Source organism: Prinia subflava, chromosome 22, assembly GCF_021018805.1.
Source record: "Prinia subflava isolate CZ2003 ecotype Zambia chromosome 22, Cam_Psub_1.2, whole genome shotgun sequence".
Classification (NCBI taxonomy): Eukaryota; Metazoa; Chordata; class Aves; order Passeriformes; family Cisticolidae; genus Prinia; species Prinia subflava.
The window spans coordinates 377,759-663,822 of NC_086268.1; the positions used below are offsets into that span (position 1 = coordinate 377,759).

At 51.9% G+C, this 286,064-nt stretch overlaps 3 protein-coding genes across 9 annotated transcripts; 2 read left to right on the forward strand and 1 right to left on the reverse strand.

The window, feature by feature from the left end:
* The first annotated feature begins 15,320 nt into the window (after window positions 1–15,320).
* RBM7 (RNA binding motif protein 7) lies at window positions 15,321–17,546 on the forward strand. The gene is made up of 5 exons (XM_063417918.1): window positions 15,321–15,489; window positions 15,664–15,826; window positions 16,378–16,480; window positions 16,671–16,737; window positions 17,015–17,546. Exons 1-5 carry the CDS (start codon window positions 15,394–15,396, stop codon window positions 17,408–17,410), a joined length of 825 nt encoding a protein of 274 aa, XP_063273988.1. The 5' UTR covers window positions 15,321–15,393; the 3' UTR covers window positions 17,411–17,546.
* Window positions 17,547–18,250: 704 nt separating this feature from the next.
* Window positions 18,251–22,563, forward strand: REXO2 (RNA exonuclease 2). Its single transcript, XM_063417919.1, has 7 exons — window positions 18,251–18,408; window positions 18,513–18,596; window positions 18,877–18,954; window positions 20,808–20,919; window positions 21,425–21,533; window positions 21,744–21,797; window positions 22,146–22,563. The coding sequence occupies exons 1-7, from the start codon at window positions 18,277–18,279 to the stop codon at window positions 22,273–22,275; spliced, it is 699 nt and encodes a 232-aa protein (XP_063273989.1). The 5' UTR covers window positions 18,251–18,276; the 3' UTR covers window positions 22,276–22,563.
* A 56,795-nt stretch (window positions 22,564–79,358) lies between these two features.
* CADM1 (cell adhesion molecule 1) lies at window positions 79,359–212,450 on the reverse strand. Of its 7 annotated transcripts, XM_063417650.1 has the most exons (13): window positions 212,293–212,450; window positions 123,647–123,793; window positions 122,614–122,766; window positions 120,099–120,236; window positions 118,259–118,414; window positions 110,557–110,656; window positions 107,572–107,744; window positions 103,885–103,956; window positions 95,202–95,234; window positions 90,013–90,066; window positions 88,099–88,179; window positions 81,705–81,836; window positions 79,359–81,513 (listed from the first exon to the last, which is right to left on the reverse strand). In XM_063417650.1, the coding sequence occupies exons 1-13, from the start codon at window positions 212,393–212,395 to the stop codon at window positions 81,395–81,397; spliced, it is 1,461 nt and encodes a 486-aa protein (XP_063273720.1). In that variant the 5' UTR covers window positions 212,396–212,450; the 3' UTR covers window positions 79,359–81,394. The 7 variants fall into 7 exon arrangements, with proteins under 7 accessions (XP_063273720.1, XP_063273721.1, XP_063273722.1 ...); XM_063417651.1 differs by lacking the exon at window positions 90,013–90,066; XM_063417652.1 differs by lacking the exon at window positions 88,099–88,179.
* Between the last annotated feature and the right edge of the window lie 73,614 nt (window positions 212,451–286,064).

Below are 286,064 nucleotides of genomic sequence, written 5' to 3' on the forward strand. Positions count from 1 at the left end.
TGGAAATATCCTGGCCAGCAGCACCAGGTGTGTGGGAAGACAAGGAATGGGCAAAATGCAGCAGCCTCAATTTCAAGGGATGAAGGCAAGGGCAGCTTTGGGATGCTTCTCCAAGAGGCAGCTAGTGCCTGGAGAGGAGAGTAAAACTGAGCAGTCTCCACAATTACAGTAAGAAAGGAAATTCCTTCTTCAGGAGGCTCAGTCCACAAAAAACATCCTGGAAGACAACTTCAGCCAGAAGGTGCCCCAGCATCATACACCACTGTATGAATGGAAAGGGAAGAGGAGCAGCTCCTCTCCATCATGCCCAAAACAACAGCTTCTGCCATTCTCTGCAGACCAATGTCCTTCACACTCACCTCCATCACTCACACTCCTCCAGTGCTGTTAGACACATAATCTCCCCATTCCACCCCAGAGAGGCATGCAAGGACTCAGCTCTGACTTCTCCAGCTTGCCAGACCCTGACTTCAGCCCACCCCAGCTCTACCCCCTGGACCTCTTCTCTCTGCTCCTGCAGAGAACCAATTCCCTACAGAGTGGGAGACAGGCACAGTCCCATGTTTTCCTAGGACTAGTTGAGTTTTGGTTTTGATGTGTTTGGAGTTTTCCAGTATACTGAGTTTTTCAGCACTGCTGAAATTGAATTATGAAACACTGGAGCAAAGATGCTGTGCAAAATAAGATCTGTTTCAAATTCAGTGAAAAATCCGTGACTTTCAAAAACCGATTTTTGATCTCAGCCCAGACCCCACGGAAAGCTTGCAGCTCCTGATCCCCTGTGTGCACACTACCAGGAGCAGGATTTCTCCAGGCATATTTGCTTTGCTGGGAGCCAGGGCAGAGCGCGCTGCTCTGCTTTGGCGCGCGGCAAGCTGACAGCTTATGAAAAGATGATTAAATGTGTTAGACTTCATTAAAAAAAAAAGCCTAAATGCACAAAGCTGTTTGCAAGGGGGAGGGCGGAAGCCCCGGGAAAGCTGCTCAGTGTGCAGCCACGGTGCATTAAGCTTCCTCTGAACCCCACTGATTAGCACCAGGCTCCGTCCGAGCGCGCGGACACCGGAGCCCGTGCGGTGTGGCAGCCCGGGGGAGTGCAGGGGCCAGGAACAGGCCCCTCATTGTGCCCCTGCACGCTGCACAAGGGGAACCTGAGAGTCACACCGAGGATGCAACCGGATCGGGGGCTGAGGCATGGGGTGGAGGGATACAGGTTATCCCCATTGCAGCTGATCCCAAAGTAAGTTATTGCTGGAGCTTGGCTGCAGCCAGTCCAGTGAGCTGCACAGGGGCTGCCCAGTGTTGTGGGAAAGGAGAACATGCACAGCCTGACAGTTCGGATGGAGCTGGCAGGACACGTGTGGACTGTCACTGCAGAAACCCTCATCTGCCCTTCCCCACACGCCCGCCTGTCAACCTCCCAGCCCTGCTGGATGTGGGATGCCACCCGGCCACGCTCGAGCACATGACAGAGGCACGGCAGCAGTGACAAGGACCACGGTGTCACCGCCGCGTGAGCGAGCAGCCAGCGTGCCATGGCACGCACCCGCACGGCTCCGAACCAGGCCCTGCACGAAAATCCTTCCTGCTTCTAAGCACTGCTCCAAGTCACAACTCACATACTGGCACGATGGAATCAATGCCACCCCACAGAAGGAGTGGATCAGTGTCCCTCTGGGACTGTAGAGAGGTGGGTTGTGACGCACAGAACACAAGTGCCAGGAGATACGTGCAGCTCATGGGTTTCCAGGAGCTTTGTCCCTCCATCCTCCCCCCTCCCCGTGCCAGGTTATGGATGCTGCAGCTCTAAGACAATGAGGCTAATTAGTGGCTTAGGGCCCTGAGCCTGCCAGGGCTGGAGGATGAGCTGAGCGGTGACTCAGGAGGGCGGCAGCCCGGGCCAGCCTTCCCACATTCCTCCCCTAAATCCCCCACACAAAGGGGAATTTAGCCTCAGTGACTCAGCGAAGGAGCACAGACTTTACAGCCGGGCTTCGAGTGCCATGTTTATGTATTCCCCCCCAGCAACACACTGCTGGGCTTGTAATTAAATAAAAATTTCTCCCTCTAGCAAGCTGTGACCCAACCATCAGTACAGGACCTATTTTTAGTGTTACCCTTGGTATGTATTCAAGAGAGCTCAAGCCAGAGGTAGCAACTTTTGAAGCTCTAATAAGTGTGTGTGGGGGGGGGGCGGGGGGGGGGGGGTTGGCCTTGTTTAATTTACTGTGTAATTATTTTTCCTCTTTTTCTCTTCTCTTAACCTGACATACTTGATGTCTTGCATGGGACAAGGAAAGAGATGTGCCTAGGCATTAAATGTCAGCCCCGACTTTATGGTGCTGTGGAGGCTGCGTGTGTGTTCAGTAAAGTTCATCCCAGAAAAAAGTCCTTTAAATAGAGCAGAATCTACACCTGGACCTCAGCAAAGCACTTCTGGGGGCTTGTTCTGCCTCCCAAAACAGGGGATACTCTAGTGAGGGATTGTGTTCCACTTTCATCCTGCTTTTCCTGCCTCCTTTTGGTTTTGACTCTCCTCAGGATGGATACAGCAGTGGGAAAGGAGATGCTTTTAGTCTGTCCAGACACCATTCATGCTGGAGGGCTGCACCTCCACCCAGGGCTGTTCCTTCTCTAGGAGCATCATGCCCAAGTTCTGACACTTGAATAAGAATTCCATGTGAGTTAAATACTCATTGCATGCTTTTCTGAGCACAAGATCAACAATTAAAACTCTCTTCCTTTAACAGGATGATTTCCAAGAGCCCCTGAATGGCTTTAGAGTTCAAAAAGTCATCCAGTACCACAAGCAGCATCCTCAGTCCCACTGGAAGAAGTCCTGATGATGCTCAAATTCATTTACTGGAGGGAGCAAGCCATATCCTGAATATCCCAGTCACTCAGTAAACACCTCCAGCCCTCATTCCATCTTTCCTCTCTAGCAGCACTCCAAGTCCGATGTGCAGCCACACAGTTTTCTGCTCTCCCTTTCCAGAGGAGAGGATATTTACATGTATTTATGTGCTCTGTGTGCGCACAGAGAACACGTTACTGCTTCTGACAGGGCAAACAAAACCCCACACCCATGGAAGACTTTACCCGCCCTCCTTTCCCTGCTCTTAACATATCTCTGCATTAAATATTCACACAAAATGCCTTTACAGCTGGGGAAACTTCTGCCAAAGGGGCTCCTCCTCCTCCTTCCCTTTCTTGCACCGGGACAAAAAGATCGAGTGGCTGCATCACACATGGCACAGACCTCATTTCTGAGATGCTTGAGCTGCATAATGATGGTATTTTAGGCCCAGATTAAATTCCTGTTCATCTCTTCCATCATTCCTAACAGCCCTCTAAACTGTACAACTCCTGAATGTACAAGAGAGGCAGAACGAAGTCTGAGGCTAAATGTTTTGGTCTAGGTTCAAGGTTAGATATTAACTGATTTTATTTTCTTAATAATTGCCAGAAGATACAATAAAGCCCTGGTATCTTATCTGGTCACAGATTCCTCAGTGACCAAATCAGATAACATTGGGGCAGCAAGGCAGCTCACAATCTGCCCTTTCAGGGTGGATATTGATGAATCCTTCCCAAAGGTCACAAGGAATCGGTGTATTCCAGCTTGGCCACAGCACATGCATCCATCCCCACGAGTCCCACGGACACAGCCTTCACATTTGTGAGGTGGGGTCGGCCCCAGGAGGCGAGTGCAGCCGGGGCTCCAGTGCCCTTGGCCTGTGCACTGTTCATGCTGGAGGAGCTTGGCAGGGTCCCCCTTCGGCCAGGGCACATTCCTAGCTGGAACAGCTCGATCAGCCTCCCAGGAATGAAAGTAAACACTCCTGCAAAGTCATTCCTGGATAAGACCTATCTGCCCAGGGCCAGAGGCTCCACGTGTCCCTGCCAGCAGCCAGGGATGCAAATAGGGAGGCAGCAGAATGTGTGACATGGCTGTCACAGGGGGTGCAGCTGCTTCCACCACCCCCAGCTCCTCTCCAGGTATTAATTCCCTTTGGAACCCAATCCATTCTTCCTCAGTGGTGTGCCTCTCCCTCCAACTGCTTCTGCTGCCCCAGGTGCTACATCCTTTGGTTGGGAAAAGCCAGTTCCACCACAAATGGGCCGGAATTCCATTTCTCTCTGCCGTTTGGAAAACAGTTCTCCATTCACAAAGAATTCCCCATGAAAGGTTCAGTGTTGGAGCATTGCCATCACCATCCTACCTACAAAACTGGCTACTGCATCACCAGATGGCCAAGGGTCCTTGCAGCTGTGCAGAGGGACTGACAGGGCAGGCAGGGAGCAAAACTGCTTGGGGAAGTGGGGTGAGATATTCCAGCTCCCTTTTGAGGGGGAACATTTTGGAATGTCTCTTGAAGGGACCTGAAGGGGAAAGAAACCAAATCACAACTCTCAGGAAAAGGGTAATTAGCTGAAAGGAGGATATGGAATAGTGAAAGCTTAAAGTTATGATGGCAGAGCAGCTGGCAGACTCTGGAGGGAGGCACTGAGGGCAGCAGAGAGGGGAGGTTACAGCGACTGTCTGGAGGGACGCAGCTTCACCTTTGGCCACACTTGTCCGCCTGTGGAGCATTGCTATTCTCAGGACCAAGTCTGACTATGTTCCAGTACTGCGTGCCATCCACTGGGATAAAACACAAACCAGAGGAGCTCCCAAAGAAATGGCTGCAATCCCAGAGGGAAGCAATGCTGTGTGAACTGGCAGGTAGAATACTTCATCCACATTGCTTGAGAGTTCAGATGAGGTGATGAGAAATAATCCTAGCTGGATTAAAGCCTGTGAGGTTTTGCAGCAATCCAGCTCTTTGTCACATCCCTCCCTGGGAAGAGCAGTTCCAGCAGGACACAGGCAGCTCTGGAGTGGGCACTGACAGACCAGGGCACAGTGAACTTGCAGCACACAGGCTGAGCCTGGAGCCAGTCAAACACCTGACTGCCACCACTGCCCAAAGAAGGGGCAGTTGTTCTGTACACCAAAGCATTTTGAAGTGATCATCACCATGGCAGTTATCCAAGAGCTGCTACAGCCTCATCACTGGCTACGCTGGGCAGGAGGGCATTGAGCCCTGGGGGTGCTCTGACCCACCCAAAAGCTGGCACTGTGCTACTGCAGCCTCCTGGGCTACCTGTGCACACACCACCAGAGCCCACGTGCAGGAGCCCAGAGCCATTCCTCAGCTCACATGCTGGAAGAATTTTCTTCCTGCAAATCAGAAAGCTGCCCAGGAATCAATGAAGAGCAGGATCCAGGAAACAACCTCACCTAGGCACCGAGTGAGCATTGCCTAGGAAATTTGGCAGCAGGGCTACTTGTGCCTTAAACTCATCTTTCTGACCCATTTCTGGAAATTCAGAGGTTGTCAAGGGATACTGTAACAGGATCACAAAGTCTGGTTTAATCTGTGCTTTCAGTACTACTGTGATTTAAGTTGCACTTTGCCATAATAACCCTTTGGACACGTTTATTTTAGGAGAACCCACTCACAGAAGAGGAATGGAGAAATACCTTTTCTTTGTTGGCCACACAGTACCCAAGAGAGACAATCCGAATCTCTATGACCTGAAATGCTGTCCCTGGCTCCCATAATCCTAATCCTGCTGAAAATAGGAACCGAGTGTGGCATACCCAGTGTAACGCTCACAGCAGGGGCTGTAACAGGTCCTGGTGTCCTCCCAGGAGCACTAAACTAACTAAAACTAGGATTTTCCCCTTTCCAGGGTCAGAACGCCTATCTTCACATTCTGTCATTGGGGTCCCAAGGAGTTGTTTCTACTGGTGAAGCTTCCTCCCCTACAAACACAGACGCACACACTGTCTCCTCTGCAGCTAGCAGTCGATGCTGTACACTCGCTGGCACGCCAGGTGCCTCGGGGCAGTGCCCAGTGCTGAAGTTTGGACAGTAGCAAAGGATGGTGCTGGGTAATTAATCCTGCCCCCAGGAGCTGCACACACCAAAGAGCCGGTGCCATCAGAAGAAATAAAAGAGGCACAAAAGCAGCACTGTCAGGTGGAGGTGGGTCCTTCCTGTCGGTGCTCCAACACTGTCCGTGCTCGGAGGGAGCGAGGGGAAGGGAAGGAGATGAGTGAGCACGCTGCCTGCTGCAAATATTGACAGAACCATTATGGGCATGTATAAAACTCCCATTTGCGTGATGCAAGCGGGATAGTCTTTGAATACTTCTGTCTCGAGGAATTCTTTATTTTGCCATAGAAGAAAAATGTTTTCATATTCTCTCCTGCCGTGCAGACCTGCAGCCCGGCGAGCCCTTTTGCCCTTGAGAGCCATAACATTATTTGTTAACATCTTTATGATGCCAAATGGTCTGTGCTAGAACGGGTGCCATTCTTTAGCTGGGAAACCATATGGCATGCCGAGTAATAAATAAGGTATTGTGATAGTTAATGAACCTAATTGCCAGCAAAGGCTTTAATACAGGGAATGTGCTGCTGAGAATTTAGCACCACATTAGAGATGCAGCAGAGCTCCTCTGACTTCTGAGGCTTAATTTAAGTTCTATATTGCAAACTCCAGAAAATAATTCCAAACCCTCCTGCTGGAAAAGCAACCTGCTGGTAGACTGTGATTATACTGAATTACTAAAATCGCAATCAATTTTATACACTCAGTTAACCCTTGCTGAGGAACTTGGCTCTCCAGGAGTGTAGAGGATGCTGCTCTGGAGAGGTACCAGAGCCAAGTGAGTTGGAACAACGTGGTCATCATCCTCACCATGACTGGTCCTCTCCCCTGGCATCTCCCTGTTGTGGGAAACACTCCTTTCCCTGGGCCATCTGCCTTCCAGCTAATCTGACTGTGGGCAAAGCTGGGAAGAAAAGCCACATTTATGAACGGTCACCACTATTTCTCTGTGACCAGCCAAATAACTGCTGCTCCTGTGTCATGGTGACACAGCATGGCAGAAAGTGCTGGTGCTGCCGCTGCCTTGTGGCTCCCAGAAAATGCTCCTGTGGGCAGGGCAGTGTAAACAAACCCAAAAACACAGTTAAACTTGTTTTTACTCCCTCAGCCCTCAGAGAGGGGAGAGCTCTTCTGGCCTAACAGAATCCCTGGCACTGCTACAGGCTGTGAATGTGACCACAAGACCACCTTCAGTCCAGAACACCTTGGAATGACCCACAACTGCAGAGATGTCAAGATGCCTCCCTTGCACCCAGGGGTGGAGAGGCCACTGGTCCTTCATGGGGTCTTTTAAAGCAGCAAGCAGGGATGCACAGCACCAAATATTCCCTGTTAGGCTGCTGTGCAGCATGCAGAAATCCATAGAAAGACAAAGAGGATGTAATAGCATTGGAAGGAATATTTTCAAAACCTGCAGCAATCCTAGTTGCAAACATGGACCTGCTCCCATGGAGAAAGGATGACCCTTGCCACATGTCTGAGCTGTGCTGCAACATGCCTGCACCTTCTCTGAGGACTGCTCCAAGTGCTCATCAGCACTGGAAACCTCTGTTTGGACTCTGCACATCATCCCCTGAAACAGCCTCTTTCTGTAGGAAAAGGTGCCCCTGGCTGGCAGCCCCTTTTTAGGGATTCATCCTTCCCCAGAGGCCAGTGCTCCACAGGGAGACACGCAGAGTGCTTGAAGAGCAGCGCTGCTCCTCCAGCCCCTCCGGAGGGGGCGGAGGAGGTTATTGGTTTCTTCCCTGCTCTGATTGCGCTCGGCTGCCCTGCAGTCACGTCCTCCCGCCGCCGTGGGCAGCCCCGCTCTGCCAGGCAGTGACATCCCGGCTGGAGGCACCGGCGAGGGAGGACAGGAAGGTTCCCTGGTGGGGCTGCCCCTCTCCACCCCTCAGCACCAGCTGCAGCTGGGTCCTCGGCCGCCTGTGGACCTCTCCTGCCCTGGGCTTTGGGCAGGTGGCACAGGGACACAGGGAGGCAGGGCAGGGGGTGGCCAGGGCCAGCCACAGCGGCAGCATCGAACGGGCAGAGCAGCGAGATAAAGAGCGGCGCAGGGCGGATTTAATACTGTACATAAATACACTTTACAATCTGGGGAAGGCTCAGTGCTAAGAGGAAGCCATTGGAATATTTTATCGTGATGCAGATCGAGTGAAAAGACTGTGAATAAATAAAAGGGAAGATAATTATTTGATGGAGTTCTCTTAGGATATGCCACAGCGGGGAATACTTACAGAGAATACATATTACTAGAGAGATTCAGCTATTCAAGCATCAAACCAACCTATAAATTGTCAGAAGAGAAAATTGGAGGAGAGGAATGGATGGGGGTTTGGGCACCGGTCTCATCAGTAACGCCGGGTTGCTCTTTCCACCTTCCCCATCGCAATTCCCCCTGCCCGAGGAGTCACAGCCCTGAAAAAGGGAAGGCTGCGTCCAATAAATGTCTTTCAGGAATTACGGCCGAGCCACTACAGTACGGAGATGGTGTCGTTTATCTCCCCGCCATCTGCACGGGCTCGTTGGGCCGGGGCGCAGCGCCTGCTCCCGGGGAGCCTCGTCTCTCCTGCGCTTCTGCAGAGCCCAGAGAGGCTCCTGAACGATCCCGCCTCTCCAGACACCACGCTCCTGTATCTAACCAAAGCTGGCATTCACCTCGCCCCCATTTTGGGGGGAATCCCTTCACGGGAAGGGGTCCCCGGCCCCGGGACGGCTGGCGCATCCCCACGGGGCATTTCCCAGAACTTTCTCCCTTGCGCTGACAGACAACTGCCGAGTCCAAGCTCCTGAGCTCCCCGATCCCACGCTGGGATCCCTCCACCTCACTTCTCGCCCACTCCCAAGCCAAGGCTCTCCAAAAAAAGCATTTTGCCAAGCCTAGGGACGCTGCGCGCTGCCGCCGCCGTGCTCGGAGCGATGCTCCCCGCTGCGGGGAGCGAAGCCGCGTTTCCCTGAGGTCAGAGTGCGTCCTAGAGGCGACAGCAAGCCCGGCGCTCCCGCACCAGCTCTGCTGCCCTCCCAGCCGCTGCCGGATCACAGCTCCCAGGTCACAATCCCTCGGGAATTCTGTAAAGATGGCACAGACAAAACTGAAACCATGCTGATACAGTGCCCGTGGACGACAGCTTGTTGTACAGCTTGTTTAATATGCTACCACTCCTGTACTTCCCTTATTTCCTGCACCATTTTTGGCCCTGTTCCCTACGAAAGTATCCCCACACCCATACTCCTGCACAGCGCCAGCTCTCCTTCCTGGAGGCAGGTGAGACCAAAGTGAATTCCAGGAGGGAGCCGGGGAACACCCCTCTTCCTGCAGCGTCTCCTCCTGCCCCACGCCTGGCACCAGGACCGGGGCTCTGTGGGTGCGAACAGCTCACACCCTTTCCTGACGGGGCTGATGTCATTAGCTCTGAACATCTCCCGTCTCTCTGGGATTGAAGGAAAACTTCGGTTCCTTTATGGGGATGATGTAAGCGGCAGTCCGCAGTTCAAAGAGGCAGCCTCAGGTAATTAGCAGAGGTGCTCATTATTTTAAGCGAGACTTGCCACTGCTTCCAGAGCCCTGAAGAGGAGCAAAGCTGGTCTCGAGCACGGGCTACTTTTAAGGCTGGCTCAGACAACTCAATCAAAGGCAGCCTGACAGTGGCAGGTCTCCCTCCCTCTGCCTGCACGAACGGAATTGCTCAGTCACCTGCACCCAGAATAGGACTTTGTCCCTGTTCCTGTCATTAATTTATCGCCTGTGAATTAGCGAGGCCCCAGAGACGCACGGAGCCCACCTGTTCCCTCTCCTGGCTCTGACATTTGGAGTCTCGCCGGCAGGTACCGGCACTGGCAAATGATGCCATAAACCACCCGCTACCGCGGCGCTGCCAGCCCTGCTCAGCCCCCCTGCAGCCGGGGGCGGAGGGGAGCACCCGGCCCGCCTGTGGGGATGGACACAGGCAGCCACAGCTTTTAAAAACAGATCTTATTTTCCCCTGGAAAAGCAGCTTTAATGCAGCGGTGGGATGCTCAGAGAGATGAGACAAAGCACCCCGCTTTTGGTAACGGGGCAGAGCACACGCAGGGCGGGATAAACAGCAGCCCCCGCCCTGTGTCCCCCTTTCAACAGGGGTCATTCTTGCACCGGTATCACTCCATTTACCCCAAATGCGCCGCGCTGCTGTAATCGCTGCCATTCTGGACTCCAAACAAATCGGCCCTAAATGCTTTTCTGTTTTGTTAAAAGGGGATGGGAGGAGGGAGGTTTTAAAGCTGCCATCACTGTAATGCAAGGAAATTACCATGTAGGACGCACGGGTCTGAAAGCTGCACTTAATATCCCACACCTTTCCAAATCCTTTGTGTCATGACAGTCCAGAACAACGGCGGCTGGCTAGGATCTGCAGGGGGAACCCCCACTCCTCCCCACAGGCCCACCACCAGGGGTGGGGTGCCAAGGGGAGCAGTGCAGGGGTGCCAAGTGCCCTGTCCCCTTCCCAGACCCCCAGCAGCACACAGAACCCTGCTCTGCCTCCACCTCCAGCTTTTGGCTTGGCTGCTGAAAAACAAAGGCACTGGCACTTGGTGTCCACAAACTTGGCTGGCTCCATTCATGGACACCTGAGCCTGTGTCAGGCACAGCACAGCTCCAAAGTCTTCCAAAAATGGGCAGTGGGGTAAAAGAGTTCCTCAGTGTTCCCATGGAAATAAAAACTACAAGGTGGTCAGAAACAACACACCCATGTCAGACCTAAACCCACAGGAACCTTATCATTCAAACATCTTTATTTGTCCCTCTTAGTGCAGGGAGAGCAGAGACACTCCATGCTAATCATAGCAAAAGAAAGTTTTTTACTATCGACCCATAAACAATCCATAGGAGAGAAAACTCTCTGCCTAAGAGAGCCTTTGCTCCAAGGCTCCACAATGGCAGTGCCCGAAGCCACCCCAGCACAGAGCCCCAGCTCACACTGAGCTCTCCTCAGCCACCTTCCACACCTGCCAGAGACACAGGGATGTGCTGCTGGCGCTGAAATGCCCTGACTGAGTGACCTCCTGCTGCCAGAGCTCCTCCTCAGAGCTCTGCACCTTCAGGCAGAGGAGAGACGGAGGTTTGGGATGAATCACACCACGATATGTAGGCAAAGTCCCATTAATGGCACCACTCCGAGGCACTGCAGCTCCTAGTCAAGTACAGGGAGCTGGAAGCCATATTTATGAGTGAGATATATCCGCAGAGGGAGCAATAAACTGCAAAGCAAAGTATGAAGGTTTGCAGCAAACGCTGTAAAGTTTTACACTCCCGAAAACTGGGAATAAAAGATGTACCCATTTAAAGCAGAGTGGATGGAAAGGGTTTGCACAGGACTATAAAACAGCCTTATAACAGTTAATTGCTACTTTCTTGTTGCAGCCCAGAGAAAAGAACGGCTTAAATCCCTGTTGAAGAGTGGAGCACAGAAAGGAGAGTGAGAAGCAGGGAGAGGAGTGCAGGGAAGCACGGGAACCTTTTGTTTAGGATCCTCTACACCACGCAGAGAAGAGACGCCTTTTGTTCCTGGCACTGGGCTGCTCCTGCTCCCTCTGTGGGCAGAGCCTCTGGGAAGCGAGACCTGGGGCAGGGGCCCAGCAGCATGGCCTGTTGTTAATTACATATCATTTAACTAAAATCCCATCGGTGCCCATGCTACAGAGACTCAGCCAAACATCTGTCCCTGGAGGACAGGAGCAGAGGGAAGGGCACAACAGGGGTGGATTCCTCTGACTCTGTCAGGAACTATGAAGCACAATATTTCTGACCACAGGCATACAGGGGAAAACTCAAAACGTTTTCTGCAACAACAGTAACTACCAACCACCTTCAACCAACCCCCACAAAAGCACCAGCACCCAGTGGTGCCCTCAAAGTATGTCCATCCTTACCACAGCATCTCCCCAGGCCAGTGTTCCACCGCATGAGCTGGCTACTTCCAAACCTCCTCTGGGACACCAACAGGAGCTGTGCTCCTGCACAGACCATGTAGAGCTTAACGCAGCAGCACCCTGAAGTGCTGAAAATACCAAATATCCCCTGCCTAGCTCCCTCTGCCCTTTATAATCTCCCATCTGCTGCACAGGTGAGGGGATGAGGCCAAGGTGCTCCCCCATAGGCTGGCAGAACTCCCCTCCTCCCTCCCCAGCCTTCTGCAGGTGCTGCTCGTTTTTGGTGTGATTCTCCCTCCCTGCAGTGGCAGATTTTGTGCAATATCCAGGAAAGCAGAGCCATGCATTCTTCACTGTAAACATCGAGATGCTGTTTCCACCCATCAGAGCAGCACTTAGGTGGAGATGACAATGGAGCTCGTGCAGCCCTAATCACACACTTTGACTGAAATAGGAGTACGGCGGGAAATGGAAATCAGAAGCCTGGATCCAAGCTCTCATGGAGCTGGGAAGCTGCAGCATCAGAGCCATTCTGGGGGCTGCCATGAGCTTGGGGGCTGGCTCTTTGGGCTGACCTAATTGTGGCCTTCTAGTGCCCAAAGGGAGCCTCTTTGGAGCCTTTGCTCTTTACAGCCTGGAGTGACTGGACAAGGGAGAATGGTTTCACACTGACAGAGTAGGTTTAGATCAGGTATTAGGAAGAAATCCTTCCTTGTGAGCGTGCTGAGGTCCTGGCACAGGTTGCCCGGAGAGGCTGTGGCTGCCCCACGTGCTTCTGTCCCTAGAAGCATCCCAGGCCAGGCTGGATGGGGCTTGGAGCAACCTGATGTGGTGGAAGGTGTCCCTGCCCATGGGCAGGCCAATCCCAGGACATCCATGATTCTGTGAGTCCCAGGACCAGGCAGTGCCAGGCTGGCAGTGAGGGCAATAGGTCCTGGCAGTGAGGGCAATAGGTCCTGCCAGCTTGGAGATGATCTGCCACTCCTGCTCAGAGGCTGCTGGGTGCTGACAGTTTGTGCTTTTATCCCCAGATCACGTCATTCAGTGAACAACACCAGGCTCTAAGGACTGAAAGCTAAGCACTGCACTGGCAAATGCCCTGGGTCAGCTTGCCTGGTCGGCCAGGCTCTTGCAGGGCCCCATGTCCCAGCACTGCAGTAGCAGGGAGCACTGATTGTTGCCTTTGCTCTCAGAAGAAAACCTTTTTACGATGTTCATCTTTCTAGCTGACGTCCTTTTCACGCCTCACAAGCTCAGCAGAGGGTTTGGCAGTGGCAGGTCTGGCTCAGTGATGGGGTTTGCAAAGCAAACGCACCTTGGATCTACACTTGCACTTATTAGTTTGACGATGATGCGGCAGCTCCTCTGCTCTCGCTCCTAACGATGGATCCTTAAAAAAGCAAAGGCCAATTATATAGATTTGGAGTCGGTAATGAGCCTAAAACTGTTTGATCATTTCAGCTCCAGCTGGGCGAGTGGGAGGAGGACGAGCTGCTGCGGGGACCTGCCAGCGCCAGAAGCGCGGGGCTCTGCTGCCTCTTTGTGGCGGCGCCGGAGAAGGAGTTGTCACCACCGTGTCCCCTCCGTGCCAGGAGCCAGCGAGGAGCCTCGGCAGGATGGAAGCGCCAGCGATCTGCACGAGGCAGAGTTTTACCAACAGGGCCCTGTGACACCTTCAGTTCACCTGCCCTCCGTGTGCTGCTGGCACCAAGAGAACTCCAAGAGCATCTCTGAAGCGCCTGAAGGCGTTCCTGTTCTCTCACTGTGTATTTTTCCAGCCTGGTCTGGGCGAGGCTGTGCCAGGCAGTGCCTGAGCCCACCAGCTCCTGCCGTGGCTCCTGGCCAGGGCTGTGGCACTGGCACGTGGAACAAGCCACGACGGCACGGGTGCCACACGCTCCCAGCCAGCCCCGAGGGGACCCAGGGAGGGAAAACAGGCAGAGCAAAGTAAATGAGGCCCCAGGGAAATTAAGGCAAAGTGGAAGTCCTGGCAAAGCGAGGTAATAATTCCCTTTCTGAACGAGTGACTGTTTGGAATTTAACCAGGCGAACGCGATTAAACCAAATGGATATAAATTCTAGGTGCGGCGGCAAGTAATGAAGTGGAGAAAATGAACAGCACCCAATTAACAAGGAAATCGGATCTGCTGCAACGCATGGGGATCTAATGAAAAATGAAGGCTCAACTGCCCCTTTCAAAATTTTTCCAGATGGAGAACACCCGTTTTACATCCAGCATCTTCTGGGATACCCAGGGGACTGCAGTGGCTGGGGAGAGCCAAGGATGCTTTCCAAAGTCCTGGGAGAAGTGAAATCCCTGGGAAGGCTGGTGCGGGCACAGCCCACCCACCCCCAGGGGATCCAGCCACAGGAGCAGCCAGGCCCGGAGCCCCGGAGAGGAGCCCGTGTTCCACCACAGCCCCCCAGAGTGCAGAGCCCTGGTGGCTTCCCTGCTCCCAAATAACAATCTGGGGGTTTTTAATCTGCATGCTGGGTTTTACCCGGCTGGCTCAGCCCCTTCAGTTTCCCACCAGCTTCACAACAGCGTGGGAATAACGGGGAACGGAGAAACCCCGGCACCGGCGGCCAGGCAGCAGGGGCTGGGCGCAGGCTCGTGACAGGGACGCGCTGTCGCGACAGTGGGGGTGCTGCACGTGGTTTATTGCCAGTTCTTGGTTAATTACAGGTCATCAGCGAGTTCCCGGGCCTGCGAGGCAGGCGAGGGCTCTGCACGTCCCGTGAGCCCCGGGAGACGTGGGCCCATCCTGCCCGGATTCTGCGCCCGCAGCTGCCGCCGAGCCGGTGCTGACAGGCCCCGGTCCTGTCCACGCTCCCTTTCGCACGCCTGGCTCCGTTCCCGTTCCCCATCGCCCCGTTCCCGGTCCTGTTCCCGTTCCCCATCGCCCCGTTCCCGTCCCCGTTCCCGTTCCCCATCGCCCCGTTCCTGTTCCCGTTCCCGTTCCCGTTCCCGTTCCCGGTCCCGTTCCCGTTCCCGGTCCCGGTCCCGGTCCCGGTCCCGCTCCCGTTCCCGTTCCCGTTCCCGTTCCCGTTCCCGTTCCCGTTCCCCATCGCTCCGTTCCCGTTCCCGGTCCCGTTCCCGTTCCCGTTCCCGTTCCCCATCGCTCCGTTCCCGTTCCCGTTCCCGTTCCCCATCGCTCCGTTCCCGGTCCCGTTCCCGTTCCCGTTCCCGGTCCCGTTCCCGTTCCCGTTCCCGTTCCCCATCGCCCCGTTCCCGTCCCCGTTCCCGTTCCCCATCGCCCCGTTCCTGTTCCCGTTCCCGTTCCCGTTCCCCATCGCTCCGTTCCCGGTCCCGTTCCCGTTCCCGTTCCCGGTCCCGTTCCCGTTCCCGTTCCCCATCGCTCCGTTCCCGTTCCCGTTCCCGTTCCCGGTCCCGTTCCCCTTCCCGTTCCCCTCCGCGCGGCCCCGTCCCCGCCGGAAGGGGCGGGCCCTGCACGCAGGCCCCGCCCCCGTGACGTCACGCCAAGCGCCGCGGGCGGGGCGGGGGCGCAGCCGCTGGAGCGCGCGCACAGATCTCGGCGCGGCCATGGGGGCAGCGGCCGCCGAGGCGAACCGGACGCTGTTCGTGGGGAACCTGGACCCCAAGGTCACCGAGGAGCTCATCTTCGAGCTCTTCCACCAGGTACCGCCCGGCGCCCGCGCTGTGTGTACCGGGGGGGGTGCGGCGGGGGGGCCGCGGCCGCCATGGCCGGCGGGGTACGGCGGCCGCCGCGGGACAGGGTTCGGCGGGGCGCACGTGCTCGGCGGCCGCCGCTCTCTGCCCGTGTTTGCTTAACGCCTTCGCCCCCGATGCCAGGCGGGCCCCGTGATCACCGTGAAGATCCCGAAGGACCGGGATGGACGGCCCAAGCAGTTCGCCTTCGTGAATTTCAAGCACGAGGAGTCGGTGCCGTACGGGCTGCGGCTGCTCAACGGGATCAAGCTGTACGGGCGGCCCATGCGCATCCAGTTCCGATCAGGTACCGGAGGGACCGTAACCAGCTTTCTAGAGGAAAAGTGAACTGCTCTCAACTGCCCTAGCCTGTCGCAGAGTCATAGTTAATCGGGTAAATTGCAGGAGCCTCTCACCAAGGGGTCCCTCATCTGCTAGCTCTGCTGCCCTCACATCCTCCTGTCCCGGTGCTTCCACCAGGGACTTTCCATCCCTCATGGCCTGTGTAACCCCTTGGCTGAGCCTTCTCTTTGGGTTTTTGCTGCTTATTCCTGCGGCACCTCTAGAATCTGATCTAAATTATCACACAAGCATTAAAAATCGCATCTAATAGTGGTTAAATGAGGCACATTGGCTTCAATATCTCTACCCTATTTGGTGGGAATTAAGACAGTTGCAGAGCCTTATTTTGGTAACTGGACCACGTGCTTTTGCAGATCACTGACAAAACTTGAGAGCAAATTAAATATATGGAAACTTAAGAGCCAATTCAAAACGTTGATTTTCTGCAAGTTCAATTCACACCTGAGTTGCTTAACTGGTATTTGTGGGTCTCCTGAAATATTTGTCTCTCCCCAGGGAGCAGTCATGCAGCCCAGGATATCAATCCATCCTGTTCCCAGCTTGGAGCTGCCGGCACCAACCCTCCTGGGATGCCTCATCCCGCATCCAACTGCAGCAGGTATGAGTCTCGCCAGCACAGGAGTGTGGAGTGGACACAGACATTGCATGATTCACTGTGTTCCTGGCTAATTCCGAATGCAATTAGGCGTTTCTTTCCTGTGGAGGGAACACCAGTGGGATGCAGATGCCCCTTGGACTGCAGCAGTTCTGTGTTTAAGGCTGAAACTCCTGATCTGTTTTCCCTGCAGGTATGAGAGGGTTCCAGATGGCATGGCCTCTCCGGGGTACTCATCAAGCCTGCAGAGACAAGCAGTGGTACGTGCACACACTCACAGGCACAGGTTGTGGAAATGTACTTTTGGAGTGCTGAAATGACAATTCCAGAAGATTTGAAGCTCCTGGTACAGAGGGGCCAGCTGGGAGGGCTCTGGGCTGTGGAAGTCCAGCTGTGGGTGAAGAAGTGGTTCTGTTCCATTCTGGTATTTGCAGTGTGAGGTGGAGGCCAGCCCAGGGTTTGGGTCAGGCAGGGAGTGTACCAGACTGGGCAGGGAGTGTACCACACTGAGCATCCCCTTCCCTCTTTCCCTTCCAGATGAACAATGCGGCTCGGCAGCAGCCCCAGTTCGGGGGGAAGTACGAGCAGCCCGGCTTTGCCCCTCCTGGCTACCCCCACTCCTACCACGCCCTGCCGGGCTCCCCGGGGCCGCGGCGCTCCGAGGGGCCGGCCCCGCGCAAGGCCCGGCTGGGCGCCCACCCCTACTCCCCCGACAGCCGCCACTTCGGCCGCGAGCGCTTCGGGGAGCCCGGCCCCGACTACGGCCGGGGCAAGCGGGACGAGTACGGCTTCGACGAGAGGGGCCACGAGGCCGAGCACCACTACCGGGGCGGCCGCGAGGAGCACTACAGCGACAGGCACCGCGACAGCTGGAGCTACGAGTACCGCAGGGAGAGCTACAGAGAGGCCAAGTGGCACTCGGCGCGGCATTGATGGACTCGAGGGCAAAGCAAATGTGACCTGTTTCTCACTGAGTACATGTATAAACTCCCTCTCTCCCCCAGAAGAACCCCTTACTGAAGTCACCTTTTAGTGTTTGTAAAAATACCAGCAGTGCAGTTCTGCCAAACTCTGGTCTCAGTATTAAATGTGTTAACTCACACTTCAGGGCTTTTCACAGGGTTAAAAAGCCATGGTGAAGTTTTTGAGAAACCCCCACTGTCCGTGTGTCACAGAGAAGTGCTGTTAGTATTTTAGGAGAAAGGAACATCTGTGTCAGATGGAAGGGTCTAGCGTTTTAAGCAGAGTTGAGGCAGAACAGATGCTGCCTGGCATCTGCAGTGTCCCTCATGTAGATTTTTATAGTCATAGAATCACACAATGGTCTGGATTATGTACCTTAAAGATCACCTGACTCCAACCCCCTGCCAGAGGCAGGGACATCTTCCACTAGATCAGGCTGCTCAGAGCCCCACCCAGCCTGGTCTTGAACGCTTCCAGTGATGGAGCATCCACAATTTCCATGGGTAACCTGTTACAGTGCCGAAGCACCCTCACAGTAAAGAATTTTTTCCTAATACGTAATCCAAACCTACTCTTTCAATTTGAACCCATTATCCATTGTCCATTTAAAATATTGCGATATTGTCTTAGAGAACATTAAAAGTCTCCCTGGGGAAAGCCCCTGGGTGAACCTCCGTCTTTGAGTGGGGGGCAGCGGAGCTGCTCCGTGGGACCGGTGACAGGAGGAGCGCTCCGAGCTACGGCGGACTACATCTCCCAGCAGCCCTTGCGGCACGCCCACCGCATGGAGCGCGGGCGGGGGCGCGGGGGCCGCCGGGAGCTGTAGTGCGGCGGCGATGCTGGGCGGCGGCCGCGCCGGCCTGGGCCGCCTGCGGATCTGCGCCGGGCGGTTGTGGCAGGGCCGGCGGAGGGCGGCGGCCATGGCCGGCGGCGATATGGGGCAGCGCATGGTCTGGGTGGACCTGGAGGTGCGGGGCGGCGGCGCGGGGCGGCGGGGGGCGCGGGGAAGGAGCGGACGGGCCGGGGGGCGCGGGCCCCCGGGCGCGCTGACGCTGCCGCTCGCCCCTGGCAGATGACGGGCCTGGACGTGGAGAAGGACCAGATCCTGGAGATGGCGTGTCTGATCACCGACTGCGACCTCAACGTGCTGGCCGAGGTGAGCGGGCCGGGACCCCGCGGGCACCCCCGCGGCACCGCGCCGCTTCCAGGGGATGCTGGAATAAAGTAACGCCGGCGATCCCCGGCTCCGGCCGCGTTGGGATCCTGCTCCCCAGCGGGAGCGTGCGAGGGGCACCGGGGCGCGGGGATGCGTCACACCGCGCTCGGTGTCTCCGGGCTGGGACCGCTCCGTGCAGCGCTCGTGCTTGGGACTAAACTTACACACGCTTACAAACTTTTTGTTTTTCCATTACCTTTTGTTTTCCTCTCCCCGACAGGGCCCGAACCTGATTATCAACCAGCCCGACGAGCTGCTGGAGAGCATGTCCGAGTGGTGCAAGGAGCATCACGGGAAGGTAAAGCCCTGCTGCGCTGGGAAGGACGCGCGGGGAGCGGCGGCGGCTCCCGGGCACGGACAGCTCCTGTGCTGGGCTGTCTGCAGCCACACACAGGCGCTGAGAGGCAGGAGACACTGCCCGCCTTACGTGGTACAGAGGAGCCTATGTGCAATGTTTTGCCCAGGGTCTCACCAGTCATCTCTGCACAGTTCAGACTGCACTCGGGGATCTTCAGCTTCCAGCTTGCCTGAAGCAGCCTTTGGTTTGCAGCCTGGTTTCTGATAAGTTGGAATAGTGCTGGAAGCTATTTCCTGGTTTGGCAGCGGGAAGCAGCAGCACAGGGCAGCAGCAGCGAGGCTCCCCTGGGAGGGCTGGAGCAGGCAGCGGGGCCAGAACGGGCTCTGTCGCTCAGGGATGTGTCCCTGGCTCGCATCTCCCGAGGAAGGGCTCAGCCTCCTTTCCCCCCGTGTGAAGTTGGGAATTGGGGTTTGGTTCCTTGGTCCTCTCACAGAGCTGCTGGCCACCTCCTGCCTCTGTGGCAGCCCTGGTGTAGGCTGGGTTGGGTGGGCTCCTCTGACAGCTCCTCTTGCTGAAGTCTTGCATAAAATAATCCAAAATAATTCCAGTGGGGAAGGAGAAGGTCAGAGTTCCTGAGTAAGAACAGGTGCAGGATCGGTGCAGAACAGTCCAGAGCCAGTCAAATGCAGATTTCTTCCTTGGACTCTGGTGCATGTGGCACTAAACAGGCCTGTAAACACTGGGCTTTTGCCTGTCCCCTCAGCACTGTGAACCTTGTGGATTTTTTCACTGAAAGCTTCACTTTTGCAGCAAGAGATTATTTTTAGTTCTTTGGGCCACCAAAGAAAGGTTCCTCCTTGCCAGCAGCAAGACAGTAAATGGATTTTCCAGTCCCTGATGATGAATTGAAATTCAAGTTAGTTTTCAATTAAAGGCTGAAGTTTTAAGACATTCATAACCCCCCCTCCTCCCCCTTCGGCACCTTGCTCTCCCTGGGAAGAATTAGCAAGAGTTTGGGAAATGAATATTAATTTACTGTGATGGGTGCTTTTCCCTGCTCCAGTTGAGGATTCCAGCTTGGCTTCAGCTCGGGAGTGAATTGGAGATGGTAGCATGCGTCCTTGCTGCTCCTGAGGAGCTACTTATTTTTAATTGACTAAGAGAAGAGAAGCAATTAGAATATAGATGAAAATGCTGCCACATAATGAATTTTTTAACCACCACTTGGATCTGTCAAGTAGATTTTTGCTGCACAGTCGTGGAAATATATAGTGTAGCCAGATGGAAATAAATCACTGAGAACACTTGGAGAGGATTTGACATTTAGCTATTGAAAAAAAAAAGGAGGGAGGAACTTTGCTGATTTATAGGAATCTTGATAAACCCTGAAGGCAGGATCCTGTTTATTTGTGTTCACTGGTGCCTGCTGCTCCCTGCTGGGGAGGTGAGTGCCTCTCCTGAAACAGGCATATAAAGGGATGTAGCACTCTCCTGGCTCAAGGATGTGCAGGTGGATAAACAACACCTCATGTCTTGGTAACTGAAAAGAACTCTGAGCAAAGAAATCAAAAAAAGGGAAAGAAAAAGCCCCAAACCCCACAGGAAGGTCAGTGCTGTCAGGACTATTTACCTGCCTTGGTTTTCCTTCCCAAACAGGAGATCCCTGGGGAGAGTAAAGGCTGGGGGTGCCCCAGAGAACTGAGATCCAGAGTTCAGGAGATACCCAGGGAACAAACAGCACTCGAAGGGTTGACCTTTCACTGCAGAGTTAAACATTTACTCGAGAACTGGAGCACTCCTGGCAGTGTCTGTGACGGGGTGTTTCTGATTTATGACTTGGCTCTTTTTTGCAGTCTGGCCTTACTAAGGCTGTGAAGGAGAGTAAAATCTCGCTGCAGCAGGCAGAGTACGAGTTCCTGTCCTTCGTGCGGCAGCAGACGCCCCCGGGGCTCTGTCCTCTCGCAGGTGAGGCATCTTCTTTCTTAACTACACACATCACTGTCCTGCAGTGTGGCACAGATGTGTTCCTGTTCTGTGCTGTGTCTTTTCCTCCCTGGGTATCCAACCAAAGGCCAGATAAGGATCTTCGAGGTGTCCTGTTACCCAGAACTGCTTTCAGAATTTCATATATGGTCTTGGGACAGGTGCTGAGTGAAATTAATTCCAATGGCCTCTTTCACTTGGCGAAAAACCCAATGTTGGCATAATTCTTTGATATTTATCTGTATGACACAAATTGTGGGAGTAGTAACTGAGGAATTACTAGAGGTATTAGTATTAAACCCCGTGTGATCCTGCAGTGAAAATCTGACAAACCTTTACAATCATATTTGCTAGAAAATGGGATAAATGAGCTGCTTGTGAGTGGCTTTTCTTCCCCTGTGATCTCTCCCAGCTCGCTCCACCTGCTGCTCGTTTCCATGTTGCTCTGGAGCGTCTTTGAAGAAACATCTTGTTTGTGTCTTTGTAGGTAACTCTGTTCATGCAGATAAGAAATTCCTTGACAAATACATGCCGCAGTTCATGAGGCACCTTCATTACAGGATCATTGATGTGAGCACTGTCAAGGAACTTTGCAGGTAAATGTTCCCCCAATTCAGTGGTTTGAAAGGTACCCTGGGACACCCATTCGTGGTGCTGGGGCTCTGCAGATCACAGCAGGGCTGGGGCTTCTCTGGGTGTCTGTGAAACCAAGGTTCCTTCGCCAAGTGTAACAAACTTGCAGCAGCCACCAGACATGGTTTTGAATCCCGGGGGTTTCTTTTAAGTGGCAATTTTTCTGCTTACAGGCGCTGGTATCCAGAAGAGTACGAGTTTGCACCAAAGAAGGCGGCTTCTCACAGGTGAGCTTTGTGCCTCTGTCTCTGACAGAGCAGAGCTTGTCCTGCAGAGAACTCTGCTCTTCCTGAGCAGGAAATGGGGCTCCCTGTGAATTCCAGCCTCTGGTGTCTGATGCAGGAGTGCTTCTGCACCCTGTCAGATGCTTATATTCTCCTGTCCAAAGTCAAGATAGTGTAGGGAAAGGGATTATTAAAATCCAGAGAACCAGAAGTTTCCTCAGCCCTTGTGATTCCCTCTGCTCTTCAAAGTGCATGTTTGTTGACCATGCAAAAAGTTTTCAGCGGCACTAGGATCTGGGCATAGATGGAGTTGTACCCAGGCACTTTGCAACCCTCCTTAATTCTTTTCAGAGCACTTGATGACATCAGGGAAAGCATCAAAGAACTTCAGTTCTACAGAGACCACATCTTCAAGAGGAAAACGGATGAGAAGAAAAGGAAACTGATTGAGAACGGGGAAAGTGATAAAGCTGCCAGCTGATTTCCCCTCCTGCCACACCAGCCTGTAGCACACACTAGATGCATCTCCTGGTTCTTTTTTGTTTGCCAGTCTCTTGGGAAGCTGCACCCTGGGTTACCTTGTTTCTTACCAGCTGTTCAATGCAGACAGAAGCCTGAGTTGCTGCTGCTTTTCAGTTTGAGCGGGGAATTGGCACGCTGGGCCTGAGCAGCGCCCGGGTTCGGATGTTCTAAAACACGCTGTTTGATACTCCTTGCGCCTGGTTTTAGGTGCAGTCTTTCACGACACAATAAAACAGGTCAGTTGAAAGATGGTGGTTTTGGACAGCCTTTCTTTGGTGCTTGCCATGCTGCTGGGTGAGCTGCTGTTCCTGGCCTCCCCTGGGCTGTCCTGGAGCGGGAGCTGCCGGTCCATAAACCAGAGGGTGTAATGGAGCACGGGGTGTGCAGCTCCCAGGCATGTTTTTATTATGGGCATTAATAATAATGGCCATCCAGGGCTTCTCAATCCTGCTGATTGTTGGAACACCTGCTCTGCCAACCCTGGGAATGATTGTTATTGCAGAAAGGCCGTTAAAATGGTTAATGGGGCAAATAAATGAGTCTGTGAAATGTCTCTCTCCTCTGTCACCAGCTCCCAGGTAAGTTGGCAATTCCAGCGAGGTTTGTTTTCTGTGTGGACAGGCTTGGAGCAGGGCAGAGCTGAGGCACATCTCTGCACAGGGTTATCCACCACAGGCAGCACCTGCTGAGGTGCCTGGATGCATCCCTGTGGAGCTGCTGGCCCCCATGGGCTGGGGTCTTGGCACAGCACCGTGCTGGAGCTGAGGACGCGTGGTTCACCCTCATCCCAGCAGCTCCCCGGACCCACATCACAGCCATGGCCACCAGAATCCACTTTGTCTTTCATTTCCATATTGTTAGTTTCCCCCCCTTCCTCTGACTTCTTCTTTCTGACCTACTTCTCCTGCTTTTCATATTTTATTCCTTGTTAAGATGCTTTTGTTTTTCTTGAAACGTTTTTTAAGGAAAATATGCTACCCGTGTTTATACATTTTTAAATATTGTTTATTCTTGCTTCTGAAGTAACGGTGCTGTATGGAGGATTTTTATCTTGTTTCCCTGTGTTATGCAATTGCATTCCTGGTTTTCTCTGCTGGCATCATTTGTGGCTCCAATTTAGTACAAATTTGTTACGCCCTTGGCAGAGCACAGATAAACCCCACCAAAGCGGGTGTTATTTTGGGCTGGAAGCAAAGCTCCCTCCTGCAGCAGGGGTTGGGGAGAAGGAACGGGCAAGGACCCCCTGGCTTTGCACCGTTCCCTTCTGTAGGAGCACTTACACCAGTTGTTCCCATGCTCTGAAAGCTCCATCAACATCACACAGTTATGGACAATCCAGGTACAGGGATGCACATAACTCTTTTTGGACATGGTAGCTAAAATAATTCCTCTAAGACAAATCCAGAGTGTGCCTGGGAACCCTTGGCTCCACCCCTCAACACTCGTGGACGTCTCCTGGATCGAGGTTAGCAGCACATTAAACCTGTAACTGCACAAGGACTTGGTGCTCCCGTTCTCAGTGTTCCAAACAGGAGTCCCCACAGCTCCAGTCACTGCCAGGATGGAGAGTTTCCTGTGTGGAAACTCCTTCCAGGCATGAGCCATTTGAGCCTCCCACGGTGGCAAAATGAGCAACCAGTTATCCCTCCATCTTTTCTCTGCTCTTCCCTGCACCTCTCATTCTCTCCATCCATCCACACTGCACTATTTGGCCGCAAACCACAGAAATTAGAAAAATATCAGCTCATGCTACATTTTGCCCAGCTTCACTGCGGTCTGCTCCCATTCTCTATTTTCAGAGAAATCCTCCTGCTCCCAGGCACAGCTGCTGGCTCCACCACAATGGGCCACAAGAACTTCTGCCCTCTGCCAGCTGCAGCACTGACAGCATCAACCCTATGAAGGCAGGGGATGAAACAGTGACCCTCAAGCAACATGCCCCCAGTTTGTTCGTGCTGAGCTGGATGCTGGAGGTGGCAGGGATGTGTTGGGGACACTGCACAGCCCAGCCTGGCACCACTGCCAGTGCTGCCCACTGGCCCTGGGAGCCGCCGGGTGCAGCTGCCTCGGCTCAAGGTCGGCTGCAGAGAGCCCGGAATAGAAAACCTTCAGACATGATTTTTGTCTCTTTTTTTTTCCTCCCACTGCCGCTGATGATACCCTTTTACTGGAATAACTCTCTCCTGCTGACAGATAAGCTTTTAGGGTAGTGAAATCTCTGTGACACTTTAAGTGCCCTAAATGACAAAACAAGGACGTGCAAGATTACCCTGCGACTACTCTGTAAAACACAACTTGTCAGGAAGTTGCCACGGCCTCCCAGGCCCCAGGAGGACGGGGCACCCCATCCCTGCCAGGACTGTCCTTCCAGCAGGAGTGCGAGCGGAATAGCATGAGCAGAGAAGGAGAGGAAAAGGGCCAAAACAGGGGTTAGCGTGAGGAAGAGCCTCCCAGGCCATGGGCACCCCTCTGAAATCGGGCCCTTGTCTCCCTGCTGCCTGCCCGCTGATGGATGGGCTCCAAATGGCCATAAATTGCCGGGTGCAGCAGCAGCGATGTTCAGTCCCCGTGCGGAGCCGGCAGCAGCAGCGCGGAGCCGCGCGTGGGGCACGGGCTGCCCGTCAAACGCCAGGCGGGGAGGGAGAGGTGACATCAGCGAGATCCATTCCCCAGCACTAACAGCAGCGGGGAGGAGAGCATAAATGGGTGTGATAATGGTGTGATAGGGCCTGGCAGACACCGCAGTTTGGAAAAGAAAACAATCATCTGGTGAGTCAAGTGGCACCTACTGGCCCCTCAGCTCTGGGCACTGAGGGCAGGCTACAGAGTGCAAATCCTTCTGCTTTCCTAAGATCAGGCTTTGCTGTTTACCCTCAAAATCCCCTTTCCTGGGAAGTCTGGGGGGAACTGTTCTGAAAAACCACGCAGCCTGTGAGAGGGCACAGCTGGGGAAACTGCCCTGCACCCTCCCCAGACAGAGTGCTCTCCTGCACTGCACTTGCAGGGGAATAAAATCAGTGTCTGCTCCCGACCCAGCAGACAAGACCGGAGGGAGGATCACGCTCTCCAAACTTTGCAGAAGGGAAATGAAGCACAGAGACATGAAGTGACCTCCTTAAGGTCGCATGGGGAATTTGTAGCAGAGCCAAGAACTGAGCTGAGATCTCCAGGGTCCTCATCTACTTCTTCCACTGTAAGATATTCCTTCCGCTTTCCCTCCAGCCAAGTTAAAAATAAAACTGAGTTTCGTGTCCCTTTGGCAGCAACGTGACTCCAGTGCAGCAGTCTGGTCCATGAGCTGCCGGGGCTGCAGCACCAAAGGATCTGCCTGGCTCTCTGCAGTGCCCAGTCTTTTGGGGGATGGCCGCATGCACGGGTATATATTTGTGTGCATATATTAGTTACGTGCCTCATAATTAAGTGGAACCTCTTCATAGGCCCCTTTGAAGCAAATCTCTGTTGGTTCAGAGAAACTTTCATCGCCAGCCAGCGCTCTGCAGTGTTTGTTCTCATTGTTCCTGTCAGTCAGAATAAAACTCCTCATAACGACAGAGAGGGTGGCTCTAGATGCCCACTGCCATCACACATGCAAAGCCCAGCTCTTTCTTGGAGGGGAAATGCCTGTAGTGGTATCTGCAGGACGCCCTCAGCCATGCCCTGAGGGCTGGGGAACATCGTGGAAGGCTCCCCCGCTGTCCTCACTGTTGACTCTGGATGTTTGCGTCCCCTCAATGTCCCCACGAGTCCTCCAACCTGTTGCATGCTTCCATTTTCTGTGCTCTGCTCACCAACACCCCTGACAGGAGCTGCCTTTTGCAGCCGGGAGGCCCGGGGGTGGTGGGATGTTCCCTGCAATGCCCTTGCCTTTCCCTGTGCAAGTTCTGACACCCAAACCGCTGCTCGCCCGAGAAACAGGACCCCAGGAACAGCACCCGAGGAACAGCACCCGAGCCGCTCTCCCGAGCTGCCGCTCCCTGGTGGCACCGCTGCTGTTGCTGCAGTTGGTCTTGTGGTGTCTCCCAAACACAGGGAGCTGCGAGCAGAGGCAGCGGGAGGAGAAGCGGCTGCAGGAGGGAGCCGATGGATGCCATCCCTGGCGATGGAGCCAGGCCAGGGTGGAAAAGCTGCACGGAGCCCACGGGTTTCACTTGTGTTTTTTGACTGCTCGTGCAGTCAAAGGGAGGTCTGAAGGGTACATGCTACTTTTCTAGACATAACCCCTTGTTTCCACAGAGAAGAAGAGTTTCCTGCAGGAATTAGATTGTTTTGTTCTTTGTTTCCAGGGGGTACAAGGAGAGAGAAGCCCTGACTGAATCCCCCTGTAGGTATCTGCATAAGCCCAGGACTCGTGGCATGTGTCAGCACACAAGGAAGAGTCCCACCTCTCTGATTCCCCCGTGGCTGCTGTCACACGCTTGGTGGTGTCACTCCTGCCTTCTCCCCCCCTCGGGTGCGTGTCCAGGGCAGCAATACAGTTTGGGATGATGTTTTTGGCCTGTGAGCCTCTGCAGAGGCCAGGCTGAGGAGCCAGCCCCTGGAGAATCGCACTCCACGGATAATCCTCTTCCCACCTCAGGCTCACAAGCACCCACCCAGTCAAAGGCCATGGGCAGCTTGTACGAGATCTGAGTCAGCCAGTGATCATCAAAGTCCATAACTTGGGGCTAATCAAATTCCCCTCCACCCAGAACAAACGGTGATAAGGAAGAGAAAGGAGGGGAATGCATTTCTGGCATGAACGGCTGCAAGGCTCTGACCAGGAGTGCTGCATGCACTGCATGCACTGCATGCTCTGAGGCATGGTCAGAGAGGATCCTGCTCTGCCTGGTTCTGACCACACCATGTCCCGACTCACTGCAACGGATCCGCTTTCATGTCAGGCAACAAAAATGTGAGCAAAATGTTCTGGGACAATTATTTCCTTTCCAGAGGGACAAAGTGACTTGTCTTGGGGTCTTTTCCGTGTCCTCTGCTCTGTGCTCTAATTACCCCAAGATGCTCTACCTGGAGAGAGCCCTAATACATAATTATATACCATTAGCAATGAGAATAACATGACAACTGCTTTGGATAATCACGGAGAGCACTGTTCCTGCCAGTCTCCTAGCTACCACAGCACACACGTATTGGGCTCAATTTGTACAAGAGGGCATTTTGGAAGAATTATCTGAAGCTGGAAATAAGAGCAGCAGAGACACAGTCCTGGTTTCATGGGACTCAGATGGAAATCAGTGGGGAAATTCACTGCAAAGGCAAGTCAGCTAGTAGGATTTTTAATTTTTTAAACCCACCCTAATTAAGAGCAGAGGTAGCGTAGCCCAAAGGAAGCTTTCAGAAGATTGCAGATGCTCTCTGCCTGGAGATCGTGTGATATCTGGTGTTGATTTAAAGACTCTGGGAAGCTGCACTGCCATCCCTAGGTAAACTGTTCCCATGTTTTATGACCATGCTGCTAAGAATTTGTCCCATATTTCTTGCCTGAATTTGTCTTACTTTCATTCCTAACCACTAAGGATAATTTTGCCTTTCCCTATCCCTCTGTCCAGCCACATGCCATCAGGATTTCCCTTTTCCTGGGCAGGCATGGCACTGTCAGCACTCCCTCAGCCAATCCTGTCTGCACACTTCATCCCTTTGCTTCTCTTCTTCCTGATCTCCAGAGCTGTGTCTCCTCATTTTCTAGAAATCATCCTTACAACTCCAGTGTATAAACTCCCACTTAATTGCTGTGGGGATATGCCCAAGTCTTTCTTCTAAAGCTGAAATTGTCTTTCTTGCACCACAGCAGCTCCTGGCTCCTGTCTCACCCTCCCCTGGGACTCCCTGCTTTGTCCTCCCCGCAGCAGGACCAGGTTTTAATCCACCACAACAGCAAGAATCGTGCCATCACACTGCCCTGGGACATTTGGAGGCTGCTGGAAGGTGCTGCTCACCACGATGCTGCTGCGTGCTGCAGGACTGGGTGCTCCTTGCTGGGGGATGTACCTTGGTGCTGGTGCCTCCCTCCAAGAACACCAAGCCCATGGCAGTGAGGTGCCCCCATCTCCTCCCTGCGCAGTGCGGGGTCCAGCTGAGCCCTCGTGCACTGCAGGTTGTCACTCACTCCCTCATGCTCCCCCAGCTTTTTCCCTTTGATATGTATTTCAGCCTGAAGGACACCACTGTCAACCTGTCCCTGGAGAATGAGGAAAAGCAAACAGGAACCTTCGGAGGTGCTCCGAGTGCCAAGGACAAGGCTGGCTGCTGCCAAGGTCACAGGCATGAGGATATTCATCTTCATTCCTCACCATCACCATCAGCCTTAGCCAGAGAGAATCGAGCTGCTTCCGGCTGCCCGTGTTTAAAGGATGAGGGAGCACAGGATGGTTCAAGAGGAGATTGCTTCATAAGACAATGGCTGAGCTGATAATGCCAGCTAAAGTCGAGCCACTGGGGACCTCTTACAATTTTAAGATCCAATCAACTTTAAAATATTACTGTCTCAGGCAGGCGACAAGTCTTGGAGCAGAAAACAAGTGATCCTGTTTTATTTACGGAGGAAAGGATGTTCTCCCTGTCCTCACCCACGTATTGAAATATTAATGATGTTTGTCTGTGTAGCTGTGTTAACATCACATTTCCAGAGCTCAATCTAAAAGAGCTCTGGTTAAAACACTTAATGCCATGATGCTGGCAGCCGGGAGAAGTGGACAGCAGGGATGCAGAGGGCAGGGGAGCAAGGACATGAAGAAATGCCTCAGGGAGAGGCTGCACTAAGAAGGGTCTGTATCTTAATCCTCCTCTTCCCAGTGAAACCTCTCACTCCAACACCTTCCTGGTGGCCACACGTCGCTGCTCTGGAGCAGATGCCCAGCCTTTTGAGGGGACCATGACCTTGGGTTAGAAACTCCAAAATTTCCAGGTGCATCTGACCTCCCTCACCTCTTGTAGCTGCCATCCAGCAATTACACAAATTCCTGCAAGATTCAAGCCTCGCTTGCAGAAATTCATCTTGGGAACAGCCCATCAGCAGCAGCCATGCTCTGGTGCCTGGGCTGGCCACGCTGCAGCCCTGCACACACTCCCTACCTGTTGGGATGCTAACAGAGAGCCTGGGAGCTCCCTGCAGCCAGGCCTGCGCTGGGCACGGCCGCTGCTGTCTGGGAAGCGCTGGCTTGACACATCATCACTCTGCCTTAGCCTGTGGCCACGGTGGGACGGCAGCAGCGAGGACTGCATTATATATTTTATCATAAACACAAAAGCAACAACTACCACAGATTCTTAATAAAAATGTGTCTCTGGCGCCCATGCAGAGCGCGAGTTAAACATTGTGCCATCAAGCAATTTGCAGCGCCTGCACACGCGATCGTGCAGACGTCCCCAAAGTGCCCCACGGAAAAGTCAATAACATCAATAAAATCAACAACAAATAAAAGCAGCCTAGCTCAGCAGCAAGCTCTATTCACAGGGAACGTCTCAGCGACCTTTTGAACAGGCTTAGTGTGAGAAGCATCCCCACGTGCGGGGAGGACAGGTGCTCTCCTCCCCGAGAGCTGCAGTGACAGACACTGTCCAAGGACAGGAGCCACAGCATTGCCCTGTGCCTCCTCTCTGGACCACACCACGTTCAGATGGCAGCAGTGCACGGCCTCCTGCGTGACACTGAGCATCCCTGGCACCTCTATCAGCACCCAATCATCCACGGTGTCTCCAGGAACTCTCATGATAGAAGAAATAGGTGAGAGCTGTCTTTGCAACCTACTGCCCTTTGTTGGGATATAAAAGACCTCTCCCAAAACTCTTATTCTCTCCTGTGTTGCCTGACACTGCCCTCCTCTCCCCACCTGCAAGGACCTGTGCTCTAAGTCATGCACCTTCTTTTATTATGTGCCCATTCATCCATCCCCAAGATTCACATTCCTCTTCCTTTATGAAGAATTAACTTGTTGGAGCTGATTTATGAAGACTGGCAGGCACCTGTGCTGGAGCAGGGCTCTGATATGTTCATCATGAAGTCCTGTAGTTATTCCTAAAAGAGCTCATGTTAATGCCTCACATTAAAATTCATTTTTTATTTTTACATAACTAGATGACTCTCTGCAATCTTTAAGATATGCCCTTCAGAACCTGGATTTTTTTTTTTTTTTTTTGTGAGGGATTGAAGCTGTGTGGTGACAGCTGCTCATAAACACGGGGTGGCCCTGGTGCAGGGTGGCAGGTCTGTGCTCGCTGTGTTGTGTGCCTCAGGCCTGACTGACAGCGAGGACTCGCCAAGGTCCATCCCCCGTCAAACCCAACTCGCTTCTGTTAGCGCAGCCACAGAACCGTTTTCCTTAAGAACATAACCTTTCCCAAATCTCCTTTTGCTAACAGGAGCCAGCTTGCAGTGGAAAAGCAGTGGGCTGAGCTCTGCACTCTTCTGGAGGAGCCTTCAATAGGCGAGGGCCGAGCAGAGCTGGAGCAGGGGCACGGGGGAGCAGCTCCCAGAGAGCCTCTGGCATGAACCGGCTTGTGGAGGAAGGACGGGCATGAAAGAAGAGCTGCAGGGGGCAAAGGCCTCAATTGTTTGGAGGGAACATTTTTTCCCCTTTCGATTCAGTGTGTTTCATTCCCTGGTAGGAACAAATCTACTGTAACCCACTGAATTTGGCACAAGTTCAGCTCAGAATAAAATTGCCCTCAAAACTCAGGCTGGCCAAACTCAAGCCCAGCCTCACATCCCCCCTTTTCCTTGGATGCCAAACACACCTGAGGGATGAGCAGGGACCCTCAGCACTGTGGGGACAGGGGCTGCTGGCAGCTCCACAGGGCTCTCCCCCTGCCCATGCAGCTCAGAGCCAGCCCTGCAGGAAGGGCTGGCAGGAACAAAGCAATGCAAGCGAACAACCGGCTCCAGCATTCTGCTGTGGATCATAATTGACCACTGAAAGCCTGAGCTACAGTTCTAATTTGATAGGACTGTAAGCAATTGTGTTTCTTGCCCTCAGATGCAGAGAGAGGGAAAAAAAAGGAGTGGGAAAGTTAATCTGGGTTTTTTTTCACACCGCTGCAGCAGAAAAACCTTGTCCCTTGTTATTGTTTATGTTCAGAGCAGACTGCTGTGTTGGAAACACACACCGATGATCCCTGCCCCAAGGAAGGTCTGTCCTCAGCCAGGCAGACCCAGAGGCATCTGTGGCACAACCTTTGGCTTTCTCTGAGGGATGTGGGGCTTGGAGGAGCCGAGCAGCCAGGATGGCTCTGAGCAGAAGTGGCCATGCTAAGTGTGCCACTGGCATTGGCCATCTTCCAGGCCATCAGGGAATGAGTGGATATCTTAATCCTGCTCCCACCCTGGACCTGATCCAAGACAGATTGAAGTCAGTGGAAATCTTCCCGTTGCTGCCCTGGGCTTCCAGCCAGATGGGCAGTGGCGTATGGAGTTCCTGGGACATGAGACAGAAAGACAGACGGAAAGCCCGAGCGGAGCTGCTGCATGGCTCCCGTGTGAATGCACAAGTGGGTTTTGCTCCAAAGAGGACATGAAGCCCTTAATAGGACTGCCACTGCCCAGTGGGGAGCACTGGAAAACCTTCCATTGGGATCCTGGCATTGCCCAGCACAGCAAGATCCTCTGAGCATCCCTGGCCCTGCTCCTGGCCCTGCTCCTGCCCCTGCTCCTGGCCCTGCTCCTGGCCCTATCCCACCTGTCCCAGCTCAGCATCGTGGGACAGGACAAGCCGCAATCCCACAGCGCCCACAGGCAGCAGCACTGCCAGGACAGATCTGCTCTCACTTTTATTTGTTTTTGCGGGTGGCACAGAGGATGACAGCTCGTAAACTGCCTGCCAGCGCCCTCCCCTCCCCGTGTCCTTTGAAGCGCTGCCGAGCGCTGCCTTTGCGCCCCCTCTGTTTATTGTGCGCCGCAACGCTCCCGCCTTGGCGACTGACACAAATTATAGAGCAGAGTAGAGAGAAAAGGAGGAAGATAATGCAAAATGCCCTCCCAACTAACTTTGCTAATTAAACCAGCTCTGAAGCTTTCCCAAACACTCCCATGTTATGACAACATGAACAGCACATTCCAGTGGAACTATTAAATTTATATTATGTAGATAAAGTTCAAATGAGACCATTGTTGGTTGATAGCTGAAAATGAGCCAGCATGTGCCCAGGGGGCAAGAATCCCACTGGCATCTTGGCTTGTACCAGCACTACTGTGGCCATCGGGACCAGGACAAGGACTGTAACCATGTGCTCAGCCCTGGTGAGGCCATGCCTCGAATGCTGGAGTCAGTTTTGGACCTCTCACGACAAGAAAGGTACTGCAGTACTGGAGAGTGTCCAGAGAAGGGCAACAGAGCTGGGAACATGGCTAGTGGGGACATTGCAGTGCCAGGTTAATGGTTAGAGTCAAAAGCCATTTACAACCCAAACGATTCTCTGAGTCTATGATTTACTTCCCATTACCCTTGTGCCAAAGGGAGCAATCCTTTGGGACATCCTCAAGGAAGAGGGATCCCTCTGAGCCTGGGTCACGTCTCCTCCTGCCATGCTGTCTCCAAGACACCCACAGCACAGAGCAAGCACATCCCTGCTGGGTTTTTTCCTGGAGCAACAACACCAAGGCTTCAGGCTGTGCCAGCACAGCACGTGAAATGGGAACTCACTACCCTAACAAGAATAATATTCCTTGCAGAGGTTCACGCGCTGCTGCAGTTGAGTTATGAAACACCACGAGGATCAGGTGGACTTTGCAGGAGCTGCTCTTCTCCTGGAGCATTTTTTCATTGTCTTTAGCTAAAATAACCTTTCAGAAAGCAGAAGCAGCATCCTCCTCCCCCTCAGCCCTCCAGTCAGTGTCCTCTGCTGAACATTGATTTTTGCAATGCTCCTCATTTTTCCTGCTCTGGAAATGAGTATGACTGTGTATTTCTGCAGAGATGGTAGGAGAGAGACAGCAAAGGCAGAGATGTCTGCATGACCATGAGGTCAAACTGGTCCAGCTTTGGGAGTCCTTAGAAGAGGCTCCAAGCTGCCCTATCTCAGGCACTTTAAATTCAAGACATTGATAGCTGAAAAAACCTGGCTTCTCAATGCTGAAGGAGAATGAGTCTGACCCTAAGCCAAGGAGCACATCTGAGGAGCCCCATGGTGGGCTGACAGGGACTTGCCCCAGTTAACTCATCATTTGTGGGTGATTATATCGCATTGATGGGTGCCCATCATTTGCCACTGTACGATTAAGTCGCCACCAGGCCCCGGAGCTTTCTGGCTGCTATTTTAAATCACTATTCCCTCTAAGCAAACAGCAGATAGAAGCAACTTCCATTCCCTAAATAAGGCATGGCAAGAGCTTTCACGCAAAGGAGGAACCAGAGTGTGAGCTGGGGCCGCTGTGGAGGAGCTCAGAGATTCGGACCCGGGTGCGGTGCTGCCGTGGGAGCGCCCCTGCCTGCACGAACACGGCACAGCCCTATGAGCAACGCTGGAAAAAAGAGACTCCACAGGAAAAAAGGCAACTTTTGCCTCCAGGTCTGCGTCTCGCAGTCCCTGAGCACAGACTAAACTCTGCTGGGAGAAGCATTTCCATCCAGCTGCTGCACTGACACGCGCAGGAGGGCTGCAAAGGCGTTGGGTGGAGCTCTGCATGTTTACCACTATTTATCCTTTGTATTGTCCTGGTGCCAAAAGGCTCTGGGTACTGAACAGCCCTTGTGCAAGGGGGCGCAGGCATGAGAAAGCAGATTTCTCCCAAAAACATACAAGTGAAAAAGCCAGGGATTACAGATACATTATCGCTGGACGAGGGCTCACCCTAAACAGTTATTTATAACAATACAGTGATTAAATTCCAGACCCAAATGAGGAACTGACAAATTTCACGGCCCAGTTTCTATTGTGGAGCCACCCCCCTGCTCGCTGAAGCTCATTTTTGGGGGGAGTTTTGAAGGAAAAGGAGCTCTTCCCCCTCAGATCTCCCCGGGGAGCGCTCACACGATGCAATCGCTCGCTCGCAGCATCCCCGGCGCAGAAGTACAAACAGCGACATTTCCCAATATCAAACGGGGAGCGGAGGGGAGCTGCTAAGATCAAGCTCTCCTCTGATCTAACTTGCATCTTGCCAGTTTAAAATCTTAATTGAAATGCTACTTGAAAGCCTCCTGAGCGCAAGGAGGGAAGATAAACCCAGGCAGTCGGCCCGAATGCCAAAGCACGGGGAAGGAAAGCCAAAGTGCTGTTTTTTTCTGAAGATATCATTTTGAGCTGCCTGTCGCTGGCAGAGGTATGACATGTTCCTTCTCCAGAGAGGGACAGGAGGGAGAGGAAAATCATCTTCCAACCTCAGTATAAGTAGCGCCTTGAAAAAGCGCTATTGCTCAACAGCAGTAGTGGAGAAGTGCGACCAGAGCGCTGCCGAGCGCTGACACAGGGCAAGGACCGGGCAAGACTACGGCGGCCCTGGCCCGACTGCTGCTTTTCTAGAGATTTGGATATTTTGGGCACCGCAGACAAACCGTTTGTTCATTTGGGAACAACAGAGCTTATAAACAAACGAGGTGTTAAAAGCAGGGAGCTCAAAGCTGGGCTTTCATCTGCAGGCTGCGGTGGGGCTTTGATGGGGCTGGGAGAAGAGCTCAGTTCTCAGGGGGATAATAATTATGGTTTTGGCTTTGACAAGTCCGGTGGGTTGGATCTTCACAGGCTCTCATGCTCCCCTCCCCGCCTCCTCGCATTTCGACTTCAAAGCAGGAGGGAAGACGCCCCGAATAGCATCATTTTGTTGATCAAAACCCGGCACTAAACACCGGCCCCGATGAAGAAACCAGAGAGGAGCTTTTCATTAGCGGCAGATGAAAACGACACCTCGCCTGGGCTCGGCCGCAGCCGCTCCATCCCGGACGGGATAGTTCTGGGATATTTCTGGGATATTTCTGGGATATTTCTGGGATATTTCTGGGATATTTCAGCGGCTGAGGAGCCGCGCCCGACCCCGGCCGCGTGCGCGGGCAGAGCGCCTTGCTCAGGGCATCGGCATTTAGAAGAAAATGGTTTTCTTTCATCTGTCCAAGTAAATCTCTCTCGAGCACTTGTGAGCCTGATTGCCGCCAATTTCCGCTGCTGAATGCAGCCATTCCGAGGGAAGGCATTAGGACTAAGAGATACTCATAACATTTCAAATGAAGCAGTTTTTTCCTTTCTTTTCCCCCCATCCCACCTCGGGCTGTGTCTCTTTCACCGTTTGGGTATTAATTCTTTGAGAACAAGAGATATTTCTCCGCTCGAGCTCTTTCCTATGCAGTCCCTGCCCAGACACGAAGGCACTTCTGCTTGGAGGGATGAGTTCCCTTTGCAGCTGGGCACCATATAAATATATTTGTATATTTATATATAAATATATGTTTATATATTTTTATATGTATATATAATCATTGGGTGGTTTTGGTGAGAGGGACCTTAAAGCTTATCTCTAAAGTCCCACCCCTTGCCATGAGCAGGGACACCTTCCACTATCCCAGGCTGCTCCAAGCCCCGTCCAAGCTGGCTTTGGACACTTCCAGGGATGGGCAGCCACAGCTTCTCTGGGCAATCACCTGGTGCCCACACTGTGGGATGAACGCAGGATGTGAGGGTTTCTGGGCTGTGCACAGGTCCAGCTCCTCTCCAGCCTCTCATCCAGCAGCTCACCCAAGTTTTTCTTGGCAGGACTGCTCTCCATCCCTTCATTCCTAGGCTGTATGGATACCAGGGGGTTGCCCCGGCCCTGGTGCACCATCTGCCTTGTTAAACCTTATGAGATTCTCATGGGCTACTGCTTGACTATACACTGTACTTTATATACTGAAATATATATACTGAGAGAGACAGAGAGAGCAGAGGGCTTGGAGCATCTCCCAGTGGTGCTGTGCAGAGCCGCAGCCGCTCGGGGTGTGTACCAGCGCCAGGCTACAACCATTCTCCACTCATCATTCTGTGCCTGGATATTGCCACACATATGTTATGAAAAATTACCCGCTGCTCAGAGAGCTCCGAGATACAATAAGATTCACATCAACATTAATGAACCCCTGTCTCTCTTGCGAGAGAAAGCTAATGTAATAACAGCGTTATATTCGGCAAACAAATGCTTGAGACAATTTTTTTTAAGCACCAGACAGTAAACAGGACTGAAAATATCCTCATGAATTACAAGAGTCTAAAATCCTCTACTGAGAAATTAATTTAATAGCAGTAAATACTAGAACAATTTCCCCCATGTGAAAAGCCACCGCCACATTCAGTTAAAAAGCTTCATTTAAGCAGCACGTGGGCACCCACGAGGGCAGGGAAACGTATTTCATCCCCTAATGGTCCCTTGGAAAAGGCTTTGTCCCTCCTGCACTGGCACTTGGGAAAAGATCAGGGAAAGGAAGAGGGAGAACAAGCTGGAGAGACTCAAAAGGAGAAAAACACCCACACAGCCTAACAATTTGGAAACAAACTCCGGTTCTGGGAAATTTTTAAAGTTTAGCCTCCCTGACCAAAACCCAGACATTTCCAGGCAGCCCCCGTGTTCATCTGCTGCAGTAGAAATGGAATGTGGCAGCAGGGTTGGTAATTCCCATTGATTTTTGGATGAGGTTTCATACCCTGGAGGGGCCTCGTCTCGCCGACCAGCGCCGGCTCCTCCGGCCCTAACGAGGTCCGGGAGCAGCCGGGGGAGCTGGCGCTGCCCTTCGGGGAGCAAATGGGCTTTGGAGAGAGCGGTGCTAATCAGAGTGGCCTTCTCCCCGCATCTGTTCAGCTGTTATTCCGGGCAAAATTAATGGCTCCAAGGATAGATCCGATCATAATGACAATCTGGTCTGCGCAGCAGGAGATTTTTATAAAGGAGCCGAACTGCGGCTTATTGAAAACACTTAAAGTAATTAGTTACAGGGCTACTCGCCTTCTCTCCTTTTAATAGTAATAATGGTTATTAATGTTTACAAATTACAGCGCCTTGCTGCAAATGAAAGAATGGCTGGAGCGGTTGCCCAGGGAAAACGGGCGCTCCGAAATTCAGCTCCCTTGGAGACGGAGTCTCTCCCCAGCCCACGGTGCCACTGGAGATGGGCTCCCTCTGCCAGGCTGTGGGCATGCCATGACCAAACACTCACAAATACGAGCTGGTTCCAAGCCCAAACAGGGGTTTGGCACCGAGGGCCGACAGTGTGGCCACCCCTTGCCAGCAGGCACCGAGCTCTCACGTGCCAAGCACCAGGAAAGGCAGGGAGACAATCGCGCTGATGATAAATATGTAAGAGAAGCTCAAATCAACCTGAACTTTAGGAAAGAAGAAAGATAATTAAAATATAAATAGACATGTTTGTTTCAAAGATTGATGGCAAGCACTCGATTCAGCCTGAAGATTAATCAGGGAAGTATAATTATGCCTTTGCACAAAAAATCCTGTTAAGCCCCCTCCCTGCCCCAAACAGCAGAGGAAGGAGGTGGGCGATGCTGCCAAACTACACATGAGGCTGAAGCTTGAAGGACAATCCCCCAGCATAGGAACACTGACATGCAGGGGCTGACACCTTTGTTCCAGTCCACGGGTTTGACAGCAGCTTCCCTCATTTCCCCAGAAATGTTTCATTTTCACACTGTGAAACTCTAATGTGAGACTTCCTTCTATCTCTGTACCCCCTCACACCACCAAAGCCATTTGTGGGGATGCAAGGTGTTATCCCAGCAAGAAGACATTTTCTCTGTTCCTCTCCTTCCCTTGTAGCCCCTGCAGATTCTCCAAGGACATTTCAAGTTATAATTATGATGCTAAATGTGATTGCCCAAGCTTGTATGACCGGCTCATCATGCGGGGGTGCTGCTCAGTGAAGCTTCTCCGTAACCCCATTACACCCCGGGGCTCTGGGGACAGAGGGGGAGGTGGCACCACGAGCCTCACACTCCTCCCCAGCAAGGAATCACTTGGCCAGGCCGAGGCGAGAGATTGATTTGTGGGGAGCTGTGCTCGCGTGTCTCAAGCCATGTGTGACCAGCGCAAAGATTTGTTTGACATCTTTTCCACGCAAGGTCAAGCTGTGCTCTGCTGCTGCTGACTCAAGCACTGGGGATGCTGCGGAGCTCCTGTGAGGGTGGGATGCTGTCTCAGCATGCCCAGACACCAAAGACACGATGTTTCCCTCGGTGCCACATCCAGCTGGGCAACATCAGCCCAGCTGATCTCACCAGGTGGGCATCTTGGCAGCAATGCAGGGAATGTACCTGCTGCCACCAGCACCCTCTCCTCCAGACAGTTCCGTGCTTCCCCCTGGTATTTAATCACCCAGCTGTGTTTGCTCAGAACTGGGGGAGCTTTCCACGCAGAGTCCTTTGGAACAAGCCATCAGAGCACTGTGTGCCAAATGGAAACACAAGAGGAAATTCCATGCAAGAGGCAAATGTCATAACAGCCTTCAAGTCGCTCTCTGTTAGTGGTTCTCGCTCTGAGGCTGCTTTGCTGCCCCAGGCTGTGCATCAGACACTCGCCCCACGGGTCTCTCATTTACTTGCAGGTCCAAGGTCCCAAGGGAGCTCCCCATCACAAGGCAAAGCACGTTCTCAGCTCCTTGCATGTGCCAGCTGGGAGATGGGGCTCTGCTCTTCACATTATTTACTTTTTATAGACAAAGCTGTGACCCTGGACTCCTTTTTAAAGCTTATCTATCATGTACTTCTCTCCTCTCCCTCTCAGCATCATGCTGAGAGGAGGATGGGGTGTGGAGGGATGCAGGATTTATCCTGCAGCATCAGAGGATGGAGCTGGCACCCAGGAATGCTCCCTGCCCTTTCCAGTGCAGGCAGCAGTGGGATCAAGGTCCCCACAACCCTCTCTCCAGAATGCAGGAGATGAGCAAACAGAAAGCAAGGGATAGTGGGAATTTTTGCATGGGAATCAAAAAGAACAAGCTGTCATTGACTACTGAGCGAAATCAGGGTGCCTTGAGTGCAGCACATCGAGTGCTTTATTTAGAGTATCTGGAGAGAGAACAGGTAAAATAACTGAGTTCAGGGATGAGGCCACGATTCCCCCGGCTTCGGAGAGCTGAGACTCTCCATATGAGAGGTCAGAGTGATTTTCATGAATCAGAGTAGTGGTGACAGATGCTCTCCTCTCAGCTGGAGAAAGAGGGCTGAAAAAGCTCTATTCCCCCTTTTTAAATGGCTCTCCATCTCCAAGAGTGCCCACGTCATTCCTGGGCCTTCAGCATTCACACCACACCCTCTTGGGACCCCGTGGTCCTCAAAGGGTGGCTCTTGGAAAGAGGGGGCTGCAGTGCTCCCCTCCTCTCCTGCTGCCTCTGTGGTGCTGGGGTCTGGATGTGATGGGCATCGTTATTCTTATATACATATATAATATATAAATATACACAGACACTGGCAATGTGATGGGCAGCCCCTACAGCAAACAGAGGGGAGGCAGCTCCCCCTCCACCCACGCTGAGACACCAGCTCATGACTAATCTGTCACTGCCTTCTCTTCTTTCATCTCTGACCAAACCTCGGAGCCACTCTGGCTCTGCAAAGAACGGGGTGGAAATGCTGCAGGGTCCTGAGGCAGATGCTTTGTTTGGTTTCTTCTTCTCCACGCACAAGGACGTTGAAAACAAAGTTAGACGTAAAATCCCCTAAATTATTTGATGAAGGAAAAGGCCTGACTGTGTGCCAGGCAGTTTTTAGGGGAGAGGGGAGAGAGGCAGCCCAAAAGCTACTGCTGAGCATATTAAAGAATGGCATTATCAAGTGGAACAGACAAGACATGTATATAATGCATAAGTAGTGTTTGCTGCTTCTCCAAACAACTCATAGATCACCAGGACACCAGCTCCTAGGAAGAGCAGAAAGGAAAAGAGAGAGGAATGCACGATAGCATCAGAAGAGACGTGTCTGCTGCTGAGGAACGGAAAAAGCCCCAACCAAAGCCGGGGATCTGAACGGGACTGGCAGCGCCTGCAGGTCTGGGGAGACCTGGAAGGAGCTGGCACTCAGAACCCCCACACCTGAATGAGCTGTCCCCCGCCTGCCAGCATGGGTGTCCCCAGTGCCACCTGCGGTGCCATCCCCAAGTGATGGATGGGGCCTGGCAGGGCAGCATCAATCTGCCCATGGAGTGACCTTCAGTCGGACAGGGAGGTTTCCAACAACTCGTCAGCGTAAGGAAGGTTCATTTGTGTTCTCATTTAGCATATTAAAAGAGTATTATTGCTACAAACCAGAAACCTAAATGAGCCCCTGGTTGCAGCTTTGGATGAGGCTTTAGACTAAAGGTGCAGGGCAGCGATTAACAGTGGCACAAAACATTTATGCTTCACAAACAAGGCCAGACATGCTGTCCCTCATGATAAGCGATGGAAAGGCTGCAGTGAAGCTGTACAGAGCTGAGACAGAAAGCTTTTGGGAACACACACGGCTGTGGTGGCTCTGGGCTGGGTCCCTCCATTTCCATGACCCAGCTCTTTGGACCGGCTGCTGTTCACAAATGCTGAGCCTGCGCCCCAGATCCTGGAGGGCCATCCTGCTCCTTCTGCCTTTACCAGGGCCTTCTTACTCCTGGCAGATTTGGAAGAGCCCCTTTGTCAATAAAAGAGTTGTGCAATTTCATCTCTCGCCTCCTGCCCTGACTGTGAACATTTCCCTCGTGCTGCTTCCATGACAGAGAAGGGGAGAAAGGAGACGGGAGAGGTCCTGCTGCTGCAGCCTGGCAGGGAAATGAGATTGTTATTATTTGTGGGCTGAGCTGCTGCTGGGGGCTGTCTGAGCGCCTCTGGCGGGAGGTGACCAGAGGTGGCTGTCCCCAGCTCCTGCCACTCCAAAACACGCTGGCACCTCTGGCTGGGCTCCCTGCTCGAACACAAGGGCACCGCAGCAGCGAAGCCTTGGGAAGCTCCTGCCACGGAGAAATCAGTCACTTTAATTACCCCTTGCACTGCATTTATCTCCATGAAAGGTCCCTGGCTCCTTCAGCGCTGACTGGCAGTGGGAGCAGGAAGGAGCAGCAATGATCTATATGTTTGTTTATTTATTTCAGTGGTACCAGCACAGAACAGGCGCCTCCTGCACCCCAGGCTTTCCTACGGCTCACAAGCTGGCAAACTCTGCTCCCCCAGCAAACAGGGACTGCTCCAGGGGCCCAGGCACAGGGTGGGGTAAACAGATCTGGTAACCAGAGCCGAGGCAAACACCCGTGCTCTGAGCGGAGAGAGCGAGGAGGAGGAGGAGGAGCTGCGGAGGAAGCGGCGAGGAGGGGCGGGGAGGGCGGCGTGGCTGTGTCCCTGTCCCCAGAGCGCCGCTGTGTCAGCCCCAGCCGCTGAGAAGCGCTTTCTGCTGTGACAGGGATTTTCTGTGATTGACCCCAATTACCGGAGTCAGCCCGCGGCTGCCCAGACCCGCACGAAACCAAGGGCAGGAGCTGGGGCTAGGGGCAGCTGGCACGGGCTGGCAGTGGTGCAGCATCCCTGGGAGAGCCTGGCACATCCAGAGACCTCTGTGCACCCCATGCCGCCTCCCGGGGACCCCCCAGCACCGCCCTGTCCAGTCACACCTGCCAGGAGCTGCCCACAGTTTGTTTACAGCCCTTACATCATTTCCAAGCAATTTAATTCCTTCCTCAGCAACATCCCAAAAGCAGAGAGCCAGCACATGAGTCTTGAGGAGCACTGCAGACCCCACACCCCGTGGCACGGGCCAGGCCAGGCTGGGGCAGGAGAGTGCTGAGCCCAGCAGGGCACAGGCAACTGCTCCTCACCTGCTGTAAGAACAGGAGGAGGAAGTGCTTTTTTTATTCATTTCAAGTTTTCTCTGGAGCATTTAGGAGCACAGGTTGCAGGAGAGCAGCAAGCTGCTCCCTGGACAAGGGCTCACACACAGGTGTTTGTGTTTAGACTCGTTGTTTATGTGCCAGAAGTTTCAAGACCCCCAAACCACCATCTCCAGCAGGCTCTGCCCGGGCAGGGATTATGAGTAACAGGAACCAGCTGTTCTCACTCCAAACATCTCACTGTGGAGCCCCAAACCCAGCGCCTTTGTCTGTCTTCCCCAACAGCAAAGGACAGTAACAAAAGGGTTTATAAATGTTTGAGTGCAAATACAATTCCTCAGCTTGTGTTTCATGTCAATGACCTTGCAGACAGGCAAAGAACTTGTTATAGAGCACAGAGACACAAAACCTAGAACAACACCCTTGGAACCAACTTCCACAATGCCAGAGGACCTACCCACACGTCTGGCTGGAGCAAGAGCTCCTTGACATGGGCAAAACCATCTCACTCTGCAGCTGACACATTCCCTGCCTTGTTTTTACTACAGTCACTCCTTGAGCTTCCAAAGAGTTTGAGGGCACATGATGTGTGCTCATGGACAAAAGTCCTGCATCAGACAACTAAACCACTGACCAAACAACCAAACCAATGACATTTCCACTGCATTAATAGAGAAATAAACAGCCAGAGACTCACCCGGGGTCCCAGTTGAAGGCTTTGGAGGAGCAGCACATTGCACTCAGCTCTGGTGAGTCTCTCCAGGACATAACTGAGAGAAGGCAGCCTCAGCCTCACCTCGTGAGCCACCCACCCACACCTGGGCCTGGCTACTCCCTCACCACGCTGGGGGCCACACAGCTTCTGCCTCCCCTTTGTCCTGCTGTGCCTCCTGCTTGGGAATGCCCACATGGCTCCACCTGTGTTTGCTGGAACACGGGAACTGTGCTCTGCTCACAGACCCACTTCTGTTATTATTTCATTCCACTGTTATTAATACCTGATTTGATTCCATTTGTTCCATTTTACAGCTTGTCTCCTGCAATTGCCTGGTCTTAGAAACAGTTTTATCTGAGCAGGTGAGGCAGATTATAAATAAATGTTGTACCACACTTTGTATTTTAAGCAAATTTGAGACTTTCTGATTAGGTGCTTTCACTGGAGAACCTCGTTCTGTCGGATAATTGCAACCTCAGTTCTTTATCCTCCCCTTTTGTTCTCTTCCCCCCTTGGCAAAGCTGCAATCTTGCACGAGAATATCGGCAGACAAAACCCTTGAAAATAACTCTCCAGAAGAAATCTCATTTACTTTTTAATCTGGTTCGGAAATTTGCCAGCAAAATTTCCGCCGACAAGCAGAGCCATTTATTCCTGGTTATCACACTGGCCAGATCCTCACTCCCAGCCCAGGTAATGCGGTGGGGACAGCAGAGTGTGCCGAGAGATGGAAACAGAAGTCTTTTGATGTATTATTTATTTGATATAATCTTCCTCCCAATAAGATCAGCGAGCAGAGGACAAAGTGACGACCTTATCCATTGCAGCTGCCAATGCTGAAAGGCCACACGGATACTGAGTCTCATTCCACTCACTTGGGTAGTTTCTCCTTTATTTATTTATCTGTGGGCACACATGTCCATATATTTGTATTTAACATTCCTGGGGAGAAAGAGCTGATTCCTTTAGTTTCCTTCTGGACAAGGAGAGTTTTGCTGCATGAGTGACTTGAGAGTCCTTTTGCCAGTGAGAGCCATGGGACAGTGCTGCTCCCTGAAGCCATTATGGTTTTGTTTAATGATGTGGCTAATGAGTGTCCACCAGAAGGACCATGAATTTGTTCTGTGGGAAGGCCCACGTGTTCCAGCATACGGAATGCCCTGGTTCCCAATGAAACCATTGGACTGAAGCTGGTGAGGTCTGCAGTGATGTGGGCTCTGCTCTGTACTCCAAAAGAATCCTTGTTCCCTCTTTTTCCTTACAGCCTGGTGCAGTCTAACTGCAGGGATCAGAGCTCCTGCCTGGTGTCTGTGCTCTCCTGGCCACCCCTCTGTGCACTGCCACCCTCTGTCCCAAATCATCTCCCAGCCTGAGCTCCTCTCATCAGGCAGATTCCCTGGCCCAGCCCGGCGCAGGCGCTGAAGTTTCTGCGTGAAAGTTTCCGTCTCTCACTTTTCCTTCTTGGAACGATGCCTCCTGTGGGAAGTGTAAATACAGAAAGATGACAACGTGTGCATTAGCGCTCGTTAGAATGTCATCATTATATCCTGCAAAGTGTCTGCTGAAGGGATCCCTGAAGGACACTTAGAGATGGAGCAGCTGCTCCGGATTTGTTCCAGCTCACATCTCAGAGCAAATGACATTGAGATGGATACGGCACCGCGAGTGGCTCCGGAGCAGAGAGGGGAGGAGAGGGGCCAGGGTGCAGCTCAGCAGCCTCCCCACTGCCTGCCCTTTGCCCTTTGAGCATCAGGGCTGTGCTGAGGGTCCCCACAGGTGAGGGTGACAGGGAGGGATGTGTGCCCCGTCCACCTCCCAGTTCCAGCGCAGGCACCGGATTCACTGCAGCGGGGGAAGTTCGGATTCTTTTGGGGGGAAAACCCAGAACAGCATCCAGATGTCTACAAGAGAACATGCACCTGACCAAGCTCTCAAGTGTATTTTAAGTCGGACTGTCATCTGCTGGAATCAAAACAACCTCACTTATTCCTTCAGTGGAGTGGGGAGGTTTGTACAACAAAAGCCTCACTTGGCACCAGACCCAGGACGGCACCAGGCTCCAGCCTGCCTTTGATGGCCTGATGCCAGGGGAGAGGGGGACACAGGGCTGCCGTGCCTGTGTGACAGCCTCCCCCCCTCCTGGCTGCCTTCAGAGAGGCAGTCTTGAAGTCAAAATGCAAACAGTCCCAAGGGGACTCACTGCCGAAATGAGAAAGGTTAAGAACTGTGATTGACCACAGGAATATCCAGTCTTACACTGCTGGGAGCCCTCACACACTTTCCCTGTATCTCTGCCCAGCAAATAAAGAAAAAAAGCATTGTCTTCAATTCCCCTGTCCCCCAGGAGCTCCTGTCATGTCAAGTAACAGAGCCACAAACAGAGTTTCTTCACTTGGCAGCAGCAAGCAGCTCCTTCCCCGGGAGCAGGTTGGGGTTGGGGGGACCCCTCCTGTGCAGGGGGCACAGAGGCCTCTCCACACCAGACAACACTCGGGGAGCTGGCAGGGCTCACGCTCCCTCTTTGCCTTCAGGTGTGTAGGTCCCAGCCCAATTAATATATTTTTAATCTCATCCCCCAAAAAATCAGCCTTGAACATGTTCCTCTGCTTCCTCACGTGATCAGTTATCCAACTGCTCAGGAGCTGCACATCAGCAAGCTGGGAGTGCTTTGGGACAGAGGCACCTCCTGAGGGCATCTCCCCGTGGCCTGGCTGATGTGGGGTCCTGTGTGCCCACAGCCCTGATGTCCTTGCCTGTGTCTGCAGTGAGTGGCAGGATGGGGGCCAGTGGGGCTGGGACCCATGGAGCAGGACATGGAAGGGTTTGTTTCACCCTCTGCTGGAAGAGAGTCTCCCTGAAATGGAAAGGAATGGGCTGGGAGTGGAGTACCAGTGCCACAGGTGGCATTTGAGGAGGCAGAGGGAGGGACAACGAGGGCTGCCAGGAGCTGGCACAGAGACAGTGCCAAGCAGCTGCTGCAGTGATGAATTTACTGTGAAATTGTGTCAGTCCGGGAGGAGGAAATTAGCCAGAATCAGCTGAAATTTTTTTGGAAAACCAGAAAATTTCTGTTTTATCAGTTCAGAACCTTTGGAGAAGTGAAGGAGCATGGAGTGACTCATGTGAGTGCTGGCACAGGTGCTGCAGGGTTGTGTACCTGGGCCAGGACCCTCAGGTGCCACCACGGTGCAGATACCTGTGACAGGTGACCTGCTCTGCACGTGGCACACCAGAGCATTGTTGGCTCTCCAGGAAGGAGGGCTCAGCATTCCAGCCCTCCCTGGGACCTGCTGGAAGCCCCACAGAGCTGCACTGCCCTGGGTGACAGACTGCTCCCTTCAAACCCGGGCTGTGGGCAGCCCCTCTCATTGCTAAATCAGCCACATTCACGGGGCAAATATTTCACACAGACAGAAGCAGATGTACTGTATATTACATGTGGTGTTATATATCATAGAATGTATATTTGTGTGCTCTGAGCTGCGAGTCAGGTGCTTCACAATCGCTGTAAAAGTTCCCTTTCCAACAGGCACTCCCAGCCATCAAAACATTGAGTTTCCCAGCTGACATCCACCATTTAACAAATTTCAGGTGAAAAATCTATTTCAGAGTGAAATATTGCCACGCTGCAGCCCAGCAGGGCTGAAACATTTCAATCCTGTGCTGCATCTCTTCCTCCTCTCCCATTTTCTGCCCGAGGGAGAGATGACCGAGGCCATGGAGGGGTGCAGGTGGTGCCAGCCTGGCTCTCACCTGAGGCCACCGTGCTGTCCCCAAGGGTGGGGTGTCCCCACTGCTGCAGAGAGAGATGGGGACAGAGCGAGAGGAACCCCTGGGGCATGGGTGAGTGCCAAGGTAATGCCACTCCCAGTACAACTCAGTGAAAATGCAAGAAAACTGCCCAGATGGCTGTTTTGTTGGAAACAAGCCTCGTTTGGGGTTTTTGTAATGATTAGGAACTAGTTTAAGCTAAAAGAACTGGAATAAGAACAGATGAAAGGCACAATCTGCCGAGCTTTATGGCATCCCCGAGCTGGGTGCCGAGCACGCCCACGGTGACTTACAGCACAGCTGACAAACAGCAACTTGTTAAGCTGCGGTGGCTGGATGATACATCTGAGACTTAAAAGCACAAACAGAGATTCATCCCAGCCCGCCTGAACCCAACACAATTCCCCATATAGGCAAGGCCTTCTCTTCCATCCTCCCTGCCTGTATATAATGCTGACAGAGCAGCTCCCTCCACCAAAAATCTCTCCAGCATCAAACCCAGTGATTTTTATCCTGATTTTTTAAAGCACATGCCTCACTCGGCACCTGCAGCCTCCTCTCTATGCAGCAGAGTTGCCACCTCCCCAAATAGCTGTAATTGCTTTTTAGTTCAATTATTTCTGCCCCATATTGTTTGCAGCAGCTGAAGCCAAAGGTGCTGTTCACATACGACATACTCTGTCTTTGTTGGATGAAATACTAACACTACAGTGGTCTGAAGGGACAGAATCATAATCCATTAATAGCTTGCTTCATTTTGGCTGTGGAAGATGGGAAAATAATAATTTTTCTAAACAAATGTGTGGATTCCAATGAAGCTGGGGCTCTGGCAACTTTTGTATTAAATCTGCATTCACCTGTGCCAATACCCTTGGCTTTATTGCTCTGTTTCTGCAGAAAAATATTTTCTTCTGCATTTTTCCAAAGCACTGCAATGGCCACATTGAGAACAATGAGACTCATCTCCAGCTCCAGGTCTAACCTGCCATTCCCAAAGTATTTGAGAGGAGCTAGAATGGGGTAGTTCCTGGGGGGGGTCCTGCTCCCCACATCCCCATTACACTATTTTTGGAGACATCTATTCTGAGGCTCAATAGATTCACACTTGCACCTTCTTTTCTTAGTAGAGAGGAGACTTTTTGAAAGTGTTTTCTGGCAAATTTGCATATTCCCCCTCCTCTCCTTCCATGCTTAAGCTCCCGAAATACAATAAATATTTCACTTTCAAATCTAGATTCATTAAAGGATGCCCAGGAGGGAGAAATAATAAGATATCACTTTGCAGCCCAAATAAAGCACAGAAAGACACTGCCTATAATGTATATTTCAGGCTTTAGGTTGAGATAACTCAGACATCGCTCCTGGTTAAGAAACACGGATGGTGCTGTGTCAGCACCTTGGCTGAAAAAGCATCTCCTTATAATATTTTATGCCTTTTGGGGACATCTCCCCGTGATCCTCTGCTGCTGCAAGCGGGAAATGAGGCAGCCCAGAGCAGCAACCCCTCCACGGAGGGAGAGCTGGGATGTTCCCTGCCTCACCCTCCATCCTGCACCATGCCAAGGAAACCAGACCTTCGGATGGGACCCTCTGGGTGTTCCTGGGCTCAAGCAGCAGAGACAACACCTTCCCCAAGGCTTGCCGTGAGCATCCTCACCTCAGTTCAGTCACCGAGCCCCGGGAGAGCAGGACACGCTGCAGGTCCCAAGTGACCCCTGGGGGAGCAGGACACGCTGCAGATCCCGAGTGACCCCCAGGGGAGCAGGACACGCTGCAGGTCCCGAGTGACCCCCAGGGGAGCAGGACACGCTGCGGGTCCTGAGTGACCCCTGGAGGAGCAGAACACGCTGCGGGTCCCGAGTGACCCCTGGGGGAGCAGGACACGCTGCGGGTCCCGAGTGACCCCCGGAGGAGCAGGACACGCTGCGGGTCCCGAGTGACCCCCAGAGGAGCAGGACACGCTGCAGGTCCTGAGTGACCCCTGGAGGAGCAGGACATGCTGCGGGTCCTGAGTGACCCCTGAAGGAGCAGGACACGCTGCGGGTCCCGAGTGACCCCTGGAGGAGCAGGACACGCTGCGGGTCCTGAGTGACCCCTGAAGGAGCAGGACACGCTGCGGGTCCCGAGTGACCCCTGGAGGAGCAGGACACGCTGCGGGTCCTGAGTGACCCCTGAAGGAGCAGGACACGCTGCGGGTCCCGAGTGACCCGTGCGGTGCCCCCGGGCAGCCTCTGGTCCTGGCACAGCCCCGCACCGCACACGCTCCATCCTCCCAGCTTGGCAAGAGAGCAGAAAAGCAGCGTGGGGTGGGAAGGGATGGGGGAGATCCACGGGGATGTGCTGCAAGGGAAACACGGGTGGCGGGGTTTTCTTGCTGTGATTGTTACTCTCCCACGTATACTCCTGGCGAATCCAGTAATCTCTTATTTATGTGCAGCCTAATTAAGGCTGTGAGTAGCTTGATCTTTGTTTACTTAAGTGCATAGCAGAAGATTGCCGAGACGAAACGGAATCAGCTCCGGGCAGGGGGGGCTGTGCGCTCGGGATGGCCCGGAACGGCCCGGAACGGCCCGGAACGGCACCGCCGCTTGGGATGGGATCACAGAGGCTGCTGCACCGCACGCCTGCCGCTAATTCAAGCTTATCTAATAAAGGTTCAGGTAAACCAGACCGAACCAAGCCCAGCCGAGGCTGAAAGCAGCTTATGGGATGTGATCAGTGCCTGTCGGCCTCTGCTGCTGCTGCTGCCGGCAGGACCCGGCCTCGCCAGCCTTGCCTGGGAGCGGGGCTGTGCAGGGAACACCTGCGCAGGGGGCGGGCAGAGACTAACGCGGTTTGAAATCTCATCCCTATAAAATAAACCCATAACTGGGCTGATATCCTGCTGGAATCACGACACAGACACCCGCGGTCTGCTCTCGGAGATGAGCCTGCTCCCGCCCCGATCCGTGCTGGGGCTCCTCTCCTCCCTCACCCCCCAGCGCCCATCGGCTTCGGCCCCATGTGAAACCTGAATTCCCTGGAATTCTCCATGGGACGATCCACGGGAGTAGCCGTGCACCAAGAGGAACGAGGGGGTTGCAAGCTGCCTCTCGTGATTTACACCGACACCAGGGAAACAGATGAAATATCCACTGGTGTCGGTTCCCCTGCACTCAGCCACTCTGTCTTAAAGGGGAGCGTGGAAGCGACGCCTCTTCGGAGCGTCACAGATGAAATATGCTGGCAGCATTGCATACATTATGATTTTTACACTTACCACAGTGGGAGCTGCTTCTCCCATCAGCTCACGGAGCAGATCCCACAAGCTGAGCCAGCTAACGAGACTATTACATTCGCAATGTGCACTGCCACCCTACATCTTCCAAGCGCTCTCCAAATGGATCTGTTTGGACCCATTTTAAATATAAATATTGCTGGGTTCTGTGCTAAATGTGTACGCAATGCGTTTTATGAAACCTTTAACAAATTCTGTGCAGAAGAATATGTTTTCCCATATGGGCTGCTTAAAGAAAGGCAGATGTGAGGCAATCCAAATCCCTCATATGCTTCTCCTCCTTCTCCCTTTCCTTTTGGCAAACTAAGTCAGGCAAAGACAAATATTGTATCAAAGAGTTATGGAAATAAACATGAATGTAGCTCAAGGGCACAAGTAAGTTTCTGGAATATTTTCTCTGTGCAATTAATAGGTAACATTGCGGGGGGAGCACGAGTACCCAAAATACGCCCGAGGAAGTGAATTTTATTGTGCAGACGGTACTGTGGGATCCACAGAGTGAGCTGCGTTAAGCAACATTAGTCAGGATACTCATAATGGGCTGCAGAGGAAGATGAGGAAATGTGTCACCAGCTGAGGGAGAGCAGGTAACACCGAGCTGCAGGGAGGTGGCTGAGCTGGGACACAGGGACAGGGCCTGCTGCAGGCCAGAAGGCAAGAGGTGGGAGCCACACCAGAGACTCAGGTGTGAGGGGTGCTCAGCCCTCTGGAGCAGGCTTCAGAAGCCTCTGGAGGTGGCACTGCCTGTCCTGGATTCTGCTCCGGGGGAGGATGCTCTGGGACAGCTGCCAGCCTTGCCAGGAATTCTGCAGATGCAGGAACTCTGTGGCCGGTGAAGTGTGTGCTGTGTTGGAACTGCTCATCCAGGGCCATGGAAAAACAGATGGTAGGGAATGCCCCCCCAGATAAATCAGTGGTGCTCTGCACTCTGTCTGTGGTCATGCCCTGGCATCCTGTTCCCATGGGATGGGCACATGGGGTCCCACAGCTGAACCCACTGCTGAAAAAACCAGGAGGGCAAACACCAGCATCAAGCTGTATCTCACTACAAATCCCATTTCTTACAAGAAGAAAAAGAAATAAATATCTAGTTCTTCTGCCAGGTTCCTCAGTTCATTAAATAACCTGCAAACATTAAACCAGATGTTGTGTTTTATCGCTTGACTCAGATCATTATGACTTTATTTCTGACGGGCCTGGAATAAATGAAATGCAGTTATAAAGGTTATTTAACTATTAAAACAACTATTAATTAAAGTTTGCCAAGTCCTGGGGGCCCTGAGGACAAGAGGCAGCTAGGTAAATGTCAGTTATTATTTAATAAGTCCTTGTTGTTGAAATACGTGGCACGTGAGCTGCATCCCCAGCAGGAGCTATAAATATTTTGCCCAGTGTTTGCAAGGGAGGGGAGAGGTGGGAGGTGATTTAGTGCCAGGGTCGATACTGCCAGGGACTGAGGGCTCAGTGAGCAGAGGAAAAGGAGCTGCAGGGTGGGCACCCTGCAGAACTCAGCTCCCTGGGGGGCTCAGGGGAGTGGGAGACATGGAGAGGCTCACAGGGCCCTGCTCCCTGTCCCGGGAGGACCGGAGACATGGGTGTCACAGAGGGTTTGCACCAGGGGTGACACGGGTGGCACAGAGGGCTTGCACCAGTGGTGGCACAGGTGGCACACAGGATGTGCACACTGGTGCCTGTGCTTTGGGCTGCCCTCTCCAGCCTGGGAACGCTGTGGGTCGGGGCCCTCTCCTGTTTTCTGCCTACAGAGCAGTGGCCCTGGGCTGCAGCCCTGGGAGGAAGAAAGGTGGCAATAAAGTGCACAAGAGCAACAGCCCTGAGCTCATCCAGGATTTCCTGAAACTGCTCTAATGCCACTAATTAATAGAAATAATGCTGAATAAGCTTCCAACGCACCAGAACTCGAGAAGTAAAGGACTCCACTGAGCTGGAACCTAGGGGAAAGAAATATGGAGCTGCTTTTGCACATTATCCTGTAATTAGGGCTTACTGCAGCTTTGTCCCCGTTCCCTCCGTGACGAAGCACACCCGGTGTCCCACGGGTGACATGTACCGAGAGGAACAGCCACCGCACCAGTCCCTGCTTTGTACATGAGAACAAAAATAAAACAATAATTTGATTCTTTTAAGCATGAGGGAGGGGAAGAAGGGAGAGAGAAATGAATATGGAACAGAGAGCTTGAGCATTAAATTGGGATGAAATGCTGCCAATGTTCTTTTAAAGACAAACCAAGAAAATGAAGGGGCTACACTCAGCTGCCACCGCAACAACGATCGCTCATCAAATCAAAGTTCCACTCTAATCACTTCAGTTGTTAAGGGGAAAAAAGTAGAGCAGTGCTGGGCTTGGAGAATTACCACTGCTTGCCATCCCCTGCCCCAGGATGGCATCAGCAGGGCTGAGCCTCGGCTTGTGAGGAGCCTGCTTGGGGGCCAGACCAGCCCAGATTTCTCCTGTGATCTCTGCTAAGCACTTTGGAATCCCAAATAACTTATTGCAAGGAGTTTCATCTCATTCAGAAAAGCATTGCTATAATTTTTATTTCTCCTCTATCTTCTCTGAGGTGTCTCAGAACAAAACACTAATGCTCAGGTGAGCATCAAAACCTCCTATTTCCAGGGCTGGATTTTCCCTGCTGTACACTTTGGAGGGAGCTGTGTTTCTTGGCTTTCAGGATATGGGTGCAGGGTTTGCTCTGTGCATCAGCTTTCTGAGCTGACAGGGCTAATCAGGGCACAGACATTCTTGCCAACGCCTCAGGTAATTGTGGTGTCTGTTCACCTTTTAATGTTGGGCAAAGCAAACACCATCTCCAAGCCAGGCACTCACCCACCAGCTGCTGGTAGATGTCCTTAAAATTTCTCCAGCTTCTTTAAACTTGCCTACTTGACACAGCTGTGTGTCATCGCAAATTCCATTCCTTCACAGCTTATTGCTTCTCTAGATCATTAATGACTGCATGGCACAGTCCTGGAGCAGAGCAAATCCCAGGGGCTCACTCCCCTTCATCGTCTCCAGCCACAATTTATCTGCTATTCTCTTTGATGCCACGGCCAGCAAAGCAGTGATGAGAGCTGTGTCCCCACAGAGCCCTTCCTGCAGAAACAATGTGGAGAGCCATGGTCCCACACAGCCCTGCAGAGAGGAGGATGAGCAGCAGCTCTCGGAGAGCTCGGCACAGAGGCAGGGTTTGGAACACAAGAAATGACATAAGCTGGAGCCCTGCTTGCCAGGGCAGCAGGAGCAGGACTCCCTGGGAAGGCACTGGCTGGAACCCAGTGGGGAAGGAGCCTCTTGTCCCTTCAGCAAAGGGACTTTCAAGGTTTTCCTCATAAATCCTTTCCTAGAAATTCCTTATAAATGCAACTTTGCCAATTTAGTCTTTGGCCCAAGGGAGAATCTTTTGGTGAAAACAGAATTGCCAGGTGGGGAGGAGAAGGAAATAAAAGTCCTTTTACACCTCTGTTTTTGTCTTTGGCCAAAACAGCAGCCAGCAACACAGCACAGTGACTTAGGTGATTTAAACTTTATTTTCTGTCAGAAGTAACCTCCTGATTCCCTTGCTGTAGCTGAGATTACTGCCCTGCTGAGGGTGTGGCGATGTGACACCGCTGGAGGGTTTGCTGCCCTGGCCTGAGGCACTGGCTGTCCCTTGTCCCAGCGGGCTGTCCCCTGTCCCAGCGGGCTGTCCCTTGTCCCAGTGGGCTGTCCCCTGTCCCAGCGGGCTGTCCCCTGTCCCAGCAGGCTGTCCCCTGTCCCAGCGGGCTGTCCCCTGTCCCAGCAGGCTGTCCCCTGTCCCAGCGGGCTGTCCCCTGTCCCAGCGGGCTGTCCCCTGTCGCTGTGACACGAGGGCGGTGCCAGGGCCGCGGGTGCCTTCGCCAGAGACTCAATCCGGAGCTGAAAGTCACCGGAGGAAGAAGCAATTAATGCAAATCCCCAGGGCTGGATCAGTGCAGATATGGAGGCTTTGTAGTCTCCCTGGAAGGTAAAAGCTCTTACCGGTTGCTTATTTCAAGAGTTCATGCCACACAAAAGATCTGGAGATGCCATGAATACCTCCCGAGGGGCTGCAGAGACGCGCGATGCCGTCAGCGCCACACGGAACCGTCCCCAGCAGGAGCTGGGACCCACAGGGCCTCTGCTGGGGACTGGATGGGGTTCACTGCCTTCATTTTGGTCTAGATAAACAATAACAACCAACTGTGTTAGTTCAGGGCCTCCTGCCCTGTCACTGTCTGTCAGAGCCTGGCTATAGGCGCTGGGCAACCAGGACCTCTGAGATGGTTGGGGTAAAGCAAGCTTTCAAGTACAAGATGGGTTTTGTTTCCCAGGAGTCTGTCTGCTTTTCCCATAATTTCACCCAGTGGACAATTTTAGCTTTTTCTACATGTTCCTAAATTTGCCCCTACTGCCTTTCCAAGCCCATAACAGTTACAGCAGCACAGCTGCCACTGCCCCAGAAGGAATGTGGACAGCTTGGACTCGGCCATCCTGCGGGTCACAGGGTGCCTCCTTGCACTCCAACCTTCCTTCTGCAGGGGTGCAAGAGGAGATTAAGCCGGGATCCAGGATGTGCACGACAGCTGCTGCACCAAGGGGCTGCCAGAAGCAGCAGCTCCCCATGGCTCACCTGAAGGATCCCTCGTGGGGTGGGGTGGGAGGTTGTGGTGCTCTCTGTGGGATCAGCGCTTCACCATCTGCTCCAGAGCAGGCTGTGCACCCTGAAACCCTGCCGGGTGCCCCCTCTGTCAGAGTCAAGTGCAGTTAATGAAGGCAACCCAATCCAGCTGGGGCTGGTCAAGTTCTCCCCCGAGGTGCACAACGGCGTTACCAATGTTTTCACAGGATTTAAACTTCCAGTACAATAGCCAGAAACAAAGTGAGCTTCGTACGTGCGTTACTGCTACCTTTTTTGCATACAATTGAATAAATTACCCTTTGTTATGAAACATTAATCCTCTTTGCTAAATGGAATAATTCCCACCTCGGATGCAGTGGAAGGTTGGAGTGCCCTCAGAGCAGACCTGGGGCCATCCTCTCCAGCAGCTTAGTGACAGATGGGACAAGGGAGCTCCTGCGCCCCGTGGGGAGAGCCAGGACCTCTCTGGAGGGTGAGAAGTTCCCTGGGGCATCCTCAGCTGGGGCAACCTACATGTATTTATATATATATGTACATATATAAAATGAATATATATTCCAGTCTAGAGAGAAGGCTGCCCCTGTCTCCCTTTCTGGCATTGGCAGGTTGCCTCTGCCCTCGCCACACAAACACCAGGGTCTGATGCTGGCACCAGGAGGGATCCATTAGGAGGAAACTCCACAAATCTCAGTGTGATGCTACAGCTCCTGACAAAATGAAGGCAAGTATCTGGTTCAGATCTGCACTTAAAACAATCCAGAGAGCCATTAGTATTCATCCCACATGATCCAGATGGAGTAATAGCAGCTGTATGAATAAAATTAAAACTGGAAAGCTGAGGCTGCCTCATGCTTAGGAAGAGGCTGAAGATTAGAACTGGCAATGGCAACGCTTCAGCAGGAGTTGGGCCCTGTGTCCAGCCTGTGTGAGCCCGTCCCTGCGGGAGTGTCCCTCTGGTCACCTCTGCAGGGCGGGCAGGGCCTGGCTGCGCCCCGAGCCGGCCGTGCCAGGGGGGCTCCAGCACACGGGACAAGGACAAGGAGCACCTTCAGAGGAAGACACTTTCCTTGCTCTGCACCTCTTGGCGAAGCTGGGGACCATTGTTGGGCCTCCCCTCAGAGCAGCAGCATGCAGGGAGCCTGGCTCTGCTGGGCAGAGGGAGGGATGGAGGGGGAGCAGGGCTGCAGGGAGCCCCAGGGGGAGCACAGGGGGCGCAGGAATCCTCTTCGAGCAGCAAGTGGGTGAAATCCATACTGCTTTTAACCAGGCTGCAAGTTTCAGACTGCAGATCATTAATTCAAAGAGATAGAATTGATGTCCCTCCCCTTGCCATCGATGCAGTCAAAGAGTCTCCACGTCTCCCAGTGCTGCCATCGTATTCCGATAGCCCCGACCGCCCCTGCAGAGCTGGATCGTTGCTTCCTCCAGGGACCCTTTGGAGATGCTCGTAACAAACCCACCCAAGCCCCAGGGGCAGCTCCCTCTGCCTGTCTGCCAGGACAAGGATGGGGAGGAAACTGCTGTGCGAGATCCTCCGCTGGGATGGCAGAGACGGTGGCTGCCGAGTCAAAACACCGATCTTTGCCAGGAGTCCCTAAGCACTATTATTCATGGTTGCTTATGAAACCCCTCATTAGCTGAAGAAGCTAATTGTTGTTGTTGAAAAAACGAGCAGTGAATCTCCAGGTCTGGCGTTCTGCCACCCCAGGAACCTGGGTTTGTTTACTGCGAGGCTCAGCGCCCTTTGCTGTTGCAGTCAGGAAAATATTCCCAAAAAACCCCGCCTTTCCCCCCATACCACTGGCCGCCTTTCCTTTTTCCCTGCCCAAATTCTATACACAGAGACATTCAGGGGTAACTAGGGGATGCCAACCAGTACTTTGTGACTGATTTCAGATAAATTCCAGACAGCAGCAAAGTGACCTCTAAAGTGCCCATAGTGGGGAAAACATCCTGCATAAGAGCATCTATGCCAGGACTCGGGATGGAGTTCCTCCACCTGCCTGCCCACCTGCAGGAAGAGGCTCTGCTCTGGGGTCAGGAGCAGCACCAGTGTGACAAATCACAGCTCACAAACCACCCCTCCCACCCAGCTGCTGGGAGCATCGAGGCTTCAGTTGGGAGGAAATTGTTTTGCAGGTATTGTTTTGCTAACAATAGCGGTTTCTGCTTCTGAGAATGCTGTTTTGCTTAATACCTGCTTTCTGCAGAGTGGCAACGTGATGGAGTAATAGCCCTGGCACAGCTATGAGGGGTCTGGCTGGTGACAAGAGAACAGACAGCTGTATCCATCAGGAAAGAAAGAAAACAAGTGTAAAGGAAATAAGTGCTCCACGTAGGAATCCCCCGACAACATAAGGTTTTAATCTTCAGGATTAAATGGTGTTTTGATCCCTTACTGCACAATAAATGTATTTGCAGGGGGAAATGTGCCAATTTTCTTCTCTGCAAAGAGAAAAGAGAGCTGGACCTGAGCAGTGCTCTGCTTACAGGAAATAAAAAGCAGGCTTGTTTTGAAAAGTTATCTGATAGAGGTAAACTGAGACCTAAATCCCGTGGTGTGGCACAGAGCACAACTGGCTGGAGCACCTGTCCCAGTTACCTGTCCTGTTCTGAGGACACCGGAGATCACTCAGCGGCTGCACAAACACCAAAAAATCAACTGCTGATAAGAAAGTGGGAAACTGAGTCCCAGATGTTAGAGGGGCTGATCCTGCCCATGGGACAGAGGGGCAGAGGCAGCACTGCAGCCCCCAGCCACTGCTGCCAACCCTGTCACACCAACAGCTCTCAGCCCTCTGAACTGAACCCTGAACCACCCAGTGACCCAGGACATGCAATTATTCCTTAACACTTTCTGGGATTGTTTCCATTGCACAGGGAAGGCAATGGGCACCGAGAGTTTCTGCCAATGAATTATTCAAGTTGTGTGGAACCAGGCATCATTATCCCCATGTGAGATAAAGGAGCGGGCGCACATCTACATGGATGCAGATATAACACTGGCTTTAAAAAGAATTACAATTCTTCGTATTGTCCTCCCAAACAAAACCCCCAAGATGCAATGCTCTGTTTTTCCTTCTTTTGAAAGAAAAGCAGTGAACGCTGCCTCCTGCCAAGCTCCTAATGAGAGGCTGCTGTGCCCCACATCCCTGCCCAACAGCCACTAACCCCTGCTGCACCCTGGCTGCAACCCTGATATGCCTGGTGTGACCCCCTGCACAGACGTGCAGGCCTGCAGAAGTTGTGGAGGAGCTGCTGAGGCTTCCCAGCTGCTCCTGGCTCTTTCTCTGAGCTCTCCATTGATGTGTCACCTCTGTCTACGTTCAGGAGCAGCAGCTCCTGTGTGGGTGTGCAGCAGCCCCACAACCCCACCATGAGCTGGGGGCATCTGCGGCACCCCGAGCAACCCCAGGGCTGACAGGGCTCCAGGCATCCCTGCAGCCCCCCACAAATCAGCCAAAACACCCTGGTGTGGTGCCACTGGCAGCGTGGGTCCAGCACAGCACAGCACCAGCCCCGCTGCCCAGAGCCCCCAGAGCAGAGCTGCTGGCAGGGGGACCACAGCACCCAGTGTCACCCCCACTGCAGCCACCCTCCCCAGGACCTCCGTGAGCCAGGCTGCCTGTCAGGGGAGTAAAGCTTCTCTGCAAAAAAAAAAAAAAAAAAAAAAGACCAAAAACCCCTCTGAAGCGTGTGATAAACATGAGTGTAAAAGAAAGCACTTGTTTTAAAAACCGCTAAGAAATCCTTCAGCGCTGTCCTTCCCCGCTCTCTGCAGGGGTGATGGAGGGGGCCAGTGCTCCTATTGATCTGACCCACAACACCCCGAGCGCAGCTCGTTACCAAACAGAAAAACAATGTTCAGCAACACAACATCTTGTTAGCTCGGGAAGTCGGGGGAGCCCTCCCGCTTCCCAGCAATCATTCCGGCGTCGCCTGCCTAAACAGAGCCGAGTGGCACCGCTCTTAATGGGGTTATTAATAACTGTCACGTTCCACCAAGGTGAAATAATGCGCCTGCTTTGTCCCATAGATCAGAATAAACCCGTGGGGAGTTGTCCCGGTCCCTGCCCTGCCTCGTGCCCCGGGAGCAGCAGCACTGCTGACACCGTGGGCATGGCCGGGGGCAGCTCCCCAGCACCAAACCCTCCGAAAAAATCCCAATTTTGCTCCACAACAGAGGCACTCGGTGCTTTCTTGTAGTTACACTTTCAGACCTAAACATAACTAAAAGCCAGAGAGAGGAGAGTGTTAAGAGATTGTTCAACTGCAGGCAAGAAAAATCCCAGTCCCCACGTATTAATTTAAAGTTTGAGGTTTTTATGGGGATGCTGCTGAGACAGACAAAGCTATGAGTAAATATGTCAAAATAATCTATCAAGTGGAAAGCTGGTCCCTGAGCTGTTCAATGCAAGAGGTAAATTACACAAAGATTATCACTAGATTTCCAAAATGCCTTCCAAAAAAAAAAAAAAAAAAAAAAAAAAGGAGAAAGAAAGGGAAAGGACAAGATCTGGATATCTTTCTTAAGGCTTAGGCTGTTCCTCCCAGCCCTTTCTTCTTTTCAGAGACAGTCATTGCATTCTGAGGTTCCCAAGCACATGGGAGCCCTGCTGTGCTGGAGCTCCTGACCACGCCAGGGGCTGCTCCCATTCCCCTCCCTGAATATCCCCAGGCATCTCAGCTGGGCCAGCCCTGGCTCTGGTGGGAAGGATCTTCCAAGCCCCAGTGCCAGACAGAGCTGGAAAGACTGGATAAAATCTGTCCACCCTGCCAGAGGGCTCTGAGTTGCTTGCTGGTAGAAGGGCTAAATTAATCCATTTAATAAAGAAAAACCCTGCCTTCAGAGTAAAACAAGATCCAAGATCTCTCTGAGCAGAGTTTCCCTCGAGGCTTACTAGTGCTACGTTTTCCATCACAAAAATAATGTCCTGTAAAAGACTGATTAGTCAGCTGATAATTGAGTTCTTAAATGTCAAAAACAATATGGTATGAATATTCAGCAGATCATGCCATGAAACTTACCTGTTCCATCAACAATGACTAACAGTTTCTATCCCCATTGTTCTTTTTCAGATATTATGTTAATTTGACTTTTCTGAGGTGATGAACAAGGCTCCCTTAGAACACAGTCTTGCAGGTTAATGTGTAATGGGCTGCTTAAAAGAAAACAGTTTGGAAGTCGTGCCTGACTTCCATCCCTGTGCATTAGCTCCAGCTCGCGGTTCAGGGAGAGGGCCAATTGAATCAAAACTGCTCAAAGCAGACAGAGTTAATATTTTGTCTTCTGAGAAGAAGAAAGCCTGGTATGTAGATTGAAAAAAAAAGTCATATTTTTGTGCTGCTTGAGGTTAAATGCAGCCCGAGGGCCAAGGTCACAACACATTTCAGACATCATTTAATTTAACAGGGGAAAACACAGGCTGTGTTTCATTCAGGGCTGTATCTCTGCTTCTAAAGGGAAGGGGGTGACATTGGATGTAACTCCACTCCCCACCACCCTTGGGGCCCAGCCACCCAGCCAGGTTCCTACTCAGCCAACAGAACACCCATCCAAGCCATGAGCAGCCAATTTCTCCAGGAGAATCCTGTGGGAAGTGGCATCACAGGCTTTGGGTGGTCTCCAGTGGAACCCAGCACCCAGAACAGCGATGGCAGCATGTTTAAGGGCTGAAGGATTGCATCTCTGCATCTTCCTAAGCGTGTGTTTAATTAACACCTCATCCTAACTGGGAGCTCGGGAGCCTGGCTCTCAGTTACCCAAACCCAGATTTATGGGCTCGATGTGGAGTGGTTAGCAAAGACATTTAAAACCAATCACCACCTCAGAGATCCAAGCAGCCCAGGCTGTGCTCATTATGCTGGAGAATACAAAAATAAAGCCATCAGGCTCGCCAGACAAGTAGGTTATTTGTACTATTTTTTTTAGTGATTAGTTTCTTTAATAATGCCTTTTGCCTGCAGTGGGAGAAACTCTCCATCGCGCTCTCGCACACCGTGCTGCTGATGGATGACGCTCCCATGTGACCAACCAAACTCAATTTTAATGTTTCCTGATGCCACTGAGAAGAATGAAAAGGCAATTATCATTTTCCTCCAGCCTCAGATGTTGCCAAGCACGAAGGAGTGTGAGCTCCTTGGTTGAGGAACTTTACACTTGACTTTGCTGAAGATTTTCAAACATGTGAGCCGGCTTCAGAATTGTCAACCTTTCAGGGGAAAAAGCAAAATGTAAAAAATTGTGGGGTTTTTCTCCTTAGTCTTGCTGTCTCTTATCAGTCACTGGCTGAACCTCCCATGCATGGTGCACTCAGAACCTTTAGGAGAAGATTGTCCCACAGCTGAGGCACCTGGTTTGGGTGCTCTCCATCCCTCCCAGATCCCCTCGGCCTTGGTCTGCAAGGCACCTGCCAGAGTTTAAGAGGACAGATCCACTGACTTCTCCGTGGTACAGGCTGACTGCAGGAGCCATTAGTGCAAATGGTATATCAAGGACCTTTTTAGAAGCTTGCTCTGGTGGGACCCAGAACCAGGGAGGGCACAAGGGAGGAATCTGCCTTTTAAATACCACTATTTTGTAAAAAAAAAATCCATCTGTAGACTGGCATAAAAAGGACCCTGTTAAAACAGCATCAATATTCCACCTGATAGAAGCCAGAGATTTGGGGGAATTTCTTTCAATCTTTGAACGTTTCCATCTCATACAAAACTCTGAGTATTGTTATGGACAATATCCTGTCACTCACATAGTTCCAGCATGTCTGGTGGGGGGGTAGAAAAAGAGGGATTTTTTCTTCCCTGGCAGGGTGAGGGAAGGTGACCTCTCCCGCACGCGCCGAGTTAATCACATCACGCCTCTCCTCTGCTGCCCAGGCCGGTATCCCTAATTACACCAACCCATTTTTCATGAGTACAATGGGAGAGAGTTCCGAAGGATCAGAGCTCCTAAGGGGAGAAATTAACCTCGTTCCCTGTGCCGGGATAGAATGGTTGTTTATTCCTCCCGGTGGCACCGTAATTCTGGGCAGAACAGGCGATGGAACACGAGCAGCACACGGGGCCAGCTCAGGGCAGGGATCGGCCCGCACACAGCAGGGACCAGGCCAATTCCTCAACAGCCAGGCAGCAGCACCTGCCAGGGAGAACTTCCAGCCCTCTTCCCTGGAACATACTGCAATTACCAAAGCAATTGGAATTTAGATCAGCAGCTCCGAGGAAATGTTTCTGACTCAGTAAAAACCATGCAAACAACCCCAAAAATCAAACCCGTGGGAGGATCGCGAGTGGCCATCCCCGTTTAGAGCGGGGGGATCTCCTGGCAGCATCGCTGCTCCTGTGGCGTGGGGCACAGAGCCACCAGCACTGCCAGAGCAGTGCAGGGGAGCTGGGGGCACCCAGCCCTGGCACCTCTTGGCACGGCAGCAGCCGGCTCAGCGATGCTCCTGCCCGGCTTTCCCCGACCTGCTCCTGCCTGGGTGTGCCCGGCGCTGCCCCTGCCCCGATCCCTCTCTGCCCTCCCCAGGGGTCGGGGCTTGTTTTTGCCTTCCCCGGGTCTGCGAGCCGCCCTGCTCCTACTGCAGGAAGCAGAAAACTAGTTTAACATCTCATTTATTTCATAGAGGAGAAAGTAATTCCCTGCTGAATGATTGTCCTGAACCAACAATTCAGAAAGCGGGAATTTACAGTGCCTGCCGGAGCCGGGAGTGCATTACTGTAGTGCTGCTCCATGATGGAGCTGAAATATGTTTTTTTCCCTCCTGTTAGCCTGAAGAGAAAAGCCATTAAATATGATTAAGGTTAAGAGATTGCTAAAATTACAAACAGCCGCCATTCAATTATTTTGGTCTATAAAATGCAACACAGATTGGAGTTATTTCTCCGAAATGTGTTTTTAGAAAATAACATAACACAACTAATGTGGTTTGATGTAGCAAATCAGGTTTCAGATACTCCTCGTAATGCAAAACTAAAAGGTTCATAATTTAGCTCAAAGTTCGTAACTTGAAGTCGTCAGGTGGCTGCTCTGTTAAAAAAGTGGGGGGCTAAAAAAAAAAGAATCAATCCCACCCCAACGAATACGCCGTGGAGTTGTCTAAAGCCAGAGAGTCAATCAGTTTTAGCACCCATTAAAGCAAAGACAGAAAAATGCAACAACTTGGCATAACAGTCACACATTTTTTATGGAGAATAAATCTCCCCAACAGTTTCTGCAATTTCTAACACGGCCTGAGGTGGGTGTGAGGGACGTGCAGGGACTGGGAGACTCTGCTGGAGTGTGGGAGGACCACGGGGAGGGTGCTGGGGTGTCACAGAGGTTGTGGGCAGCGGGGAGCACCCACTCCCCTCCATTCCTCTGGTTCACACAGTGCCAGGCTCACTGTGCCCCAAAGAAACTGCACTACAATCTATTTTCTGCCAGCAAGGTGCAGGGAGCTGAAATAATTGGAAACTTGGAAAAAAATGTGGATGGGGATATAGCAATGGCTAGAGACTGGTGTTATTATGGTTAATAAAGAATGAGGAACTGCATTATTCTGCTGAAAGCAACACAAACCTCACGGGGTCCCTGGAGGCTCCAGAGCTGTTTCCATCAGCAGACTTGGAGGGAGCTGGGCATGGAGCCAGGAGGGCAGGGCAGGGCAGGGGGTGTATCCTCTGCTGGGCACTCACCCCGCGTTGGTGGCTGCCCCATCCCACAGCCAAAGGAAGCATCCAGCTGACCCAGCAGCGTTCAGGCCTGGCAAATTCCTGTCTGTTGAGGATTTCTCACCCCCTGGGTGGTGATTACTCACCTGCCAGGACCTGCCAGCCTGCAGGATTCCCATGTTCCCACTGTGGTTATCCCAATGGCCCAAAGCAATGCCCAGGAAAAACATCTGCTTCCACTTGTCAGAGCTTATACACAAGATCCTTTTGGAGTGGGTTGAAAAGGGTTAATGTGTGAGAAATAGATAATTTGATAGTAACTTTGTGATTAGGACCCAACGGATCGATAATTTCTTATAAATGTATAAATAATTCATTCTGCTAATGTGCTTAGAATAAGCTCTCACGTACCCACTTGTGTCTCACAACAGCAACTCACTCCTTTGTCAGCCCCACATAAAGCAAAACAGGACACAGAAAACACAGCAGAGACTCCTGATGCAGCCAGTTTTCAGCTGAGCAGGTCGATGTTCCAGCAGAAACCTTGTTAAAAACACTGGACCTCAACATCTCTCCCCCTTGTGAGGATGTTGGCAAAGAGCAGCTGATGGATTCCTCAGCTGGTCAGCAGCTTCTTGCCACAAATCCAAACCTTCTCCACCTTCCTGGCAAGCACTGGGGGGATCAGGACACTCTTTCCTCACCTTTTCCACCTCTAGTCCCTCAAAAGAAGCCTTGTGGACACACAGACAAGGAATTTCCTGTATTCCAGCCCAGCATTCCCCTTCGTGCCTGCATCACCCGGGTGCCCTTAGAGCAGCCTGAGGACACCCTGCCCCTCCTGGGGCTCACTCAGCCACTCAGCACGTGGGCCAGCAGAGAACCCTGACAGGTAATTAGCTGCAGAAAAAGCAAATGAAAAACAGAGCCTGAATTACTAACGAGGCACACACACATATTTGTCTGGAGATGCACAATGAATTACTTTAATTTACCAAAAGCGCCTGGTTTATCTGTGGATGGGAACAGATACATCTTCATTTCTGCTCATCTCTGGGAATTGCAGCAGCAGCTGGGGAGCAAGGCAAGGCTCCAGCCATTCCCATCCCCTCGTTGTGCCAGGAAAGGCAGACCCTGACACTCTCTGGCTGTGCCCACAGTGACACTGAAGGTGACAGTCAGAAAGGACAGGGGCAGATGGATCCTGATAATTGTTGCTATTTTAAGGAGAAAAAGAGAAAGACAGTGCCACTACTTCAAACTAACCCTATGAACTTCCAGGGGAACACAGTGTGGTGAAAAAGGGCAAAACCAGATTCAGGTAAAAGCCCCAAGCAGCCCTGGCACAGGAGCACAGGCACAGCCACGGGCTGTGCTGGTCCTGGGGCACGTGGCTGCTCCTCCCTCAGGGAGGCAGCAACGAGGTGGGAGCTAAGGTGAGCTTTACATTTTCCTTCAAGGCTCATTGCTTTGGAGTTTCAACCTTAAAGCTGAATTTCAATTACATGACCAGTAATGTTCACTTAATGAAAAGCACCATCCTCGCCTGGTGAGCTGCAGTGGGAAGGAAGGAGAGGAAAAAGAAGGATAAAGCATTACTCCTGTGAGACAGGCACCTCACCTGCCTGTGTCCCAGAGCCTCCCTCGCTCCCAGGATGATGATGTAGTGCAGGGGACACTTGTGCCAGACAGAGCTTCTTGAATCTCTGTGGGGTGATATATTTGAGGGCATTCAGAGCGTTGGCAAAATCCTCCAGCAGCAGTGCTCTGCTGGTGGGAGGGAGGGAGGGAGGGATGGATGGATGCCTCCCATCCCTGTCTGGGTACCCCTCCACTGGCAGGAGGGGTGGAGGTGGAGCAGCACATGGCCCACCAGGGACTGCAGAGGGCTGCCAGACACCCAGCTCCAGCAGGGCAGGCAGCAGCACAGCACAGCTCCCAGCTCTCCTCCTTCCTCACACCCTGGGCTCCCTGGCTTACAGGGAAAAACATTGCTCTAGGATCAGACTTCCATCTGATTCTCATCAAAGGCTCTGGTCACCACCTATTTGCTTAACACCAGACCTTTCAGGCACCATCAAATTTAACAGGGCTTGACAGAGTTGGGATTAAACACAAAAGCCAGACAAATCCGTGCTTTCACAGGAGACCCAGTGGATGCACCAGGACAGGCAGGATTAGGGGAAGAAAAAAGGGAAAAGGAAAGAGGAGGAAGAGACACAGTGTCTGTCTGGTGCTGCCCATGCCAGGAGCATCGCCCCTGTGCCAGCAGCTCTGCCCGCTCTCCTCCCCAGCCAGGATCCTGTTAGCTTGTTTTGCCCACCTTTCCCAGCTTTTTCCTTCTCTGTCCGGTGCAACAAACACCTGGAAACCAAAGCCACGAGCAGGGCTCAAGAGCAGATGAGCCTTGCAGCCGAGCTTAGGCTCTCCAGGGTACAAGGTCTCATTTATAAACCACTCTTCTTCCTTAGCCAAACAGAAGCTCAAAAGCAGCAGGTCTGATTGAATTACGTGTTTAATATTTAACAAGGGGTCAGGTTAGATAATCAAATAGTCTTTTTTGTCTGAAAATCAGTCCTGAGGTCAGCAGAGAACCTGCATAGCTTCTCCTCTGCAGCAAGGGGGGCTATTTCTCCCCATTGCAGTGATGAGCACTGAAGGCTTGGGCAGGGAGCTCAAGAGAATCCCAGGGAACTCCAAGATGTTTTAAAAATACCATTAGAAAAGAAACATAAAATGCACTTTACCACCAAATGAAACTTGCTTGGTGTCATGGAAACAAAATTTTGGAATTAACAGGTTTGCTTCTGTCATAGCTTGTTGTCACACCCTGCTCACAGGAACGAGAAAATGAAGGATGGAGTTTGTTATGGATACTGCTGGAAATGGTCACCCAAGCCTGAACCTCTTTTAAGTTTTAAATTAAGAGACATAAAGGAACAAGTGATTTGCTCTGACAATGAAAGGAACTCCCCCTGGCTGCTTTGGCAGTGTATGGTACTGCCCACGCTGAACCCCGGGGCTGGCAGATGAGCAGCCACCACCCGGATTTCTGGGAATGGGAGCCCCCCTGACACTCCCATTCCAGCAGGGACAGCTCTGCAGAGGGGCAGCCCTGGCCTCTCCAGACCACAGCCCTCCCTGACATCATTTATCTGCAGCTGCAGACAAGCACCTCCATTCTGTGAGCACACTGGAGCTATGGCCAGTCACTGGCAGCAATTCCAGTAATTAAATGAGAATTAATTGATTAACCAAGCAATGCACTTGCTTTATATATGGTGTTTTTATAAGCAAACCCTAGTTACTTAAGTAGTTTCCAAGGCATATTTATTAGCGCTGCATAAATCTGAGTAAACAAGTAATTTTTAATTGTGGGAATAATTAAATATGGTCACGTGTGTCTTTGAAGAGCACACCCTGCCAGAGCTGTGTTTGAGGAGGCTTTGTCCCTCCAGCCTGGCATCCTGGGCTGTGCCATCTCCTGGTGCAGCCATCCCAGGCACCAGTAGCCCACTGCCCTGGGAAATCATCCCCCTCTCCATAACAAAATGTCCCCTGGCAGATGAATTTCCCACCAGAACATGCCCCAGTTGGTGCAGGGACTGCTCCCCTGGTGTATCCTACCCTGGCAGCAGCAGAGGAACATTCTCCTCCATCCCCCAGCGTCCCCCACACTCCTCCTCACCTCCCCACCTCTCACAGAAAGACTCCAAAGGCGTTTTTTGGGGGGGGTCTCATGATTAAAAAATTGGCTCTGCAATGCTTTATGCATGCATCTGTTATGCTAAAATAACCCTCCTTCCTAACCATGCCCACCTGCTGTCTTTTTCAATTTTAAGTATTTCTAAGTAGCAATCAAATCAGTATAATTTGTTCTTTATCTCAGAAAAACCATTGTGAAAGAAAAATGTGACCATTATGTTACATCAGGGAAAAATACCAGCCCTTTCTTTGCAGCCTTCTCTCTGTTCTATCAGATCTCAGTCGTCATTATGCCCGTCAGATTTAATATTGCTCGAATGCTCCGAGCTTTCTTTAATCACTGCAACCTTTCTGCCATCCCCGAGCTCCCCCTCCCCAAGGTTAGGGCTTTTTTTCCTTTCTTTTTTAAATTCAGATACATAAATACTCGTTCTATGAACGCGCTCAGGGTTTCCAGGAGGCGGCTGCGGGGCTGCTCCCACCCCATCGTGCGGGACCCGGCTCCGGGAGGGGAGGGATGCTCCGGGCAGGGCACCCCGCCCGCCCCGGGGCGATCACAGCCACAGCCCGGCAAATATTGATGCTCTGATCGATGCTGGGATTAGCACTGACTGTCGGAACACACCCAGGTCGCTGTAAAAACATTCAGCGCTGCAGATTTCAATAAAGCCTCCGGATCAGAGGGCAATGGTAAATGATTATTTATAGACTCGCTGCAGAGGCAGGGCGGGGAGGGAGCCCATTACAGTTTGGATCAATCCCTTCACGTGCCAAGGGCTGGCTGCGATGCACGGGGCAGGCTTTGGGAAGATCTCTTTGATTTAAAGGATGGGGCAGCAGAACCTTTCATCCATTTTCAGTCCTACCTGATTCCTTGCAGGCTTAGTCCCCTTTCAGTTCACTGGTTATTCAAACATTTGCCCAGATGCTCTGCGTGGTCTCTGGCCACCCTGACCCCCTCAAACACCTCTCTTGAGCCCAAGACTGGCAACACTGTGATGGAACTGAGCCCTGATCATCCCTTTTGTCCTTTGGATGAGACTTCAGAGGAGGCTCTGCACGCCCTGCAGCAGCTGGGGAGCCTGCAAACACAGCAGTGGCCTCTGGTAACACCTCAGCCGTGCTTTCTCCACGGACTCCTCCTGAGACACGGCCACAGGGACACAGCACAGATGTGATGCTCACTGCATCCTGCCAGGGGAGGACACTGAGGGATTGGGCCTTGGAGGAACTTGTCCTTCAGCCTGCAGACCTCAGATCAGCTTTGGCAAGAATAGATGCTAAAAATAAATCCTGTCCTTTCCTTCCCTTTGGACTTCCCAAAAGCCTGGCTAAAAATAAGAGCTATTTGCAGGAAAATCCCCCTCCACTGAGACTCCTTTTCCCCGCCTCTCTCCCAGGACACAACACCATTGCTGTTAAGTGACCTGTGAGCACATCTTTGAGAGATGAGAAAAATGACACACAAGGTTCAGAGCATTAAACAGGCACCCAGGCTGGGGTCAAGCATTTCTGGTGATGAGGGAGCTCCCCTGCCAGCCCTCCAGTCCACTGAGACACCAGCACTGACCTGCTGACCACGTCCTCTGGACTGAGGGGCTGCAGGACCAACCCTCCTGGCCAGCATCCCCAGCCTCCCCCTCCTTGCTGCTTCCCCACCCCAGCACACCCTGCACACGTGCTCTCCAGCCAGCTCAGCTACACTTCACAGAGTCTAGTTTCCATAAATAAAAATTAAGCAAACACTTAACAAGCGTCATGCATATTAATACCCTCCAGGTGAAGGTTAGCATGAGCTGTGATTGTGGAAATCCGCATTTGATTAGATTGACTTGAAAACAGGGGAGATAAACAACCCACAAAACCCTAAAAATTACTATAATTTATTCTTTTGACCTCTACGAGTTTCTCGGTTTTATACAGCTTCAGCATCCTCCCCTGCTCAGGGCACTTCAAAGGAGCAGGTGGTGGCACATGAAAAGTGACTCCACTCCCCTGGCCGCTTGAATGGCTCCACACACACACAGAGCCTCTGTACAGTGACTCAGAGTGCTTGACTCAGCCAGCTCAAAAAGCTCCCTGTGGAAATGAGAGACCTGTTACAGGTCCCTCTGCTGAGCCTGGAGTGGGACATTGTGGCTGTTGGATAAGCAGGAGGTGTCAGGGATGGCAGACCCAACCCAGAGATGGCTCGAGTTGCCTCCTCTCATATTGCAGCAGAGGGTAGAAATGAGCCCAGACACAGACTTCTTGTTTATCACAGCATGAAAAGGGTCCTGGTTTATTCCCTTTCACAGCCCAGCCATCCTGACTCCAACCATTCCCTGACTCCAGCTGCAGCAAGCTCCTGCTGTAGGTTTCCCTTGCAGCCTCTGGCAGTTCCAGGCAGTTCCTCCCGGGCCCAAGCGCACATCTGGGGGTGTGCAGGTGTTTTGTGAGACCCCTCCTGGGATGAACAAAGAAGCTCCCAGTTCCTGAGCTTTTCCCAGCACAGCAGTCACTGCTCTCCCCACCCTCTAAGCCAAGCCTTAAAGGCCGTTCCAGCTGCAGACAGAGCAACAACAGCTGCCTAACAAACCGCAGTCAGGACACCGTGGCAGGATCCAAACTGCGGCTGGAAGTTCTCCGTGGGGTCCCTGCTCCACTGCCAAGCAAAAGGCGCAGTTGGTGAGGAAGATGGGCTGCTGTTATTCATTCCTGTCCCGTCCGTGGTGACAGTGTTAATCACAGCAGTCTCTGGGAGAAGGATGCTAATGAAGACGTGATGCGGGCAGCGCCGTCCGCAGCCATTTCTCAATTCATTAGCATCCTGTCACTCCGAGGGGCGACCGCGGAGACCTGTGTTCCCACCTTTCACCAAAACATGACAGGATAATAAAGCAACACTGTTTTTACTGGGGAAAAGCCAAGTACATTCCTTAAGCTCAGTGTTTGTTGTGGCGAGTCCCTAAAACTGGGAACAAAAAAGAGGGAACAAAAAAGAGAGAACAAAAAAGAAGGAACAAAACCCAGCACCCAACTGAGCAACAACAAACTGCCTTGGACCCCTGGCACCCCCAGGCAGGTGCAGCAGCCCCGTTCCTCAGTTCAGGATGCTGCTATGCCCACAGCAAGGAGCAGGAATTGCATGGAGTGAGCCTGAAAGTCTGTGTGGGTGTCCCAAGGCAGGACAGACCCAGGCAGCTCCCGCAGTGCTGATGCCCTCACACCTGCACAAACTCTTTATTGGGTGGCAAGGACATGGAGGAGGGGACAGACAGCAGTGCACAACAGGAAAATCTCAAATCCCTGGATCTGAGGTCCAGACTGTGCTCCACCAACCAGACAATTGTCAATGGCCCCTGATACTTGTGCTCCACATCACAGCAGGTGAATGGTACCTCTTTGGTTGGGCTGATTTATTCCAGCAGCTCCACATAAGGAACAAGCCCATTTCTCTACAGAAACCAGAGTGTGGAGCCACACCACAGCCTCAGGAAAGATGCAGTGTGCCATAGCCAGCTTTGGGTTAGAGAATACCGTCCTTCAGACCATCTGATGGGTGCCTGAGGTAACATGATAATAGATAAGGCAGGTTTCCATTGTAGCTGTGAGCATCCTGCTCTGCTCTGGGCAGGCTTCCATGCAGTTTCCATCACTGTGGCATCCAAACTCAATGCCTCTGCTCTGACCGTGTGTCATATGTTACCAACAAACATTCAGATGAGCTGTGAAGCTCATGCAAATGCTCACTAAATCTGGGGAGACAGTTTTTGCTGGTATCTGTTCTCTTGACAGTGGCTTCATCATCCTATTGGGAATAACAGCAGCACAGTGTGAGCCAAGGATAGCAAACAGCTGGCACAAAGCCTTGGAAATATTCCTTGTACCCACCCCCAAAACCACCTGTCTGGCTGATTTGGGATGCAGCCATAAACCAACTCAGAGGATGCATTTGCAGATACTGGAAGAAGTCAGCCAGTTTCCAGTCTGGGGCTTGTTTTCACCCTGAGCAGACAGGGAGGGGAATGAGCCACATCTCCCTCACTGCAGCAGAGAAAAGGCTCTCACCCTGCTCTGGCAGGGTCCCTGCTGGCCTGAGGGGTCCTGTGCAGGGCAGGGCAAACTGCTGGAGCAGTAACACAGGCGGGTGGGGACCTGCATGTCTGCAAGCTGGAGCACTCAGCTAGGAAAATTAAATTACACTTTGGAAGGTGGAACGATGTGACTGTGTTTGAATGGCAGCATCTGCTTTCAGTGAGATGCTCATGAGCAGCAAGTTTGGCAGATGCTGGTGAGACAAAGCAGCCAGGAGGTCCCTGGCCATGTCAGCTTCCCGAATCCAAGAGAAATCCCATTGCCTCCCTTCCTGCAACAGCTGAGCAGCAGTCAATGCTCTGAGGCAGAGAGGCAAACACGTGTTGGCAGTGCCTGGATGGCGCCAGAGACCTCGCACTTCTCTGACTGAATTTCAGTCCTCTCCCCTGGACCCCTCCTGGCTTCCCTGCCAGCCTCAGCTGCAGCACAGCCTCTCCTGAGCTGTGAATGCACAGCCAGCACCAGCCACTGCTGTCCTCCCCAGGGCTGGCAGCTCTCTGTCCACTGGTCCTGATGGCAGAGGGGTTCTGGGGGTGACCAGGGTGGGGATCAGCACGGGGAGAGGAGACAGCGAGATGCAGAGAGGGCAAGCAGGGAACAGGAGCAGAGCCAGCCCATTTGAAGACAGGGCTGTGCCAAGACCCACGTGGGGGTCCCATCCCTGTATGGAGACACCCAGCAAGGACGAGTCTGCAGGAAGCAACCCTCTGGAGCAGCTGACAAGAAAATGCATTTGCTGCCCTCGCAGATGAAAGAAAATGTTCAGTGCATGCTGACAATGCAGACCTCTCCTGCTCACTCCTCTTGAAAACACTCAAAAAAAGAATAATCTTTCTCCCCATCCTCCTCTCACAGGCTCACACAAAGGCACCAGCTCTTCTCCATGTCTTTTTTTTAAAAAAATAGAGACCACGCACTTCCATTTAATTAAAAGTATCTACGTAGGAATGAGATTAATTAATTCTCCTTCTACCCAAGAGCCCTCTCATTGTGTTCGCTTAAATGAGGTTTTAAATGTTGTCTCTGTGCCGTATCTGGGCCAGTTGTCTCCAGACAACACTTGGAATGTTCTTCCAGCTCGTGCTATGCCACCCTGCATCTCTTACAGGGAAATGAGGAGCACAGGGCCAGCCACTCCCTGCCTTGGAGGATGTTCAGACTGGAGCTCAGCACGCAGATCCTTGGATCTCCAAGGATCTGCTCATCCTCCCAGGAGGCTGAACAGTCCTGGACACCCCCAGGCAGCCTCCACACAGCACTGGAAATGTCAGGAGAGAGCTGCCAAAGCTGCACGGCACAGCTGGAGCGCAGTGGAGGGGAAGCAGCAGCTGGGACAGCACCTTGTGCCCCACAGCACTGGTGCTAATGATGAGTGAGAAGCACCAAGGAAGGCCCTGCACCCCCTCCCAGCACCACCAGCCCCAGCTCCAGCTCCCTTGATGCAAATCAGTGAATCAACAGTCTGGGAGATGCTGCTTCCCAACCTGACACTTTCTGTAGTCACCCGCCCATTTCTCTGCACAGGTCAAGCACAAAGACACTGAGGGATGACAGCTGACAGGAGATTTCAGCTTTAACCATCCCAAATAAAAGGAAAGGGAGCAAAGAAAATGAGCAAGCTCCTCAGCTTCGGAGAGGTGACCTCAAGCAATGCTGCAAGAATGGCCTTGTCCCTTCTGCCTGAAGAGCAGCACTCATGCTCTTGCACCCAAATTCCACCTGTTGCAGGGGAGACACCTTTCTGCTACTCTGCTACTTGGAGCTGCCTGTGGGCATGGCAGGGAGCCCTGCTCCCCCCTTCCCAATTGGCTCCCCCAGGTAAACCCCTGGCAAGCACCACGTTTGCATCCCAGTTCCCAGAGGCAATTCATGTTTCACCCAAATTCCCTCTGATAAATCCTTATCTGAGTGCCCATGGCAAGCCTGTGGCGACTTTGTTCACTCAGATTAGCTCCACACAGATTAGCTCCCTGTGGCACTCAGCCAGTTCACATGGATTTCTGATAAATGTTTTGACAGATTTTTCTGACTTTTTGGGGAAGAAACCCTGAAAACCCGAGAGGAATGGAGGGGAAGAAGAAAGAGAATCCTTGCCTGCCCACACTGCAGATAACACTGGGGATGTGAAATATTCTGCCCTTCAGCCAGGCAGGGTCAACAAGCTGGCAAACACTCCTGTACCCCAGGTAACAGATCATCCCTTTTTCCCTGGTCCCGCCCCAGCAGCAGCTCCCGGGTCTTACTCCTTTCCTGCACCATCCCACGCTGCCTGCCCTGGAGAAACCAGGGCTCCATGGAAGGATGCTGCTCTGCCTGCTCCTTCCTCTGCACCCCGAGGGGGGCTGGAGGCTGCAGGTGGATCTTTAAAGCCGATTTGGGATGCCCAGGCAGCTCTTGCCTCCTCCCTATTTATGTCTCTGCAGCAAATACAGTAAATTCAGTGGATGGCCTTAACCTTTGGTGTTGTCTCTCCCCTGTAACTCTAATCTTTTATTCATCTCAAATATGAGCAAAGGGTTTCTAGATAGTAAAGTGACAGTGAGGCTGGCAGGTATGTCACCCCTCGGTCACACGTGGGGACTGTGGGTGCTGCTGGTGCCACCTGCAGCCCCCACCTGTGCAGGACCCTGGCCTCAGGAGGGTGCAGGAGCCTGAGCTGCAGCTCCTGTGACATCCCAGCCTCCCCCCGGAGAGCCAGGGCTTGCAGAGGAGCACACAGCCTGCCTGAGACAGGCTGTGATCTGCCTGGGGATGGAAATTTCCACCATCCCTTTCATGCACCCTTTTACTCTCTGCTGGATTTCTCTGCCTGCCATTAGCCTTCAGAGCTCTGATTTGTTGGCCTGTCATTTGGACAAATGTTGACGGGCAGAAACAAGCAGGGCTTTCTTCCCCCCCCCTCCCCTTTCCTCTCTTTTTCCACCTTGTACACTCTCCACTGCCAGTGAGAACATCAAGGGAAAAGGATGAACAACTGACCCATAAAATAAATACAGGGCTTACAGTTTCTGATAGAGATTAAATATTGTAGGAGTCATGACTAGATAAAAGCCAGTGGAAGGAAAAGCCTCAGACCTCAATAGAGCATTAAATAAAAAGAAAGCAGCACATATACACACACCCAGACACAAGAAGATGTGCTGCAAGATTTATGGGGAGTTTGATAATCTGAACTGGTTTTGCTCCAAGCAGACTCAGCTCAGGAGTGCAGCTCAAACAGCCCTGAGGAGCCTGAGGAGACTGAGTAGAGGCAGAACGTGGCTCTGCCTCACCGTGCCCGTGGGCTGGCAGCCTCTGTCCCCAGCCCCAGAGAGGCCCCAGCAGCACTCCCAGTGCAGGGCACGGTGACCAGTCCCCATGGACCAAACAGGCAGGGCACACTGTGGGAGAATTAGTGGTGGTAGGGGGTGGCAGCTCCTCCAGAGCTCGAGGGCTTTGATGGGCACATTTGCATGATCTGCTTGTGACCCTGCCAGTCTCAACAGGAGAGGCTGATGCTCCAGGGATTTCCACTGAACACACAAAGGGTCCAACAACCTCAGCAAGCCCTGCTCCCTGCTCCTCATTTCCCTTTGCTTCACTGCAAACTGTCTGCTAAGCTCTCCTGTGACCCAGCTCCCGAACCTGGAGCATGCCAGGCCATCCCCTCCCTCAACCTGCAAACCTGTGAAGTTTTGGCATTGCTCTACAGCAGACTGTTAACCGTGGCACAGCTCTGGCAGGGCTGCTGCCCCTGTGCCCTGCTGGGGTCCCCTCCCCAGGACCAGAAGCACCCCGAGGTTCCAGCTGAGCAGCCAAGCAGTCAGGCAAACACCAGGCAGGTAAAGCAGCAGCACAGAGAGAATTGGAGCTGCTCTTGGCAGCAAATTAGACATTTAAAAACTGAGGAGAGTGAGTGGCGAAGATTAAATGTGTTATAGATTTGCTGGAGGAGAGGCAAGCGAAGCAAAGGTGGATCATTGACACCCCTCAGGCACTGGGTGAAGATTTGTTTATGTACTGGTGTGTAATCAAGTAGGAATGAATGCGAGACACGGGGCCTTAATTTTTCATTTGCAATCAAGGCCACGTACACACCTTTTCTTAGTCACAGAAAAACACTGCCATGCTCCCTGTCCCTGCTCAGCAGCATTAACTGGAGAAGGGACAATTACCAGGGATAATCGGGCTGATTGCGGACAGGAGCAGCGGGGGAGGAATGCCCAGAGCTGCAGGGAAGGGCTGCCAGCCTGGTGGATGTGGGAAGAAGCCTGGTTCCCAGCAGGTCCCAGTCACCCCCGGAGGATGCTCTGGGCACCCTGTTCCCCTGGCTTGGAGCAGGTTATGTGGAAGAAACATGAATGCCCAGAGCACAGCATGGACAAGGGTTCTGTCTGAGGAAGGACAATGTCTGAGCAAGCTGTGCCCCAGTGCAGGCCGTGGGGCAGCACCTCCTGTCCTGGGAACAGACACAGGGACCAGGAACAGAGAATGGAAAGCTGACCATGGGCACGGAAAGCAGTGGGGAGGAGCTGGAACAGAGAAGGGAACAAAGGTGCAGGGTGCAGAAAAGAACATGGAGAGTGGCAGGCTGAAGATTACCTTCTCCATCTCATTGAGATTCCCATGCAGGTCCCATTTTGAGGAGCTGCTGCCAACCTGTCACAGCTGTGGTGCTTGGAGGCAGCGAGGTGCCGTCCCCGAGGGAGGCTGAGAGCCGAGAACAGAGGAGAGAGGAGGGCGTCTGATCAAATATTCCCTTTACTCATGGCAGCCTTCACATCTCCTGCGTGCTCGCTCCGTGCGTGCCCGCTCCGAGGGTGCCCCGGCAGGCGAGGTGGTGCCAGCGCCGCTCACCCGCCGGCCACGGCCGTGGGAGCCGCAGGGATCCCGGGAGGAGCTGCAGGGATCCCGGGGGGAGCCGCAGGGATCCCGGGAGGAGCCGCAGGGATCCCGGGGGGAGCTGCAGGGATCCCGGGAGGAGCCGCAGGGATCCCGGGAGGAGCCGCAGGGATCCCGGGAGGAGCCGCAGGGATCCCGGGGGGAGCCGCAGGGATCCCGGGAGGAGCCGCAGGGATCCCGGGAGGAATGCTGCTGCTGCTGTGGAAGATGCTTAACCTGGGGCACAGAAGGCGAGGACTCAACAGCCCAGGTATGACAGGGCACCGAGCACTCCCCACTGCACAGGAACCCCTGCAGCAAGGAATTCCTGCTTTTGGGCAGTTTGCTGAGGAAGAGGAGGGGATCCCAATCCCCCCAAAGGATGCTGAGAGCCAGCACATGAGGACTTGGGTCAGGGCTGGTACTGCTGGGACACAAAGCAGGAAAATGGGATTTCCAGGATTTCTCTGGGGACAGAGCACAGAACAGCTTAGAGCAACTCTGCCAGCCACCACAGGGAGTGAAGACAGGAGGCACACATGGGTCTAGGTCACAGCAGGGTCCTAAGACAAAAAAGAAACATCCCAGGGCTGCTGAATCCCTTCAGTCTTCCAAAGGGCCTCAGTTTTCCCAACTTCTGGAGTGCAGGGTGTCCCTCAAACCCCACTCAGGCTGCCCAGTGCCCAAACCCCACTCACCTTGGATTGCAGAGCTGAGGGAGTGTTGAATGGCATCTCTCCCTACCCTTCCCTATCTACATTCTGCATCCCTGTTCCATCTGTAGGCATTATTCCTATGCTGCCCACATCACTCTGGGTCTGTGACTTACAGGGCTGCTGCTCTCCTGCAGAACAGGATAAGGAGCGGGAGCGGGAGAACGGCTGTGGGCAGATAGGCAGAGGCACACGGGTTAGAGCTGATATTAACACAGCTCGGCCCAGGCTGACAGGGAAAACAGATGGAGAGCTCAGCAGGCAGCGCCGGCACCGCGGTGTGAGGCACTGACAGTCCTGAGCAGAGCGGGGCCGTCCCTCCATCGCCCTGGGGAGTGGAGGAGGAACCGACCCGACCCGGGGCAGGGGGACATCCTGGGAGGCACCGCCGGGCTGGTGATGTCCCCAGCCACAGCAGCTCTCAGGGGTCTCTCTCCAGGGGAGCCTGTGCTGGGCAGGATTGCTGAGCTCTCCTCCTCCTCCTCGCTGGCACAGCTGGCCCTGAGCAGAGTTTGTTTATTTAACTCAAGCTCTTTATTGCACTAAAGTTTGCTTATTCAACTAAAGTTTATTTTTTCACAGTGTTTGTTAGTTCGCCTTAAGTTTATTTTTCCTCCTAAAACCTGTTTGTTTACACCCAGTCTGTTTATGTGACTGAAGCTGACCCAGGAGCTCCTCAGTTTGCAGCTCAGCTGCAGAATCCCCTTCCCTGCTGCGCCCCTGCCCTGCTCCCCGTGCACACAGGTTTCCAGGAGAGACCTCCAAGTGCTGCAGGGATCACCTCCAGGCTGACTCTGGAAACAGGACAAGCCCAGTTTAAACCCTTAGGGGTCAGCAGGCTGGCATTCTTTTCCTGGTTACACGAGTTCAGATGTAAATTTTTAAGCCAGGTGTTGGAGTTCAGATGGAATTCGGGTTTTCCCTTCACTGAAATGACACAACCAGATAAAGCTGCAGGGACACAGCACTGGGGTGTCACACGTGCCCCTGCCTGATCGATGCCACCTGGAGCAGGTGTTATCCCAGGCGGCACAGCACCAGCCGCTGCCTGGAAAATGGGATTGGATCTTCAGAAAAAGCTATTAGCCCCTTGTCAGGACCCTCTGATGAGAACTGACTGGGCAGCACAGATCGATGCTGCCAGCTCACGCCTCGTCCCTGCTCCCGTGTATTTCAATCACCCAGCCCAGGATCCAGGTACATGTTACCTGATGTGAGTTTAAGTGTCATTTATTACTAATTACTTTACGTGGCATAAGGTTTTTGGCAGCTTCAGCCTGGCAGAACAGGCTGTAATTACACAAGTCAGACTCAGATATGCAGTTAAAATAATTCCTCACTGTATTTGGTTAAAAAGGGAAGAAAATTAAGAACTCTATTACTGACCTAATAAAATAATTTTGCAATTAGGACCAAATGACTTCTGCAACTTGTGAAAATGTGAAATTCAGGGCAAAGACTACGTTCTCATTTCAAGTAATAATGATTTTCTTCATTTTCATAAAATCCTGGCAGTTCTCAGCTCTGTGTAATGGCCCAGGCTCAGGAGCTGTGGGGTCCTGTCTGGGGAGAGTTTCTGCAGTTGGACACAGGACATAGGGGTCACTAAGTCTTGTGGCTCAACTGCTATTCTTGCCAGGTTTCCCCATCCAAGTTCTTTGTATCTCAGTATCTGAGAAGTTTAATGCACAGGGTTTCATCAGGTACCTGGTCCTGCATGCTACAGGTACAGTTTCCTGCCACCTGCTTGTAATAATGCCTGTGTAGGGCCAGAAAAGCAAAGGACCCGAGTGTTTAGATTCAATGGGAAGAAAAGCAGCACTGAACAACCTTAAAACCCTGAAAGACGTGGACCCCTGAGAGGATAAATTACAGACACCACAAATGTGAGACACAATTAGTGCTGGCTTGAGGAGAAAACCATCGTGAGCCAGCATCGGGGGCCTGTGAGCCGCAAGCCTGTTCTGCGCTGAAATAATTGCAATAGCCATGGAAACCATCAAAGCTGCTCTGCTCATTTCAGGTAAGAAAAGAGCGAGCTGCTTCTTTGGCTCTGCCCTACGTTTTTGCCTCAGTGTCATGATTTCTCTCAGAAAAACGTTATTTGTGACAACCACGAGACGCACCGAGTGCTCAGGAGCTGGACAGTGGCCTTGGTCTGGCACGCACCCCCCGGTCCACGCGGCCCCTCCGGTGCCCCGCACGCTGCTTCTGCACGGTTGTTCTCGGCGTGATCTCCTCAAAAAGCAATTGTCTTTCTCCTCATCCTTTGTGCAAAACATAAAAGATTAATGATTCTAATTTCAGCGCTGCAGCTGCCTCGCAGCCCGGTTTGGGGGGCTGTGGTGGAGGGAAGGGCGGGAGGAGCCGCCGCTGCCCGAGGCTGAGCCGAGCCCAGCGGATCCTTCCCAGCAGCGGCTCCTGGAGCCGGGGGTCTTGAGGCAAACAGACCTCGTGAGTCCCAGCTGGGAAATGCCAAGTGTTTAAGGACAGACAAGAAAGCTGGCAGCGTCAGGACTGAATGGGAGACAAGAACGGGGTGAAAGAATTTCAACACTCACCTTCCAAGGGAGGATTTAAATATTTGTCTCTATTAAGAACTTGTGTACTGACCTACCTCAGCTTGGGAAGGTTGGATTATCAGCGTCAAATCAGTTTTCTCCAAGGCATTACTCCTCAAAGAAAACAGTTCAGCAATTATAAACAACAAACTTACAAAACCTGCTCTATATTATATGCAGGTTCAATACACTAACTGCTTTTGTCCTAGGCAGAGCTGGGTGTGACCTGCTTGGCCCCAGCTCCTCCTGCCCATGCTGCTGGTGGAGTTCTGACACTGGACTCTCTAACAGCCAGGATAAAGAGTGCAAAACAAGATCTAGTTTCGTAACATTAACTTTTTTTTATTAAGAAGACAGATATTTTATAGTACTTCTTTTCCTTTGTAAAAATGGGATACATGAACCAATACAAAATGTGAATGGGAACAGATGGATATGTATTTTCTTACACTGTAACATCTTCCATGGACACCTTAAAACAGAACTGGCCTAAGGGGAAAAAATAAAAAGGCCGGGTAAATAAAGAACAAGGTTGTTTATCATCAGTTCCGCGTTCTTCATTTGTGATCCTCCTTTAAACAAGGTTGTTCTTTCTTCACGCTTCAAAGTCCTAATGATCTAAAGCTGTACAAAGTAATACTCAACAATACATTTCAACAGTGCACTGTATACTGAAGAAAAAATACATAAACCGATATACAACTAAAATTAATAATTTCCTGTTGTTTCTCCTGTTTTTATGTTTTTTTTTTTATTTTTCCAATGCGTGGGGCCGAAATTTTGCAATCTACCTGAGACGGAAAACACCAATCAAACACATGAACCTGAGACATGTCAACATTGTAAGTCAAAGTTACATCGGTAACACTGCACTACGGTACACTTCCAAACAAATATGGGCTGCCCAAGGCCAGGATGCCCGTCCCGTGCCGCCGCCGCCGGGCCACGGAGCCCCCGGCTCCCCCCTGGCTGCTTCTCACCGCGATGGGGTTTGGCAATGGTGCTGAGGGCTCAGAAAAGAGCTGCGCTCGACAAAAGCTGCTCGGAAAAAAGGGGTGCTTTTCCTTCACGAGGTTCCGCTCGTGAAGAAGGGAAAGACGGAATACTGCTGGGGAATAGGCCCGCTGGCCCGTTCCCAAAGGAATCTCACTTTGTAATGGTTCTGCCAAAAAACAGCAATTAAAAAACAAACACACAAAAATGGGCCCACCCAACCCCCTAAAAAAATCCCCAAACCTGATACTAAGATTAATGCTTTCCTTAAATAAATCAGATACATTTGCCACATAAACTCAATAAAAAAGTATCGCTCCAAATCCATGATTACTCACCAAAAAAAAAGTCAGCATATATAACTTTATACCGTCTTCCCGCTGCGGTTTGCTACCTGTCGCTTACAATTCCGATTGAGCCAGAGTCTCCTGTGCACCTATGGCTTTAGTGGTCATTAGCACGCTTGTTTCAACACGAATTCCCATGTTTTACTCAGCAGGTAGGAAAAAAAGGCAGTTTTGTTCATCCAGCTGCTCTCCAGGTCTGGGCTCACGCGTCAAAGGGGCTTCACCTGCTGCCCCCATGGCTGCCAAGCGGGGAGAGGATGAGGAGAAGCCCCTGCACCAGGGAGGGCCCTGCCTGCCCAGCAAGGACCCTGCTCCTGCATCCCCACGGCTGAGCAGCGCCTCTGCCGAGCTCCAGCCCATTTCCCAGCCGCCACCATTGAAAGCACCTGAAACAGCCACAAAAGGGGCTCGGGGGTGTCATCCGAGCCCTGACGGCAACAGGGGAACGGGACATGGGCACACTGAACTGCAAACTACGCATCTAAAATGTGCTGGTTCTCCTCCGATGAGCTCGAGTTCTGAACGGAAACCGGTGAAGAGAAAAAAGGGGAAACATCTTCAGAGAAATGCACCTACTCCACGGGGTCCCAGCTGGAAACTCCAGAAACAGGAAAGGGGAAACGAAGAGCCACAGAAACCCGAAGGGAACTAACGCACAGAAGCCCCTCTTCTTCCCAGCCTCCCCCCGACCCGAACGAACAGAAATTAAACAAGGCACAGAATCTTCTGCAAATGACTTCACTAAACTAAATCCAAGCTGGACTTGGCCAAAAAAAGAAAACCCAAACGAACTGAGGTGTCGAACAGCAGAGTGTACTTTACGAGGAATATTTTTACACAGCAAATCCCAGACCATCCCGGCCTCACCGCTCTCCACCACCCATTTGCTTTTTTTTCCTTAAAAAAAAAAGACACAAGCTGGTTGCAACTTTCAAGATCACTGTCTTTGTAGCGTTTAAATAGGGCCAGTAGTAACCGTCCACGGTTGGACACCTCATGGGAACCAAGGCTGCTCTAGATGAAGTACTCTTTCTTTTCCTCGGAGTTGTTTTGTCCTCCCTCTGCGTTGATGATGGCTGTGTCTGCGTCGGCCGCATCATCTGCTCCTTTGGCTTCGTGAGTGAAGTATGTACCTGCAAGGGAAGGGGAGGCTGCGTGACTCCTTGGGGGTCTCGGTGTGGTGGCGAGGGAGCAATCGACAAAGGAAACAGAAATGTCACTGGGAGAGAGACTGAGGCGTCTGCCACATCAGACATGGCAACACCACGACTGAGGGGACATGCGTGCCTGGCCTTTCATCCTCCAGCTTGGGTCTCTGTCTTACCTTTATGTCTGGCAAAATATCGCCCTAAAATGATGAGCAGGCAAAGCATGGCAAAGACGACGACAGCCACGACGCCACCAACCACGGCATGGTCCACGCTCCGTATGGCCCCCTCCTCACCTGCGCGGGAATCTGTTGAGATCAGAAGAGGAATAAGAATTGGGGACTTATTACGATGCTCTCGGCAGGCTCTGGCTGCAGCTGCTCTCACGATGGGAAGAGCTGCCCTCAGGCTCTCCAGAAGAGCAGGGGTGAAGCACGGAGCTAACTACACAGATGAGTTCGGGCAGAGGAGCTTTGTCCGGAGCCGAACTGATCTGGCGGCTCGACTCGCGAGGTGTTTTCCGCTAAAAGCAGCAGCACTATGACTACGCACGGGGGAGACAGCTGGGAGAGGGGAGGAAGGGCACATGGAGTCGTTGGTGGGGATCTATTTTGGGAAATTTCCCTAGAGTGCTCTCCGAATCTCAGCCTTCCTGGTGGATGGGGCATGGAGAAGAGCAGTACAATAAGGGAATATTAATCGTTAGCTCTGAGAAACGTCATTAACGAATGCCCTCTTGAAAACATCTCAATTTCCCAAAACACTCCTGGCCTAAAACCCAACTCACCCAGCATGGAAAATATTTGTAACCATCCTCTGCCCTGACTGAACTGGGTTCCACCATGAACCCCCACCTTTACTGCTCAATGCAACCCACAAGGACACAGCACTCCTGACCCAAAAGCTAACACCCAGTCTGAGGCCGACAGCAAGCAGTAACTGTACAGCGGCTCCGACTGCTGTACTGCGTTTATTTAACTCCTCACCACACAATTAGTTTCCTTTCAGAGGCGCCTCTCCCTCGGGATGCCGTCACCTGGGAGAGGGATGACTGATGTAGCAGAGGAACAGCTCCGGAATGAACCCCGGATGAGCTATGGCCATGTAAAATGAATGTATAGCAGTGTAAACAATTTTAATTTAAGAACGCAGCTACATCAACCCTTGCTGCAATCCTAATGGCAAATGAGATTTATAATGCAGTAAAAAACAATTATTCTCCCGCTGATTAATACATTAACATTTTGGAATAGAAGCTAAACCATTGTCTCTTTTTTTTAGCGAGTCAAGCGCGACACCTCTATTAAAATGATTTACTGGCCATACCTTACAATTTAAGCACAGCAGCAACAGAAACGGTAAAAATCTTTTAACTTTACATGATTTGTGAAGTCATATGTGAAGGATTTACCATTTAAATCTTTCACTACAAGAAGCACATGGCCCATAAATCTGCCCTGCCTGCGCCTGCCTGGACACCTCGGAGAAATGCGTTTTGCCAGGACGACTGAGAGAGCAAATGCAAGTCAATTTTTAAGAAAGATTTATCTCCGTCTCCCTCCAAAGAACAGAGCAAATCTCTGAAGCCTCCACCTCTAATAATATTTGAAGTTTATCGATCAAGCGTACAGATCTGTGACAGCCAAAGGTAATGGGGCTCTTTTGAGCCGAGACCTGATACAAAGCTTTCGAGCAGCAGCTGGGATTTACGCTTTCTATCGATATTTCCAATTCTGCTCCAAGATTAAGGACTGAGGGACCCAAGTAAATAACTCGGGACCATAAGCACCATAAAGCGCCTTTAATTAAAACAATTTAAGAAAAAAAGCCCCTTTGAATGACCTCTGAGAGCAGGAGCCCCAGTGCGGGCAGAGAGATGCTGGGATGAGCTGAGGTGTGGTGAGGGACACTGTGGAGACCCTTACAGCAGCTTGGCTGATAAGGTTAAAACTGCAGCCAGAAGAGATTATTCCCCTGCAAACCAAAAGCCTTCACTGTCACATCACTGAACCCCAAGCCATGGCACTGTGGTGACAGTGTGCCAAGGAATCCAAAAGCACAGCAAAGGGAGAACTTCTGTCTCATCTCCAGGGGGAACAGACCATGCTGTGATCACTTCCCAGCATCTGCTCTGTGCCGAGTGGCTGAACATCCCTGCATGCTGAGGGAAAGGTGCCCATGGACACTCATGGGGTGCTGAGCTGGTCCCGTGCCCAGGCACAGGATCTGCTGCTTGCCCAGGGTGGCAGCTGGGGAAAACCGGTCACACCGGGCATCCTGGGAGCTCCCAGTCCAACACAGCCTTTCCCCTGCTGCTCCAGCTCGGCTAATCTGGCCTCTGTGAACCTGCTCTCTGCAAAGCAACTAAACTGGCTCATCTGCTGCAGCAGCTGCTTTGGGCACGCTTCACTCTGTTTTTTCCTTATTTTTTTAGGAACTTTGCGCCCAGTTCTGCTCGGTTGCACTCGGAGCAGCCAGCAGCCTCCCAGCCGGGGTGGATGAGTGCCTTGTTGACATCTGGAACAGCTGAGGGGCATAAAGATGCTGAGTTATGGCTCTGTAATGTGCTTCCAGCAGGATTTTGCATCAAGAGGCGTTTTTTCTTCATCATCATAAATTAAGGTTCTGGAAAGATGAGGCCGTGTGTTCATGCTGGCGGCAGCCTCCACTGTCCCCTGACCCACTGCCGTGGAGACGGGGCTGTGCCAGAGCCTCGTGCCTCACACATCCCTCATGTCCTCCCTCTGACTGGCATTGTGCCAAGAGCAGGGAGAGAGGGTTCCCCTGGAAGGGACTCTGGCCTAAAGCCTTGCCAGGTTTGCTCAGCAGAGTTTGTTAAGCGTGAGTTCCTCTGCTGAGATGTGCATGGCCATTTTTCTCAACTGTTCCTCTTAAAGAAGATCCCAGCGAGGTGCCAGCCCCAAGTTCACACTGTTAAACACGTGGCTAAATACATCTTCAAGCTTACACACAGCCTAAAACATTCCTCCTGCAGCATCTCCTCTCCTTGCCTCCAGCCCCTCATCAAAGCCCGTGCGCTCCAGCACCGTGAGCTCTGCCTGCCGGCACGGCAAAGCCCAAATCCACCGCCAGCGATTCCCACACGGCTCCCAGCAAGCCTGTCTGTGTGCCAGCAGCACGGGAACAGCCCCTCCACGTCCTGTCCCTCGCTATTTCTTTGGCAATTAACAAAGTGTCAGGTCTATGGAACAAGGAATAATTCCCCAAAGCCAAGAAGAGACTTGACCTTAACAACCGGAATCTGCTTTAAATGCTGTCTCCAATTCACCCAAGCTATTCCTGCCTCCTATCTCTGATTAAACCAGAAATCACAACTTTATTGCTGAAGAGGGAACAGTCAAGATGGCAGGAACTGACAAAATGCCACATTATTTGCTAATCCTAATATGTTATTCTTCCTCAAGATTTGCTTTTCTCAGCACCAATTCAATTACAGATGCTACAAATCCTTCTGACATTTAATTCCCTCTTGTCAGGGCGCAGTAAATGTATACATGCAGAGCTTTCCCATTAGGATGTTAATATATATTGGAGCAAGCTGGATCCTGGCCTCTCCAGCGAATCATCAGGAATTTTCCTATTAGGGTTTTGGTTTGGGTTTGCTTATGAGTTTTTGTGGGTGGGGCAGAAGGAGGGAGGGAAAGGCAGGGAGGGAACAGACATCACAGCATGTTGTCACCAACATGTCCCCTCAGGGCTACTCTGCAGCTACACTGCACCTTGGCTGAACCGTTTTTGGGTCGATGCTTTGCTTGGCACCAAAGCACCTTAAAGGAAAACTGCAGTGGTGAAAGTACAATCCACCTGCCAGAGCTGAACTCATGCAGGAAAAAAAATCAATTTGTCTTTCCAAGTGCTGTGCTGCTCCCCCAAGGGATTGGCACGGCTGCACCCCACAAGAGGGGATGCATGGGGTGCAGTACTGGGCCCGTCTGCCCACAGTGCAGATCTCTGCACAGCAGCAGGAGCGCTCCAGAGCCTCTTCTAGGGGGGCCACACAAAGACTTGGGTAGCTTGAAATTTATTTTTGCTAATTATTTTTACCAACTACTCATGTAATCAACAAAATAGTGATTACACTGCTGGAATGGCAACCCTGAAGTTTTCCTTTAAACAAAAAGTGCGGCTCAGCAAACAGCACACAGACAGGAGAGAAAGGGGTTTGGGAGTGGTTCCTACTCATCACAGAACTAAGGAACTAATTCCAAAGGTCAGGAGCAGTACGGAGCAGACGCTGAGCTGGGCATTGTCCATCTAAGTACTGATAATCATCATCTGCGATTCACACCTGCAGGTTCTCAGCTATGGGGGCTTCGGGGGACCCTCTTAAAAAGTGACTGTATTAAAGATCTCCAAGTTTTTAACATTTCTGCCAATCTAAGTGCTAAAACCAGCTTTCTGTGCACTCTTAAGAAAAATGTTGGTGTTGGTAAGAGCAGCATTCTGACAGTGGGTCACTGCTTACACTGAGGTTTAGCAGAGGGAAGACTTTTCTGCTCCCAGCTTCTCAATGAAAAGGTTCCACTCAATTCCATTTTAATGAGGCTTTAAATATAGGTGTACCTACAAATATTCCACTCTTTTTGTCAGCAGCAGCATCTCCAGCCTAAAAGCAAGACTGGGTTGGACCGGGCTGCCTGCATTTTAAATCTCCCCTCTACCCACACTAACAGCTTGGGACCTCTTTGGGTCAAACCCCTCTCGTTTACCTTCAGCGCTGCCCGCGCTGTCACCAGCGGGTCCCGCGAGGCTCGAAGCGGCGGCTTTGGGCTCACCTTGGTGCCGGGAGCCCCCTGCACACACGGGCACCCCCGAGCGGCTCCTTCCAGCGACCTCCTGCAGCCGGGACCAGCCGGCCCCGCCTGTCCGCGCCGCTGGCACCGCTCCTGACACTGCTGCTGCTGCAAACTGCTCCTTCCCTGTGTGCTCCAGCACCCTCCGGCCCATCACGGCTCTCCCTGGGCTCGGTGCCAGAGGCGTGCAGCAAAGGCAGCGCTGGCAGATGCAGCCTGTCCTGCCGGGATGTGGGAAAGCCCGGGGTCTATGGAACCCCTGCTGGGTGCTGCTCCTAACTCCTGTCCTTCCTCCTCACCTCCCTCCAGCTTCACATTCTATTGTCCAACTGCAACACTTTGGGTATCTCTGGACAGCCCTGACCTTCCTCTATGCCCATTTCTGCTGTAAAAGCAAAGAACATAGTGGGATTTTTGTGAAAATGTAGTTTAGACATCAATTTTGGCATATAGGGATTTATCGCTGCACTTGCACAAAAATTTACCTTCTATTTCTGGGTGAAAATTAATTTCAAGCTCCTGACATTGGGCAGGGTGGGCTGAACTTGTGGGCAGGAGCAAGCTTATACACACCAACCCCACTGACAGCTCCTGAGCTTCCCAGATGTGCAGGTAACATCTGCATCACGGCAGGGGAAAGGAAACCTACCCCAATGGCTTTGAAGAATTCCTAAACAAGTGATCTCTTCTAAATCTGGTTACAGTTTAGTTTATTAAATGATTATCATATCAGTATTCCTGAAGATCCCACAGGTCATAATTCGGGTGCTTAATGGCCTTAAGTCACTTGAGCACTCCTGAAAACTTGATGAGGCAATTACTCCTTTTCCCTGGAGGTAGGAAGCATCAGCATTGCACTCCCAACTGAATTTGGGGTCAATTCTTTTGTGGAATAAAGTTTTTGAAATGATGGAGCAGTGCTAGAGGTTGGACTTGGCAGGGGCTGCTGGTGGAAGACGAGGCTGCCATTACCCCATGAACACTATAAACCACTTAGCCACGACATGGGAGGAGAGAAATCACAGCCTGTCCATGACAGGATGAGCAATAATGTTATTCATTCCCACAGCGTGGCGTGGAGCAGTCTACCCCTCCTCAAATTTATTGAGGGGCCGTTAAAGAGCAGCGTTAACCTGCCTGTCGTATCGTAATTGAATTCAGTCTAATTTAAACCAGAGAAATTTGAGGAGTTCATCCTTCTTCAATCAATAAGCTCCCCTTCAGCGACCCATTTCAAGATGGCTTCATAAAAAATCACACGCCTTGTTTGAATAAATGTGCTCACCCTGGCAGAGCTCAGAGCTGCAGCGCTGCTTCCACAGACTCCCCTGTGGAGAAGGGAGCCCCGCTCACAGCCCACGGCCAGCAATCCACCAGCACTCCCTCTGCAAAGCTGCTGGCAGCGTTTTAGTTCCCTGTTTTACAGGAGGTGCAGCAGAGCCAGGAGAGCTCGGGGAGTGCCGGGGCAGGTCCCTGGAGCACCATGCTTGGAGCCCACGGCAGTGTCTGTGTGTGCACAGGTGTGCACAGGTGTGCACAACACACACACACACACACACACACGCTCAGGTCTGCCCTCACGACTCCCGGTGCTGCAGGAACCCTGCCTGCCCTGGAATAAGAGCTGAGAGGTGCCAGGCCAGCCCTCTCCGTACCCCAAGGGCTCAGGATGTGAGGAACAAGAGGAGGATTGCGAGAGGCACGGACACACAGAGCTGGGCCGGGAAGAGCGAGGACGGCTCTGCACTCGGGCTACCTGGGCGGAAGGCAAGGGATGCATTACTTAATTGCACAGTCGGCAGAGCCTCGGTTGGAGCTGTGGGCGGGACAGATGTACCTGGAAGGAACAGCACACTGAGCAAACACGGCAGCAGCCCCCACGCCCCGGCCCCCGTGCTGGTGGGCACGTGCCCTGCATCCCTCAGGGTGGTGCCCAGGGCTCCCAGCGCCCGTTCCTGCTGCTCCTGATGGAGAGCTCAACTCCAGCACTCACCTGGACCACCCATCCGAGAGCCCCAATCTGCTGACCCTGGGCCAAAAATGTGACCTGGGTTCAGCTTCCTGGCATTCTGAGCAGGGGCTGTGGGGCAGAGGCCACTCTGTAGCAGAGAAGGGCCTGGGGCTTTCTCCAGTGCCTCCCCATACCTGACCCAGTATGATCCTGACCACACCTGACCAGGAATGATCACCCTTTGGGCAGGTAGGAGTAACCTAAAGAGCAACAAGCAAATTATTGAAATTCTTAGGGAAAAAATCAGTAACCAAACCAGATACTCCAAAAAGGGTGTTTGGGAGCTGTGGGTGTTTGATCGCTGTGGGCAGCGGCTCTGCCTGCGCTGCGTTCTGTAAAGGCAGGGGAAATTTTGGCTTCCATTCCAGACTCAGAAAAAGGACTGCACTGTGTCCCCTCTGGGCAGCACAGGCTGGGGAGCAAACACCCATCCTGGGCAATTGCTTTGATGAATTTTTTCAGGTTCTTCTCTTCATTCACCAAAAAGTGTATTTTTCCTTAAAAAAATAGAATCTTAAAAAGTAAAACAACTTACTAGAGCAAAACAATTTCCCCCATCCACTCAGGGATGTTCACCAGAGCCCTGGTGCACCTTACCTATGGGATCTGTCCAGGGCCTGCAATAATAATTGTTAGCATCGCTCAGTGTCAGAAAACATCCGGAATGAATCCATCATTTCTGACCTCTTGGCCAAAGCACTCCTGTAGTGGCTTATGGGACGTTCCCGATTTGATCGGGTGAGAGGGAACCATTAGATGGAATGAGGAATCAGGGTTTTTGGGGTTTTGTTTGCTCCATGCTGAACCCCGAGAGGAACAGCACCAGGCTCCAACCCCCCTGGGCTGGGCTCTTCCCAGGGGTCAAATGGCTGCTCCTGCCCTAAGGCCAGGACTGTGCACCCTGCGTCAGTGCAGCCCCACGCAGCCAGAGCCCGGCAGGCACCAGGAGTCTGCAGGGATGCTCTGCAAGGAGGGGCAAAAAAAATATGGGTGCATTTCTATAGGAAAACACGAAGAGCAGAGATTTAGGTTTGTACCACTGGTACAGGCTCTGCTCTGAATGCACCCAACTGCATCCACTGGAGATGCTGTTATGCTTTAATCTTAATCAGCACTAATTGGCAACGACCAGACATGAGGATGCATTTATGCCCCTTTCAGTCCAGTGTGGCTAAAAAGAGGCTTGAACCATTTATTTAGTTTGGCCTCACTGATGAAACAACCACCTCCTTTTAACCCCCAATCTGATGTTGGTATGATGAGGAATCCCTGAGCAGCCAAAAGTTAGTGCTGGCCACCTGCTTTAAGGGGGGTTTCACACAACACGGCAGAGTCAAGTGTTTTACAAACAAAGATTCAACTCAACCGGTCTCCAAATCAGCGTTCAAAAAATCCCAGCCAGGAGGGAACCACAATGGTTGGCCTCGGTGCCCTGCACCTCCTGCCCCATGTCCGAGCATGCCACACAGAAATGGGTGCCAAAATAAAAAAAAAAAGAGAACCCCAACTGAAAGGAGAGCACTTCCAAGCTGCGAGAGCGTGTGGGGAATGGCTGCGCCACAGCGACTGCACAATGCAACATGGCCAAGATGCAGAAATCAGAGTGGAACCAGTGTCTAGCGAAGGAGAGCAGCGGGTTACCTACGGACTAGCCCTTACCTGAGAGATCCCCATAGTCCAGCTCCTCGGCCGAATTGGGCAACTGAGTAAAGCCTTACAAGTAAAAACAGACTCGTTTTTCTCTGCGTTTCTCAAGCGACAAAAAACAACACACTTAAGAACTGAGGATGAATTTCTTGGGGGGAAAAAGAGAATGCGTCAGTCACTTGCCACTGTCTGCTGGTGCGGGCAGAGCCACCGTGTGACACCAGTGCAATCGTGGCCCTCATTACAGACAGAAATGCTCCTGGCTCTACACTGTTGGCACACGAAGCATGGCATTGAGACCACTCATAACAGCATGCAGAGCCCCCCAAACTCTGCCTTTCGGCCGTCACGGGGACAATGTCCCAATTTAGCCCAGGCTGATTTTGGTCCTGCAAACAGAGAGCAGTGGAAAACTTGCCTCCAATTTTGCAGCCAATCCAATTAGTTTTGGTCATGGTGACAAGTCCAGACATTTATCGAGGAGAGAATACGAATACTGGCAGTGCATGTCATGGCCTGTTTGCAGGCTGCAGGCTGTGCCCTCTGCCAAACTATCGGACAAACCGGCTTTTTTTCATTTGCGCAAATGTGATGCATTTATGGGAAAAGCATCTGTCCTCAGAGCTATAAATCAGGGAGGCACATGGTTGTGGCCACCACAGGCAGCTGGTGCTGTCTGTGAGGGCATTAGTGCTGCTTGCTTTGGGAGTCCGAGGAAGTGCTGGGATCTGCATACAGAGCAACCCCAGGGATGGACATCTCAGCCCCAGTGACAGGGCAAACCTGTGCCAGGAGGCCACCCAGACTTACTGAAATGTGGGGTGGGGCAGTGTTACCCTGTGGGCTGTGACTTCCAGGACTCACTCTTGCTGCTGGCCACTAAGAGCAAATGCATAAGCAAAGAAAAAAAATTCCCATGAAGAGATCCTGCATCCCTGGGCACTGGGGAGCCTGGCATGGTCAACTCACAGACTGCTACCAGAGCTGACTGTCTGTTAAATAGCCAAGCTGTGAGTGCAGCACGGTCAATATGCAGACTTGGCCCCACTGCAGAGCAGCAATATGTATATTTATATATATACACTGCTCTTTAAAAATGAAACTCATTTTCGGTAACTGTTTTTTAAATACATCAAATCACCAAGAAGCTACGTTGGAATTACCTCCTGAAGAGGGAAGCCATTTAGATTAATAGCAGGAAATTTGCTTGTCCGCCACTCCTGGGTTTCAGGGACCCCTTTTCAGATTTTCAGGAGCCTTTTTCCTATAAGTGATCTGTAAATACAACAGTCGACTCACAGAAGCATTGGCCATTCAAAGCTGCACTTGGCAGAGGAGCCCTTCCACTTTTCTCTCTCCAAAATTGCTTCTGTAGAGAGTTCCCTTTAAAGGAACTACATTTTCTCACTGATGAAAAAGGGCAATGTTGCATTTTTTATGAAGCAAAAAAAATATAATCCTTTCCAGAATAAAATTTGCAACAATTCCACAATTCCATTTCTCCCTGCACCTGGGACACTCACAAATGCCACTGGCCGGTGTTAGAACCTGTTGTGAGGCATTTAAATAGGTGGTAAATTGCTTCTTGATTTTTCTCATTAAACTTTCATACTGGCTACTAAAGCCCCTTCTTTTCGCTTCTGAGGGGATGAACTCAAAGTCTGCCACTACTCCTGTCAGAGAAATGAAAGGGAACTTTCCACTCTGCTCCACTTCCCTGGAAATGATAAATCCTCGCCAGGCAGAGCCGGCACAGGGAGCGCATCCTGCAGCTCAACCAGGTGCCCACACGAGGACCAGGCACCCCGGCTATATTTAGGTTTCTGTGGGCTCCCACGCTACATCCAGTTTTTAAGGAAAAGCCAATTTCTCTCCCATCTCAGGCTCTAAATAAGCAATTAGGGATTCCGTTTCATGCGGCGCGCGGCGCAGACCCGCGGCGCGCGCAGACAGCGCTGTGATGTTTTATTCAACCGCCCCAAGGACGGGAGCTGTAAAATGCACTGAGGAAAGGATTCACTATTAGCTGCACTTTTAAGTAGGGCACTTCCATGAGGGAAGGAGGCAGTTGGACTGGCAGAGCTGCTTGGTGATGGCAGTGCAGAAAGCTCTGAGGCCTTTTCCGTGGCACTGGGCGAGGTGTACGAGTGGCTGGCACTCTGGTGTGGGCAGGCTTTGGCTTCAGCCAAGCAAAACTCATTTTCAGGGACTGAGCGTAACACAACAGTGTTACCTATTCTTATGTCAAACCCACACGGCCCTTCAGGGAAGAATTCCCAGCCTGTAAAATAATTTACCTGCTGCATTATGGGCCAAGTATTTTCTTATCACTCTTCATTTGTGATTGGGGTGTTTTCCTTTTTTAACCTTCACTCCAGGCTTCCTGCTTTGCCAGCTTCAGAGGAGGCTTTTTCAAATGGCTCAAATCCCTACCTTTCCAGGAGAATGAGCAGAAATTCTGCCTGTGCTGAGGCAGCATTGCCTGGTTCTTGCCTTGCCAGGGGAGCGGGGAGCAGCCCTGAGCCCCCCACTGCTGGGTGGATGGATGGACATGGCCTCAAGCACAATGCCCTGTGTGGATAGCACCCACATCCTGGGGAGTCACTCTGAGCATTTAAAGCTCTCTGCTTACAACAGGCTAGGGGCAGAATTTGGAAAAAACTGGACACAAGGTCAGTGTGTCCAAGGTCATGGCTGCTTAGAGATGTCCTGCTTGCGTAGGGGGCAAGGGTATCTGAGGGGCTTCACAAAGGCCAGCACCTTGTGAGGGCCAAGCTCTCTGGCCACCAAGGAGCAACAGGGACCAGGACATTAAAAACTGGCATGTTGATTATGGTGGGGAGAGGGGCAGGGAGGAAAATTGAAAGGGCATGGCAGCAAAAGTGCTTTCTCCCCAGACCGAGGGGCGCAGACACTCCAGGCTGTTACACTCCCGGCTCCGAGTTCTGCCTGTATTCCAGCTCAAACAGTGGGGCCTGCGATTCCAGCCCCACGGGCACCCTGACCCCACGGGGGCACACCGGGAGGGGAGGGCTGAGGCTGGGAAACCCCAGCTTGGTGGGGTGCAGCGGAAGCACAAGCCTTCCTGCCGGCCATGACCATGCTGTTATTGGAGCTCTGGCAATGAACAGTGCAGAGAAAGGAGAAAGTGCATCAGAAAATTCACAGTTAAGCTGTCATTTTTCAACAAAAGAGTTAACAACGTTCGTGCGTTAGGTCACTCATGCATCGCTGCCGTCAACTCCATTCCGTGAGGAAACGGGAATGGCAGGGCCTTGGCTACTGCTGGGACATGCACACACACACAGGACTCCTTCCCCCCAGTCCTCTAGGATACACTCCAAAACTTTAAATGGCTCAAAACCCTCTTTCCCCGATTGAAGCATTGTGCTGGCTCCACACTGGCCTTACATTCCATTTTCTTTGCTAGCACTCTTTTTTGGGTTGGTTTTTGGTTTTGTTTTTTTCTTTTTTTTTTTTGGTTGGTTTATTTTCTTTTTTCTTCCCCCAATTCATTTTAAATCGTTTTTGGAGAAAATCCATTTGGCTGTATTCATGCCCATGCATTTCTAGTCATTCACAGACATGCTCACTCCCATCGGACATCGGAAAGAACAAATGGCCAACATACAGAAACACCTGGTATACTCCATACACACTCCAGCAACACAAGCTTGGAAAGAAACCCAGAGTCTTCATGGGAAAAGCACCCCACAAGGGCAAGCACAGGGCAGTTCAGAACTGGCTGGTTTTAAGGCAGGAAAGTTTGTGGCAGCTCATTTGACTGGGATGGGTTGTCATTTCAGCTGGACACCTCCCTGGCAGCAATCCTCCCCTTGGAGGCGGGGGATGTCCTTGAGTTAAAACCAGGCTTTTTAGGGCTTCCTCAGAACAAAGAAAAACAAGGGAAGACATCAGGAATTGCTTTAAAAAATGGGGCAAGGGCTCACCACGGAGCATCTGCCCAGTGTGTCCTCATTGCAGAGTCTAATAATACATGCCTACACTGAGCCCTTCTTGATGCAGAGACACCTAGAAAGGATGTTGGCAGTTGTGCTTTCATCAGGGCTACCTGACCTTTTTCAAATTTAAGAACCAACATCTAGCCACAAAAAGGTAGCTATAAAATCAGCAGTGTTGGTTCTTATACACACAGGGAGATTATCACAGAGACAAAACACAAGTGTGCCCAAAGATTTCTGATCTTTATGCCAAGTGGGAAAATGCATCCAGGCAGGTAAGTTATTTGTGATCAGAAGTGCAAGCCCCTCCACTTGATATGGCCCTTTGCTACTGAAGGACTGCTTCACTCAGTCCTGCCTCTGACCTCACCCAAGCAATGCCTCAAGGGAAGCAGGCAGGAGAATGGGCTGCTCTGTGCTAGGGATTTCTGTCAGTAAAAAATCAGTCAATTTATCAGAGTTAAAAGAAACTAGAACAGCAAAGTCCATCATGAATTAGCTGTAATTAAAAATTGTCAGAGGTTTTGGTTCTTCAGCTGAAAAGTAAGCTTGTGCCAAAAAATGGGATGCTCAACTTCCAGCCTGCAGTGCGTACGTAGGCTTGCTGGGGAATGGAGGAAGCTCAGGAAGCTGTCAAGCTGTTAGCTAGACTGCCTCGAGCAGACGAGAAGGGTTACTTTGCTAGACTGCTATGCTGAGAGGAAAGTGTTGCTATTTGTTTTCCCAATCTCCTTCTGCAGTGTAATAACGCAAACTTCCCTGCCGACCTTGGAGGCGAGCGCTCCTCTGTGGAGCATCCCAGAATCCCCAGTGCTGCCCTATGCCAGCAGACCCACTGTCTTAGAAACTAATAACTCAAAATGCAAGAAAAATGCTGAAAAATCTATGAAAAATAGTAATAAAAAAGAATATTAAAAATATATATTCTTTTTTGTGTGTAAAGTGACTCTCTCAGTCGGTGGGTGGGGAACCACTTGGCATCGCTTGGACCTGGATGTCACTTCCATGGGGCTTGTGCTCGCCTGGCACCAGGATGATCAGCTGGGGAGCTCACAGCAGAAATGACAAGAGCAGACAGACTTTCCAGCCTTAGAACCCATGTTGTATTTATGAGATGAGTCCACCTGAAACACAGTTTTCCCTTGAAGACTCCAGTTCCCTTTCTGGCTTTCCCTTCCCAGGCTTGTCTTGCCACTCAGCAGCGCTGAGAAATAAGATAAACAGGAATGTGATACCAACCGTGAACTGCCGGTTCTGTCGTCGCCGTTGTGTCTACACACGGGAACAGAGGATTGGAGGAAGGGAAGAAACAGGAGGAACAGCATGCAAAAAAAGGGAAAATGGAAAAAATGGAACAGATAATATATGAGCAAGCTTTCAAAGAACATTGCGTGACAAGCAATAATAAAATGAAAGGCAAAAAGCATTTGAAGTGAGTTGCACTGTTTAGAAGACATGCCTCCAGTTCAAAAGCTATGAGCCTGAGGAAAACAGTAAATTTTTCTCTTTTTCCAGGTCCTTGCCAGAACAATTACTGGTGGTTGCAAAGTCAGGGGAACAGGAGACAGGAGAGAACACTGACACCAACGGTTTGGTTGGTGGGGACAAAACAGAAGCTCCAGAGCAGGACGAGGAGCTGAGGCTCGGCACGTCGCTGTTACTCACTCACACACTGCCTCAAATGGGAGCACCCGTGGCCAGGGAACAGTCTGCTCCTGCCCCTCCTCCAGCCTCCCAGCCACCACCTGCATGAGGAATAACTTTCTTCAGCACAAAATGTGCTCTTGAACTGCAACTGTGGACAAAGATCACCAGTCCCTCTGCTGTAGCAGGTACCTGGTTGAACAGCTATGGGCAATTAAAATATCCTGGATGTTTCTTTGCTGGTTAGTCTGAAGCTGATTCTGCTCCTGATGTAAGGACTACATCCCACTGGAGATTTCTTGGGGGGCACTGCCTTGCCAATGGAGAGATGCTTTGTCTCTTCCAGGTGTTTGCAACAGGCAGTTTTAAAGGACTGACCCAAATCTGAAGGATTTTTCTGAGTTATTTCCTCCACACCAATAGGTCTAAGCCAAATGTCACCACACCACCCAAATTTACTGGCTTATTGAGTTGTTGGAGGCCGTTTCCTTTCCATCTGGAGGTAGGTGTTCCGTGGCAGGGGTCAGTGGCTGGGGCAGGCTGGCTCCTTAGGATGTGTCACTGAAATAAATCCCCGGAGCAGGGGCCCAGGCCAGGTTTGGTGCAGCCCTGCAGTGGGAGGCAGGCAGTGTCTGAGTGAGCAGCAGCGCTGCACCGCTGCACTACTGCCCGGAGCTTGGGTTTTGCAGCAACGACAGACAATTCACAGCGGCGTTTCCCCTCCTGACATGCGGGCACACAACCCGGGGACGGGCCCCCTGCGTGGGCACAGGCAGCAGTGGAAAAAGGAGGACCTGTTTCTTGGCAATTTAGCTGAGGACAGCCCAGGGCTGAATTCCTGAAGCAGCAGCAGAGACAAGAATCATACAAGGAATACACAATACTTACAGATACAAGGTCTACATGCTTTAATTATGGAAGCAAAACAAATAAACCCTGCACAGTTTAACAAACTGCACCAAGATTTGCATAACAGATTATCAAGCCTGTTTCCACTGCCAACATAGGCTGTTCTCATCTTGGCAACCAAATCTAAGGCACCCTCAAGGAGGCAAGCCCTTGTTCTCCTGAGGGAGCTCCGGGGGCTACAAGAGAAACCTCCCAAAGCCACCAAGGAGACCAAGAGCAGGGCTTTGCTTTGGTTTTTGGGTAGCAATCCCCATTTGTTTTAACCAAGCAAATGGTAGAAGGGGAAATGGTGGTGGAGGTGGGGGGAAAGCCATTGTTTAGAAGGGGTTGTTAAAACTGAGTATTAATTCCTGAGATAGCATCTTGGCATCTATAAATAGTCTCAATTTACTGTCTTCCTGAAACAGAAAAAGTTATGTCAGCTTTAACACTAAATAGAGAATCTGCTGGAAGCAAACTTGTATTGATGTGCTGGAAGAGATTATTAGTCAAGAAACAGTGCAAACTGGACAGTGCATCTCGCTTCCCCGTCCGGGGACAGAGACCGACAGGTTATACAAAATAAAGTTCTCAAGCGGTTGTAAGTGCGAACAAATATCCACGTCAAACAACATGTTGGCTGCAGCTGGAATGACAAAGTTATGATTAGCAAATGGTTTGGATGGTTGCAATAGGAAACACAGACCGGTTAAAGTTTAGAGTGAGCTTTTGGGGAGTCCTGCTCAGTCGCAGTCTTCTTTGGGAAGAAGGACTGTACACACCAGTGTTCCAGAGGGAATGACCCCGTGTTAAAGACAGAACGTGCTGACACTGGCCTGTGTCTGCATCATCATGTGGCAAAGGAGAGAAAATGGTCACTGGTGCTTTGGTACCAGATCAGAGCATTCCTGTAAATCCATGTGTGTCCCAGCCCCGCCACCGCCACTCCTCACCTGGGCAGGGACATCCCCGCCCTGCAAGGCTGCTGCTGACACAACCCGTAACTTCAGGCTGGACTGGCTAACTTGGAAGGTGCTTTTCTGAGTCCTGGGTATGTGCCACCAGCTGCTGCTTTGCTTCCAAGAACAGCCACATTTCCATGTCAGAGCAGGCACAGAGCACCCCAGGGGTCAGCCTTCTGCCCCATGTCCTACAACAAAAACCATCTCTTCTCCTCAAATGCTGACCAACAAGTTTGATACACTCCTGACTTAACTAACGTTGACCAAAGCCAAGGAAAGGCTCTGCTGTCACAAAAAGCGCTGTTCTGGTCACAAGCCATCAACGTGCAGAACAGCTACACAATCACCAAGGCTGATAGCTATCATTTAAAATGAAAAGCTGGTGATGAAGAATGGGCTGGTTTACCAGGTGCAGCAAAGCCAAGAGGACGTAGAAATCACATAACCAAACAGACTCAACTCAATGTGGGATTTTCTATCTTAATATCAAGGCTTCTCATCCCAGTGCCAATCAGGAAGAGGACCAAACATACTGTTCAGGAGAGGCAGAACAATGCCAAGGCCTTCCAAAATCTTTGTGTACAAAAGCTCCTCAGAGGCCTGGTTTATAGTTACAGAAGGTAACAAGGGAGTAACTATTGGCCTCTACAAAGCTGCAAATTTCACTTTATCGGGATTTCTGTGTAGTACTGGCCATAAGAAATAAATATCTGCCAGCTAAGACAACTCAGATGACACCCAAGCTCTAGGCACTCACCACCTCATTAGGCAGCTACACAAGGGCACACACACATATACACACACATATTTATAAAATTACTGCGTGAAGGCAGCTGGGCAACATTTCTCAGAGTTACGAGCTCCACTACTGAGCCTCCTCGTTTTCTCAAATGGATTCTCTCCAACTTCAAACTGTTTGCAGAGTGTGACAGACCAGGCCCTTTAAACTTGGCCGTAATTAGTTCACAGCCTCAAACAGAACAAGCACGATGGAGGAATATTAAAACCCCAGCAGCAAAATTAAATTCCCCTGGTTGAATGCTGCAGATGCAGTGCTGCAGCCTCGCAGGGGTACTCGGTGCTGGGACTGAGGAGCACACACAGAATCACAGCAGCACATCCACAAAATAACGGCAAAACACGCTGCTGCCTTTTAAATTTAAAGAGGGTTTAGCAAGTATAGATATCCATTCAATATATTGCTTTTTAAATTGCTTTCTGAACTGAAACCAAAAGCCAATCTGATCCCTGACGCATGGAGCTTTTTTTCTTCCCGATTTTCCAGACTACTTCACATGTACTGACCGGGGTGAGTGGGATTCCTGCACATTGCTGCCTTTGCAGCAGCCTGAGGGAACAGCACACAGCACTGCAAATGGATCCCTGCTTTGGCTCAGGTCCTTGGGGCTGATGAAAAGGCCTACAAAACCCTTCCTGGCATTCCCCTGGATCAAACTTCTGTGGGACACCAGCACAGATGTCACATCCCACAGCAGTGAGAGAGCTGAGGGGTGCCAGGGCTCAAACACCAGAGCACAGTGGCACATCCATCCCTCACCACATGCCCAAGGATGGATGGAGATGTCCCTTGCATTCCAAAGGCCCCTGATCTGCTCCAGGCTGGCACTGAGTGCCCTGGTCCAGGCGTGCTGCAATGGGCCCTGGGAACAGCTTGATTAGTGGATCAGATGTTTCTCAAAAATCATCACAATCCGTATGGACGTTGTGTGTGACCAGAACAAAAATAGTCTTAAATTAGCACAAGGGCTCCAGCCATGCTTTTCTCCACACAGATTTGGGAGGATTTGGGTTTGATTTCAAGCCCAAGCTTGCACACAGCCCACGCTTCTGCTCAGCAAGATGATGGTTTGTGCACAGCTCATGCTGTGTCACCAAAGGTAAGGCCATATCTGACAGGTCCTACCTACTACTGGCTGGACATGAGACTGAAAGACTGAATTTTATTTCCTTTTATTTTCTGTCCCAAGTCTGTCAGCTCTGCCTTTAGCCCCTTTAATGCGGACACATCCTGGATGAAAATGTCAGAAAGGCGTAGAATCGTCTTTAAATTAACTTGACATTTTACCAGGGACAGGCAGAACCTTCAACAGAAAGCAAAAGTTAAATAATAAATAATTTGGGGGAACAAATCCCTGGGCTGCGTCCCTGCACAGTGGCATCAAGCACCTGCACATGCCACAGCTCGACAGCAGACTGGGAATGCTGAGAGCAGACTGGGAGCCCTGGCTGCTCCTGCTGACGTGCCCATGTCCTGCTGGCAGCGTGGGCATCTCCACACCCCTGGAAAAGCCAGAGACTGCAAGAGAGCCCAGACAGCCGAGCTGAAGCTGACCACACTGAGCTGACTGGGGAGAAAATGTGTTTTTATGATTAAAATCCATGTCAGCACCAGCAGTCCCAGGCAGAAGTGACCATACCTGAGCTGATGTCACGGTCCTGCCAGGACACAGAGCTTTAATCATCCACACAAATCCACTCTAAGGAAATCTGAGAAAAGGATGACTGGGACTGCATTCCTCCTGCCCACCAGCCACTGGATTACTGCTGGAATAACCCCCTGCAACTGCAGCTTCTCACACCACCAGCTGTAATTAGGAAAGGACAAGCTCCTACTGAGGATAAAATAATTTTTCTTGGTTTTTTTGGCACATGAAATGCTCTGAAAACCTGCAACGCTATTTTTGCTCACAGAGTTCACATTTCCATGTGCTATTATTTTTAAAGCACCTGGGATGACACAAAGGTGTGTTTCTCAGGAGACAGTGCCTGCCCCCATGGGTGACAGGAGAGCTCCACCACCACGTGCCCCTGCTCAAGAGCTGATATTCCAACTCAGCACCACTGCTCAGCTCCTGCTTTGGAGCTCCCTGGCTCCTGCACACCTCCAAACCAAAGACAGCTTGCTCCTGCTTGTACAAATCCTGAGCCTCAGCAAGGAACTCAGCTGTTTCCACAGGATGGGCTCGGTGCTTTCCACACACATTCACCGAGGGGGCTGGAGCACCTCTGGGAATTCTCAAGTGAAAATCACTGCCTGCAATGTTACAGCCCCCTGAAATACACACACAGCCACCCCTGCTGCTCTGAGGGATCAGTGGGGCTTAAAATACGCTCTAAATGGCCATTCCAGGGAGGACACTGGGAGCCCCCAGGCTGCTGCTGATGCTGCAAGGGATGGAGAGCAGAGCCTCTGCAGAGTCAGCAGCATCCGCGGCAGGGCTGGCAACACCGGCAACCTGCACGTGTCACCTCCAGGTCTTCACCAAAACTGCTGCCAAGACACCTGTGCAGCTGCACCTGTGGAGAAAGTGTGGGAAATGCAGATGTGCACCTCTGAAGGCTCCTGGGAAGGCGGGTGGCAGCGAGGGGGCTGGGAAAGGCAGGCGAAGGCTCCGTGCCGTGCCCCGAGGTGAGGGCTGGGCTGTGATTAAGGACCTTTATTTCCCAGGAATCAACAGCTGCCCAAGCCCAGCATCTCAAGGAGCGACTCCAGGGTAATTCAAATGATGCTGCTTGCTCTGCTGTATCGTATTGTACATCTTAATGAAGAAAGCCACAAGGACAATTTAACTGATAAAAAAGGGCTCGGCAGCGATAACGGCTGAAACACCAAAGGATGGCTGGAATATCAATGCTGTTGGAGGATACATGGAAAAGATCAAGCTGTCATGCTGGAAATCTTTTCAAGCACCTACACTAAAGTGACAGAGGGAAAGCTCTAAAGGTCACGGTGTCTGGAAACTTCACCACTGCTCAGCTTGTCCTTTGCTGGAGAAAGCATCAGGTCAGCTTTCCAAGAGCTCCCCCAGAAACTCCCTGAACCAATAAATCAAAAGGACAACTCCAAGGGCAGAAATTTCTAGGGTCACTTGCTAGAAACTGCTTCAGTGCAGCCTCTCTCCCCATGTTTTATTCAATTAAAGCAAGACAATTGTTTTTCAGAACTACTCCATGGTTCCAGGGGACATGAACTAGGTCAGGGTTATACTAAAAGCAGGGGTCGAAAAGCAAAATAAAACAGATCTCAAGCCCATCTCATCCTAAGGACTGGATTCCACTGGGCTGGCTCCAGATGCCTGGACTGCAAGCAGCTCAGAGATCACCCTGCTGGCTCCCACCTCTCCTCTGTCAGATGGGAAGAATGCTGGAGCATTTGGATGAGGACAGGAATTAAGGTATCAGGTGTCTCTCAGGGCTTTGAAGTGTTCCAACACTACTCTGCTATGTAATTCTAGAGATTATGTTAATTTGACCTAATTTTTTCCAGCCACAAAGTCTCTTAAATACTGAAGGGCAGAAGTTGGTGTGGCTCCATGCTCCTGAGCACTGACTGGAGAGGACACACATGCACAGCCCTGCACGACTGAGGGAGGAGAAGCCTCGGCTGCTCTGGGTGGGAAAAGCACATTGAACATGGGCAGAGGATGGTAAGATGCATGTCAAGAAGACTCAGTGCCAGGGAAGAAAATAACAATTTCTCTTATCAGCATTAGAGAATCTTCTTCCAACAAACTGTGAGCAGGAACTGCTGGAATCAGGGAGCAATATCACATTTTCATTACTTTTCCAGCCTCCTGAGCAGTTCAAAGCCAACACAGAAAAGCATCAAGAAAGCAATGGAGACCCACTGGGTTCTGCCACCAGAGTCTGAGATCCTCCACGACTGCAAACAAAGGTGAGAGAACAACGCTGGGCAGCCACGTGCTCCTTACCCCAAGGGATCTCTGCCAGGCTGATGACACGGCCACTTCCGACTGCAAGAACCACCTCCCTCCCCTTCTTATTTTTAATATAAAAAAGCTGGAAAACTACATGAAGGAAAGCCCAAAGGCTACTGAGCATCCACAGATGAGCTGCAGCAGGACAGCAAACAACCAAACTGCTATTTATAGGGAAGAACCAGCCACTCCTGTGGAACCTGCCACAGCAGGTGAGGACAAGCGAGGACAGCACAGGCTTTGGAAGGCGGTGCTGGGGCAGTCCCTAAAACGCCAGGCTGGTAACAACCCAGTCCCCAGAAAAAGGACACTCATTAAGGTTTGCAGGCACCAAGATTAACTGCAGGAGTTATCCAAGCATCAAGACACATTGTTCCTTTCAGCCTTCCAAAATTCACTGAAAGCACGAGCAATTACCGTCAAACAAAGAAACCTGTGAGCACGTCCAGGTACAGCCTGTGGGACGCACGGCCGAGCTTCTCTGCCAACAGCTCTTAGGGAGGCTTTGAGAAAGCTTCAAACCTCCTCTGAAACGAAAGCGGGTTAGGTCCAGAAGTCAAAACCACGGGAGAAAGGAGAGGGATCACGGCAGAGCATCCCAAGCAGCCCGAGCTGGGGTTACCGGCAAGCACCTGCGGGGAGGAAGCAGAGCACGGCGAGGGCTGGCGGTGGCACCTTGGCAGAGGCTTCACCGGCGTGTCCAGGGTGACACAGGGCGCCTGGCTTGGGGGCAAAAACCTCGAAAGGAAAAGAAGCCACGAAACGCCCTGGGCAGGGTGGTGAGAGTCAGCTGAGCAGTGTCATAAAAGCAAATAAAACGTGAAGGCATTTACACAAGGGGTGGTTTACAGCAACAGTAAACGTTGTGCCATTAGCTATTCAATGGTCCATCCTCACCTGCTGTTTGTCACCTCTGCCTCAAAAAAATAAAAAAAGCCACCACAAAAAGCAGCAAGCAAAAGCAAAAGCAGCGGTTGGAATAGGAAAGGTCAGAGAAATGACAATGCAAATGGTTACAAATAAATCAGAAGGGTTTTCCTGATGAGTCAGGTCTGAGAGGAGGTATGAGGATGTGTCAGAGAGAGGTGTCATGATCTTGCTGGTTGTTTTTATTCATCTTTTCTTGCAGGACATGGAAAATCTCACAAGCTGAAAGGCAGCTCCTCAAGAAGGGGCCTATGGATGGCATTCCTCAATAAAAACAACTGGTGGAATTCCCTGTCTTGGGAGAGTGAGGGAGAAGCTTATCACAGAGAAAGACCAACACCTTGGCATGAGAAAAAGCATCTTGAGTCACATCAGGCAAATTGAATTGCCAAAGACCAAGCTTTCTACAAATTGCTCAGAAATTGATGGGATGGAGGCTGAAACGACTGCCCGTGCTAGGGGAGCTCTAAGGCTGCTGGCATCCTGCCTTTGAAGTACCCAGTGTTGGCCACCAGTAACTGAATTCATCACTTTTCCTGCCATGACAATTCCCATGTTTCAGGAACACCCACACCCATGGCAAGGACCGTCTGACACACTGAACTGCCAGACCAGGGCTCGTGCTGTGGGTGGACGTATTTGAGGGAAAAAAATACTGCAAGTGATTGGTTTGTTGTTTTTCCCCAGGCTTCATGCTCTGCTTATATACATAAAAGACAATAAACATTCAGGACATTTCCAATGGTTATGAAGGTACCATACCTGTGATGGTGGTAGGGATGGTGGTGGTAGTGGTGGTGGTTGTTGTGGGAGGAGGGATAGTTGTGGGGGGATCTGGATAAAATATAAAAAAGGAAAATAATAAAAAAGCAAATTAAGAAAAATAACAAGCAGAACACAACAGCGGTCAATTGTGATCAGAGGAAAACAAGGATGCTAAGAAGCAGTGCAGGGGCTGGGGGCCTTTCCTTGGCTGAACCCCGGGGCAGAGCCCGGCAGGGGCAGGGACAGCGGGGCCAGGTCCTCCGCCCACCCTCACTCCGGCTGGAGAACCTGGCCCCGGCCTCTCCCCGCTTCCTGCTTTCTACAATGCTAAAAAAATAAATAAAACCCAGCACAAATTAGTCAATGAGAGAGAGAAATGGAATGGGAGAGGCATAAGGAAAATAAACTGCACGCTTTCCACAACAAAAAGACCAGTTTGCACATACAAGGAGAGACACAGTGGTGCTTGGTGGTTGACTACAGATACATTTGCAAACCCAGGTGGGAGGGTTGTGTGAGGGGCCCTGCTGTGCTTCACAGCCTGAACATTAACAGCACGTGAGCAGATCTCACTGTCTTCCCAGGGCCATGAACCTCACTGCTCTTCATCTATAAACACACGGCAGCAGGATGTTAAAAACTACTTCAAAGACGGTAGGGAATACAGAGAAACGACAACATCATTGCTGAATAACAATTTCCAGGTATGAGGAATTCCACCAAGATCTTTTAATTTAAAAAAGAAGTCAATATTTTTCTGACAATTTCGGTTGCACACTCTTGTTTTTGCTACTAGGGCATCGTTAATGAGATGTTTCTCTCTGTGACCATTTCTCAGATGGACTGGACCTGTTGAGATTCAAACCCTGCTGCTCGTCATGGGATTGATGTTACACACAGGGACACATCCTTATCAAAACTATCGGGCAGGAGAAGGTAGATATGAGAAGATGTAAAAGAAAAAATATGTATCAATGCCCAGATGATCAAACTGAATGCACTAAGTAGTCAGAAAGACTTTGAACTACGGATTCATTCGGCAATAATAGAGCATGAAACCTTTCATAGGCTTTTGATTTTAGGTTTCCTCCGTAGCACGTCAGCTGCTCCTCACTAATACATCTGCTACTCTTTTATCTCTGAGCGAGCTCCCTTGGATCCCCTAATTAAGATATCTGAACTTTAATTATATACTGCACCTTTATTATATTCCGTCCAACTTCCCAAGAGTTAAAGAACATCACCTCATGGTTTGCTGTGCTATGAGCAGTCACTGTCTTTCCTCTGCATCCCAAGGATCTCAGCCCCTGTGCTCCTCTCTCGCTCCTGACCCACACATCTCCCCAGGAGCAGTGGGACCCTCCCAGGGGAGGCACAGCAGCACTGGGAGAAGGGCCCCAGACTCACACTGACCAGCCTGGCACTGGCTGTGCCATGGGGTCTTCCTCCACAAAAAAAAAAGGCAGAAAAAAAGCTGGAGTGCTAATGGAAGTTTCTAGAAATGTTTCTGCCCACATCCACGGGGAGGAAAAGCATAAAATGAATTTTAGAAATGAGCATGTTTCCAGCGTGTGTCGATGTGATTATACAAGCCCATCCCACGTGGGCAGCTGGGAAGGTGCTGGGCACAGCTCAGCTGCTGGAGCCACGTCAAACCCTTCCCCTGCACAGAGGTCCCTGTGGAAGGGAACTGCCTGAATGCTGCCTCTCCCAGGGCTGTGCCAGAGCCTGCTCCGTGTCTGCAGCCCCCACTCCCACCCCAACGTGGCCTGGGGAGCTCTGCACCACGAGCAGCCACAGCTGGCCTGGCAAGGACCAAGGACCATCTCTGCCACCGCGGCAGAGACGCGGCTGCACGGACACAGAGCCCGGTGCTGCTGGGATTTGGCTGCTTCTGCAGGGGAAAGAAGCCACGGGCCAGAGGTGTCAGTGCTCCACCACCGAGCAGGGTGAGACCCCCATGCTGAACCTCCCCTCAGCAGCAGCTCCAGCTGGGCTCTGTACCAGAAGGCTTCAGCTGACAGCCACAGCCCAACCACTCCCTCCCCACTCTGGACCTTCTCCCTTTTAATCAAGGGTTAAAAGGATTCTTGTGCCATCCAGAGTGGCAGATCCTAGCAGGATGCTCCCAAATGTGCAGGAACTGGAGATGATGGGGTGTGTAAAAGCCTCCTCTGCCCACAAGCAGCCTTCCTCTACATGGGCAACACATCTGCCAGATGCCTAAGCTGGAACCCACAGGTCTCCATCCCCTGGGAACCTGCATCTCCTTCCAAGTAATGCTGTCTTGGGTCTGCTTCTGGGGATTTAATCCCAAGAGGAAGCAACTCCAAGGAAGTCCTGCGCTGCCTGTTCTTGCTCACATCCAAAATGCAGAGTAATTATGTGAGATTTCCCTTGAGCTCTAAATCTCAGGTCAGTAACACTGGGAGGTTCCCCCAACCCTGCCTTGGGCCAGGATGGGTGCACAGAACTACACCTGCCCCACAGCTGCTTTATGGCAGCAGCTTTCAGATTTTCATCTCATGGGGAACTGCCTGTGTCCTGTTCCAACTGCTTCGCTCTCTGCAACACTGATTGTTTCTTTCAACACTGACGTAAACAAGTGGATGTTTTATATTGTGAGCATGCAAATTACCAAACATAAATGAGTATATGACTTCATTTTGTAAACTGGAGTCTTGTGGAGTGAGAGACACTAGAAAAACTACCTATATGATGGGGTACATGAGTTTTGTATAAGCTCAAAGCTGTCACTACCTTTAGGCGAGTTTCTAAGACTGGGCTTAAAATCACTCCTGCAGAGGTGACATTTGGACAGGTATGGGAGGTTCTCCACTCTTTGACTGGATCAGAGCAACTCCCAGAGAGCTCAGACTGCAGAGCCTCAGGTGGCTGTTGCATGGAACAAACTTCAAACCAAGCTTCTGTCCCATGAGTGGAACCGCAGCATCGCTCAGGTCAGAACAGACCAGGACCCACCAGGAACTCAGCCCAGCCACACACAACCGCCCTTAACAGAGGAAGTTTAAAGAGGCAGCCCAAGGAACAGCTCATCATTAAACTGAGGAATTGCTCTGCAAGTGCCTCCTGAATCTCCATTCCATGCAACACCTCATGGCAGGAGCACGAGGTTTACAGCAATGCCAAAGTAACACAGAGGAATCCAAGAACTAAAGCAGGTACTTAACAGCTCTTTAAAAGATGCTGGGGCATGTTTTAGTGTCTGCCCAGCCGCACAGACAGGCTGAAGGCATGTCATTCCTCCAGTTTATTTACTGGTTTGTAATTATCTGGGGATGCTGGCTGATTAACTTGCTGGTGGAAAGGCTCAGAACCTCTCAGACCATTGTTCAGGTCTCTGGAGGAGGCGTTACCAGAAGGACAAGAGATCATTGAGAAGTCCAAGGAGAACTGCAGAGTTCTCCCCACACCCCTGCTCTGGCTTTTCCTTAGGCTTCACCTGGCAGCAGGGTCAGTTCTGTGCCCGCTGCACACACCGAGAGCCCCAGCAGCGCCCGGTGCTCCCAGCCCCTGCCCCAGCCCAGCACAGCGTCGGGGCGTCAGGAGCTGCCTGCAAATCTGGCATTGAGCAAAGGTTAAGTTCTGTCACAGCTTTCCGAGCAGGGCATGTTGCAATTACGTGTAAACGAGTCTAGAAGAACGGTGGTTTTTCTCACGTACCGTATACAAACAGCATGTAATCCGCATGTGATTTCCCCACCGCGTTGGAAGCCTCACAGCGGTATGTACCATTATCTGTTTTGTTTAGGTTACTAATGAGAAGGTTTGAACCAGACACTACAACGTGTTGAGGCATCTCATCATCTACTCTTAACCACCTCATGTCCGTAGGCCTACAGAGGAGGGAGAAAAAGAAACAGTCACATTACTATTTTCCTACGGTCAAGATGGCATCTTCAAAAGTTCATCCACAGACAGAAAGCCCAAACCAAGAAAAACTGTAAAGAAACAACACATACTTTTTTGCACTACTCAAGCCCAGATGCTGTCGGGCTTCCTCATTTTAAATTTATTTTAACCCAACAGGAAACTGTATCCAGAGCTTAAATTTTCTGAAAACACTAATGCAAGCAGGAAGAAAGTTCATTAGTGGTTAATCATTCGCTTACTCAGCAAACCTGAAAGCTCTGAGGCTACAGACTCAGTGTTCATCCACGGGGTGCTCTGAGGGCAGAGCTGGACAGCAGAACAAGCAAGGTTTTGTCAAGTTTGAACCCTTCCACAAGCTGCCAGGGACCTGGTGACCTCAGCAGTGGCTGTGCCGTGCACCGAGGGAGTTCCAGCCCTTGTCCTGTCCCCAGCCCGCCTGGCAGCCCCTTTCTGCACCCCACACTGATGGAACCCATGTGGGTGGGGGGTCTGCATCATTCTGGGAATGAAATGAGCCTGGTTTGTTAGAGCTGGTAAAGACTGGAAGAGCTGAAGGGCTTTGGGGGTGTCTTGTGAGTTTGTGGGGGTGTTTAGCATCTATTATGCTGTCTTTAGGCAGCAGTGAGGGGACAGATCAGCTCTTTCTCAGCAAGAAAATTCCAGCATCCTTCAAGCCACTCAGCTCCTCTTAGAGGGGAGTTTCCTGCAGCACAGCATTTCTCAGCTTGCCTGGCTCCAAGGCTGGCAAGTGGGACTTCATGTTGCCAGAGGTATCCCACGGCTCAGGCTTTTCCCTGGGTCCAGACAGTACATGACAGCCACAATGCAGAAGCTCCTGATGCTTCAACATCCCAGCCATGCTACTGGATGGATCCAGCACCCCGCAAATTCAGCTGGGCACTGCCTGACTGGTTTTGGACATGGGCTTGGTGTTCTGTCCCCTGCTGCCACGGCATCGGCACGTGAGCCACGGTGTGGGCAGCAGAAGCTCCTGAGAGAGCCCAAATTCCCAAAGTTTAACTTCAATATGGGTGAGAATGGTTTGAATGCTCCTGGGTCCAGTTTTTAAAGGGCTCTTTGTGCTGTGGAGTCCCCAGGTTTCCCAGCTGGTACACGACATGCAGCCGCCGCTCAGAGAAGTGTGTCCCTGGATGCCCCACAAGTGACCATTTCAGCATCTTCCCACTTCTGTCATAGTTTTAGGGAGTTGTGTCTAATCTAACAAAATATCTATATTAATACCAAATAGAAATTTCTCCTCTCTGGTCTTCTTTCCCTCTGAGCTTCCTTCCCCCAATATTTATGTTGCCAAGTTTTGCAGAGAAATTCCTTTGCTTAACTGGAGAAACCTCCCCCTTCATCTAAAACCTCTGTAAAAGACTTCATGAAACCTCTTTATTTTAAAAAGATGGAGCCAAACCCAGCTCATTACTTTGCTGTGTATTTTCTTAGCTTCGGGAGACCCAGGTGAAGTGACCTAGAGAAGCCAATTCCCAGCACATCACCAGCACCACGCAACGTGCAGCGGCAAGCTGCCAGGGAGATGTGTCTGTCCTATTTAACATGGGAATGTCTTACTCATAGCCTGCAAGGAAAAAATGTAGAGAAGCCTGTTCGTTAGATCCCCAGTTGATAGCAAATGGGAGGCACTGCAGGTACCAGGGGAGCAGGAATGCAAAGGGGCTTGGCAGGCTCTGAGCAGGGAATAGCTACTAAACGGAATTCAGCAGGGACGTGCCAGCCTCTGATGCACAGGGGAGGGATTGGCCTCGTGCCGAACAGAACAAACTGGGAAGTGGGAATCAAGCAAGTACTATGGGAATCAAGAAAATACTGTGGAAGGGGATGTAGGCTACCAGGGAGGATGAGGGCAGCCTGAGCCTCCTCGGAGCTGGGTGCCTGCCCTGCCCGCAACGCCGAGCTGGACGGGGTCCAGCTCCCCATGCCCCAGCTCTGGGCACACTGCCAAGGAGGCACTGACAGATCTCAGGGATGTTTGCAGAAATCTTATGGACATGATGAAAATAAAGAAGGATAGTAAATACTTGACAGCCACAAATCCAAGTGGAAGAGAAAGTATTTTGAAAAAAAATAAAGCCGACAAAACTTAAATTAGAACAGCAATGAAAGTGTGAGAAAATCTACCCTCCCTTGCCAGGATTTTCCTGATGCATAAATTTCTTCAACTGCCTAAGAAAGCCTCAAGGGCTTGGCAAGAAGAGGAGAGAGAATAAAACTGGTGTTCTATAAAAACCACACGGGGCACCAAGGGGGAGGAAAACCATCACACAGTACGAGCAGAAGGATGCATTGCCTTACCAGGGGATCCATCCCACCTCCCAGGGGCTCAGTGCCGCGGTGCCGGGTGGTGTCCACACACCAGCACCTCCTGGGGCCACGGCTGCAGCCCCCAACCTTGCTTTTACAGATTAACCAAACCCAAGATTAATTGCAGATTAATGCCACTCAAGCCATTCCCTGGGAGAAGAGGTGTCCAGCTGGGAGCCTTTCCCTTCTGCACCCAAAGGCTGCTGCACAGTGGCCAGGAAGGGCTCTCCTAGGAGCTTTTCCAGTGGAAATCCCTTGGCCATTAGGTGCACAGGAATAAACGCAAATGAAACCAGATGTCTTCAGTGGTCAGCAGATGTTTGGGTGCAGGAAGCATCTCTCCCCTTCACATGGGACATTGTCTTTGCAGCAGAGAATGGCAACAGCAGCAGCGGCCCCGCAGCGTCCCGCCACCACCGGCCCATCCCTGGGAAGGGTCCAACTTACTGTGGCTTTCCAAAGGCTGTGCACGTCAGCTCCAGCGGCTCCCCTTCTCTCGTCAGGCCTTGCAAGGGGTAATTCTGAGAAACCCGCACTTGAGGCTTATCTGCAGGACACAAAACACGGCTCTGTGAGCCCCGGGCCGCGGCCCCGCTCCCCCTGGCCCGCGCGGTGCCGGCAGCAGGAGCAGGCGGAGCAGGCGGCACCGCGACCGCGCCGCGCTCCCGGGAAGGGCTGGGGCTGCACGGCTCATCCCCGAGCTCCAGCTACAGGGAACTCATTTGCCTTCGCGCTGAGGGGAAGCTGCAGAGACGCGTGGTGCCCGGAAGGGAAGGGTTTGTGGTGTGTCAGCGACTCCTGCACCACAGCCCCCGGAGTCCGCGAGTGCTAACACTGGGCTGGACAAGAGATGCGCGTTAGAGACACAAACAGAGCCACCGCTGCCTCTGTGTAAACAACAGGAGGCTGTGTTCCGTCCACACGAAGCTCTCTAAATCCTACAATAAACAGAGAATTAAAGCGTGGATAGTTAGGGAGCCAACTCAAAAACACTTTAGTGAGACCCTGCAGGAAAAAAAAAGAGCCGAACCACAAACCTAGAGTCCACAATTAAAAAATTCATTACCTCCCATGACTGAAACAGAGATTAAAACCGCAATCTGAGCTGTAGCTAAAACATTATCAGCACTGGAAATCAATTCAAGGCTACAAGTGCCATTAAGCCATAGATATTTTTCAGGAATTTACTCAACTGTAAGGAACAAAGGAATGAAAAAAAATCAGTATGCATAAAGGTTGAAACCATTTAAATGTTTTTATTTCCTTTGAGAGTAACTGCTACCCAAAATATTGGCTGGCTGCATTTTATTAACTGTGTTTAACTCATTAACATGCCTCCTATGGAATAATAGAGATTAGGAAAAAAAACCCGCGTGTCAGGATTTAACCAATTTAAACTCTCATAATTTTCAGTAATGGAATAAGCTACACAAGTAAATCCTCTCCCGAGATGACTCTACCACAACATTTCATCAGCTAATCCCTGTTACAGATGCTTCCTGCAGCTCTGGCACTGGGGTGTCCTTGTGGGCTGGGGGCGGTGGCAGCCCTGTGGGACAGCAGAGCTTTGGGGTGTCACCGGCTGAGAGGACACGTCCCAGTCCCACGGGAAATGGGGCAGCTTTGGTGTGCCTGGAAATGCACTCCAGCCCTGGAGAGGCACCAGCTCTGCACAAGGAGCACGGGAGGACAAGCTCACCCCGGTGTCACACAGCAAATAAATCACCCGCCACATCCTCGGCACAGCGCTCCCCGCTCCCGTCCACAGCTCCCACCCCAGTTCTGCTCCCCAGCACCACCAGCCCGTGCCAGGAACAGGGATGGTGCTTACATCCGTGCTGTGGAAGGAGCTGAAACACTTTTTGCTGTTTGCCTCTCCCGCTGCATCCCCTTTCCATTAGGTGAGTTTAGTATTTCTAATGAGCTGTTTACTGATGACAATTACTTATGGAAATCAGGAGAATACACCCAGGCTCACTGTACTGAGAACAAAATGCCAAATCCATGAGCTCCCACCAAGCTGGGTGAGCCCTTCCAGTGCCACTTTCCAGCCCCGTGGGCTTCATTAAACCGCTGATGGCAGTGGACACGTCCCATTTGGATCCAGGCACTGTCAAGGTGTCACCTGAGACAGGAATCTGGGTTTATCAGCACATGTGCTGGCACTGCTGAAGCCAAGAACTTCCCAAGGGAGTTACCACAGCAAAGGACTTGTCAGCATGCTGGGAAATACAGAGGGCACTTAGGAAAATGTACCCAAGGCTGAAGGATTCAGAGGGGTGCCTGGACACTCCAGAGAACCAGCTGGCATTAGGCTCATGGCACGCAAAAAAACATTTCACTCAAGAATCTGGAGAGGCAGTGGTGTCTTTTTCCCTTTGTTTAAGGATGTGCCGTTAGACAATCTTAAATCCTGCTGCCAGTGCTCACACGCTGCCTCACACCAGGTCAGTGTATTTCCAGTGTATTTCCTGCAGATTATGGACTCCGAGCGCAGGTCTGTGAAATGCCACGCGCTGTGGGACCCCAGCCCGGCTCCTGTGACATTTAGCAGCACACACAGACAGAGCACTGATGGCTCCAAGGCCTGCCCCAGCCCTTTGCCACCACCCTGTCACAGGGGACACGTGCCAGCAGTGATGTCTGCGGCTCTGTGACGTGGGGTGATGACACCAGGGATGGTAACACAGGACACGGAGGGGCATTTTTCCCTACCAAGTACATTCCTGTACCCTGAAATCCTCAACTTGGAACTTCCTAACATCTCACCACTGGATTGCTACATAAAAATAAACACTTGCATCTGTGCACCCGAGGCCCTGCGTGCTCCATGGCAGCCAATTAGACCCAACAACCCACAGCTATTTCCTACTACACCTCTTTCCAGCGGCTTAAAAAAAACAGCCTCGTAATTTAATAAGGCACCTTTATTAAGCTAAATTCATTCAAAAGCTCAGAGTGATATACAAGGTTAAATACCAGTCATCTAAAGGTTACACTGTAGCAGCAACCAATTTGAAAAACTTATTACAAAGCCATTCTGCATTTGATGAGATTTCTCTCACAACAGGCACAGTGTGTGCCCATGCACTGGGGTGTGCTGGGGGCTGTGGCCCCCAGAGGGACCATGCACCCCAAAACCCTCACCTCCCCTCAGGATGCCATAGGCCACCAAGGACTGCACCCATTGACTTTCACAGCTCTCAAGCTCCATGTCTGGGAACTTACCAAACCACTCCAGTTATTCTGCATTTGTCCCAGTTCTTCCTTTTTTAGCCGCTCGCCCCATTTTTGTGCCATCAGCAAAGATTATTAACAGTGACTTTTTAAGAACTTCAAATGCTTCAACTGAACAGCATCAGGCCAAGCACCCAGGCCCTTGTGTTCCCTCTAAAAATACCAGCACTGCTGATTACTCCCTAATGACTATCCTTTGAGATCTGCCAGTTAGTGATTTCTTAATCCATTTAAACATGCACTTCATCGATAATGCTTAGATGTCATTAATCAGCTGAGATAAAACATTACACCGAGTTCGGGGCCTCACAAAAGCCTAAGCCCATTATTTCCACCCGTCTCCTTTCATCAGGCCAGCCCACGAGCTGCAGGGCAGGTGAGCTCAGTGCCCCACGGCACCGGGCAGATTTGGCAAGCGCGGCTCCTCGTGCGCCCAGGGTGCCGCGATGCTCCAGGGGCTTGGGACCCTCGCTGACCCCCCCAGAAACAACCCAGCCCACCCTTCGCAGAGGACACGCTCCCTGCTGGGGCTGGAAACAGCCAACAGCCTTCTGCCCAATGCTGGGAAACCAGCACGTGGTGTTTTTGGCAGTGCCAGACCCCGGCCAACAGAGAAGCCGGCAACACAGACTGTGCCAGAGATTCAGCCGAGCAGGCTCTGGCCTCTGCCAGGCGAGGAGGTGCCGGCTCCAAGTTTAAAATCCATTTTCTGATCCCTGCATGAATTGCTGACGCACCTCTTGGCAGACCTGACGCCAGATGGCATCCCTGGGAGCGGGATCCACAGGCCAAGCTGTGCTCCTGCCCGCTGTAGGTAAATCCAGCCTCAGCATTTCTGAGATAAAGCCTCTGAGATCTCCCTTCAGGTGGGCACTGCTTCATCCAGCTCCTCATCCCTGCTCTCTTCTGTGGCCAAGAGAGCTGCTCAAAAAACTGACTTGTGGGAGTCTCTGATCTCACTCAGAGCAGGAAAAATGTGTTTTTCAATATTAAAAGAAGTCAGCAAAGTTAACACTGATGCTCAGGTGTAAACAACAGCCACCTTTATCCAAAATCCAGTGGGGCCGCTCATCAGGAATGCACTCTGCGTCAGAGCCAGCCCAGCCTGGCAATCCCCTGCCTGCTCCTCACCTCTGACAAGGACAAGAGGCTGCACTGCTGATTTTCAGCCAAAATACAGAAATCTATTCAATAAATAGATCTCGTGTCTAAAATAAGGAATGAGCAGGACTGGCAGATCACAGCTTGTCTGGAAGAGCCTGTCAACCCCCAACACGACTCTGCAAAATTCACCCCTAACAAAAGCAATTTAATCATTTTGCTTGTTGTGGGAAAAGGAATGCCAGAGCCCGACAGGCATTTTGGGGATAAACACTTCTCTTTTAATATTTAAGCACACTCTGCTGCTTAATGCCTGCAAATGGCAGAGCCCTGGCCGCCCCACACGCTCCGTGCTCCCAACAACATTCCTCCGAGAAAATCTTATTAATGAGCTCACAAACGAGCACCCAACTGGGAAATGTCACAAACAAGAGTGGCTAATGCCCCAGAAAATCAAATAACTGAACACTCGGCTGATTGTGGTGCTTTTCATATTCACTAAAAGAAGAAAAATAGCTTTAAATCAAAGTTTCTGAAGGGGTCAACACCTTGCTGAACAAAACAACTCATTTATTCGCTTTTAGCGATCTCCAGATGATAAATTACATTGATGTTAATAACTTCACTGCAAACTATGCAATTAATATTTGTACTGGACGGAAATGTAAGGATTACAGGAGATGCGGCAGCAAACGTATGTGGCCGATTTTAAACATAATTGGGCACAAGAAGTTCTCCTATCGCAACAGCAGAGGCTGCAACAAGACTCCACTGGGGCAGGCTTTGAAGGTACACGTGTAGATATTACAAAAATGAATGCACAGTTAATTATAACTTCAGAAAAGGACAAAAACCCAGCCCAGAGAAAAGGCCAAAACCCAGGCTCTGACGCTCACTTCCAGTATCACGTAATGAGAGCAGCAAACGCACCACAAGGGCTCAACTCGCACGTCTCCCAGAATATCTGGTTCCATTCAGTTCCTTAATGATATTTTAATGCATTTTGTTGCTTCATTTCCTTTCTAAAATTACACCCAACGCCCTGCTCTCCCATCGCTCACTGCCGGATCTGAAGCACAGCAGGAGCAGCAGACCCGGGGACGTTTCCACTGCAGTGCCACGGCCTCGGTGCAGGGCTGAGGATGCTCCTCAGGCACGGGAGTGCTGTGGCCACTGAGAGTGCACAGCACTCTTGGTCCAACCCTGCTTTGCTTTTGAGGAGTGCTAGGGGAGGGTTTCACACTTACACTGTTTGTTTGCAGAGATTTCTTTGCAGTAACACACCCTCCGGCCACGTGAAAGCATTCACCTCAAACTTCCCCACGGCCACGCTGTGCCAGGGTAGATATGCAACAAATGGCTTAATCCTTGGGCAGGGCAAGTTAACACCCAGCATTGCTGTTCTCTGCTTTCCCCTTGTAAGACAAACCCCACAACTTTTGAACTGCATCTCAGAAAAAATATCTCCCTATTCTGAAATTTAGTCAGATAAAAAATACCTCATTATCCAAACAGGCTCCATCCATCATCCTCCTGTCCTTCCCCAACACATTTCATGCTCCAGTTGGATACATTAAGTGCAGAGAAATATGACATCTGCTGAGAAAAACATTTTCTTGTGCCCTGCTGATGTTCTGAAGGGGAGGATCCGCTGTGCCCACGAGGGGAGCGGGCAGGATTTGTGGGGAGAGGATGTCAGAGCAGAGAGTGGAACATGCAGCCCAGGTGTTTCCTGACCTGCTGCAGGGAAAGCAGCTACATCCTCACGGGATGAGCAGGGAATTCTGAGTGTCACTGCAGCAGAGACCTGGGAGCCTGCAAGGACAGGCCATGGACAGTGGCAGGCATGGATGGCGCTGGAGAAGCAGCCTCTGCTGCACATTCCACATCTAAAATCAACAGGGGAGGAGGGCCCAGGTCCCCCCAGGGCCCAGCTCCACGGGAGCACTGATGGAACTGCCTGTGTGCAAGGACAAGAGGCTCTTCCTCCTGCCCACACTCTCCCAACAAATCATCATCGTCAGACAGGAGAAGCTCAAGGGTAAGAGTCTGCTCTGAAACTGCCTTTTCTTTAAGCTAAAGCCCTGCAGCAGGCGTGAAATGCAGGTGTCTGGCTCTGCTCCAGCCCATCGAGTCCTGGAGCCACAAGGTCACAGCGCAGGACAAGTTCCTGAGCCGGGGCTCCTCTCTGGCCATCTGCTGCTGCCCACTCAAGGAACAGACTGGGCTAACGGGGTCAAGACCCCACAAAGGAACATAATTGCTTTTAACAAGCTCAGAGTTTAATTCAGAACAGAACCAAATCAGTCTGAACTCCATTCTCCTGCTCATCCCCATTCCCTCCCGAGGAGGCTCCACGCCTCATTCCCACAAACAGCTCTGGAACAGCCCAAGGAGATGCAAAAATCAACAATAAGGGCAGAAACCTGTGCAGAAGCTGAACAAAGAACTGTGATTTAGGGGTGCTTTGCCCTCATCACCTGGGCAACCCTTACGGCTGCAACCAAAGTGGCCAAGGAGAATGGATTTATTTAAGGAAGAAGAGAAAAAATGTCAGCTTTTTTCCCTTTAACAGTGGCTCTCTCCTATTCCATCAAATCACCAGGATTCCAGAGAGACTTCTGAAAGGAAGCCTCAAGGTTGTCCAATGCCCTTTCAACCCAGCGAGTTCCAATCCCCTCACACAACAGGGTAGCTGGCATTTTTTGCTCTTCCCCGTTAAGTATTTGATCAAGCCTCACAAAGGTGCTAATGTATTATTAAAGCTAATGGAGCTCTACAAGAAATGTTAATGGACATTAAGTTTGCATAAATGAATTACACATTAGCACAGTCACAAGAAATCTCGTATCTGTCAATTTAGGCAGTATCTGATCATTCCTGTTTTCCTCATTACAGGAACATTACTTCCCGCTAGTTTCAGAGATATGAGAATTGTAACCAAGATGTTCATAATGAAACTACATAATGAGGCAGATGAAATAAATTAATACAAAACTTCCTCTCCTCCTTTCAGTGTGATGTAGTTGAAGGGGCCCTACAAAAACAAGGACTTTGAATTGTCTCTGGGCCTGGTTTTCCAAGCACAAGGCCTCGCTGTAGGGACCATCCCACTTTGCTTTTGGGAGATGTTTCAGAACACAGGGATGCTTGTACACAGCTCCAGAATTTCCACCAGGTGCATTTGGGACCACAGATATTTCCAGGTACCTGCTTGCTGCTGTCATGTACAGTGGAGCAGCTCCTAAGGGAAGTGAGATGCATTATTAACAACCAACATGTCAGGAGCAGTACAGGAAATAGGCTGGCTTCAGTCAGTGCTGCTGCTACAGACTCCACAGAACTCCACACTCTGAGGTACAAAGCCAGTCAGTGCTGTATGTTCACAGTGCACAACACTGGCTTTCTCTTGCAGAATACCCAGTTTTTGCCAGTAAACTTGCCATGGTGGCCAGTTGCTTTGAAGGGGGAGTAGAGAAGCACTTTTCAGAGATAAGTAGGTTGCTAGAAGAAAAATACTCAGATTGAATCTGTTCTGATAATAAAAAATCCTGGCCAGAAACCTTTGATGCAAATTCTATGTACAGAGAGTCACTTCATCAGAGAACAAAGGTAAGTATTTATGGTATCCCAGAGGGCTGGGAAAGTCGTGGCTTGACCCATGAAGTGTTACCTTACACTGTGATTATGATTTGTGTGTCACAGGGTATCATCCTCATTGACGCTGGAATTTTAACATGTAGGGAATGGTTCCTGAACTCCCAAGCACACAGTTTTATATATTAAGAGAATTAAAGGTTCTGCTACTCACACATAACTTCCAGGTAACGCTGTGTCTGCAAGTCCTTGACCGCAGGGTGATCCACCAGGCAGATGACAGGGACGCCATCGTCCTCCCGCCCCACCTTCAGCAGGAGCTGGCTGGTCACCGTGTACATGTCGGACCACCGCTCCACCTCTGACTTGCCTGGGGCAGGGAACAGAGAGAGGGCAGTGAGGACAGGCTGGGGCACCCCTGCAGCCAGGCCACCACCTCCCTCCTGTCCCTGTTCCCTCTGGACACCCGTCCTGTCCTCCTCTCTGCCAGGCTCCGGCCAGGCAAAGTCCACGCAGTGGTACCGCAATAAATTAATGCCATCCACAGATCCCCAAGCTCTTAAATCCATGAGCTCCAAATCCCCTCCCACTCCTGAATCAACAATTAGCTACAAAAGTGATTTAACAGATTAAATTAATTAAAAGCAGTATGGCTAGGAGGGAGCACTCGGCAGTGCTCTGTTTGGGGGGAGCCCAGCTCCAGACCGGCTGCCTGAGGGAGGCTGTGACGGAAACGAGCAGGAAGACAAGACAAAATGAGACAAGACAAGACAGGAGAAAAAGGATTCTTCCAGGAACTCAGCAAGCACCTGCTGACAGCGCAGCTCCACTCTGATCTGTGCCTTTTTATTTAAGAAATCACAAGCAAAATGCTAAGAGTAACTTCTGTAGCAGAGCTGTTCCAGACACCAAATATTGCTGTATAATATATGAGAGTGAAACAGGTGACATGCACAGACACCCCTTGATATTTGGAGGAAAAGCTTTCCCATGGGCAAAGCCACACTTCCTGTCATTCACAAACTCACAGCCAAGTGTTTCAGTCTCTGCTCCATTAAAAAAAAATCTAAAGATTGAGCGGGGTGAGGTGCTGTTACATGAAGCTCAGCATTCTTCCCAGAGAAGTCAAAGCTGGGATTCGACTGCTAACACAAGAAAACTCTGTCAAGAAGCTGGACAGGTCAGGCAGAAAGGGACACACACTTTGTCCTGTTTCCCCTGGTACGGGGAGGGGAACCAGAACGGCATCGTTAACTCCCTGTGCTGGGACCCAGCAGGGCACCACTTCACCAGGCAGCAGCTCTGCATCCCACCTGTATCAGCATCCTCCCAGCATGTGGCCTGCTCAAATGCTCTGAAGTGTTGGGCTTAAAGAGAGGATTTTATCCTGTCCTTGCAGGGGGGTGGGTTTGAAGTAATGAGTCTGGACTTCTGCAGAGAGTCCGTCAGTGTCTCAGACTGGGTAAAGCACAAAGGTGTTGTCAACCAAGCTCACATCTACATGCAGACTTAAACTAACAGCGTGTCACATGCAATCAGAGTCAGTGACTTGAATGTGCAAGTACTGGGAGCCACCAGACTTCAGGGAGTCGGAGAAACCCATCTTGGATGAATATTCAACTGAACACAGGGAGAACGCTCTACAAACAAGGGAGCTAGACGTGAAGGTGAATTGCAAATCTTTACAGCCCAAAGCGCAGACGATCCCCCTCGTACCTAAAACAGGGCAGGGAGCTACACAAGCCATGCAGAAATGAATTCAGTGCACAGCTCTGGGCTCCTCAAGGTCACCTGCAGTTACAGCAGGACTCCAGAACCCAGCACTCGAGGCTGGCAGGTAGGCAGAGCACCAAATGGAGTCCAGCCCCCTGCATTAGGGAATAATCTGTCTGCCCACACAGTCCTTTGTTCCTCAGCTGGCCCTCAAAGAAGCTCGCTGTATGTTTTTTTCTTTTTTTTCCCCCCTTAAACTGGCAGCAGAGAACAAACACCCAGAGTTCCATAAATCACTTCAGCTCCCTGAGCAAAGCAGGGGGCTGAGAGGACACATGTACCGGTGAGCTCCTTGTTGCCCTTGAACCATCTGATGGTGGTGGCTGGTCTGCTGGCCATGGCGGTGCAGTTCAGCTCGATCTCCTCTCCCTCCACTGCCGTCTCCTTCTCGATATCAATTACCAAATTGCGTGGTGGGACTGGAATGGGAAATGCAACACAAAACACACCAGGTGAAAAAAACATCTTTTGATCACTAGCACAAGACCAAACCTGGAGGAAAACCTGTAAAATCTACTGAAGGAAACAAGCCACCAGGATTTGTTTGATCTTTCAATCAATCAAACCCTTTGATAGGTGGTTTTGCAGTAATTGGAGTGAGCACTTTCACTCTTCACCTAATAATCACCGCAGAGTCACAAATTATTACTTATCAGGGTTGTAACTTTCTGTTCCCTCTCCCAAGCAGGCACGGTTCCAGGGAGAGCCGCAGCCTCCTGCGCTACCCGGGTGTGTGCTGCTATTTAAAAATCCAGCTTGACTCCATGCACATTTCCTGACTTCCCTGACAAGGAGAGGAAACACAAAAGCTGACACTTGGCACTGCATTACTTACCAAGTCTCTAACCTCCACGGCAATTTTTCTCTCCTGCTGTTCAGCTCCAAGGCTCAGCCGTGAGCATGGAAGCAGGCCAGCAAACATCAACCTCATTTAAGACGCTCGAAAAGCCACTGAGCACAAGCCTGGAGTGGAACACCATCCCTTGGGAACAGCCCTGCCTCCCATCACACCCCACAAACCACCCCAAAACCATCCCAAAGAGAGGAGGGAGCCGGCTCTGCACCCAGCCACACTGCCCCATCCTTTGGGGGGAGATCTGCTGCTCTGCCGAGGCACACGAGGATCTTCCCTAGATCAGGAGTCTCCCAAAACACAAAGCTGGAAGATTGTACCCAGTGAAAAATCATCCAGTAATATTGAGAAACAGGCTGTAACTTCAGGGGTAACAACCACTGCAGCACAGGCCTGAAATGGGACAAATGAGCTTAAAAATTAAGACACAGGAGCAAGGGAATCCCTTTCCCACGAAAGCATCAGCAGCAACGCAAAACCCAGGAAAAAGTGAACATCGAGAGTTTTATGGCAGAGTCACGGCTTCAGAAATTCCCAGAACTTGCAAAGGAAACTCAACTTTGCTCTGATCAATGTGATTAAGCAACTGCATAGTTCAGATGTGACTCACAGGTCTTCAAGCTAATGAAGAACAAATATGTATAAATACCATCCAGATGATCAAATGGACTAATTAGTCACTTGTGGCTCCTCTCTAAAAAGAACAGAATGGGCTACATATTTGAGACTTTCACATGTTCCAATTAAGCATGAATAAATCTACATATTGTGTCACAGAAGACATGGAAGTGCTGAAGCAAACGCCGGCTGCAAAGGGGGCACCTCAGCACCTCCCTCTGCTCTCCCCAGCTGGCAGCACGAGGAGCAGCCCAGCAAAATCAGTCTCTGACACAACTTCACATCTATCACAGGCTGGGTGATGGCCACGAGAGTTCTGGTGAGGAACAAGTTCCTGGGAGGACTAGACAACGCCAATACGGAGTACCACTCCTCTGCCCTGGCTCGTTAGTTCCCCTAATTAGGGAGCCAATAATAGAAAACAGGCAAAACAAGCCAATCCTGGCGTCAGAGTGCCCAATCTCTCCATGCAAGTACTAAGACCCCTCCTTCATCTTCTACTAATAAATCTCCCTCACCCTTGCCTGCTTCCTGAGCTGAGCTTTGACCTGAGTACACAATGAAGGTGACAAGAAACCACCTCTGTTATGGATGTGGGGGAAAGGCAGCACACGCACTGGCCACGCCACAAAGGCTTCTCAAAAACAACTGAAGTACAAGGCAAGAAAACAGACTTTTCCCTCAGTTCTAAAGCATGATTCAGGCTTTAAAAAAAAACTAACAAAAACCTGCTTTATGTCTCCCACATGAAAGATATGTGGTGCTGGCTTACAGGTGAATGAAATAAATATTTTCATTTCAAACACTTCTCAGCATTGCCAGCAGTGAAATTAAATCCAAAGAACTGTTTTTGCCTGTGCACAATTAGAGGCAGGAGCTGGAAGAGCTTCCTGTGCCTGTGAGTGCTAAGAAGTGCATGGAAACTTTGAAGGTGTTGATAACTGCAATAGCTGGAGTAAAACTGCTTATAAACATTGCTTACCAACGTATAAAAACCTAAGACCCAAATCTCATTAAGCAAAAGGAGGAAGATTTAAACTAATCAGCAAGTGGAATCTTACATTAAGTCACCCTCCCTGATTCAGGTTCTGCCATTAACAGAGCTTTAAAAGCTGCTGCTGATGGGCAGGAACGGCTCGAACGGAGGAGCTGCTGTGGCTGCAGCACATCCCTCCTGCAGCCACACGTGCCCGGCCACCAGCACCCAGGGGTCAAACCCTGGCCTCAGATCCCTCTGCAGGTGGTGGAGCTGTCCCAGAGCCCCACCCCAGTGCCCCTGTGCACCCAGGGACCCCAGTGCCCCCGAGCGCCGCCCCGGCCCGTACCGAGCACCGTGATGGTGGTGTAGATCTCCTGGGGGGGGTCGGTGTAGAGCTGGCAGAAGTACCTCCCTTCATCAGAGATGGACACGTTCGTCAGGGACACCCGCAGCTCGCTGTTGGAAAAGTTCACCAGCTGGAACCTGCTGTCCTTCAGCGCTGTGGGGCAAGCACAGCCTGGGTGACTGCGTGGAGAGAGGCAACGTCCCCTTCCCGCCACACCACAGCCCCAAAGACCCCCAAAGACCCCACAGACAGCAGCACATCGAGCACCCCTGGGCTCCCGATCAGCTTCCAGCCTGCTTCCTGCCTTGAAGCTGCACCTATAAACTCTTTTGCTTCTCATATTATTTTAAATAATCAACCTGAGCAAATCACCAGGCACTGTACCAAATCTTTGGATGTGGTTTTATTACTGGGTGGCTTAGGGATGTGTAGGCAAAATGCTTATGGTGTCTGCACAGCCCCATCACTGAGTGTAGCACTCCAGGACAGCCTGAATGAGGAGGGAATTGGAAAATGCAGAATTTAAAGTTTGTTTCCTGCCCTGTTGTTTCCTGGGCAGAGGGTACAGCTGTGTCCCCACAGTGACACTAACACAGACCATTTAAAGCGTCTCACTGCAGCCACCACAGCACTGTCACCACAGGACAGACACATCCCCGGACATGCAAGTGATGACAGATTTCAGTTTGGGTACAAAGCAGCAGAGATTGTCCTGAAATTTCCTGGTTTTGAAGAGATTACCCCTGAGAACACTGTGCTGTCGCCCTGCTCAATTTGTTTGTGTCAGCTAAATATTTGGCACTCGATTGCAATTCACCCTGAATTACAACAATCAATTCCCATTGCAAAGATGCTCTGACTTTTAGAGGGGGCTGTGAAGTTTTCCATTAAGGAGAAGATTATGATTGTCTGTCTCACCTACCTCCACAGAACCAGCTGAACTGTAAGTGCCCAGCACTGCACAAACAGGAGAGATCTCAGCAAATGCTGTGTCCTGAGCACAAGTGAGGCACAGGAGGAACCAAGAACTTACGCCTGAAGTCTCTGAAGTAGATGGTCTGCCTGTTGGGGTTCAGGAGCTGGATCACCGAGTCGTCGCTGTTCTTGACACGGCAGCTGATGGTGGCCACGTCCCCCTCCACCACTGTCACGTCCTCCGTCACCAGGTTCTGACCATCACCTGCAGGAAGAGCAAAGGTGGGCTCAAGGTCAGAAACGGCAGCAGGGGCTTCATTTGGGAAGGAAAAGCTCCACTGCCACCAATGGAGGAACATCAGCCAGCGAGCCACTGACTCAGGGAGCCCCACAGCTGGTAGAGGAGCAGAGGGAAAGGAGCTCTGTGATGGGATTAGAGGAAGAAGGACTGCTGCCCCACACAGAAACACCCAAATTTCCCTTCCTCTCCCAACAGACACCTCAAACTACCTTGAAAGAACAACTGGCTGTAAGAAGCACTTATCCTTTGACTGGAGCAGGCAGACTTCAGGGAATCAGTTGTTACTCACTCTGTGTAATCAGCAGGTGCTATTAATGTCCAGAGGCAGGGGGAAAAAAAAGGACCCCATGCAATTCTGCCGAGAGAGCCTTGTAATCATTTACAGGTCATCACCCCGAAAACTCTCCTCCTAATGAGCCAAAATACTGCATCCCCCCACGCTGAGACACTCGTCCCCAACGCCAAAGGATGTAGGGAATGGCCGTGGGAACTGTGCCTGGCATTTCCAGTTTTCCATAAGTACTGGGAATCAAAGTGGGAGAAATACTGAGACTTTGACTGGCCATGTTCCAAACGAAGCCAGGATACCTGGGCACCTGGCCACAGGCTGGGTGGTCAGAGAACCCTCTGCTGCTCCACAGCTGTCTTAGCCACGAGAAACACAAAAATGCAGGATCAGGATAAAGTCTGCACACAGGAAATCTGAGGATCATATTGAAACCCCAGTTTTTCTCTCACCCTCCATCTTCCTCATTTTTCTTGCTTTCCTTTATTATTTGACATCCCTTGGAAACAAATGTTTGACAAAAGGTGCATTGTTTGGAAAGAGAAAGATTGATAAATCATCAGACTCCTCTCCATGCCTGATGGGCAGCGAGCTGAAGTCTGGGCACATTTTTCTGCCCTCTCTGTATAAATTTTAGACAGATTCTCCAGACTGATGAACTTTGAGGAGCAACAAGAAGATTTATCATCAAATAGTAACAGCACAGACCCCCAGCCCTGCTCAGGAGGGGCAGAGCCTGTCCCAGACACCTGCCTGGCTCCTGCTCCACATTCTGTGGCCCAGGATGAGGCTGGTCCTGCTCCAAGCCCTCTGATCACAAGATGAGCATTCAGCCACCCCACCACGCTATCAGCACCCTTAACATGGTGTTCTTGAACTTTGGGGGCACACATTAATGCCTGGACTCGATAATCCTAGAGGGCTTTTCCAACCTAAATGATTTTGTTCTCAAATCCCAAAGCACTGTGCAGACCCCAAAGGCTGTGACAGCAGAGCCCCACCCTGCCTGTGCCACGTGTGCCCTGCACAGCCACGGCCAGGACCTGGCATCAATGAAATCAAACATCTCAAAAGTGGTTCAAGTAAAAATATTAAACATTACTAACTGCTTCTGGGGAATGATTTTATCAAACCCATTCAAAACAAGGTTCTTGCACAAGGATCAGCTTGATATGTTCTCATAAACGCAATATTCCCTACAAATCATTAACAAAGCTATTAAGATTCGATTTCCATCTAAGCAATTATTGCCAGCATATTTTTTTACATTTACTTTAAAAGACTCAATCCTATTTTCAATTCATTAAACTGTTCCTTGCGTTTACTGAATTTTACATCAGCTTAGAAGACTATTTGAATTAATAAGAATTACAGTAGAAGTAATTTAGAAATAAATTATTTGAAGTTCAAGCCACTGAAGCTTTTCACGCCGCGATGCTGCTGCATTAAACCTGCCGATGGATGGCTGCAGAGTCCAGCCCTCGGTCTGGGCTGGCACCAGATCCCTCTGAACAAGGCTTTTATCCGGGTTAATGAGGGGCAGGGAGCACATGAGGACACGCTGAGCCCCTCCAGGGCTCGCAGCAGCCACAGCCTCCCGGGCTTTGCCTTTGTTCTTTATCAAAGGGCTCTGATCAGCGTCTGCTCTGCTGACCTGAACGTGCCTCACCCCAGCCCAGGCGGGCACCCCTCCAGATTCTGGGGCACCTACCTGCTCACAGGAAAGCTATTTCCATGAGCAGCAGCAATTACAAACTCTAAATTAAATAAAAACATACCACAAAGCAAGAACTCTTCTGACCCATCCTCATCGTCAGCACCTCGGGAAGTTTCTCAGTAAATATTTACTCTCAGTGTGTACGTATTTTGAGGAGCATTAAAGTACACACAGAGCATGACAATATTTTGGAACAGAAAAGGACAGGCTGGGGCGAGGAGATGAAATTAATGGACTCAACAGGGAATCTCAGGAGCTAAGAGAAGCAAAGGAAAATGATTGTTGAGAACCAATGTTAAATCCCTGGCAGTGCTTCGGAGGGGCACAGCACAAGTAGATCCAACAGAAAGTCCCCAACAGAATGATATGGGACAGATTTTCACCCACTGCACGTGGAGGGACTGTGACAGCACCGTCTCCACATATCAGACCAAAGCTTCTGTTGGGACTCCAACACCAGGGAGAAATCCTCATCCCAGTGTGTGTCGTGCTGGACAGACACCAGGACAGACAGACTCCAGGACTGGACTTGGAGCCTTGAAAATCTTGACTTGGAGTACAAGGGGTTGCTCCAGAGGGAGTGGAACAGGAACAGAAGGGAAGCCACTTTCTGGGGGGGTCTCTGGGGTGAGCTCCTGTCTGACACCGGTGTTAACGAGCACGGGAAACACCAAAATGGGTGTCTGCAGTGCCAGGAGGAGGGAAAATACAACGTGTGCTTCCTTCATTACCCAAAGCAATTCTCCAGCCTCATGTTCTGAATGTCCCTTTGCAAGGTGAAAAACGACTCCTTGTTTTATGCTTACTGGAAGGGGAGGAGGGGTGGACACAATGCTTGAGGGACACTTTGGCTGCAACATGTACAATTAATTTTTGCACTTGTCTTCCTGCCTTAGACCACTGCAGTCTCTCCTCTTAGGGCTGCAGACAGACACAGACGAGTAAATTGTGTTTCAAACAAGTCCCCCCCAGCTGGACACAGCCCAGGGACCTTGGCTCATATGCAGCGGTCACATTTAAAATCAATTCTTTCTCCGCTTGTAGGACACCAGGCTAGAGGGAAGCGTCAGGGAGAGAAGAGGAAAGATTAAAAATACGTGCTGGGGAGCATGGTTTTTCAATTTCTATGGAATTTCTAACTACAGGTGCCCCAGCATGAGCTGCAGCACTGCTGGCTCAGTCTGCAGGATCCCGACACAAATGCTTTCCAGGGAAGAGGGGTTTTCATTACACCTGAACTATGTAAGCCTGTAAACCTAAACAAAATTCCTCTTAATAGATTGAGTTAGAAGAAACAACTCACACAGATACACAAGCTGTCCATGTGCTCAAGGAAAAAAAGCAACACAATGCTCCATCCCCAGAATTAACACAATTTGAATGTCAACATTCATCTATCAGTTTCAAGTACCTAAAAGGAACGTGGTGGTTAGAGCAGAGACAAGTGGGTTTATAAGCACTGAGCATCCACCTCCCCAGAAGCTTTGTCTCATTTGTGCTCCTTCTCCTCCCTGAGCTGAGCAGCTCCTCTGCTCTGTCATCCATCACTGAGAGCTTCTTCTCTTCCCTTTAACACAAATATCACAATCAGCTTTTCAGGAAGAGAACCACAACCAGAGACTCTGGGTCATGGATCGGATACAGGAGAAAGGAGGGACCCCAAAGGCCACTTAACTACTCTGCAGATCTGCTTCTAGGAGGGAGAGGAGAACTGCCAAGGCAGTGCTGGGAGAAGTCCCTGGAGCTCTGTGCATCCAGCTCTCTCAAGACTGTTTTAAAAAGCTGCAGTTGTCACACTTGAACTTTGGAAAAGAACAGACAATCCACACTGATTGTGCTGGCATGGAAAGGCAATTGCTGCTGCTGGAGTTAATTTCACAGCATTTTTTCATGGGCAACAGCTGGAGACCAGGCTGCCCACACAGCACATGGGCACACGCACGGCCACTGCGGCAGGGCAGAGCTCCCAAGGGAAGGAATGCACAGCTCCTAAGGGAAACCCACTGAGGCACAGAGCCTGGAGCCACGTGTGGCACCTCCGAGCAATTCTTCTGTGAGTGTGGCCCTCACCCCAATGGAAAATGTTGTTTTCCACCGAGATTCACAACTAACCTTTTTCAACAGCAACTTTCTCTTCTATTAAGATGTAATTACCAGCTCTGTGACCCTGAGTCAAGCCTCTCTGAGATTTTCCTGCATTCAAGTAGCTCTTATTCCCTCTTCAGCATCTTCTCCATGGCCAGTAACAGACTCAGCAACTCCAATTCCCAGGCAAAGAGCTCTTCAGAAAAAGTGATGGTGGCAAACAAATAGAATTCTAGAAAGATCTCCCTTTTGAGTTCGTTCTGTGCAGGTCTATCAGCTGCAATTCCACACCGGGGAGTTCTGCCCATGAAAATTCCTGGCATCAAGAGGAACAGGAACTTTCCAGCAAGGTGCAGCTGAACTGAACAAGCAAAGCTTGCCCAGTGATGATGGGAATGGGGTATGGCAGCTCCATGTCTCCCTCTGAGGCAGAGACTACAGCAAATTGATGTGGTAACACTCACCTGGTACTTGGATTTTTACTTTCAGATTTAATGCGTGTTATCCTTTCTCTATGCTGCAACCAAGTTTAAGAGAACTGCTCTGAGGAAGGGCACTGCCAACAGACAACTCTGCTGTGCCAGGTTTGGGATCCCCTGGTGATGCTCAAAGCCCCCGTTCCCATTGAGGAGGGAAAAAACGAGAGGTGGGAGGAATTAGCATTCACAGGAACTGTTCCCAAAATGTTGATTTCCTTGAGTCTCCCTGGCACTGTCTGCAGGGACAGAGCTGCTCTCGTCCCTTGTCACAGGCTGTGCTCAGCCCCAGCAGTCCCAGGGACCTCCCTCCCCTCCTCTCAGCACAGATTTTCGCGAGCGAGCACTTTCGGCACCTCCGGCAGCGCCCGCTCCTCTCCCGCTCGCACCCGCCGCAGTCACACTTCCCTGAATTACTCCCCACACTCGGAGAGAATGTGCAAGATGGTGCTAAAAATTACTTATTGTGAGGAGCAAGTTTACGCTATGAAACAGCCACTTCAGAGAAATATACGGCAAATTCAAGCGAGTTGTGCACAGATATTAAATTTGTGGAGAAAAAAAATGCCACTGCCACCTTTATGGCTTTTCTGGCTTAAAGAGTAAGAATAAAAGATGACAATAGCTCTGAAATTACACTGGAGGCTGCACTGACTTTAAACATAGTGAATATCTATGTGATGCAATGGCATTAGGGAATTCTTTCCACCGGCTGAAACCAAAATGGTACAAGAACAAAAATCCTGTGTTATGCCCAAATTAAAATCTTTCTCTGGATCTTAAGAACAAAATTCTTTTTTTATCTGCCATGAAAACCTCTGCAGCTGTGGCCAGAGCGTATTTCAGATGCAGCAGCTCCTTTGCCCTCCCCTCACCCTCCCGTTGCCGCCAATCGCCCCGTCTGCGCAGATTTATGATGTGTCACCTGTGCTGGGATTAGATGTCACCCTTGTCTTTCTATTACCCAGATATTGATAGATCAAACTCCCTGGCCATACGTCGCCTGTCCCTTCAAAGGTTACCTCTGGCGGACACTGAGGATCAATATCCATCTGCTCTGCCACTGACCGGCGCGGAGCCGGGGAGGGGAGTTCGGAATGGCAGCACAAGGCTGCTGCTCTGCACAGCTCAGGTTTTATTCCACATTTCTAACATGTTTCTAAGAAACAGAAGCAGCTGATCTCCTGCTTTGGTTCCAGCAGTTGCTGGTCCTTTGCCTAGGCAGTAAAGGTCACTTGCTAAAGACTGCCCTTCTCCCATAAGGTCAGAGGTTCATCCAAGCGTCCCCCAAGGACACCGGTGTGAGCGGCTCCTGCTGCACCAGGACACAGAAGATCTTCTGTGGGAGGACCTGAGCAGGGGAGGCTGCTGAGGACTCTGAGGGGACACTGAGGGGACACTGAGGGACAGAAGAGAGGAAGACAAGGGGCAGGAAAGGGCAAAGCTGTGAGTGGCCCCTCAGCAGAAATAGAGTCAGGTGCCCTTCCCTCGTGTTCCCCCGACACTCAGCCAAGCTGCCAAGGACACCACCTACAATCCACCACTGCCATGCCCCAGCACTGCTTGGAAGCAGCATCAGCAAGGGAGAAGGTTTGACAACACGAGACAGTCCCAGCAGGCTGCTGCCTCCATTCAGTGTGTTTAAATAACGCTCAGTTAGCATCAACACACGTTTATTATTAATGGAGCCCTAATACAGAATTCCTTATCTGCATTTATCTTCCAGCTACATCGCTACCAAGGACACCCACAGCTCAGATCCAAGGAAGGAGACCTTGATTAAACCCGTGTTTCAAACACAGGTGGAATTTCCTTTCCCTGCCTTGACTTGCTCCATGGGGAGCTAAACCCTGACGAGGAGCAGGTCACTGCAGGTAAGAGGAGGAAGCACAGATGAAATATTCAGTTTTCACTATCAAAGAGCATGTTCTGTGCATTTCCCTGACCAGAACAACACCTCCTGCCTCACACTCCTTTCTGTCTGTGCCACGGGGGTAAAGCTGCAGCAGCCCCTGCCAAAACCTGAGCACAGGAGGAGAGAATTTACATGTTTGCAGGTTTGTCACCATCATTGTCACCTCTGTTTTTGCCCTGTGGTGGCCAGCAGCTGCCACCTGCCTCGCACTGAGCACGGCACTGCTCACACCTGAGCTGGCACGTGGCTCTGTGGAGGGAGCTCCCCATCTGCTCTCTGCCCACCCTGCCCTCAGCACAGACCCCTCTCCTGGGGGAGTCAGTCAGGACTGCAAACGGACAGGGACACAACGGGGAACATCCCACAGCCTTGTCCTCCAGCAGGGAGCCCCTCCCTGGCCCCACCATTCCAGCTCACAGCCCCAGACACTCTCTGTCCCCCCAAGCCCCCTGGGACGATGCCATTGCTGTTGAGGTCTGCTCTGGCACACACTCAGTTTTCACCCCACAACACCAATCCCCATTAGTCAGAGTGACAGGGTTCCCAGGAACAAGGAATCCTGTTTCAAGTCAGATGATGGGTTTCATTTTACTCTAATGAGCAGATATGTCTTATATCCATACCTGTAACCCATTTCTTGCAGACTTTTTCACATCCTTTTTATTTTTTACTGTCAGCAGCATCTGTCACAACGTGCGGCTTAATAATCTCTTTTAAACTCAAGAAATCTGTATTTCCATAAAGCACCCACAATGAATTCTGATCAACATCAGCCTGGTCTCTTCCCAATAAAAAGGACCTCCTTTCAACTGCCTGCATATTTAAGTCTGAAATCTTTAGCTTACCACTAAAGTAAGTGAGAAATAAATGACAAAATTAGTAACAAATGTGCAAACCTGTAGAAAATGTCCTCAAAGCAAAGGACCATCAAAGAATACACAGGAATGCTGTGGTTTTTTGGAGTATCCTGGCCTGTTCCCACCCTTTGGTTCAGAATGCAGCCAGCCTTAAACCCCAGCACTGTCCTTGCCATGTCATACACAGGAGCAACTCTGTGGGCCTCTGACAGAACACCTGCCCAGCTGTTATCCCAAAGTGTGGTGTAAAAGCAGAAGATGAAACATTTACCAGCTGCAATGGCCAAGAGCTTGCACATGGGAGTGACCTGTTTGCTACCAGCCCATCAAACACCAAACGCTCGAGGATCAGCCCCTCTCCATAGACGAGGCTGAGTTTCTTTCGCCCAGAGTTAATTCCCGGTTTGCCACCAGGGGAGGAAAGCTGATCTCGCTTTCCATGAATTCCCGGCCTTTGGAGTGGCTCTGCTCACTGGTGTTACCTGTCCCCCCGGGCAGGAGCACAGGTAGGATTCCACAGTCCTGGATTTTGGAGCCCTGCTGTGCCCACAGTCACTTCCCTGCCCACCCAACACCTGCAGGGGTCCATGCCACGAAGAAGGGCCCTGCCTTTAGGGGTCTTTTCCTTTACTTTCTTTTTTCTCAACTATGTCCTCCCCTTTCAATTTTTTTAGAGATGGCAGGCAAGATCTCTTCTCAAAGAACAACAGACCCCCACCAGGGACAGACACTCCCTCCAACACAGGTGAAAAAATCTCAGCAGCAACATTACGATCAAAGCGAGGACTCCTTCCAATTTTTACTTCCCAGGAAGGATAAAAAGGTGTAAGAGAAGCCTTTAGTCTAGATCCGAGATCAGACATAATGATGAATGCTCACCTAAAGGGCAACATATTTGTAAGTTTTAAGTCTCTTGCAACACCAACTGTCCTGATTCATCCCCACAATAAAGGCAGCTCTGAGAGCTATTTTACCATATTTATTATTTTACAGAGGAGGAAGAAAAAACGTGGAATCGGCCCTCAATCTGCCACCCGTCGGATTTATTAATGTTAGTATAGGACCAATGCTAATATCTTTAAACATTAATCTCCTCACTGCAGATCCTGCACATCCCCCTTCAGCCTCCGCCCGGTGGCTTGTCCAGGCTTGGGGAAATAAAATGTTTTTTTCCCTTCATCTATGGGATTTGTTTTGACTAAAACCATGAAAAGAAGAGAAAGGGCAGATGCTCCTGAACACATTCCTGCCTGCTGTCAGGGCTTTGCCAGCTGAGTGGAAGGCACAAAGCTCTGCTCCAGTGTTTATTTTTAAAGATGCAGCTTGCCTGATCCACACTCATTCCTCACGCCTTGTTTTCAATAGAGGCTCTGTTCTCTTTGCTGGCTGCCAGGACAAAGGCAGAGCTGGGAGGAAGGGAAGAGAAACCGTGTTGTGCACACGAAAATAAACCCTTGGGTTTATAAACTGCATTAGCCCAATCCCTCTCACTGCCTCTGCAGGTGCAGCAACAGCATTGTAAAGCATATGACCAAAAAATACAGTAATGGTGAGAGAGAAAACAAGTCTGGCTATGGTCCTCATCCCACCTTCCTCAAATCTGCACCCAAACCCCCTCAGATGCCCGTCCCATCCCACAGCAGACACCCCAAGCACAGCACTCCTCTCTCAGCAAGCTCTTTGTAAATTTTATCACTTATTTCTTAAAGTTGCAATTGCCTTTTAAAATTAGATTGTATTTAGTTCTTAATTAAATCGTCATCGTTTTACAAAACCCCACAGGCTTTGAGGTTTAGATTGTCATTTTAAACAAAAGTAAAATGGTAAATGCCTTTTCCATCCAACACCATTAGGTATAATTAAGCGATGGGTAAAGCATACATCGTGCTATAAATGTCATTTAGTTTTACAGTGAAACTCATCAACATTTATCAAAACACTGCCTCGAGAAAGAACGAGACAGCTCCAGAGAGTGACTTCCATTCGCTGCTGCCTTTGAAGCGTCTGCTCCGAGGGAGAGCTGCAGCAAGAAAAGCCTTCCCCTCACATATTTTTATCTTTTGGGCTGAAATGTTCATTTTCTGCCACGTTCCCATATGTGGCAGGATGGGTGGTGTGCCACCGTGCACCAGGGTTTGGGAAGGGTGTCCTGGAGAGCCCCAAGGGCAGGGGTGGGATGAGCAACCTCAGGTCAAAGGGAGCCCAGGGTAATGCCCAAGCCCATGGCCAAGGGGATTTCTGGTGGGGGCAGGACGGTGCCACCACTCCTCCCCGGGGACAGCGTCCCTGTCACAGCACAGCAGAGTCACACATGTCCCCACAGCCCCGTAGCACAGTCTTGTGCGGGTTGGAAGGCTCAGATAAATGGCATTTCATTCCTGCTTTCAGGTGAGGCGCCTCTGAGCCGCCGCCGAAGGGACGTGAACTGTAAAGAAAGACAAACACCAGCAGCTCAAGCACCAGGCACCGCCGCGCTGCTTCTATTTTAAAATCTCAACATTTCCTGTGTTCTCCTGAGAAGCACTAAAACAGTCAAACTGAGCCCATTTAGAAGCAATTTTCAATTTACTGCTTCTCCTTGATCTCCACATGGCAAACATCAGCAGGCACTGGCTCCATCCATAGGGATCTGGGCACCCTGTTCCCTGTGCCTGCACCGAGCCTGACGCTGCAGCTTCAGGCACCAGTCAGAAAAACAGATTTGAAATTGATGTTTCATCATTACCCATCATTAAAAAATTATGCTGTTGTACAATCTCAGAAGTAGCAAGGAGTGAACGTTGAATGCCTCTGCAAGTGTTATTAATTCTCCCTCCTCGCCGTGGTGCAGAGGGGTGTTTTTTGGGCGGTGAGGTTCTCTCCTCCTCCCTCTCTTCCTCCTCCTCCTCCTCTCCCCGAGCCCGCGGCATCACGGCTGTGCCGCAGCCGCTCTGTGCTCCGACATCTCCTCGCACCGTGTTGGCAAGGCAACAGCAGCGCTCCGAGGAGAGGGGAATGGGGAGAGGGGAAGGGGCAACAGCAGCACAGGGCCCGGGGAACGGGGAGAGGGGAAGGGGCAACAGCAGCGCTCTGGGGAGAGGGGAAGGGGCAACAGCAGCACAGGGCCCGGGAACGGGGAGAGGGGAAGGGGCAACAGCAGCGCTCTGGGGAGAGGGGAATGGGGAGAGGGGAAGGGGCAGCAGGGCCCAGGGAACAGGCAAAGGGGCAGCAGCAGCGCAGGGCTCTGGGAACAGGGAGCGGCTGCAGGCACAGGCACTGCCCCAAGCACAGCCGGGCCCTCCCGCGACCCTCCGAGGCTGCTCCCGGCACGGGGCTGTGCCGTGCTGCCGGCACCTGCAGGGCACCGGGAACACCGGGAACACCGGGGGCACCGGGAGCAGCCAGGGGGAACTGCCGGTTCACGAGTCACCATCAGGGGTTGGCCACAGCTCGGCAGTGCCCACCCCAGCCCCTTGGCTCACGAGTTGGCCCTCCTTGGGGATAACAATGGGACATGTCCTGGGAACAGCACTGGCTACAAGGCAAAGGTGACACCAGAGCCTGGCACCATGAGGGAGCCACGCAGCGCTTGCCATCTTGGGGAAAACACCCCAAAATCAGTGAAAATACACAAGAAACTCATTCTTCCCCATTTTTTTTTTTTTCCCTTCTTGCTCTCAAGCAAGTATTTTCCATCTCTTATGCTCTGCCATGCCTGTGGGAAGTCCTCGCTGGCAGCCTGCACCGGGATGTCCTTAAGATCAGGGCAGGCAGGGAGGACAGCAGGAGGACACACTTTGTGCTGCTCCTCTGCCACGTTTCCAAGCTCAGATACAAATGAATTTTGGTCAGCACGCACCTGCACTCCCCTCAACAACACTCCTTCTGTCCATAGGCAGTGTCAGAACTACCAGCAGGAAAACAAACTCCTGATCTCCAGCCACTCAGCGCCCTGAAGGAGAAGGGAGCGTGGATTTACAGATGGAATGAGCAGTACAGCCAGGGATTTTGGAAATGGACACTACATCCAGCACCAATCCTCCAGGTCACCTTGTTTGAAAACTGCAAATACAGAGAGGCCCCTCCACCAAAAATCCGTCTTCTTAACTGCTTGAAACTAAATTTAAAATGCATGTATGCAGTGTTCCTCTCTGCTCGCTATTCTGAGCTTCTCCTTTGGCCTTATGATAAAAGAATGCAGGAAATTATAGCCAACCTTCCCCCAGCCCGGAAGAGAGAATTAATTACTGCAAGCACAAAGTCAGCGCTCTTCCAATAAACCAATGCAATCCATCCAGGCACTGAAAAGCAAGGAAAACATCCTGGGGGCTCGATACCTTGCTAGCCATTCACAGCATGCACCGCCGTGGATATTGCAGAACAGCTGTGCCCAGGACTATCACAAAGCCAACATTATCTCTGCCATTATTAGAATTAAATAAAGCCTCTCCTCCTCGATGTGCCCAGGATTACAAACCACCTCAAAGCCCTGCAGGCTCTCACCACGCTGGCCCCACGGCGGCTTTACTGCTCTTAGCCAGGATTAGATGGACTGCAGTGACCAGTGACAAAGTTCCAACGTGCCAAGCAGCCAGCACCCCTCAGGGCCACCCACGGTGCTGCACAGCAGCTCTCTGGAACATTCTGAGGAGCCCAGTGTGGGCACACGGGGGGGATGAAGGGCTGGGGGTCACTGCTCACATCCCCACTCTGGCTTTTTCAACCCTGCCCTCCCGTAACCCCTGCTCCTCCCTGTCCTCCTGGGCAAAAACCCGGGCAATACCCCTAGAAAAATCTGGCACACCTCTTTTTGTGCTGCAGTTTTGGACAAAGCTGCTCTCTCGTGCCCAGGGCTGGTGAGTCCCCAGGCCAAGGTGCTCAGTCACCAGCACGGGGCTGGCGCCGAGCACGGCCGCAGGTGCAGGCGGGCGGAGCGGCCGATCACACACACACAACCTCCTTCTTTCTACTGCACATACAGTGAGTGTATTTCAAATAAAAATACACTCCAACCATCAAAGCCAGGCAGGCTCCAACCCTCCTGCTGCCGTGTCACAGGAGACACGAGACCTTTTACAGATGTTGCCAGCAGCAGCTGAAAATCTACCAGACATTTGCTTAGCATTTCTTGAAAGAACAGTTTCAATTAGACACATTCTTCACAGTTCTCTTCTCAAACCCCAACAGTTTGAAGAGATCTGCTTGTTTTTGCCAAGTTTTCACGAACTGTAAGCCTGGCCCCCTCGCACTCAGCACATCAAGGGTAGGATATTTAAAACAAGGCTCATTTTCAATGGAAATGCTCCACAATAAATAACTCAGCAGTGCTGTTGTGAAAATTTCAGATTTCAGCAGTTGACTTTTAATCAGGAGCTGCATTTGCACCTGAGAGCAACAGAAATCCTCCCCTTAACCACTTGCATTTAAAACCACTTTATAAAACCTGCTGTAACTGAGAGCACAGTCCATCCAGAACACCCCTCCTTAAGCCCCAGCAACCGTGACCTTCCAGTAAAGGCTGCTCTCACCAAACTGGATGACACACCACATTTTGGAGCTACAAATGAAGGACAATTCCTCATGGGTATTTTTCTAGCAAGGCACTGAAATGACAGTCTGGCTCAGGCTGGCTTTCAAAAGTGGTTTATAAACGTTAAAAGGGTTTTTGCTGAGGAGCCACTTGGGCAGATCCTGTGGCGAAGGGATTTTTTTTTTTTTTTGCTAAACCTGCCAGGGCTGCGTGTTACTGAAAGGTTTGCAGGCAGGCAGCTACTCTGGAGCACGGGTGTCATCAATCACTGGAGTCAGGCACTCACTGGGCTCTGCCTCTGGAGTTACACCAGCACCTCACCCAGGCCTGAGCCCCAGCACCCTCCCTGCGAGCACCACTCGTCCCTCAGCTCACCTCCTCAGGCTGTGCCTTGGAATCATTACCCTGGGATAACCATCCCGTGAATGGAATGCATTAGGCTCAACTGATGGCATAAAACCTTCAAGTTTTGTGGAAAAATGCTTTGACACAGACACCATATGCTCAACACCCACAATGAGGCAGGTGACTTCAACCAGCAAAATTTCCTCTTCCTACTGCCTGTACTTAATTTGGGAGCAGCTCATCCTGCTCTCATAGCCTGAACACAGGGATCTGAGCAGTGTGCATGGGATGGATCGTGGAGCACAACAGGCTCTTCTCCAGCTGGGGCTGGATCCTGACTGTGGATCCCCCGCGGCAGCCGCGTGGGGTGATGAATGGCTGTGGAGTTTGGGCTGCTTACGGGAACAAAACAAGCCATCTTGAATCTGAAGGTTTTATGGGTATGCTGTTTCATGTAATTTCCCAAAAAACCGAATTACATTCTGCTCATTAGCAAACGCCGCTGCACAAAGCGGAGGGCTCGGCAAGCGGATTACACGCGGCAGCGCGGGGACAGCGGATAACGACTCCAGTCAAATTCTATTTTAATGTGCCCAAAGAAACAATAGCGCAATCAAACAGGGGGAGGGAAGCAGAAAAGAAGGAAATTCATCTGCCGTACTCTCCCTTTCCATCCGAAATGCAATACAAGGAATTAAATTTGTCACTCTCAACCGCAAACCTCATGACAGAGTGGAACCACGTGCGGTTGCCTCTGGCATCAATGAGCCCAGGAATCTGTCCTTGATTGCCAGCCAGAATGTTTGGGAGTGCTGGCTTGCAGGATGGGAAGCTCTGATTCCCTGAACCTTGCACCAACTGTTTTCCCTAGGGAAACTGCAAGTTTGCAATCGTTTACCCCAAACTGGCAGAGCCTTGTGGAGACACAAGGACACACAACGTTATTATGAGCCCTGCACTGGTGCCGTGCCTCAGACTGAGTCACAATCCACACTGCACCTGTTGTCTTACTCAGAATCCCAGGGACAAGTGTTTCACTCGTGCTCAGAGGGTTTTTGTTTGTCCTTTAAACAAACACCAACAAAATGTTCTCTGATAGTTACCCACACAGCCACGAACAGCTCCACTCTGGGCAGCCTCGGCAATAACTCACTGCAGAAGCCAAAGCAGTTCTTACTCAAACTTCACTTCTTATTTGGAGCCTACCAAGCTCTAGAGGAAATACTCAAAATAAGGAAGCTTTGAAACACTCCAATACAAATCCCAGGTTTGTAAATAAACAGGAGCTCAGCCACGATGATGGACACTGCCTACAAGACACAGTGCCTGTCCCCAGCACCAGCCTGCCCCCAGTGTCCCACTGCTGCTTCCCACAGACCCGCTGGGGCTGGCACCTCTGGGGACAAGCAGCTCCATCAGAGCAGCTCCTCCATCCCCTGCCACCCCACAGCTACCAAGGATGGTGCTGTGGCTGAGACACAAAACCCTCTGAAGCAGCAGGCAAGCGTTTTGCCACGCTGGGGCTCGCTCAGCTGAGAACACCACTTGCAGCACTTTTTTGGTCCAAAAAAGGCTCAGTTGCTCCTTGTCCCCAGCGCCAGAAATCATTAATGGTGAAACCCCAAAGAGCCGCAGCTTCTCAGCCCTCCTCCCTCGCTGCCACCCCGCTCCCCCGGCCGGAGCCCGGTCACACTGCCAGAGCCGGAGGGAGCAGGGAATGTTCCCAATGGTGATCCCAATTAACAAGCCCACAGCTATTCACGTTCAAAGGCTTCGCAGCTTCCATTGAACGTTTCCCTTTTGTCTTCCTGTCCCTTCCCAAAGCGAGGGCTCATTACTGCTGCAGCCCCGGCTGTAATTGCTTGGGAATGCGGCTCTCGGCACAATACCCCAGAGAAGCTGCTTTATGAGGCTCCTCATGCTACTGAAGAATGCCATGAAAACCCCAATCCCAGATGTCTGGCTCCGAACCAGGGAACTTGGCCGGCCTGACGAGATTTCCATCGTGCTGCTGCAGCTCCACGTTTATGTAAGGGCGCCACTCACAAAGGGACAGTGTGGAACAGAGGCTGCCCTGGGCCGGCTCCCCTCACAGGGAACCAGCTTCCAGTCTTGGCACCACCTCTCACCTTTCGTGCCCTACACAGGACCTAGAAAAGAATTCAGCACCTGCACTTAAGTTTTGCCCAAGTGAAACCACGAAGGCACCTCCTGAATGAGCAGTCAGAGCATCTTAAACCAGGGCAGGGTCAAGAAACACCCCACTGCCTGCCAGGGCAGTGGCCAGATGTGCCAAACTCGGGGCAATTTGGGCATTGTGGATGGGCAGTCATGGGGCAGCCTGTCAGCTGTTCCTCACAGGAGACCAACACATTACAGCAAGGAAAAACACCTTACAGGTGAGCTCTTCAGCATCCCAGAGGCAAAGTGACAGCAATCTTCTTGGAACAGAGAAGCAGGTCAGAAACAGCCTCACAACTGCGGCAAGAGAATTACTTGTGCACGAACATCCCCCCAGTAATGGGCAACCAAATGACACGGTGGAATTATCCACGTTAACAGCTCTCACGTGGCTTAGAGCATTTAGAGCAGGGTTGGACCAAAGCCACATGTTCCAGTTTCTGCCTGAACTAGAAGGGATGACCAAGGGCAGTGGGAGGCAGGATCACCAGAAATGCACTGATTTCTCTGCAGCAAATTGTCACCTGGTAAGAATCGTGCTCCTGCCAGGACAGCCGCAGATGGACTGTGTCATTCACCCAGCAGAACAGAGGAAAGTGCTGCCACAGGAGCTGCACTACCCAGGGTGTCTGCAGCCACAGCACTTCGGTGCCAGCAGCACTCTAGGAACAGAAAATAAACACAGTGAAGCCTCTCAGAGAGACTGCCAAGCTCAGAAAGCCAGATCTCCATGCAGCACCAGGAGCTTCCTCTGCATCCCCAGGATGCTTTGGCATACCTGGACACACACAGCTGCTGCCCACCACCAAGAAAAGGATTTTTCTGAGTTCAGCCCATCTTCTGCTGCCATTATTTCTGTCACCAAACACAACCTGTGTCAAACGTGCCGATGCATTCTGTGTGCTACCTGCAACGTGCACGGGGCTCTCCAAACCATCACTTCCCAGCCCAAAATGCACCTCCTCAGCAGCAGAGGAGGGAGAGCAGCTGTCCTGGCTCAGGGGACAAAGCAAACTTTCCCAAACCACCCCCACTGTCCCACCAGGCAGGAGCACTGCAACCCTGCCAAGGACAGGGGAAAAGGAGAAAGCAGAATTGACCGGCAGAAGGACGTAGGGAGAGTCCTTAGCCAGAGGCTCCAGACCACAGGAAATGCAGGTCGTTACTCATTGAAGACAAGGCTGAACTTTCCTTGTTTGTCAGCTCGGGTCCTGCCGCCATCCCTCCTTCCCCCGGGGGGTTACAGAGAGGAAGGTTTTCTGCGAGTGACACCCATGGCGTTTGACAGATTGTCCTTCTGCGAGAGGGAAATGGAGGATCGGGTTGCTAAAAGCATCAGCCTGCTTATCAATCTACGAGCAGCATCTTTAAAGGTCACAAGTGGGGAAAAAAATAAAAAATCAGCTTCTCATTCTAATTCCTCGCAAACAGGAGCTCGTTTTTCACAAATCCACCCTGCCGTGCTTGGTAACGTGACCTTTCACTTACAAAGAGAACAGCCAATTTCTGACTCTCATGCGTTACCCTCCCTTCTTCTCCATAAATTAAACACAGCCTTTGTACCTCCTAACAGGCTTTTCCAGCAGTCCCCTAAAGCTGCCACAGCTGTTCTGGTTTTGGTCCTGCTGAGGGTCTGGAGTCTACTCAATGGGCAAATAGGGAAAAACAAAACTTCACTGAAAAATGGGTTCTGTCACCACAGGAGTGCTGGATGCCAGGCCAACCCCCAACTCTGCCAACACTATCAGCGTGACACTGGTCTCTTAATGGGAATTTTTAATGGTACCTGGTATACATGAATACAATACAAAGCAAGGAAACTTGACAATAAGAACATGACCTGTCCTCTCCAAACCTTTCCATTTCTCAACAGCTGCAAAAAAACCAGATCAAAACTGGAGTCAAGTTGAAAGACGTGTAAAAGCGGAGCCTAGCACAACCTGGAGAGCTTGTGGAGCCCTAAGGGGAGATCACAACATGCCTTTTTTCAATCCTTGTCCATTTTTAACTACTACAGACTGCCAAACCCAAACCAGAAGTGCCCCAAAAAGCCACTTTAGAGCTGGGGGTGCTGACCTGGAAGTCCTACCCAAGGAGGAAAAGGAACAGTCATCACCTCCTACAACACAGTACACACCCACAGAGGTTTAACAGGATTTGCTTGAAAAGTCATGTATTTAACATAGTAGCTACATTTTGGCAGCAGTAGATGTTGGAAATGGGAGGAGAGGTTGATCTTCAACTCCTGTACTTACTCAAAAGAACCCTCATTGCTCGTGTGCTCTTTGCCCACTTGCCTGCACAGCTTCAGCTCTTACAGGAGCAGAACCCACATCACTTACCATGGCTGCTCTGCAATTATCTCTGACTTCAATTATCTCAGCATTCTGATGCTGAAGGTATCTGAAATGTCAGCATGGGATTCCACCCACACCCATCACTGCCCAACTTCATTTTGGCCAGAAATGTTCCTGCATCTCCAGCCAGCCTGACAGATCAGCTTGAGAAGGGGCTCACGCTGTCCTAGAAACCATCCTTCAGCCTGGAGATGACCAAGGCTTCCAAGGCATGCTCCCGAGGCATGGGATAACCACCATCTCCTGAAAAACTTTATCCTGTCAGTGCATGCCAGTCTAGACAGCAGGAGAGCACCTGAAGTGAGGTTGCAGCCGCTCACCTCGCACACGTGTAAGGCAGAGTGAAGGGAAACCCATCCTGGTGCACCCAGACTGTGCTAACGAGCAGATTCTGTAAAAATACCCCGTATTCCTCCTATCACCAGAAATGGGAAGGTAGTAGCAGCCCTCCCTCGGCTCTGCTGGCGGAGGAGGGCGGTGAGTGGGTTCTGCTGAGCCATCAGGACCAACACCATTGGAGTGCTGATGAGAGACGCGGGTACAGCCCCAGGCAGCGCGTAAGGAACTGTGGGAGGGGAACAGCTCCATTTGCATGGAGTTGTGGGAGCTCTGGAAGGGGATCTGGCAGCTGACTGCGATTCTCTCCACCCCCGGTCCTCTGGAGGTGAGGCAAAGATGAGTCAGGGGCTGGGAGCAGAGGTGAGCGTGGAACGACCACGCTGGGCTGGGGCTGACCAGCAACATCAGGATCTTCCCCAGGCCACTGAGGGACCCCGTCTCCAGAGCTAATGCCATTCCATACATCCATGAATTATTGATCCCAGCTGCTCTATCAATTGCAGAGGGAGAGGAGATCACAGGCAATGCATCCTGTGTGAAAGCAACGCTGGAAAACTCAGCACAAAAGAAAAAGCTTCATTTTAGACATTTCAGTTTAGTTGTGTGTTGCCAGCAACTCCCTTCATCCATATCGTTATCACTGGTATTTTATATTGGCTCTCTGCTTTTAATCCTAACTTTGTGTGGAAAATATTTCTGAGAGCAGCCTTTGTTTGCCACCCACCACTGCAAGGCTGCTGCCAGCTCCCATAGCGGCACCGCCGACAGCATGTGCCAGATGAAGAGAATGGCACGTACCTGTCAGTCTTTGTCAGAGCAGCTATTTCTGGCTTAGGTTTACATGCACAGCCTCCTGCAAGCTGCTTGAAATCTCCATTTTACAGAGGGATCTGATGCTACCTGAATGCTGGCAGGTATCGGCACGCTGACAGTGAGCGGCCAGCACCGTGGGGTCCAGGCTCAGGCTGGAAAGGCCTGACTACAATACTCAGCTCACAGCTCATTTCTTCATAGATTTAATTAACTCAAAAGCCTTTTGCCTCCACACTTGCAAAAAAAGCACTTTACATCTAAAACTAGGGATAACAAGGGTAGTAGGGCTAAATCTCCAATCGATGTACAGACGCTGCAACGCTTACGAAGGACTGATGAGAAACCAAATAAAAATGCTCTTTTGTGTTCATCAGCCTTGTTACACTCCAATGTTTCATCCTCTGTTGTGCCTCAGAGCTCCGGCACAGTGGTCTGTCCTGGGGAGGCCTTTTGGACCAGATCTCTTGTACTTGCCTCAAACATGGCCTCGAATGACTAAATACTGTACAGAGAAACACAACCACACCCCAGTGCCTGCCCAGGGAAGCTCCAAGGATGAACGCCTTCCCCAGACAGCCCTCAGTTGCTGCTGAGGCTCAGCCTACTCTGGCTACCAAAAACAAAAATGGGAAAACATTAAAGATTTGGGAACCAGCCCTTTTGATGAAGGTGATGTTCAGTACCACAATATGCTCATCACCACCCTCCCAGAATAATTGTCTCCTGAAGACAGAAACAGATTCCTGTCTGCAACTAGAAACACTTCAAAACAGGCAGAGGGAAAACTTGTTTTTGTGTTTAAGCCTGTGCAAAAATGTGCATAAGGACTCAAACCTGGCTGAGATGCCTGTGTTACCAAACCAGGAAAAACTTCTCTGAGGACAAAGCTCCCCATTTCACCGAGCCATCACAACTTGTGTCCACCTGTGGCTCACACGTGGCCCTGCAGAGCCCAGTGTCAGCTCCTGTTGGGAGAAGGACTCCTGCACACGGATGTCTCATGGTTTTCAAAGCTCATTTCCAGCTGTGGCACTTCCCAAAGCAGGACCTGGGGACACAGAGCGCAGCAGCCCTGGGACAGCTCAGCTGACACTGCCGTGGAGGTACCAACAGCCACCACCACATTCCATGGAGCACAGTGTCACAAACAAAAGGGATGTTTCAAAGTCCATCCCCTCATGTGCCCAAGGAGAGAGGTCATGCATGGGTAACACAGGCAGAGTCAGTAGAACTTGGGGTTGCTGCAATTTCCACTTAGGCAAGTGCTTTCACAAAGCTCCCACCCCAGGAAAAGTAACGGATTCTGGTTTTCCCAGTACAGTGATAATGCTCTGTTCCATTTGCACAAGAGCTACTTCTCTTCAGTAATGGTTACAAACTCTGATCCTCACCACAATCTGCCAGCTCACCCGCACCAGCATCATTTCAGGATGAAAGCTGTAAAGGTGAAAGCGTTTCCCAACTGAAATTGTCAGAGCAGCCTCGAAAATAGCATCACACTAAATCCCATAGCCAGTGAAAAGCCTCAAAAAGCATTTGCTGCACGTGGATTCTTTGAATCCAATGACTTCACTTTTCATCCCCTCGAGTACACTGTGCAGTGAGAGAAAAGTCTTCCAAACGCAGTAAAATAAAGTTCAGAGGGAGGTGCTGAATGATTTCTAGTGCTCAAGTCAGACATTCCGACACTGGAGCTGGAACATCCTTCAAGTAATTGTAAGAATACTTTCTCCCACCTTCCCTCAAAGGCTAGAGGCCACTGCTGAGGGGCACGGCTGATCCCCTGGAGTACACACACAACTGCTCATCGCATATGTGTTTGTTAAATTATGTGACACCAGGAATGGCTGAAACCATTATACAGTACAGAAGGTGCTGTGGAAAGCCAGCAACTCCTGTTTCCATCTAGAGCAGAGCTTTAAGAGAGGCTGTTAAAGAACTAATCCACGCTTCTGCAGCAGTATCTGGGACAGTGGGAGACTGGCAGCTGCCGGCTCTGCCACTGCCACATCCCCAGATGCCCAACTCCGGGCGCCGTTAATCCCAGGAACGTCAGCAGCTCGCACAGGGATATTTTATGCTTCACCCTATCCCAGCTGGGAGTGCTCTTGCAGCCCTCAAGACCACAAGATGTTTAAGGGCTGGAAAAGGATTCATCTGCTGGTCTGAAACTGGAGGATGGCAACAACAAAGAGCAGAAGATGCAGCCAGGCTGTCGTGGCTGAGGTGGGAGCGGATGCTGAGAGCACCAGAAATGCACCAGGGGAACGCAGAGGCTCTTGTGGCTCCCTGTTCCCTCCTGCAGGCAGGGAAGAACCCACCAGGCAGCAGGACAGGGCACAAGCTCAACAAATAACCAGGTTTGAGAGCATTCCTTCCCCTATGGAAGCCAAACACGGGATTCCAGAGTAAGAGAACAAGGATCAGGGCATCCCTGGCGTGGGGGAACCATCCTGAGCACGGCACTCCCCCACTGGGAACATCCCCCTGCACGGAGCGGCGTCAGGGAGCCTTTTATCAGGGATACGCCGGATAAAAGCTCTGCTTCTGCACGAGAGTGACCGAATCTACAGGGATATTCCCTGCAAATTGTCTGGTTAGAATAATAAATAGTGGCTTCGCCTTATAATGTCGGCCGCGCACAACACGTTCATTTGTGATCCGAGGCTCTGATTTAAGGGAGGAAGAAAGGATCCTCGCCTGCCTGGAGATAAACTTAAGTAAATAATGTTTGCCATCAACTCCAAATGAAGAATGACAGTTAAATTTTATAATCATCTTCACAGCTCCAGGACTTACTTTATATTTTCTCAGGCTCATGACCCAGGGGTTGTCATAGCAACTAGGAAATCCTACCTTATCAGCCTCTTACATTTACATTCCTTACGGCTGCTTCCCTTTATGAATTAAATCCATCACGGTCTTCTATTCTCCAAATAAGAAGTTCTTAGGATTATCTCGCAGAAACAAGGATCAAATGCTTTGATTGAAACACTATGCAAAAGCTAATTCACTGGTGGTTTTCTTTAAGGGAAGATTGACTGTGCTACAAATAAATGGCTCCCATCCAAGCGTGCAGTTGGCAGCCGCTCGCAAAAAAAGTTTAGAGAGCAAACACGGTTTCTGCAGCGTGTTCATGTCGCTGGAGAATGTTTCTACATCTGGACACTAAGAAGGGCACCTGCTCGGCTGGGCGCTCTCTGGTTTACAGAATGTAACAAAGATTCAGTGCTCCAGAGAAAGAAATGTAAACATACCAAACACACGTGGCCATCCTGCACGGGACAGCCCCGGGCACTGCTGAGAGCCCCGATACTCCATGCACACACCAGAAACAAAAGGTGTGTAAGGCTGGCTTCCAGACACCGAGCCCATCAGCCTGGGTTCTGTTCAAAGACAAGATGTTACCAACAAACACCATAAAAGCCCATTACATACAGTTATATAGATATCTGAGTGGGGGGGTGAGACCATACAACTGCTTAAATTCAATTATTCCACATTCAATGGGCCCAGGTTCAGAGCCCAGCTCAGTATTCAGAGAAACCAGCAGCAACATCACTTGTCTCTGTCCTAAACAACACAGAAATAAAACAAACTTTAATTCCCAGAATGTTTTCCGCAGGAGTCTCTTGATTAACAGAACTCCTATAAACTGTAATGAATTTCAGAAAGGCAACTCTGCAGTTACAGACCTACAGGCATCAAGAGTTTAATTTACTTAATGTACTTTTTATTCATTACTGGTCCTCCACGAGAAGCTGATCACCAACTTGCAGAGTGCATTGCTTAATTATCCATGCTGCACTTCTTCAGATGAGAACTATCGGGGCTGCCTGTCAATACGGCGGGCGGGGATCGATTGATGCAGGCAGGCCCACGCCGCCGGAATGCCAAACACCGGCAGCGGCCCCGCGGAGCCTGCACGGAGCAAAACAATCAGGAACTCATCTCACAGACTGAAAACCCTTTCTGTTCCCGGCGATGGTATCTGCTGCACTCACAGATGCTGAGCAGAGCCCAGCACTCCTCTTCATGCGCCGTACGTCTCACTCAGCACAAACAGCTCCTCAACACCTTGTCCAGGCAGCCTGCAGCCAGTGTACTCATGTTTTTGCTTTATCTCTGTCCTCCACACAGGGAGGACAACAGAAGTGTGTGTTCCAGTCTCTGCCAGCTCCCTCAGTGCCCCAGGGAACAGGTCCTGAATCAGAACTGGTCCCTCAAGAGGTCTGCTCACTACAAAGGCCTGGGGAGGCTGAGATTCAGAACTGCACACAGCGTCAGCACAATGTATCACCTCAACGGCAGCAACTCAATAAACACAAACCACAGTTTCTGTGACATCAGCAAACACAGGCAAAATCTGCATTTCCAAGGAGTAAAGGCCCTAGGAAGCTCCAGGGCTGACCTCGGGTGCCATTCTGCAGAGATCTCCCCATCCAGACTGCAGTGCTGCCCACCAACTGCAGGGTTTCACATCTCACCTCTCCCTTCCCAGCAGCAGCAGCAGCGGTGCTGATTTCAGGGAGAGCTGTGACAGTCTGGAGGGTGGCTGAGGATCTGTGCCCTTGGAGTCACGTCCCAAGGACGATGCCCAAGGAGCTGAGAGCAGGCAGTGTGAGCCTGGCACAGGAGAGACGCTCAGCCGAGGGCAGGGCTGGCTCTGCCGGTGGCAGCCTCCATCGGCGCGCCTTCCCCGGAATATTCACAATCAGTGGATCAATAATTCATTATATAATGTGATAAAAGGTAATCCACTGTTTGAAGTCAAAGCTTAAACAAACTCCACTCAGTTACAGCACGGCGAGGTCGCACTGAGCTCAAGACACCCAGCAAAAGGCAGGAAGAGGCAGTGGGAAGGGACAGACACATCCCTGCTCCAAAATTCCCCCACCTCTGGTGAACAGAAACCAATCACAGCTCCAAGTTAAGCCAGAAGCCCTTTGCAAAGGGATGCTAATTCAATATGAAGTAACATAAGTCAATACTCTTGTTTCCCCTTTCATCCTTTCAGCCAATATAAACTAATACAAATGGTAATGACATGGCACCCATGACCCCTTCAATACGCTGCTCATGTTGGCAGTTGGGTGTTGATTCTCCCCTTAAGCAGACAACTCAATTTGAGTGAAAATTAACTCTGGGTGAAGGAATGCCTAAACTGTGTCAGTGTGGAGCTGCTGACACGCCCCAAACAGCAGCACCACGTGTAAGGCCCCTTTTTGAGACTATACACTGGATTTTCAATGCCAACCAGATGCTTTGCTTGAGCAGCCAAGGCTGGAACTGAAGCACATAAAGCAGGGACACAAAGCTGATTCTGAGGGGATCGGATCAGCCTTGCTGTCATTTCTGGACCATTTGCCAAAGGTGTCAGAACTGGGAATGTGAAAGGTTCTGAAGCAACCAGACCCTGAAGTCCCAGATTGCCAGAGGCAAATGCAGCCTGTGCTTCCCCTTGGGCTCCTCATCTGCCTCGGTTCATCAGGCAAACCTCAAAAAGGTAAATATCTATACCAAAAAGGGTCCCTGCATTCCCAACCACCTCATGGGCACAATAAATGCCAACTGAGATGCACGTGAAAGGGAAAATCAAGCCTCCCACCTTTGCTGGCATCCTCCGAGCATCACAAATGCTTCAGCAAAGCTGGTGGCCACAACAGGGGCTTGTTCTTTGCATAAAAGGCCACAACAGCGCACAAGAAACCCTGCTGATAGTTAAAAGGCATAGATCCAAGGTCAGCCAGGCTGGGAGCCAAGGCTCCGGCAATAAACCGCCAGATCTGCTCTGAAGTGGGGAAAGCAAAAGACCTTTTAATTGTAGAGCTCTAGAAGTCTTTCACATTAATTTAATGTTCACCTTGAAGGGTGATCTCGCTGCAGACCCTCCACAGAGCACAGAGGATGGGGGAGACCACTGGCAGCAAGGAGGAAAGCTTCTCCCCAGTGTTTCATCACATGATAATCAAGATGATAAGAGAAAGGCCATCGAATTGACGGCCCAAAGCCAGCCATGAAGACAGCATGCCCAAAGTTCTGCAAGCCTGCTTGTACCTTCACACCCTGTCCCATCCACTTCCAACATGAACATCAATCCTGCACCTGAGGATCTGTAGTTCTACAAAAATAGTTACCGTGGGAGAGGCTTTGTTCGTAAACTGAGTGAGAAAGTTCATTGCATGATAAAAATTCCAACCGTGCTACCGGGATGTAAATTGCCTTCGTACCCAGAGCTGACATCTTAAACAGTTTAATTTAGGTACCGCTCTCAGCAGCGTTGGGTGTCTGCAACAGAAACAGATGCCTTGAATCATTTCAAAGTATGCTCCTGTCAGAAATGTCCTTTCTGACACCAAAATCAATTTCCTTCTCCTTTACTAACTACTTTTCCAAAAATAGAAGGGGAAAAGTTGCCTCATTTTATCTATTGTGAGCGGCACGAGACGTGCTTTAGGCTCCAAGGAGGAAGATGGCAGCGCGCGGCACGTGCGGCTGCGGTAATTAGCGCTATTTTGATAGAGCAACTGGCAACGAGAATGAACCTGATCCATCTTCATTATGGAGATCTATAAAACCTTTGACAAGCCCCGTGTACAGGCAGACAGGCTGCTTCCTCGCAGCCACGGCGGCGGCCCCGCGCGCGGCGGCGGCAGGACGGAGCGCTCTGCTCTGCCCCTCTCCCCGCACACCTCACGGAGCTCCCTTTGAGCAAGCGGAACGCACGGGGCCGGAATGATTTTCCGCTGATGGTCAGATGAACACCTCAGCAATCCCCAACACCTCGCTGTGCATATTTGAGCAGCTGTTGTAAATCACGGCTCTTCAGCAGGCTGCAAATCCAATTAAAACAAGAGGCACTGCTACCCAGCGATGTGCTGGGCACAAAAACATCCTTCCACCTCTAACAAGCTGCACCAACGAGAGCCTTTCCTTGCTCTGCAGAAGGCTGGCTGCTGCCCTGGCAGCCCTGTCCTGCCCTATGGCTATGGAGTAAAGGCATGGGCACAAGTGCCACCACTCCTCCTCCACAGCTGCAGCCCAACACAAAACATCCCCCTGCACACGGTGATGGTGCTACACAGTACCAGCAGCAGCCTCCCTGCTCCTCAGCTCATCTGAAACCTGCCCCGTTCCCATCCTCCCACAAATTCCCTCATCTCTGCTCCCGTCTGGTGTAAGTCAATGGCCCTGACCTCCCAGGGAAAGCCCTTCAGCAGCTGGAACTGAGATTCATCAGGAATTTGGCTTGCTCAGTGCCAGTCTGGCACCCAGACATGAGCAGGGTGATGTGGCACCTAGGGAAAGCCACGCTCCTCTAGGAGCAATGAGAGGCCAAACCAGACCCCAATTCCCGTGCAGGAAAATCTGCTCATGAGCCCCCACAAAGAGCCAAGAGCCACAAACACCGAGGGTTTGGGTCATACAGAAAACAAGAGAGGCTCCTGAAAATTACTTCCCTGAGAATGCCAGCCCTGCCATCACTTTGCAGGTTACTGGTGGACTTGGCAGTGCTAGGGAAATGGTTGGAGTCAATGATCCTGCAAGTCTTTTCCAATCTAAACAATTCCATATGACTCTGTGATACTGGCTTCAGGAAACGCTCACAGACCCTCGGCCCATGGACAATGCGTCCACTGCCAGCTGCCTCCTACAGCAATTTAAAATGCTCCATTAGTTTGACTCCTGCCCAAGCACACCAAAGTATTTCCAAGACTGCAAACACGCTGTGCCAGGGTCTGCAGCCAGTGCTCCCGCTGCACTCAGACACACAAACAGCTACATTTCCTAACAGCAATTTTTTTTAAATGATACAAAGGAAAAATCTGTGAGGATTTGTGTTCTGAAAGGAAACATGATGTGGAAAAACAAGCTCAAAACAACGAAAATGACAAAAACACAGCCCAAAGTTCACACTGCTGACAAATGGCTTCCGAGGCTCGGAACTCGATGGATCAGCTGGGTGAGGGCATCTGCATATCCCATTAACGCGGCCGGGAGAAGGGGCCCTCGGCAGCCACACCGCTCGCCGTCATATTTTAAGTTTATTTTTCCTTGTCTGACCAGTTCCCGCAGGGCAGGGGGGTAATGACGGCACTTCATCACCAGCAGTGGCGGGTGTTTACATCCATCCTGCGAGCGACAGCTGCGTCCGCGCGTCCCCAGCCGTCCCCGCGCGCGCGCCGGCCGCGGGACGCAGCGCCCTGCAGCCATCGCTCACCAAGCACTTTCATTAACAAACTGCCCTTAATTACAGCGGTAATTGCGAAATTATTTCATAGCTGCAATTATTCTTCTCAGCCCAATCCAGGCTATTTAGGCAGGGCATTGTCTCTGAAAATGGCACCGAGCCAGCTCATCCACAGCCCGGGGCTCTCGTTGTGCTGTGCAGCCCCCCAGGATGGAGCTGCGGGCGGGGGCAGCGCTGCCCTGCCCGTGGGGGTCCAGCCTCAGCGTGGGACCCTCTGTGTGTCAGGGACAGTGTCCCACCCCCGGTCACCACCCTGTGACGAAGGGGAACAAGGAACTGGCTCACGAAAACAGAGGAAAGAAAGGTCAAGAAGGGACAAGGCCCTTTGAAACCACAACTCGGAGCTTTCCTGCGCAACTGCTGGTTTTCAAAGTTCACCATTTAAAGAATGATCCCAGATCATCTTGTAACAGCACAAGATCAAGACAAATGGGAGGTTTTCTCCAAAAAAGACTACAGCTTTGTTAAAAACTTCTCATAGATCATCCTTGTAACAACTTTACAGCCAGGAAGTGAATCTATTTCATTTTGATCATTTCAAATACTCCATTAATGAGAAAAATTGAGGCATATTAGTCAGTGATCTGAAATACTGAGGAAGCACAAGTTCAGGGCGAGCTTGTGAGCAATTCCCATGTCTGACAAGTCGGGGGAAAGAAAAGAGGATGATGATGATGCACTAGTGGGAGAAACTGCCAGAGGGCAGCGTTAGATGGGATACTGGGAAGAAATTCTTCCCTGTGAGGGTGGTGAGGCTCTGGCACAGGGTGCCCAGGGCAGCTGTGGCTGCCCAATCCCTGGAAGTGTCCATGGCCAGGGTGGACAGGGGTTGGAACAACCTGGGATAGTGGCTGTGGCAGGGAGATGGAATGAGATGATGTCTCAAGCCCCTTCCAACCCAACCCATTCTGTAATTCACTGCCTGAACCCTGTTGCAAAAGCCTCGGACTGGTCAGATTTGCTCAATTAATTCCACACTCTTCCTTGCTTCTGCTGCTTTCTAACATTTGAAGTAACTATGGCAGCTGCCAGCGCTCAGAGAACACCCAGCATAGACAAATTCATGCAAAGTTTTCATGTAATAGAGGGGGAAAAAAATCAAACAGCAAATCAGCCTGCCATGACCTCAGCTCCTCTCAGCTTCCTGAGTCCCACACACCAGCCATGCTACAATGCATCTTTAATGCCTGACCTGGTTATGTATATGCAAATATTGGAACAGCACCATCTCCAATGCCCTGGGTGTACCTGATCTGCAGACACAGGAGCTGGCTGCTGCTTTGGGTTTCCAGCCCATTGCGTTTCTCAGTCCCTCCTTGCTGTGCTGCCGCCAACGCCATCTCATCAGGCTGGTGATTCCTACAGCGAGATGTTTCTGCAGATTGAATGCTGGGGTTTGGGGGTTTTTTGAATCCATGCAATTTTGGAAATTCTAGGGTAATTTTGGAAATTCTAGGGTAATTTGTTTGTCAATTTTATTAGAGGAACACGGCACAGACCCGCCTCTGCTCAGGGCAGTTGGTACAACAAGAACATTTCCCTGCAGAATCTCACACTTGGAAACTGCTGACAGGCGCAGAGGGGGAGCAGGTGACTCTGCACGGGGTGGCAGCTTGGCCAATGCCACCCAAGCACCCTGGCCAAACAGGGAGGAAAATGCCAGCACCCCACGCTGAAACGCTGCAACGAGCACAGAGGGGCAGGTCTGACACACAGCCACTGACACGTGTTCTTTAAGAGCTCAGATATTCCAAATCACAATACATTTCTGACCACGGTCTTACTGCACTTCTCAGTCAAAGCAGAGACGCTCAATAATCACCCAGAAAAGCACCATCTGTTATGCCTTATAGCTTAATTAAGCTAAAATACAGAACTCCTTAATTCTCTCAGCTCATAAAGATAAAGGTCATCCCACAGCTTTACAGTCAGGTATCCTGTACAGAAAATGCAGGGGTTGGAATTTCTCTCACCCAGACATCACTCAGATGTGGCACCATCCCCCCAGCACACACAAACATCATTTCAGCAGTGTGACAATGGATTGATGTGTTGGACTGACAGCAGGGTGGAGGGCACAGTTCACTCCATCAGTACAAGGGGGCTGCCTGGCAGGACCCTCCCTGCTGTCCAGACCCCGGCTCAACCTGGCCCTCAGCACCTGGAGGACACTGCTCCAAAGGGCTGGAACACCAGCACCAAGGACTGAGCTTATCCACAAGATCCTGCCAGAGGCTTTTACCCTGCTGTCCCATGGAAGTGCCACAACAGCACCACAGGTATCTGGAAGTGCCCAGCACCCCAGTGTGCCCCATCCTAAAGGCCTCCACATCAGGATGTCCCAGGCAGAGCTCTCTTACACTGAAAAACCTCCAATTTTCAAATGAGGACCAAACACTGAGCACCCAAACGGGAGTGACGGTGCCAAGGCAGCAGTGGGACGGAGGAAGTGCCAGAGCCACTCATCATTTCAGGAGTGAAACAGGAACAGAAAGATTCCCTGTGAAGAGGCCCTGGAGAAGGCACCCAAGCTCTGGTGTTTTTCTCTTCTGCATTCACATGCAGGGAGAAGGTAAACAAGACTGAATATGGAACATGACTGAACAGATATGGCATGGCCCAGCCTCAGCCCCGCTGCAGGCACTGCCTGTGCCCCTGCACCAGCTGGGTCCCCATCAGAGGGCAGCTCCAGCCCCTTCCCTCCCCTGAGGCCCCTGCCCAGCCTGCCTGGTGTGCCAACACGGAGATCAGTCCTGGTTCTGTTTTCCTGTGCTTGGTGGCCAATGACTCCACACTCACAGCTCTGCTCTGCCCTAGGCTGTGATTCCCCAAACCCTCCTGCACCATTACTGCTCTCCTCAGAAAGATCTGCTTTGTCTTTCAGCACAAACCCCTGCAGAAACCTCGCTAACGCAACCAAAATTCAATTATTGGCTTGTCAGCTTTCACACATTTTCTTGTCGAGGCCAGGGTAAGAGGAACAGGGAATTAAAACCTGAGGGGCTCGGAGCCTTCAGGCTGCCAGAGCACCTCCAGGAGCAGGGCCAGGTGCTGCACGGAGAGGGATGAGCTGCTCCTCTGAAAGACGGGGGCTAACAGAGACTGTTGTGTGACTGTGGGGGTTTTTCTTGCTTTCTGCTTCCTGTAGGTGGAGGCAAACTCCTTGCTGAAAAGAAGACAGACAGGAAAACAGCCGAGAGGAACCTGCAGCAGCTGCCAGAGAAGAGCCCTCACATCTCCTGCAGTGTGATGGCTCCTGCAGAGGCGCACACTCACCATGCCACCCGCCCCCAAAACCAGTCCTCAACTCTGGGATTTGTGCAGCCCCAGCCATGGTGCAGCAGCCCCCACTGCTCCAGACTGTCCCCATGGGGTGGCTGCCCCACAGCACCCTCTGCACAACACCCTGAACACTGTTTTTGCCAGCCATGGATCACCATGGCACCTGGGCAGGTGGCATTAACCCATCTTTTGCCTCCTGAGGTTTTCAAGCTGCCCAGTCTGTGTAGGGGTTGTGCCCTCGCTCCCCGGCCCTTGGCACAGACAGGTTTTCAGCAGCAGAGCCATCCCATCCACCAGCCCCAACCTCCAGCTGCACCAGATCCTCAGCACCCTGCAGGAGGGAGGGATGCCCACAAAGCAGGCTCAGCCACAGGGATATTGCCAAATCCCTGGGATGGAAGGCTCCCTCCCCTCAGAGCCATTCAGCTGCCTGTGAGCACCATCACAGCCTCTAACGAGCTGCCTAACCTTGCCCCTCTTCTCCACCCAGGCTTTAAAATTTAAAGCTCCAGCCAGCTCAACATGAATAGATGAGCAAGAACATCACACTGCTCTCAGTGTAGGTGCAGTGCTTTATATCTTCATTAATATTTCAGTCTCTCCCATCTCCTCCTCCTCTTGCAACTGGCCTCATTTTATTTATATCTGCAGGATACCACTCTTACTTCTTCCAAGTTCTTGTTTGCTTGGAGCAAGGCTCCCTGCCGAGGGACTGCGCCTTCCCGGCGCTGCCTCCGCGTTCTGGCACGGGCACAACTCCAGCCCAACGCCAGGGGATGAACGCGGTGCCTCTGCCACCATATGGACCCTCACACTACTGCCAAGTAAGTGGCATTTGGGGTGGCAGAACTGGAGTGGGGGTCAGCCCAAACCCGAGGGCAGATGCAGGTATCCAAGGTCATGCCCACACATCGAGGCCCATTGGATGGATGGCACAACAGAGGTCTCTAAGCACTGTGGTCAGTTGATACTTTTCTGACTTGATTATGAAGAAATTAAATTATACAAATATTTCATTAAATATCTTTTTAAGCCTATTAATATTAATATCAATTCCGCCTCTTATGTGCCTGGCATTTAAAAATCCATTTTAAAATCTCAAACTAATTTAAGATTTACATCCAGAATACAAATCAGCGAGCAAGACTCCCCACTCTCTATTTTGCCTGGCACCCATATCTGCCCAGTTACTCTTAGATGTCACTCGGTGACACTCACAGAAGATGAATATTCAAAGCGTGCTCTCGCCTGCAAATGTTTTACAGCTTTCCGGCCACTGAATTTGTTTAAAGCCGCAATTATAGCGAGCAGGCAGCCCCTGGAAGACCAAAGTATTCTGTTTGTCTGCACGTCACCACATCACTCGCACACTGATACGGTTTCAAATTAATAATCAGAATTCTGTGCTGAGGGAAATAAGTGGTGTTACAGGCGCGGGTGAGTTTGCTTTTCTGTCAGATGGAACCTTGAAGGGAGGCAGTCAGAGATGCCACCACCTGCTCCCCGTGCGATAGCCTCGCCTTTTCTCCTTCCCTACTGAACTGCCTCCGATTTACAGGCGTTCCATTTATTTATTCCAAGAGCCACTTTTTCTGCAACCATCTTGCACGACACACAGCTTCTTTTAAACCATCCAGAAGCCCAGGGAAAATGAAAAAATTATCTTTTCTGAGCAGCCATCCAACAAATGAAAGGCGAACACAAAATTAGCATCGTTTAAACACTGGTACATCAAGGAGGACAATTGGGAGAGGCTTCTCATGCTGGCCAAGCTCTCCAGTGCCTGAGCCCCTGCCCAGGTTCTCTCTGAGGTCAATATTGCCTAGCTGACATTAAAAAAAAAGCTCTTAGTGGCCCAGGCACTTCCCCTGACACTTTCTGTCTCACAGGCGCTGCAGGCACCAGCGAGGAGCATTCCCAGGGGAGCAGATGCTGAGCAGTGCAGAGACCCAGCAGGGCAATCTGTCCTTTGGTGGCAGCCCATCCATGGGAATTCCTGCTCAGTTCAAATGGTGACAAAAGATGATGGAAGAACCCTACAGGCCACGTTTTCTGAACACCACACCTGTACAGAGCAGGAGGGGACCGCAGGGCGGTCACTCGTCCTCAGGGACAGCGCCTGGTTACTGCACAGGGAGGGAGCCTGCCCCAGGTATGACCAAGGGATGCTCAGCATCGAGGCACAGGGCTCAGTGTTAGCCCACAGCTGAAGCTGCAGCCCCACTGACAGCAAAGACAACGGGGAGCCCCATGGGTCCCACACTGCCCCTGCTCTGGGGGCACTGGCACTGCAGTGTGACCGAGCTGCTCCTCAGAGCACAGTCCCGCATTTCAGACTCGGCTGCTTGGGAAGCCACAGGCAGCTCCAGTGCTCAGACTTCCTCCCTTTTACCTCCGATGACTCACGAGCTTGTATCAAAATATTTTCTTTATAGCTGGCAGAATCTGAAGCCAAATTTTCCTTCCCTCTTACAAATGGAAGTGTAAGTGCTGCAGATGCAGTCAGGGAGCTGCTCCTCTCCCATCCAGCTCGCAAACCTAAAGGATCACACAACGTATTTTGAAGGGCAACACCCAATTAACATCACACTGAATAAAACCTCCTTTCATGCAGAAAAAACGAGACATCAGCAAACCCATGGACCTCACACCAGAACTGCCTGGCTCACAGTCAAGGCAGAACACAAGCAGGAACACTGTGGGAGAAGCTGGATCCGTACCCTGAGCTCTGTGCTGACCACATCTCCTGGCACTTTGGCAAAGAGGGAGAGGAGCCAGGCAGGAGAGCACGGAGCCAGCCCAGGGCTGAGGGAAGGAGCTTATTCCCATCAGCACTGCTGGCAATCCTTAAGACATCGCTCTGCAGCTTCGTGCCAAGCCACTCTGGTTTCTGGATGTCTTTCCTGCAGCTCCTGTCCGTACCAGTTAGCCAAGAGACAGCAAAGGAAGGCCCTTCTCTGCATGATCTGTACCTCAAACCAAACATCATTATCCTTCTGAACCAGAGACACGCAGCTAAAAGAGATATTGCTGGAGAGAAGACTCAAACAGCACTTTGCTATTTGCTTGATACAACAAGGGCTCCCCAGGGCCTGGTGATGTCTGAGTGTGTGTGCCCTGCCCAGAACCACCCCGAGCTCTACCAGTGCCCAAAACACACGGGACACCCACGCTGGGTGAGAGGCAGCACCCCTGATGGAGCACCCCTGTCAGACTGGCCACTGCACACCCTGCCCTGTCCTCCCCTCAGGGTCACCCTGCCAGATACACACACCTGCAGCTGCTGGGCCCCACAGCCACATCCTCACTGCAGGAAAGGCAAAACAAACCCAGCCATCTTTATCTCATGGATTATTTCTCCTCCCATCTAAATTACACAGCAACAAGAAGATGCCAACGAAGTTCACCCAGTTTCACTTTATGGCACCAATAAGATCAGAAAACAATTCTCCGTCTCCTTGTCACGTTAAGTGTTTCAATATCCAACTCCGTGTTTCCAGTCTAAAAATTTATGAATTCAGTGAGCAGCCTGTGCAATATCTTCCCTTTCTATCCATCTACTAAGGAAAGAAATTACACTGGCCATTTGTCATGATCGTCATTCCAAAGATAAGTAACAACTGAAATAACTTTAACTTACCTTAAGACCTGCAGCTACCATAAAAAACAGCTGCATGTGCAGGTTCTGCCATGCTGTAATAAGAGATTACTTTAATTTGATTACTCAGAACAAAGGTAGTAGAGGACCTAAAAACCAGGGCCAATTTATCATACTGCAGAGCCACTGTTATGTTTGGCTCATGAACCTTATCAGTGTAGCTAAAAATCACATCAACTGTGTAAGGGAAGATACAGAAGTTGTAATTTTCATCTAAACAGCATTGAGGAAATGCAATTGGGGTTGGGAAACTCGAGTTTCATTCCCAACTGGAAACAGCCCACACATCCCTTTGGTTTCAAAAGGGCACAGGTAGTTGTTTCTCAGAAGTAAAAAGCAGAAGGGAATATGCAAAGTGCTGTTATTTAAGAAGGAAATTGCTAGGAGCATTCTTGCTCACCCGAAGAACCTGCTGGCATCTGGCACATCCCAGCCCACAGCAGAAGGGCCACATTTCCCCGTGGGCAGCTCAGCCGGGCTGTGCCCTCGCCCTGCACCACGTGAAACTCATGGCATCTGCACAGAGGTGTTTGGGTCCGAGGCTCACACGGGCAGGGAGGGGTGCTGGGACAGCGGGTCCCCTTCCTCAGCTGCATGTTTGATAACAGAAACCCTCACCTGCCATCGAGCAGCATTTCCACCCTCAAGAGGGCTTCATTTCACAGGCCATGGGGGTCAGCTAATCCTGGGATGTCACCGGTTTCCCCTCATTAGATATGCACACAACTATGCGGGGTGAAGGGCTGGAGAACGAGGAACAACCAGGCAGCAGAGACAGGAGGAGCTGAGGGAATGCCGGGGGTTTGGCAGACAGAGCCCCCGGGCAGCTGGGGAGCAGCTCATCCTTGGAAAGGGTGTGAGCAGCCTGTCACACGAACGAGGGGACCAGAGCCACACCATCACCTCCAGACACCCATCTCCCCTTCTCAGCAGGACAAGGGGCTGTGAGTGTCCCACCTGGCACACCCCAGCCGTTTATCTGCCCAGGCACAGGCACAGTGCAAGCAGCTGGGATTTGTTCATTTGGAGCAGAGCCCACACCTATCAAGGGTCAATTAATCTGCTTGTCCAAATGCAGAGACAGGAGTTCAAATTAAATCTTGAGGCTCAACTGCCTTAAAAAATTTCTTCCCCCGAGGGCTCAGCTTCGAACAGCCATCACAACACAGCAAAATAATTAATCTCTGCTCAAACAGGGACTAAATGAGACTATGGGACTAAATGAGCTGGGGAATGTCTGAGGAGGGTTCTCGGAGGGGCTGCGAGGACCAGCACGCACACAGTCTGTCAACACTGATGCTCACCAGTACCAGCTACAAAATTTCTCCAGATCAGTGGCTCCATCCTGCACCAAGAGGTACAGAAAATCCACCTCTCTGAAGCACAAATAAGGCAGAAGTGCCAAGACAGGAAGAGAGCAGGGTGCACCCCCAGCAAGGGGAAACAGAGTCTCCAGATTCACTTCTGCAAAGGACTGAAGACATGCCACGCCAAGGGCTCACTTCATAAAAAACCCAGGCTTCTCCTCAGTATCACTTTGCAAAACTTCACATCTGAAGCAGAAACCAAGGGCAAAACTAATCAAAAGGATACGGATGCTACGCATGGAATGGGTAGGGTGGGGGGGAAGGAGGGATGGGGGCTCTGCTCCCTGCTAAATTTAGTCTGATTTTCATCTGCCTTGAAAGTGTCAGCACTAGGCAAGGAATAAAACAAGGTTAAAGAATGTGAAGTTGAAAGCGGATGTCTTCGTGTTTATCTACAAAAGCAGCACAACTTTTAAGAGCATCATCCCAAGTGAGCGCGACGTAACACTCAGCTGCCAATTTGCATAGCAAACCAGCCCAGAGAGAGACTCTGCCAGCATGTCCACAGCCCAGGGCCTCCCAAATACCCCAGAACCCTCTTCCTCCTCTGTGAAATCCTCCTGACACCCACAGTGCAGCACAGTTTAACCAAAGCAGCTCCCCATCTGAGCAGGGTTTGGTTTGTGCAAAGGCACTAAAATAAACACCAAGAAAACAAACTGCTCCCAGGCTGCCTTGGGACTTCTAGGAAATTCAAGGGATTTTTAAGTCCCTGTCACTGAATCACGGCAGGACTTCCAGCACATCAGCACTGCAGAGCCAAGGAAACTCCAACAAGACTTGGAAGAGTTTCTCTCCACAGCTTCTCCTAACTTTCGACAAGACTAGACTACATATGGCCACTATTTTCTTCGCAGCGTGTCTCATACCATCACTTGAGAGAAACCCAAAAATCCCACATAAAATCTGTGGACAGGCTCTAAGTCGTGGTTAACCACTGAGGATCATCTCAAAAAGAAATCTTGCTGGATTTGGCAAAGCAGGCGGAGAACCACCAGGAATCAAAACAGGCTTGTGACTCATCTGTGGCATATAACTGGCAAGAGGCACCACGTACAAGTGGAACAGTCCTGGAGCCTTAATGAGCTTGGCACAAGACAGGAATACCAGCACTTCTTTCCTGGGAAAAATGACACCAGCTACAATAAAGGTGCCCAAAATAAAGAGGCTTCCAGCGTTATTGATAAGTTCTACAAGTTTGTTAATAAAGGCTGCAAATTACCAGGCTGAAACCTGTCATTTACTAATCAAATTCAAGACTCATTTTCCTCCTACAGACACAAGATGAATTATTAATTCCTCCATATCACTGGTTGGGGAGCAGCCTCCAACTCTGCAGAAGATGAGATCTTGGAAGCTTCCCACCAGCAGCACTCGGGGCAGTCCCTGCAGCTGACACTGTGGTGAGCCTGGGGTGTGACATGGTGCCACCGAGGGGTCCAGGACACCAATTTTCATTGGGTGAAAATTTCACTTGGATTTATCACCAAAATCCAATGCAAACATGAAGCGCCAAGAAGGAATTCCCCCACCTGTGTACTTTAACACTGCCAAGGATTTGAGGGTCATCAGGCTTTGGAGGCTGTTTTATTCCAGCCTCTAACGAGCACCCTGACATTGCAACACCAGGATTAACTACCCCAGGCAGATCTCCCTGAGCACTTCTGAGGAAAAGGGAAGGCAACTACTACCCAAGGATTTCCTACAAAATCACACACAGAAGCACAGCTTTAACCGAGACTCTGCTGCAGCAAAGCCATTGGATCCTGACGCTCAGGGAAGCCCAAACGATGGCCTCAGCACCGGTGTTTGCTCTCAGCGTATTAGATGGAAAGTTCCATGCTAATGTGACATTTTACTATCATGAAGAAAGCCCAATACTAAAATTAGAACATAAATCAGGCACAAATATTCTTCCAGACATGCAATCAAGTCGGCTTTCCACTCATCCTCCTTTATCCACCGGGGGGTCACAGTGAATTCTGCTCTGTATCCGTCAGCTGAGCGCGGCTCCCTCCGAGCCCGGTGGAGGCGCCCAGGCAGCTCCACAGCGCTGCAAACCTCACCAGTTGGCTGCAGATAAAGCCAGTGATTAGAGCGCTTGGAAATATCCCTTTAAAATCGAGATTGGAAGATAAATCCTGCAGAGTCTGGGATATTTGTCCTGACGCGTTCCAACCGCAAGGCACGCCGGGGAGGGAAAGACTTTAAACGCAGCATCAGCTGGAGAAAGCAACAGTGTTTGCCCCAGAAAGGCCAGGGCGAGCCCAGGGGCTCTTTGGTGAGCAGGAGGCAGCCTTGAGGACAGGCTGCACACAGAGAAATTAATCTTTGAATTAATCCAGTCAACCTGAGCCAAGCCCTATAAAGTATTATCCATTTGTGTCCAGACCCGCACAGCCAGCGCGGCCATGCCCGGATCTGACGGCGGAGTCCGCACCAGGGGGAAAAGCCCATAAGTCCAGCTGAAATTCCCTGGCTATCAGGGAAAACCACCAAACCACATACAAACACAAACTCTGAATCAATATGCAATGAAATATAAGCGGGCCACCACAGGCCTTGCAAATTAAACAGCGTGTTCACAGCGCATCACAACTCGGCGCATTAATAATTAGCATGTTCTTTGTTTCGAATTCAATGAATTTATATCATCCTTCAACACTGTTTAGCCAAAGCAAATAAAAAACAAGAAAATCACATTACTTTTTCCCATCCACACAGAATGATCTGGATATTCACATTCAAATTTGCCATCGTGGATTAGCTGAAGGCAATTACTTGACTTGCTGAATTCTTTTACAATAATTTAAAAAGAGAACTCCAGTCTGTTCTAATAAGAAAAATGAAATCCCATTAGCTGCGTCTCCCATGTATATTAACATTTCTTTTGTTTAGAAAGGTTAATATCCCCCAAATAAAGGAGCACAGACTGCCTGTTAAAATAATTACATCATGACATTTCCAAAGGGTTGGCAGATAGACATGGCTTCCAGCAGACACAAACAAAATAAGAGGGCTTTTATAAAATTATCCAGACTTAAAATATGGGAGGAATCGGTGTCTCTGGATGCTCCAACAGCTTTGGAAACCTAAAAGAAACACTTTCCAATCCCTGCTCCCGTGATACACCATCAGGGTCTCATCTAGTTCCGTGGTTTGGGGAGGTTGGGCCTTCAGCAGAACACTGAAAAGCCCCAGATCCTCCTGTTTTCTATAAAACTGTTCAAGACAAGCAGGGAGGGCCAGGCTGAGCTTCCACTCACTGGGGAAGGGAGTCTTGGATCCTGTCAGCACTGCAGAACCTCTGAGCAGCACAAGCCGAATACTTCATAGTCAGGAATCCAGCAATATTTAAAACACTGCGATCCCAGGAATTCTCAGATCGGAGGGGTCAGAGCCTGTAAGTGCAGCTGAAGGCAGGGCTGGCCCCTCCTGGCTGGTGCACAGCAGCACCATGAGAAATCCCTGCACATCCCTTCCTCTGGAACTGGGAACAGCTCCTGGTCACCTTCCCACTACTTGTTTAACAAATTCCAGACGAAGTGAGCAAACAAACTCTCCACCTGCTCAGTTCTCACCTGTGATTAGACACTGGCACCACTCACGTCCTCCTCCTCCCCGCTCCTGTCAGGGAACCCAGTGGATTTGCTTTGGGCCACCTCTAAAATCACATTTGGCTGTAACACCATTTGTGGCTTCTTGCAAAAATCAGCTCTCTTCATTGCATGAAATATTTGCATATTTTAAAGCGCTTGAAAAGCAACAAATGTTACAGTTTCCAAATGATTTTGGAACAAGCACATGTAATTAGCCCTGTCTAACAAATCTGCTCCCAACTGCGGTAGTAAACAAGTGAATTTAAGCCAAAACCTGTTTCAGAGACATCAAATGTCAAGGTCTGACTCCTGTTCTAACGCTCCAGCCGGAGCCTGGCAGGTAATTCCTCCTTGGGGCTTATTTGCTTTGACTAAGCCGTGCTAGAGGATGCACACTCTCAATGCTGCGGGTTCCTCGTGCAGTAAAATGCACCACTGGGCTCCTGCCGTCTGCCATGGCAATTCCACTGTGGCCTGCATGGCACAAATGCGATTCCTGGGCTACAAAACCCACCCCAAACATTCCCAAGGTGCCACCCCTTGAGCTGGGGACAGAAGGTGACACACGGGGCGAGAATCAGGACACCATCATTGGCTCCCTCCCCCTTCTGCTCTGAAACAAGGAGACAAAATTGGTTTTTTTCAGAACCCTCTTCAACATGATTTCTGTGAGAGCATTGGACACAATACTGCACTGTAAAGAGGTTTAATACTGATGATGAAAATCCATCTTTTCTTATTGCCTCTTCCATGGGCTGGGAATAAAGACTGCCTTCATCCCGAAAAGGTCATGTTTGCATTTCTGGTAAACACAACACTTTGTTTTTTCCTCTCCACCCAATATGCTCAAGTGAGTCACATCTGGCTGACTTGTCAAAAGATAGTGAAAGTTTGAGGAAATGGTGTTCCACAGATGTTGCTGCCTAAAAATAGCCTTGCCACAACTGATAACAATTTTCCAGCTCAGTGGCCAAATATTCTGCTCCAAGGCATGTATTGCCAATCGAGATTATTGCAGATGCCAAGTTCAGCAACTTGTTTCTTGTCCTGTAAAAACTTTTCTCTCCTACCATCTCCTGTCAGCACAACCACATGAAATCATTCCAGGCTTTCAGCAGTCCTACTGTTCTGTCACAGAGCTGAGACCTATCTATCACAAATATAAATTCAACGCTGCTTAATCTTCGTCTTCCAAAGGAATAATTTTCAAATCAGGTGCCTGTAATGAACAGTTGTTCTCTCACAAATTCATAGGAAGAAAAGTGCAGATTTGGCATCTTGGGGTAGCATCTTTCCAAGCTGTGTCTTTAGCAGGGACACAGAGAAATAATCACATTAGAGTGTCAGCCAATAAATACTGCAGGAGCAAAGCACAGACAAAGCAATTTCTGCAAACTCTGCTCGGATTGCTTCTACAGTTATTGATAACAGGAGAACTGAATGCAAACGACGTCAGGCTGGCAAAAATAAGCAAAATATCTTCCGGAAAAAATTCTATAAAATGAATACTGATATCCCATTGCCATCTAAGTTAAAACTCTGCAGAGGATAAAGAAACTTCAAAAGCCGGTGTATTTACTGTTGAAAATTCTTTACATCCCGTGACTAAATCACCAACCCCACGGAGGTATTTCCATCTCCGATTCTGCTGATGTTCACAAACTGAGCCGTGCTCGTGTGGTTCACGCTGTCAGCAGAACCCCCTGACTGAACACCGTGTCATTCACGAGATAAAGTGTCCAAGAGGCAATTCACCAGGCCTTAAACAGGAAAGAGCGATGACCTCAATCCCCTTAGGAAGAATCTCTCCCTAAAATGCCTTCAAAAAGTGAGAAAAAAGGATTGTGCAGGAATCCATCATCTCTTCCTTAAGTAGCTAGCCTTAACGTCTCACCCACTCCTGGCCTTCAATTATTCAGCATTTAAATGGGTCCCTGTCCTCTCTAACAAGTGGCACACAGTGGGACACTGGTGCCAGCGGTGCCCACTCTGTGTCCCTGCTCTGCCAGGGGCTTGCTGCTGACACAGAGCCAGAGCTGCAGTTAATAACACAGCCCCCAAAAGCCAACTTTGCTCCATCTGACTTTCTGTTCAGGAGAGGAAACGCGCTCTGGATGGCACCACGGCCACCAAGACGACTGAAACCTAACCAGGAGGGACTTTATACTCAACAGGACCCTTTCTGTTTGGTTTTCTGATTGCTGCTTAAATTCAGAAGCCTAATGAACAGATGGAAAGAAGGTATTTGCTAAGTCTTTCACAAGCATCACTTTAACTGACGGAACCAAGAAGATATTTTTCCTCAGTGTTGCTGAAAGAAAACATAAAAGAATTTTAAAATCCCACAGCAGTTCCTTCCCTCCAGGGGAGATGGATATTTGATATTCTAAGTCTCCCTACGGCAGAACTGCAGGGAAAGAAGGTGGCAATGTTCTCAGGGGTGCTCTGTGTGCTGTGGGGCAGAGAGAAACACCCTGCAGCCCCACCTCGGGTTCAGGCCAGCCAGGCACCCCCACAGAGAGCACTGATGGAAAGGATGGGATGGGACAGGGGCAGGACCTGCAGCAAGTCCTGAGCAGACACTGCTGCAATCCTGAGGGGACACTCTGCTTCCCACCCCACTCCTGAGGGGATATTCTGCTTTTCCACCCCACTCCTGAGGGGACACTCTGCTTCCCACCCCAATCCTGAGGGGACACTCTGCTTCCCACCCCACTCCTGAGGGGACACTCTGCTTTTCCACCCCACAATCCTGAGGGGATACTCTGCTTTTCCACTCCTCAATCCTGAGCAGACACTCTCCTTCCCACCCCATGGCCCTGGACAGACACACAGCATCTCTACTAAGATATAGCAAAACCTCAGAGGGTTTCTGGGAGGTTGTCTGCAAGTTAAAGAGAATTTTGGAGGCAAGGAAGGCACTCAGAGCTCCTGGTGGCTCAGAGAGCTCCCGGGGACACCTCGGGATCCCAGCCAGCCCTGCAGGGCTCCCCGTCCACTGCGGGAGGCACAGGGACAGCACGAGCAGAACACGCCAGAAATAAACACCTCGCAGAGAAAGTTTTGTAACATCTCCTATGCCTGTCACATCCAAATGTTCTCTGCAGAGACAGATGGTCCAGGCTTCTATTAGCAATGAATAATGAGATGTGAAGTGGAAGGTGTGAGATGCTGCTTAACCTTGCTTCCCCCCAGCACCCTCAGCCCTGAACCGTACAGCATTTGGTATTTTTGTATTGTAAACCACCACGAAACATCACAATAATCACAAGTTTGCCATGCACCGGTTGTTTCACTCCTTAAAAACAAACCTGTTCCTATTTTAGCCTTCTTCAAGACTGGCAAAGCTGAACCATCTGCCATGAAATCACGCCAGAGCCAGCCACAAATCAAAGGAGGCACCCAGTGAGCATCCCAGCATCCTGCCAAGCCTCCCAGCCACCTCCTCACACCTCACACAAAGTTATCCTGGATAAACAAGGGGTGCTGGACTTCACCACGGGCTGGGGATGAGCTGCAGCAGTGGACTGGTCCCCCATGTGTCCTGCTTGCTCCTGGCACGGGTGGGACTGGGCAGTGGGAGAGGCACCGTGGGCTGGGAGGGAACCTGGCAGAGTTCACAGCACAGACAAAGACAATCTGCACACAGATCTGAGCTGAGCAGGGAAGAGAACTCCTCAAGCACCTGAAAGGCAGCTGTGGAGAAAGGAAAACACTTCCCTCTGCCCAGGCAGCACGGGCCTGGCGAGCTGCAGCCGGTGAGACTGCAGCGCGGGGTGTTCATGCAGCTGCAGAGAAGTGCAACACCAAAGCACAGGCTCCAGGCAGTCCTGGCTGTTTGGAAGGGCACTGCTGGCTGTGCCAGGAGCAGATCAGGCACGCCGAGGGCCCCAGCCCTGAGCTCAGTGCCCCACTCACCCAGCTCTGCCCTCTCCAGCCCATCCCCACCGGGAGGAGCAGCACCGGCGCATCTGCTCATCGCACTCCAGTGCTGGAGCAACGGAGCTTTGAGAAAGAATCATTGAAAACTATTTAAAACATTTTGTTCAAATTAATGGGCTATTTCACACAAAAGTGCGTTCCCTAGAGCCATGTGCATTTGCAAACGTGCTTGCTTAACCGGTTTTAGCAATTTGTAGACAAAAGTTTGGCAACATGATACACCCATCTGGGGAATACACATTATGTCTTACTTAGATAAACAGACATAATAGCTATTCTCTTTCAGCACCTCTGCTACCACTTGAACTGAGTAATACCCACAAAGGGTTGCCACCTGCACAGGGAGGAAGGTCAGAGCAGCCACAAGGGACCTGGTGTTTCATCCTGGAAGCACAGAGAGGCTTCAGCAGCATTTCTGGGATCAGCAGACACACATACACGGCTGTAAATCATCTAAGTTGCCCTCAAAATCCACTTATAATGATGCTGCCCACAGCTTCCCCACTGCCCTTTCTCTCTCTATGTCAGTAATCCGCAGGGTCTGTTGTGTCTCATCCTGTCTTTATCAAGAAGTGGTGGTGGAATTTCCACGGGAAACCAAAGGATTGCCTCGATTCCATCAGGACTCTGACACTGCTAAAAAGCCACACAGTGAGTGCCCTTTGTCCCAGAAACTTTTCCTGTTGGACAATTCAAAATCTAAGGGGACAAAGAAGGAAGAGTCAGCCTTGGGTTATAACCACACCATTCACATCAGCAGGTCTTGTTTCCTTCCCAAATGAGATGAGATATGAATCCGATGCCAACAAATGACCAGCAGGAACTCTGCACTTAAATCAGGAGACACCAAGATCAGGGACTGCTCCTGCTTGAGCAACCTGCATCCCAAACTCTGACAAAACATTACAACAAGCAGACCTTGCATTTGCCTTCTGTGTCCTCACACACAAACACAATAAATGCGTGTCTGTGTGTGTCTGTGTGTGTCTGTGTGTGTCTGTGTGTGTCTGTGTGTGTCTGTGTGTGTTTTATGTACACACACAGCGATCGGAGGGAGGGCCCAGCAACTATAGCAAATCCTTTCTTCAGGGCACATAAAACCCTCTCGCAGGAGCAAGTGTTTTAAATCCAATTTGCCACAACAAACAAAGGCATGAAATGCTGTGTAACCCTCACACAGGCATTTACATTCCTTATTGTTAATTTGAAAAGGGAAACCACATTTCTCCCAGGCAGATGAAGCCCAGGTCTCGTGGTCTGAAGCGCGCTCGCAGCTGAGATGCTCTGCCAGAAGGACGCTTCCTAAGAGCTGCACTCAGTACTGATAGGTTTGGAAGCCTCACGGGATCAGAAACAAAAATTAATCCAGTTTAACAAAGTCTGAGGGCACAGTGTGCTGCTATAAACTCCTGGAAGTTCATCTGAAGGTGATCAATAACTTAACAAGGCACTTCCTACCTGTTTCGTATTAGAAACCACAAAAATGCCAAACAAAATGATATTTTCCCTGCAGTGTCACCACTGACACAATGCTGCAAAAATGCTATTTCCGAGTATTCACCACTGAGATGTTCAGGTCTCACTTGACCCTTTTCAAAGCAGTCTCCTTGCTAAGGCACCTCCCTGTGCCTCACCCCTTCCCACAAAGTTGCTCAGGATTCAAGCAGATAATTTCCTCTTTAATTGGGACCCCTGTGGAAATTAAATTAACTCCTCAGGGCATCCAGTGCACGATGCTGCCCCGGAGAACTTGCACTGAGAGCTGAGGCTGGCTGATATTTCATGAGGAGGTATTTACAGAAGGATCTGAATGCTCCCAGCCAGCTCCTGATGGATGCAGGGACAAATCCCAACGAGAAGTGAGGGCTGGGAGCAGCAGGGCTGTCGCCTTTCACAGCTGGGGAAAGAGAAGCAGCAGCCTGGTCAGGACCAGCAGTGGCCACGCTCCCCACCCAGCCCAGGGCTCTGGGCCCATCCTGCTCTCTGAAGGGTCTTTCAGAAGACCAGGGGCTTAAATCTGATAGACCAAATTCTAAGCCACAATTTTAAGTGAAAGGTTAAGCCTGAACTCATCGCAGTTCCTTGAGCACAAAGGCCAAGTGGAAACCTCAGGGAACACAACCTGTGCCTACAGCCCAGACAGGGATGCTCCATTCAGGGATTCCAAGGTGGGAAGGGGGCAAATATCCCGTCACTGCCAGGGGCACACTGGGGACAGCAGAGGACTCACACCCCCCCTGGCCAAAGAGAGCCCCCAGGCCACAGGACCTGAGATCCTCCTGACACCAAGCTGCTGTTTTGACAATAGCTTTTTTTTACGAGACATTTGTCATTAACAAACTTTAGACAAGGTTAATGAAAGTTCTGTCACTTTAATGTCTCGTCTGCTTTAAATTACAGATGTCATCTGCCATGACTAAAGAAAGGGCACTGAGCAATAATACCATAAACTATCATCTCCAGGGACACACAGGTAATTGCATAGCTCATTAAAAAACTGTTTTAATTATTAATTGACCGTGTCAGAGTTGTCCTTTGAAGTCAGTTTTAATTTTTTTCCTTGCAAGCATGATGATTCCAAGCTGACCTACACAACTTTCTCTACCACCTCCAGGAACTGGAGGGAAGGCTTGGGACTGGCTCACAGCACAAGCGTGGCACACGCTCAAACATTCCCAAATCACTCGGGTAATGGTGTGAAATGAAAAGACTTGAGCAACGAAGTGAAAAAAAATCCTAAATGTTGGCTGGCCACCAAACCCGAAAGAAGAAAAAAAAAATCCGAATGGTTGACAGGCCACAGACACAACAAAAAATGCAGGAAGACTTTTGGTAGTTCCTGTGGCTACAAAATCACCCAAGTCACCTTCTCCTGAGTGGCTCCAACTCCGTCCCAGGTTGGGGCCTGCACTGGGAGCTCCCTCCCACCTCAGTAACTCTGACAAGCACAGCAACAAGGACCAAAAATGGGCTGGAAAATTATACTGGAAATCCACACAGCTGAATTAGAAGTTTCACTCAAGAGAACTTATCCTGAGGTCACCACCTTGGGAAAGCCCTGTGACCCCAGGGATCCAGGGGAGGTGTCTGGAAACACAAACACACAGAGGCAGCTCTGGGTCAGTCAGAAACACAAACCACCACCCCCATGAAAAAAACACCTGCACAAACCCTGCCTAAAATACAGAAAGAGAGCAACACACAGAGCCAAATTATCCTGCAGAGGCTGTGCATGCAGGCAAACTCCAGGAGGGGAGAAATCCCAGGTGGACATGTGTGTGGGTTGGGGTTTTTCAGCTTCTGTGTTGTTTTTTGTTAAACAGCCAAGTGGAAAAGCCCCAGAGAAAGCAGAAAGAGCTCACAAGGCTCAGCAATCTACTGGGGCCTCTTGTCCTACAGCCCATGAGCTGATATGAGATGTTTGTACTGCAGGGAGGACTCGAGCACAAAGCCATGTACTGCTAACCCCTGGGATGAATCACAGCCACATCGGCTACTCACCCATCCCTGCATCTTAACTTCACCCTGATCTCACCCAGCACTCAACCCCGGGCAGCTGCCTGGATCTTCACACCTGCCCCAGCAAGGGCAGATCAACTGAACAAAGAACTGCAACAAGAATTTGGAAAGGAAACTCCAAAGGAAAAGAACCACAACAGAGAATACAGACATGTTAACTCCTCCCTGCACTGTAATTCCCCCCAAACAGAGCATCAGCAGAAAACTGAGCCTTTTGAGCACGGGAGTTTCGCCCCAGCAGGTTTTGGGGGTTTGTTTTTCACGGAAGGAGCACACTGAGTGCACAGCACCACTGAAACACTGACAGCAAAATGCCACAGGAGCCACTGGTCACAGCAATGGCCAACACTTTCCTTCTCTGAATCACAGCAACACCAGGGACTGGAGAAGCAGGTAAAGATCAAAGTACAGGCACCACACTGTTCCTTAATTGCCAAGCGCCAGACTGGGAGGAAAGGAACAAAGTTTCAGCTCAAGATAAGAAAACACCTTGCCCGCACGCCCCAGGTAATTGCACACCTCAAGGAACACTGCAGGAAAAGGGGTTTACAGTGGCAGTGCTGCCAAGTCCCCCTCCTGCTCCTCTGAACCTCACACTGAGGCAGAATACACAGTTAACTGTTCCTATTTGTCTTGGGCACCAATTAATTGTACAAGGAAGCGCTGTAACACTGCCACCTTGATGCCTTGGCCTTTTCAAGCACGTCCTTTACATGTCAAGAATACAATTCATTTCTTTCTGGGCATAACCAGCCGACTCACCCTTCCTGTCCTGCATGGAAGCAGCACAGGAGAACACCCTGTGAGGCAGCACTGAGATCACCAAAGGGCTGGGGCAGGTCCCTCCCTCTCCCAATTCCGTGTACCTAAGGCAGGGAATGCCAACAGCACCTCTCAGTCACCGAAGGCACCAGCACAGAAATGTTTCCCAACAACAACACAGCCAACCCAAACTCCCAGGCTGGAAGGAGCCTCAGTTTGGGATGCCACCCATGTCCATAAACCATCCCACACATCAACAGCTGCACAGTCACACAGAGCCACCCCTACAGAACTCCAGGTACGACTCCACGCAGTGCAAGCGTGATGGGAACGGGAGGGTGCAATGAAAGCGACGTTTTTATCGCACAACTCCGTAAATCCGCATCCCACTGCCCTACGAGCTCCCCTCCTACCCAGCTCCTGCTCAAGCTATTTGCCAGTGTAATTGAATCCTTCTCCCAGACTCTTTATATTCCGCTCTGGTTTGGGGACAATGCTGCTGAAATACGTTTACCATCCATCTTTCTTAACGTGTTTAATCTAAATAGAAGACTCAAATCCAAGATTGTGCAGTTGATGGATAGCTCACCTTCTTCCACCAGCCTCCTTAAATGCCTCCTGCTATATTGCTCTCAGAAACCTCACAGAAAACCTGCATTCGCAGGGATTTCAGCCTCTCCTGCCCAGTGAGTGATCATATATTCTTATTACAGTAGAGTACCATTAGAAATTGATAAGGTTCAAGGAGCTGCCACATGTAAGACAGAGATATGTGAACACACTTAACAGACCCCCAGTGCCACACGAGATTTCCACCAGTTCCAGGCTGCAGAAGTGGCCCCATCACTCCCTTGGGCACCCCCTCAGAACTGGCAGTGGTGTTCATTAGTGAGGGACCTTCAGCAGCTCCCCAGCATTGAGGTGTGCTGGGCTGGCTGAAAAGGGGGTAAAAACAAACCATGGGCAAAGAACATCCCATTTACTCCTCCTACAAACGTCCCTCCCACACTTGCCTCATACCAAAATACCACGTGCCCCATGAAGTCCCAAGCAATTCCTAATGGAACCCCAAGCATGAAATCAGCAGAGGTAATAACAGCTATTCCTATCGATGCCCTGTTGTAACTGTGAGGGGAGCGAGGCCCTGGCACAGGCTGCCCCAGCCCTGGAAGTGTCCAAGGCCAGCTTGGACAGGGCTTGGAGCAACAGGGACAGGGGAAGATGTCCCTGCCCTTGGCAGGGCGTGTGGAATGAGATGAGTTTTCAAATCCTGTCCAGCCTGAATCATTGCAGGATTCTGTGTTTTATGTATCTAGATGCACAGTTGGAATATTTAAAGGTATTACATTGGAACCAACAGAGTCTATTACTGATGCCACACAGTGTGAGAAATGCACTCCTATGTACCCAATAAAATTCTATATTAGAGGACTAACTTGGGCATTCTGGATGAAATGCCTGTGTTTTCCTGCCTCCAAGGGGCTTGGAGCACTGCACTGTGGCAGCACTCACAGTGAGGGGAATGCAGTCCTGCAGCTCTCATTGTGCAGGGCTCTACAGAGCCGTGTGCTCCCAGATTTTACAAAAGCACATTTTCTGTGCTGCACAGAAAACTGCCTGCTCCTCCAACCACGACAGCATCGTCCCCTGGAGCAAACAGCTGGCAGCACTCCACAGCCCATGGATTTTCTACATAATCTCTGCTTAATCCCAGCCACGCCCTGTGCCCAGAACCCAGAAATTACAGCCCTGGAGAACGTGAGGGGTCAGCCAGGGCCACCGCTGCCCTGCTCCCAGCACCCCCAGCCATCTGTGCAAGAGGCTGGAACACACTAACGGTGGAAATCTGCTTTTTGCCACAAACCTCTCACCCTCCCTCTCTCAGGGCAGTGCCTCTCCATCCTGAGCCAGAGCTGGGCCCTGCCTGGCTGCCCCAGGGACCCCTCCCAGCCATTCCCCACGTGCTGCTCCCCACACTCACACACTGCCAGCTCCACCAGGAGCAGGAGCCGTGCCAAGGAAGCGTCACCCTGTCACCCTCAGCACACCTGGCAGCAGATGGCTGCTGGATGGTGCCCAGCACAGCCAGGGACTGACACTAAGTGGCCTTTGCTGGTGCCCAAGGCTTGCTGGATTTTTCCTGGAGAAGCTGGTTTTGCTGGATAAGTGGAACAGGAGTTTTGTAGGACAGACATCCCAACCAGAGGCTGTGCTGTGCCCCTTCCCTTCCACACAAGCTAGCAAGGATCACCAGGAGAACAGGGATTACACGGAGTCACAGAGTGATGGGATTCCTAAACCCTGGCACAGTAAGGCAGAAGCAGGTCCCTCCCAGGGGAAGGAGAGATAAAGCAGAAAAGGTGCAATAATGAACTGAAACCATTTGTATTTCTGGGAACAATGCTGACCCACCAATCTCATTCCTAAAAGCTTACCCTCACTTTCACAGCACAGGCAACAAAAATCTATGAGGTCAATGTCTCACATCAATTTTGCCACTCCTCCTCAGTCAATGAAATAGTTAATTATAGTTTTTCTCCTGGTTTAATGCAGGGAGAAGAGTCGACCACTTCATTTAATAATTTAGCTGAAATGTACCCACACAAGAACACGTTAATTTCTCATTCAGTTTTCAAATTGAATCAATGGAAAAACTGCCAACAATACAGAGGCAGAAATGCACCCCCTCCCCACTGACAGCAGAGCAAAGTTCCTTGTCCTTTATGAATGACTTTTGTCTCCAGTCCTGCAAAAGAAATCAATGTACATCCCTGCCTGGAAACCGTGAACCCACCTGCGCCAGGCGGGAGTAATTGAGTGCAATTAGACACACAGTTCAGAGAATTCATCAGAAAGAACAAAAACAAAGACATTTCCCACTGCAGTCCTAAGCTCCTCTCCAGGAGCACGCTGCCCACACCACGGCCCTGAGTTCCACTGATCCTCTGCTGCACCCACGTCCTCCACCAGCGTGGGATGGCAGAGATCAGTGGTGGTCTGGAGCTGGGGCTCCAGCTGAGCACAGAGAGCCCAGGTGAACACAGAGAGCCCAGCTGAGCACCCAGATCCCAGCACAGCACCCAGATCCCAGCTGAGCACTGAGTCTCCCTGATGCCCTTCACAGAGCTGTGCCACCCTCTGGCTCTGGCCACAGGCTCCCACAGAACCCACAACAATAATCTTTGAATACTCTGCTGCAAACCTCAGTGCTTCCCTACACATCTTTTTCCTAGAAAGATCTTCACCTACAACACATTGGCTCTAGAAGTCAAATTCATTTTGCCCTTTCCTCACAGCTCCAGAGCTCCCTGGCTTTTCCTGGAGGCCAGGGATCAGCGTGCTGGCAAAGCCACTGCAAGGGGCAGCAGGAGGATACTGTGAGGATTGTTTGCCAGGAGGAGTTCAGCCCATGGCTGTGGCACAGTTCTGGTGGCTGAGCCCAGCCTGTTCCGTTCCACACCATTCCAAACCTCCGGTGCCTCGTGTTCAGCAACTGTTTGTCACAACCCCTCACACACACCCACACTGCAGCCCTGACCCGGTTGACATTTTCTATTCAGAGGTGGTAGCTGTTAACTTGACTGACTTTGGATTGCATCCTTCAGGGGTAGTTACTGCATCTTTTTACAGCACCGTCCCATATTTGGACACAAGCAGGAAAAGAGTCAAGCTGAAGCTAAGAATGGTTGCTTCACAGGTCACACTTTCCTGGTTTTACCCCTCCATCTTCAACTGAAAAAGCTCAAGACTAAAAATGGGCAGAGCGCTCAAAGGAACAACCTCAAAACCTTCTCTAAGTGCTGCCCTGTGTTCTCAGGATCTCCCAGGAGGTGGAAATCCGAGTTACCCTTACGGCTTCACATCCTCACCTTCCCCAACAAGACACCTGGCTCGAACAGGTCCAAGGGAAGATGGAACTAAGAAGCAAAGGGCACTTGTGAGGCCAACGCTCCTCTTCCCACAAATCTCCTTCCTTTTGTATTAAAGGAACCCATTGACAGCAAATGCATTTTTCAATATTCCAGCCAAATATAGACTCGCAGTGAACTCGGTCATAAATTCCCCAGGAGGCAGAGGGCTGGCAGGGGAGGGGAGGGGAGCTGCAGTTACACAACAGCCCTGGGATGCCCTACTTTCTCAGGATGCTGCGCTGCCAAGGCGCTCCTCCCCTGCCCGCGCCGCACCTGCACGCACAGCGCTCTCCCAGCAGCGGCAGCCAGGATCCCAGCAGTGTGCAGGAAGGGTGAGGGCACTCCCCCTGCTCAGAGCTGTCCCTAAGGCGCTGCAGGCTGCAGCCAAAAAGAAACTTGGGCAGCGCAGGCTGCGAATGAGCCCAGGAGGAGCAAAGAGCCCGCGCAGAGCTGCTGCTGCTCCTTTTTGAACTCACACACCTCTGAAGGCACAGAAGAGACAAGATGCTCTGAGAACAATGCTGTTCCTTACAGCCTCTTTCTGAGTCTGTCTCCAGAGGGAAAACTCGTGTTTGTTAAACCCCAACACATGTGAGAAGCCACGACAAAGCAAATAAAGCCGCAGAGGTTTAAGTTGCAGGCAGGACTTTACGGTTTATGGGTCGCAGAGATCTGTACTTACTCATCTCCTCTCGTATTACCAGCTGCAAGAGGAAAATGATCCTTAAGCTCTTAAGAAGCCAGAGGACAGGGAAATTGCTTAAGAGAGAAAAGAAGTGCTGAAGCACATGTTCTACAAAATCAGTCCAGCCCTCCTTTTATTCCCTGCAGGAAACTGAAGGGATAAACAGCAAGGAGATGCTGTTCCTCTGACTCTGTCCCAGCACACCATGAGGAATCCCCTCCAGAGGGTTTTCCAAGGCAGGCAAGTCTGCCCTGCCCTCGTTGGGCTGGCTGGCTCCAATTCAGGCTCTTGTGCCCGGTTTCCCCCCTGCCCTGTGGGCCCTGGTAAGGGGGGAGTCCTGAGCCAAGGAGTTTTTCCCCACAGTGCCAGAGCTGTGCAGAACACACAGAACACCCCAAACACCCCTCAGTGCTGCCACGGCCACTGGCTCTCACTGAAGCTCAAGCTGCACAAGGATCTTATTAGTGCTCTAAAGGATTGTATTAAAAATACATGAAATATGCAGAGAATGGCACTTCTGGATGCGGCTGCACTGCCTGGAGCACCTGCACAGGGAGATAAAGTTGGAGCAGCAGTGGCTCTCTGTACCAGCCTCTCTGTTTTTATCATCCTGGTTTGATGTTCAGCAGGTGGCCGAGCTCGAGGCGGTGTCACACCAGCCCCTGTCCACAGCTCCACTGCTGCTGGCCCTGGCACTGAGTCCTGGGGCAGCTCCCACCCCACAGCAAACAGCCTCTCACCTGCTGCTGGGCAGGAAGGAGCAGCAGCACCTCCAGGGGAAATCCTCTGCTTTGGGAAGTGTATTGCATCAGCCCGGGGTCAGCACAAATGAGCAAAAAGCACCGTAAGTTCCAACACCCACTGATCAATAGCCAGGTGTGCAGAATCTTCTGTTCCATCTCACTGCCATGACACAGTACACAGCCAGTGTCTCTGTGACAGATAATCAAATCTCTTGTCTACCTTTCCTTTATTAATCCTTGCTTAATCCTCTTTCACATTTTAGCTGCAGCTTTCATTAGGGAAAGTCTGATTTCTGAAAGGCATCAAAAGGCATCACCTTGACACCTGTCACTCCAAACCCCCGCAAACACAGCTTGCACAGAGCAGCAGTGCTGCAGCAAACCCAGGGCTCTGCTGTCCCCATCTGACACAGGGCTGAAATCCCAAAAAGACAAATACCTGACACTTATAAAGTGGCCCCCAGCTCCCAGCCCTGCTGTTTGAACCACAGGCTGAAGGGAAGGGTCTGCTCCTCCCTTGCCATGGATACCTGACAGTGCTGGGAACTGGCGGGGAACAGCAAAGTTAGAGCTGTAAATGGCTGTGGAGCAGAGCTCCTGCACCCCAGGATCACTGATCAGGTAACTGCGCCCCAGCCCCGGTTCCTTCTCTGTGTTTTATTTTGTTGCATCTCCCAAGGCCTGGGGCTGTTTTTCCCCTGCTGCTGATCATTCCTAATGTCGTCTTCCAGCCCACATTCTCCTCCTTTGCCATCCCGTCGTGAGGTCACGATACATTTGTGACAAAGTTTCCATGGCAACAGACTGATGACATAAACATAAGCTGAGGATTTCTCCGCAAAGCGGGAGGAGCAGGAGATGGGCTGGAGGCAGCGGGCTGCTCCTCAAACAGCTCTCTCCAGTGAGAGCTGTGGGAATAGAGAACATTACTGGCAAAGTAAATTGCTTTTTGTGAAAGTGTTCTCTTTTTTTGAAGTTTGCCCCCATGCGAAAGTCTCGAAGTCAGAACCTGCCCATTATTTTAATGTGCTGCTCGGTATTTAATAATCTTCTGCCTCAGACACCAGTCTGTTGCCATGGGAATGACAGCCGCACAAATACAGGATTAGGGCTATCAGGCAGCAGAAGAGAAATTATGAATAAGCAGTTATGTTCAATAATTAGCGACTCCACGAAAAAAAACCCCAATCATGAATTTAGATGGATGCGTTTATCTCCATGTTTGAACACAAGCACGCGGGTGCTGCTGCTCCACAACAGGATTCCCACAGCACACATGGCTTTGGGAACCAATTTATCTTGCTCCTGTCCCTGTTCTTCCCTTCTCCCCCTCTCCAGACCTCTCCACAGGTCTGGATTCTCCCAACACAGGGAGGTGCCCAACTCCCGCCGAAGCCACCGTCCCCATTCCTCTGGAATGCTGAGGCTGGGAGATGCAGCCTGGGTTCCCGAGCTCAGCAGGGCTTTACTGGAGCAAGGAACATTTCCAGACCACTCTGCCCAGGCCAGGAGCTGCAGCTCACTGCAGCAAATTAAAGCTTTTAAGTCTATTTTTAAAAAAATGGGAAAAGCTTTCTGCTTTAATTGGAATTAGTTACAGCAGTGCTGAACAAGCGACCTTGAATGGCACCTGCAGCAAAACCCTGCGTTATTTAACCAGATTCACAGGCAAAAAGACACAGGGAGCATCTGTGCCCACCATGAGATGCTTGTGTTTTCCTGCAGTGTGCCCACGCCTCGGGAAAAGGAGGCTCTGCCCCTCTGCACTCCGCTGGCTGGGGGTGGTGACAGGGCTGGTAAAATGCAGCACACAAACAAGGAGCTGAAGGCAGGGAAGGGTGTCCCACAGGACACTCTCCAAGGTTAAATGCCTTCCCTTAGCCAAAGGAGTAGGACAACAAAAAGCAGAGAAACAAAGTCACTGCCAAGACCCTGCAGAGCCAGGCTGCTCCAGGAGCCCTGGGGATGCTGCTTCCTCCTGCTCAGCCCTGGTGGGAATCTCCCACAACAGGCAGGGACTGAAAACCAAAGGGAGCTGCTTCCCCTCCTCTGGCATTGCCAGGGAGGACCAGGTTTGTGTCTGTGCCACAAAAACTCGTGCTCTTGGAGCTGGAAAGGATCTCCCCTCACCAGCCTGCGCCTCCTATTCACCTGAGATACCTCCCTTTTTGCATATCTGTTGCTATTAAAATTCCTCTTCCAGCATGTAATTCCCTCTACTAGCTTTTCTTGCTTATTAGAGAAGACAAAAAGTATTCTGAGCATCTGATCAGAGAGATCTCATTTTCTCCAGGCACTCCTCTGAATTTAATTCTAGATTAAGCATTATTTAAAAAAACAACAAACCACCCCTGCTGCCTCCTACCTCCTCACGCTCCCTTTCAACACGAGGTTGGAGAACACTCCCAAGCCCAGGAATCCAGCTGTATTTAAAAATTACTCCTTGAAGAGTTACACTCCTAAATATACTACAGAAAATCAGAAACAGAAATCACACGACAGGAAGGGCTGTTTGGGTTTTCCCTACAGTGCTGTGAGAGGAAAAGTTCTAAGTCCTCCTTTCCTCATCCAAACACGAGAATCCCAGAAAACCTCCAAAAGCCGTTGAAGCATCTTTTTATAACCCATCATTTCTAGACTTACTAATGAGGCATCTCCTGGCTGACAACTGCCTGATCCGCTGTCCGAGCCCGAACCTGTGCCAAACACCAGCCTTCCAATCCCACCTCTGAACGTGTTCACTTACCTAAAAAAAGCCAGGAAAACAAAATTAGCACAAATGTAGCAACTTGGATATAAAACCCTGGACAAAGACAAGTTTCAATCCAGGGAGGTGTTGACAGCTGCTCCTCCAGTTCCACAAATTCAGAAAAAACACACAACCAGATAAAGCCTTGGCCAAGTAAAGCCCCTGAAGAGGAGGAGAGGTTAATAAATGCTGAAACAACCTTTGAGGCCTTTTTATTTATACCTACATACATATGAGCACAGGGATTTGAGGAATAATACTTCTCAAATCACTCCTACGATGTTAACACTCCGGAGTATTAACTTGCCCGTGCCTGAAGGAAATGGGTCAATTTTAATTCTTCAAACAATTCTTGGCGGCACAATAACTCATTCTTCAGGCTGAAGATAGTGAGTTCTGCTCTGGTGTGCTGGGTCCCAGCACAGCCCAGGGAAGGGGGGCTGCAACCCCCAAAAAGGGGCCACCAGAGAAGCCTCGCTGCCTTATCAGAAAAAAACAACAGAAAAAGCCACTCAAAACCAAAAATAAAGGAATTAGAGTTGTGGGAACTCTTGATTGCACAAAAAAAAAATAGCAAAGACATTTGAACACCTGCCCTTGCCAACACATCTCTTCAGAGCTCACGGTCACCTCCAGGAGCATAGCCCTGTGCTGGTGACACCGAGCGCTCCCCAGCGCCTTGGGACACTCCCAGGGTATCCCCAGCCCCAGGAACAGCTCCCTGCCTCCTCCACTACACAGGCACGCTTGACTGCTCGCCAAAAGGACAATTTTGGCAGGTACCCACAGGTCAGTATTTCTCCTTTTGAGCTTTTCTTTTTGGTTTTTTTTTGTATTTCCTCTGCAGCACCAACTGCAAATGCAGTGAAGTGTCACAGAGAGGGAAACCACCCGCTGCTCCAACGAGCCCTGTGCACACAGAGATTAACAGGAATTACAGCAGACACAAGCAGCTGCCTGGGAAAAAAGTTTCCTTCAATATAATACTTCAAAGGCTTCACGTGTTTAGGTGAGCAAAAGGAGGAATGCAAGTGGGACAAGTGAAAACCATCCAGCTCTTTATACTGGGCAGCAGCAGGATGCTGCAAGAGAATTCCCGTGGTCTCCCTTTCTTCATTTATTTTGGATACTGGGCTCGTGTATCCACAGGCAGGACCCCAGCCCAGACCCCAAACCCTGCCAGCACAGGCTGCCACCCCTCACACCACAATTACACACAGTAATTATGTATTTAATTGTTGCACATTAATATCACCTCAGCCTACAATTACAGCTTATTCATGTAAACCTAATCAAGGAAAACCAGCATATTTGCATAAAAGTTGTAATGAAAAGTATAATGATTTCACTAACAAGACGTGGATAAGAACGCGTATCTGTGACAAACACTTTGTGTCAAGGAGAATAGAAAACGATTTTCTTTCCTGAAGATTATTTCAGGCCCATTTAACACAATCTGTACCACTCCGGTGATGTGCAGTATCTTACACACATCAAGTCATATCTCGATAATGTTCCTGACTTCAAATAAAATTTCATTACTATATTTAGTTCCAGGATGGTTGGAAACGGTTGCATTGTTAAACTTAATAAAAATTGGAATTTGTGGAGTATTAGGCAATCCTCAGTGCCAGTTTTCCTCCTCGTGGTTTGAGCAGGCAGCAGCTCCATCCCAGCCCCCCTGTGCCGTCGTTTACATCCCAGCTTCATTTTCACCCATAAAACAAGCAATTAAGAATAAGTACAACTGCTTTGGAGTTCCCGAGGCCAGAGATAAAAATAAATTGGCTTTTATAAATTCACTTTTTGCAATGGTAAAACAAAAAGCCAGCCCTAATTATCAATAATTTGTTACCTCTAATTTCAGCAGCCAGGCTGACGGGCGCGTGCATCTGGATCCTCCCAAGCCCTGTGTGGGGTACAGGCACAGGAAGGCATCTCCTGGGAATCAGACTGCAGCAGAGGGGCCAAGGTTTCAGGGTGCTGCTCATCCTTTGCTCAGAGATGTGGCAACACTCACTCCATCCCCAGATTCACCTTCCTCTAACAGCTCGGTGTGAAGTTTAAAGCCCTGGACTTAACACTCTAATTTCAATTTTCTATGGAAACTTTATGGAGATCAGCTAGACCTGTTCAGCATCAGGAAACCATCTTCAGTTTCCCACTTCTTAAATGTTATTTCCTCTCCAATTACAACTTCTTGCATCTCATCTCATCTGGTCATTATCAAGGTGGCTCCTTAGAAAACCACATTATCAAGGTAAGCAGAGAATTTCCAGAGCACAGATAAGAGACGAGGGAACGAGTTTGCTTTTTTGTACGTAATTTTGAAATCTATATTGTAAAGGCAGCAGCTGTACATAACATCTGGAAGCCTGCACTGCCTCAGAGTGCTTCTAGAACAAGGAGGAATCGTGCCAGTCTCTCCAGCACAATCTCTGCGAGTTCAACGGGCTTTATTTGTCTCCTTGACAACGCGCAGCATGACTCAGTCATCGGCTCCCTGGTAATTAAGAATTTCATTTTGAGCAAGAGGTCAGGACAAGGGAGGCTCCGTGGCCGTCTCCAGGCGGGTGAGCCTGCAGCTGCCCGGCCACGGCGGCGCTGCCCGGCCACGGCGGCTCCCGGCGGGGGAAGGCAGACGGGCTGTGAGCACATCTCAGATCTCGCAGTGTTGAGCGTTATCCGCTGCTCCACCTGCCACTGTTTAAACACCGCGGCTCAGCCTCGGCACCGCCTGCAGCAATCAGCACCAGCGGCTCTGCGGGAGCGCGCCCGGGGACGGGAGCACCGTGGGAGACAGCAGGGAGAGAAGGCAGCCTCCCAAAGCCTGGCCAGCCCTCTGCCCCTGTGATTGTATATGAAACTGGCCGTGGGCACTGTCAAAAACCAACGTGGCCCAGCACGGTGCCAACAGCAAGAAGAGCCCAATGCCAGTGATGACGCCACTGGAACACGGAGGCCACCTGAAGGAATGCTGGCCATGGCCAGGCCAGCATTGCCTGCCCCTTTTGTCACATGCAGTTCCCACGCCCTGGTCTAGGCCAGATCCCTGCCCTCACCCAGGGCACAACTGGCTGTGGTGACCCAGAGCTCCCGCCAGGCCCCACTCCAGCAGCCACCACACCTCGCCCTGCTGCGGATTAAGCACTTTGCACCATCTGCGCTCCCCTCCTGTGTTTGTATTTTGCCCGTTACCTATTATGAAACCGTGCGTATAATCTCACCATCAGTTCATCAAGGGAGAATTTAAACATGACACACCAGTAATTGAACTGCAGGAGGACCTGGCTAATTCGCGGCGGTGATTAAGAGCCACTGCAGACTAGCGAATTTTACAAGCGAGTGAACATGCAATAAAAATCTCGCTCATTTGTTTTGACAAGTGTCACTTCATATTAAAGGTACACTCCACCATGAACTCCAGTCTGGGAGCACAACTCTATTCCCAACATGGCCCCTCATTAAGTCCTAGACTCAGCAAAATGCTCTGCCATGTGCTCAGCTGTAACTGGGAGAGCTGGGAGAGCTGCAGACAGGGGGACGAGCCCCTCGTCACCAAGGGCAGCCTGCCAAGTACTATGTGCAAACACAACACCTTCCTTTCCATTTTCCATTTCATTTTCCTGCTCTCTTGTCTTTGTCCTTTTGCTGGACTAGGTCAAAACCAGTCGAGACTAGCAAAAAATCCTTTGGTGCATGTTACCATTTCCCAGAGAACGAGACCAAGACTGAAACACTTTCACAGATTTATGAAACACGCCAGGAGCACTGTGTTGTGTTTCTTAGCTCCAGGTTACTGACACTGCAGTGGTTGATGCTGCTGAAGGACACAGGCAGGCACACTGATGTTCCAGCCCCTGCCTCAAGACAACACCAGAGCCAGACTCAGAGGAACAGAGTCACCTTCAGCACCCAGGAAACACAGCCTCTGCAACCCACAGGAGGTTCACAGGACACCCAAGGGACACAGGCTGGGGGGACAGGCTGCAGCTCCCTGCCATCACGGAGAGTGATTTGGTTCTTAATTCATTTACACACCTGTCTAAAATCTTCAGAGCTCTCTCCCCGCCACAGGCAGTTCCCGTTATGGGATCCTGGGACCATTTCTGAGCGTGTGTAGGAAGTGCCAGTGGAAGGAGGGGAAGCGTTGGTGACTCAGCCGCAGTCTGGGGCAGCGCCGTGTGCTGGGATGCTCCTACTCAGCCAAAACAAGCGGGGCACAGGAGCCAAGGAGCTCGCCCGTCACGATGCTGGCAGATGGGGCACAGGCTGAACACTGGAGTTGACATGAAAACATCTCCAACCAGGCCCACACCCCACATTTTTCATTTTTTTATTCTAGGAAACTTTCCAGTTTCAAGAAACCAGGCTGCCCCAAATTGTACCTGTCAGTGCACACCCCCGAGGGTACCTCCACACAGGGCTGTTCACAGGCTCACTGGGAAGAGCCACAAAGCAGCAGTTGAGCCCTCACATAGAAAATCTCTTCTCAAGCAGCAAGAGGAGCTTCAAAAAGCCAACTCAGTTTCCACTGAAAAGAAACTCATTCTATGCTCCTGCCTGAACAAATTGTACAGCTTTCCATCAGGCACTTTCATACCCGTGTACTCAACAACTTCAGAGATCATTTAAAAAGAAATATGTTACAGGAGCCCTGCCAACCACAAAAAGGTCTTGTGACTCAAAAAGATCAAATCTGAGAGGAAAAAAATACTTAAACATTTTTACACAAACCATTTGAAGTCAAAAGTTCAAAAATTAGTATTTTTACATGCCTGCTCACAGGCAGATGCCCTGAGGTTATTTTCTCAGCCTCTATCTCCAGCTATCTCCTTGTAACACTCCGCCTTCCGTGCCGTCTGCATCCAGGCAATTAACTTCAAAATTCTGCCACAGGAACGAGGTGCTTTGAAAATAAACAGGAAGATCTTTCAGAAACAGCCATGACTGAGCTAGGTGGGAAGAAGATGAGCTCCCAAACAGGCTCTGAGGTGAACATCCCCCCTGCACGAGCCACGGCACCTGGAGGAGGCTGGGCAGAACAGCAAACCTGGGGCTCTGCACTCCTGGGTACACCTCACCTGCCTCTGCACGTCCAGAGGTTATATCAGATGTAGGGAAAGATGTCCTTGTACAAGGTTTAGGGAAGGCCTCAGGATGAGGTGCAGGAAGGGCCAAGGAAAGCTCTGTGTCACCATCAGAGTGGAGACAGGGACACGCTGTGAGCTGGGCAGCACCACCCAGCCGGGACAGGCCACGCTGACAGGGACAGCCCAAAGCACACATCCAGATCATTCCAAGGAGGTTCAGAGGAAGTTGGGAAGCTCCTGCAGGAGTTTTTCCCAAAGGCAGCAGGAATGATGGACATGCCACAGGCTCACCGTGCTGGCACCAGCTGCTCTGGCCACATAAAAGCCACCGATCAGCTCCTGCAATAAATTCCTGCAGGACCACTCGTCCACCATAAAGCTCACGGCACAAGGTTTAATGCTGCTGTAATGTTTATGATCCAGGTCCACCAATGGCTGTACATCCCAGTCTGAAATGGGATTAACCCTAATGGTTACAAGGCAGTTACTGGTGCAGCTCCAGGTCTGTACTCCGAGGTGCTGGCTCTGCAAAGCCTGGCTGCCGGAATTCCCTTACCACAGCTTTGTTTTGCTGCCTTCCACCCACCCGAGCTTGTTCTAATTCACCCAGCAGCCAACAAACCCCTCCACAGCTGTTTTCTGATGCATTAAGCTCTGGGACACCACCAGTCCCTTCCTCCTTCTCCTTCCAAGCACATCCAAGCCCTGGAGAAACCCTCCCCACGAGGAACGGCCTGAGGAGCCCAATGCCACGGAGCGCTCAGCCCAGCAGGGAAGGTGATGGTAAAAGGCTGCTACAAGGGGGGATGAGGCTGAAAATCCTGCATGTTCCTCACAAGATGAGGTTGCCCAACAACAAGTTTAAATTTCTTGGTCACACTTCAGAGCTAAAGCTGATACCCTTTCTATCCCAAATCCCAGACTGCCCTATTTTGCATCTTATGTTTATACGGCACACAGCAACACTACGTCTTGCAAAATATCCCAAATTGCTTTCGAAGGGGTGAAATGAAAATAGAGGCAGCCACCAGCAGGCTTAAGCCTGAGATCTGCCAGAAAATAATAATTAAAAAAAAAAGGATTAACCTTCTTTGCTGGTAATTTAAGAATATCAGTAATTGAAAAAAACAAAATCTCATTTTCAGCCTTTAAACCAGGAAGAATAGAACTGTGCTGCTTTTACAGTATTCTTGTTGCTCGGTCCAGCAAACCCAGCCTTCCAGGCAGAGTCTGCAGTAGGGATCAACAGCTGATTCTTAATGAACTTTCAGGGGCCTTCAGCTCCCTTCAGCAGGAGCTGGTGGCAAGTGTGGAAGGCATCCATCCATCCGTCCGTCCGTCTGTCCATCCCTCCGGCGGCTGTGCTGTGCGTGCGGCTCCGGCGTGGGGGATCCTGCCAGGCAAAGGGGGATCCTGCCAGGCAAAGGGGGATCCTGCCAGGCTCTGGAGGGTCCTGCCAGGCTCTGGAGGGTCCTGCCAGGCTCTGGAGGGTCCTGCCAGGCAGCGGGGCCGGCGCTGGCTCTTCCGCAGCAGCCACAGCCCAGCCTGGAAAGTTTTGTCTCGCTCCAGGCTCCCCATGAATTGCAAATCTTCAGGTTGCCACAGAAACTCTCAGGGTGCCACACAGCCATCAGGAAGCATCACGGTCATCTTTTCCATCTTGTTTGCTTTGCATCAGAGCACTTTAAACTCCCTGTGGCATTGGTGCTCCGCAGAACGATTCCCTCCACGCAGTTATTCCTGTGCAGTGTCCAAGCCGCAGTGATTAATCACTCCCGCTTCCTCGGCTGACATATCGAGGTGGGGAAACGACATCCTAAATGAGCAGAGCTGATTACCTGGGAAAGCAATTCTTCAAGATAGCACAGCTAACTAATAGCTCCATCTGCTACAAAAACACATTCCTGAGCCCCAGAGTGGTGGCAGGGTACAGCCAACAATTTTGTTGCAGCTGCCAGGTTTGAAATTGTTTGTCACAAGTTGCCACAAAAACGTGGGCAGCTCTTCGTCCTTCCTCTCCCTGTCTCCTCGAAGAGCAGGGAGTCTCAATCAGAAGGTCCGTGGGGACTTGTGACAGGGATGCTGAAGGTGAGATCTGGACTGAAGAAACAACCTGATATTGCATATGAAATGCTTTGCCAGAACCATCCTTTTTTTCTCTCCGATTCCAAGCAGGCTCAGGGAACGCCCATCCCCACGGATGCACAAGAGGGGCTTCAGCCACAGAGTGGATTTATCGAGGTTTACCAGTCCCTGCCATTTACAGGTTAACCCACATTTTAACAGGAAAATCTCCTAAACCCCACCTGATGCCTGTGCCCACGGCAGCCCAGCCACCACCAGCAAACAGCAGATCTTTGTCCCACTGAAGCTCTTTGAAATGCAAATTTGCCCCAGGAATGCTCCACTTGTCAATTTTATTTGTATTTCTAAGTATGTGGGTTGCAAACAAGACAATTAAGACCGATGACCACTCTCAGCGTCAGTTTCGGTGTCACTCATACAAAGAATCAGCTCCTCAGGATTTGCTCCAATCTTTTTGCAGATTTTCCCCTAGAATCCTAAGATTGGGGGTCCTCCTCTTCCTGTTCTCAGCCTCCCCTGAAACCACAGCTTTAAGTACATTCAAATGACGTCTGAGGCTGAAGCTGTAAGAAAAAGAGTTCCTGGGAAACTCCACTGCCTGTAATCTAAACCCATCCATCTTCCTTCCCTAGCCAAGGCTCTCGAGAAAAGCTTGGCCACAAACGAAGCTCCACTTTGCTGATCCAGGCAGGCACAGCCCAAACCTCCCCAGGACAGGCAGCTGCTCCTGCTGGGACACTTGGTTGGGTTTTGATGGCTTCTGGTATTTTAACTCCAAACCACCTTGTTCTCCTTGGCTCCTCAGCACATCCATTTCCCTGATGGCCCTGCCACGCTCCCATCATGTGTCAGCAAAAGCCAGGAGCTCTAAATTAGGACCATTTGAGTGATTTGCTGGCTGTGGTTTATTTATCACATTTGTGAAATAAGTAAATTACCATGGTATCCAGCGGAATGATAGAAGTTCAATCACTTAAGAAATCAGCCCATCAAACAGAGAACCACATGACCCTGATCTCAGATTTGCAACCTGATTTAATAACCTGGTTGTGCTGGTTGCTCACATTCAAATCAGAACTGAAGAGTTATACACTTCTGTAATTAATACAAGAAAACAGTGAAGGAAAAAGCATTCTCCTAAAAATTACTTAGCTTTTACCTAAACATATCTGTTGTGTTTCCCTCTGCCTTGGAAGGAGGGAGAAAAATGCCTCAGGAGCAGAGATTTCATAATTTCATTCAAAAGTCACCACTCATGTGTTGTGCTGTTGACAGCTAATTAAGTTCTCCCAAGGTAAAATAAATGTAATGTTTTAAATCTGCTTCCTTGCTTTAAAAAAATCTTGACTGATATTTCACTCACTTATTATTAATCAAGGAAATACAATGAAACAGGGAATTTGAATTCGCTTCAGCCAGAATCCCAGCACCTTCTCCATCCTGTAAGTAGGTCACTAATCAGGTCTGGGTTTAATTTTGCTCAATTCTGTTTCTTGGCACTGACAACGATCACCCTGGACACAAGTCCTGACTCGGCAGCTTTGGTGATTAGACAATAAACTCCATCCTGCTTTGTAAGGGCAAAAGACGTGGGAAGCTGAGCAAAGGAGATGAAAACGCTGAGATACAGCACCCACACCTCCAGCAGCCCCTCAGCCCTCCCTAAAGTGGCTTTGAGGGAAAGCCTTGGACTCGTGCTGCTCCAAAGGATAAGGAAAACCCCTCCTGCACAGGGTTGGACAGAGCCTGGCAGCTGCCTCCAGCACACTGCAGCTCCCTGAAAGCCACGGCAGAGCAAAACCTCCTCCCTCGGGTTCCTGCAAGAGTCCCTGGTTCTGACCAGCACCCACAGCTCACACACAGCACAGCCCTGCTGCCACCAGCCAGCCCTGAGCACGCTGAACTCAACTCATGATTCAAGCACAGAAACGATTCCAGCCAAAGCCACTGGACACCCGAAAGCAGCTCCAAAGCATCATTTATCACCTGTATCTGCTGGGTTGTTTTTAAAAACAGTGAGGAGAAAATCTATGGAGCCACATCCCACTGTGAGAGCGCTGGGGCGTCAATCCCAGCGCCCTCACTGCAGCAGAGCCCTTTCCTCATCCCCCGAGGGCCACGGAGCCCCATTCCAGCACCGATGGCTCATCCCTCAGTGCTGACACACACGGGAGCCGGGCCAGGAGCCGGGCCAGGAGCCGGGCCAGGAGCCGGGCCAGGAGCCGGGCCAGGAGCGGGGCCAGCAGCGGGGCCAGGAGCCGGGCTAGCAGCGGGGCCAGGAGCCGGGCCAGCAGCCGGGCCAGCAGCGGGGCCAGGAGCCGGGCTAGCAGCGGGGCCAGGAGCCGGGCCAGCAGCGGGGCCAGCAGCGGGGCCAGGAGCCGGGCCAGCAGCGGGGCCAGCAGCGGGGCCAGGAGCCGGGCCAGCAGCGGGGCTAGCAGCCCTGGGTCTGCCCAGGTGAGCAGCACGCCCAACCCAGCCCGCGGGAGCTCGCACCGATCCATCCACAGCCCGCACCTCCATCACTCCCAGGGCAAACCCCACTGAGCTGTGGCACCGTTTCTGCTCCCACCTCACCAGAGCAGCACCACAGAAACCAGCGGAACCCAGGGTAGCCCATGCCAGGGGGGAAGTGGAGCATGTGCCAGGGGCAGAGCACTGGGGCTGCTGCTGCACAGAAAAGCACGTGGCACCTCAGGGCACAAGGGTTTGGGTGACAGGAGCCACCAACGCAGCCCCCGCTCTCTTCCTGAGCCACCTCATCCCTCAAACTCGCTGGGCCCAAGGGTAAATCCAGGCAATGAAAAGATGCAGGCCAGCTTTGCCAGGGTGCTGCACTGCAAAACCTTCTGCAAACAAAAATAAACCTGTTTACTTTGCCAAACCAAAGGAACTTCATGTCCTCTTTGTGGCGAGTTATTCCGAGATGGTTTCACACGAGGCTGCCAAGGAGAAAGTGAGGTTTGTGGGCTGTGTGCCGGGGGGGTTTGGGTGCCTGGTGGAAGCGATTGGGCTGGAGGTTGTTTTTGAAGTTCTCTGATTTGCTCAGATTTCCCCTCAAGTGACCTACAAAAGCAAAGGGGAAGGGAAGAACTTGTGCTTATTTTCTTTAGTTTACTGCTGTCAAAGACACCTTAAAAGCTGTTGGGAGATATTTTTCCTCTCGTTTTCTTCCTCCGTGTTGTAAATTCAGGTCAGGCCTGCATTTGAAGATTATCAAAAGGCAAACTGGAGAAACTGTCTTGTCTGAAAAAGCAACAGGGGCTGTGTTTGATGTCCTGGGGGCTCCTCCGGCAGCATCGCCCCCGGGAGGGTCCATTGTCCCAGCTCAGCTGAAACAACAGGATCCAGAGTCTGATCCAGCTCTTAACTGGGGACAGAGCACAGGCAGGGGACTGCTACCAGCCCTTCCAGACTGAACCTGCTGAGGATCACACATACACGGGCTCAGAGCTCCCCTTGCACTGAATGCTCTGGGAATGCCACAGGACACCCGGGCAGCGCAGGCACGGTGAGCTCCGGCCTCCCCTGCACTCCAGGAACAAACCCCAGAGGACAACAACAGCCTCCCACCAAAATCAAGGTGCACCAGAACAATCAAACAGGGAGCGAGGACAAAACCCACTCACATCCACAAACAAGGCACAAAATTGGAACGCAGACGGGTTTGGTACAAGTGTTGCCTCTCCCAGTCCTGGCTGCTGGGAATCTCACAGCCCCACAGCCAGGAACCTCAGCTGTGTCAGCTCAATGATGTGCAGAGGACACTCCAGGCTGCCTTTCATGTTGTCTCCTGTGTGTTGGGGACATAGGATGAGGGAATTCTTTACCCTGAAAATACTCAATTATTTTAATAGGATTACATTGGAGATTGACAATATTTAGAACAGTCCCTGGAATTTATTAGCCTGCCAGCACTCCAGATAAGTAATTTGAATGCAAAGATCTCTTAAACTTAAGTAACTAACTGGCAAAGAGCCAATTCCCACCCTCCATGGCTTTAGGCACAAGACTAAGTTTTAGAAATGAGCTCCTGAACTCAGCAGTGAAACACCTCCGTCAGTCCCACACCCCAAACCCTTCACAGAGATCTCTTCTAATGATGTTTTTGCCTGATTCCAAACACAAGGGCAGGGGAGACAAACCCCAGAGACTAATCCTCCTCTTTAAACGTCTCACGTTAAGAGCAAACCAAGTCATAAATTCACGGAACATGGAGTCCAAAATGACACGGATGAATGTAGATCTTCTTCTGCACAAGAACACTGTGCAGCACAAAATGGCAGGACATTTAGACCTGGGACTGGCATTTTGGAGGGACACGATAATTTCTGTGAAGCCCCACCAGAATTCCTGGCTGTAAGAGGTGGCCTGCCCTGAGGGGCTGATGGAAATGTCCCCTGCTGCACTCCCAGGGACAGGATTGAGTCACACACTGGGGAGGCAGCAGCAGGGCTGCAAACCAGCACCTCTGCCTGACTGGGCTCCCAGCACAGCACTGGGAAGGGGCTGCACTGGGGTCAGAGTGGCCCTGGGAGGGGACACGGTGCTGCACCAGCCCAGTGCCAGCCCCGCTGCCTTCCCCTGCTGCAGCAGGCGCCCGCCACACTCAGCACAGGTTATTTACTTGGGGGGGAGGGCATTAATAAAAGAGTCATAACTGCTATTTACATAAAGCTTGACATACTCAAAGCCCTGTGCAAACATTAATCCTTAACAGCCCTCAGAGGAAGGTCAAAGTTATCCTCTCTCTGCATCGAGGCAATCTCTGACTGTGCTGGCAGCGGCTCTGGCTGCCCCAGCTCTGCTCCAGCTCACCAGCCCAGGTGTGCTGCTACACCTGCCCTGGGACCCCTCATGTCAGGGACACCCCCATAACTCAGGAAACCACCCCGTCAGCAAGTGAAATCCCTGCCAGAACACCCGAGTGCTTCTCGGTGCTTGGCTCTGGCAGGGGAGGGGAATCCATGCATGTGCAAGAGACACGCATGTGCAAGAGACACGCATGTGCAAGAGACACGCATGTGCAAGAGACACGCATGTGCAAGAGACACGCATGTGCAAGAGACATGCATGTGGGACCTCAGCAAACTCACGCTGGCTTCCCTTGGGAGCAGCCAGCAGCCCCCAGCACATCCTTGCTGGAGGGTTTGCCACCAGCTCCGGCCACGAGCACCCAGAGCAACCGCACTGACAAAGGGGCTGGGGAGAAAAGGGGCTCTGGAGAGTTTGTCACTTTTGTCACAGCCATTCACCTCCAGTTTTTGTCTTTTGCAGAGAGGACAGGTCTGGTCTGAGGGCACACACTCAGGAGGGGCTGCAGAGCTGGCAAGTAAAGCAGCTGAAGGGCCCACAGTGCTGCCCAGCCCCGCTCACTCCTGCACAGCTCCCCCTGGGATGGGTCCCCAGGGTCCCCTGGACATCACATCCCTCTCCCTGAAGTGGAGCCCCAAGGGCCAGCACAGGCAGCCACACGTGGAACTGCAGCTGCTCCCTGCTGCAGGGGCAAAGGACGGGTTATGAAAGCCAGTGGACACCAAAAAGTCAACTGAGGAGGAAACAAAAGGGCGCCTGGGGTGAAAGCACGGAAAAATCTATCAGCAGAGTTCAGCCCCCGGAGCCCGCCCGGGCACACAGGGCTCTGCTGCTGTCACTGGGGATCTGTGGAGCCTTGAGCAGCCACGGCTCACCCGCCCCGACAGGGCACTGCTGCTGATCCCCCGGAATAAACACACCTCAGCACTCCACACTTGCCAGTGCTCACTCGGGAGGCTGTGCCCAAACATGCCAGCGGTACCGGCGCTCCTTCCTTCCTCCCTCAGCCCCAGCTGGTGCCCAGGCTGCCTTTCCCAAGGCTGCCTTTCCCAAGGCTGCCTTTCCCAAGGCTGCCTCCAGCGGGGAGCAGTCTGAGCACTGCTGCAGCATCCCGGCTGCCAGCTCCTCCTGAGCCCTTTGCTGAGCTGTTTCCCCTGAAATTCAACTTCCTGGCACCCAGGGTGCCAGATACAACTCAGATAGGGGAAAGCAGGCGCCCCTTCCAAGGGCTGCCACACTTCTGAAAAGGCAATTTAATGCTCGCTTTGTGTTCAAGCTGGGGGAACCAAACAGCGGAGAAGGAACATGTACAGGCATTATCCTGCTGGCCAGCCACCAAAAAGGTAATTAAAAACCTCCCCCCGAACAGGTGGGTCAACAAAACCCAGCATTAATTCCTTGGATTGCCAAGCAAATGTGTCTGAGCACAGGAGCCGTCCCAGCAAGTCTCTGGGATGTGAAAGCACATTTCTGTGCTCTGACACCTGGCCCGTGACAGAAGGGCTGTGGATGCACCAGGAGCCTGCAGGGGGACAGAGGGGCCGGCTGGGGCAGGGGAAGCAGGGCCCAGGTGAGCTGGGGATGCTGCAGTGCTCAGCTCACACTCCCCAGAGGCCCCGGCCACTGCACGCCTGGTTCTTTGGGCAGCAGAGGATGCTCACAGCCTGCCTGGATCTGGTTTGGGTAGCAGAGGATGCTCACAGCCTGCCTGGGTCTGGTTTGGGTAGCAGAGGATGCTCACAGCCTGCCTGGATCTGGTTTGGGTAGCAGAGGATGCTCACAGCCTGCCTGGGTCTGGTTTGGGTAGCAGAGGATGCTCACAGCCTGCCTGGGTCTGGTTTGGGTAGCAGAGGATCCTCACAGCCTGCCTGGTCTGGTTATTTGGGCAGCAGAGGATGCACAGAGCCTGCCTGGGTCTGGTTATTTGGGCAGCAGAGGATCCTCACAGCCTGCCTGGGTCTGGTTTGGGTAGCAGAGGATCCTCACAGCCTGCCTGGGTCTGGTTATTTCGGCAGCAGAGGATGCTCACGGATCCTGGCAGTGCCAACCTGGCACAGGAGTGCAGGGCTTGGGACACGGCTGGAGCCCAGCCTGGCGCCAGGGGGGTTCTCTTCTGCAGACCCTGGGCTGCACCCACACTAAATGATGCCCCAGGCTGGGCTGCAGTGCTGGCACTGCTCCCCCAGAGAACAGAAACATCCGGCCCAGCCCGGCACAGGCAGCAGGGTGATTTACAGCACAGGCAGGGCCATTACTGCCCCCAGCTCGGAAGGAAAAGGTCCATTAAAAGATTGCTCTTAGTATGAAATTTCACCGGAGATACATTCTCTCTTGTCAAGGGCAACAAATTGCCCACGTAATTTCAGACCTCTGTAGTAAACATCCTAAAAATACAGACTTCTGCAGCAAATCACATTATCTTGAACGGGGTTTGCTGAATTCCATTCCTCTCCCGGCTCAGGCTGGAGCTGGGGAGCCACAACGGAGCTGGTGAGCTCTGGGCTGGCCCCAGCAACCTGCACACACCTGCCCAAATCCCACTGAGCAATTGTACACCTCTGCAGCAAGGAAGGTTTAAACTTAATAGTTGTAAAACCTGGAAACACTAAAGTGCCAGGACAGATAAGCACATGCAAAAGCTGCCAGGAATGTCACCGGATCCCCTGCAAAGGGAGGACTTTCAAAACTAAATTAGAAATTATCTGATACTTCTGATCCTATCTCAGAAATAATGATAGCTCATTTCAGCCACCCTTCCATGATCTTGGGTGCTCATACCAGGATGAATTTGATGTTTTAAATGCATTTTTTTAAATGCAGAGGCTGTTTGGATCCTCTGCTGCCCAGTGCTAAAAACGATTTTATAGCTGATGTTAACCTTGCAAGTGTTTTGATAAACTTCTTCTGCTGTTTTTTAAGAGGTCAAATTTGACAAATTTGCCACAAAATCTCCTCTGAAAACAAAACATCCCAATCTCCCATGTTTCCTCTAGAAGAAGTGGGGCATCTTCACTACATCAAAAGCAGCAAGGAAAGACACACGTGCCACCAACTCAGCAGCACCTCTCAGGCTCAGGTGTTTTTACGTGAATATTCACCTACCCATCTGCTGAGGAATCAGGGAAACTTTGGAAGCCGTTCCCCTGCTTAGGAAGGCCGTAAACATATTTAAAGCACAGGGACAGATTCCCAGCAAAGCCACAGGACCTCTCACCAAAACCTCTCCCAGTCACGCGAGGTGCAGCCGAGGCCAAGGCTCTGTCAGCTCTCCCAAGGCAGCCTGGCCTCCCTCAGAGGGGCTCTGTCAGCTCTCCCAAGGCAGCCTGGCTTCCCTCAGACGACCTCTGCAAATGTCACATCACCCCGAGTCACCGCCTCGCTCCGCACTGAAGCGCAGCCAGCAGCTCGGAAATCCTGCGCGTTCACACGGCGCAGGAACTCTGTCCCCTAACAGAGGGGTAAGGATGCTCTGGCTCCTCTCTCAGTCTGGTAAGGATGCTCTGGCTCCTCTCTCAGTCTGGTATTACAGCAGCCAAGGCTGTGGATTCCCTCTACATTCGTTCCTGCCCCGAGTAAAGCCAGCAAGCAAAGATTCAAACAGTCCCAGGCACCAGCCTTATGAAAAATACCTGCATAGAAATGCACATACATTAAGGCTACAGACCACTGGGTACCTGCCAAAAATAATGGAATACAGCAGAGTTTACTTATTTCTTCTTAATGGCTCCAACATTCCATCTGAAAAATGGGTCCTGGAGCTACATAATTGGGGATAAAAATTAAGCAACAGTTGCCATTTGTCACCAGGGAGGCTGATGGCACACATTGCTCACGCCATCACGCAGAGCACACCTGATCCCACAGTCCCTGACAGCTGAGAGCCAAGGGGTGCTGCAGAACCACGGCTGAAACTGCGACTCCAACGTAACATCGAAGCATTTCAGACCAGTAAAAACGTGTTCATTGAACAGTGTGACTGAGCTGTGCTTTGCTTTCCACTCCTGACATCACCTGGACATGTTTCAGTCACAGGCTCCTGCCTGACCATGAGTCTTCTCAGAAGGCACCACAACTGGGTCCCAAATTTAATGTGATTTCATGGTTTAACTGTGACACAGAATCAGGAATGGCTTGGGTTTGAAGGGATCTTAAAGATCATCCTATTTCAAACTCTCTGCTTGGGCAGGGACACCTTCCACAAGACCAGGCTGCTGTAAGCCCTGTCTAATCTTGACCTTCCAGGGATGTCCTTCCTCTCACCCCTCTTTTCTTGTGGTCAGTGGGGCAAAATTTTTAAACCAGAACAAGCTCCTCCAGACATCACTGTTACACCAACATCAGCAACAACCTGAAAATTCCCATCTTGGGAAGCACTGCCAAGAAAGGTGCCCTGTTTAGTGGTTATCCCCCTACCCCACGTGGGTGTAGGAAGCTTCTCCTGTACCTTCTTTCTCTCCCTGACCTCAGTGACAGAAAACAAAAAGAATGTGGTTTCTTTTCCTGCCAAATCAAGTCCCAGAGACTGTCACAAGGCCGGCCCGTTATCCACAGCAGCGATGGGAGCCTTTCATTCCCATTGCTTCAGCGCAGCTCCAAGACCTGCCACAAAGGCAGACAGTTTAACACCCTTTAATATGTAAACAAGTTTTCAGGAAACTGGAGCAAACAGAGAGGAAGAAAAACAGGTTTTATTTACAGATTTCCTGACGCTATGAAGGCACATTTTCATTTCATTCCCATACAAACAGCTCTCTGCTGGGAAGTTCCGCCTTCATCTCCTCATTCACTTCTGTCGGTCCTCCCAAAGGAGGCAAGGAAGTGTCTCAATCCTCACGCTTTTTTCCAATCACAAAGCAGCCCAAAATAAACACGAGAAGGCTCTGAACCAGTAAATATTCTTAAGTACTTGACACCCAGTTCCCTCTGAGAACTGCACAGATTGCACATTCACAGAATGCCGGGATTCTTCGCACATTTTCCAGGCCATGTTTCCCAGAATTTACAGTTTCTTCCAAAATATTGTGCAACATATTACACCACCAGAATACGCAACTGCTTGGCTGGACACACAAGATTGGTTCATTTTCTCTTTTTAATCTCTTTCAGGTGATGTTTCCATATATGATTTTTTCAGCCAAACCAGCAGCACAATAAAACCATTCCCTAAATCCCCTGAAGAGTTTGAACCATCATCCATTTTGCACCAAGCACCAACTCCAAGAAATTTGTTCTAGGAGAGTATTGGAAGCAAGTCCAATAAGTTGAAAGTCAATTTAATTCCTTCCAATTCAACTATCAGAGATCTCCAGCCTCACTGGGGAGAGAGAAAATCATATACAAATATATATACACATATCTATACACACACAGAGCTGATCTCCCTGGCCTGGTTGCTCCTGTCCCCATCTGTAACCCCAGGACCGCAGGTAAGGCCAGCGCCGCCAGCCACGCAGCCCCAGTGCAGTTATGACCACGGAGCTATTTTCGTTTTATGCACAGACTTTACTACCACCTTATAAAAGAAGGATTTCCAGAAGGCAAATGGACCGACGTCTCAAAATAGAGTGTTTACATTAACGCTTGGCAAGCAGAGCCTGCAAACAGAGATGAATAGAGATAAGCTATAAAAAACACCGCGGACGTTTACTTGCTGGAATAGGAGCTTGTAATCCAATTTCAGGTCCTTCTGCCAAGTGTTACACACAGCATCTTTGTGTGTGACGATTCCAGCGCCGTCCCCCACCGCCCCTCGGCGAGGATCAGCCAAGGAGGAGCGGCGGCAATTCCGGCGGAACGCTCCATTAAAGCGCACTTTGGATGGGAGCTGCGAGCTGGGCATATCCAAACCCACTGTCCCTCCATTTGTGCAGGCATTAACAGATCGGGAAAGGACAATAAATGCTGCCTGAGAGGCACGAGGGATGCCGGAATGAGGGCGGAAAAACAAACCTTTCCGCACCTTTCTGCTGTTAATGGAGAGCAAACAGGCTTTGCCTGCATTTGGAGGCTCACGAGAGCCCCGTGGATGGAATTACTTCTAGGTAATTAAACGTGTCTGTTTGTTCCACACACAAGACACAAAGTCACATAAAACAAGGCAATCTGAGCCAGCTCTTCCTGGCTGAACCAGAGCAGGATCATCCTGGACCAGGGGGCACAACCCCACACCCCACTGCCATGAGACCAGAGCGGGGGGAATTCAGCTCCACCCTCCAGAATTTCATATTCCTGAAAACTCTTAACAGCCCTGATTACACTGCGTTTTGGTGGTTTTAATGCATAAAGTTTTGTTTTTAGAGCTTCTAATATCACCTGATATCCGGGAAGAATTCTTCTTCCGCTGGATTTTCGTTTGACACAACACAGCAAAGATCCCTAATTCAGTTAATCGCTCATCACATAAACAAAGAAACCTCTTGAGAGCCGGAGAGCAACACGCACGTGTATTTGCAATGCATAAGAGGATATTTTTTTAAATGGCAACAATGCAATCTATTCAGTGTGAAGAGTCTGGGAGGCCAATTAAATACTTTGGGTTCCATAATTATAATTGCAGTAATGAATAAGAAGGAGCATTACAGCTTGCACAATGCGGTTCCTCCTCAAGTCAATGATTCAGTTCTTGTCTGCTTTCAACTAACCTTTTGTGTCTCTTCATATCAGATCTTGCAGATTACTTTGAGTAGAATAAAAATATCCCCAAATATCCCAGGTAATGTAATACATTTGGCATCCCTTGATTATGCCTACACACAGCCTACAGAAGGGATTATGCACTAAATGGATAACACCAGTTTTGATTAATTTTAGACATTAGTGAGAATTCAGCAAGGCTCCAGCTACCATCTGAATGCCCCTGGCAAGCCTGTGATGACAGGGGAGAGCTGAAACTTGATTGCCTGGGGTTTTTTGAGGTTTTCTCCCCCTTTGGAAGAGCTTTTCCTGATCATCCTTTGCCTGGAAAGCGGATTTGGTAAAGGACTCTGCTCCCTCATTTTCTTCCCGCAGCAGCTTTTATCCACCATGTGCCTGCAGAGATCAGCCTCGGGAAATTGAGGACTCACTCCCAGAAAAGTTAACCCCAAACTGCTCCATTTCTACTCAGACAAGTAAGAAATATGTTTTAGTGGGTTGGGTTGGGTGGTTTGGGTATTTTGCCATTCTTAGGGCTCCCCCAGTCCTGACGCCCGCTGTACCTGGCTGCACTTTGAGAATCAATCACCTCACAGAAATCCCTGAACTTCTGAGAAGTTCCAAACACAGGAGACAGGGGATTTTTCCTATCCAATTAACACATTTGGTAGAACCTTCCCCATGATTTCTCACACAAAACAAAGCCTGAAGGACAAAGGGTTAATGAAAACAAGGGATTTGAGCAAATCCAGCTTTAGAAATTCAAAACTTCAGACACTGCCTGCAAGAGAGCAAAGCAACATCCTTCACAGATGCACAGAGAAAGGGAAAAGTTAATTTTATTGATGGAAGACCCAAAAAAAGGCAGATCCTAATCTGGAGGAGTGAAAAATCTCCTGTTCTGTACAATAAATGGGATGTGGAGCACCAGACACTGCAGGGATTTATTACCTGAGGAGACAACAAAACCCACCTCCTCTGTGGGGTTAAAGCAAGATGATTCTGGACTGTCACTGCTCATCAGGAGCCACTCTGGGGATCTGATCACCAAGGAACACCCTGCACACCGCAGTGTACTCTGCTCAGGTAACACCAGGAGAATCAGGCCTTTGGAAAACCTTCTGAACCCAGTGCCTGCCTCCAGAAATTCACCTGGGCACCCTACCCACCTGAGTACACCTTCCATCACCCCCAGCCACCTTGGCTTACTTCTCTCTGGTATTTTCCAGGAAAAGTCTGATTCAAAAAGTCAACCCTCGCCCGGCTGAAGATGGCACAGAGACCAAAAGGAGCTCCTCAAGATCACTAATTACTCACTTACTGCCTTCTAGCAGGGCAACTCACAGAACTGTCACCAGGGCTGTAACGAGCCTCACCAAGAGCCCCACGTCTGCCTGTAATTAACACAGACCTGGAGAAGGCAGCGCTGCGCAGGCGGGTCCGAGTGCACGGCCACGAGCTGACATCTCCTGTTGACTGAATTAGAGCATCTTCTAATGAGGCTCGCTTCAAAATCATTTTACATCCATTTGCTCATGTCAGCATCAATGTATTCAGCATTATCTACCAATTAGTAAACCGGAAAACATTCTTTAGATAATCTAAAATCTCGCTAAAATATTCAACGTGTCATTCATTTACTACAAACTGCCCTACAAAAACAAATTACTGGAACCAGCTGTCACAAAGCAACAAGTGTCTCAGGACAAAGTGGTTTTTAAACCAAGGGCTTTCCAGGACACATGTGATGCACTGGTAATTCTGTCCTTATCTCCAGCAGAACTGCTCACCCCAACACTGTCCCTGTCCCCAATGAGGGGGTGAAGCCACCACAGGCATTGACACCACCAGGAGGACACAGAGTGCTCTGTCTTGGAGTTCAGAAGGACATTCTGGAGATCAGGAGTGAGGGCTGGGAAAGGGTTCACCCTTTGGAAGGATCCAGTGTTTGGGGCTTTCCCTTCCTGGCTCCTTGAACCAGTCCAGTGCCAAGGATGCATCACTACAAAGGAGGCAGGACCCAAAGCAGGCACCTCCTGAGGTGTGCAGTTAGGGATGAGCTCCCCTCCCTGCCTTTCCAGGCTTCCTCAGGGCTCACAGGCTCAATGGGAAGGTGCTTCCTGCTAGATGAGGCTGGCAGGACCTCCAACAACTCTCCTTGTGTACGCCAAACTGGGTGAGCAGTGCCAGGGCTGCAGCTCAGGCAGGGCACTGTGCCAGCCCCACACACCAGCACCAGCCCAGCCAGGGGCTGCTCCAGAATTCCCAACCCAGCAGCTTCCAGAACCATCCACCAGCAGGGCACGGCCTCAGCAGGGCGAGGATCCCTCCACACCATCACACTCCTCACTGCCACAGCCACCCCCAAATCGTCCCCCCTCGGCAGCTCCACACGGGGCCACACAAGTTAGGAAGGGGACTCTGCATGCCTTGGCAAACACAGGGCAAAACCATCTTGTTGGGGGTTATTTTGGGGATTTTTACTCAAAAGAAGCAAACCCCCCTGGCTTTGCCCACGTTTTGCAGGTGCAGGAAGGGTGGTTTGGAGGGTGGCTGTTTGTTTTTTTTTTTTAATCTCCTGAGCGTGGCAGAGCAGTAAATCTTGCATTATGCTCTGAAGACTGTCAGGTTTGGGCTTCATTTTGGTCTCAGATTAGACTCCTGAAGCAATGAATCTTCTATCACGAAGGCCATTACCAACCCAGTTTTCCTTCATTTTGGACTGCTTTATCCCTGATTGTGTTATCAAACACCTCCAAGTGCCTCAGCCAGGAGGGGCTCAGCAGATCCACAGGCTCCCCCTGCACCAGGAGAGGTTTAGGTTGAATATTGGCAAAATTCCATCCCTTAAGGGGTTGTCCAGCCCTGGCACAGGCTGCCTAGAGGGGGGGTCACCACCCCTGGAGGGATTTAAAAGTCGTGTGGATGTGGCACTTGGGGACACGATTTAGTGGTGGCCTTGACAGTGCTGGGTTAATGGCTGGACTCGATGATCTTACAGGGCTTTTCTAACCTAAACGATTCTCTGATTCTAAATTACCATATGCAAATTGTGATCATTAAAAGGCATTTATAAAAATCAAGTAAAACAGCCCATGAATATTGAAAAACGTTTAAGTGTTAAGTTAAACGACAATTTTCAAAACACACGAAGGAAATCTGACCGTAACCAACCAGTCCCATGAAATACCATATCTATCATCAACTTTTTAATTACCAATTGATCAACATGTAGACAGTGTAATAGCTTACAGCTTTTAATTACTGAACTATCAAAATTCCAACCAAAAAAGGAACCTCCAGAGATGAAACTGTAATGCTTGATTATTCACTGCTACATAATGAATGATTTGTTTTTAAACAAGATGTCAAGTTCCTCATGTAATCCATCTGGATGTGTGACTCCGCAAAGCTCACACTGCCCATACTAAGTACTTGGGGCTCCTCTCCTCCCTTCCCTCCTGACCCCATCAGGGAAGGGTTTTTGGGGATTTTCCCCCCTCGAGGGAAAACAGTCCTGGATCAAGGGGCTGACAGGCAAACCGACTGCCAAACCTCGCTGCGGATCCACAGCCGCCGCTCCAGCTCCCTCCAAAGGGACAGGGTTTGCCTGGGAGGGAACGGAGGCTGCTTCCAACTCGCCTGTGCTCCCGAGGAAGCAGCTCTAGAGCAAGAAACACACAGGGAGGGTGGGCATGGATGGCTCCTCTCGCTTCACACACAGCGCTGCGAGCGGCTCCGCAGCCGGAGGGTCGGGATGCGGCTCCCAGGTTCTGTTCCCAGCCCGAGCCCAGCGAGCGCCGCGAGGATTTAAGTGTTGGCATTACACACAGAAGTACATCAGGGTGGGGAGAGGCTTTTATCTCTGCCCTAAATTCAGCACTGAGCTGAACATCACATCCACAAATCCCCTCCACACACAACACAACCGGCCTCTCCTCCCATGTTTTATCCCAATAACCGTTCCCCCCTCAGAACTCCAAATCGCCCGCACAAATCTCCCTTTCTGTGGGCACAAGAGCCACAGGTTTTCAAGACCAAGATCAAGACTGCAGAGCCCTCCACAATCCTCACCCTTCGGAGAGGATTCTGCCAAATCCAGGCTTTTTGCGTGCAGAGAGACATTTCCCAGAAATACTCGCTTCCAAATTCAGGTTTCTGAGCAGGGATGTAAAACATTGTGGAAATAAGACTGTTAAACAAGGGTAGTTCAAGCACAGCCTATGAGTCAATTAAAAATAAAACTACCAGCAAGTAACACATTTGTTCCTTCAGCCCAGTGGCAGGGATGAACATCCCTCAGCCCCTGGCGCATAACCCTACAGATATTCCCTATGCAGATCAGCCCCAAATAGTTGCTGCACAGAGCAGCATCTGTTCCCACAAAAACAGGGAACAAGAGCCTTTCATTTTCCCTTCATCACAGCCTCGGAACCCCAGTTGTTGCCAACCAAACCCGACAATACTTCCCCCATAAATTCCCCCACTCCAGCCACATCTGGGCTTTGATTTCCACATGGAAACCACAAGCTCCTTCCTTGCACTTCCCTTGGGAAGCTGCTCACACGTCGAGCTTGTACAGATTTCCACATAAGAAATTCAGTAATCAGTCCAGGAGCTGTAAGCACTTATGACAACAATATCTATCAACACTTAACCATATTTACAACTAAATCATGTAAATACCAGGCAGCTCTCCTCTGCATGCTGATAATCTGGACAAATGAAGGCTGAGAAAAGCTGCTCCAAGAGGAGACCAGACAAACAAAACCACGTTGGGTGGGAAACAAGCAGCGATGGCACTCCAGGATCACTGACAGCACTGAGGACACGATGGCACAGCCCCAGGGCCACCCTGCCTGGCACAGCCACGAGCCCTCAGCCATCCAACACCCTCTTGTGCCTGGCTTTGTGCATTTTCTGTATATACACGTGTATTTTGTGTCCATTTCGTAAATACCAGATCTGCATACTCAGAAAAACAGAGACAAGCTGCTTCAACACCTACCCAGAGCTCTTCCCTCTCCATCTGCCTTTGAAATCCTTATAAATCCTAAGAACCAATTTAAAATTAAAAGATCCCAATTTCAGAGAAGCTTTTCTGTCCCCCTCCCTCACCCCACCCAAGATGTACCATTTTATTACACCCATTAAACTGACAAAAATGACTTTTCAGCTGGCTCACTGAAATGCCGCTTCTACAGCAGTTTAGGCAAACACTTTCCCAGACCTTTATAAAGGAAAAGTGATTCCGTATGTAATTGGATTTTTTGGCACAACAAAAATACCAAGTTATTAAAACTCTCACATGGCTTTGGATTGTGTCTTCAATGGATGCTGGCATCCTCAGCTGCTCAAAGACATTTTACATAAAGCAATGAGGAGCTGCACTTCCAAAGGTTCCCCAGAGGATCCAGGGACAGTTTTCAGCAAGATTTGCTGTTTGGGCAGTGAAATCCAGAAGGAGAAGGGAATGATCCCACCACTTTCCTCTAATATCCTCCTTGTCCATGCACACCCACCAACATCCACATTAATTCCAGCACAAAATCCCCTCATCCCTCAGGATACCCACTGGATTGGCCACTCCACTGAGTTCTCCCCGGGAAGAAGCAAATGACCAGGCTGAAAATAGCCTATCAATCCTCATTTACTCCCTGCAGGATTGTTTCAGCCACTCCCTACCTTTGGACAGGATTTTTACACCCCCACAGACCCCCATCACCCACAGAGAACTGATTTCATTTCCTTATCCTGCCTTGCCCAAAGAAGTCAGATTTAGAGGGGTGCAGTGCATGAGGGGAAGGAGAGGAACAAACAGTGACTTGTGAACACAACAGGTTGTCCACAAGATATTTATTCTTGTAGGAACTGAAAAAGAGTCATTCTGTAGGAAACACTGAAATCCATTTAATGAGACTCTTGCTAAACCTCCCCTTTCCAAAACAGGGATGAGAACAATAGATCCATCCAACCTTAACACAAACCAGAGTGTCCCAAACCCAACAGCTGGACGGACCCTCCTGAGCTGCATTCCACACACATCATTGTCCTGTTAACGTGAAAATTCTGGATCCAGGGACTTGCTAATGAGAGCCTGGAGGAGCGAGTGATCCTTTAACTGTGCATCCAAAATTCCCCCAGAGTGATTTAAGAGCCACAGCACTGGGTTTGCCGTAAACCCTGTGTTTACAAGGCTCCACGGATTCCTACAGAGCAGTAAGTGATTTGCCTCCAAGTATTTCCTTTATTCCTCATCCCGGAGCGTCTCCCCCTTTCCCTGGCGATGTCTGAAGGGAACACTGCTAATCTCCCGTCTATCCCACTTTAATCTTCACCCTTCCCAGGGAGAGGCACGGCTCTGCTCCTCGTGCTGAGGAGGCAATACCTGGCAGTTATGGATTCAGGGAGTTGATTAAACCTGTGCCTTCTGTTCACGATTCTACGGAACGATTAAGGGTGTAAGACCTTTAAATCGAAGGAAAAGCTGTTTGTGTGGACAGAGCTCAGCAACCTCAGCGTGGGATTCGCTTTCGGTGGCTCTGCCTACTCGGGGATGAGTAACGTCTCCTTCGGAGCCACCCACAGAGCAGGAGCTGAGGAAAACTGGTCCTTAACCGTGACAGGGCAAGAAAAGCCATTGTGTGTCGTGACCCTGCAGACACAGACTGAATGATGCAAGTCTCCATTCCAAGCAGTCTGTAAAATCACCATAAACGAAGGGCAGAAAAGTGCCAAAGGAGAAATCACACTCACATTTTATGCACCAAGAGAAATCTTCCCTGCATCCACCCCCAGCAGTGACTATGAACAAGGAGGAGGAGCGGGTTACACAGGGCTCATCCCCACCCGAGTCACTGCAGGCTCACAAGGGACAGGGGTGTCACAGTGCTCGGCAGCCCGCGGTGTTCCAGACAGGGACCTGCGCTGCCTCCCGCCCTCCAGGACAGGGATGCTGCAGGCAAACCGCACGCTGCTCCTCCAGCCTGCACAGCACGGCAACAAACCAGCGTGGCAAACGAAAAAACCTGCCTGGAGAACCCTGCCTGTCAGCCCCACACCAAGACAGCTCTTCCCAAGGCAGGCAGGGGTTCGGCTTTGCTCGCTCCTGCTGCGCCCACCCTGGAAAAGCCGGCTGGCTCCGAGGAGTCCTAACAAACCAAGCGTCCCCAGCAGCTCCGCTTGACAAAGCTGACGGCCGATGATGACAGCACTCGGGGTTTGATGGTTGTCACCAGCCTCCCCCAGCGCCAGGGAGCCCGGGCAGGCTGTCACCAAAACGATAACGGGAGCCGGTGTTGGGATCTCAGCACCGCCAGCCCGTCATCCACAGCCCTCCCCGAGGAAGGCAGGCACAGACCTTGGCACGAAGGCTTTGAGAGAGCTGCTGACACCCAAACCAGCACAGCGGCTTTCTGCTTAAAAGAGCCTGTGAATGCATGGCAAGGCCTGTCCTCAAACAGCTGGAAACAGCAACTAATTCCATACAGAGTGGGAAAAGCAGGAGGGGCAACCCTTGGGAGCTTCCCTGCTTCCACCAAGCCTCTAACATCATGTCTGCATTAGCCAACGCGAATGAAGACGTCAAAGAGGCAATGGGAGCACAGACAAATCGTTCCAATCATGTTTTCAAGCAAAATAGCTCAGAATGAGAATGCAAAACAAACCCAGCTACAGCCATAGCTCTCTAAATGTGGATATTTCAGGTTCTCATTACTATGAAACCAGTTACGAGTAGCTGGACAACCTCACAACCAAACTCCACAGAGCAACACAGGCATTCTGCAACCACAGGCACTGCAGCAGCGCAGGTGACTGTCCATACGCTCTGGAACACTGCTGGCATTAAGGACTGGGCGTGTGGATGGACAGACAGATGTGCACTTGCACCCAGCCAGCACAGAGCACTGCATGGAGAGAAGCCTTTGCAGCTGAGCCAGCAGCTCTACCCCCGGTTTGACCCAGCTGGAGCATTTCAACAGCTCTCCATAGACAAAGGGCAGCTGCTGCCCTGAGTTACCCCGTGTCACACCAGGGCAGCGAGGGGGGAGCGGCTTTGGAGAAAGTCACCGTGTTTTTCCAAGGTCAGGGATGTACTGGCATCACGGAGCACATCCCAGAGCAGCATCCCTGTGATAAATGCGAGAAGTGAGAGCGCTCTCTCTGCAGAATTAGGGACAGATGTGCCTCTGCTCGGCTACAAAACCAGGGCCGTGGGGGCACAGGGAGCCTTTCTTTCTGTGTGTTAGCCCAGAGGCTACGCAGAAAGTTCCCTTTCCAGGCCAATTCTCACAGAGCCCGACTTTGCTGCAACCCCAGCTCCAAAGCTGAACACGAGTAATGTTGAAAGTGCTCTGCCAGGGAAGCTGCCAGGCAGCCTCATTTAAAAACAGGGAAGCGGCAACAAGCAGTTCCTCATGCTTGATCCGATTACTCTGATCTCTCTTTTGACGCTGCAGACTCAGACTCGTATTTCTATTGCTGCACGGGGGGAGAAGGGGAGGGAGGGAATGTCACTTTGCTGCTTCATATTTCTTTCTTCCTGTCACACTTTGGAGAGGGGATATACACCGCAAGAGCCGGACGGGAGCGGGCTCTGGGATGCACCCACCCATCCACCCGATGAGGTGTCACACAGGCCAGTGGTCCCCAGGACCCCACTGGGCCCCCACCCACAGCACCAGCACTCCCAGACTGGCCTTGCTGGAGCTTGCCAAGCCCCAGTGTGGTCTCATGCTGTCCACGAAAAATTCATCTCTATAAACAGCATTACTGCTCTAACAAAAAGGTCTGTTTCTGTATCAGATGTTGAGACCTCTCAGGTCCAAGAGTCACCACATTTGGGATTAGCACCCAAGTCCATCTCTTTACAGTAAACCAAACCAAATCCATCTCTGTGAAGGGAAGGGCCCCACTGCAGAGGCCCAGGCAGAGCCACCAGCTCGAGAGCCCTGCTGCCTACACCGGGAATGCAATGTCATTTCCATTCTGGAAGCAGACCTTGGAGGAGATCATAAATCACATTCAGGCGCTCACTAACTGCTAAAAGAGGACACCACGAGATCAGAGCGGTTTATTCCAGACGTAACCTGAACCCAGGGGTTTATACACCCAACACTTCAAGTCTGAGCACAACTTTACGAGGTGATCCTGCAGGCAACTTGGCTCTGATGGCTCATTGATGACCTGCAGGCAGGGAGATCCCACAGCCATCCCCCACAGCTGCCACACCCAGCCAAGGGCTCCAGAAAATGGGACATTTCCTAGGCAAGGCTCAAGCCAGGAGTGCAACAGCTCAGGGCAAACTTCACAGCTGGGATTGGCAGAGGAGTTTCCAACACAACTTTTTCCACGCTGCCAAATGCACACCTGGGCTTTAAAAATACTGGCAGTCATTTACTGTAAAGAGACTATTCCCCCTCCAATGCTGGCACCTGAGTGGAACTTCCACTAAGAGGGGAGGGGCGACCTGGGCTGTGTCATTCAGACAGGACCCACAAACACGGGCAGGAGAAAGCAAACTCACCACAGACCTGCCCAAATGCAGCCCCTGCGTGTGAGACTTCAGCAAACCGACAACACCAAGGAGCTGCCAGCACTTCCAGGGACAAAAAAAATACCTAAGAAAGCAAAACTAAAGCCATTTTCCAGTTAAGCTACAGCCCACAAAAGTTTTATATCTCTGAGCAAAGAGATGTGCCTAAGTATCTCTTTGATCCTTCAGACTGGAACTTAATGGGGTATCAAATATTCTACTGATTCACCTTGAGAATTTGGTAAGGGCAGAGTCTTTGTAATGCTCAAGTTTTTAAACCACAGAAGAACACAGTAAACTAAAACCACACCACAGGGTAAAAATAGCCAGCCCAACCCTACAGAGGGACATTGTCAGTCTAAAATAACCAGGAGTGGAGGGCAGCAAAATGTCCCTGGTACAACCCAGCCAAATGTTCTAAATTCAAGCAGCCACCAGTCACATACTGCGGGTGAGCATGTGGTGTGGGCTCCGAGAAACCCTAAACCCAAATCTCTTTGGGGATTTGTATTCCTTGCTGGAATTTGGAATGGGTGACAAAGACTGACACGAAACTCAGGTTTTTCAGAGCCTCATCCAGCAGCACACAGTGGTTTGTGGGGCTCCACAGCACTCAACTCAACACCCTGCAAATATGCAAGAGCCTGATGTGCAACACGACAGGAAAACCTAGAGGTTCAACAGGTAACAAGGACAGGGGAAAGAAGGAAAACTGTTTTCACAGCAAAAAAGGCCAGCAGCAGGCGGGTGCTGGTCACACATGGGCAGGGCCATCAGAGGAGTCGCCTGCAGCCACAGTATCGCAGCTGGGGCTCACCCTGCCCTTGCAAATTAAACACTGGGATAACTAAATCCAGCCCGTGGCTGAACCACAAACGCCGGCTCATCTCGGCAGAGCCGGGCACGGCGCACACCCGGCCCACAGCTCACTGCGCTCCAATTCCCAGAGCCCAGAGCGAAGCCCCTGTGCTATTTCCCTTCCAACTCGCCTGCCACACATCCAAACCCACCCTCTTCCCCAGCACGCTGCCCCAGAGCGCCGGAGCCCACGCTGGGCGACCTTCAAAGCATTTGTGGTGGAGCTCCCCAGGAACCGCAGCAGCAGCTGCTCTCTGCAGCCTGCAATTACATCCCGGGAAAGAGGCTGATTTATGGAACTTAAACAAGTACATACCACTCCTAATTACAACATTCCACCTAAGGTCTCTCCTTCATGGCAGGTTTCCACAGCATCCCTTTATTTAGCGCCGGTGGGTTTGCACCTCACAATGTCCCCCAGAGGAACGAGCACAACTTATGTTTTTTTAACACGTAGCATCCAATTTCTCAGTAGACACTGGCTGCGTGTCCAGCTTTGCTTGTGCTCTCAAGCCACTGTGTTAAGTGTTCACTTCCTGGCTCAGCTCCAGGGAAGGCTGCAGCCTCACGCTCCGCTCCTGGAGCCTGCTCAGATCTGGAGCCGCAGACAGGAGCTGAAATGCCTGGATACAAGAGGGAGCCCCTGCTTTCCTGACAGAAGTACCACCAATTGCTACCAAAACCCAGAAGAGGAACAGGTTGTCAAAACCCCTATATAAAGTCTGACAATAATCCCTAGAAAAACAGCCATCCAAGAGAAACATCCAGAAAACTCTGCCTACACGCAGGAAGGTGGGTTTGCTTTTTTCGAGCAAATGTGTTCCGAGGAGTGCTTGGATGGTCCATTCACACAGAGGGTGTATCCAGGCTGGAACACAGGTTTTACTCCGGGTGGCCTCAGGCAGACGCAGGGTTAAGGAGCTGACCCATTTTCCACCCAGCAATAGGGCAGGGAGCTCACCGATGGCACGGACACGGCCCCACAGGTCCTGGCAGGGCCGAGGGAAGGCTCGCCAAGCGCCCGGCTGAGGAGCCAGCGCTGTTTGATTACAAAGCCTTCTTTATTTACACACCAGGAAAGACAGCGCAAGGCAAACAAAGGCGGCGGCAGCGCAGCATCAGCAGAGCGGCCGCTGATGCAGCCGGGGGTCCCCGGGGCGGCGCGGCTCCTCTCGGCCTCCTGTCACCACGGCCACCTCTGCGCACCGACAGCGGCCACCGTGCCCAGGGATGCCAGTGGCGCCCATCCCGGCAGTGTCCGTCCCAGCAGCGTCCACCCTGGGGATGTCCATCCTGCAGAAGGTGCTGGCAGCCGCCCCCTCCTCAGTGCAGAGCACGCACGGAGCACAGCGATCTCCTCGCCTTCCCATCCTCAGGAGCCTCCTTGGCAGTGCTTTCAAACCAGATTGTCGTGCTTATAAACCTGGGCTCAACTGCCTACATGCAAGACAAATGAGCCCAAGCTGCAACCCAGATGGATCACTTTATTCCCCAGCCCCTTCCCCGCCGGTGCTCGCGTCGCATGCAGAGCGCAGTGCGCGTTGCTGAGGGCCGGGGACGAGCAGACTCGCCTCGCTCGCATGCAAAGGCTCCTTGGAAACTCACTCAGTGTTTACAAAGGAGCCTGGCTCAGCGCAGCCGCGCTGCCAGCGCTCACTCCTTCACGGGGGGTTTCTCCCGGGCCGGTTCGGTGTCGGCAGACACGGAGCCTGCAGCCACAACCACCGCTGGCCAGCCCCTCGCAGCTCCTGCCACTGCCAGGTCGCAGATCCACGCCAACGCCGTCTCCAAACACCTCCTGTGGCTTCTGCTGGAAAGTTGTTCTCCCTCAAGTGCCGAGTGCCAGCGCACGCAGGCTCCGAGTTCCAGCCCGGTGCTGCTCAAACACCCGAGAGCGAGCCGAGAGCGCTCTCAGCCCTCGCCCTGCTGCACAGGGGCATCGGGAGCTCCATCAGCTGCAGAGCATCGAGAGCAGCTGGAGAGGAACCACAGAAACGCACGGATCCACCCGATCGCACAGGCTCATCCCAGGCTGCCAGCGCAGCTCAAACCAAGTCTCACCGCTGCCTAGTGCTGCTCCAGTCGCCTCCGTGGAAGGAGGCAGCAGAACCCTCAGCCTCGCTCCGCATCACGGGGTGCCACCACGGCGGTGACACAGTGCTGGCACCGCTGTACCTCGGGTGGCAACCGTGTGGGAGCCACCACGGCAGCGCTCTGCGCTCAGCGCTGCTGCCACACACTCACTCTGATTCTCTCTCCGCAGAACACTGAAGCTCACACTGATAGCTTGGAAAAGGGGGGGAATTGGGGGGGAAAAAATGTCCTCAACTGTAATGAAATTTTGCCTAAACGCAGTCTGGGATTTTATCCCGCGATTCACGACACAGCACCACAGCCACAAAAGATCTGTCTTCCCCTGAAGCACCTCAGCCTCAGCTCACACCGCGCAGTGCTGCTCACCCCGGCGCACCGGCCGGGCACAGCCACGGCGAGCCAGCATCCAGCCCTGCTTTTGTTTCCCTTCAGCAGCTCTGTGACCCCAAATCACAGTTCCACCCGTTGGCTGGGCAGCGGCGAACAGGCTGAGCCTGCCGGGGAATCACTCTGGCCTCCGGTTAAAAACTGCTCTTAGAGAATTTGAGGTGAGCGAGACAGCAAAACAAAGGAACGCGGACTCCTAGAGCAGGGCTCGTGTTTCCAATCTGGGCGGCTCTCAGTCCCAGGGTCCCCAGGTCACACCGGCGGGAAACGCACCAGGCAGCAAAAACATCAAAACACAAACAGCGCCTTGTGCCATCTGAGAAGCTACAACACACCGGCCGCAGGAGCCGCGGGCTCCGCAGCGGAGCGTTTCCCTGCTCGCAGCGCCGAGAGCCGCCGCGGGGGCTCCTTCCATCGCTCCGGCTCCCCGGAACGGGCTCGGGCCTGCGGAGCGCCGCGATCGGGGCAGAGCCGCCCTCCGGGGCCGCCCAGCGCCATCGAGCGCAGCTGGGAAGCGCAGCCCTTGTGGCGCCGGCGGGAGGCACCAGCCCGGCCCCGTGAGCAGCGATAACAGGCTGAGAACGACCCCGGCGCTCTCCCCCCATCACCATCCCACCAAAAAGGCCGCCCGGGAAGAGCGGGGAAGGCATGGACATGTACACAGGCTGTGAATAAAGCTCTTTGTTCGCCGGGCTGGCGGCCCCTACGTCCCCCCTCTCCTACGAGCGGGATTCAACAGATCGCTCAATGGCCTCTTGTTCTTCCCAAACATCCCGGGCACAGCACCCGCTCCGCGGCCGTGCGGCCCCACGGACACCCCGAACGCGAACGGCGTTAACGGGGCATGTTCGAACCGCAGCCCCCGGACACGAGCGCGGGTCTCCGCTGCGGCCCCGGGCTCGGCGGGGAGCGATGCCAGGCTGGGCGGGCGGCTCGCCCAACGCACCGGGGGCACCGCACCCCGAGGCTGCCGCGGAGGGACCCAACCGGCCCCGCTCGGGGAGCCTCGTTAGCCTCGGTTAATTAGCGCCCGCTCCAGCCGCAGCGCCCGAGCCGGGCGTTCGCCCCGAGCGCGCCCGGCTGGGCGGGGGGCGCGGCTGCGGCAGGGGGCACCGGGGAGAGCGCAGAGGAAGGAGAGAGAGGGGAGGGAAGGGAAGAAGAGGGAGAGGCAGAGGGATAGCGAAGCGTCGCGCAAGTTCCACTCAGATTCCAACAGGTTCCCCGCTCCCGCAGGGGTGCAGCATTCCCGCGCCGCCGCAAACACCGGGAGGGCGGAGAGGGGGGGACAGAGGGGGCGCGCAAAGCAATTAGTTTTTAATTGCGGGGCCGCTGATGACCCCCCGGGCAGCGGGAGAAGCCGCTTCCATGGAAACCGGCAGCGGCTGCCCGCGCCACGCGCGGGTGAGCCCGCCCGCCGCCGCCGCCGCCGCCGGGGGCGCTTCCCCGGGACCACCGCTCGCTCCGGGCACGGCCCGGGCCGCCGGAGGGCGGGCGGGCTCGCCCCGGACCCGCCGCAACCGGGGCTACCCCGAGCGCCGCCGCGATCCCCGAGCGCGAACCGCCCGCCCCGCGCCGCCCGCCCGGTACCGCCCGCTCCGCGGGGCCGCGTTCCCCCTACCTCTGGGGATGATGGCGGCGGCGGAGAGGAGCAGCAGCAGCAGCGGGAGGAGCCCCGGGGCGCCGCTGCCCGCGGGGCCGCTGGGCTGGGCGCGACCCGCCATCGCCGGCACCTGCCTCGCTCTGCCGCCGCCGCGCACCGCCCGCGGGAGATGGCGCGTCACGGGGCGGGCTCACGGCGGCCCGCCCCGCGCACCGCCCCGCGCGGGCCGGGGGCGCGGGCGGGACCGAGCGCCGGGCCCGACCCCCGGGCGGGCGGGCAGCGCCATGGCGGGGCCGTGCCGAGCCCCGCAGCCTGCACCCCTTCCCAGCCTTGCCCCTTCTGCAGGGTCCCGTGTCCCCCTCTCACCCCTCCGAACATCCTCCTCGCGGGTACCGCCTTCCTCCCGCGGGGCACCCCCGCCAGCGCTCTCCGTCCCGGAGTATCCCGTCAGCATCCCCGCGTTCAGCAGCGTGCAGTTCCCCCCAGGGTCTGTGCCCCCTCTCTGCCCCCGTGCATCCTCCTGGCGGGATCGTGTCCCCCGGCCGTACCCCCGCTGCCGGTGCCGGTGCCGGTGCCGGTGCCGGTGCCGGTGCCGGTGCCGGTGTCGTCCCCGCCCGGGCGGGCCCCGCGCCGCTGGAGGCGGTGTTGAGCCTCGGCGGCTCCGGGGCAGCGGAGGGGCCGGAGCCCACGAGCCCCCAGCGGCGGCGATCGGGGCTCGGGAACCGCAGCCCGGCAACCAATCCACCTTTTCTGCGGATTTCTCACACACGCAACGGATTTAAACGGAGCAAATGAACCAGTAAAGCCCCAGAATTGCCCCCTGCCGTTCCCCCGAGCATTCAGCTGTACCGTCACACACGGCAAACGGAGCAGCCGGGGTCACCGGGGGATTCATCCCGCCCGGGAATGGTCCAGGATTTCTCCCCACCCACAACACCAGGAACGGAACCACAGAATCGCTGACAGTGCGTCCATGCAAGAGTTAATGGAGCAAACGCAGAGGATGTCAAATATTCCCAACCTTATTAATTAGGTTATTCCAAGTTAACCTGAGGCAGGTGAATTGTCAGTTCAACTTTATCATCCCAGATTCTGCCAAGCTTGAGGTTAAAACCGCCCGGGGCAAGCACTGAGTCACACTGTGGGGCTGGAGAGAGCTTTCACCCTTTGGAATGTGAAACCAAGCTGGTTTCACACCCAAGGAAACCGAAAATGCTGCTGCCTGGGACTTGGTTTGGGGCTTCACCCCTCTGTATCCCCACCTCCCCATGCCACTCTGTCTCCCATGATGAGAAGCCTTTCTGCTCCACAGCCATGCCAAACATCTGCTTCCTGCTCAACAGCAGAGCTCTGGGCCACCATAACCATGACAATTCCATAACTAAGCCAGCTTCTCCCCAGTTAGTGAGAAAGCGCTTGTCTTAGGCTGGGACCCCGAATTCCCTCCCCTCCAGGAGGGCTCCAGCCCCACGAACACAGCAGAGCAGCTCCAGTGGCCGCTGTGCCATCCCTCATGCAGGTATCCTGTGTCCCTGTCCCCAATCACACAGAGCAGCCCCCCTGCCCGGGATCACTCACTGCGACCTGCTGCGGCTCAGGCATCCACTGAGAGACAACCCGTATTAACTAAACAGCTTTATAATCAGTCAAGTATTCTGAGGGTGAGGACAATAAGTAGGAAATACAATTTGCATAATAAATATCAATATCACAACAGCTAAAGCAAACCATGACAAATTATCTGCTGGTAAATGGCCGGGAGATTATGGAATGCAAATTGCAAATCCTGAACTCTAGGAAATGACTTCCCTCACCTCCCGCGTCTCGTTCAGCAGACGGAGAGGGGCTCGGGATGGACTCAAACTGGCCATGTTCCTGCTGGAGACGTCTTAGTGCCTTCCATTATGCATCAACTCTAATTTCAAGAGGAAAGCGATTTCCTCTGTCCTGGAAGCTTAGCCTGAGATTATTTGTCACAGAGTGTTTAGCAGTGATGCTGCTGCAGCGCGAGGCCTGTTGGCAGTGATTGAAAGCTGTATTAAATCAAATCACCAGCACCCAGGGACAGCACAGAGCCAGGAGTGGCAGTGGGAGCGTGGGCACAGGGGCTGGGGCACGAGGGACCGTGGAGACTGACCCGACCCACGGGCACGGGGGTGTAATCGAGGGTGTTACGGGCTGAGGTCACTCCCTGAGCCCTGCTGGCCGAGTGGGCACTCACTCCTGAGACTCACTTGTGCCAGGGAAGCTGGAAAGCCCTGTGCCAGCTCTGGAGCAGGGCAGAAGGCTGTGGCCCAGGAACAACCCAAGGGCCAGCAAAGGCTGTGGATGCCACTCCAGAACTCTGCATCAGGGTGAGGAGAGGAGCCAGTGACAGAGGAGAGCTCCCAGGACGCTGCTCTGAGCTGCCGGCAGTGAGGGCTAAAGTGCTGCATCCCTGAAATCGAGCTGTCCCCAGGCCACCAGCTGCAGCTGCAGTGATGCCCACAGCAAAGATCAGCTTTCTTTGACACGGGTCAAGAGCGGCAGGAATTCCTCCTGGGAGCCTCACCCGTGCCACTTGGAGACCCTTCCCATGTGTCATTCTGGCTCCCCCCGCTGTGGTTTAGCACATCTCAAAGACCAGATGGTGTTTTTGCATTTTAAACCAAATAAGCCATTGTTTGTTAATTCAGCCTTTAAATCAGAGCAGAAATGAACTTAAAAATGAGAATTCCAATCTGTGGTATAATTCTAGAGACAGAGCCAAGCCCCACAGTTTCAGACAGAGAGAGAAAGGCAGGAGAAGGATAAAGGCGATTTGTGCTCTGTCCCCCTGTGACACAGCACAGGACAGTGGCTTGGACACGCTTGGAGTGGCATTTGGAAGCAGGATGAAGCCTTAGATCCATGGATGAGCAGCAGCTGCTGTCAACACACTGGGCCAGGGATTGGAGCAATCCTGGTGCAAACTGGTGCCAGTCCTGCCACTGCCACCATTGGGAACAGTCTTAGGGGCAAAACATCACCCAGGGGGTGGCTAACTACAAATAACTGGCACTCACTACATCCCCTGCAGAAGAATTTATGGTAGAAACCATTTTCGCGTGGGATTACAAAACCAATGATCAATTAGTTCCCTTTCCGTGGTCTCACAGATGGAGAAAGGGAGCCAAGGTGCTGTTCCCTACATCCGTGTAAGAAGGGAAAAAGGACCCAAAGTGACTCCAGCTTTCCCCCCTAGGAAAGGGCAGCCCTGCAGAACTCATCCAGGTACAGCAGGAGTTGCCATCCCTGTGTGCCTCTTTGAGCTTCACATTAAAGGTGCTGCAGAAACCACGACCAAACTGCTTCCCCCACACCTGGCAGTGTTTGTTCTCTCACCATTTTCTGTCAAGAGAAATAAAACAGTTGTCGATCTTGGGGAAAGCGCCGGCTCTGAAATTTTCAAAGAGCTGCATGGAACTTTAGCCACACAATTCACATGAAAGCGGCACGGGGCTAAATCCTGTGTAACTCTTTGGAAATGGAGGAGTTTTGTCAAAAGGAGTCTGCAGAAGAAATAATCAAGTTATAGCATTTCGGATTTAATGCCTGGCCTGAAATACATCTTGGTGCTTTCTGGGTGTGCCGTGTCCCCTCCCCTGGTGGGACCCCCGTGGGACCACAGAGCATCTCCTCACGCCTGTCCCAGCCTGGGGACCCTGGACACGCCTCTTTAAAGATCAGGTACAAGTGCAAAACCTCATTTCCAGGCTTTCATGTGCTGTGACAAAGTTGTCGTTGGCCACGCTCTCCCTCTATAAATTCAGGGTTTAGTTACAGCACAAATCGCTCCCAATATATTTTATTTATCTGCCTTTCACTGCAATGAGCAACAAATTTGTTCAAAGTTTCCAGAGGTAAAACGGAAGCTGAAGCTCAGAGCTCTGCCAAGGACAGAGGGAACGTGGGGTTGTCCAGCTCCATCAGGGCTGGGAGCTCTGGGGTTGGTGCCCAGTCCTGTCACCCACAGCAGTGGTGCCACCTCTGTCCCACACATGTGCTGGGCACCCACTGCAATCACCAAATTTTCACACAGAATCTGCACAACCTGCAAATTCACACAGAATCCAGCCCAACACTCACTGGATATTCCCATTAGCCCCTTTCCTGCAGGTGTGGGGGGCTGTTTTTAAATTTTCATTTTTGTTTCTAGAGCTAAAAGATTCCATTTAATTATTTTGGAGCCACGAGTGTGACAATAAAACGTAAAAGTCTTTTGATTTTGGAGCAATCCTATTGAAGATCTGAGGGGCTGTCATCAGTGCAGCATCAGTCTTCATTATCTGATTCTTTTTTCAATTGGCTGAGCTTTACAGAGCACAGGGCTCTTTCAACAGGATGATAAAGGGGTATTTGAAATAAACAGAGAGAGTCCCCAGCCAGCGAGTACCTCGGATTGCTGCGGACTGTGACTTAATGCTAACTCCTGTGAACTCCGGCTTTTTATCTTTTAATAAAAAAGCCATACAGATGGGATTCTTTGCTCAACTAAAACCTTTGTTAAAAAATAAAAAAACTCCAAACCCTAAGGAACAACAGATACTAAAAGTATAAAAGTTCTCCCTGAGCAAAGTCTCTTGCATGGATTTATTCGAGACCTCCCAAAAAAAAAAGATTTCCTTGGCACTGATGGCTGATGTGTTGCTGCCCCAGCCCTAAAGAGGAGTGGGCTGGCTCCAGCTCTGCTCACACCAAGCTGGGCTGAGAGACACTGCTCTGATATGGGGCAGGGGGGTTTCCACCCCTGGGACACCTGAGTTCACCCAAAAGTCTCATTTTTGCCCCAGATCCAGCCTCGTGTTTTGGCACAAGGAGCTGCCATGGCTGTGGCATTCAGTGCCTGACAACGTGTGGCCTCCAAACACTCACTTTCCTCTCATCTCCAACAAGCACAACTAGCAAGGTTAAAGCTCCCCAGTCTGCTGAAACAAGATGAAATGTTTTCAGATGGTTTTAAAGAAAGCAGATTATTCCCCAGCGTAAGGGTAAAGCTGGGCCAACCCAGCCAGCCTGGCTCCCCTGCCAGCCCAACCTTTTTACTGCTGGAGAATGAGGAGTAAGCTGTAACTCAGGGGTTTTTAATATATTTTTTAAACACGTATCTAATTGAGAAAGGAAAGGGACAAATCATTTTATGCTCTTGCATCATCCTTCCTGCAGATGAGTCTCTAATGCACCCGCGCCATAAAACGCAGGAACTGTGCCCTCTGCATGTTGTCGTGACAAATTTCAAATCAAGAGGGTGCTTGAATGGGATTTATTACAATTGGAAGACAAGAAATGGTAATCTTTATGAGCCAATGACACAGAGCCTTATAATAGGAGAATGAAGTATCATTTTAAATGTAAAGCAAATTAGATTACTGGGGTCAAACCCTTCTACAGAGACATCATGTCTTCAGAGTGCCTCGTGCATTTGACATCCTCTTTTCAGGTTTCACATTAGCATTTAAGTGTTTTTTAAGTGTGTTTAATATTCTTATAGGAGAAAAGTGCCTGGAAAAGTCAAGACACTGAGATCACAGGGAGGGGAGGGAGGAAGACATCAAAATAAGTGCCAGGGAAGGCACGGCCCTGTGTGAGGAGGGCTCCAGCACCACTGACACTGGTTCAGCACAGTCCACTCATGAGCTCAGCCTGTGTCCTCCAGCAGGGCTGGGCTCAGCTCCACTCACCATCCCAGCACACAGGTTTCAGTGTCAGCATCTGCTGGGAGCAGCCAGGGACACTCTGGCACTGCCAGCCCAGCCCCATGCTCCAGACAGGCACCACAGCAAATTATTTGGTGTTTTTTTGTTTGTTTGTTTTATATAAGCTGCTGGGAGAAAAAAAAAATCCCCCCTTTTGATCCCATCAAAGGCCATCTTCCCCAACATCTTCCCCACCACATGATGTCTCATGGGTGTTGTCTGCCCCACCTAAATTCCCAAAAACCCAGCTCCATCCCAGTGGTGCTGTTTGACCCTGGGGTTTGGAAGCATCCAGAAGGTGCAGAAGCAGCAATCCCTAGATCCCCAAATCACAGTACAGGGTCTGAGTCTGCTAAAACCTTCTGTTCCTCATCTGCACAAAGTGAGCCTCATAAAGTGACTCCTAAGGACACCAGCAAATCCAGTAAGACCATCCACTATAAACACACTGCTACCAGTAAAGGACTGGGTTTCCTTCTGGTACCTCGCTCCTGCAAGAGGCAGCAGGTCCTGAGCCAAAAAGTGAGGCAGAGATGATTACACCAATGTGAATAAACACCTGAGCACACAATGCAAAACTGGGCTCGTTCCTCTGATTTCAGAGACTTCACATCTTAATCATCTGTCAACACCACACGTACCCGAGCACGGTGCAGAGGAAAGGTCTCCCAGAAGGGATCCAAACACCACACATGAAAGGAAGAGCCTTACTTAGCCTAGAGGGAATTTCAAATGAGGTTCAGCATTACTGCAGCTCTCCCTGTCAGGAGCAGTTAGGTTTTCACTGACTCCTTTTGTACCAGCCGAGCTCTCTTTGAAGAATTTGCAAACATCTTCACCTTCAGCTCCCATCTGCGTCCCGGCTCATTCCTGGCACGGTGAGAGAGCTCCAAAGGCTCAGCCAGGGCTGGGACCCAGCTGCAGCAGGTGCTGGGCAGCAAACAGGAATTTACCACTGCTGCCCCAGCAAAGCTGCTCATCTCAGCACACAAACACTGCCGGAGGGTCGGGGCAGCAGTGGCTGGCCCTGGCACGCTGCTGGCCAGAGCTGACGGCCCAGGAGCATTCCTGGTGCTGCTCCACGACACACCAGGGTCACCAACCCTCGGACCAGAACAAGGAGATTCTCTTGACACTCAGTGCTTATCTGTCCTCTCCTTTCCTCCTGCCCTCCTCCTCACCAGGGAGCGTCCTTGCTCACCAGAGACAGGCTGGGGAGAGGGACAGTGGCTGCTGCAGACACACAGGAAGCAGGAAAAATCTCAGTGTGCACCTTCCCTGAGGTGAAGGACAAAGATCTCACAGAGGTCCTCACTAAAGGACCCCAAACTTATCTTCTTAAGCAAAAGGCTTTGACTAACTGGGGATTTGGGAGGGCAGATGGGGGCAGGCTGATCTCCAAATGGACTTTGGGGGATAAAATGAGAGCTGTGCTTTCCAGTGGGATTCCTGGGCTTGCCAGCCACCAGCAGCATTTCAGGTTTCAGGTTGCCATTGCAAAGCTCCTGCCATTCCCTGAGGTGCCCTGATGAGACCCAGCAGTCCCTGAGCACAGCCACCTCTGCTCAGCATCCTCCGTGTCCCTCCTCCCCTGCTCAGCTCTCAGCAGCACACCAGCTCTGTGCATGGAGCCATTTCACATAAACACACCTCACACACACACACAGGATTTTAAACATGCATCTTAGCCTGGTAATTGTGGGGCTTTTGTAAGCTTGTCTCAACTTGCCGACAGCTACAGAGGAAAACATAATTCGTTAACTCTACGCGAGCATTAAAGAACAAAGCTGGAACTCCCATACAATTATATTTTATCTCAGAGCAAGGTGAAATCATTAGATATTAGTGAAGTGCAGTGGCACAAAAATGATCTGTTAGCGGGGGTTCATTACATTGTATTTCCAGAGCCAGGAAGATCAATGTGTTCATGCATCATGAATTAGTCTCATGCCTTCGTCTTCGCTGCTCTCCGGAAACCCAACATGATCTATCGCCAGCCATACATCATTGTTCCAGCATGGCACAGCAATGACAAAGCTCCAGTTTCCACTTGTCACACTGACCAGATGCATTTTTCTGCACAAGAGACAAAAAATGTCGAGGAGGAGGAAGAGGGTCATTTCTGGGCCAGGCTTCGCAGTAAATTTCAGCCCTTCAAACCTCTCCTGTTTCTGTAGATCCATCACTTTTATAATCTGTGCCTAAACTTGCTTTCCTTGCTTATATCCAAAGCCTGGAAGAGCTGAGGGAAATTGAAGGAATAAATCCATTAAGGGATTCTGCCGAGCGCCTTCCTGCTGGTGCAAAGCTCTGCCTCCCTGGGCTCATCTTCTGGGCTTGTGTCTGCAGCCGAGGGGTTCCTATCCCTCAATCCATTTGTCCTCTCCCCCTCTGAGTCAATAGGAAAATATCACTTTCCCAAACACCTGTCAGTGTGAGCTCTCTAGGAGAGCCTCCTCTTGTCTTTCCTTGTTCTTCCCTCAGACAGCCAGATCAGGAGACGCTGCCTCCACCTTTGCTCACCACTGACCAGGACGAAATCCTCTTTTTCCCTGCTGTGAATCCAGTCAGAAGTTTGAGTGTTCCCTTTTCCCTCTTGGCCACAGAAACATCCACGGCTGCACACTGCAATTAATGATGGAGAGACAGGCAGAGCATGGCAGTTGTGTGGCTTTTCCCACCTCCAGCACCCAGCCCCTGCCCAGGCCGGAGCAGCAGGACAGCCCATAGCTCTGGTGTCCTCTCACCACCCCAGAGCATCTCTGAGATGTCACGTCCCTATTTCACAGAGCACTGAGCTGGGACTGATGTATTCAGCCCCACAGAGATTAAGACAACACCTGGGTCTCCAGCACTGCCCCCTTCCCTGCTCGTGAGCACTCAGGCAGAGCAGAGGGGCTGTGCCCTGCTCAGCTGGAGGGTGGGAGGGTGGCAGGAGCTGCCTTGGCACTGCCAGCCCCCAGCACCCAGCCAGCGCTGCACGGGCACGCACGGGCCAGGCTGCAGAGTTTGTTTTTTTAAGCCCATTGATCAGCACTCTTTGAAACATGACAGTGTGCCAATACTTCCCTTGTTACGTGACAGATGACTGCACGGGCCCAGGGCTAATGCTGCTCTCGCTCCTTATTATTCACTAATGCTCACAAAGCAGCTGACAGTGGGCTGAGCTCTTTAGGGCAAATCGTTTCTTTCCTGGCCTGGGATGCTTTCAAGGCAATCAGCCATGGCTGGCCCCTCAGACACCGTTTGGGTTTGTCTGAACACCTGCCCTCCCCACCAGGAGGGAGCTGCCAATCCTTTCATGTCCTCTCCAGGGAATCCCAGGGTCACTGAGGCTGGAAAAGCCCTCCAGGACTGTCCCCACCTTGTCCCCAGCCCAGAGCCCTGAGTGCCACATCCAGTCCTTCCTTGGACACCTCCGGGGATGGGCACTCCAACCCTCCCTGGGCAGTTCCAATTCCTGACCCCCCTTCCATGGGGAAATTCCTGCTGGTGCCCACCCTGAGCCTCCCCTGGCCCAGGCTGAGGCCGTTCCCTCTCCTCCTGTCCCTGTCCCTGGGAGCAGAGCCCGACCCCCCCGGCTGTCCCCTCCTGTCAGGAGCTGTGCAGAGCCACAGGGTCCCCCTGAGCCTCCTTTTCTCCAGGCTCAGCCCCTTCCCAGCCCCCTCAGCCGGAATCGCTCTCCCAGTCCTCCCAGTCCCCATCACCCTGTCCCAGCCCAGCCCTGGCCGCGGCTATTGACGGCGGGAGCGGGGAGCCTTTCACTGCCTCTTTGTTGGTTTTAAACAATGACTGTTGCCAGAGCTATTTTCGCTTCCTCTCCCCTGCTTGCCCCCTCCATACAGCGCTGGGGCTCTTTTTTTTTAATTTTTTTTTTTTTTTTTCAATCGATGGGCTCAGATAGCGCCGTACTCAAAGTGACCTTTCGAATCCCAGCCAGAGCCAGGTCAGCTTAAATTGTGCTCTCTGCCCCCGCAGAACATGAAAGCCTTTTCATTCCTGGCTGAAGGGCTGGGGAAGAGCACGGCTGTTTTGAGGACATCCACTGTGAGCCCGGGCCTGGCATGAACAATAATCGGTGGCTTCCTGCCCTCGGTGGCAGCGCCGCTCCGCTGTGACCAGCACCATTATCTGCCGCATCCTGATTTTTGGCCACCCTATTTCTGTGCTTGGAACGGCAGCTGAGATATCCAGCTGAATCCTGACACCTGAAAGCACGTGGAAATCCAGACAAACCTGAATGTTGTCTCCACGGGGGGTTGGCAAGCATCCCACCGAACACGCCTGGCAGGGAAGAGCAGCTCTGAAAGGTTCCAAGCCTTTGCAGGGCCCGCAGTCAGCCAGGTATTTTGTCTGCTGGGGAAACCAGAAACCTCACTTTCGTGCCCTCCAGTCCATAATTCTCACACACACCACTAAATCCTGGCATCTGCTGCCGCTGCAGCACCACAGAGCATCGCTCCATGAATTACCAAGCCAAATGGATTCCCTGTGCCCCCCGTTTCCAGGTTAGATATTTTCCTCCAGCACAGAGAAGGAGCAGAGCGAGACATGCCATGCTCAGCACAGGCAGGAGCGTCTCCTCTCACAGGGAAGCAAGAACAAATTGCTTCTATTTCTTGAAACCTCTTCCCAGGTGTACTTTGCCCTTTCCAGATGGAGAGGGGAGTCAGCTGGGCTCCAGCAGTGCTCTAAATTCCCCTCTGTTCTGGCACCACGGACAGCCCGTATCAAACACATCCAAGTGCAAAGCGTTCCTTAATGGAAATGGGCAAACGTGCTCTGCCCAGGATGCTCTCCTCAGGGAGGGGCATCTCAGGGCTCTGCTCACCCCAGCCTTGTGCTGCCGGTGCCTCTGGCACCAGAGGGTCAAACACACACTGGGTGTGTGGCTGCTGTCAGCACCACCTCAGCCCTTCCCTGGATGCCGTGCCAGGCCAGCTCGTTAGCACCCCAGCTTTAATTTGTTAGCACCCCAGCATTAATCCATGGGCCAGGAATGCAGGGAGCACAATGGAAAATGAGCAGTGCTGTACTGATGCAGTTTGGGAAAAGCTGTTTGTTCTCTACAGTAAGCATCCTGCTCTCCCAGCAGAAATCCATCTTCTGCTGCCTGAAGTGATTTTTTTGCCCATTTTATTTCAAGAAGATGCTCGGCATCTTTTAGCATTTTACTTGAAAGTAAGGATTTCAATGGTCTTTCATACTCAGAGCTTAAATGAGTAGCTTGCTAATTATTTACTTGACCACTTAGGCTTCTAATATCTGCAAACAGGTTTCAATTTTCTCATTATTGGGAATTAGTCAAAAAGACACTGTGTCACTACAAAAAATCAATGGCTTTGATCATATTTCCTTTGCCACTATTGGATGTTTGCAATTTAAGCTGTATTAAATTACAATTGGCTTCAGAGGTCCAGATCTTATCTGGGCTGATTTGCTTGGCGGGTGGAGGGGTCGCACAGTTGAACTCAAGACTTGTTGGACTTGATCCCAGCCAGCTACTGATAAAGGAAACAAATGTTTCAAAGATAGGGAAGGGGTGGGGGGAAAGCTTATCTTCGGCAGGGTTGGTGAGTTGTGGGAGTCTCTCCAGAGCCTGCCATGGCTGCAGTGAAGAGGAGCTTGTGGAGATGGGGGGCTGCTCCTGCAGGGTGTCTGTCCCTGGGAGCAGAGGGGCAAAGCCGGCATCCCTGGAGCCGAGGGGCTCCATGGGGAACCCTGACCCCCACCAAGGATCCCCCAGGGCGAGCAGAGGCCCCAGCAGCCACCCCCACCCTGCCCAGGTCCCCAGGGCTCCTGGGGGACCTTCAGTGTGAGAGTCCAAGCAGGGAGTGACCGTCACGGGCAGGCTCTGGAGTGGCATCACACAGAGATGCAAACCCTGCTCTGGACATTTTATCTGATTCCAAAGCCTCAGGGAATGCAGGCCACAGCACAAGGTGCTACAGGGCTCCATAAATATTTAAAAGAACAAAAACCAGGCTCGGTTTGACAGGGACCTGGCTCACTGTGACTCGGCCCTCATCCTCTCCTTTGCCTGCGCTGGGATCCTGGCCACCCTGCATGTTTTAAATTAATGTCCATGCCTCTCCTGCCTCCCTGGCAGCACCTTGGCTTCTCAGTGAGTCACAGCAGGCCACCGAGCTGGGACAAAGCCCTGCATGTGTATCTCACTCACCTCTCCAGCCTTTGTATGTGGCTTTGTCTCCACGAGCTTTTGTGGAGAGACATGCACGGGCTTCTCTTTCCTCTAGAGCCTCTTCACAGGCTGATTTGGACTGAAGGGTGGAGGAAACAAGCTCGTTTTTCTCAGGCATTGTGTTAAAAATACCTTCACCTCTGCAAGAAGCAGCTGCTGTTCCTCGCCAGCATCTTTCTCTTTCAGACCCTGGTGCCCGTGGTTAAAGGGACAAAAGCACAAGGATAAATTGAAGGGACAGTGCTGCAAGAGAGCTAAATATAAGTGCCCCAAGAGCAGTGTTTCCCAATTTGAGAGTTGTTTGCTGCTGGATTTCTACTCCCCTGACAAAAGGTCCCTTTCACAAGCCTCGGAGAAAGCGGCAGCGAGCCCTGGGAGCACATGGCCAGAGGGGACGAGGACTGTGGCACACAAAGGCTCTTCTCCCAAGTGCCAAAAACCAGACACATTTCACTGCCCACGCCTGGGAACGGCTGCACAGCCCTAATGAGGCTCGCTGTGGGCTGGGTGGCCCCGAAAGAGCCCCGAGCCTGTGGCAAGACGTGATCAGCAAACCCGAAACTTGAGGGATTTTAAGTGCTTTTGACTGGGCATTTTATTCCCGCGTAGGATGCATCCGAGAGATCTATTATGGCTGTCAGGCGAGGCTGGGGCTGCAGAGGAAGAGTTAAGTGATGCCCAGTGACACTTGCTGTAATCAGATTTTCACATTGTTTGAGGAGATACAGTTCCTGAGCTCCCCAGCTGTCCGGCCTCATAACCAAACACATCTCCCAGCACGGGCGGGACGCAGCTGTAGCTGAATTCCGAGGGGGCCACGAGCCCAGCATCAGCCTGGGCACACCCAGGAACAGCCCAGGGCAGGGCTAATGCTGTGATGGAAAACCAGGTCGCCAGAGCTGCTCCCCTTCCCCTGTGCATCATCTGTCATCGAGCTCCGCATGGAAGTGGGGGAATGTTCTCCTCAGCACAGCCACCAGCTCTCAGCCCAGGCGGGCGATGAGCGCGGCTGCAGCTCTGGCACAGCACAGCTCAGGGGGCTCAGCCACTTCCTGAGGCCAACAATTCAGGAAAAAACCCTCAAATCCCCAAGTCACACAGGTTACTGGGGTTTTTTTCTCTCCCTCTCCTGGACAAAGAGCTCACTGGGAAACAGGAGTTTAAAAGATGTGACCCAACTTGTGCACACCTCAGAGCTGGACCCTGACTGCAGGATGAAGCCACCACTGAGCTGGTGCCTGTGTTCCACTGGAACTGGAGCCTGGCAGCCCTGCGCACCCTGGGGTGCCAGTGGGGATGGCCAGCAGTGACCGAGCCCTGGACACAAGGCACTGCACAAACACAGGAGTGCAGCCCAGGAAAGGATGGGGGCACACGCAAGGATGCACCAGTGCCTGCCAATACATCCCTGCTGGTGGTGCAATAAAGTACATAAAGCCCTTATTTTTCTTAATTATTCCTGATATTTCACCTGACATGTTGTCAGCTTCCTCTGAGAGCAACGATAAATAGTGCTTCTCATCTCACACCCTCAGGGAAAGCTTGCTATTTATTCCTGTGATGGGCAAGACATCATGACTAATTAGGAAAAATGGGAGCCCGCTTGCACCCCAGCAGGAGAGGTGTCATCAGCAGCTGCTCTGGGGGGGACGGGCGGGTTTGGGCTGTGGACCTTCAGCAGCTGCCCCTGAGGCATTTGGTTGCTGCAGTTTGGGAGAGGAGAAGATTGAGAAGGGGTTCCTCCGAACCCCAAGGATTGAAGTCACAGAATTAATGGATTTTCCATCAGGTGAGTGTTCCTGAGTGGGCAGATGCATTGTCAGACAAACTGCCCAAGAGATAAACTATTGAATTGTGACATTGGGGTATCCCTTCATGCCCGCTCAGCCCCTCACAGACCCAGGGAGTTCAGCTCTGTACTCCCATCACGAATCCCAGCCAGCAGTGCAGGTCCAGGGGTGGGAGGATTTACTCCTCCTCCTCCCCTGCCACCCCCCAGACTCCCGTCACAACAGGGTAATGGAGATCACGCTGCAGAAGACAACTCCTGGCAACTGCAAATACTTCAGAATAAAAGCAAGGAAAATTAATGCAGAAGTTTTGCAACCACAGAAAAGAACAACATGTGCTGTAACTCTCAGACATGCACTAAGCACCAGAGGCAAGGCAGCCTCATCCCTTCCCTTCTCCCTTCTTCCACCAGCGGCGGATTCATCCTAATGAATGTCCTAAACGCACACACAGGGGTAGAACCCTGCTGTAGATGCAGAGACAAGGCTGCTGTTCAGCAGCACCAGTACAGCTCCCAGGGGAGGGGAGGGAGGCCCCCACACCCCCAGCCAGTCACAGCATCTGCACAGCAGCCGGGAGGGAGCTGGCAGAGCCTGTTCCCGGTGACATGTGGCGAGGGCCGGGCAGAGCTGGAGTCTTTATGTTGGGAAAACTAATGAGCACAAAACTCCTCTTGTCACTGCCGCGTCAGCGAGCGCCAGCGCGGATTGTCGCAGCCTGTTCCGCACTGTCATGTCGGGTGAGAGTTATTTGTTTGCAAATTCTACCTCTGGGCACCAGCCCCCTCTAAATAAGCTGTCAGAGGCAGCGGTGGGTGGGAGAGGTGCGTGGGGGAACCTCCTCACAAATCGATGTAAAATAAGAGATCGCAGTCGGCAAATCTCTTAGCTGGGAGCTCAGTGCAGGTGCAGGCAGCCGTGGGGAGCAGCAAACCTGGAGCAGCATCCCAGCCCTGCCGTGGGCCCAGCAGCAGGAGCTGCACTGGATCGACCGGGAGAGCGCCAGCCCCAGCTACGGGGGCGAAACAGGGCACAGCAAACTCCCGCGTCACTGCCTCGTTTATCCGGGATTTGTCTTGGCTCGTGTGCCAAGGCTGCCAGCTCCTCTGCCTTCCCACCCATCCTGCTCCGGGCTCCCGGCCACGCTCTGACGATCTAGAGCTCCGTGGGGATGAGCAGCTTTCCCCAGAGCCACGGGGCTGGGAGGGAGGGGAGGTGGATGGGGCAGGGCTGGGGATGGGCAGAGGAGAAGGTGTCGTTTCATCATCGTCCCCGTCTTCCCAAAAGCTTTGGTGCCAAAGAGCCGCCCCTTTCTGCCGGGCTCCGCAGGCAGCCGGGCACCCGTCCAGGCGGAGAGCGGTGCGGGAATGTCGCTGTTTCCAGCCGAGCTGAAAGCCAGCTCGCACCCTCTCCCTCTTTTCTCACGTTCATTTTGGGCTCCGCGCTGCCTCCCATATGCCACCAACATTCCCCATTCATAAAACCCCGCGCCTCGCTCGCGTCTCCGCAGAGACACTGCTTACAGAAAGAGCCAGGCACCAAAGCCTGCCTGCCAAGCACATTCCAGAAACCAGGAAGACTCCAAGAGTTGTGAGAAAATGTGGAAATGACGTCTTCTGGAGTGCAGGTGGGTGGAAGGTGGGAGATGCCCTCTGGGGCTCTAGCACCTCAAACTGGGCCAGCATTGACCCTGTTCATGATCAGCTCACTGCCTTCCCTCCTCAGGGACCAGGAGGGAATTTGTCACCTTTGGCACAAAGGATCCCACCTGTGCTCAGAGCATCCCACAAGCAAAGCTCCTGGAGCCTCTAGAAGGTGAGGAAAAAGTTTCTTCCTTAGGAAGGGGAGCAAAAAGGAAAAAAAACCCCAGAAAATATTGCAACACCCAGACATTTCTACACTCAGCAGGGACTGGTGGAATTCCTGTTTGCAGATACAGTTTCTTACAGCAGGCCGGTAAATTAAATTAAAGCTATTTACTCTGTATTTACTGGCTTACAAATAAATCTCAGAAAACATTTTAGCAAGAGAGGCAGGAGGAGGAAAAGCATTTTCTAGGCTGGATATAAACAAACAAGGGCATGAACCTCCTCAAAATTCCTTATTAGTCCAGGGAGAGGGGAGCTGGGGGTTGGAATGGTTGGAATAATGCAGAGCTAGGGAGAGCAGCATTCCTCATTTGCAGGTACCAGGAAAGAAAAAAACCCCACAGTGGTGCTGTGTAAGGGCAGAGCTCCCCCGATCCCACATCTCCTGCCTTCCCTGACTGTGGCACCAAAGCACAACATCACCACACCCGGCACCACCAGATCCATCCCAGAACCACTCCCAAGGGTTTAGTGAGTTGGGAGCACATTTTCCACCTTCAAGGAATGATTGGCAGGCACCATCCATTTTAGGTTATTCTAAGTTGCATTTAAGGCTTCTCCTGGGTCATCTCTGAAAGCTCCAAGGCAAAGGCTGAGGTTGCTTCTCATTTATACCCTTTCCACCTCTACAGAAGCCAAAGGAGAGACGCTGTTAACAGCTTGAGCACTGTGGGATCCCCACACTCCCAATATGATTTTTCCTTCCAGACAGAGTCTGGCACTGGTGGTTACCAGGAAGCAGGAAGGAGCTCGGCTTTGGCACTTGCTGTATGGCCAATCTCTGCTGTCAAGGGGCACAAAGCCCCAACCAGAAACCCCACCCTGGAGCCAGGAAGCCGAGCCACATATTCAGGGCATGAGGTAATGAGCTTAAAGCCACACATCTAAACATTCTGTTTGTAAATGATTAGCCCCATGTAATGAAGCTCTCTTTGCTGGTGAGGCATTAACCAGCCAATGTACGGCCTCCTGACTCCAAGCAGCTCTTCTCTCCTGCATTCTTGGGTTTCCCAGGGAATTCAAGATGAAAAGCCTCATTTCAAAGCCACTGTTCACAGACTTCCCTTGCAGTGCAAGCAGGTGACCCTGCAGTCACAGCACACACTGCCAGCACCCCTCGGGTCACAGCATTTCCTGTCTTCCAGAGATTGATTTCAGCACTGGAGCTGGATGGGGCCATATCAGAGGAGCCCTTTTTTGAGACCACACGTCAACCTTGCCAGTGTTCACCCTGGCCCCCAGCTCTGAACTCTCCTTTCTGCTGTGATTCAAACCAGGACAGCCAATTCCTCCTCTCCTCCCACACCCAAATGTACCTAATGCCATGTCCAACACCTGCCCGGGGTTCCCCTACAGGACACCTGTGTCCATCCCATCTCCAGCTTTTCCAGAAAGAAACCCCGGATACCCTTCCTGTGAGCTCTGTCCCAAAATCCTCAGCCCCACCTCCCCCCTTGTTTTTTTTTGTTCAAGTACAAACTCAGAGCTAAATCAATCCTTTCCCAGCGCTGTGCACCAGGCCGCTCGCCATGCCCTGCTTCCCTTTGAACCTCACCTGCTCGGAAATAAAGAGCTTCGACTAATCTATAAAAATATTTTGGATGCTGTGTTCAGCAGCTCTGGGTTTCTGCTTTCTTCTTGTCCTCCCCGATTGACACAGGTGTCTAAGAATAGTTTACATTTGATCCGGGTATCATTAGTGATGATCTGGCAGGCGCTGCTGGAGCTCCGCCGCGTGCCCGGGGAGCCGGCGCCGCTTTCAACCTCGGGCTCTTTGTTGCGGAGCGCGGGCTCCGCGCGGGTTACGGCGCTGGGGCTGCCAGGGGATGTTTGCTAATCAGGCTGGTGGCTGCAGCCATCCGGCGTGGTGACAATCAGGCTCTGGCAGCTCTGTCTCCAGGCGGCTGCGGTGCAGCTGAAGCTGCGTGGCTGCTGCTGCCACCGGCCGGGCCTGAGCTGCGGGCCCGGCAGAGCGGGGAGCGCTGGAAGGATGGAGCCCTGGCTCCTCACACCCAGAGAGGAGCTGGAAGTGCTGCAAGCAGGGAGAAAGGGCATGGGGAGCAAAGGTTCCTCTTGCCCTGAGAGAGCCCCAGAGGAGGATGGGAAGCAGAGGGAGCTGACTGACGGCTCCGAGGCGCTGAGTCCATCGCACGACAGACTTGGCGCCCATGGCTCCCCTGGATGAGCTCAGCACATTCAGGAGCACTAAAGAGCTTGTTAAGCAGTCCCTCGGTTTTCTGCTGACTTCTCCAGCCCTTCTAGATGGAGGCAGAGCTGGCACCCATCCCGAAATCCCAGCGTCACTCTTGGCTCCCGGCTCCCTGGACAGGGCACCATTAGCCCTGCGCCTGCCACAGCTCCTGCAGGAGAAAAACACCCGGGACCAGCCCAGAGCCCTCTCATCCCCCAAAGCCTGCGAGGGCACCAAGGGGCCAGGAGGACCAAGGGGACACCACACAGGGCTCAGGGCTCATTCTCATCGCTCGTCCTGTGGGAGGGAGAGCAATGACCTCAAACCCTTCAACCCCAGGGCGAGAGGCACCAGCTTGGGCCCCACCACAGGCACTGCCAGCAGGGACATCTCAAACAGGAGCACACAGAGGGAAGAAATTAATGCTTGTGCAGGAGACCAAGCACCAGGCTCAACATCTCCCCGGATTTTCCTCTTCCCTGGAGCAGTGTGCTTGGAATGCTGTCTGCAAGGAGCCAGGGCCCCGCACCGAGCAGGCTGCTGGAGAGGTTGTAATCCAAGCTTAAGGACAAACAGCTGGTGATTAAACAACAGATGGGAAGGGGGGTGAAGGGGACAGATTTCTTCCCCCTTCCCTGTTTTTTTGTGGGTTTTTTAAAATTTTTAATCCATTCCCCTCTCAGACAGAATTCAGAGGAGAGAAAACCCCCCAAATGCACTCTCCAAAGCAGAGGAAGGGTTTAATTTGCACAGATGTTCGGCAACAGAGAATTTTCCACAAAGTGTTGCAGCCTTTGGGGAAAGCACACACTTAAACCCCTTCTTACCTCTTCCCAGACCAGTAGTCCCCAAAGCTGTAAATTCTTCCAGGGAGAAGACCAGGCAAGAATCTTGGCTGGCAAATAGTTTTACCCCCAAAAGCCCAGCTATTTCAGCCCTGATGCCTCATCCTTCCAGGGATTTTCAATTTCCAAGAGAGTGCAATAACCCCTTCCTCAGCATCCCAGAAAAAAGGATCAGACTCTGAAAGAAGCAGGATGCCATAAAAGAGAGCTGGATACTGCAGTGCTCCTCTCCCCACAGCTCTTTGGGATGTCTCCCTGCACAAGAACAGCGGGGAATAAAGCCAGGGATGGTTTTAGCTTGGGTTTTCTCCCTTTTCTGCAGAAAGAGCCCTCCTGTGCAAATGAGCACCATGATAAAGTATGCAAGACAGGCTTCCCTTTGGAAATGGGAGATTACAGCCAAGGGTTCACAGGAACACATGCAGAAAGCAAGGCTGCTGCTTCTTCCCCAATTATTGTGCACTCTCAGCTCTATTTTGTTGACCTCGCACATTTCAATCAGGCTCCAGCACATTCTGCCTTCACCTGCTCTGAATCAAAACCTGGAGGGCTCAGATCTCCCTGCAAAGGAACCCTTTGATAAGCTTGTTACGGATGCCAGGCAGCTCTGGTTCGGAGGGAGCTTTTGTACAACACCATTGCAAATTTATGTCGTCACCCGAGAAAGTTGCGGGATTTACTTGGCAGCGTGTGGGAAGGCAAGGGAGCTGAGACACTCTTGATTTGCTTCAGCAACAAAGGGCTGGAGAGGACGAGAGCCCTCCCCAGCAACCAGGGCCAAGGGGAGAGCTGCTGAAGCCGGATCTAACAAAAACAAATAAAATCAAAACATAGAGAAATTGGGGCACTCCGTGGAGGGTTAAAGCCAGAAACATATGGCATTGCCACCACATTTGGGTTGTCAGGCAGCCAAGGATCACTGCGGCTGCTTTAAAGAAACACTCACCCACAGCCAGGGTGTTCAGCCCTGGGCTCCAGGAGCACTGTGGGGGCACCTCTTGGGGTACCTGACACCCCCCGGGCTCCCAGATCACCGGGTCAGACCCGCTGGCACAACTCCCCTGCACCCACCGGGCACTTCAGTGAGCTCTGCCTCTCCAGAACCAATCCGTGCTCCCCACTGATGGCTCTGCACTCAGACACTTGAAAAGGGAAGGGCTGAAGCTGTCTGGATGCAGCCTAATCACAGCTCTGGGCTGCAGAGCCTCGAGACAAGCTCCATCTCGAGGGCTGTACTGTTCTGCTCGAGCACTCGGGGTCTCTCCCACCTCTGCTGTGTCCCAGGCAAAGCCAGCTCATTTTTCACACACAAAATTGTTCTTGTCCATCTGCACAGCTCCATGGGCACCGGCCACTTTGTCCTGCTGGTTTTCATCTCTGTGCTAAAGCTTCCCTGATATTTCAAGCTGTTCCCCTGCCTTTCCTCAAGGTCTATCCGAACACATCCCTCGCAGCGGATTCAAGTGATACGGCAGAACCCACCACACACCACTCCCTGCTTCATCCTCTCAAGGAGGACAGCGTGGCACAGAGCTGGGGTTAAGAAACATTTAGGACCATTCCACCCTGTTTTCTTTCAAAGGCAGAAAATCCCACAAGGTGTTTTATACTCCAGGAACATCCCCCTGCACCCAGGCCTGACCGCACAGCGCAATCTCCACACTGCAGTCCGGGGCAGGTCCCCTTCCCTGCCCTCCACATCTCTCACTTTCCCTCTGCATGGCAGAGTTTATTTTTGTGATGAAAGCCCAAGCTGGATTTTGTGTTTTTCCATGGTTGTGGCTGTTGGCTCACAGGCTCTCCAAGCAGTGAGGGAATCCAGCCCCTCCGGCACTGAGCGGAATAACCCAGCACATGCAAACTCCACAGGGTAATTGGAAACATTTGCTGCTGCCGCTCTGTGGAGGCACAGGGGCACCAGGAATGTTTTCCTTCTCCCCCCGCTGTGTCTCATGCAGCTCCAGCACCTGAGGCTGAAAGCATCTAGCAGAGTTCATGACCTCTGCAACCCCCAAACCCAGCGGTTCAGGCATTTTTGTGTTCTGAGTTGTCTCTTACCTGAAGGGACTCTTGTCTTTCAACCCTACATTCAAAGAACTGCCAAATGCACTGAGCCAAAACCAGACTCCCTGCTCTGAGCAGTGAGTTATCCCTGGACTTGTTTGGAACAGATAATGATGATAAACCCAATGTTGGATTCACACCTGGATGCTCTGGATCCAGCCAACACCCAATAGCCTGCGGGTAATTTTGGGATCCTTGCCCTTGTCCCTAATTCCTCCCCCCCAGTCCAGTGACCAGGGAGTCATCCATCCATCCATCTCTCCATCCATCCATCCATCCATCCATCCATCCATCCATCCATCCATCCATCCATCTATCCATCATCCATCCATCCATCCATCATCCATCCATCCATCCATCCATCCATCCATCCCTCCATCCATCCATCCATCCATCCATCCATCCATCCATCCATCCATCCATCCATCCCTCCATCCATCCATCATCCATCCATCCATCCCTCCATCCATCCATCCATCCATCCATCCATCCCTCCATCCCTCCCTCCATCCCTCCATCCATCCCTCCCTCCCTCCCTCCATCCCTCCCCCAGCACTGGCAGTGAGAGCTCCAGCAGAGCTAAAGGTTGTTCTGTGCCTCAGTCCCCGGGAGCAGATGGAGCCAAGGCAGGATTGCGTTATTTCTACTGTACTGCAGCAGAGCTGAACTGAAAACTGTAATAAACCTCTCCCGGAACGTCCCTCAGCACAGAGCAGGGAGAAAGCAGCGCAGCAAAGGGAGCTTAAGGAAGCCGCGCTCCGGAAGGCGAGCCAAGCTCTGCAAAGCCGGGCCCTGGGCTCCGGATCACACACACTTCCACCACCCTCCCTGTGATTCCCTGCTCTGGACTGCTGTGAGGTGTAGGGCCACATGAAGGAGGATAATTCAGCTATCGCTTCCCTTGGCCCTGCTGAATGGGCAGTATCAGGCTGCAGACACAATTAAAATCCTCAAACATGTGCAAAGCCAGAGACAATTAGTTTGTACTCCAAAATAACTTTGCCTCAGCCACAAATGAACATGCCAAAGTGCCAGAATATGTCTTGAACTTGCAGATGCCCCTGCATGAAATTTAAACCCGTCTTTCCCTGTTCTCTCCGCCCAAAAAACCCGCTCTGAGCACGAGACGAGGCATTGCCAAAGCCAGGGATGCTTCAGTAAACGAGATGCAGGAGCCAGCGGATCGTTCCAAGCCCTCCCCCGAGAAAGCAAGCTGCTTGCAAACAGATTTGCAAGTAGTGAGGGGGATAAAAAAAAATAGAAATCTGCCAAGTTACTCATTCAGGAGACATTCAAAGCAGCCAAAGGACAAATCTCTCTACACTGTGCAACATGGTGCAAAAATCCCCGAGTATTTCATCAGAGGCGGATGTGTCAGAGCCATCAGCAGGGCAGTGCCTGAGCTCTCTGCCCAGGCTGCTACAGGGGGTACGTGACAAAGTGGGGCTGGAGAAAGACCCCTCTCCCCTGTGCCCCTGCTGCCCATTAACCACCATCAGCCTTGCCCTCAGCAAACCTGCTCCAACCTGGCTCAGTGAACAGCCTCAGTTTTGTGGCAGCGCCTCCAAAGTCCTTGCTCAACCTCGGGATCACCTGAGCACAGCAATCACTCCAGATGCAATCTGGATCGCCCTCCCGGCCCAAGGATGGGAGTTTATTAGGCTGCGGCCCACATCAGAGTTATTGTGCTGTGTTAAATTTATTGGTACTATCTCACCTCATTAAATGCTTAAATAGACCTGACAAGACAGAAAAATGGGACTTAAAAAAAAAAAAAAAAAAAAAAGGAAAAATGGGGAGGAAGCTGATGTTCACATGCTTGGAGTCACCTCTAACGCAGCAGCCTCGGGAGCGGACGGGGAGAACAAGGAGGGAAGGGATGTTCCACATCACCAGCACAGCTGATGTGCTCCTTCCCAGGAAACCCCGAGAAAGCTCTGGCATCACTCCCGACTCCACTGCCCTCCCCAGCCAGAGCAGAAGGTTGGGCTGAGGAAGGAGAAAAGGGAGGAGACAGGATCCATCCCAGCCGTGCTGTTAAACCTGGCTCAGCCTGAGCAGGACAGGGCTCTGCTCTGCCCACCTCACACCACACTCAGTTCTGGTTTAGGGGGACAGCTCAGCGTGAGGGCCGTGGGAGCCCATTGCCCTGTGCCAGGGCACTGTTCTGCTTCAATCGCTTCATTAATTAACCACCCACTGACTGCTAATTGTAGGAGGTATTTATTACAGAGGAGAATCAGCTCCCAAGCCGTTAAAGGTCAGCGAGAGGTTCGGCTCCTCGGCTGGGATTTCCACAGCCTGCACACCTGCAGTGGGTGTCCAGGGCCCATCCCAAAGCCCCGAGCACACAGGAGGGGACAGCCCCGAGCACACAGGAGGGGACAGCCCCTCGCTGTGGCTGTGTCTGCGTGTGCTGCGCTGATTTCCAGAGCAAACCATTGGCAAAGGGCCGGGGAGCAAGGAGCTGTTATTCCCCATTCCAGGGTTATTACAGAGGGAGCAATGCCCACTGACTGAAGCAATGAAACTCTGCTCCCCAGCTGGGATCTGATCCAAAACAAGGAGTCAGGACAGGAATTCCTGCACCCTGAGGACTGCAAATGGCCCCAGGCATCACCAACCCCACAGCACAGAGCAGGACAGGCAGATGAAGTGCCCTGTCCTCATCGCAGGCACTTTGTGGCTGGAGGGAGCCATGAATTCCAAGCTGTGCATCCCCAGACAGTGCTCAGCCTGCCGGAGTCTCTTAAGGAAAAGATGCACCTGAAATCTTAGGAGCAAGTTGTCACACAAGAGTTTTATCTGCCCTGGGAGAGCCGTTGCTCACTCAGGCAGCCTCCGCAGTGCCCGTCCCTGTGCCAGGCACTGGGAAATGCCATCCTGGGCACCAGCGAGGCTCCTCACAGACCAAACATCTCCAGATCCCCGGGACCAGCCATGCAAATCCCAGCTAATTGCTGTGGGGTGGCCTTTGGCACTCCTCGGGTCACTCCCTGCCTTTCCAGCACACTTCAAAGTTACTCCAGCCAGCGAGTTCCACTCCTGAAAGGAGCTGCAGTCGGGCACGGGCTGCTTTTCCCACAGAACTGCCTCACTCTCACAATGACAGGGAGATTATCTGAAGAGACCTTCGCTCTCATTTAACAAATTAAATGACTGGATTTTTCATGAGTTCAGCATCTGAAGTACTACGCTGTTTTTGAAAATCCTGGCTGTAAATGTCATCACGCTGGGCCCTTTAGAAAAACCTGACTGCAGGAGTGGCTGGGAACCTTTGAAACCCAAATCCTGCGCCGCTGAAGCGCTGACCCTAAATCGATCCTATTCAGGAGCAGACACCCATCTTTGGATGTGAAATTTACTCTCTGCCTTCATTTTTATTTAAAGTGGAAGCATTATGAAAAGACGCAAATAATGAAAGAGCCGAGCATCCCTTTCCCCCTCGTTTCTGATCCAACAGCACCGAACAAATTTCACACAACCAGGTCCCGTATCCCTCCTTTCCCTTCTTGGAGCATCCTTGGGCAGGCTCTCACCTTTCCCAGGACAGCTCCACGGAGTCAAGGCTGTCACACTCTTCATTAACACCATCACAGTCCCTGTGTAAAGCCAGAGCACGGACACAGAGGATGCCCTTTCCTCTGGTGATGCAGACCACTCCCTTCTCCCCCTAAAATGGGCTGAAAAACCTACACAAGGCTTGTTCCTCCCCACTCCACACACACAGAGCACATGGATCAACAGGAATGTCAACACAGGCCCTGCACAGGATCTGGTGTGGGCAGCCGAGAGGCCAGAAGGAAAATGCAGAATAAATATAGAAATAAATCCCTGGATGGAAGCCAGAGAGACCAGCCTGCCTCACATTGCAGCCTGTATTTCCAGCCCTGCAGAGGGCTGAAGGAGCTCAGGCAGGGAGCAGCCTTGGGTGCACACACGTGCTCCCCTCTGGTTGGGCTGCAGCTGCTGAACCCCCCCCCTTCCAGCAGGCTCAGAGTGCAGCCCGGGCTGCCACTGCTCATTTCTGCACTCAGAAGGGAGCAGTTCTCATCTCTGCTGTCTCCATGCCCTCAGCCAGGCCCAGGGAGCCGCTGATAGGGGTACAGAGCCACACAGGAGAGCAGAGCCCCCACATCCCCTCCTGGCTTGGCCGTGAGCTGTTGCAGCACCTCAGAGCCTCTCCAGTCTTGCTTGTAGAGCTGGCAGAGCACCAAAAATCAGCATCATTCCTGCTGTGGCAGCTCCAAAAACACCCTGAGTGGGAGGGAGGGGGATGCTGAGAGCCTCCCTGCCAGCGCTTCCCCTGGAGAGGCTCCCACAGCACAGCCCCAGCCCTTCCCCTGCCTCCACACCCACCAGGCACCCTTCACTGGGCACAGCACCGCAGCAAAACTGCCCCCAAGAGCACAAACCCTCCTGTAAACCCACAAATTTAATATGCAGAGAGTGAATTCTTTAAATAGAGCCCTAAAAAGCAGCCTCATGCTGCAGGAAAAGGGGGAGTTCGGCATATCGAACAATAATAGCAAGATATTATCAATGTAGAGCTGTGATTGTGCCATATAAAAAATAAAATACACACTGGTTAATCAAAGAACTACAGACACTTTTAAGTAATCCCAACTCTGGCTTTGCATAACTCCATATACCGCCAGCAGCACTCCTGTCGACCACAAGAGACCATCATATACATCAAAAATTCTCCTTTAAATTTATTTTCTGTAAAGATTGGTCTTTTGAACTGCAGTGGTGGAAGCTTAAGGGTACAAAAATTTGCCTTTTTTGTCTCTGTCTCATGGAGGATGCTGATCTGTGGGGAAAGTGCTGCCACAAGCCTCTGTGCCTTGTCAAGATACCCGTCCTTTTCATGGATCACTTCTTTTATCAGCCACTTGATTAAGACATTAAAAGAAGGAAGGTGAAGGAAGGTTGTGCAGCAGGAAAAAGGCAGCAAGGAGCTTCCTCCCCCTTGAAGGCTGCATAAAAACTGCCTGCTGTCCTTCCAGGAGCTGAGCTCACTGGAGAGCTGAAGCAGCAGCCACCTCTGGAGCCACCACTCCTGCCCCTGGCTGGGGCGAGGAGGCAGCAGAACCAGGCAGAGCCACTGCAGAGGGGCAGCCCCGGGGGCTGGGGTGCTCTGGGGCAGGTTCCAGATGCAGGACCCTGGTACCCTCGGGATGTGATTCCCTTGGGAGGGGAGCTGGCAGCAGGTTCCTCTCCAGGCCTGGCCGTGGCACCTGCAGCATGAATGGCTCAGGTAACAAAGCTGTTGGTCCTGCTGCATTCGAATGGGAACAGGGGGTTACAATTTTATTGGCAAAAAGTGTCAAAAATAGTTATGGCCTCAAGGCACAAGCACGGCTGGCTGGAAGCCCTGGGGGTTGGAGGGTTTGAGCTCAGATGTGGGATCTCTCTCAGAGATAAAAGTGGGACATCACTGCCTCGGTTTCCCTTAAATCCAGCTTTATATGCAGTGCTCTTACATTGTCAAAGAAGTTCATAAAAGTTAAATTAAATACTTGCACTTCCCCTGTGAGACATCAAAGCCCTCCTTATTGTACCAGTGGGGACACCAGAGGTGCAGGCAGAGCCAAGCCCAGCGTTCAGGGGTGTGTTTGAGAACATGCACCAACACATGCCCCATATAAACATCGTGTGTAGCTGAGGCTTTCATGTGCTGTACAAAGCCTGGAGCACACAAATCCCTGCTCAGTCCCGGGCGTGGTACCAAAGGCTTGCTAAAAAAAATCTGTTTCAACGTTTTTGTGCAGAACATGTTTAGTCTGGACAAAGAGATGAAGCGATTTTCTTTCACAATGACTGGGAGGCAAAGAAAGGATTGCAGGAGCATCAGGCCTCCCACGGGCTGTGAGCTGCTGAGCGCCCACCAGGAAAACCAGGCAGCCTGGAAAGCAGCAGCAGGATGCCCTGGGAAGCCCTGCCTGGAAAACAAGAACCAAGCCAGGACTGCGCCGAGGCAGCGACCCCCAGCCCCACCAACCCCATCCAGCCCCACTCAGGGCGAGGATATTCTGCACTGAGGGGCTGCCTGGTTCCCAGAGAAGCTGTGGCTGCCCCATCCCTGGAAATGTTCAAGGCCAGGCTGGACAGGGCTTGGAGCAAGCTGGGGTAGTGGAAGGTGTCCCTGTCCATATCAGAGGTGGAACCAAACGATCTCCAAAGTCTCTCCCAAGCCAAGGCCTCCTCCGGCAGCGCCAGCAGCACTCCCCGCTCCCCAGCTCCCGTGGGGAGAGAGGGAGGAGGCTGGGGGAGGGCTCATTTATGGAAATCTTGGCTCCAAGTCCCGGTGGAGGCTCCAGACTCCCCAGTGTAACCAGTGCATTAAGGGGGGAGGAGGGACATCCCTCCAAACGTATTTACTGCCTTTAATAATTCATCCTGGCAGACGCAGCCCGGATCGAGCGCGTCCCTCGGAAAGCAAAAGCCTTTCCAACTGCATGGATCCAGCTAATGTCTTCATAAAAGGTTCTCAGCCAGACCTCCTCTCCACATCAGCAGCACCAAAGGAAAACTAATAGCTCCAGCTGGCACTCGTTGAAAAGTCACTTAATATTTCACAATGCAGGGAGCTTTGTTTAATGGGACACGTTGTTTTTCCCTAAGCAGTTGGAAAACCCCTTGACATCATATTAATAATGTCAAGTTTTATTGGCACTCTGATTTGAAATGATATTAAACTTTTCAGACTGTCTCAACTGAAGTAGGAAGCTGTTAGGATGCAGACAGTTTGGATAACTGGAGAAATAACAGGTCTTGTCAGCCACAGCTTCCAGAATGCAAGGGGATGATGTGAAAATCAAGGAATGGGCATTTATTCTCTGTCCTATGTAGGAGATGTGATTTCTGACTGTGGACACTGGCTGGGCACAGGGGATGCCATGGCCAAGGAACAGGAGTCACTGCTGCAGCAGCTGGAGTGCACAGCTGGAGTGCACAGCTGGGCACCCAGAGCTCGCTCCCAGCCCTGCCCCTGAAGCAGAATTAACTGAGGGGTTGGTGATGCCCAGGAGGAGCTGGACAAGCCCTGCAGTGCTCAGTTCCTTCCACACACACCTGCAGCTTGCTCAGGCACCTCCTTCCCCAAGGCACAGCTCTGCTGAACTGCCTGTGGTGGTGAGGAGCTGCACAGGGAAAAATAAGTCACCTAAATGCACGATAAACTAGAAACTCTTGTATTATTTTCATAGACATGCTTCCAGCTTGCCTGCTGTCAAATGACTCTTCATTACCAGTTTATTCTGGGCCACTGCCTTAAAGAAATGCAGTTTTGACAACCAAAGGCTGCTCGCTGCACCTGAAGGATGGGATTTTAAATTGCACCTTTTCTCTTGCATGACATGAAGCGGTGATATTGTAACTGGGTTTCTCAAGAGGCTGGAGCAGCCCCTCCCCAGGTCCAGTCTGCAGCCTCTGGAGCTGATGGGATTTACTTGGCTCCATTAAGACGGTGCAGAACGTGCTCTGGCTGCTGCATGTCAAACAGCTGCTCTGAGCAGGGGCTGAGCCTGTGCCCGCTGAGCTCACTCAGGGCATAAATCGTCCTCACTCCACCTAACAGGCCACTCTGCTGCTCTGAGCCTTCAAACGCCTTCACCAGGGCTCAGACTGACTCTCACACAGCTCCCCCACAAAGAGCAGGCAGACACACGGCCCTGCCCCAGAGGGATCCTCCCTTTGCTCAAGTGCTTATTTATGAGCTCATTTTTATCAGGCCATAATGAGCAATATTGTAATTACAGGTACGTTACAGACACAGCTTGGTGGATGTCAACCCACCAGAACCACCCCGGGGAGCCCCCAGCACCCAACCCTGCCTTGCCCTGAGCTGCCAGCCCTGCCCCAGCCCCAGGGCAGCAGCCCTGGTGTCCCCAGGTGCCCTGCACACGGACACTGCAGCCCCTTGGCTGCCTCTCTGCTGGCGGTGGGTGGCTTGAAAAGGCGGCCTCTCATTTTGATTATTTCCCACAACTGTGCTGTAAATCTCATTTCAATCATGGTTTTCCACTTTACCAGGTGAATAGCCCTATTCTTGCTGACAGAATAGCCAAGGCAGAAACTCGGGCTGTGCGTGGGTAATTTACAGGACAAGCTCAGCTTCACTCATGCAGATTCTGGCCTTTACTCTGTGTCAGATTTTATCAATTAACAATTAGCAGTGTAACGGACATCGCATAGAACCCGCTCTTTCCAGTGACGTCTGTTCCAGAGCCCGGAGCAGTTTGCTGCCGATGTGCTGCCCTTCCCACTGCAATGTCATCTGCTGCTCCCTGCACCCCTCCTCTCCACTGCCACCCCCCTGGGGACCCCGGGCCACCAGCCCACCGAGGGTGTGCCAGAGCCAGCACTGACACCCCGCAGTTACTGCAATTAACTGTGCAGTAATTACAAGGTGCACTAAAACCCAGGCACAAGGCCAGTGGCCAAAGCCCCAGAGCCCAGTGGGGGTCTGAACACACCAGAAACACAAAATCCCAAGAGCAGAGGACAAAGCAGGAGCTGCAGACACTGCACAGCTCTGTAGAGGAGGCAGGCACTGGCTGCTCCCAGGGAGTTTGGGACTGATAAGAGCAGCATCAAGGTAAGGTCCCAGCTTACCTCTGGCATGCCATAGATCATGAATCTTGCTGTTAATTGGAATGCACTGCGGACTGCAGTGTCTCCAGGTTTATATATAGGCTCAGACACTATTGTTAGCAAATTTATACAGCCACACTTGCCGGCGCTGTGCTGCTCCAGAAATTAAACAAACTCGCTCTCAGTGGGAGAGTTATAAATAAGTGACTCGCCCACTCACAAGGCTGATCGTGCTCCTCTCCCAGCAGACACAGAGCTCCTCCAGCTCCTCCCTGCAGGATTCAGCAGGAGGGTTTCATGGAGCTCTCCCTCGCTCCCAGCTGGGTACAACTGGCACAGGGACTGCACTGGGATCATCCCCACAGCCCTCAGTTCCCCAGCTGGAGCAGAGTCAGGTGGCAGTAGGTGATGTGATGCTGCCACTGCCACCCCCAAATCCCTCCTCCAGCTCCTCTAGGGGAGACAAAGTGGGCAGATCCACCAGCAGGACCCTACAAACACCACGGGGATGAGCTGAGAAAAGTCAGCTCATCAGCACCAGAGCCAAACCCATTACCAGCAAAGTTCAGTGGATCAGAGTGACACAAGAGAGAAGTGTTATTAAGAGTCTGAGGTTAAGAGAAATTACTATTATTTGGTTTATTTAAAGCCTGTTAGACGTTGTTTGTCAGGGCAAAAGTTAAAAGTTCGTATCAGGTTGCCAGAGGTGAAGAAGGGATTTTCCCACGTGGCTGGTGAGGTTCAGCGCCCAAACCGCAGCACTTCCAGGAGTATTTCTGGAATGTCATTAACATGCAGCCCCCGAAGGTCAGGCTGTGCTCAAACAGCTCAGTTTCTGACATTAGACTCGATGTCACTGGGATGTTTGGAAATCTTGACATATAATTTCAAATTAATCACTCCCCCAAAGCTCCACATCTGCCAGCAGCAGCTCCCTCACACCCGCCCATTTGTACATCAGACCAGGGAAACAAACATTTCTGGTTATGCAGATGAGGCTCTATTCTCCTGGATAACCACAGGTAGGAGGCTGTGCGTGCAAAGTGGGGATACAGTGATGAAAACATCATCTGAAATCAAACTAAGTGCAAATGAAAAGAATTTTGCAAGTGCTCTTTAAGTGTATGAAAATGTAACAGGGCCGAGGGCTGTTTGGCTTTAGAATGTAATAAAAATGCCTGACTTGCTGAATTTCATTCTACTTGTGTGTAAGGGGGATGAAAGCATGCCTCAAGGAAGTTCTTACTGAGGGTGGATTTTTATTTTTACCCCCACAGCAATATTAGAAAGTGTTCCTAATTATCATTATCCTAAACAGAAGCATCTTTACTGGGGAGCCGTGTGCCACAAGCCAGGAGGGTTTTGAGAGGGAGGACGGCCCCATGCAGGTCCTGGGAGCAGCCCCAGCAGGACTGGGCACCCCTTGGTCCCACATGGGATTTGGGCACCCCAAGGTGTCCCCCCCTGCCCAGGACACCCCGGCTGCCTCCGCCCTGGCCCAGCCACAGCGTCTGTTTCAAGAGCCCCCAACCTTTAATAATCATTTCTGCTGCTATCTCAACACTTCCTAATTCATCCCCTTCTGTCCCTGAAAATCTAAATCCTATTTAAGTTAATGCCCTTCATTTTCATTTATAAAGACAGATACAAAATAATTATTTCCTATCTCTGCTGTTTCCTTATCTTCTGTCCTAATAATTCCTCACTGTCTCCCTTTCATCATCTGTCTGCCATACAAGAAACTTTTCTGTTAGTTAAAATATTCTGTGTGTTCGTTTTCCTCCTCTTTCATATCTCACTTCTTCTCTCCCCACCTGCCCTGGCTCCCCCCTCCCCAGCCTGCCCCTGCTTTTCATGCTCACCCTTCACACTGATTTTCACATCTCTGCCGTTCGCGTTTCGGCTGCAATCGCGTATGCAAACCCCGGATCCCCCCTGTGCAGGCTCTGCTCTGATGTCCCTGCCCTGCCTGGCCGAGGGGCTCCGCGGCTCCCAAGGACGGCCCCGTCCTCACCCTGATGAAGGCAGCGAGGCGAGCGGGAACAGACGTGTCTCCTGGTGACAATTTGATTAAAAGGAAATAAAGGTGTTTAGTGTGGGAGAGCAGCCCTGCCAGCACCAGAGGAAAGAGGCCCCGTCCTGCAGCAGCCAAGGGCACGGGGCTGATACGGAGCTCACTGGCCCTGGGGAGCGCTGAAGGGATGGACCTGGCCTGGGCCAGCAGGGCAGGCTCAGCACCCCCAGTCCTGCTGCCTCGGCATCCCCAGAGCGCCGGGGCTGCTCCCTGGGCTCAGCCCAACACCGCCAGCAGTGATTTCCAGTGGCTGAGCATCCTCTTTGTCCTCCCATCCCCATTTCCAGGGCAGCCCCGAGGGCCCTTCCCTGTGCACAGTCGTAGGCAGAGCCTGTTGCTCTGTGAGGCCAACACCCTCCAGACTCACAGTAATTGCAAATCTCAGCCCTAGTGAAGCCAAATCACAAATCCAACAGCCTCTAAACCAACACAGCAATCCCTCAGAGCCTGATTTTGGGGGGTACCTGGCAAACCACCTTCCTTAAAATGCTTGTACTTGCTACATCGCATCCCATGACACACTGACAAAAGCTTGTTGTGTGTGTCCATATACATTCACTAAATCCCTTTTCTCACCCGCAGCCCTCGGTGCAGCCTGTCTGCTCTTTTCTCTGCATGGTGAGTTTTCTCCCACTCTGTCTAGAGAGTGTTTGTGTGTTTGCAATCAAAAGAAATGGGAACGTAAGTGTTCAAAAATTGACAGCAGCTCTCAGAGCAGCCGAGATGCCCAAATGCATTTCTAACAGCATTCCCTGGGAATGGCTCCAGCCTCGCCTCTACCCTCACACTATGAAAAATCCTGCATCCTCACAGCCTACCTGCCCTTTTCCAGAACTGCTCCAGCTTTCCAAAGATGTTAAAGTTGACTCAGAATCATTTAATCATGGGCAGAGCTGTAGAGCCCCAGTAACAGCTCTCGGTAACCACGTAGCTGTGGCCAGAGAACAAAGAGCTCTGTCTAACGCTGTCTAGCACAGAGCCATCGCTTCTGATAAATAATTTTGACTAGTGACTCATCAGCAGCCTATGCAGGAAGTATATATTTAAACCTGTGCAGCTTAAACAATTGTTAAAGATGTCAGTTTATCATGCAGACAGTTTTTATTGAGAGAAGAAGGGAAAATATCATTTTTTAAATTAATGAGAACAGACCTTATCTCAGCTGCTTTTACTACACTGTATTTTGGAAAATATTCTTTCATTGTTCACAATTGCTTCTCTTTGTTGGACCCACACACCAGCAGCCACATTTCAAAAGGCTTTATAAACATTAAGCAACAAAACCTCAGTGCTGGGAGCTGCAAAAGTAACAAGTGCAGAAAGAATAATTCACTTGCCTGAAGTTACATTAAATCAAACCAAACTCATGAGCAGCACCTGTGTTTTGGCTGCCCTGTGGTAGCCAAAGCTGTTCCTGTGCTGCTGCTCTGTTTTTCCTCCCCCAGACCCAGCTCCCAGGACACCCTGCCCCTCACAAGGGACCATTCCCCCGCAGGTTTCACCCAGCAACTGGATTATTTATTTTTTCAGCTGCTGTGTCAGATCTAGGGTCAAAGGTGGGCACTTCCCCCTTCCCCCAACCTCCCTAAATGACTCCCACTGCCCCAGGGAGGACCATATGGCTCCGAGCATCCAGTTACAGGCTTTGAGGAGCTTTATTGCCCCGGGAGAGGCGAGAGTGGCACCAGCACCTGGGCAGGACAACTGCTGCCCACGGCTGCCCCCGGGGTCAGCAGAGAGGGACGAGGTGGCAGCAGACACCAAACGAGCTCCCTGTCCTCACAGGGAGCAGTCTGGGAGGGAAAAGCCAACTCTTGCACCATATGGGATTTTAAATTAATCCTGTCAGCTCAGCTAACGGGGCTGCCAACATTACAGACAGCTCGCTGAAGGCTCCTGCTCCGCGCTGAAGGGCAGGAAGGCTCCTCCAGCTGCTGGGATGGATCCTGCACCCACAGGGCCTCACCCAGAGCTGAGCCCGGGGAGCCAGGGGGATCTGAAGGAAGTGTCCTTATCTCAGAGGTGTCCAGGAGCCTGACAGATCTCAAAAAATGAGACTCTGGCTTTGGAATGGCAGCTGCTAAGAGGAGGCAATAAAAAGGCGATGGATGATCCATAAGGGGCAGAGTGGGACTTCTGTGCTGTCTCATAACACACAGGAACCGGGGCTTTCAATAAAATCAGACAGGAAGAACATCCAGGCAGATAAAAAGAAAAACTTCTCCAGCACAGCAATGAAGTTGCTGAAGTTATTGCAAGCGAAAATAAGGACAGGAGCTGAGCAGGGCTCTGGAGGGGCTCCACGCTCACACAGCCACCAGGAGCACCCAGGCTCCTTGAAACACACAGTGAAATGATTCTGAGGAGCTTTTTAAACCTCATATTTCATGCTGAAGAGCAGCTTGGACTATACAGAGGCTGAGATGAAGCCTCAAGCACGGGGCAGATAATTACACGTTTATTAATTTGACCTCGAGTTTTGTGGCAGAAGCGGCTGCGGGAGCAGCACGAACCCCGCTGGAACCGCTCACGATGGGCCCGAACAGGGGGAAGGGGCCGGCAGGTCTCGGACCCGCACTCACACCCACCCTGACACGGGGCAGCTCCTGCCCTCCCCTCCCTTCCCCTCCCCACCCTCAGCGGCTCAATCAAGCCCTGATGGACCAGCGTGACGCTGGCGCTGATGAAATCCGTGCAGCCGTGCGTGCTTGAAGGGCTGAGAGAACTCTTCAGCCAGGTCCCCGCTGTGCTCTTTTCAGGAGAGGTCCTTTTAACTCGCTGCTGTTCGCAGGCCATGGCGCTGATTTAAATGTTAACACGCTCTCCAGGATGCAGGCACCTCCCGCACGTCAGAGGAGCGGGGAATGACGGCGGCAGAGGCCGGAGCCGGGCTCGGAGGGGCCCGGGGCTCCCGGGGACGGGCAGAACATCCCGGGGACGGGCACAGCATCCCGGGGACGGGCACAGCATCTCGGGGACGGGCAGAACATCCCGGGGACGGGCAGAGCATCCCGGGAATGGGCACAGCATCCCAGGGACGGGCACAGCATCACGGGGACGGGCACAGCATCACGGGGACGGGCAGAACATCCCGGGTGTGGGCAGAGCATCCCGGGAATGGGCACAGCATCCCAGGGACGGGCAGAGCATCCCGGGGACGGGCACAGCATCCCAGGGACGGGCAGAGCATCCCGGGAATGGGCACAGCATCCCGGGTGTGGACAGAACATCCCGGGGACGGGCACAGCATCCCGGGGGAAGCGCTCGCTCCACCAGAGAAACCGAGCCGCCAATTTCCTGTAAATAACGGCGATATTTACTAAACACCTCTTGCAAATTGCAACAGCGATCGGAAACAAAGGCGACAGGGAGAAAAAGCCACTCAGGAAACAGCCAGGAAATCGTCTGGGGAATATACTCGGAGATTTGCGAAAGCTTAAGCCTGGGACACAAATCCCTGTGCTTTGTCCGTGACAATAGCGGATAAAGGCTGCTGTAGTTCGCCCGGCTGTGATGGAGGGATCTGCCTGCTCAGGGCCAGCCGCAGAGATACGATCTGAGGTTCACAGCCCTGGCAGCGGCTGCAGGATCAGCGGCCGCGGATTTTCTGTGACAACGAAGGGAAAAGCCCTGGTACGATGTAAGACAGGCATTACCCAAAGGGACGAGGCTGTAAACCCTGCTTCTGCTCAGAGAGCAGGGTTTGAAACACGATAGAAAGGGGCAAATCCCAATGCAGACAAGCAAGAGGAGGTCAGGATCTGCCTGCTCTCCACGGATGAGCTCCCACGAGCTGTCTGGAGATGGACACAGGGCAGGAAGCTCTGCAGGATGGTCAGGGATTGCCCTGCACGGACCTTGCCTCGGGAAGAGCCCCACCGCGAGGTCTTAGAAAAAGCCTTTTATTCCCTGCCCTGGCCACTTTCCTGCCCCCGGGATGCCCTGAGCACCCAGTGACACCCTGCTCTGGTCCTGCCTGCCCGGGGAGTGCTCGCAGGAGGCGGAGGGAGGGAGGGAGGCAGGTGTGTCACTCCGGAGCTCCGCAGCCTCCTCTCCAACAAGATTTCCCTGCCTCTTCCCTGCTGGTCTCTGCAGCAGCACAGAGCGCCTCTGAACAAGGCTCCCAGTAATCCATCAGAGGTGCTGCTGCCCATTCATGCTCCACAGGAGCTCTGCCTCTCCACTAAATCCCCCAAGCCATCTCCCAATCACCTAATCTCCATCTCCTCCACCCCCCTCTCTTCAGTGACCTTCCTCCTCACAACAGTATCTGCAGGCTTCCAGATAACTCCTCACTGCCTTATCTGCAGGAGTAGTTCAGCTGCTGTCCTGGCACCGTGCTCACACAGCAGAAGGGACACGCAAGGCCAGCACAGGAGGGTCCAGACAGGGATGGGAGAGCAGCAGCATCCCAGCAGCATCCCAGCAGCATCCCAGCAGCATCCCAGCAGCATCCCAGCAGCATCCCAGCAGCCCACCTGAATCCCCACCACCCCCTTTGGTTTCACACTGAGGACAACCTGCAGCACATCCAAACGCCAAAGCCTCCCGGCAGAGGAGGCCTGGGCAGCAGCTGCACCACGCAGTGAATCAGTCAGCAAGAGCAGGGTTGTCACCATCAGGCTCTCCTCTTGTCACCCCAGAGCTGTGTCTCCGTCCTGGACCTGTGAGGGGTCTGAGGAGCAGGCAGACTCTCCCAGAATATCCAGTGCTCCCCACACAACACATCCACTTGCCCTGATGGCCACCCCAGTGGCTATGACACCTCCAAGGTTGCCAGTGGATGATTTAATAAACTTGAAAGATGTGTGGTTTCCGAACGAGATGGAATTCCCAGATCTCTTATAACCCCGTGCTCATTTCCAACAGCACAGAGCTTCCCTCAGAAGTTTCCCCACTGTAAACAGACCCTGCAAAGAGGCAGAGGTTGGCTCTGCCACGCTAACGAGCCACGCTGGTGCTCAGGGGGTGGGAGGTGAGGGCTCGCTCATCCCGAGGAGCAGGCAGGGTGCAGAGCAGGGGCTGCAGCACAGGGGTTACTCAGAGGTTGCACACAGCCTCTGCTCAGTGCTTCAGCCTGGTCTTTCTGCAGCTAATGAATGTTACAAGAAGAGAGGCTGGAGGGAAATGGAGCAGAAATGCAAGGCTGCCATCTCGGATATCGTCTGCCTCCCTCCAGACAGGCTCACACTGAGCCACAGCAGCAGCACCCGCGGGAGCAGGAGGAGAAGGAGACCTGGCCAGAGAGGGCACAGGTGAGGGACACGTCCCAGCTTTGGTGCCCATACCCACTGCCATGTGCAGAGGAATCCATTTCCAGACACATTTGAGACTGAAAACCAGAATGATCCTGAACCTTCTGTTCACCTGTGTGGAGGCAGAACCGCAGCTCTCACCCTGGCCTGGCACTGGCACCCCCTGAACCCTGTCTGGAGCAGTTTCCCATCACACTGGGGCTGCACCGAAGGCTCTCCCTGCCCTCAGCACTCCCCAGCATGCAGCAAATTGCCACAGCCAAAGGAGATGAAACGATGGGCTGGGATCACAGAGAATCTGAGTGCTGTCCCCAAGCTGCTGCCCTGCCTCCCCCAGCAGCTCTCCCTCCTGCTGCCCCCAGTGTCCCTGCAGCTCCGCGCCCTGGGCACGGCTTCCGACAGGCAATCACAGCGTAGAGGCTCTGGCATTTGCTTAGAACACCTCAAATTGCTTTTTTTACACCTCACTGCTCGGTGCCAACCCCAATTCGTGTTATTTGTGCATTTGCTTAGAGAACATTATCTGATCGGTCACCCTGCGAGAGAGAGGCTGGGGAAGAGGCTGAGGCTTCTCCCTGTCATCACAGCAGGTCGGGAACAAGGGAATCTCTGAAAATACAGAGTAAAGCAGCCTCCCCACACACTCAGGGAGGCTCTTGCCAGGGTCTCAGGTACAGGATGGCATGGCCACGACAAGGGACAGCACCAGGGCTCCGTGTGTCTGCTGCTCCCAGCTGAGCAGGGGCCTCAGCAGGAGAAAACAAAATGGGCACATTTCTGTGCATTCCCTCTGCTGGCAGAAGCTGGAAAAGGCAACACCCAAAAGCCTCAGCAAGATGTTGGGACTTGCAAAATGCACCTAAAAGTATCTGTATTCCCATCCCTCTCCATGGCACATCGGCTGCTCTGTGGGAACTGCCCCAAAGGACAACGCAGTCCCTCCCTTCAAGGGGCGAGGGAGGCCAAGCACAGAACCCAGCAAGCTCCATCCAGGAAATCACATGGAATAGCCAGTGTGGCTCCCCAGCACGGAGTGAGGGTCCCTGGGCCACCCAGCCCTTCCCTGTCCACATCAAACCACCACCCATCAAACAGGCACCTTCCTGGGGAAAAGATGCCAGAGCCACTGCAATTAATAATTCTGTATTAGCCCGTCCCTCCAAGCTGTTCATGCCTCACCATCTGCATGTCCTGAAATGCGAGGTTTTAGTCATAAATGCCAGGCCTCATTTTGGAAATTTATAAGCTGTTTTGCTTCCATTACCTGAACAGCTTCCAGCTACAGTATCCAGGCATTTTAATTCCCTCAACTCCACCATGAAATGGCACAAACTTCACAATACACAGCTCTGGTGTGACAGACACCGAAGATTTCATCGTTCCAAGGAATTTCCTTCTTCCTCTGACTAAAGCCAGGTAGCCAGCAACTCAAACCTGGGCTGAAGCACACCAAGGCATGGGGATCTTTGCAGGAACATTTTGGGATCTGTGCTCAAGAAAATCGACTTGTTCCAACTCCCATATTGCAGCCACAGCCCCTGATGCACCATCAATTAAGAGCAGCAATAATTACAAATGCAAAACTGCAGACCTCAGAGCAGATAATGTGTTGCCATTAGATTAAGTAGTCATAGAAATCAAAAATAAAACCTATACTTGGGCTAATTAAGCCCACTCACCATCTGATTAATAAGTGTTGTGATACCACGGAAAAGCACCAAAGAGCCATTGTAAGCAAACCAACACCACTGGGTGTCCGTGTCACACTCCCTGGCAGAGGGATAATTGATTGCCCGGTGGCACGGCCATCAGAGCTCAGGCTCTTGCAGCAGTGTTTTGGGGGGAAATAAAAACGTAAAAATCCTAAAAACCTAAAAACCCAGTCCAAACCCCCACCCCTGGTCAGTCCCACACTGCCGATCTTGCTGACAGGACTGAATCAACCCCCACATTCCTCTGAATAAATAATCCACTCAGTGAACAATCCACTGTGGTTGTGCTCCCCAGCATCTCCAGGGCTCCTCAGTGTTTGCATTCAGGACCAAAGAAGGGACAGAAAAGAAGAAAGAACAATGAGATTTGGAGATGTGGCAGCATGTCAGGTAAGTGCAGGATGGCCAATGATCCTGAAACTGGAATTGGGATCCAGGGGAGCCCAGGAACTCTTAGGGTGCTGCCAGAAGCACCCAGAGGAACCCGGGGTTAGTGATGGTCACAAAGTGACCCCGAGTCAGGGGCAGCCCAGCAGGCAGCAGCCACTGACACTGCCCAGGGCTCGGGGGAGCTGCGCTGTCCCTGTGGTGCTGTCACCACACCCAGGCCACCGAGGGGGCCCAGCCTGGCCCAGGGCAGCTCCCCTCAAGGCTGTCCTCTGCTGTCTCCTTTAAGCTCCATGTTCCCATGAAATCTGTTTATGGAAGATCCACAGAACAAAGATAAAAGGGGCATGACAGTGAATTTAATTAAATATTCGAGGATTTGGTTTGGCATTATTTACTCAGAAAGGACTCCAAGCTCCGGGTTCCAGGTTTGGTTGTTACTGTGGAAACCAGCTGAATGTGGATGTATAAAAAGAAAGGGCTCATCAATTAAATCATTTAAAAAGTGAAATGAAGCCTCGGGAAACACAACATGACAGGTTGTTCTGTATCGAGGAGTCTGTCCCGATGCTCTGCTCCAGGAGGACTCCAGGACCTCGAGCAGCAGTTCCTGAGAACAACTTCCAGGGAACCAGTGGGCAATATGCTTCCCAAAAACCCAGTGCCAGAGGAGCAGGAGCTTGTAACTGGGCAAAGGTCCTGGCTGCAGAGCCCTCTCCCTGACCCCCAGCACCTGCATGGCTCTGCATTCACTTCAGCATTAGGTGTGGGTTTGTGTCTACCTGTTAAACACTCCTGATCCCACCTGCCACCTTCCTTGACCTTTGCAAAGAGCTCCAAAACCTTCAGGTGCAAAGAGGCATAAAATAGTGCAGAGCATTATTCAGCCCCCCCTGCCAGCCTGCCGGGGGGATTGAGAGCTAAACCACTGCTTGAAATGGCAAATCTGAGGAAATGCAGATGGAATTTGAGGTCAGCCCAGGATTTACACCTCATCAGCATTCAGCGATGAAGGAAATCAGCAAGTGAGGGTTATTAGGAGCTGGGAAGGGCCCGGGCCACCTGTCACCCTCCCCCTGCAGCCTGGCAAAGCCCCCGTGCCCCCGGGAGGGAGGGCCACCATCCCTGCCACGGCTGCGGCTCAGCCGAGTCCCGCAGAGGGGACAGGGAGGGGACCGGGGAGCCTGCGGTGGGTCCGGGGACAGCTGGGATGAGCACCCCCATCTCTGCAACACGAGCCCTGCACCCAGCAGCTGCTCCTGCCCTCCTGCCCCGGCGCATTCCCGCTCCCAGCAGGAATTCTGCAGATCCCGCTTGCTCCCGCTGCTGCCGGGAGGGCGGGCGGCACCGGGGGTGATCTGTCTCACCTCAGAGCAACGATGTGCTCAGAGAGCTGCGGGCATGTTTGACAGCATCCATAAGGTTTTCTGTCACGCTGCCCAAAGGATCTTTCTTTGCTGTCCGAGCACCACCACCATTATTTAACAGCGCCACAAGATGGATTTCCCTTCTGGTTCCTCCTGTTCCGCTCCCGTCCTCACTCATCACGGCCAGCCCAGCCTGCCCAAGTGAGCTGTCCCATCTGTCACTGCAGGGTCAGGGGGAGATCCACGTCCCCCCGGCTGTCACACCCCAAAGAGCAGCAGGGGGACACAGGTGACCTGTGCCAGCAGGGGTGGGTACCCTGACCCCAGCTCCAGCACCTTCCACCAGCCCAAAGGGATGCTCAGCTCACACCCAAACCCCTCAAATCCTCCTTTTCAGAGGAGGCTGGGGCATGAACTGCCCCCTAGGAAGGGGAGGATCCACCCAGAGCCCCCAGCAGCACCCAGGGCACACAGGGCACAGACAGCTCTCCCCCAGGAGCCGTCAGAGGAGGAGGAACTGGCAGCCAGGGCTCTTCATCGAACAGTTTAAACATTATTGATTTTTCCTACTGGCTGGCACCGAGGCCCAAACCCCAGGCAGTGCAGACATGATTAAAAAGCAGTCTCTCCTCAGACAACTAAGACACCATTCTCCTCCAGCGTGGAAGCAGCAGATGGAAACTCAAATGAGCTGCTGGGTCAGCTTTGTTCCCAGCCAGAGGAGACAAGGGGGGTGTTGCATCAGAGCATCCTCACCTGCCCCCTCCACACAGAGGAGAAAGATGGAGGGGGTTTACAGCTACACACGAGCAGTCACAGCTCTCAGTCCTGTGCTGAAAAACTGCCCAGCACCACGGCACTAGAGCCAGGACCACCCCAAGCACCTTCTGACACACTCTGCATCACCAAACGACAAACCCTAGCGAGGAGCAGAGGCAAAGTGGTGCTGAAGGGAGCAGAGGCTGCCCAGCCCTGGCCCTGCCCCGCCAGCTGTCCCTGTGAGTGTGACAGGCTCCACAGGGCTCAGGGAGGATAAAGGGCTCCAAAGGGCTTTTCACGCTCCCCTGCAGGAGAGTCACGTTTCAGAATGTGCCTGTGAATGCCCAAATCCCCTGGAGCTGCAGGAGCCTAAGGCAGCTCTGCATGTTCTGCACTGCTCCTGCCCCGAGCGCCCCCGCATGCGACATCCCAGTGAGCTGGAGCCTGGCAGCTCCCCCTGCACCCGGGAAATCTGGAACCTTCTGGAACCCTCTTCTCCCTGCTAGAAGATCAAGCACCTCGTTCCTGGCCAGCCTGCAGGAGAGGCCAGGACAGTGAGGGACTTCCCTTTGCTCGAGGATGTGAACTGGCTCTAACCCAGCGCGGCAGCGGCACCCACGGAAACCGAGATGTGCTTTAATGGCTTTGGAATCGATCTGAGGATGGGGATTTTGCCTTTGACATTGGAGCACCAATGGGAGGAGGAAAAAGGCAGCTTGTGTCCTCGGGGGAGGCTCCTGAGCACCCTGAGCTGCTGCTCATGGGCTCACAGGTACCACAGCACACACCCGGGCTCTGCCACACCAGAGCCACGCAGGGCTGGGAACAATCCCCACCCCCCTTTAGGGTCTACACCCCTGAAACGGCATCTCCTGAGTTCCACTCCTCAGTCACAGCCTCAGACTCTTTGGAAAGCACTTGACAGCCATCCCAGCAGCAACAGTGACGGGGCAGTGGAGCTGAGGCCTTGTTCTCCAAGCAGCAGAAGAACAAATCCTGAATTTACAAAGCTGAAACCAAGCTCAACATCAAAACAGCCCCTGAGTTTCATGATACCCAAACACCAATGGAGAGCATTTAACGATCTCATATCTCTCTCCAATAACCTGGAACTTCAAGATAATTTTCTCTTTTCCATTCCCCTGCCTTCCCTAAAGAGAACAAGTGAGCCAAATGGACCAACCTATCAGGAAATCTTGATGCACTTAAATAAGAAAGCAATTAAACACTTTAATAAGGTGAGGGGAGCGCAGGAAGGAAACAATTAAAGCGAGCTCAGGATGACCTTAAAGCCTTCCAGTATTGTGGCTGAGAAAGTTCCTATTTAGCAAGTCTGGGTGAGGATCAGCACCAGCACCCATCACCTCCCAGAGCCCAGGGGCAGCACAGCCGGGCACAAAACCTTCCCCAAACCAGGAAACCCTACCTGCTCCCTGCTGGCTGCTCACAGGCACTGTTTGCCCATTGTTTGGACATGAGAAAAGCCAAGCCAGTGCTCAGATAATGCCCTCCCCGGGCAGCACAGTTTAATTCAGTCTTGAGTGTCCCCAGAGGGTCCCAGCCCTCGCTGCTGCCCTCCTCACGTACTGATGACAATAAATTCCTCCACTTCCACGGTACTTTAACAAGAGGACATCAAAGCCCTGGCAGACTCAGAAGGCCCTGTGACACCCCTAACAAGTACAATTTTAGTCTCAGTTTTATGGATGAGGAAATTGAGGCTGGGAAGGGGAATGATTTGTCTGTACAACAGAGGAAAGGAAGAAAAGCTGGAATGAAAAACACAGGAGCTGTCTGTCAACCCCTGCCGAGAGGAGCCCCCGGGGAGCCGCCTCCCTGCCAGGGCTGAGCTCAGACCACCCAGCCCCTCCTCGGGTCCGCAGCCAGCATCGGGAGCTTGGAGCACTCCTGAGCATTCCTGAGCATTCCTGAGCACTCCTGAGCACTCCTGAGCACTCCTGAGCACTCCGGATCCTCCCGAGCCCTCGTGCTGAGAGCCCGAGACACGGAGCAGAGGCCTCTGTGCAGCCATTACACGGGAAAAGGGCTTTAACAAACAACCGCTGCACAAGGGTTATTTGTTCCTGCATCAGCCAAACACCGGGCTGGGACCTGCAGGCAGCAGCTGCTGCTCTCTGTAATTTGAACAGGCCCCCAAAGAGCAGGGCAGGGGAGGAGCTGCTCCTGCCCAGCGCCTGCTGCGTGTCCTGCCCAGCCAGGAGCACCCCTGGGTGCAGCGGGAGCAGGAGGGGAGGTTTCACAAAAGGCTGGGCAAGAGGAGGGCAGGACAGAGGTGAGGCAGGGCAGGGCTGGCTGGGAGCATCCCTGTCCCCCACGTCTGGCTGGGCAGGGCAGAGCATCCCGGCCCCCGCCGGAGCAGCCTCGTTGACGAGCCTTGTCATCGTTCCTCAAGACTAATTTTTTTAAATTGCAAAATCTTACAGAGCTATTAACCTCAAAAGAGTTTAACATATGGCAGCGCGAGTCTCCCTCTTACCCTAATTATAAGGCTTGCAGTAATGGGGCTGTCTTTTAAGTTACAGCTGCTATGCTTTTGGCTTTTCACTAACATTACATCCTATTAAGGAGCTACATTTAATGCATGCAAATTGCCAGAACATCGAGTGCCTCGGACCAGCGAGGGGATGCATTTAAGCAACAGCAGCAATATCCCAGGGTCAGGCTCACCCTGCTGAGAGCTCCCTATGATCCATCAATCAAACTCCACTCATTAATTAACTAATTCATTAAGTATCTTCCTAGATGAAGGTTCTCCAAGGCGGAACATTGTGTTGACAGCGACGTCCTGTCAGCACTTAGCAGTACAAGCCCCCTCCAAGCCCAGACACCCCAGACCCAGGGTGGCTCCAGCAGTGCTCCGTGACCTCAGCTCCAGGGAAAGAACTGCCCACTCTGCCCCACCTGGCCCAGCACAGCCCAAAGTGCTGTAAAAGGAGAGTAAAACCCGGGACATTTTTCAGGAATAATGATAAAGTTTACACATAAAAAGAAACAGTAATTAACTAATTAGTAACAAAGGGTTTGGAGAAGCAGGAAGGGCCCCACTGGAGCCGCAGGTCTTGCAGCCCAGCAGTGAAATCACTGCCACGGTGCTGCTGCCTGCCAGACACAGCCCAGAGCCGGGTGGGCTCTGCTGGGAATGGCACAGCCTGGAGCGGGCCTGGCTGCAGCCTGGAAAGGCTCTCCCGGGGGAGTGTTGGGAAAGCCTGACCTAGCAGTGAACAGCATTTTCCTCCTCTATAAAGAAACCCACAGCAGGGTGGGAGGGAGCTGTGCACACGTGGGTGCTCCCGAACGCCCTGTGAGCGATGGGTGCCCCGGGACCCCACCCCGCTGCCACCCCAGGACCCCACCCCGCTGCCACCCCCTGCCCGGGGCATCCCTGCCACCCCCTGCCCAGGGCACCCCTGCCACCCCTCCCTCAGCCCACCGCGTTCCCGGGAGCACGGGGACACCACAGCCCTGGCTCCAGCCCAAGGACTAATTTACTTTCCCAAGCCTGGAGTTCAACCAGGCACATGAAAACGGAGCGGGAGCCGCTGCCAACCCCCGGTCTAGACAGGGGCTCCGACCCACGCGTTGCTCCCGGCTCCTGCGGCTCCCAGGGCTGACGAAACCCGGCCACTCCAGCCTCCCCCATCCCTCCCCAGCGGGCTCCCACCCTCCCGTGGCCGGAGGAGAGGCAGCGTGTGCTAATGGTCACCTCTGCAGCAGCCCCTGCTCCCTGAAGAAAAGCCTCCCGGCTTCAGGGCCACAGGCTGTAATACTGAAAATGGCTGTAAATGTGAAAAATTGGCACATTGTGGTCCGACAAGACAATTTTTGAATTGCTGCATGCAGCTGTGCAGTTCTGGATGCGATGCTGCCTGCATCCTAAGCTGGCAACTGGAGCCTCTGAGATAAAAAACCAGTCCTGGGTTGGAGTTTCCTTTCTGCTGGTCCAGAAGAAGGAAAGCAGAGTGACCCCAGAGCACAGATGACTGCAGGCTGAGGAGGGGGTGCTCAATCCACACTACATCCCCTTCATTTGAAGAGCAGCTTTTCTGTGAGGCCTTTCTGCCTCTGTGCTCTGAAGAGTCAAAATTCCAGAATAAATAAATTGTGGCAAGATGAGATGGTGAAAGAAAAGAAATTGGTATCTGGAGGAAGGGGAAAAACAAACCCTCATTTAACCAGCCATAAGGAACCACTTCACGCCTCGTTTCTCCCGGTGAGCGGGAGGGTTTGTGGATAGTACCTGGAAGTCAGGCACCCTTCCCGAGCCACACTTTTACTGTAATGTGCTTCTTCGGGGAAGCCAACAAGCCCGGCTCATTAAATTTTAGTGTGATCTTTGTAGCCCTCTGCACTGTTTGATTAAAATTTAATAACTGATTTGGTGGCTTTTCCTGGAGTCCTGTCCATCCCACCGGCAGCTCTGGGCAGCAGGCGGCTTCGGGGCGCTGTGGGCAGGAGGTGGCAGGGTTGGTTTGCAGGGTGAGGCTCAGGGAAAGGTTCTGACCCCCGAGGTGCTGGCACTGCCCGGGCTCCCCATCCCGCGGGGGGTGACCTCCCCTGGTGTGTAAATGTCCATCCCCATGAGACTCAGAGCATTCTCCAGTGCAGACCCCTCAGAGAGCAGCCCCGGCCCAGGGCACAGGCACAGAGCTGACCGAGGGGACAGGGACAGCAGCACGGCCCTGCTCAGGAGCCTCCCCTTCATCACCCTAAACAGAGTGAGGCAGGAATAGCATGGGGACCATGAACAGAAAACTTCACCATCTGGTTTGAGGATTGTTGAAAGGATGATTCAGGGCTGTGTGGTGACAGAGCTGATACTCTACTGGTCCATGGCACCTCGGGAGCAGTGGATATATCTGCGCACCCCATGTACCCTCCTGGTTCAAATGCAGCTGAAATGACTGAGGAGGTGGTGCCCTGGCATTCATAGCACCGTGAGGACCTGGAGCTCCTCGGTGTCAGAGCCAGGCTGGGAGCGCGGCTCCAGCTGCGTGGAAATCTCCCCGGGAAGCTCCAGCTGAACGAGCAGGATTGTGCCGAGGTGTGCTTGGAGAGGAGGAATGGCCTGGAGCTGTTTGTCTCCAGCAGGTAATGAAAGGCTTTGTTTATCGCAGTGTGAGAGCTGTGACTCGGAGCTGTGGGTGATGCTGAGCCAACGCAGCTCTTCGGCATCCCGGGGCTCTGCTCACACACCCGGCAGGGAATGCTCAGGTAAAACCCAGCCCCAGCTCCCTCACGGACCCCCAGAGCTGATCCTGAGCCTGGAGCCACCCTATGCAGCTCTGGGTGAGGGGGCTGGGGCTCTGCAGTCGCCCTCCTGCCCTGAATCCTGTGAACAAGGGGTGTTCTGTGCACCCTGAGATCCCCTCGGATCCCCTTTGCAGGCTGGCACTGTCCCTGTCCCTGTCCCAGTGTGGGATAATACCACCTTCCAACCTTGCCACCCCCAGTCCATGGCATGAGGGAAGTTGCCACATTTTGGGGTGTTTCAGGGAAATGGGAATCTGTAGTTGGGAGGGTGAGTGCTGCCACAGAGCCCTGAGACAGCCTGGCACAGCCCCACACCTCCCCCAGGGCAGCACGGCTGGACCAGCCACCAAACTGGCAGCCTTTCACTTGACCTCCTTTTTGTGGAGCTACAGTGAACCTTTCTTCTCTTCCCCTCCTTTTTTTTTTTCACAAAAAAATCTGAAGCCATTTCCAGTATTACAGCTTTTGCTGCATAAACCAGGGGGATTTTCTTCAGGGAGCAAAAAATTGATTCCAAGGTTTCCATTAAGTGACATTAGCACAGCACGGCCTCTTCCAAGGGCTGAGCTTGGCAGTGAATGTGTTGAAAAAGAAATGGGGTCTTTGCAAGGCCCAACTTCGGTGGAATTGGGCTGCAACAGCCCCATTAAGCTGCTTTTGCAGTGGGGAATAGGAGCTGGCCTCTGGGGAGGGCCAGCCTGGCCTGGGACGGGGCTCTGCTGGCACTGCACAGGTTTCTCCTCCTGTCTGAGCAACCCCAGGCCTGAGGACGTGAGGTGTTGGCTGGAGTGTGGCCTGCAGTGGGGTCAGCTCCTCGAGAACAGCCCTCAGCCTCTTCCCGAGTCTCCCCATGGCTCCAGCACCTTCAGCAGCATCCCCACTCATGGCTGGCCTTTCCCTTTCCCTTTCCCTTTCCCTTTCCCTTTCCCTTTCCCTTTCCCTTTCCCTTTCCCTTTCCCTTTCCCTTTCCCTTTCCCTTTCCCTTTCCCTTTCCCTTTCCCTTTCCCTTTCCCTTTCCCTTTCCCTGTCCCTGTCCCTGTCCCTGTCCCCAGACCAGCAGGGTGGGCTCTGGCAGGGAGGGCAGTGATTGTCACCAGGACAGTGATTGTCACCGCAGTGATGGTGACGAGGCTTCACCTTGGCATGGCAGTGATTGTGCCAGACAGAGCTGTTTAAATACCACCAGACAGAGTGTTACTCACAGGAAAACGAGGCCTTAAATGTCATTATTTGTGTCATTATTAATAGCCTCTAATTGTGTTCTCTAATCATCATGAAATTATGTTAATATTAATATTCACATCAAAACTGCCTAGGGAAGGAGGAGAACTTTTTTTTTTCTTTAACCAGCCCTACTCTGTGTCAATCCCCATTAATGGGAAACACTTGCCTGGTGTGCCGGAGACACGGATCAGTGCAGGGAATTCTCTGCGCCTCCCAGCCCTGGGAAAGGCTCACCCTGCTGACATCCAGGCACCTCTGACACCCTTAGAGCCTGTCACTGTTCTGTGAGGAGCTCGATTTCACCCAGGAGTGCTTCCAACAAATCTGCTGGAGGGAGGGAAGCCAGATTCTTTACTTACACTGGGAAATCTCAGAGCTGCAGGAGTATCACAACATTTTGTAGCATTACTGGCTTTGGGTACATGATTTTTCTCTGAGTTTATTCTTTCCATTGTGTTTTTGCCAGCATGAAAATCCACCCGAGAGAACAGCAACAGTGTGAGCCCACCAAAGAAACCTTTGGAAAAAGCCTTCCAAAGGCTTTTATTCATTAACTTCAATGACTGTTGCTCAAGAACTGAACTCTGGGATGCTGAGGACATTTGGCACCCTGGACCATCATTATAGTTATTTTATCAGCTCCCCAAGGGCCACATTGAAGCCTTTGCTACTCCACAGCCCCATTCCCTGGGTGATGCCCACCTGCAGCCTCTGCCCCCACCACCTCCTGTCCTGACCATCAGATGTCCTGGATGAAGGACAAGGAACCTTTTTTTTTTTTTTCTGGAAAGAAATAGTAATCAGAAGAAATAGCTTTCTCTGCAATTTTCTCCATTTTCCAAGCAGCTCTGCTTGTGAGTACCCAATGCCTGGCTTAATAAAACAGAGGTTTTGAAGTGGCAACTATTATACCTCGAGTTAAATATAACTCAGAGCTTGAAAATAACTCCAGAGCACACACACCGTGTGTGTCAGGGAGCTGACAGGGGGATGGTTTGGAGAGCAGCTCCAACAGGTCCTTTCTGGGTGTGGAGGCAGCGCAGGAGCTTCCCCTGCCTTCCCTCACCAGCTGCACTGCCTGGCCCGGCCCGGCAGCTTCAAATCCCCCTTCCCTGGGGGTGCGGGGAGGAAGTTTGCGAAGGTGTTTAACACTTCCATGTGAATGATTTTTCCATAAAATATTAATGACGTAGATATAACCTAATTGAGTCCTTAGGGCAATAACCTCTGACAAAACGGCCCTGATTAGGAGATAATTGACTGTGTGGAATGGTGGTTAGAGAGCTTAATGTTGGCAAGGTCCATTATCTGGGGATAACGACCCCCTCCTGCCAGGTGCCAGGGCCGTCAGGGGGTCTTTTGGGGGAATAAATCCTCTCTCACCTCTTCTGTCCAACACTTTAGGAATGATCCTGGTGCCCTGTGATTGGATGGGGCGGGCTGGAAGGGGGACAGTCCTGGTCCTTGTCCTGTCCTAAGTGCTGGGACAAACACAAAGGAGATGGTGTTTCCCCAAAACCAAACATTTTCTGTGCTCTCCCCCAGACCTGCACATATAGGGACATTCAAGAAAGCATTAATATAAACCACCATTGACTTCAATTTATATTAATACACTGTGCAGTGAACTGAGGTGGCTGATTCACAATCCTCATCAGATTTCAGTGCGCCGGGTAAATCAGCTCCCTTGGTTCACTGTAGTTTAATTATAAGCAAATTGCAAGTGAATTAAGATAAATCGAATTAGAACCACTCTAATACTGAACAAAAACGCCCACCGAGGAGTCTCTGCAAGTTTAACTGCTCCACTTGGAGAGGTGACTTGGGACACATCGGCCAGGCCCGCAGCCACGCTGGGGCTGAGCAGGAGCTGCCTCCAGGCGGGGGGAGAGCAGCAGGAGCTCGGCACTGACCCTGGCAGCTCCCTCGGTCCGGTCCAGCCCGGCCCGGTCCGTGCGGCCGCTGCCCGCAGCGCGGGCTGCCCCGGGAGCCGGGGAGCAGAGCCAGAGCAGCGAACGGAGGTTGAAAGTAGGGGAGAGGAGGAGCTGGAGCAGACTGCTGCGGCACAAATTGGAAGCTGGGATGGCTCTTTCTTCTTCTCCTTCTTTCTTCCCTCCCAGGGAAGTGTCATTTGTACAAATTGCCCGTCCGTGCCAGCTTGGGAGAGACCTCACAAGGGAAACCTGGAGCCTTCCCCGCTTTTCATGTGAGCGGATGCCCCTTTTATTTCCGAGCAAGGAGTAAGTGGAGAAGAAAGGAGCTCCTGTCAGCCTCCGGGAGACAAATTGCTTCCTGCAGCCCGAGGTGCCTCCGCTGTAACACCCGCCCGCTCCGGAGGTGAGCCGAGCTGCCCCAGCCTCTCCCCGCTCCCCAGCTCCCGCCTTTTAAACTGCGCCCGGATCAGTAACCAAGCCTGGCTTTCGCTTTTATCTGCCCACGATGATTTACGGGGCCGCTGCTGGAGGCGCAAGCGACGCCGAGCGCGGGCGGCAGGAGGGAGGGGATGCCCCGAGATGGCCCGGGATGGCCCGGGCTGGCCCGGGATGGCCGGGGTTAAAGACAGCGGCCGTGCCCCCCAGCGCTGCCCCCGCCTCTCACACGGGCTCTCATCTCCCCGGGCGCTCCTCCCGAGGGCAGCCGGGCACCGGGGCCGCCGGGGACCGCAAGCCGTAAAGTTATTAAAACAGCGGAGGCAACAAAGCGGCGCGGCTCCCCCGCTGCTCTGACATTTCCAGAGGGTGAAAGGTAAAAACACGCTCTATAAAAACCCAGCCCGGGGTTTGCGGCTGCCGCCGGAGCTCTCGGAGCAGCTAATTAAACGGGAGGGGCAAAGCCGCGGAGAAACTTCCAGCCAGCAAATCAAAGGCCAGCCTGGCAGGGAGCGGGGAGAACTCCCCTCTCCTCCTTTGAACCTCCTCTTTTGGGGAACAGCGGCAGCGGGGCTTGGCGTCACCGAGCGGCTCCATCCACAGCCCCTAATTATCCCCCCGAACTGAAAGCGCCGAGGCCGGGAGCCAAACCACGGGAAAAGCGCTGCCGAAGGCAGAGCGGCAGGGGAAGCGTTCCCGCAGCCCGGCCCAGCCCTGCTGCTCTGCCCCGCTCTGCCCGGGGCTCTGTGACCCCCCCGGGGGATGGAGGCTGCTCCTGCCCCTCTGCGCAGCCACATCCCCGTGTCCGACTGATCCGGGCGAGCTGCCCGCCCCACCGCCAATGGCCTCGCTAGTCAGAGAAAGGGCCGCCGATGTCAATTCATGATAAGGAATAGTGAAAAACCAGCAAAATCAATAATTCTGCAGAGGCAGGGGTGGGCTGTGGTGCCCGGGCTGCCCCGCCGCACCCCAGGGCTCCGGAGCGCCCGTGGGGACAGGCAGAGGTGACAAGAGCCTCCCTGGGTCTGCCTATGGAGCGGCTCAGCAGTGTCCCTGTCAGACACCCCGCGGGTGTGAGGGCTGAGAGCCGGAGCCAGGTCTGGACGAGTCAGGAGTGGGAGTGATCCGTGGCAGGAGTGGAGGGTTTCCTGCTCGGGAAATCCGGGGAGGGATTTGTTCCTTTGAAGCCTGCTGGAGTTCATGCAGGAGTTAATCTGGAGCAGCCAAAGGTACCGGGCTGAGCACGGAGGGATCCCGAGGGTTCCCTCTAATCCACGATCCAAACCCACGAGCCCCCTGTGACACGGGCTGCTGTAAAGCCTCTTGCCAAGGATCTCTGTTCAGTGTAATTCCTATTACAGCTGATTTCTACCATGTGCCTGCACATTCTGTGGTTTACAGGAGCTCTGGCAGACAGCAAAAAATGGGAGATTGGAAAAATAACCACACAATGGAGAATGTGGTTTTTGGAACTTTCCTCATCAAATTATGGCAATAAGAGGAATCAGAGGATGCCCTCCATGGCCAGCCTGGCTCACGGCCACCCACCCATCCTCCCTCCACCCCACCTGTGCTTCAGGGCTCACACACCTCCGCTCCATCCTCCCTGTCTCTCGCTGTTGTTTTTCCCCAGTATAAATTTTGCATTTCTAGCCTGCTTGTCATATTTCCTACCGGATTGGGTGTTTAATTAAAATCATAATTAAAATTGATCTCCTCATTAGCATGCACCTGCTCTGCTGCTCGCGTCCTGGCATTTAATTATACGCTGAAGATGTCAAGTCTGACAGGCGAGAACGAGACCCCGGCCAGTAACCCCTGACAGGACTTCCCAGTGCCAGCACCTGGATACTGGAGCCCATCTGCTGGAATGGCCTCAGTGCTGGACAGGGGGACGTGGGCTGGGCTGGGGGCTGGCAGCCTCTGGGGTCAGGGGGGTCTGCACCCCAGCAGCCTGCACACCCACTCTGGGGATTTGTGGCATGGAAATGTGTGGGGACAGTTTCCCCAGCTGGTCCAGACCTCTCTGTACTCGCTGGGCTCCCCTCAGCACCAGTGTGGAGACCCCAGCCAGCCTGAGACCCGAGCCTGCTCTCTTCTGGAGAGGCCCAGCAGCCCGGGTTGTTCTCCCGTCTGTGGGGAAGGCAGAGCTCCCCTCACCTTGCCTTGGGGTGGCCATTAAGGGAATTATCCGAGTTCTTTCTGATTCTGAAAGTCCGTCTGCTCTTTTCCCTGTGTGCCAGGCAATAAAGCTGCCAAAAGGCATTTTTGGGGCTTTTATCTGTGAGGAGTTTTATTCCCCTGCACTTTGGAAGTATCTCACTGATGGATGTGGGTTCAGTGGGATCTGTGAAGAAATGAAAGCTGACAGCAAACACACCCTCCAAATTTAAGGCTCCCTGGGCACCCAGCGTGTTTGGAGCCCAGGACTGCCTCTCATCCTGCTCTCGGCGCTGGATGGGGCTGGGGCAGGGTCCCCAGAGTCTCTCCCCTGTGGGAACCCCAGCTCAGCCCCTCTGAGTGCTGCACGGGCTGCTGCTCATCAGCACAGCGGCTTCCAGTGAAGGGCAGAGAGGAGAAGCCCTTTCAGTGCCCTCCTGCCCAGCTGCTCTTGTCCCTGCCCGGCCAGGAGCGGCAGTGGCACACGGCAGTGACACCTGTGGCAGGGACAGGCGGGGGAACAACCCCTCCAGGTGGAGGTGCCCTTACATTTTATGGCTCCTTTTAGGCCCAAGGCCATCAAATGCCTTTATTCAGAGACCTTTGTGCCTGGAGAAGCTGAGGCTGGAGCTGAGGCTGGAGTTTATTGCAGCTGCACTTCCTCATTCGGGAGTACTGTGAGAGCCAAGGTGGGGGAAGCAGAGTCACCTTACAGGAGCAAACTTCACAGGTTCCCGCTGGCCGTAAGGACATGAAGGGACTCTTGGCAGTAACAACCACTGCAATGTAAACCCAGGGCTGCTAAACCCTCCCAGACCCGGCAGCAGCTGTCTGACTGCTCCTCAGAAGGACAGTCCGGCCCTTTTGGCATAAATAAAGCACTTGAATGTTATGAAGAGAAATACACGAGCGTTAATAGCCTGACAGCAGCACAGCAGCCCACTGGGGACATTATTTATGAGGCTGTATCATTGCCAATCCTGCTGGGAAAAGCCCTGCTGCACGGAACGAGTCCGGGAAGGCTGCAGTGTGCATGGGATGGGGTCAGCACACGGGCCAGGGACACAGCCCAGTCCTGCCTCAGCACAGCAGAGCAGGACAGTCCTGCCAGGCCCTGGGGTGCTTCATCTGGGCACATTCGCCGTGATTTTAATGAGATTTTTGCCTGAGCAATAATTCATCAGCCTGGAGAAGAGGCCAGGGAGAGCTGGAGTGTGGGCACTTGCCAGGCTGTGCTGGGAGCGGGGCTGTGGCACAGGGAGCAGCTGGACACCCCCTGTGCTGCTCTTGGAATGGGCCCGGGAGGGAAATGGAGCCCAGAGAAACATTTGTCATTCCAGTTGTAATTACACAATTACGTAAATGCGTGATATTAGTAGTCAAGAGCTTGGAGTTTTCACTAAAGAGTCCCTTAAGTAAATAAACATTTTCAAGCGATTACATTATTGGGATGAGATTTTTTTTTTAAATAAAATGTTAAGAATTGTGCAGGATGACACTAGAAAGCAAGAGGGAAAACCAAACCAAACAGAAAGCAAACCAGTGACCGTCAGGGCAGCAGGTGAGGGACACATCAGGCTCTGCAGTGGTGGCTCATTTTTGGACTGCTGCTCCCAGAAACAGGCTCTGGACGTGAAGGCAGTGTGGGTTAGAGGAGTGGAAAGACAATTCCATTTAATTTAAGAGATACCACTGTGGAGAAGGCACATGAGGATGGCAGTTGCAATGGAAGTACAGAATATAAATAAAGATATGTGTAAAAACAAACAAAAGTCCATTAAAACAAGCAAGAACCAAACCCAATCCCTGCATTACACTCAGTAATTAAATATTTATCAGAGCAGAGGAAGTAAAATCCATTTACTGCTTTGGGCCAGTTACAATCTCCCTTTTAAAAATCCTTTGCAATTAGTTCACTCCTCCCTGAGAGACAAGAACACTGGAATAGTCTCCAGGTCCATCCTGAACAGACTGTGGAACATTTTCTCTCCTGATTTGTGTGTGCACGAGGGTTCCAAGGAGCTTTGAGCAGCTCAGGCTTCCCTGCCGCACGCCCTGAGTGCGGGGTCACCATGGGCCCTGCAGGTGGGAGGGACTGCCCTGGTGTTCACCATCAATCCTGCTGGGATCACCACGAGCACGGCTCCCTGCATTCCCTTTGTGCTGGGAAAAGGCTCCAGAGCTGTGCCTGAACCACACACACTGATCCAAACTCCTTCCAGTCGGATTTTGGGGCGAGGGCTGCCTTAGCTGCCCGCGTGGTGCCATCTGGTTGAGGATTCCTGATTAGAACACGGCTCTGCTCCTGTCCCTGGCACTGCCCATCCCCGAGGACCCAAACTGCAGGATGTGATTCTGTGTCTGCCAGGGCTTGAAACAGCACAGGGGACAAGGGGCACAGGGGACTAGGGGCACAGGGGACAAGGGGCACAGGATCCTGCTGGCTCCAGGAGTGGGGGCCCAGCCGTGGCCCCGGGGAGAGCCCCCACTTCCCCTCGTCCTCCACAGCCCCGGAGACGAAGTGTGCTTGTGGAATTTCACATCTGAGATAATTGCATTAAGGTAATTGCCACTGCAGCATTATTTCCCATTCCTGGGAGAGGCTGAGAGCAGGCTGAGTGCATTGTGTCTGCGTTAGCAGATTAATAATTACAGCCCTTTGGAGCAGCTCTGGTTTGTATGGATTCACAGCTGCCGGATCATTACCCGGCACACTCGAGGACACCCTATAGGAGCACAACGCCGTGTGCTGCACAGTTTGCTTCCTCTGCTGCTGGGTCCCGCCTTTGCTACACTTTCATCAGGCTCACAGCTTGTAAGAAATAGAAAACATTTACAACCCGAAGCAAGCGAGCTCTGGAGCCGCGTGGAGCCATTGGGGATTCTCTGGCGAATGCCTTGGGAAGGAAATGTTCAGTCTCTCGGAGGAAAACTTCCCCCTTCCCAACACAGCCTGCTTCTTGGGAGGCTCTGGGTGCACGTGGGACTGATCCCAGCCCACAGCACTCCCCGTGACAAAGGACATCTGTGGAGACCTTCCCCCACTGCAGAGCCACCGCTGCCTCTGCAGCAGCTCTGTTTGCTGCAAAATAATTTAGGAGAGGGAGCAGAAGGCTCCCGTGGCCTATTGAAAAAGATGAATAATTTAGGGAAGCTGGATGAAATTACGGAGCAGGATAACTCAGCCTCACAAAGAGGATAACACACAATCTCTAACAATCCCAGAGCACGAGGGAACAGCAGCTCTGTGTCCCACCCTCATCCCCACCTGAACAGCGTGCCATGGGAACCAGGCAAACTGGGAATAGGACACAGACAGTTCTCAGAGGGAACTGCTCTGTTTAGCTCTTCTTCCTGATTAGAGCAAATTGAAAAATAAAAGCATTAATTGTGAACAGAAAATTAGATTGATAAACTGATTTCAGTTTTCACAGTCTGGGGCGTAAGAGGGCAAAGAGTTCACCTGAAAGCAAAGAATTCTGTCCTCCCTAATGGTGTCTCCTTCACGTATTGATCAATGTCTGTATGAAGCCAGCATCTCATTTAGGGCACAAACAATATTGTATTTCTTCTGCACCTAAAGGGAGCTTCAGTGTAGAGCAAGCGCCAGTGACTCAGGTGACACAGTCAGGACAGCAGACCAGGGAGAGGACATCGGTTATTCTGGAAGGTCAGTGGGTATGAGGATGGATCTGCACATCCATCCATCCATCCATCCATCCATCCATCCATCCATCCATCCATCCATCCATCCATCCATCCATCCATCCATCCCTCCCTCCATCCATCCATCCATCCATCCATCCCTCCATCCATCCATCCCTCCATCCCTCCATCCCTCCATCCCTCCATCCATCCATCCATCCCTCCCTCCCTCCATCCATCCCTCCATCCATCCATCCACCATCTATCCATCCATCCCTCCATCCATCCATCCATCCCTCCATCCATCCCTCCATCCATCCATCCCTCCATCCATCCATCCATCCCTCCATCCCTCCATCCATCCTTTCTCGGCCTGGAGAAGAGCAGGGGCAGGAGGGATCCTGATCCCAGCATCCCCATTCCCCCGGGCCCAGCATCTCCTCGGGGCCACAGCTCAGGAAGCTCCTGCAGGGCAGGTGGGGCCCTGTGCTGCCGTCCCAGCCCCTCCTCTCCGGGGCAGCCGCCTTGCAGAGGGGCCTGGATCAAGCTCTAAGCCGGGTAAGTCCTTGTCGGAGGCACAAGGCGCCTGAGCAGCCTCACGGCTTGACCTCTGTGTGCTGAAATTACATTGCAATCTCTCTACAACACCCAGCGGAGTACCAGGACCGAACACCTCCAACCACTCCGGCAGGGAGGGAGGATGACAGCTACATCTGTAATACCCAGCAGAGCAGAGGAGGCCGCTCCCTCTCGCTCTCCTCTTTCCCATTTTTACATATGCAATTACAGTGCCGAGCGGTATTTGGAGTTGCCTCCGCAGCTGCTGCTGTCCTGCAGCGCGCTCCAGCCAAATTACATTTCAGAGATGACATTTCCACTCACAGCAGCGCGGCCCGGCTCCGCTCGCACCGGCGAGGACAGGGGCGCGGTGGCTCCAGCGTTTGTTCCTCCAGACAAGAGGGGTTCGTGCTCGGGCAGGCGGCAGGGCCGGCTGTGCCTCTGCCCTGCGGCTTTGTGGGGAGCTCGCCGGGACACGCCGCTCCCAGCCTGAGAGCCGGGTCAGCGGGAGCCGCCAAATAATGGGAGCTAATCTGGCTGTTGAATTTATTAATTCCCATTTACACTTCTCTATCTCCTTCCCTGTCCATCAAGGCTGATTACAGCAAGCTCACTACCTCAGCAACCCTCTAACCATTGCTGTGCCATCACCAGATCCTTATCAGCTTTCCCACAGCATTAGGCTAATGGTTGGATTCAATGGTCTTAAAGGTCTTTTCAGACCTAAACGATTCGATGATTTTAGAAATTATCATCTTTAGCAGAGCAGCCTGCCATCAAGGCACCTGTAGCGAGGGCTTTGCCGTGCTCATCACCGCGTTACCTTTCCCCGCAGCCACACTAATTGCTAACCCTGGGCAGGAAAAATGTATTTTCCTTACTGTCAAAATGACAACCTCTAAACAAATCCTAAATCCTGTTCTGTGCTTCCAGCAGTGTTTTATCTTTCCGCTGCTGTTCTCATGAGATTTATGCCTCATGATCTGGAGGAACCTGCAGCATCCATCCCTACCTGTTTCTTGTCTATTTAAGTGGCAAGGGCTTGTCAAGGCACGGAAGTTTCATTGATTTACTGTAAGATGCGGGATCAGGCTGCTGCAGTGAATGCCTGGCTGTGCTCCCACTCGGAGCAGCTCCTCCTGGGCTGGCAGAGCCCAGCCAGGACCAGTGCACTGGAGGGGCGTGAGGGGAGGGGGTAAAGTTCCAGTTGGAGGGGTCTGTGATGTGCCTTGGGCTGAATCCCCAGAGCTGAGCCTTGGAGGGGAACGGGGCCTTCCCCGTGTCCTGTACCGCTGTCCCGAGGCTCTGGGATGCCCCGGAGCAGAGGGACTGCGGGATAAGCGTGTGTTTGTTTGTTTTTACAGCCCGTTGCCGTGTTCAGGTGCACGGGCCCCATTAGAGGGGGAGCAGCCTGTAAATCGCTGCTGCAATGAAGGGTTATGTCTCCCTCGCTGCCGCATTTCATCCTGCACAATCAGGGAAGGGATTTGTCCTGGCACAGGTTCCCTCTTTACTGTGGAAAATGAGAATGGAATCACATCCCTCCTGCTCTTTCCAGGCTGGAAAAGGGCTCGTTCGGCCCCGGGAGCTCAGACAGTCCAAGAGCTGCCGGGAAGCTCCAGCTCTGCGTGGGGAGGACGGGGCAGCGCCGGGCTGTGCTGGAGATGGAGACCTGGACAAGGCTCCCTGGATGTGCCTCATCTCCGAGCACGGAAGGGGTCAGGAATCTTGAGAACTTGTGCCACTAATAAATGATTGATGCTGTTATTCTCCAGGGTGTGTTAAGAGAGAAGATTTATCACGGTCCTGAAAAGGCAGAAGATGTGACAGGAGAGCTCCTGCCTGCTGGAAAGGGAGACATTGAAACCCTGAAGTGTTCATGCAAGATGGATTTGATATTCCTGCGCCTTGGACTATCAGAATAGTGATATTCTGTGCCCCCCTCATCCCTTCCCTTTTCCCCATGGGGTCAGGGGTGCACAAGGATCCTACGGCTGCTTCTAACCCTTCTCAGTATCTGAAGTGCTCGAAGAAAATTACCCTGGGGTCCTCCAAGGAGAAATTTAAGCAGCAGCTTGATCCTCTTTCTGTCAAACTTCCTGGGAAAACTCTGCTGTAGTTCAACAGGAGACAGATAAGGTGTATTATTGTCACCATTACACATAAACACGGCCAATTTCGTAAAATTCATCTGTGACGAGTCCCGTGCCTGTGCAGGGAATGAATCAGGTTAGCAGCTACAGCCCTGGGCTCCCAGCAATCCTCCCGCTTCAAAAACATCAACAGAAAATTGGAAGGGAAATGTCATCTCAGTGAGTTCATTCTGAATCACATGTTTGATGAAAGACTCTTTACAAACCCTTAAACTGCCTAAAGCCACTCACCTGAAAAAAATGTAACATTCCTCACAGGAAAAGAACAATTAGCAATACAATTAGTTTTCTAAGAGGCAGCGATAAATAATTGAATTTTTTCTTTGACGGGGAGGGACGGCACTGACAGTTCTCGGCTCCTGGTATTGACAGCAGAGGAAACGGCCCATGAAAGCGGTCGTTTGCGGGGAATTTTGATCTATCAATTGCGAGCGAGGAGAACAAGGGAAGCATGAAAGAGCAGCTCGGCTGTCAGGCGGCAGCTGCAGCCTGGCCGGGCTGGAACACAGGATCCAGCAGCTTCCAGAGGTTACGCACATCTGGCCGGACACCCCGCGCTGCCGGGGTCTGCACAGCTGGCTCCCAGCGGCCGGGGTGGACGGAGCGAGCCGGGGCGCCCGGAGCGTGCTCCGAGGGTCTTTGGCCAAACTACCGAGCTGGAGCCAGCCTGGGAGGCTCCGTCCCAGCCCTGGGCCGGGCAGGGGTGGAATGACAGCGCTGGCAGCGGCCCCAGCCCGCTTTGGAAGGGGACTGCACCCGGGAGGGGAGGGAGAGATTCATCTCTGCCGTGGAGAAATGAGCCAGGACCGGCAGGGCCCTTTTCAGTTATGAATTTGTGATCAATACCCTGTTGCCATTGATTGCCTGCCCTCCCTAATGAACTGATTAAGGCCAGCACAGCTGATGCCTCCTGCACAGGGACAGCCAGCGGCTCTGCCAGCACAGCCAGGGTCACCCCGTGGGCACCGTGGGGCTCCCTGGACACGCGTGGGTGACAGCCCCAGGCTCAGGTTGCAGCCTACACGAGGAGCAGGGGGACTCCTGCTCCTGACTCCCACCAAACCCGTGTTCCCTCCTGGTGGCACGTCCCAAGCAGGACCCACCCTTTCAGAGCCCACCAGGACAGGCACAGGGAGAAAGGCCAATCTTTTCTGCATCTGTCAGGCTCGGGACCTTCTCCTCCTCCTTAGTGCATTTGTACCTGCTCCCTCCTCTGCTTTTCCTCCGCTCCCAGCCTTCCCTACGCCTTCCAAAAGAGGAGAGTGAAAAATACGCCTTTTGCCCTCTTAACTGCTTTTCTGTGAAATTAGAACTCCCGTTGGCTGACCCTGCTGTGGCTGAATCTCAGCCTTTTCTCCATCAAATCCTTCCTGCAGAATTTATTGGGTGGTGCAGCATTACCCTCATAAAAAGGCAATAAATGGCCCTGTTTGCATTACACTCCATAATGGCTGTAACCTCGTGGCATTCTTGCAGAGCCGCCTTAGGAACAAAGGGGCAGAAAAGAAGGCTCCCAGAAATCTTTGGGATAATTACACTGCGGGAGTGCTGGAATCTTTAAAAATCACTCTAAATCAAAGGAAACCCGGATTTTAAATCTGAGGTTAACAGCACTTGGGACACTTGCAAAACTCCTCAGGCTCAGCAGCTGGAGGCATCCCCTTCGGATCCTGTCAGGCAGCCCTGGACGGAGCCATGGGGACAGGCAGCACTGCAGGGACCCGGGGATGCTGCGCTGGATCTCGGGGTCTCCAGGCTGGTGCAAAATGCGCAGGAGTTTTTGTTCTCTGCTCTAAGACGCCAGGAAAGGAGAGTTGTTCTGGATCACGGTGGAATTGATTACTTGCAGGATGACCAGGAGAACCTTCCTGTTTGCCCAGTGCTGGTCTGCAGCTCGTCCTCCAGGCCGTGTCCCCAGGGCTGGCGTGGGGACCGCCACCACTTCCCCTGTCCCCGGGGACCCCCCGGCAGTGCTGCAATCACCGGGAGCAGCACTCGGGTGCTCAGGCTCTCCCAGCTCTGCTAACGCTGCTGTTTGCCCGACCTGGCAGCCTTTTATTGCTCTTTCAACGGCCCCTTCTAAACATTATGGCTCACTTAGAGTTTAGGGAGGCGGCACTTCGGAAATGCGGAGTTTGCTGTTTCAGCCAGGATGTGCATTACTTGTCCCTCATTTCTTTATTGGCTAAAACAGTTTTATCCTCTCCGTGGAGTGAAGTTATAAAGTGGAGGTGTAAAGCCACAGTAGAGGAAGAGTAAAACAGGGCTGGGAGAAGGAGAAGGAGAAGGGAGAGGAGAGATTTTGCCGCAGCCCTGCCAGCCCGGGGTCACAAGGGCACGGAGCTGCTCCACGGTCTCACCTGCTCCCTGCAGGTGCCACAGAGGAGCAGGGCACAGGCAGGGCCCGGAGAGGTGACAGTGGGGACAGGGCTGTGCTCAGCCCCTGCTGCTCACCTCAGGACAGGTGAAGTCAGGCCCTGCCAAAGCTGTGAGAGAGCACCAGCACCAAGCCCAGTGCAGGGACTGCGTTTCTCCCCACCATCCCTGGGGCAGGGCTCCCGTCCTGTAATTCACTGCGATGTGGAAATGAAAACAAAGAGAGCATGAACACAACAGCTCGCACTGCTCTGCGAGGCCGGTAATTGAAAACTCCTGACGCTAAACAGAAATGAAAATGTTAATGGCAAACACCCAGAGCAAATGTATTCCATATGCAGGGGATTGCCATAGGCTGACAAATACAAATGTTGCCGTAGCCACAGGGGGAGCGAAGGCAGAGAGGCGGCTGCGGGAGGAAGGGGCTGCACTCCCTGCAGGGAGCAGCTCCCGGCTCCCGTTCCTGCCACTCCCGGGCAGGAGCAGCACCTGCAGCTCCCAGAGCTGCCATTCCCATTCCGCTCCTCACCTACACACCCAGCGGCTGGGAGGAGGCTGGAACTTGGTGAGGAGCCCTGACCCCCAGCCCAGTCAGAAGGGATGAGCATTCCCCCCGAACAACCCCTCCCCAGGAGGGAAAAATCCATCAGGAGGCACAGGCGCTGCCCGCGGAGGCACGCCATAAATCCATCCTGTGAGAGCTCCCGAGCCGGGGCAGGAGGTGCAGGGTAACGACTCAAGAATAATACACAGAAACCCAGCAAGAACTCCGAATGCCTGGTGGAAGCCCAAGGGAAATTAGCCTAATGCTCGGCAAATGTTGGAGAGCGAGGGGATTACTCTTCCCCCGGGCCCGCTGCTGCCGCCGAGAGAGTTTGCAGCACTTTGTCATTTATGGCTGGAGCTCTTTATGGCTCTGGGGGTTTTCATAGCCAGAGTGGTTCCTCCCTGCATCCATCTTTGCTGTCACGGACCAGGAGATTGGTGCTGAGGGCACCAAACCTGGGCTCGCTTCAAACCCGGCTCCTGGGCAGCTGTGCCATAAACCCACAGTAAAACAGGGCCATGGCACCGGGGCCAGCCCTGCTCACAGCCCCAGACCCAACCCTCGGGCTCACCTCATTTCTGGAGATGCAGGTAAAGCTTTCTGAAGCTCCTGGCGGCTTTCCTTTCTTCCCCATTTCCCCCCAGGCTTGCAGCCTGCCTCCAAAGCAGGCAATGTTCACACTCCTTGGGTTTCACCACGAGCATTCCTTCCAGCTCCATCTGTGAGCCTTAATTAGTGAATTTACTGACAGAAACTTTATTAATGCAGCATTTAGCTCTGCTGGCAGCGTCTTGCGCCCTTCAGAGCCTCCTGTTCAGGGAAACACTGGCTCCCAGGGCCTCTGGGGCTTTTCCTGCCATTATTTCTCCTTCTGGGGGCCCAGGAGCACCCGCCCTGTACTGCTGCCCTCGCCCAGAGCCTGTTTGCAGGGAATGCACACGGAGGGAGCAGCACAGGAGCCTGACAGCACCCTGGCACCCACCCCATCCTCACTGGAAGCAAACCAGAGCCCAGATCCCCAGCTCTGTGCTCTGAGCACTCCTCCATCCCCTTGCCCATGTGCCAGGCACACCCAGAGATCACCTTTGGCAGGACAGACCCCACCAGCAGCTCCCACAGGAGGCACAAACTTGGATTCCTGCCACATCTTGCTTCTCCTTTCCATTTCTTTTCTCCTTCTGGTTGTTTTTCTTTTTTTTTCCTCAAAGACATTAACCAGATATAAAAAGTTAAATGTGAAGTCGAAACAATAAGGCATGGAAATAGCAGAAATAACTTAATTAAGTTTTTAAAGATTTCCATGCTTGAATAAATTAGCCTTCCTGCAAATGTCACAACAGGCAGAAAAAAAATGTGTAATCAATGGAGCACAATGTTACTTTGCTCTTTAGTTAAATGCAAGCTCCAGCAGTGTGTTCTCCAAGCTCCCCTCTCTTCCTCCACTCTCCCCACAGCACCTTCCCCACATCCTGAGCTGGATTCCCTGTGGGAAAACGCCCCAGAAATGCCAAAAGCAGCTTTTCCCTGCGCAGGCAACAGGCTGAGAGCGTTCCTTTGCTCTGCTCCCTGAAGCACCACGGGGAAGCACCAACAACCACTTCCATGTGCTGGTGCCACAATTGGGAGGGAGGGGATGCTTCTAATTTGTCAATTAGGCAAAAAAGGGGGCAGAATCGGCAGGAATAATGAGTGTTTTCATTGGGGAATATGCCAAAGCTTCCCAGAGCTGCCCAGGCCCCTGCCCATCCTGCTGCACAGAGAGAGCACCACCCCTGGGGACAGGAATTTACTGGGGAGGGTTTGGGGGAGAGCAGCCAGGACAGGCAGGGAGATGAAAACAGTGACACAGGAGGGAAGGAGAGGGAATTTTGGTTTGCTTATTCCGGAAAGGAAAGACGAGACGAGACATGCAAACAGTCTTCAAACATTTAAAGGAAAGCTCTGAAAAGGGAGAGAATAAACAGGTTTTCATGTTTGCTATGAGGATGACAAGATAAACATAAACTGCAGCAAGGAGCGTTCGTGTTCGACATCAGAAGGAGCCTGCCATGCCGAGGGGAGGCTCCGGGCGGCTCCGCGGCGCTGGCAGGGACTGGCTCTATCCTGGGGCCGCGGCTGGGACAGCCTGGGCTGCCAGCAGCACGTCTGGGGGATGGTGGAGCCCTGGAGCCAGGGACAGACTCCTTGACCTCCCGGGCTGGTTGCCCAAGCCCCGGTTGTGCAATTTCCACCGGAGTGCAGCGGGCAGAGGTGGGAGAGGCGGGCACAAGCTGGGAATGGGTTAAACCCTGCTGCTGAGCCGGCCTCGCCTTTTCTGTGATGGCCAGGAGCTGCCAGATCAGTTCCAGACCAGCAGCTGACCCGGGGCACCCCGGGTTTAGTGCAGGGCACCTTAAACCCCCCGTGCATCCTGGCACACCTGACCCGGGCAGCAGCGGCTGCTTCCCCTGCCCGGGCTGGACCTGCCCCAGGACACACAGGCACTTCCAGCCCCCTGGGATAATGGCAGGGGTGAGCAACTGAGCTGCCCTCCGCCCCCCGGGAGCTGAATCCCGGCTGGGAGCGCTGCTCCTGCCGTGTGACACACGCGTTATTAGAAAGTGAGCCATTGGAAAGTATTGGAAATTCTTCTAAGACCGTTTTGATTGTCCTCGAGGAACCAGCGGCTGAGGCTGGAACGCTGGGAGGACAAAGGCGCTGCCAGATGAAAGTAAAGAGAAAGGATCTCTCCTCTGAATCATCAGCCAATTAAATTTTCAGCACAATAAAAGCGGATGGAGGGCAAGGCTCCGCTGATGGCTCTCACCAGCCGATGCCATCACCAGGCAGGGCCCGAGGGGGACACCGGGGACATCCAGGAGGGGAGGATGAGGAGCTGCAGGAAGGCCCAGCAAGGCAGAGAGCACAAGCACCGCGTTATTGATCCCTTCAGACCCGAAATCTCCTTCACCTGAGCCCACCGTCTTTGTGTCTTCACCGTGGTGGAGCTGCAGGAACAAGGCTGCATAGAATGGCTGCTTTTCCCTTTTTTTGCCCAAATAATGTGTAATTTGACTGGAAATGAGCTTGCACGGGGCCACAGGAATCTTTGTTTAACTTGAAAGGAGCAACCCTTGCTGCACTGGTTCCCATCTCTGATCACGAGTCCCATTCTGGGTCTAAAGCCACGTCCTGTGTGTGACTGGTGCCACCACAGGCACACAGCGAGGCAAATGTCCCAGCACTAAAGAGGATTTTATTTATGGTTCTTGATTCTTTGCTGAGCTAAAAGATTTGCAGTGACAGAACATTTCTTCCCGACACTGCCCTTCGCCCCCTTCAAGGCTACTGAAATATATATATGATCTGAAGAGGAAGATGGATCTTCCCAGTCCTCACAGGTCGTTTACCAGCAAGACAAAAGCCTGGAAAGCTCCGTGTGTTTGTTGAAAAGAAATCCTCCCTCCCCTTGCAAAATTTGGGATGGAGCATTGTTACTAATGACCTCCTTGGATCCGAGCCCAGATGTGGAGATATCATCTCCTGCTCCCAGTAATAAGGTCACAACTGATCCTGAACAAATGGCAAAGTTATTTAATAATTATTTTGGAAGGTCTGCTCGTGACCTTTCAGCTCGTCAGGGTAAGTAGCACGAATTTATCACTGGTGCCACATGAAGGGGTTTGATTATTTAAGTTGTTTTTCCTGGCAGGAATTTGGTTCCCCCCCCCCCAATTTTCTGAGCCATTCAAGGTGTGCACCAGCTGGGAATAAAAATACGATTGCTGCCCATGGTGTGATGGGGATTTGCCTGGTGTTGGGGGCATCCCTGAGAGGGAATCCAGCACAGGGATCTATTCCCACACCTCAGTCAGGCAGCTGTAGGTCCCTGCATCCCAACCTGCTCTGCCAGGAATCATTTCCCAGTGGGTGGGGATGGGATTGGGGTGGCAGGAGGTTTGCTGGGGAGTGGGAGAGGCCCTGTTCCCACTCCCCCAGGACCTCAGGAGCTGCTGCAGTCTCTGGCTTCTCCCTTTGGGGAAAGCTGCCCAAAGCCTCTTACAGCAGTGCCTGGAAGCGCCCCTTGGCTGTCCTGTTTGGATAACTGTTCACAGGCAGCCTTGCCTTTCATTTCCTTAATCTTAAATTGCATCAAAAGGCAGAGATTAGAGGTAAAACCTCAATAAAAGACGGAACAAAAGCCTCTGCCCACATTGGATTCTCATACCCAGCTTTGCTGTGGTTTTGTTCTCCTCTTGTCTGACAGGCTGAGTAGCCAAACCTTAAAAAACTGAAAAACCCCCTAAGATTAAAACACTATTTAGAAAAGGCCATGCCAGTCTGAAATCACCTGTGGTTCATACATTAAACATCAAATGTACTCTAACTCTGAATTATGGTCATGAAAAGCAAATCCTTTAATACCATTTTCTGTGTTACACGGGCTGGAGCTTAGCATTAAGAGTCCTGGTTTTTCTCGAGCCAGTCAGTGGAGTGGGACTCTCCCACCTGGAGTTATCCCCCTGCCCTCTGAGGTGTTTGGGACTTGCTGTCCCGGGAAGGAGCAGGGATGCAGGGGAGCAGGAGCAGGAGCCTTGGCCGGGCCCCAGCTCCCCCAGAGGTTTCCCAGGAGCTGTGGCAGCTTTGGGCCTTTCTGGCTGCTGGAGAGGATTTGCAGCGCCAAGGAGAGGATGCTCCTCTCCTCCGTGAGCGAGCAAAGCGGTGCCAGCAGGAGAGGAGAGGGGAGAGAGCAGAAATCCCGGCCCCCACCCGCACAGCCCTGGCCCTGGTGCAGGAGCATCAACCCCAGGGCTCTCCAGGGCGCTGCTGAGGCCGTGGATGCTCCTCCCCAGGCCCAGGAAAGCAGGGACAGAGGGTCTGATTTGATGAGCCAAGGGCTGGGAGCAATTGGATTTTGAGAGTGTATCAGCTTGGTGTTCACCTCCTCCTGAAGAGCTGGGTTTGCGCTCAGCAGCTGAAGGGCGACAGAGCAGTGAGTGACACATCCCCCATCCCCACTTCTGCCCTGAAATAACCACAATTAAAGGCCAGGAGAGCAGCGGTGACAATAAACAGGAGTAAATCACAGCGTCAGTGTGAGTTATCCAGCCAGGCATCCTCCTGGGTGACAGCACTGCCCAGAAAGTGGCGACTTAGAAAGGAAAGGGGAGAGACCAATCCCCACGCCCAGCAATTGGAATTACCCTCTTAGGACAGAGGAGTCAGTTCCTGCTTTTGTTTCCAACTTCTCCCTAAAGTTGTCAGAACTAGTTATGCCTTTCTCTTCTGGTTATTTCTCTAGTTATTAACATGTAAATAAAGCACCCCGGGAGCGTTACCGGCATGGGAACCTAATCCCGGGAGGGTAATTTATCAACTCCGGACCAAAGCTCCTTCTCACAGGGCTGCCTCATACTCAGATTACAGCTTCATCCCGTTCTTGAACTTCCCCGGGTATCCGTAGGGCACTTGGAGAAGCACGGAGCTGGTGGGGAGGTGACATTTCAGCTGCTCAGCAGCTGCCCCGGCTCTGTGACTCTGGAAGGCAGGAGCCAGGGGCTTCATCCCTGTGCCATCCCCATCCCTGTCCCATCCCCATCCCTGTGCCATCCCCACCCCTGTGCCATCCCCATCCCTGTGCCATCCCCACCCCTGTGCCATCCCCACCCCTGTGCCATCCCCACCCCTGTGCCATCCCCACCCCTGTGCCATCCCCATCCCTGTGCAGCTCCATCCCAGCCCTTTCCCTGCTCTACAATTCAATTATCTCCCTCCCATCCGTTTCACCTTGAAGGCAGCGCGGGCGCTGCCCAGCATGAGCCGTTCAGGGCTGCCGTGGGCACCACAGGACAATTTTAACCTCCATTCAGCACATCGCTCCTCATACGTTACATTTCATAAGGCCTCAATGACCCGTGGACCCTCCTGTTTTCCCGTTTTCCGTCTCCCAGACTCGGCTGTGGCTTTTTTAACCCTCGCTTTGGAGGATCCTCGTGTCTCCTCCCCAGGCAGGGACCTCGCTCCTCTCTAGCTCAGCCTTTCTGACTTTTTGTTTTGTCACCCCCGCTCTCCTCCTAATGAGCTGTTAATGATATGACCATTACCTATGCAAATTAAGAGAGTGGATTCGGAGGATGTTTGTTACCTGGAGAGAGAGGCTGCTCGCAAGCCTGAGAGATGATAAATCATGCTGGTGTTTTTATTAAAGTGCCGCTCTTGGGGGACCTGGCCCTGCCCAAACCCCCCATGGAGCCTTCAACACCTTCCTCCGAGCGGTCCTGGGCGGGCGGGGTGGGGGGCGCCGCGTCCACCTCTGCTTTAATTAGCAAACAAATAAAGCGGGATGTCTAAATCCCCTCGGCGGCCGCAGCCTGCCCAGACACGCCTGGCTCGGCTGAAATCCCTTTTTGGGAAGGGCCGGGGGGCACGGGGATACAGGGATGGACAGCCCAGGTGTAAATATTGCCTCGGTGTAGGACCAGATCCGCCCCCCACCCTCCCCAAACCTCCCAGCCCGTGCTGGGTGCCTCCGGGCCACCCCCGGGCACAGGGCACAGAGCTGGTGCCCAGGCAACTGCAGGAGGATTAAATCTCAGCTTTCATGGACCTTGGAGCCTGGCTGGGTGATAGGAATTTATCTCTAAAGCACTTACCCTTCCTTTTCTTTCTGTGGGCTTTAATTAAATATCTCTTTGTTTGAAGCAGCCACTGGTGGCCATGAGCTCTCCTGAGCTTTATCAGTGGCAGCAGGAGATAACTGCCCACAATCTCCCCTGACCTTTCCTCAGCTCTCAAGAAATGGCAGAGGGTGGCTTCCCTCTTCTCTTCTTTCCTATTATCTTCTGCTTTTTCTGCTCTCTGCCGCTTGCCAAGGGTTCCGATAGCCACTGAGTCACCACCAGAAATATTAAGAGGCCCTAAAATATCGCTGGCAGTTTAACGGGCTGGGAAGCAGAAGGGCTCCTGTCTGCCTGGCCACCGTGAGCCATCACTGCGAGCAGCAGGGTCACACTTTAACGAACTGCTGGGAATTAAACAGAGGGCGTGAAACTCAAAGGTGCCCCGGTGGCTTGAACCGAGTTTAAAGCAACTGACCTTTGGAGAGAATGAAACAATTCCGTTCCTTAAGCGTTCAAGGTTTGTTTTTTATTTCCCCCTGTGCAGCCTGATGCTCCTGGGATGAGTGGAAGGGGTGGCCAGAGCAGCGGTGATGCCGAGCTGGGGCTGGGGCCGATGCAGACGGACACGGGGAGGAGATGCCCTCTGCTTCAGGGCTTCCAGGAGGATTCCAGAGCTTTCCAGAAGCTGTGCCTGGGCAGAGGGGCTGGCACAGGGATAGGCCATAAAAGTGTTCTGAGTCTTCCCTTCTCCTGTACCTTGCCACCCCCAACAACAAATTAAGATCTCAAAGCGGGGCTGGTTCCAAGGAAAGTGGAGTGGGAGCTGCAGCACACCCAGCTCAGGGTACCCCGTGTGCTGAGCTTCAGCTTCCAGCTCAGGGAGCAGCGCTGCAGGGTCCCTGGAGCTCGGGGGCCCAGGCAGAGCAGCCCCGTGCCAGCCCCTGCTTTGCTCCTGCTTTGCTCCTGCTTTGCTCCTGCTTTGCTCCTGCTTTGCTCTGGGGCCAGCTCTCTGCCAGGGTCCCGCCGAGGCTGAGGGAGGACACAGCTCCAGCTCTGCCACGTGTCCCGATGGCTCCTCCACCTCCCACAGGCAGCTGGGGGTGACAAGGACACCGAGCAGAGCTGGGAAAATACAAACTTCCATGGAAGCTCTCCCTCAGCATGACGGGTATCGGCAGCGGCGCAGTGAATAAATCCATTTTAATGGAATTATCCATTTCAGTTCCCAACTTAATTGAGCTTTGCCCTGGAACTCAGCATGAGGGTGCCTCTCTTCTTTAACCCCGTGGAGGCTGCAGTGTTCTGTGGCCACTCACACACCGCCAGGGGTTTGTTGGGAGCTGCACGACAGGGCTCATGCAGGATGGAACAGGAACATCCAGTGCTGCTGGGGCTTCCAGCCTGCCTCCACAGCTGGAGCACCCCACAGGTGCTCCTCGGAAGGAGAAGTTGCTCGAGCTGACAATTTTCTTCCTCCCAGCCGGAATCTCGTGCTCTCAGGGGCAGTGGAGCCTGAGGAAGCCTGTCCAGCCCCTTCATAGGCAATCGAGGATGTGTGGTTTAATTAACTCACCCCAAATTCCTCTTCTCTCTGCCACTTCTGCTATTAATGTTTTTCTCCATCTGATAACGCTCCATTGCTAATTCTTTCTGGGTTTATAATGAATGATGCGGTGATAAAAGGGAGGTTGGCGGTGCTTCGGGCAGATTTCATTATCCCTCTGAACAGGTGACAGTCCCATTCCCTGCCCTCTCCCCTGCACACCCCCCCTTTCCTCAGCAGGCACCTGAGGAATCCTCCTGCCCCTCTCTGCTGCCCAGGGTGGAGGCAGGGACAGGCTGCCCTTCCCCAGGCACAGATGGGATCAGGGTGCACAGGAGGGTCCCCCACCCCCAGGGAGGTGACAGCACAGCCCAGGAGCTCTGGCAAAGGGCGCGCTGGCACTGCCAAGGCCGGCACACGGGGTCCGGCACAGCCAATAAATCCAATATTTCCAAGGCTGCACACACACTGCAGCGCAGCTGTAAATCAGAACCAACTCGCAGCAAAACTTCCTTGGGGTGTAAATAAATAGCTGTTTTCTCAAAGTGCACCGGGTGCCTGGAATACTGATCCAGCAGAAGGGGTGAGCTGGGAGCGAGCCACGTGAGCCCACCAGGGGCAGCTCCAGGGGGACACTGAGGGGAAAACCAGGAGGGTTCACCAGGAGCTGACCCTGACAGGGCACCCTGCCCTGTGCCAGCAGTGCCCGGGGATGCTGAGGCAGGGGATGCTGAGGCAGGGGATGCTGAGGCAGGGGATGCTGAGGGGTCCGGCCCTCCTGTCCCCATGGCCACGAGGGCCCAGCCGCCCCCCAGCCCCTCCAGCCCCTGTCCCAGCCCAGAGATGTGTTTGTTTTCCTGCTGTAAAACCTGAATGGAAATGTCACGAGGACAATCACCATGGTGACATTTCAGCAGCTCCATATAGAGCCACGCAGGAAATGAATTTCAAAAATCCCTATTAAAAATGGAAGGGCAAAAACAATTTTCTGGGGGAAATTTGTTCTGAGAGAGCTTATAGACTTTTTTTTTTTTTAAAGGAAAAGGTCTCCAGCAAAGAAAGTTTGAGGTGTGCTGTTTTTTAGGGCTTCATTTCTTCCTGAAAGAACAGACCTTTTCCAAGAGCGATTTTGCTGTGTGATTTTTAGTTCAGAAACTCAACTTTGTTGCACCATTTACCAATTTCTTTTTCCCAGCCCGGCTGCTGCTCCAGAGGATGATCCCAGCCGAGGGTTTATTCTCCAGCCAGCGCAGAGCCTGGCAAGGCCAGCAGAGAGGCGGGTGATTATTTCAGTCCCTTGTTCCTCTGACTGGCTGGTACAGCACAAAAGAATGCTAATGCTCGTGTCTTTATGAAAGCACTCGAGTTCATCAGCTTTGCAAAGAAGAGAAATTAAATCAAGATTTAATTGGGATATGCATGTTTTATTCATGGTACTATCCACAGGAGAAGCCAGACAGCTGAAGGTAAAGGGGGGGGGGAATCTTTTGAAAAGTTGTTTCTCTCTGATTAAATAGAGATAGTTTCCCACTTCAAAGGGAGGGCTCCTTTAATGTATTTTAAATACTCCAATGTGCCATTCCTGCAGCAGCCTGGCAAGGGCAGCGCTGGCCCCTTGCTCTGCTGCTCCCCACAGCCCTGCAAGGACCCGGAGCCCTGGGGCGCCTCCTCCAGCAGGTCCTGTGGCATCGGGGCTGACCAAGGACTTCAGCAGCTCCTGGCTCTTGTCCTCTTGTCCTCTCACTCAGCACAGGGCTGGTGGTGCTGCCCAGGGGAGCCACGTCAGGCTGGGCTGCAGGGCTCCAGACCCCGGGGAATGAGGAGTGGCAGCTTGTGGAAGGTGCCAAAGGAAGGAAAACCCAGCTGGAGTTTCCACATCCACCTTGGCGAGTTTGGTGGCTGGGAAGTGAATTGTTTCTGCCTCCCCTGTGGCTGCAGCAGGAGGGGAGGATGGAGCTCACTGCTGGAGGGAGCTTTCCTGTACTTTCCAGATTTTCATTTCTCTCCATTTCTAGGACAGCAACAGGTCCCAGCTCTGAGGTGGCTGATGCAAAAGCTGTGTAGCTCCTGTGGGAACATTTCCAGCCACGTTTAGGCCCAGCTTGTGCAGCCACTGGGCTGAAGGGCAGTTTGTGGTGCTGATCCTCCTCGGGGGAAGCTGCAAACACTGTGAGAGCAGCTCGGTTCCTCTTGTTACACTGCTGGTAGTCAGAGGAGAGGCAAAGCCAGCACAGGAAGGGACGAGGGTGAGAGCAGGAAGGTTCCAGTCTGTGCTGGGAGCCTTTCCCAGTGCCCGGGTACCGCACAGGGAGTTGTGGGAGAGCCGTGTCCTTCCCCGGGATGCTGCAGGAACGCCACCGGGACAGGGAGTGGGAAACTGGGGAATGGAAAGGAGAGAGAGGAGGATGGGTGCCACAAAAGCAAAGATTTAAGGACACAGGGAACTTGTGGTTGGCTTTTCAGATTGAAATGTGTATGCGAGGCACTGCAAGATAGTGGTTGTAAGGGAGGAGGGGATCTGGCAGCAGCACTCCTATCGCTCCTGGTGGGAATTTTTCTATAAAGGACCGATTGTTCAGCCACGGCGCATGACAAAAATACAATTGGAAAAGTGGGGGAGAAAAAAAATAAGGAAGAAAAGAAAATCTTCTCTGTAACTTGTGCCCTTCAGAAGCAGCCCCTGTCGCGTTCGGTGCCTGGCGGAGCCGCCGCTGCCTTGGGAGCCTCAGGTCTTTGTTAAGAAAAGGACACAAAGAGAAACACGAGTTCTCCCGAAGGCTCATTATTCAAACTGCTCCAGACCCGGCATTGCAAGTGCCGGTGACTTTGGAAGATGAACAATCTTATCTCCCGGGTGAAAAGGACCATTTGTTGTTTGCTGTCCGGGAGAGAAGGCTCACAAAAGGCACGGCACGGGAGGAAACTCGGAGAATATCTGAGCCCAACTGGCCAGGAGAGGTGCAGAGAGGCAGCGGTGCCAGTGACCGCACACGGGCCCCGGGAGAGGCACAGCCCGAGTCCCTGCCGGGCTGTGCAGCGAAGCACAGGGACCTCAGCGTCCTTCTCCGTGGAAGAAGATGGGCAAAGGGGGAAGGAAAGCTGAGGAAAGCTCAAGCTGAGCATCCTCCCACACTCCCGGAGCCAGAGCCCAGCCAGAGCCTGCGGCGTGTGCTGGCAGCAGCCCTGTCCGGCTGTCCCGGGCCGCCTGGGGACCCGCAGGCAACTGTTTGCCTTTGTCACTTATTTATTTTGGACACTGCAGCGCCAACTCCCTGCTCAGCAGGGCGTGGGGAGGCTGGGCTTGTGCAGCTGCAGCTCTGCAGCCGGGTCTGGGCAGAGGGGAGGACCCGCCGTGGGCACGGAGCTCATCCAGAGAGGCTTCGCGCCCCTGTCCCCTCCTGAGCAATCTCTTAATGATAAAAGTCTCCGTGGTTTGTAATTACCAGTTTGACAAGTTCACGAGTTGTCTGTTAATTATTATAATTAGCTCTGGCTGAGTGAGAATGCAGCAGTTCAACAACAATATTAATGATGGGGAAACGATTATTGAGAATGAGCTACAGCGGGCCCAGGCAGGGCTCCCCTGCTCCCCCGGCCTCCCCCGTGCTCAGCCCAGCCCCAAACTGCCCTGCAGAGCTCAAACCACTGGTTCTGCTCACAGGAAAGGGAAAGGGAACCCAAACTCACCCCAGGCTGCCCAAAACAGCATCAAGATCTGGGTCAGTAAAGGAAATCATGTGGGCAAAGCTGCTGCAAAGCCACAGAGGCTGGAGAAGGACAGACAGGAGTGACATCCCGACAGAGCCACACGAGAATCGGGCCCTGGGAGTCTCTAACTCCTATTTCACTCAAGATCCTGTGCCTGAACTCCTGCACGAGCCTTTCCTCCTGGGAGTGCGTGGCACGAGACACAGGCCTGAGCAAATATCAGCAAACTCTCAATTTTGGGCACCCATAATTCTCTGAGAAGAACAGATTCGACTTCTCAAACACAGCATGATCCCACCCAACAGAGCTCAGCTTCTCTCCTCTTTCCCAGTTCAAATGTACACAGAATATTTATCTAAGGGTAGGAGCAAACCTAAGTGGGAGCTGGGACCTTCTGTGAGTGACAGGGACAGCCCAGCCTGGGATGCACCAGCAGCCCTGGAACCGTGACAGAGCTTGGCCACCCCACAAACCCTGCCCTGCCACGGCCTCTGCCACTCCAGGAAAGGACCACGGCCCGGGGCTGGTGACAAAAATCAGGCCCTGATATCCACGGGACCAGCTGCCTCCTTGGAGCCAGGGAAGCTCCGGGTTTCTTTCCTTTGCTGGGGAACTTCATTTGCTTTTCAGACAAGAGCTTCTGCACACCAAGAAACTCCATTTCAAATACTCACAATCTCAAATACAGACACAGTTATTTATTTTTTTAACTGTAAACAGGTTTTGAAGAAAAGATCAAAATCAGAGGGAAGCATTTTGAAGCTGTTGGGATGAAGTGCTCCGCTGTACATGATAGGAATTTCCTGGGAGT

Excerpts from the sequence above, each read along its gene's own strand:
- RBM7 (XM_063417918.1), top strand. The coding sequence starts at position 15,394 with ATGGGGGCAGCGGCCGCCGAGGCGAACCGGACGCTGTTCGTGGGGAAC. Across the intron at positions 15,827-16,377 it reads GCGCATCCAGTTCCGATCAG|GGAGCAGTCATGCAGCCCAG; the intron begins GTACCGGAGGGA and ends GTCTCTCCCCAG. Across the intron at positions 16,481-16,670 it reads CCCGCATCCAACTGCAGCAG|GTATGAGAGGGTTCCAGATG; the intron begins GTATGAGTCTCG and ends TTTTCCCTGCAG.
- REXO2 (XM_063417919.1), top strand. The coding sequence starts at position 18,277 with ATGCTGGGCGGCGGCCGCGCCGGCCTGGGCCGCCTGCGGATCTGCGCC. Across the intron at positions 18,597-18,876 it reads ACCTCAACGTGCTGGCCGAG|GGCCCGAACCTGATTATCAA; the intron begins GTGAGCGGGCCG and ends TCTCCCCGACAG. Across the intron at positions 21,534-21,743 it reads ACTGTCAAGGAACTTTGCAG|GCGCTGGTATCCAGAAGAGT; the intron begins GTAAATGTTCCC and ends TTCTGCTTACAG.
- CADM1 (XM_063417650.1), bottom strand. The coding sequence starts at position 212,395 with ATGGCGGGTCGCGCCCAGCCCAGCGGCCCCGCGGGCAGCGGCGCCCCG. Across the intron at positions 103,957-107,571 it reads TTACATGCTGTTTGTATACG|ATCCCCCCACAACTATCCCT; the intron begins GTACGTGAGAAA and ends TATTTTATCCAG. Across the intron at positions 88,180-90,012 it reads GGACTATGGGGATCTCTCAG|GTACATCTGTCCCGCCCACA; the intron begins GTAAGGGCTAGT and ends TGTTCCTTCCAG.